General features: G+C 43.7%; 1 protein-coding gene across 2 annotated transcripts; it reads left to right on the forward strand.

Annotated features, from left to right (window-relative positions):
• Positions 1 to 18,557: 18,557 nt before the first annotated feature.
• Lhfpl6 (LHFPL tetraspan subfamily member 6) lies at positions 18,558 to 206,760 on the forward strand. 2 transcript variants are annotated; one of them, XM_075950728.1, is made up of 4 exons: positions 18,558 to 18,807; positions 20,105 to 20,674; positions 180,046 to 180,144; positions 205,613 to 206,760. In XM_075950728.1, exons 2-4 carry the CDS (start codon positions 20,290 to 20,292, stop codon positions 205,729 to 205,731), a joined length of 603 nt encoding a protein of 200 aa, XP_075806843.1. In that variant the 5' UTR covers positions 18,558 to 18,807; positions 20,105 to 20,289; the 3' UTR covers positions 205,732 to 206,760. The 2 variants fall into 2 exon arrangements, with proteins under 2 accessions (XP_075806843.1, XP_075806844.1); XM_075950729.1 differs by lacking the exon at positions 18,558 to 18,807 and adding an exon at positions 19,285 to 19,304.
• Positions 206,761 to 288,358: the final 81,598 nt, after the last annotated feature.

Below are 288,358 nucleotides of genomic sequence, written 5' to 3' on the forward strand. Positions count from 1 at the left end.
AGGCGATTCAGAACCCCAATCCGGGCCGGGCGGTGGTGGCGCACGCCTTTAATCCCAGCACTCGGGAGGCAGAGGCAGGCGGATCTCTGTGAGTTCGAGACCAGCCTGGTCTACAGAGCTAGTTCCAGGACAGGCTCCAAAGCCACAGAGAAACCCTGTCTCGAAAAAAAAAAAAAAAAACCCAATCCGATAAACCCTACCTGTAAAAGCCCGGGAAAAAAGGAACTTTGCTTTCTTGCAAACTATAAAAAAAAAAAAAGCCAGTGTAGCTGGAAAACCTTGAACAAGAAACGGTTTTGCGTGTATATATTTTTTCACTGTATACATGCAATGCCTGTTGTAGCCAGAAGAGGGCGTCACATCCCCAGGAGCCGGAGTTACAGATGGTTGCGAGCACCACGTGGGTCCTGAGAACTGAACCCAGAGCCTGTGCAAGAGCAGCCAGTGCTCCTAACCCATGAGCAATCTCTCCAGCCTCTGCTATCACTTTTTGGTTTAAATAACATGATTTATTAATAATTGCTATATTGGGATGGTGTTAATGAACCTTCTCAATTCGACCTACATGTTCAGATTCACATTATCGCCCTGGTCTTATTCCTAGGCATTTGCTCCAAGACAGCAACACTCTCGCTATAATGTGTTACTGGGCACAAACACATCGCAAATTTCAACTCTCCGCGCACTAACCCTGCAGCCTACTTTAGCCTTTTCCAGATGTTTTAGCAAAAAGTCTATACTTGTTAGCTTAGAAACAAGAGAAACTTATTTCTCATTGTTCTAGAGGATGAGTGGTCCAGGATCAAGGCGCCAACAGACCTAGAGTCTGCTGGGCATCCCTTACCCGTGTCCACCAATGGACATACTGGTGCTGCCTGACTCATCTGATAGAAAGGAGGCTGAGCTGGCTCTCCGAGGTCTCTTATAAGACACAGATCCTCATGATCTAATCATACGCCCAGGTTCAGTCTCCAAACTTTGTTGGCGGTCAGGAAGTCAGTGTCTGAATTTTAGGACGACACAGCATTCAGACCAAAGCCCACTCTTCCAAGGATGTCAGACCCGTGACCTTTATCAACCTCTATATATCTTTCATATTCCTCTCAAATAACTCTCTTCCCACCACTTCTTAAAAAGAATTTATTACTCTCCCATGCAAAGTCCATAGCAATAAAAACATAACTCCTATTATAAGTCCCTCATGATTTATAAAAACATTATGTTTTTGGTCATTACTTGCACGAAGGAGACCCTCAGTCTAATCTGGCTTCGTATTCCACTCAAGTGAAGCTTTTGCTGCGCTTCCCACTTTTCTCACAGCTAGCCTCTTAGCGTATACTGCAGTCTACACGGAAAGGTAACTGTCAATTACCAGTCTCACAGAAGCCGTTACTTAAGAAAGAAAAGATAGAAGAGAACGGGGCAAATGCTACAGTTCTCATTCCAGCAACTGTCCCCAAGCTGATCAAAGTTTGCTATCCGGCGAGGGGACCTACATGGTCGCACAAAGAGAAGCAGAGCCCTTGATGGATCTGCTGCGTGAGGGTTTCTCAGTTTGCTTTTCATTTTGCCCTAGAGCACGGCGGTTCTCTAGGTCCCCAACTTCCCCCCACACTCCACAGCTAACTCCAGTTCTCCTTAGGGTCTGTCACACATCTACCTAAGCCTCTTTTAGTTTGTTCACCCAGTATCATAAGGGGCTCTCAGCCCCTGCAGATACTCTGTCTTAAGGTCCTAATATCTTTCAATGCCAGACCTTGTCTTTGTCAATTGTAAGCAGCAAGTTGTCTGAGCAGGTTGAAGTTCCAATATTGGGGTTAAGATGATTATAGGGTTTTTTTAAATACAGAGAGTACTATGATGAAAGGTCCCATTCTACACACACATACACACACACGCATACACACACACGCATACACACACACACACACACACGGGGGGGGAGAGAGAGAGAGAGAGAGAACACACACAACACACTTTGTTTCTAGATTATATATACAATGGGAGATAATGAACAAAGGTAATGAAGTCTAGTCTAAGCATGGGCCCTAAACTAACAAGATACCATCTCCTGACTGTTCTATAGCAGGTTATGTGTAGTTTCTATATTATAGGCAGTCCCTTCTTCAAAGTAAAATGTCTACCAAAACTAATGAAGTCCACGTTTATTCTTTCTTTCAGGGTAAAGAAGTTTGATGTAAGAAGCAAGCTGTATGTGATGTTATGGGGATGTAGACAGTATTCAGTAATTGGTGAGGAGCAGAAAATGAAGCTCCTTCCAGTATGACTTTAGCTGGAAAGAATGAAATATTCCTTTCTTCCCAAGGGAAGAAGTCGAATTATCCCATGCATCCAATCCTCCTGGTGTGTATGGATATTCAGAGGCTCTGCTTTGACTGCCCTCCCTCGGCAAAGTGGGTGCTCAATAGTTAGTGTAAGGAAATGCCTGTTGTTGAATCCATAATCTTAACACTATTTTACTTCCTTCCTGGGCTCAGATGGGTGGCTAGGAAGAAGGATCGCTGACACAGAATTGATGACATGCTAATCTTGTTACCAAGAGCAAGCTTTGTAATGGGGCCTTTGATATACAAGCATTCATAGGAATCACAAATGATTGTTTTTGTGCTTGTGCCCTGATCCCTAAGCTAATTTATTGGCTACATGAGAAGATAGGTCATAGAACTGTAGGCTGAGAACATGGACGGAAATCACCTGACAGTGTGGGGCTTTGGGAGAGGAGCCACTGGACAGATTTTAGGACCACCGTCCATTTTTCTGCTTTTGCAGAACATTTTTTTGCACAACATTCAGAGTCTGGATACAAGCTCACCTTGGCTGCATGCCCATCTATTGATCAAGACAGCGTGATTTACAGACCCAACCTGACAGCATACAACTCAGGAGAGTTATTTCTAGTCGATGTAATAACTATAAATTTTTGGTTTGCGAGACAGGTCAGAAAGTAATCCATAGAAGAAAGGTGCAAAATCCAGCTAGGTAGTGAAGATATTAGTCACAGCACTAGCGTGGGAGTGGAAGAGTAAGAACCAATTAACTTCAGCAGTCAGTGGAGATTGATTGTAATTGGGAGGGGGCAAGTTAGCAGCAAGACGTCAGGGACCCAAATTAGGCAATTAGATTTATGCAATGGGTTAGAGTTGGAAGTTGTGGTAAAGATAAAACAGGCAGGTGAGACCACTTGCAAGAAAAGGTAAGGAATTGTAAAGCCTCTTTTCTGCACTAATGAATCCAATGTATAACACACAGCCTAAGTCAAACTTGCTAGAGAAAGTAGGTCCTAGGTCTTTGTCCAGAATCTCTAAGAACTACATTGAAGTTTTTGAACAGATGGAGGATAGATAACTTAGTGTCTGAATGGTGTGAAGATATGCACAGATGAAGACAAGGATTGAATCAAATCCTGGGAATCTAAATCTTCCTGTACCAAATTTAGAAAGGAGAAGGCAAAAACAGGACTCACAACACAGACAATACGTGGAAAGGAAAAGAAGAAAATTTAACAGTACATCTGTCTGTCTCAATAGAGTGAATGATTTTGTTTTGAAACTTGACACATTGAACTTGCTATTTCAGCCCATAAGTTAAGGTTTTCAATTCAATTTAAAAGGTACAGCATTAATAGGCACATGGGGCCAGTATGGTAGCTACCGCTTTATCTGCAGGGGGTAACTTGTATAATCTCTGGTAGACATCTGAAATTGCGGCTAGTACAAAGCTCTATATATGCGATTTTCTACATCCACAGACTTCGTTTTGACTGACACCTGCACAAGAAACCTGTGATGGCTAATCTTGTCTACTTGACCATGTCTGGAATCAACCAGAACCCAAGCAGCTGGACATTCTAGTAAAGGAATTGCTTAAACAGATTATCTGAAGCAGGAAGACACACCCTAGATCTGTCTCACACCTTCTGGTGATAGCCCACTTAAAATGAGATGGAAGAAGGGGACATTTGCTCTTTGCTTGCCTGCCCTCCCTCTCCCTGACCTTTTCCTCTAGCCTGTTGCTTTGACTTCACTTCACTTCTTTAGGATTCCAGCGGTCATCGCTTTGTGTTACACGTTCCTGTGGTGTTACAAACATGGCAGGCAGGCTATGCATGTCATTATTATAAACACACTGCAAGTTGTTGGCTATGATCGTGGGAAAGAAGAAATATTTCACACCAAGTATCCTACTAACCTGGACTCAATTAGCTTCATTATTCAGAGCTAAGGGAAATCAAATTCTTAGATCAACCTCAGATTCCTAAAACATATCCAATGAACTACAGGTGGTAAGGATGCTATTGATACCAAGGGTATTGATATGTGATGTATTTTAGGTAAGGAATTTAGCAAGGAATTTTATGGCACTTATTAATCTTAAATTTAGGTTGATCAGAAAACTGGCAAATATCTGGTAACAATGAAGCTACTAAAAATGTACACATTGTTACTAAAATATTGTGAGTTTTAAAAATGCTAAGGAGGGCCACAAAAATCAAACACAGATGGCTAAAAGCAATTTGTTTCATGAGCACAGATTTATGACGCAGTTAATCAATATTTAAATTATATATGTGTAGCTCGGTCGTTAAGCCATTTCTCCACAACTGCAAATTAATATTAACGAGCAATCTGATGACACTCAACAGCAGCATTCTGTCACTGTGCTAGAGCAATCGTTGATTTTCATTTAAATATTAATGTGACACAATTCTGTCAGCTTAAGGAAATAATTGTCCAGAAGAAGCAAGACCTCAGTCTGGGGAGGCACTCCTAGATTTGAGAGCAAAGCATCAATCAGCAGTGACTGCTCAGCAAATGTCAATCATTTTCCAGCCACTGGCAGGTGACTTAGGATGATTTACATACTCATTGTACATAGCTGATTCAGTTTGCAGTCTGGGGCCAGTCTGCTTAAGGAGCTGCCTGGTGTCTGCGATGGACTGGTTCATCATCGGCAAGCAATTCACTCATTGGGTCGTGAGCACTGCCACTCGGTCAATAGAGGGACGAGCCCAAGAAAAGAGTGGCCTTAGACTGGCCTTTGTGAGGTCCCAGGCTCCCACTGAGGGGCCTGATGGGAGATGGGCCGCAGGTTCCCAAGATCAGGCCTACTCTCTAAAGCCAGCAGAATGAAACCATGTTACCTCACGCTGGAGCAGAGGAGACTCGCTTTTCTCAAACTGTACGGAGTAACTTCATGCTTCTGTAGCTGGTCTGGGAAAGCACTGTATAATTTGAGGTTTCTAAGTAATTTAACCTAGCCATCCACACTGAATCATTTCCACTAAAATATGCTTGACAATTACATTTGAGCTGAAAAAGAAATGGTCAAGGAGAGGGATTTTATATGTAATTAAACACGAATTGTGTATGTCCAGTCTGTACTCCCCTTCTGCCATGACTCAACATTGCTGTGGATATGCAGGGTGAAGGAAAGTGGAGAGGAAGAAGCCACAGAAACACTTCAGTTGAGCCTAGAAGGATGGCAGATATATTTTTAGATGCCCGGGGACCGTGTGGTTTCAGAGAGAAGTCTGAGAACAAAATGCTCAAGTTTTGACTCATTTTTTTCATTTTATTTTTTTTCCTCTCTCAACATCCATCCTGTTTTCAGCCCTTGAATCCGTGGATGAAGACGCGAGGTTAGAGACACATGACATCCAGCAGCCCCGTGGTCGGTCATTGCCAGGACGATCACTTCTGTTAGAACCCACAATGGCACGTAAGAACCCTGAGACTGGGCTCTCGTCCTTACTCCTGGCTTAGCAACAGTCAGGCAGAATAGAACCCCTGAGTCTGTTTCCTCATTGGTGGGTGGACAGAATCCTGCTGCCAAACGCTGCCACTACAACCTAGATCAGAGATAGTGCCCATCTGAGAACACACTGAGCTGCGACGTGTTTCTCGAAGCTAAGGTTTAATCCTCAGGACACAACGTGGACACGGGCATAGAGAAAATAATATTTCTGAACCAAAAGTTTCATTTTGGAATATTTGTAAATGTATAGGAATTACAAAGAGAACACAGTGAGCTCTCATTTGCCCTTGGTCCGTGTTGGTGTGCCCTCATGCCAATCTAGTATTTCTGTGGTACATTTGTTCACACCAAGAAGCTGGCATTGGTGTTTTATTAACTAATATCAAGCTTTCACCAAACTGGCTTCCCTAGTTATTTTTGGTTTGGGTTTTGGTTTCTACTGCCCATTGCAGCACAAAGATCCATGCAGGACACTGAATTTGAACCTCATAATCTTTGGGCAAATATCTTAGGGATGAAACACTGTGACCAAAAGCTACTTGGGGAGAAAAGGCTTGTTTAGCTTATACTTCCACATCATGGTCATCACTGAAGGAAGTCAGGAGAGGAACTCAGCAGGGCAGGAACCTGGAAGCAGGAGCTGATGCAGAAGCCATGGAAGAATGCTGTGAACTGGCTTGCCCCCCATGGCTTGCTCAGCCTGCTTTTATTATTATTATTACTATCACTATTACTATTATTATTAAACCCAGGACCACTAGCCCAGTGATGGCACCACCCACAATGCACTGGGCCCTACTTCATTGATCACTAATTAAGAAACTGCCTCACAGGCTTGTCTGGTGCCTGATCTTATGGAGGCATTTTCTTCATTAGGTTTCCTCTTCTCAGATGACTTCATCTTGTGTCAACTTGACATAAAACTATCCAGTGCAGTAATTCTCCGGATTCCATTTTATTTTTCCTAGATTGACAGGGGCAGACTTTTACAGGTATTCACTAAATTGGCCTCAGTCTTCACTGATGCTGTCTGGTTAGCTTGGGTTTGGTGTAACAATGTGGCATCAATGATGCCTGGCGTCTACATAAGATCATTGATGATGTTGACTTATTCACCTAAGTGAGGCCACATCTGTAGACTTAACTGCAGTTACTCTATTGCTCTTTTCATATACCATGTGGGTATGGGTCACTCAGTCCAGCCCACCTTCAAGGACCAGAGGGATAAATTTATACCCACGGGGAAGAGTAGCCAGCAGACATCAGTAGGTGTCTGTGTGTGTGTGTGTGGGGGGGGTATATCTACATGTACTAATTGTACTAATTGGAATTATTCTGTCTCCAGGAAATCAATATGTTTTTAAGCCATCAAATAATGGAAACCAAGTTATTAGACTTGAGGTTCCTTCTCCTATTTTTTGCCTCTTTTTTTTCTGCTTTGGTGATAATGAGAAGTATAACCTTTAAATCTGTAAGCAGAGAGCAGGTGAGAGTTGAAGACTCCTATTGTAAGGCTCTTGAAGCCTGGCGTTCCTGCCTATAGGAGTTGCTTCTTGAAGTGCTAAACTATACCTCTCTGGCCCCAGCAGGTGTCGCTGTTGAGAAGTAGATATTTCGTCTCTGCTTTGATCTGACCATTAATACTTGGATTGAAGGGAGGTGCCTTATCCATTATTATCATCCTTCCAGGATAGATTTCTTTTTGAAGTATATAAGAATAAATAACATTAAGTTTCTCAAACGATCAATATGAGATCATATTGAAATGATCAATATGAAATCAATGTGGGGTTCTATATCAGTTTCAAAGCTAGTACTGTTTTAGCCGACTTCCTCATGTTCAGAATTCAGACCTATCTTTAGTCTAGAAATAGTGAAAATGGACAACAGATTGGTGCATAAAAATGTGTTTGGCACTGAAATGACAACATCTACTGTGCCGCTCCACAGCTTCTGTTCTGAATGGCTACTCTAGCTACAGAGAAGTTCATTGATGTGTGGTACTAGGTCTGATTAACTTCAGTGTGTGAGCTTTTTGTTAGTATATGACTTTTTATACTATAATTTAAAATAAAAAACAAAGGATTTAAAGATCATTGATTTTTTTGCAGATTATTTTGCATCTAATACAATGTTCGTTTTCAAGAACAATTATTAGAACTGATAAATATAGGAAAGAGCTACTGTGTTTTGACCTAACACTATTTTGTAAGGACTTTGGGGATCAAAAAGGGTGTGTTTTCTTTTGTGGACCCAAACTCCTTTTGTTTTTCTAGGTTACTTCAGTGACCGTTTGGCCCTCAGATTACAAAGGAGGATGCTTTAGGTGAGGGCTAAACCGGATTGACAGGATGGGTTCAGAGATAACTTGGAGAAACAAAGCCTCATTAGAGGACAGCCTTCTAAAGCCTTCACTCAGATCTCAGGAGCTCAGGGGCAACATCTATTCCTTCTTCTTCCGTATGCCCAATAATCTCTAAGAAGGCCAGTTACAAAGAAATTCTTTCCTGGTCATCATCCTAATACTGCAAACTCAATAATAGATGAAAATTAGGATGCATTCTGATTACTTTTATGTGGTTGGAAGGTTTTCATTTGCTTAGAGAAGACTCTCGTGTAGCCTGGGCTTCCCTGGGACTTCTGATCCCCTGTCCAGCTGTCTTTGTCTCCTTCAGGCCGGGTTATGGGTGTGCACAATTAAGCCTGGTTTATGTGGTGTTGGGAATCAAATCCAGGGCTTTCCATGAGTCCTACCAACTCAGCTACATCCCCTGTCCGAATGTGTCTCTCTTTAAATCATGGAGGTTCCACTGAGATGTCTCAGGGGTCAAAGTCTCTTCCATGGCACCCGGCACCAGGATCTCTACTGGGTGTTTTGAGCTTCCAAGGCTTTTTCATATGACTTTACTGGCATACTAAGGTAAGAAACCTGATACCAGCCTGATGGGCCATTGGCAATCACCCTGTCCCTCTCATGACATGGTCTAATTGTCCTGAACTCACTGGCATTTGGGAGCAGGTCATTTAGGAGATGAACGAGAATGAGGGAAATATTTTTTATAATCAGGGTTTATTAAAAAGAAAAAGTAAAAGCCAGAGAGCTCCCTAGTGCTTTCTGCACTGCGGAGACACAACTAGAGAAAGGGAGGGAGGGAGGGAGGAAGGGAGGGAGGGAGGGAGGGAGGGAGGAAGGAAGGAAGGAAGGAAGGAAGGAAGGAAGGAAGGAAGGTTGGTTGATTGATTCCCTCTGTCAGATAAGGTAAACTGGAAAGAGATTGGATAGCTGCTATCTGTAGGCCAGGAAGCTGGCCTCAGTAGATGTGGAGTCTTCTGATAGACTTCATACCCACTCGAACTATGAGAGAGATACTTCCATTGTCAATAAACTGTCTCTGGGGTTCTTGGATTTTGTTACTGCAGGCCAGTGGCTCTCGATTGCCATCCTTCTGTTTGGAGTAGGAAACGGGATAATCGGATCCTCATTTTCCATTGTTACTTGTCCAAGGTCAGACAGCATTTGGCAGCTAAATCAAGCCCAGGACTCTGTCTCTGCCTTCTAACTATGCTTAAATCTTCCCAGGATCTTTTTTGTGCCTTCCTCTTTTCTTCTTTACACTTAAAGATGAGAGTCAGGGGGCATCACTCAAACAGCAGATATTCACCCTCTGTCTCTTTCATTTAACCAGATGCAAGGCATTTCTAAACTAAAGGAAACTGGGTTTATTCCCTTCTCTGTCTTTTCTGAGCTACACCCATGTTCAAATAAGCCCTGTGATGGCTTCTAACCTATGCAGCAGACGGTACGTAAAGAACATAACTTTTGTTTTGTTTTGTTTTGTTTTTCAAGACAGGGTTTCTCAGTAGCTATGGAGCCAGTCCTGGAACTCGCTCTGTAGACCAGGCTGGCCTCGAACTCACAGAGATCCGCCTGCCTCTGCCTCCTGAGTGCTGGGATTAAAGGCCCGCACCACCGCCACCCAGCAGAATGTAACAATTTATCAGTAAGCATAATATGTGTAATTTCTGGTTGAGCATCGTTTGTAAATTGGGTGTGGTGACACAGACACCTTTAATCCCAGCACTCTGGAGGCAGAAGCAAGTGGATCTCTGAGTTTGAAGCCAGCCTGGTCGACGTGGAGAGATTCAGGACAACTGGGGCCACACGAAAGAAAAAGAGCACATTTATAGCAGAGAAGGGGTTGGTGACTCCTTGGCTTATCGGTATTGTCCACACATTATACTAAGCCGCACATCTCGGGTTAAAGCGTTCCAGTGGAGAGGCCTTTGGGAGGCTAGTCTGTTATTACCGGAACAGTCATTAAGCTGAATAAGTACCTCCGTCCCTAGAGGGGAAATTAGGGAAAATAATCCCCCTTTGCTGCATTTCGGACACTAGGGGGCTTCTAGTACCAGGAAACAGGCACACAGCACTGTGGGGAAACTCTCTCTAACCCCCATACCAGCATTCTTTGCAGCCTTCTCTGTGAACTAAAACAAATCAAGGACGTGACCATCTCTCCCAAAAGCAATGGGCCATGTTTGTTGATGGTTTTATGAGGTAAAGGTATTGATCAACATAAAAATGAATAAATAATAAAGAAATTACAGCTGGTTTCTGAGTCATTATCAGTTTGTTTTAGGACCAGACTCTGAAGTTTGACACCCATATGGTATTCTTTCCCCCAAACATTCTCCGTTTTCATTACACTGGTCAGAAATTGGTTCTGGTTCTTTTAGAAAATGATAGTTTAATGTGTTCTCTCTTAAAATGTCATCATGTGGATTTCTTATTTTTAATATTTTTGCTTTACATATTTCTCTAAGATGATATAAGAGGCATGCTAAATAGATGAAAGGTACTGTTTTTAAAGAAAGTATCCTTCCTCTGCGCGCGTGTGTATGTGTGTATATGTATATGTGTATTGTATGTGTGTGTATGTGTGTATATATGTGTGTGTGTGTATATATATGTATGTGTGTGTATGTATGTGTGTGTGCATGCATGCCAGATATAAATGTTAAGTGTCTTTCTCTGTATCTTTCACTTTTTCACCCAGCCTGGAGCTCATTGCCTGTGGCTACAGCCAGCAAGCCCTAGCAAGCTTCCTCTCTCCACTCAGCACCAAGCCCTAGCAAGCTTCCTCTCTCCATTCAGCACCAAGCCCTGGCTCACTGCTCTTTTTAAATGGGTATTTCATGCTTGTGCAATAAGCACTTTACTGACTAAGCCACTTTTTCTAGCCCAGAATAAAGCTGGAGATGCATATACATGCACACATACATATATACATGCATGCACATATATGTATGTAGGTGTTTTTCTTGCATGTATGTCTGTGCACCACAGGGATCAGATCCCCTCGGACTGGAGTTACAGATGGTTGTGCTACCATGTAGGTGTTGGAGAGGGTCTCTTTTTGGTTCCCAGCCGCCTAGCTAGCTTAGACCCCGAATAATCACACAGAAACCATATAATTTAAATCAATGCTTAGCCAATTAGCTCTAACTTCTTATTGGCTAACTCTTACATATTAATTTAACCCATCTCCATTAATCTGTGTATCGCCACATGGCAATGGCTTACCAGTAAAGTTTCGGCATGCCTGGTTCTGGCCACGGCTTCATGGCGTCTCTCTCACTCCTCCTTTCTCCTCCCATGCTATAGGCGAAGCCAGTTCTTTATTCATTAACCAATAAAAGCCCCACATAGACAGAAGGACCTTCCACACACCATGTAGATGTTGCAGTCAGTTAATATTTGAGGAAGGCACATGATCTGTCACCCTGAGAAATGTTTCTTTGTTTGAGAAGTGGCAGGGAAGAGATTTTATGGTACCCTTGCCCATGCCTTCTCCCTAAGGATGAGTTAGCAACATTGATTTAAAAAAATGGGAAAAGCTGAAAATTCCCATAGACTAGAACCAAGACTCCACTTCCAAAGGCAGCCTGGGCAAGAGGCACAGGATAAAGGAGGGTCTGGGATGATGAATATGAATAGACCTGGCTGTGCTCAAAGGCAGCAGACCAGCAGGTGGCGCTTCCTCATTAGACGTCAGCAGGGGACATTCTGCAGGGAGGGCCTGTAGGCTGCTGAGGACTGGGCTTCCTTTTGACAGGGTTTTAATGAAGTTATAAGGCGGGACCTTCTCCCTTGTCATTTTCTCAAATGATTGCCGCCTGTGGTCTTCTGAGCTGAAGCCGTTTCCCATTTTGGAGTCGGTGTGAGACAGATCTGAGACCCACAGCCCAGTGAGAGGTTTCTTCAACAAAGGAGCAACGTGGGTACCTCAGTCAATGAAGACCTGAGCTAGGAGGCCAACATAGGCCTCCTGGGGTTCAGAGCAATTTTCTTCAAGTGAGGCCTTTGGGCCCTGTGAGTCCCAAATGTGTTTATGTAGAAAAAGAAACCGTGGGTCCCTCTCAGTCACCTGTTTTCTTATCCCTGCTTCTTGTGTCTGCTCTCTCTTGCCCACCAGTGTCTGCTGCTGACACTTTGGAGGCCGCATCCTGCTCCAAATTCTTGTTATTCTTGTGTCTCCTGCGCTTGTCACATTGCCTGCCCCTTTAGCTTTCAGCACGCAGAGCTATTGATCTTCTGAGGCATAGCTAGCCAAATGCCATTCCGTGTCTGTTCCCTTGTCCGCCCGAGTTGGTAAGTCAACCACATACAGCATCTGAGATACAATCTTCGGTGATTCAGCCAGGTGTCGGCTCAGAGAGTTAATCCCCTTGTTTTCTCTGTGTCTCTCTAGCCCTGCTCTGGTGCTCCTAGCAAACTGGTCACCAAAAAAGTCATAGTTAAACTAATGTGCTAATAATGGTTTTGTTGTCATTCTCATGGGGTCTCTGAAAGCGGGCAGTAAATAGTAATCTTCTGCTACCGAAATTTGAACAAATTGAAAGGGGATAAAGTCACAGGTAGAACCCAAAGCATCTCACGGTTGGTAGCTAACGGAGATCTGTCACTCGATGAGGAGCAAACGTGACTTTGACCTGAACCCTGAGCATGGCAGGCATGTCCACTCTGCTCGGTCTCTGCAGTGTGATCAGAGAGAAGGACCAGGAGAGTCACCAGGTGCCTTGCCTCTCCTGACTCTTCCACCTGTTCAGGTGACAGGCTTGAGTAGAGGGGCCAGGGTCTGTACGAGAGCAGAGCTGGGAAGAACTTTTCCATTTCATTTCAGCTAAATCAGGCAACTATTTCCTTAAGGAAAAACGAGTCCTTTGGGGGAATTACAACACCAAACTTTCAGTTGGACCTTTCTTTCACTAGATAAGCCTACTAACATTGGTCCACACAACGTCCTTTATTACTGTGTTGGGGGAATTAAGATTTCAAAATTCTCAGGCATTACGACTGATTGATAGTCTATATTATTGTACATAAAAATCAGTTCTTTCAGAGAATGATGGTATGTGCCTTTTACGCGGAGGCAGAACTGCTGTGAGTTCGAAGCCAGCCTAGGATATTTAACAATACACTGCCTTAAAATTCCACAGAATGCAGCGACAATTCTTATCTCCATCAACTGTCAATCATAAAATGCATTCCTTAACGTCAGAAAACAAAAACCAAACAGAGAACGCCTGAAATGACAATGAAAGAGTAAGAACTTTAAAGAAGCACAGAATGCTGATTCTTTCAAAACCTAACTGTGTACAATGCAGACTGGCCATGTCGCTCAAATATGTATTGTGGTCATTTCCCCCTTTGACAGCTCAGTGTGAAGGCCTTAGTACATTGAATGTGATTTAATACTTCATGTTTTCCAACTTATGAATAAATTATTGATTTAAAATTGGTGCGCTACTTTAATGTATAAAGGAATAATATAGAGAAACTACATGACATTTTACATTTTTCAAGGTAATTTGCAAACCTTAAATGAATAATGCAGACAGCTCCGCTGGGAGCAGGTCAGAGAATGGTACGCACAGTGTTTCCATGAGAGTTCCCAGGGAATATAGTCACATAACTGCTATGTATAGAAATTGTACGTAACGAGACAAATGCAACTCCTCTGGGGTAAGGTGACTTTGAGTCTAGAAAAGCATTACAGAGGGTCCACAGGAAGTGGAATGGGCATCTCCAGTTGGTATAACTATGGTAAGGGTATGCATGGCTTATTAGTATTGCACACATGACGTCACACAGGGGCCAGGAACCTTGTTCCTTGTGTACAAGATGGACAAAATGGAATAAGATACCTTCACAGGATCTGGGTGCAGAAGGATTATTTCAGAATGAAGAAAAGGAAGGGCCGATGTAAGCTCAAAGCCCGTATTTTAAAGCCTGGGGCTGAAAAAGCCTGGGATAAAACCGGACTCTCTGAATATAGCGGACAATGAGGACTACTGAGAACTCAAGAACAATGGCAATGGGTTTCTGATCCTACTACACGTACTGGCTTTGTGGGAGCCCAGGCAGTTTGGATGCTCAACTTACTAGACCTGGATGGAGGTGGGGGTTCCTTGGACTTCCCACAGGTCAGGGAACCCTGATTGTTCTTAGGGCTGATGGGGGGGGGAGGACCTAACTGGGGGAGGGGGAGGGAAATAGGAGGCGGTGGGGGGGGAAGAGACAGAAATCTTTAATAAATAAATAAATAAATAAGTAAATAAATAAATAAATAAATAAATAAAGCTCGGTCAGCGCGTCTACTGAAAACTATGGCTGCCGTTGTTCAGCCATGGGACATCCGAGGGGCTATCCCACAGCACTGCTCCAGAATACAGTGTGTTTTCTCACTGTTGGGGTCTAAGGCAGAGAGTAACCTCTCTTTTCTGGTCCTGTCAGCCCCACTTCCGTCTACAATTTTCTTTGGTACCTACAGTCTTCCTGTCTGCTCTTCACGGCAAACTTTTTCTATCAGACGATTCTATAGTACTGTGAACTTCTGTCTCTACAGCAGCAGCGTTCGCAGGTCTGACTTTTGCAAACTTTTCAGGCTACTCCAGCTTCTATTGCCGTGCTCTTTAGAAAAGGTTTGTCTTTCAAATACATGCTGAGGACAATGACTATCTACCATGCTCCATCACATTTGCTCAGGGACTTGCGGACTCCCTACACTGGTCTCTCCTCCCTCTGTCTTAGGGCTTTGTCCAACCCATTTTGCTCTAGTCCCAACTGCTTGACTCAAAGAACTAAAAGTGTTTGAGCCAGGAGACGCTTACTGAAGGCCTCCAGACAGTCAGACATAGTCCAGTGTTGTGCTGAAGGCACCAAGAATCCCCATTCTTTTCCACATTCTGCATCCAGATTCCCACTGATTTGAATTTTGTCGTCATGCCTGTCACCTCATGACTGAAACACGGATGCTGCATGACTAAGATGCCATCAAACCCATTTCTGGCCCAGAGAAGAACACATGTATGGTTCTGCCACCACCACTTCTCAGAACTGTGCATGGCCGCCCAACCCTAAGTGCAGGCTGGAAAAAGATCTTAGCTTTTATAGCTTCCTGAAGAAAGAAAGACAGGGTAAACAGGAACAGGAAACGAAGTTGAACCTGCTAGACAGGGCTGTTCCGACAGATATAAACTAAAGAAATCTCTTCTTCTCCCCAGTGGCCAGAATGCTTGGTTCTGTTGCCTGTGTTCCAACCCTACATTAGTGACTTCACATAGCGGACCTTGTTTAAAAGGAAGTTCCATTTGTGCTACAGCAAGTATAATAATCACAGAATGTTAATTTATGCGTTAATTCTTCCCTTCATGTTCAGCTACTGCGCCTCTACCCTCGATGCCAAGCACGGCAGTACCGTGTTGACTAATGTGTTCTTCTTGTCATTGAGCACATGTGTGATCTATAGGGCTTAATTAGAGATACAGCTACTAGAAGAAAAAATGCAACTTATGGTGACTTAGACCATATTGTTTACTTAAAAATACTCATGAGGACCTGGGCAAGGTGGCACGTGACCACGATTCCTGGGCAAGGTGGCACGTGACCATGATTCCAGCAGAGAGAATACTGGAAAGGAGGTAGACAGCTGACAGTGTGAGGGTGTTGGGTCCTGTTTCTGTGGCCTTCCCCATCCTCATGGATGTGGGATTGTTGTCAGGCCAAACATCTCGTGCTTTAAGACCATGAGCAAAGCCAGCCAGGAAGGTGGGAGAAATCTTCTCCCAAGCATCCCTACTTGAGCAAAGAATAGTTTTCCCAAGTCCTCCTTAAATTCATGGGCTAAAAGGGAGTCAAATAGTCACCCCTAAATTTAAGGGACGCCAGAAAAGCATCTGCTGAGCTAGGGATGTGGGATTGGGAATGACAGTGAACAGCCAACCGGAAGTTGCTGTCACGAGTGCCTACAGTCTTCCATATGCTTTTTACCTTCACCATCTCATCTGGCGACTCCATGGGACTGCCAGCCAAATGCTCTGCTCTGGAACTGGGAATGGGGGGTACAGCAGCATCTGCCATGTGGGAACTTCTGGCTGCGAAGTAACTTCAAGAGCCTCTGAAGATGTAAATCAAATGCAAAGCAAACGTCTTTCCAGGCATTATAATGCATGTGCTCATAAAGTATCCCTGCCAGATCCTGGAGGGTAATTCAGAAGATTTTATAGTTTGGGAAGATAATTATATGGTGGTGTGACAAGGTAACTAAGAGCTGGGATTCTCCACTCGGCTTTGAGTGAGATGCTGGAAGGATTCTGAGCCCGTCTGTAAAGCCATGCACTAGAACAAGAGTAGATGATTCCTTACGCCCCGCTCCAAGATTGGAGAACCCATAGCATCATCATGCCGGCAGCCTGGGGTTCAGAAACATTCAATGTAATTGGTTTCAAGCTCTGTTTTACAAACAAGGTAGCAGACTCAGGCAGGCAGGTCATTGTTTGCCTGAAGTCTCTCTCTTAGGTTGGAATGTTGAGTCCCAGGAAACACAGCACACAATGACTCCACATATCAATCATATTCCAGTCTGGTAGGATTGACAGCTCTTTTGACGTCTTCATTTCCTATCATTTTGTATCAGCCAAAACCTCTCTGATTACAGTTATACCACTTAATAGAATGCAAATAATGAGATACTTTTTATAAGCCCATGTTTTAACCATGTGCTTTCAAATAAATCACTTGTTTCTCTGTAAAACAATAACTACCACATCTCCTCCCTTTTGTTGAGAATTCGATGAAGCCATCTATCCATAAACCTAGAGTACCGACATTCAGTAATGAAAATCTGCACCTGACCTCATCACTGCTAATGCCTCCCTGGCAATCCCGGTCACTGTCTAAGCCTGAGAAAGCGTCCTGGACAAGTTCTCCAGTAAGCAGAGTGTGAGTGTGTGGGTGAGTCTGGCTGCCACTATATAATTTTGTCTGTGCTGGTGTCTGCTACCTCCACATTACACAGATGGATGTGTGATAACCGGGGGGTGGGGGATGGTGGGGGGTGGCACTTAGCTGGCCGGCCGACCAGACATATGGCTACCACCCACGCTCAGCAACTGGTGATCTGCGCATGAAGAATTCAAACAAGTTAACGAGGGGAAACTTCTAGACCTCCTCCCCAGCCTTGGCCTTGTTCTCACTTCTAGCTTCTGGATGGGCCCTGTGTACTGCAAGGAGCTGGATCCCTGGTTTTTATGGACTAGTGGCCAGTAGTGTCTTCCCAGTCATGGGTCATGTTTATCAGAAACATCCCCAGACTTTGCCCAATGTCTCCTGGGAACTATGTTTTGCCCTTCTGAGGAATTTTGTGAGAGAGCTTCATGTGGGCTCCATTGTTTCCATGGGCGGCTCATCACCTGCATTATATTCTTACAAAGGACAGGCTTGGAATCAATCCCTTAAAACCTTTCGACCAATCAAGAAACATCTTCTGTCTCCGGCTGATGCTCCCTAATTAAACGGTGTACTTGAAATTTTATTACGAAATATATTCTCACCCATTTATTACTTCCACCTACTTTGGCAAGGCACATCACAAAAACTGTATCTGGGAAAGGCCAGCACTACTTCAAAAGTTGCAGTTCCCAGATTGCGGCTTCCTAAAAATAACCGTCCTCAGTGGAGGCTCCCGGGGTCAGTCAGTTCCCTACAGAACACCGCTGAGGCTTCCAAAGGGTTCAAATGCTGCCGGCAAGTCAGGTCCCGGGAAGATCCGGAGGGGAAATCAAAAGGAGCTGGTTTTCAGAAAGGAAATCCAAGGGCTGTGTAGATAATAAGATTGATTATGGGAGGGGAATGGAGAGAGTAAGAGGAAGGGAAGGAGAAAGGGAGGTAGAGGAAAGAGGAGGGGGGGGTTGGGTGAGAGGAAAAGCGGAGGAGTGGCGGCGAGGGGAAGACCGGGAAGGGGAAGAGAAATGTCTCCAAGGAGGTTCCCGAAGGTGTGCAGCTGTTAGGAGAGGCTGGCTAGAGGAGTCGCCTGCCTTCTCCCTGACTTGTCCCTCTCTGAACCCAGCAGTCTCACGTGGCGTGCCCAGCTTTCTTATGTCCTCACCCTTCCATGGTCTCTGTCCTCCAAAGTGATCACTTCTCAAGAGCCCTTTAAAGCTCACAGACATCACTCTACCCGCTCTTCCGAGGCTACTTCCCACCCTCGTCTCGGTTAAGGCTGCGGGAACACTGCAGTTCCAGACCCCAATGTGTGACCCAGAAAAGAATACAGGGGTAGGGTGTGGCCTCGGCGCCCCCGAGGAGCTGCGGAGAAGGCGAGCAACTTTCTCCCAGATTTCTCGGTCTGTCTGCCGCCCCCACTCTCGCGCGTCCAGGACTGCGCGGCGGGGCCAAGGGGAGGGGACAGCGGAAAGGGGAGGGCGGGGAGGAGGCGGCGCGTGCCTCGCCTGCCAAAGCTGGAGCCGGCATCCGCGGAGCTCCCGGGCCGCACGGCCACAGCCGGCGGGCTCTCCGAGCGGGTCCTCCTGACCCTCCACCCGAGCTCCCCAGAGTCGTCCCGATCTCCGTCGCGATAGTGGCGAAGGCGAGAAGGACAGTCTTTCGTGTCGCCTTGTCCCCGCCAGGAAAAGACAGCAAGTTGTGTTGAGCTCGGGACCCGCTAGGGACCGTGGCCGCCGCCCGGCCGGGTAAGTAGCGTGCCCCGCGGCCCCGAGCCCGGCACCGGGGTCCCCGCTGACTTCCTGAGCAGCGAGGTTCAGCTGTGGTTGGTGTTGGCCTCCGGGGGGTGCTGCCTTCCCATCCTTATCCGCTCCTTTCTCGGAGCCGGCTGCAAGAACTTCCCCGTGCCGCTTAGCATCCAGAGATCATTGTGTGTGTCCCTGGTGCCCCAGGGTGCGGTGGGTGTGCGGAGCAGTTTGCGAGGGATGGGGGTTCTTGTCTCTGAATTGATCTGTATTAGGGCACCTCATTCCAGCTGAGGAAGAGGCCCTCCTTTCTCCTACTCCTCTCAGTTGCTGGTCAGCCCCAGAGCAACTCAACTCCAGCCTCTACTCACAGCTGACAAGATTTAAAAAAACTGTAGCCAGAGGGAGCTCCCTTTGGAATCCAAAACTGAGGGCGAGAGAAGTTTGCTTGAAGGCTCAGAAGCTGGAGTTAGAAAGCAGTTTGCAGATGGAACCTCAGGGCGGGTGTCCTTTTGCGTTACTTGTGGCGAGTGTGTTCAGGTGTGCAAATCAACCAACATCGTGGAACCCTTTGAATAGCTGATGTTTGACACTTGGTATCGGAGAAGTACGGGTGCCTGCCCCGTTAAACACAGGTGAACTGGGCAGCAGCTGAAATCACTGAAGCCACTGAGTCAAACTAGGAGCTGGGAAAATAATAGAGGCTTGCATTTACCCCGCAAGATGAAGACCGAAGGAATTTCAGTTTTGTGTAGTGGGAGTGTGTGACCATGGTTCTACCCAGTGCGTACACCTGGGTGGCAGGTGATTTTAGTTAAGCTTACAGTACTCTGTGTAATTGTAAAAAGCTACCAACATTTCGCTTGGTTGTCACACCCATCAAGAGTTGCAGAGAAACTGCTTAGGAACTAAGTGTGAACTTGGAAGCCGAGTAAACAAATAGCAGTATGGTTCATTTTATTTTAATATCCTGAGTTATGTTTCCTGCTAGTAAAAAAAATGCTACATTGCTTTTAATGTGAGTATGTGAAATGAATTCACTGGCTTGGCAAATAGAAGCCATTCATTTCTTTAAGTAAATAGCTGTCAGAGTTAATTTGGGAGTGTTTTCCAGGAGATAAAGACGTGGGAAATCTTTGAGCTAGTTTGGCAAAACTTGTGTAGAGTTGCGTATGGAGAGGATTAGTTCTTCCCGCTTTTGAAGGTAGCTTGACTTAAGTGAAAATTGTAGCGCTTCTAGAGACCTATAAATGAACTAGAAGTACTTAACTTTCACTGTTTCCTGTTGCTGTTTTACTAGGGGCCGCCATCAGTACTGCAAAGTCTGAGAGGCTGATACCCTGTCAGACTGAAGATTTGTCACTGCTGGTAGCTGCATCCTTCTTGAAGAACCGTGGATTACCTGGGAGCGTCTAGTGACCACAAGCCTCCATTCCCACCTTCGGGACGATCACATTGGGTTGCCATTGTATTGCCTGCTCCAAGATGGCATCCAGCCTGACTTGTACTGGAATGATCTGGGCTTTGCTCTCCTTCCTCAGTGCTGCCACCTCCTGTGTGGGGTTCTTCATGCCTTACTGGCTCTGGGGATCTCAGCTGGGCAAGCCTGTGTCCTTCGGCACTTTCCGGAGGTGTTCCTACCCTGTGCACGATGAGAGTCGGCAAATGATGGTGATGGTGGAGGAATGTGGGCGCTACGCCTCCTTCCAGGGCATCCCGAGCGCGGAGTGGAGGATCTGTACCATCGTGACGGGCCTGGGCTGTGGCCTGCTCCTCCTGGTAGCGCTGACCGCCCTTATGGGCTGCTGTGTGTCGGAGCTCATCTCCAGGACAGTAGGGAGAGTGGCCGGAGGGATACAGTTCCTGGGAGGTGAGTGGCTTCGCTAAACTTGAGTCGTTTCTAAGTATTGAAAATTATATTTTGTTTGACTGCTGACGCAAGTGTGATTGACACATGCAATTGCAAGGAGAAACAGATCTGATATGACCACGGTTATAGATGCAATAGAGTCAAAAGATTTTTACTGAAATTCTTTCAGTGTCAGGGTTATTCATGCCTGTTCATCCTCATACATACACGTGCGCACGCGCTTGGCCCACTGGGTACCATCTATGTGAGACACACATATGTAGGCTATTTATAACATATGTACTGGGGAGATAGTTTATGTCTTATAGCTTCTTGCTGTTTTGTCCAACAGTAGACCCATGGGTTGTCTTTGCCTTCATGGACGCTTGAGGTCTTTCGAGGCAAATATTTCATAGAAAAATGCAAAAGGTGTTTGGTTCAATATTGTGATCATGATAAGCCTTGAAGACACCTGGCAGATATCACATGGACCGTTGTTTAATTTTACACTACATTAGACTTGGGTTTTAGGTGAGTTACGATGTCATCTTGGCCGCTGTGTTTTTCACTGTGTTACAGATACAGTTCTAGGCTGATTATGGCGTGAGATCTTAAGTTCCCCGGGCAACTTTTTCTGTGGAGGAAAGAAAAGAATACAGTGTTTAGAGAACAGTGTGAGCTGTCCCAAATGAACTGGACAGTCTCACTAACACCAGACAGGGTCTGAGTTTTCACTTGGCGCTCTTCCAGCAAGTATTGCTCCAATATCTCTGGTCATATGGTTCTAATTGCACTTTATATATTTTCCACTGGGCTTTTCCACCTCCATCCTTCAACCTGACTGGCTGAACTTGTCTGATTTACAATACGCCCTGGTGAAATATGACAGCTTCCCTCGATGGCATAGACTGAAGGGGAAAACAGGAAGGCTAGAAGACCTGTAAAACTGCATGTGTAACTTCATAACAAAGTAAAAGTCTTATTCTTCCACGTGACGTTTTCTTACAGTCTTTTGTGAAGAACCCAGAAGAAAAGGCCTTAAAAGCGACGGTTTTGTGGTGTCTGGTACATATTAGAAGACCCCAGCACCTCGTTACATGTTATTTACTGTAAAACTTTGTAAGTAGGGATGCTGAGAATGGGTACAGCAAGGCAGCTTCGTGTGTCCGGGCAAGACTCAGACCGATGTGCGGTCCTTTATTTTCTCATCCAGAATAAACTCCACTGGGTTTTGCATCTTCATCTGCGCTGGGAGGTGCTTTGGGGGCCTGACAATGCCCCCTGCTTGCTTCTCTGTCCACCACTGGCTCTGTCTAACACATGTTTACACAGAAATATAGTAAAACTTTTAGGAAACATAAGGAAGTTGTCATTGAAAATGGAAATATAAATACAGGGTTCAGAAACTTGTTTTTGTCACAGATATTTAGAGCAAAACCAATGCTGGGAATATTGAGAGGAATTTTTTTTTTCTTTGAGAATGAACTGGGCTTGCTGTTGTTTTACTTGGCTCTGGAAAAATGCTTAGGCAGTTTCATTTTTCTCCTCTTATGGTAAATATTACTTTCCATTTTTTTTTTCATTTTGGAGCAGAGACTGCTATTATTTCTGGCAGAATAGGAAAGTGCTTACAAAGAGAAATCAGCTTTTATTGATTATCTCTAAACGTGTAATGAAGGAAGGCAACCAGAAGTGAATCCGAGACCCTGGAGATTTATCCTCCCCTCTCTAAGCTATGTATAGATTTTTTTTTGAATTATATGGAGCCAACCCTTCTCTTAGACTACCCAAGGGGAAAGACAATTGCGAAAGTTATATACATTTTAAAATAACCATGCTTTTCTTTGTATATATGCTTCATGATCCTCTGTTTGGTAAGAGTTACTAATATTAAGTTAGGGATAGATATCTTTGATAAGGTTGCCCCTTCCTTCCTCCTTCTCTTCTTCCTTCCCTCTCTTACTTCATTCTTAGCACTTTTCCTTGTGTGTGCTTGTGTTCCTGTGTGTAGTGTGTGTACATACGTGCATGTATAGGTGCACACAGAGGCTAGAGATGGACATGAGGTGTTCTGCTCGGTCACTGTCCTCCTTGTTCCCATGAGACAGAGTCTCTCACTGAATCTGGAGTTACACCGGCTGCCTGCAAGCCAAGGAGTCCTTCATTTCTGCTCCCAACGGTGTTGGGGTTTCAGGTAGATGCACAGCAAAGCCTGACTTTACACGTGGGCACTGGGGATTTGAACCCAAGCATTCACACTTATACAGCACAAATATTCTTACCCATCTCAACAGTTCCCAGCAGTTGGCATTGTCTTAGTTCCTTCACTTAGGTCAGGTGGAAATAATTCTGGCAGTAAAAACCCAAGAGGTCCATTAAAAATTCCAGCTCTTGAACAGATAGGCCCATTACCACAGATAACAGTGAACTTAGGGTTAGGAAGATAACTTGGACCATGGAGAGAGATTTTGAAAATCTGCTGTTGCTCACAATGCCTTCTGACGAACTTCTCCAGTTGTTCACTACATAGCTGTTTCTCTTTTTACCCACAAAACCTACGCGGTTAGTAGTTCTCTTCTACTTGAGTTTTCAGAAAGCGGTCGAGTGTTTTTAAAGACCAGAAGATGCCAGATCAGTGAGTTCTGAGAGGCTTTAGCTCAGTGTCAGAATGTAATCAGCATTTAGGAGGCTCTGCCGGGAGGCAGATTTCTCTTACTAAAAATGAATCACCCAGAAGGGTTATGTTTAGCTAAAGTGAGGCTTGTTCCAAAAACAACAGGAAGCAGAGGAATGGCAAGATACAGAGGCATCTTGCTTACCCCCGCTTGCTGGATCTGGAGTCTGCCCATATGGTGTAGCATTGGGCAGTACGACCCCTGTAGTAGTTTGGAACGAAGTAAAGGACAGAGTGTCAACCTTGACTTGGAATAGTCTTGTGATGGCTGACGAGAGGTTGAAATGTCACCTTTCAACCAGTCCAACAACGAAAGTTGGGGACTTCTGTATGGAGACCTTCTGTCTTAGGGACACTTCAAGAAACCAATGAATACTTTTTTCCCCGAGGTAACTTGTGGGTGAGCTTTATTGCTGCTGTCTTTATTAAGAGGCATGCTTGCATCATAATTTAAAAATAGTGAGCTTTGAGTTTTGCTCTTTCTTGAGTTTTTAAAAAGCCTGTAGAAAAAAGCTTTGGAAACTAGAGTGTGTCATAAAAACATTTGTGGAATATACTTAGGGTACTCTGTAAAAAAAATGTTTGACTTCTGTCTTTCTTGTCCAGTATAAGATTATGTCCCCTCAAATTCTGTAGTCATTAGACACACACACACACACACACACACACACACACACACACACACACAGAGAGAGAGAGAGAGAGAGAGAGAGAGAGAGAGAGATTTTCAGTCAGCCAGTCAGTCTATGCATACTGGGGCACAACTTATGCTAGATATATGACCAGATAGCAAACATATACACACTCACTCATAACTTCTCTCTCTGTCTCTCTCTGTCTCTCTCTCTCTGTCTCTCTCTCTGTCTCTGTCTCTCTGTCTCTGTCTCTGTCTCTCTCTCTCTCTCTCTCTCTCTCTCACACACACACACACACACACACACACACACATTTAAGAGGGGACCTGATATTTGCATTCCTGCCAAGTTCAAGGCCTAGCACTGCTGTTGCTTCTGAGGCCACAGTTTAAAATGCTGCTTTAAGAAAAGCATTTCATATTCGGATGGCAGATGACTTCTAAGACTTAGTTAGTTGAGCCATGATTTTGTATAAACTTCCCTAATCCAGCTATAAAAGGGTCCCCACCTTTGTAGTTTGCTATTTTGGGGTACATCTTGGTCACATTTGCCTTGTTCTTGTCACCTTTTCCTGGAATTAGTTTTAGATATCTATTAAATGCATCTCATAATGTTTGTGATATCCGTGTTATATAAAATTTCCCTTCATTTGTCATTTTCCTATACCAGACACAAGATTTATAGGAGGAAAACTAAAAGCAAGACTGCATTTTAGCCTCTGTAGTTGGCATTGAATGGATTTGGGTGTCCAGTAAGGAACTTTTCACTGGTATGGTCCCAGGCAGCTCCAGGCCAACTCCATACCACTATGTTCACCTTTGTGATGCTGAATGGCTAGATGGGGAGGGCATTTGAGGAACTAGCTTTGGTTAGTGAACCGTTTCCTAATACACTCTTGCTCAATGGTAGGGACCCTCAAATTTTAAAGGCCTTGCCTTTCATTCCTATCATGTGTACTGATAGCACAACAAGGAATAAGATTGAGCTGGAGACATAGACCATCTTTGGTGTGAGCAGGAGACATAGACGGTCTTCGGTCTTCGGTGTGAGCAGGAAGAGTTATAGTCCGACGTGACATTGACAATGCCTGCCAGATTCTGCCTGCTCCGAGTTCTAGGTTTCTCACAGGCAGGAATGATGACAAATCAGCCAATAATTCACAAAATCTGTAGCATCAAAGTTTATGTATTCGTACCTAGCAACGGTTTTGAATGGCGTGTTTCAGGTAGCCATTGATGTCAGTTTTACTTTTCACTTACAGATCTTTTCTGAGTCTTGATCTAGGACTTTTTCCGTTGTTTAGTTATGTCCCTATAAAGCTCCCAAGCTTCTTGGGTAGGAATTCAATGCAGCGTCCTTTTAGCTCTATGAGAGCCTAGAGATGTCACCCATGACCTTAGTGTCCGTGAAGTCTCCAGAGTTCTGCCCCAGAAGGTGTTGAGCAGGGCTAGGTGGAGACCAGGTGGAAAAGGCTGAAGGAACTTTCCCAGTGATGACTAGCCCAGTTGGTGTACAGAACCCTTTTTGAACCGCAAGCCAGTGCTACTCACTTAGACCCCCACCCTCTGTTCTAAGTCACGCTGTTTAGGTCACTGTGTAGACTCACACAGGTGCCAATCCGAGATGAAGCCATCAGACTTGTTATTTGGGGATTATAAGATTTGAGGTAAAGAGCATCAGAATTGGTGCTGTGGAAACAACCTTGTTAATTCAGATACTGGCTTCTCCTGTATAGTAGCCTGTTTACCTCAGGTGGTAGCTACCCTACCGCCTGCCGTTATAAAGCAAAGGAGAACCAGCTGTTATTTTCCATGCTATACTTTGAGAAAGATTCTATTTTGAGTGCAGTGTTTGAGTCCTTCACCTTGGGATCATGTGCTACAATCTTATAATCTGTTGGCATCCTTAGTGTCTTGGTTTCTTTGCTGTGAAACTGTACTCGGCTCCACCTCCCCGCCATCCCCAGTTGGTGTTATTGTTTCTGGTTTTCTTCCTAACATTACCTCTCTGAACTAAATAATAATTATAATGTCAATTATTCTTCAAATTAAATAAAAATAACATAAAAATGACATAGCCAGCTAGTTAGCAGCCCATGACAACTCTCCCTTCAGTTGTGGAGATTCCTGAGCTGCCTCACTTCCTCCATATTTTTTGGGCGTGGGGAGTCAAGTTATTTTTCTCTTACTCCCCTTGTTACCATCTGTTAATCCACCCATAGCTGGAAATGACAGTGGCGGGAGTCAATAACGGACTAGTTACCCTCACTAGTATAGTGGCGGGAGTCAATAACGGGCTAGTTACCCTCACTAGTATAGAGGCGGGGGCCAATAACGGACTAGTTACCCTCACTAGTATAGAGGCTGCAAACAGGCTCATCACAGAGCGCACTGACTGAGGAATGTGAACTAATAAATGTTTGCTAGAAAGCACTTAAAGGAAAACAATTGAGATCCTTCCATTGTTTCTGCATAGCATCTGAAGATGCTTGATGTTTTCATGCTACACAGGGGCATCATTGCCTGCCACCAGGACTCGAACCTTCCAGCATAGCCAAAGTGGCTCTGTAGGTGTGTGTGGGTTAGAATCAGAAAAAAAAATTATTGTGTTAGTCATAAAAATTCATTCTTGGGGCCTTCAGAATTGACCTTGTTGCTTGCCAAGTAGCATCTTCAAGGTGGTCTGAGGAACATTAATTCCTGTTTGTACTAAGATGTGTTACCAAGAATAACCTAATTAGCATGAGCAAGAAGAGTTCAGCGTGGCTAGCTGTGAAAATTATCAGCTTACATTACAACGGTCTTTACATGTCCTTGGGGTGTTGAGGCATACAGGCAGGCTTTGGGAGAATGGATTGGACTATAGTCTAATTAAGCATCTTCTTCGCCTACTCAGGTCCAATACCATGGAGAGACCCATGGTTCAGTTTTTACTTCACCTCATTTAAGCAAGAAACACTTTTTAATAGACGAGAACACTAAATTCTAGAGTGAGACCAATGATGTCCCCGTTTTTTATTGATTAGGCTACAAATACTATCACTATACTATTAAAGTGTCAATCAAATGCTACCTTATGCGGCTGGGGAGATGGTTCATCAGTTAAGAGCACTTGATACACTTGCAGGAGACCCAAGCTTGCTTATTAGCACCCACATAGGGAAGCATACAACCACCTGTAACTCCAGCTTCTGGAGATCCAATTCTCTCCTCTGCCCTCTCATGCATGAGGGCACCCTCTTGCATGTGCTCACACACATAGACACATAAACACATATACATAGTTAAAAAATAATAAATTCTTTTTGCAAGCTATTTTATGTTGTAATACTCAGGATCAGAAGCTCAGTTTGGTTAAGCACACCATGAGCATGAATTCAAAGTTTCTGACCATGATGGGTAGGGAATCTCTAACACAGGTGACACTGTTTAAACATTATTTATTTTTACTTTATATGGATGGGTGTTCTGTCAGCCTGTGTGTCTGTGCACCATGTGTGTGCAGTGCCCTCAGAGGCTGAAAAGGGTATCAGCTCCTCTGGAACTGGAGTTGTAGATGGTTGTGAGCTGCCCTGTGGGTGCCAGGAACCAAATTCAGGTACTCTATAAGACCAACAAGTGCTTGTAAACACGGAACTGTCTCTCCTGCCCCCAGGTGAAAATTTTATTGTCTCTGTTGGCCTCAGTTTATGAGTCTGGAAGAAACTGGATAGTTGTATTATACAATAACCTTTCCCAAATATGCATTGCAGGTTTATGATAATAGTCCTCTTGTTCATGAGGTCAGTGCTTTCCTGACTGAGCCATAGCCCCTGAGAAGTCTTTAGTGTGACTGTCTAATTCATTCATTCATTCTTTCTATCTATCTATCTATCTATCTATCTATCTATCTATCTATCTATCTATCTATCTATCTATCTATCTATCTATCTAATCATTTATCTACCTATCTGTCTGATTAGGGGAATGTAACCGTTTTCATTTGCCCTCTATCCTCAAAGTTACAATCAATCACAGAAGAAAGACATTATACTCCTAATTGCAAAATGTCCTTAGCACATAAATTTTAGGAAGGGAGAGAACAAAGTCAAAATGTTAAAAATAAGACCTTATTTTTGGAGTCCAACAAAGTGCCCAAGAGATCTGTGATAATAATTTGCTATCTGCTCCAAACTCTATATAATATGGGCTCTTTGAAAGTTTTTTTTTCAGCGTGGCAGATGCTAGCCTTGTGTTGAATATTGATGTTAGCATCTGCCATCAAGATGTCCAAACTCCAGAAACTGTGCAAACAGCTGTGATGAAAAGGCTAAGAAGCTTCAGTATATTTCTCCAAGATCCTTTGCACACACCCCTTGGGTAGGAATGAAAGAAGATCAGCCCATGGTGATCAAACTTAGCTTCTGATCCTGAGTATTAAATATTCAGTATTCCTATGAGAGAGAGGTAGGGGCAGACAGGCAGGCAGGCTACACCTGAGGAACGCTGGAACTTTACAGCTGGTCCAAGGCTCACTTTGTAAAGTGTTCTTCAGAATTACTGTGGCCATTGTGTTTCTATCTTCTCTTCATGCCTTGAGGACAAGGACTGTCTCTGTCTTCAGTGCTCTGCTTACTAGATCTTCCAATCCACCAGTCAGAGTTCTCACCGGACTGTGGTACCCTTGTCTGGTGATTCTTTTGAAGTGGACTCTGTGGATGTGTATGAGGCAGAGAGGAAGAGGAAGGGAGGGAGGAGAAGGAGCAGAAGAAGGGAGGGAAAGGAGGGGAGTTGTCAAGGATGAGATAAAGCAGCAATGGTCATTCTAGTTTCTAGTCTAAGTGACACCTAGAAGGAAGATGTCTACAGATTTAGGCAGCAAGGCCATCAGCTCAGTTCTGGACATTGTGTGGTTCCAGTTCTGGCAGGATTTCAAGGCTGAAGGTCAAGTGGGGAAGTTGGGAACATTGAGCTTAGAGCTCCTAGGAATGATCAGGATTAGAATATATAGAACTATAGTGGTTTTGAAACTTCTTGTAAGAAGACCTTACTTCATTTAGTCTCCAAAAGTCACAGCGTTTGCAGCTCAGGCCTCCTACCATTTGATGGCATTGGCTGATGGACTGTTTGACCACCTCACTGCCTCTGATTTAACCGTGGTTGTTAAGCTTCCCCCAGAGAGTGCCAGCTGCATGGCGGTTGTTATGATATTGCTCAGGATCACAGAGAAGTTTTCACTCTATGGGAGTTGATTTTTCTGCCTGGAGTGAAGTGCAATGGACATGAAGGTGGGATGAAATCCTTTTGCATAATGTTTGTTAACAAAAAGCTGCCTTGGGGATGATAGAGTCTAGAACATGCTGGACAAAAGAAGAAAGGTGACTACCGTGTGTGTGTGTGTGTGTGTGTGTGTGTGTGTGTGTGTGTGTGTGGCTGTGGCCTCATGCATAAAGATGTTGTTCTATTTTGATCCCCTGGTGGAGAAAAGTCAGCTCATTTATCTCATCTCGGCTGGTGGCGATCCTGATTATACCCTCTTGTAGGAGCCTTTTAAAATTCAATTTGTCTGCCCATGCCCTCCGTGCTCAGTGGGTTTCATTAAATGGCACAGCGGTGACTTCTTCTTCCCCGGGTGGCACCTTTTGATACACATCTGACTTTGCTGTAATTCCAGACAATTGCGCTCTGTGCGGACTGGCCTCACCACAATAATCTTCCGGTCCAGTCAGGGTGAGCCCAGAGGTAGGGATCTGATGGAGTCTGAAGACAGCAGAAACTGCTCAGAAGAAATGTTTACATTTCTCTGTACTTTGCTACTTAGCTTGTGGCTTTTTGGCAGATTGTTTTTGTGGCATTGCTTACTGTACTTGTTACAGTTTTTAAATATACGCACACGGGTTAATATTTTTCCTCGTGTGAGGTATTTCAGAATTTACATGGAGTTGGATTCAAAATCACAGCCTCCTTGAGTTCTTAAGTAAAATTAAATATTAGTATTTGTGTGTGTGTGTGTTTGTGTGTTAGCAGTCCTTAAGGTACTGCCCACTGTTCGTGGGATCTTGTGGGAACTAAGTAGACTCAGGACATGTTCATCGGTCTTGTGTCTTGACTCTCCCCTCCGTCCTCCAGTTAGTGCTTACAAAATACTAAGTCACTGAATTTTTTGTTACTTTTAAGTATATTTACTATATACTTCTAAACTAGATTCCTCGTAAATGATGTCTGTTATTGATAGGCCTCTAAGTAAATGCTCACTGATCGCTGCTGGGTGCTAGCTGCATTCCTGATGTTAAGGGAAAGCAACAGCCGAGGCTAAGAGCACAGCATACGGGAAGAATGCAGATCCGCAGCAGTGACAAGGAAGGAGGAAAAGAAAGAAAGACGGAAGGAAGGATTGCATCTTCATTTATTTTAAGTTTGCTATTGCTCTACACTGCAGCTCTCCTGTTGGTTTGCTTAGCATTAGTATTCTATCAGGTGATGCTTTTCAAATTAAAGACATAGAAGCTCCTCTTTTTTGTATATATGTATGTGTGCACACATGGAGGCCAGCATTGACATTGATTATCTTGTTGGATCTCTCTCTACCGTATAGATTGAGGTAGATCTCTTGATGAGCTGGTGGTTTTCTTTCTGACTGCTCTTTGGAGAGTCCCTGATTCTGTCTTCCGTGCACTGGGGTTACATGGCATCACCATAGCCATCTGGCTTCTATGTGGGTACTCTGGTAGGTGAGCCAAGCACTTTACCTGCTGGTTGTCTTCCCAAGTCCGAAAGATGTCCTGTGGGGATCTGTAGATGTTCTTTGCGTCCAGACAATGTGTTTTGCATCTGTACATTGTTGCCCATTTTCTTGCTTATGGTATACTTTTGAGTCTTATCTGTTTCATCTGAGAGGCTTGCTTGCTTCTGGGCACAGAAGTCAGGGCTTCGTATCTGCTGCGCGAATGTTTTACCCCAAGACTCACCTGCAGCACTCCCCTTCTCCCTGCCAGAGCACCCCCATGTATTTTTAGCTGGATAACAGCTTGCTTGCATTCTCGAATTCAAAATCACCAGTGTCACACTTTTAACAAGTTTGTCATGCGCTGGATTATTTCCCACGTTTTCTCCTGTGATCCAAAATGCTATATCACCTTCTGCTTGCAACTGTGATGGGTGGAATAATAGAAGCATATCTAATTCAGGACGTAACTCTGAGAAGGCTGCAAATCCTTGCTTTGACTGCTCGGTCTTTCCTGTAGGAACACACTACTGTTATTCTACAACAGAAAGCTCCAGCACTGTTGTGGGGTTGGACTGCTACTCTGTCTTCACAGAGGGATGCTGGTAATGGTGTTTTCAGGTGTCTAGTGCAGTGATGTTAAGATTAGTGCTCAATTCAGGGGTTTTAGGAGCTTTCATTTCTGATCCTCAGGGGAACTGAAGATACGTGTGTGTGTGTGTGTGTGTGTGTGTGTGTGTGTGTGTATTTAAAAACTGTAACAAGTACAGTGTAAGAGAAAGATAAAAATATTTTGAGATGGATGGGTCATGGGAATTCACTGTAAAAGTATTGCTGGGTGGTAGCGGCACAAGCCTTTACTACTGGCACATGGGAGGCAGAGGCAGATAGATCTGTATGAATTCAAGGCCAGTCTGGTCTGCAAAGTGAGTTCCATGACACCCAGAGCTGTTGTTACACAGAGAAACACTTAGGATCTGAAGATGGCCCTTTTTCCATTCTCATTTTGTTTGCATTCCTACCAATGGCCAACGAGAATGGACTCAATGGTGTAACTGTTCCTTTGGAACCCTTCAGGGCTATTGCTTCCAGGTGATGCTGTTAGGATATCAAAGTGGGCAGGGTGCTTTTGTCTTAGTCCAACATGATTGAAAGGGAAAAAGGAGAGGTTGCCGTGTGTGTGTGTGTGTGTGTGTGTGTGTGTGTGTGTGTGTATGTATGTATGTATGTGCGCGCGCGCGCGCGCTAAAGGCAGTAGGCCTCTTCAGAAGCCTTCTCTTTACTTAGTCTTTGTGGATAAATATTTTTTGTGGTCAGGCTTCCAAGGCATTCTTAGTTCTGTGTTACACAATATTTCTATTTGAAAGAATTAATCAACTCAAGAGCTAACTATTGGATTGTAGAAAAAAGCCATTCGTTGATCCTGATCTGCTCAAGTGTTTGCCCAGTCCCTGTCCCACCCATATGGAGTGGATTGATGATGCAGAGTTCCTCTAAACAAAAACCTCTAGTAAATACCTCAGGTATTGTACTTTTCATTAGACTCTGTAGTGATGAGGCGAGCAGGCCTGCTTTTTGTCCCACCCAGCTCCCGCACGGCTAGCTTTACACCTGAAATAATAACACACAAATTGTGTTCATTTAAACACTGCCTGGCCCATTATATCTAGCCTCTTCTTGGCTAACTCTCATATCTTGCTTTAACCCATATCTAGTAATCTGTGTATCACCACGGGGTCGTGGCTTACAGGGAAGATTCTAACCCATGTCCATCTCGGGCTGGAGCTTCATGGCGGTGGCCTGACTCTGCTTTCTTTCTCCCAGCATTCTGTTCTGTCTTCCCTGCCTACCTATGTTCTGACCTATCAGGCCAAGCAGTTTCCAGTTTCCTTTATTAATTAACCAATGAAACAACAGATAGATGGAAGACCCTCCTACATCAGGACTCACCATTGGAAGGTGACCAAAAGCCAAAAGACAACCATCTATCTGTCCATTTGTCTGTCTGTATATCCATCCATCCATCTATCTATCTATCTATCTATCTATCTATCTATCTATCTATCTATCTATCTATCTATCTATCTATCTAATTATTGAGATAGTTTCTTACTATGTAGTCTTGACTGGTCTGGAAATTGATATCTAGATCAGACTGGCCTCAAACTCACAGAATGCTGAGAGTAAAGGCTTGCACCACCATGCCTGGCTGACAAGAAGGTGTTTCACAGAACAATCCGTAGCTCGTTGTGTTGCTTGAAAGTTGATACTTCTGAGACAAATGGAACTCCTGAATGTGGGCTGTGCACCTCACTAAATCTTTCACTTGTTCTGTGAAGCTCTTCACTTCTTCTCTAAAATACAAACTTTTCCAAATTTAGAAAGAATTTTTTTGCAACTGGCTACAGTTGACTCTCAAGTGTTTACTGCTTCAGTTTTTCTCGGAAGTAACTCCACTGTATCATCCCATATGGGCAGGACAGGGATTGGACAGGCTCTTGGGTGCCTGCTCATTGGGGACCAGGGGATCAGCTAAGTTGTGTATTTTTACTAGTTTAGGAATACATCTTTGCTTTGTGTATCTCTTGTTCAAGTTCCACTGTTTTGTTTTGTTTTTTTCTTTTGCCTGTTTGATTTAAGGTAGAGAGTATGTCCTAGCAAACTGGATTTTCCTGTGCCCATAACACATCTAATTTACTGAGATTTCATTATTGAAATTGATGCATTAATGAACAAACACCCTTTGAAATAGCATGGTAGCACATGTCTGTGATTTCAGCACTCTGGATGTTGTGGTATAAGGTTCAGGAATTTGAAGCCAGCTTTAGCCACATGGCAAGTTTGTAGCCAGCTTGCCCTATATTACAGGACCAGAAACAATGACTTTAATTCTATTATTTAAAACCTAAGAGCGATTGACTAGATACATTTGTATCTCTAACATAGGACAAGTGACATAATTTGAAAAATGGAAGAATAGTCAAAATGAACACACAGGTCTCCAATTATTGAGATTTTCAAAAGGCATTGGAAAAGCCTTAAAAATTAAGAGTGAACCTGTGTGTCTATCCAGGTTGGGCACCTTTCTACTCTTCTGTAATATAGAAAGGAGAGTGAGGCTTGGATTAGCAACGTGTGTGCGTGTTGTGCACATTGTGCAAGTGTATACAGAAAATAGAGGAAGATGTTGCGCATCCTCTTCTATCAATCGCCATTATTTTATTTCTCTGCAGCAGGCTTTTCCACTGAACCTAGAGCTAAGTTGGCAACCAGTAAAGCCTGCCAGTTCTTTTGTCCACTCCCTATGGTGCTGGGGTCCAGGCAGCATATGGAGGTTTTTCACGCTGTTGCTGGAGATCTGAACTCAGATCCTCATCCCACACAGCAAGCGCTAGGACCACGGATACACCTCACTAGCCCTCTACATGGAGAAATGAGCCTGCACTGTGATTTTATTTCTAGGTAGCGGTAAGAGAGCCTTCCTGCTGAGACTTCTTCTGAAGCGGAGAGAATGGGTGCTTATGTTCCTACCTGTCATGGCACAAATTGGAACTAATGCTTAATTTACCATCTTTGAAATGTGCCTTGTATCAGCACAAAATCTAAGGTGGTACACCCTACCCATCTGAGCAGCCTGTTCTTATCCACAGTCTAGTATTTTTATAGGCTTTAGCAGTACTGCACAGGTAGATCATTGACTCAGCTCTTGTCTGTGTGAACTCTGGTAAAATGATTACAGATCAGAGTAGTGGGAAGGGAGCTGAGTTCCACTCTAATTTTGGAAACATAAGTGTAAGTCTAAAATGAGATCATCAGAGTCTCTAGTCCCAAGATCAGGAAAGAGAGCTTCCTGTTGAGGAAATCCCCTGGAGGAGGTTTAGTTTACACAAGAAATTGAATTGTAATGAAGCAGATGGAGGTGATGTCTCCTTCAGGGCTCCTGCACAGTATATAAACTTGAAAGTACATGCTGGCCACTCTGTGATCTCCACAGACTTGAGGTAAATAGGATTGCTTGTCTGCCCTGTCATACTGATTATCTTTTGGCCCCCGGAAATCAATCTCAAGGTCTGCAACTTTTTGTTTGCTTTCCATTGCTGTGATAAAAAGGAAATACTTTATTTGGTTTCTATATTCCAGTCACACTCTATCACGAAAGGAAATTAGGGCAGGAACCTAGAGACAAGAACTCAGCAGAGGCCATGGAGGAATGCTGCTTACTGGCTTGCTCCTTTTTGCTTGCTAAGCCTGCTTTTTTATAACATCCAGGACCACCTGCCCCAAAGTAGCACCACCCACAATGGGCTGGACTCTCCCACATCAATCATTAATTTAAAAATGGTCCATAAACTTGCCTATAGGCCAGTCTAATGAGGCATTTTCTCAGTTGCGGGTCCTTCTTCCCAGATGACCCTATCTCGTGTCAAGTTGTCAAAGACAAAACAAAAACCTAGCGAGCACAGGAAGCAAACTCCCTGTGCCAGGGCTACCACACAACAAATGGTGCACATCACTAGAAGGGAACCCTACCTTCAAATAGTATGAGCAGTTCACCCTTCAGCTACCCATCGACTTCCATGTAGGCATTTGGAACTTTATAAAGAGTAGGTTGTGGCCCCCGTTTCTTGCTGCTTCTTTGTGCTAGCTGCTTGTCCCCTGACCCTTGCTTCAAAGAGGTAGGTCTTGTGGACATCAAATGAAGCTGAAATCAACTCTGGCCACTTGGACGCTTTCATTCCTGGTCACAGAGACTTTAGCAGTGATTCGGGAAGATGCTATGACCGAAGAGAAGCTTGCGCTCTTCCCTTCACCCAACAGACTACTGTAATGACTGATCCCAAAGGGCTAGGAAGTTTCCAGAAATACCCTGCTGAGGAGAGAGGGAAGGAAACTCCCTGCTTCCCAGCAGGAGAGACACTTGCCTTCTAGGAAAATTAAACAATCAGTTCACCTTGTGAGATAGACCAGAACTGAGGTCAGTGATAGGCAGGGCCACACCCTGACCAGGGCCATTATTTATGCATACTTTTTTTTGTTTAAACCTAAACATTAAATTTAGGTTTATCTTAGTGTTTAGGTTTATCTAACAGGGACTACCCAATGAAATTGACTTGGGCTCAGTCACTGGATCCCTTATTCAATCCTCTTCCCATTGTAGCCACAGCCACATTGATCAAGTATTTTTTTTCTTTCCTTTCTTTTTTCTTTTTATTTAAACTGCTGCTTGTGGTCATCAATCATCTATGGTTTATAACAGAAATATAAAAAGAATATTTCAAACTTCATTTCTTATGTTTTATCTATAAAGTTGCAAAATCACTAACTCCCAGACTGTAAGATGATTTCCAATATTTCTTTTGTGGAGTAAAATACAGCAAAGATATATTGTCATTTTATTTAAACTTGAAATATTTTGTGAGACATATAAGAGCTTGTACACTTTTCAGTTCGGAACTGATTTTGCTTGGGTTAATACAATAGGCACTTGGAAACTCTCTTCACTCTTCACGGGGACCCATGAAGTAACTCCATGCAGGCTGAGAGCCTGGAATATCCACCTTCACTACTGACTTTTGGACAGTCTCTTGCTTGACTTTGCATATGTGTGGTAGCTCCTGAGGAATGTCTGTCTTCTTGAACTATACCAACCCGTCTGAGGCTGGAGATGCAAAGAGAAGTCAATGTTATGTTGTGTGTGTGTGTGTTTGTGTGTGTGCGAGTGTGCATGTGTGTTTTGAGGCTAAGGAATCTGGGCCTTTTGCCCTAAAAGTATGTCTATTTATGCTAATATTTTCTCTCTCTCTCTCTCTCTTTCTCTCTCTCTCTGTCTGTCTGTCTCGTGTGTGTGTGTGTGTGTGTGTGTGTGTGTGTGAGAGAGAGAGAGCTGCACACACAGCATTTTGCTCTATTTATCTAGCTTTATATCTTTTTATAGATTTGAATTGAAATCGATCCATAGAAGAAGCATTTTAGACGGGAGGGAGCAGGTCATTGTTCTGCGTAAAGCGAGTGATTGTGTTCGCTAGCTCTACTTCAGCTCACCAAAAACTCATCTTCCTCGAAAGGACGTCTTTCTGCCCAAGTTTATCCCGTATATCCTCCTTTGGGCTTTTAACAGGCCATTGCAACCTTTCATAAAACATTTCACAAAAGGCACTATCTCTCATTCTCTGCTGTTACAAACTGTGAAATTATATGCCACCCATTTTAAGGAACAAATTCTTACCTCACACTGGCTTCATATATAAAATTTATAATGCTTTGACTTTTATGTTTATATATATATATAAAACATTGGCAAAAAAGAAAATCTCAACCAAACAACTGGGGCCATTTGCTCAAACTCTTCCTGTAGTTGAGGGCAATGGAGAAAGTGCTAAGAATGAGGTGTTTTTGTTGCTCTGGAGCAGAAGATGTGGTCTTCCTTAAGAGCCAGCCAATAAACAGTATTTGGAGCTTTGTGGGTCACAGTGCCTCTGTGGAAAGGATTCTCACGAATGAGAAAGTGTCTGGAGGTGGTTTGTGGATGAGCGAAGGTTGTGTCAAATAAAACTTTGTTTAAAAATCAGGCTGCAGGCAACATTTGGCCTCTGTTGTGTAGTTTGGAAGCCTGTTTTTGTCTGGCCAGAGCCTTTAGAGGTTTTATTTATTTGTTTCTTTGTTTTTGTTAGGTTTTTAAAGCTTTGCCAGAGAGAGGAGAGTGGAAGGAAGGGGGAGGAGAGGATGGCAGGGGAGAACATGAAGAAAGAAACAGGCCTTATGTGGTCTACAAGGCCTGAAATATGTGCTTCAAATTTTTTGGAATAATTTATTGTGACGCTAAAAGATTCTTACTTAATAATCTTCTTTCTTAATAATCTCAAGCTGTGGTTGGATTTGCGGCTGCCTATTTGCCTCTTTAAATTCAATAATAGAGAATAAGAGAATGTATTACGGAAAATGTAGCCTTTAAATTTTTGATATCGGATATGAGAGAAAAATAAACTGATAGTTTTCTTTGGTCACTTCTTTGTTTTGTAATTTAAGGTTTTATGAGAAATTTAAAGATTTATTTTTATTTTGTATGTTTGAGTGTTTTGCCTGCATGTATGTGTTCACCAACAAGTGTAGTGCCTGTGGAGGTCAGAAGAGGGCATCAGATCCTCTGGAACTGGAATTACAGATGGTTGTGATGTGGGTGCTAGGGACTGAGCTCAGGTCCTCTGGAGGAACAGCCAGTGAGCCTTCTCTCCATCCCTTTTTATAAGACATGAACCAAATGTCTAATAGTGTCTTATCCTGAAAAGCCTGTCTCTAGGTGAGACCGCTAACAAGCATTACAAGTTCTGTGCGTGAAATGCAATCTCCACCAGGGCTGTCACAATAGCTGGAATGTTCTAGATGTGAGGCACAAAACAACATGAGTTGACGCATGCTCGTTGCATGGTTCCCGTGTAAAAGGCACCAAGTGTTTAATCAACATCTCCTCATTCTATCGAGTCCCCAGTTCTAGGGGAGATTAAGTGACTTAGTCCGAAGCAGCAGCCAGAAGCTGTTCCTTTCCATTTTCCTTCACCTCCCCCACTGCCCAGCTGCTCTTCCCCGCCAAGACTTTAACCCCAGTAACCTTCTGAAAGTGAAGCTACAGGCACAGACCATGCACTCCGTCAGGAGCCTTTTTCTGCTACATAGAGACATATTAATATTTCAGAGTGATGCTTGACGTTCTAGCAAGTAGAAAACCTCTGGCTAACCTACATAGAATTTAGCAAGAAAACCAAAACAACTAGAACAATTAGCGGTGTCCGGCTCCTGTGCTCCCGGAAGCTAAATCCCACTTCCACCTCCTCAGACATGGGTGAGAGCTCCCCTTGAAGACACGATCCTGTCCCCTTCGGCCTTTCCAACATGACAAAAAGCATGCCCATGGTGCCTGGCACTCCAGAGGAGCAACTGGCCTCTCAACACTGTCTCTCAAGCCCCCAGAAGCCATTTTGGTGTTTGCTTGCCTTTGTCCTTCAGCTGCACCCAAGGGCACCATCAGTTACAGACTGAGTTAAAATCTAAACAAAATGACCTCCATTGCTTTTCTCTTCATCTGGGGCCTTTTATGTGGGAGCAACCTTTCTCATCGTGTTGCTACTCTCCATATGATTTCCTGGGCTGCTTGGCCCAGAGGAGGGACAGAGGGTGGGACCTGTTCTCACCCAGCTCAGAGTGGTTGGTGGCTAAGGCTGTGAGTCAGTGCCTTGGAATCTGGGGGCTCCAGAGGGATGATGCTCATGCAAGAAATTCTTAAAATTTCAAAAGAATGGCTTCCAGCTTTATACTTTAGGAAGCTACTCTGCCAGGAATTTACACTTGGACTAAATTTTATGTGGAATGTAGCTTTCTAATAAGCCAGTGTTCCTTGAGAAAGTCCCCAGCAGTGAGGGCTAGAACTTCCCACCGCCCACACAGTCTCCTGCATACTGTTAGTCTCCCCTCCGCTGTGTTCCTTTGACGGCTTCCTCCTCATTCTGTGGCTGGTCTTCTCTACTGCGACAGTCTGCCAGCATCCCGTCTTATTTTAACAGCCACCTAAATATAAAAACCCCAGCATTAAAATTGTTGCCAAAGCTTTGGTTTGCGGTAAGGACTGTATTGTCATGTGTAGCCGGCAGTGAACTTGAACACAGCCAAATTCTAAACCTTCTTCTTGTCTGTAGTGTTTAGAATTGATCTTCTCTCTGATATACACTGGGTTTTATTCTTTTTAAAGAATTCTTTGTCCTTGATACTATAAATGCAATTGTAACCTTTTTTCTAACCTTCCAGCTTCTTTTCCAGATATATATATGAGCTGGGTAGCAAGTTTACTGGGAGACAGTTTGGTTCGAATCTAAGCCAAAGGTCTATTTTATCCTCTATGTCTCTATACTGCCTTGCTGAGGATGCAGCCTAGATCCCGGGCAGCATGTTGGGTGAATGGTCTCCCTCTGAGCTCTAGACTCTCCATCTCTAAATGGTGCCTTTTAAAAACAGCCCTGGTCATTTCTGCAAATACCCTTGTAATGTCGTAATGTCGGGGAGGCACATGGACTTTAGGGGTACCACTCATCTGGTGTGCTTCTCCATGTGAAATGAAAACTCCTTTTGCTTGTCATGGAAGGGTGTTCATGCCACAATATCAAGCTAGAGTAAGGAATAGACAGGCCTTACAGACTCTTGTCTCGTGAGACTTTAAAATTCTTCTCACTTAGTACAGTGCCTCAACTTCCAGGTGAGAATTAGGTGGTCTGGGGATGAGAGACACCACCTTGACTAATTGTGAACGTGAGACTCTCGGTTTAGGTCTGCACATTTACTCTTCTACCGGTGTTCCTATGACCTCGTGTCCACTCTCAACTCTCAGGCCATAGCTTGATGGTTTCAGCTTGTATAACCCAAATGGTGTGGTGTTGCTACGCAGTTTAAGGGGGGTTGAAGAGCGGTTATTTTTGGTGGGCTGCTTGCCTGGATGTGATGTCTTATGAACAGAATCAAAGACTATCTCTTCTTGCTCTTGGTCTTGGGTTGCATGTAGAGGTACACAGGTGTTTGTTGCTCTTGGTGGCTTCGATGTAGATAGATGAACGTCTGATAGTCATGGCTACTTTCCCCCTTCCACAGGGAAGTGTTGTGGGGAACGGTGGGGCTGCGCCCACCACCCAGCTAGCTTTACACCCGAAATAATTACACGGAAACTGTATTCTTTTAAACACTGCCTGGCCCATTAGTTCCAGCCTTTTATTGGCTAGCTCTTACATATTGATCTAACCCATTTCTAATAATCTGTGTAGCCCACAAGGTGACTTACCGGGGAAAGATCTTAACCTGCGTCTGTGTTGGGTGGGAGAATCATGGCGACTCCTGACTCGGCTTCTTTCTCCCAGCATTCTGTTCTGTTTATTCCACCCACCTAATTTTGTGTACTATCAGGGCCAAGCAGTTTTCTTTATTAATTAACCAATGAAACAACAGATAGAAAGATGACCCACCTCCATCAGGGAAGGAGTCCAAGAGGTCACTGCATTCCATCCTGGCGGTGTTTATCACGTTTTATCAAATACTCCTCACTAAGCACTCGGTATTTCTCATGGTATTAGATGTTATATGCAGAGTATACTAACTAGAATTAGAAACTGGCCCTGGTGATTTGCATGTTAATCTGACCAAATCTGTGATGTGTTTTCTTTTATTACAAAACAAAACCTCTCCAGAGAAAACCAGTTCATAAACTCCTTGATTTAGTGGATTTGGGCAGTAGGAGCCCTTCCGGCCCAGTGCTAGCAGTTCCTGTGTGTTCACCATGAGCCTGGCGTGGTGTCCTGTGTGCCTGGTGTTCACCATGAACCTGGCATGACATCCCGTGTACCTGGTATTCACCATGAGCCTGGCATGGTATCCTGTGTGCCTGGTGTTCACCATGGGCCTATGGGTCTGGCAGGGTATTAGGTAACTTGAATTTTAGGGTAAAAGCCAAGATTCTAAGAGTCCAAGTGATAAGCCAGTACATTTTAGAAAAAGTCTCACTTGCCTTTTATACTAGGAGTCTTGCATGCACGTTGCAGAATTCTGATTGCCTTTGGGGACCACACAAGTGTCTGCTCTTTTGTGTGACAGACAGCCCTGGGGATGCTATCTATTAACCTCCTCATACAGAGAAAAACAGAGGATCTGGGAAGAAAAGGATCCCGCCAGACCTCATTCTTTTTTTTTTGTTTTTTTGTTCCCAGTTTCCTCAGTTATCCTTTGTATTTTATGACCTCAAATTATTAATATAATCTGTTACCTTGGCAGGAATAATAAAATACAGAGACATGACAGTCGATTAATAAAGCTCTGACGAGGAGCAAAAATCTCCCGATCACTCTATGAAATGCTGTTCCCAGGGCAGCAGAAATTATGGCCCAAGTCCCATACCTGCGTTTGCTTGTCATTTTTATTCTTATTAGCCATGAAGACATTAGAGTGTGTCACGGCGCTGCTCTGGAGAATGGAGAAAGCCTCTGTACTGCTGACCTGCAAGCTTTACTCTCTTATCTCCTTCCCTAACATCTGTTTTGACCTGTGTAAGTCACTTATCAACCCCCTGCATCCACTCACTGCAGTCAACCAAGGATGCAGTACTAGGATAGATTTTATATATATATATATATATATATATATATATATATATATACATATATATATATATGTATATATATATATATCCATATTGACCTATGTCTTTATGACTCATCATAAGGAATTTTTAAAAATTACTATCACCCCCCACTGTACTCATTATCAGCCATCAGTCATCCTTACACATAAAATACATTTTTTTCCCCTTTGAATACCCTCTATTTCCCCTCTGTGTGGAATTTATTCTCCCCTTGGTGCGTGGGGACAGATTACGTTCATAACAGTCATTAATGGTAATGGGAAGAGTATATAAATCTTTGATGCATTGAAAACTAAACGGTGCCCTGGTGGGTCTTTTTCTCTATCTTGCCTTACCGGATTTTGTTTGGCAGCATGGACAGTGGGCTGTGTAAAGTGTACAACACACAGCACACACACACACACACACAGCACACACACACACACACACACACACAGATGTAGCACTTCTTTCTCTGTGTGAATATTGGCTCTTATTGCTTGGTATCCCCATGAGAGCGAGAACTGATTTGCCTTGCTCTGTTCTCTGCATGTTCAATAGTGAACACAACCTTATGCGCATAGTGGGAGCTCCATGAGGTTTTATGAGCACAGGAGCGAGAGTCCATGAACGTTAAAGCGAGCGGCTACCCGTGCCTGGCCATGATCCTAATGCTAAGAGAAAGACCGGAAGGGGCAAGGAGCAGATGCGCATCATTACAGTGTGAGCACCCTGTAGGGAAATGACAAGGACTCAAAATTTAAAATTAGCTAAGTTCGGAGTTCATCTTGGTGACCACGGACTGAGTTTTGCGGAATTTCTCTCAAGTCTTTAGCCTCAAGCTTTCTCATCTCCGGCTCTGAGGGCTGCCGGGAGAAGCCCATGGAAGTGTTTCTTCATTGATTCCCAGAACAGCCAGGGAATCCTGGCCTCCTGAGCTACATTGAAAGATAAACAAGACCCTACTCTTTTCATCCTGGTTTCAAAGGTTGTGAAAAAGGGTTCTCATCAAAATCTGTAGTATAGACATACCCCATGAGACTTTGTCAATGTGAGATCTCCTGTTCTAGGTTTTGGGAGAGCCTGAGATTCCTGGGAGGTTCTGATGTTGCTGGTCCATGGAGCACAACTTGACTAGAAAGGCCCTAAGGAAAGTTTAGTAAGTGTCTTAGTTAAGGTTTCTATTGCTGTGAAGAGACCATGACCATGGCAACTTCTGTCTCTGTCTCTCTCTGTCTCTGTCTCTCTGTCTCTGTCTCTCTGTCTCTGTCTCTGTCTCTCTCTCTCTCTCTGTGTGTGTGTGTGTGTGTGTGTGTGTGTGTGTATGTAAGAAAGGGTTTGTTCCAGATAATAGGTTGCATATTCCATCATCTAGGGAATCCAGAATGGGAGCTCAAGGCAGGAAATTGGTTGTGGAACTGAAGCAGTTGCGGAACTGACCATGGGAAAACATCACTCAGTGGCCTTCTCAGCTATTTTTCTTATGCAGTCCAGGTAGGTCCACCAGCCCAGGGGTGGCACCGCTACAGTGGACTGACTCCCCTTCACCACATCAACCATTAATCAAAGAACTGCCTCACAGACATGCCATAGCAACTCTTACAAAGGGAAATGTTTAATCGAGGCTGTCTTACATATTCTGAAGTTTAGTCCGTTACCATCATGGTGGGAAGCATGACGACATGCAGGCACAGGCATGGCCCTGGAAACAGAGCTGAGAGTTTTCCATTCAGATCGTCAAGCAGCAAAAAGAGATTGCCACACTGGACCTGGCTTGAGCATCTAAGACTTCAAGGTCCTCCCCCAGTGACACACCCCCTCTAACAATGCGACACTTACTCCAACAAGAATAAATCTTCTAAAAATGCCACTTCTTATGAGTCTATGGGGGACATTCTCTTTCGGACCACCACAGCAAGCAATAGCACAGGGTGGGAAGGGCTGTAGCGGCCTTCCAAGAGAACAGAGGAAGTGGAAGTGAGGTTCAACAACCATATGCTTAGCATAAATGAGGCTGGGTCCAATTCTCAGCACTGGGAAGCATAAGGATGAAAAATCAAAGCTAGAAAGACAAGGCAGGGTGCATTGCCTAGGAGTGGGCAATCTGGATCCTGAAGAGTTGTGATTTTTCAGGCAGAAAAACAGAATGGTTTTGGCTATCTTGATGCAAACTGTAGCTAACTCCAGCTAGAGAGCAAGGAAAACTGGAGGAGGAGGAGGAGGAGGAGGAGGAGGAGGAGGAGGAGGAGGAGGAGGAGGAGGAGGTAAGAGATGAGAATAGAAAGCTCTCTCAAAGCTGGATGAGAAAGGATTGCCTCTGTTTTCAAGGCTGAGACTGAGAACCAATGTAGAAGCTAACTAGGAGGCATAAGGTTCACTAGAAACATTCCATGGTATATATGAAACTGTTGGGAAATTTTTATCACAAGGTAGATTGTGCTTGGATACTCAGTATTTGCGGGTAGTAAAAGCCCTTGAAAGAGTAAGACTAAGACGAAAGACAAATGTTTAGATTTCCATAGGCTTGGGAGACACATGGAACAGGGATTGAACCCTTCCGTGTTCTAGCTTGCCATGGTAAATCTTGGTTCTCAACTTGGTTAGACTGAGACATGCCTAGGAGATGATAAAAGCACACTTAGGGTGTGTCTGTGAGGGCAGCATTTCCCGTACTAGCAGTGGAGGAATCTCTGTGAGCAGCAGCAAGGTCACATAGGCCCAGGGTCCAGAGGAAATGACAAGGAAGAAAGGAAAACTCTGCCTAGCATGACCATTCTCCCTCCATGCTTCCTGGCCACCATGATGTGGTGAGAACAGATTGAAACCTCTGAAATTATGAGCCAAATTAAGTCTCTCCTTTCTGGATTTTAGTTGATTTTCTGGACATTTGTCTTCGTGACAAGAAAGGCCAACACATAGTTACATGGCCCTGATAAAAGCTTTAGTGTTCTGACCTTATTTTTCTTATCAATACAGTGAAAGTAAAAGATACTGTCATCCTCTTCTGGCCTCTGTGGGTACCGCACACATGTGGCACACAGACATAAATACAGGCAAACTCTCATAGATGTAAAATAAACCTTTAAAAGAATCTTTTGGGGCTGGAGAGTAGGCTCAGTGGTTAAAGCATTTATTACTTTTGCAAAGCATCCTAGTTGGTGACCCAGCATTCCCATCATGGCTCATAACTGTTTGTAATTCTAGTTACAGCAGATATGAGGCCCTCTTCTGGCTTTTGTGAGTACTGCATGCATGTGGTGCACATACATACATGCAGGCAAACATTCATACACATAAAGTAAACCTTAAACATCTTTCAGACTTACATGGGTGTCCATTATCATCGTGACAAGAATATTATACTATGCACAATTTAGTCCCTAAATCCATGTCACAAAAATCTTGCGTTCCCTTCTGCTCATTGGTGAGAACATAGACTGAATGTTTTAATAGTTCACTAAGTCTATTGCTATGTTTGTCTCAGCCAATCACTGTACAGATTAAGGAGAGGGTGACCTACAGAAATCCTGAACCTTTTCTGAAGGTAAATGAGCTGCTGTCTCAAGGAACACCATAAGGAGTTTATAGAACTCCCTGCTGAATACAATTATTTGTACCTGAAGGTAGCCATCCCATGAGTCTTGGTTTTAATGTGTCATTTTCATTCTTCTTTTCAGAACAAAATGTGAAACATTTTTTTTAAATGAAAAAAAAATCTAGAGTTCTGTTTTGCAAAGTTTCACTGCATGTATAAACATCTCTTACATATCTAGTTCTGCCAAATGTGACAGACAGGTGAGACGAGAAAGACACTTCTGGAATGTCTTGGATCTAATCGAAATCAGAACAGTTGTTGTTGACAGTCTCTGCATCGGGAGTGGAACATCTGTAGTGTGACATTAAAGTGAGGGTTTTGAAAGAGCCCGACGTAGCTTCAATCTGTGCCGAACTTCCCATTTTGATCTCGGTCATAGGCATTTATTTGCCCCCAGATCTTGACGTGTTTCTCGGTCAAACAAATTCCTTCTGTTCAGCTCCTCTTCCCTCTGAGAAGCCAAGGTTACAACACATTACATTTAGCATGTGAAACCTGTGCTGTGTGTATGAAGCATGCAGAGAGCCAAGAGCTGTGTACCCTAAGGATTTACAACCTTCTAGCACCCTGGCTGAATAGAGATCAAGCTACTCTGAAGATCCTATCAGAATGGAGGGATGGTTTGGGCATTGTGGGAAACATCAGATCTACCCAAGGTGCAAAAAAGGGCCTGGGAGTGGCGGAGAGCAATGCGTGCCTATACAGGAGGGTTCTTGGTAGCAAGTTCATTAACCGAGGCAGAGAGAGGACAGCACTTCAAAGGGCTGCGATATGAAAGAGCATGGCATGCATTGGTGCTGACTCTAGTTTGACAAGGCTGAGGAAGCACAGAGGGCGGCATTAGCAAAGAGCAAGAAGAGAAAGTTGGCATCAGATAATGGAGCCTCTTGGCATTCGTGCTAAGATCTTCAGAACGTCCTTTGGGAATTTGGGAGCTATTAAGGTACCTGACTTGTACTTCTAAGATGATGTGTCCTAACATGTATTTTAGTAAACAATGATTCTGATTTAGCAGGAAATTGCTGCGATGATTAAAGAATGAACTAAAAGGGCCAAGGAACAAGGAGAGGCGATCTTTTAGCGGGCAACTGATGAAGGGCTATGCGAGGCACAAAGGATGGAGAGCCATGACCTACATGGCCCTTAATGGGAAGAACAGAAGGAGGACAGGCTGAGGTCTATTGAGCAATCTTGAGTCAGAGAATATGGCAATGTGACGACAGAAAACACAAGAGGAAAGGAAGATGCTGAATGAGTTCTGAGTTTCAAGGAGCAGCTTTGGACTGACAGTGATCCAAACTCCTATCACTTTGTGTAATAAGCTATCCCCACAGATTGTTGTCTTCAAACAACAATCATTCGATAATTATACCCAGTTTATGAGTTGACAGTGTGGTTCTTCTGATGTGGGCTGGCTTAGGTTAGAATCACCGTTCATTCATGAGTCTATCCTATGCAAAGGACTAGAGTGGGGGCTGGCTGGCTGGCCTGGGCTGACCTCAGCTGACATGTTTTCTCCAGTTTGTATTTTATCACACAACAGGCATGCACAGGTTTGTTTTCATGATTGCCAAGCAAGATCCAAACATGGAAATGGTCTTTGGAGAGTGAGTTTCTGCACTGGGATGGTATTACATCCAGAACATTCTCCTGACCAAAGCAAGTGACTGGAGTATTCCAGTTTCACAGGGAGACACTAAAATGTAAACTACAAGTTTACATGTTAAGGAGTATGGATAAGATTACTGCTGTAATCAGTCTACCAGAGTGACTCATAATTATTAGGTGATTATCAAAATAATTTAAAAATTATATTCCATTAATTCCATTCATCTGCTTCCCAGTGAAATATTAAGATAAATGGTGTTCTCGTGTGGGCATAAAATTATTGAAACATTTACTTAATTTTCTTTTCTTTTGTTAGATTTATTGAAATACTATTCTGGCTCTCCTTTCCTGGTTTCTTAGGCTTATAAATCTGCATTTAGCTGCACTAATTGGGATTGAAAGTCCCTTTTATGTAGAAGAATATACTGAAAAGCAATAGCAATGCAAGCAATCCTACCAGTACAGTCTCTCAAAGCAAAGTGTATGGACCCTCTTGACCACCATCTCCAAAGAAGCATCCGTTATATCTAAGCTTGTCTAAGCTTGGATATGAAAGCCAAGGGGCCTGTGGAGCCCCTGGGTGGGGGGCCTTCAGCGCACAGGCTTCACAAGCTGCACAGGCTGACTTACCATGTTGCTGGTGCCTCACAAATTGGCAGTGCAGGCCAGGTGGACTCTGTCTCAGTGACTTGACTTTTGTCTTACTAATCACGTTGAGCCGCCCCATGCAGAGCCGGAGAATAGCTGTTCCAGAAGAGACCACCCACAGTGAGAATATTAAGCCTATCCGGTGGCCTTGAATGCGTTCCTTATGAAGCAGAATCTTTATGTGGAATACACACTTGGGAAGCAATTATTATTAATTACCGACCCTTTCATCGCATCTTTTGATCCTTCACATGCCCCAGCCCTCTCTACTGTTCGCTCATAACAAGGGTAGCCCAACAATAGCTTCTGTGCCATGAAGAACAAAGAGACTTTTTGAAAAATATTCAATTTACCAATTACCATCATAATCATAGTCTTTGTGTTCCTGTGTGTCCCTCTCAGTTAATAGATTCTCCTTGTATTAATGCCGGCTTTTTGCCTCCGTTACAGGCTTCAAGGGACGTGTTTAAGATGCCCTGCTGATATCAGGATTGGGCTGACCATGTACCTAATTAATTTTGGTAAAAAAAAAAAAAACCTCTCATGAATGAGATGAATGTATGCAGTTATGGACCCATGAAGGCACATGACATGTGCTTGGCACAGTTATTCAAATTTTGTGTTCTCATGAATTTTTTTCTGTCGTTGAAATAATTATGTGTTCTAATAAAAATTCAAAGCCTGGAAAGATGGTTCAGTTGCTAGAGTACTTGCCCTGCAGGCGTGAGGACTTGAGTTCAATCCCCAGTATTTGGGTGGAGGGCCCTGTATACCTGTATTTCTAGTGATGGAGAAGCAGGGGCAGGAGGATCCTGGGGCTCGCTGGCCGTTCTAATCAAATGAGCTAGCTCCAGGTTCAATGAGAGAACCTCTGGCTCTCAACACATTCCAGAGCAGCTCTCACATATAATTTAGAAATTCAGTCAAGATACTCTGAATTCTTCTTTGGTAGAAATTTATAGGTACAGGGAACTATCATGTTAGTAAATAAAAACTTAATAATAAAGCTATCTGTCTATAGATATAGATATGTAGGTATATTTGCCACGTTCAAAGAGTATTTATTAATGAGCATAAACCCAGCTTTGGGGAGTGGAATATTCTCATCAGAAACAGGCTAAAACCCTCAGAGGCTTTTCCCTGACGATCCACCTCCACCAACCTTATCTTAACTTTTAAGGATTTTATAAAAATCTCAAAACGAAGTCACAGAGGGCAACCAAGTGTTAAAATCCATGAGCCTATGGGGAAAGATCCCACATTCAAACAATAGCAAAGATACATAATGTTTTTAATTCTATTGCTATTCTTGCAAGTCCTTTTACGCGTTTGGCTTTTCTGATAGAAATTCCATTTTCTTAGAAAAGTTTCACATACTAAGTATCAGAAATTGAAATGACTCAATTTGTAGTATTTCCCTTAATCCCTAATGGCTTCTCAAGAAACAAAGCTCACTGCTAACTTAATAAACATATGTAAACCGAATTTATTTTATTCGTAAACAGTAATCAACAGAGGCAGGTCTAGTTAATAGCTTTATATTGTTACTGGAAATGCATATTATTACATTACCTCATGGTTATTCGAAACTTACAGAGCAGACTAGATCCACTTTAGTTATCAAAATGCAAAGCCAAACTAAATATCTGGACGTCCTCTATAAAGCCTGAGATGGTCCATTGACCAACAAGCTTTCCGGGGTAGGCGACCAGTTTACAAGTCAGTATACAGATCTAAAAAATCCCAAGACTAAAGATTGTTCCTTCTCTGATTGAAGATAAAATTGTTTTTAAATGCCATCTTTATCAAGACGTTACTTCCGTGGGGGCTGGAAAGATGGCTCAGTGGTTAGGAGCACTCGCTCCTCGTGCTAAAGACCTGGGTTTGGTTCCCAGCAATGACCTCTTCTTGCCTGCGCGGGCTCCATGTGGGGTCTGGAATCAAACTCAGGTCATCAGGCTTGTTAGCAGGTGCCTTTGCCTTCAGAGCCATCTCTCGCGATCCCAGCCCTCTGGGTTTTGATTCACCCTCTGTGCACCTCCAGTTCCTCTCTTCAAACACTCACGCAGCATCGGATGCGCACAGAAGAGGTCTGATGATTCAGCGCTTTGGTCTTCCATGCATAAAAGGTTGTAGAACAACTAAAGATACTAAAGCCGCAAGGCACACGTTGTCAAAGCTGACAGCGTGATAATTCGGTCCTTGTGAAATAGCCAAATCAATTTTTTACCCACATTTTATTTGTTATCAGTTTTACCCTCTCTTTTGGTAACAGGTGTATGTCACGCTTCAAGATTTCAGTCAAAATAATGGTCTCTCTCCTCTTTCCTTCCGTTGTCAGTAATGATAACTAGTGTAATGCAGCTAGAAAGGATGGCGTCCTTGCTCACAGAGAATGGAACTCTGGATAGTTTTCCAAAGTGTTTGAACTGAACAGGAAGTGGTAGAGTGTAATTGCTAAAGATCTGTAGGCAGACTGTTTTTGCAGATAGATCTCAAGAACACTTTGGAGTCTTATACATCCTCCTTCTATGTGCGAAATTTTTCATCATGATATGTGCATGTTGTCACACTAACTGGTACCAGAGAAGGTCAGAACCACACAGGACCTGTTCAGAATCCTCATTTAGGTTAGATAGCCGTGGATTCCTGAGACCTGAGGGACTGGTGGTGGCATGCAAGGCTGGACTGAAATTCAGAGCAGCCTTGTACTACTTCCGCAGCCGCCCTCTGTATCTTTGGAGCCTACGTTTGTCAAGTCAACCAACTGCAGATTTAGAATACTGCGTCTGGGAAGAGTAAAACAGTTTCCATACTAACTGTACCACCTTCCTTCTTTGGCATTATTCCCTTAGCAAAGCAGCCCAGCAAGCATTTGTACAGCATTTATTTTGAGGGAGGTAGTCTATTAATCTAGAGATGGTCTGAGGTACACAGGAGGATGTATGTCATCACATGTTATATGAAGAATCGGGACATCTGAGGAGTATCTGAAGGGAGTTGGAACCATTGGGTATCCAGGGAGGTCTGCACAGGTACCAAGGGCTGTTAGATAGGGCTGTGCTTGGAAGTGAGAGTTGGAGGGTCGTGAGGGGTATTAGATAGGAGTTAGGGTAGCAGAGCTGGAGTCTGAGACCTAGAAGGCGGCACAGCATGAAGTCAAAGAGGTCAGATGATGTCATGTCACAGGGTACAGAGGGCAGTCCCGAGACTGGGACACCATGATGGTTAGATATGTCTGCAGAATTTCACTTTATTATTATTTTTTTCTATCTAAAATTTTTCTTAAGGGGCAAATATAGAAAAACGACAGCACTTAACTTATCTTCCTGCTGTGGCTTTAAAGCGACTCAAAGCAAACCCTTCCCAGGGTTGCTGTCTCTATGATGCATTTACTCAGTGAGACTACGGGCCTGGAAGGCACTTCTGAGAGCAGGATTGGGATACCCTGAGTCGCCTCTGTTCCCAAGTGGTGTGCCACAGTGGCTGCTGTTGAAACAACCCGGCAGAGGACCAGAGAAGTAAACCATTGCCAAGCCTGCCAGGCTGGTGCGTCTCCTCCAGGACATGTCTGTATGGTTGCTCCTCCGTGCCAGCGAACTTGTCACAGCTCCCCTGGTCCACCTTCAACCTCTATTCGAGACACAAATCAGAGGCTTAATGGCTGAAAATATGTGGAGAAGAGTGTGGTTCCGTTAGTGCCTCATTAACAAAGTGGTTTAAATTCTTAGGCAAGTATTGACCAATGTGCGCTTGTTTTGTGGTAGGGTAAAACTGTTTTGTACTCATAATACCAATTAGTCACCCCAAAGACTCCCACAATGTTTTCAGACTTCTACTAAACAGACTATAGATATCCTTAATGACCTTATTTTCTCTCAGAAGTTTTCCCCCCCCATAGGAAGAGTTGAACCCAGCTTCTTGTTCCTACTAATCAAGTTCCCTGGTCACCGAATGCTCCCTTGTTAAAGATTGTGATTAAAATCTCACTGAGTTGCCCAGGGTGGCCTTGAACTTAGAGTCCTCCCACCTTAGCCTCTGGTGTAGCTGGCAGTATAGGCCCCAGTCCCTGCCAAAAAAATGCTTTTAATAGGTTAGGGTGGAGATAAATCTCCCTTTCCTCTTGACAACTCTGACATATGTTTCAAGGTACCAATTAGCGTAAGAATTATAGCAGTGTTTCTAATAATGTATGGATCGTGTTCTGGTTGGGTGGGGTCCTTGGAAGCGGGTTTAAAAAATAATTAACATGATTATAAACAGCTTTTAAACAAGACTTAAAAGTATTATTTTTTTATTTATCTGTCAATTTAAGTGACTCCTTAAGCAATGCATAGGATTAATTAGCAGTCTATAATATAGTATCTTTTTTATAAGTCTCCTACTTTACTGCCCAATTTGATCCACAAAGAATATCAATATGAAAAATATGATCCTGTGTGTTTGGGTTTGTATTTTAGTTCATCTACTTTTATGACTTTGAAACTTGGCAGGGATTTGATCCCCAACCCTCATATTTTGTTTCCAAAGAACTTATTTGCCATCTTAACTCTGTGGACTTTTAAAAAAATAATTTAAATTATGATTTGGCTTGATTTCCTTCTTTCCTCTCTCCCTCCCTCCCTTCCTTCCTTCCTTTTTTTCTTTCTTTCTTTTTTTTTTATTTTTTATTTTTTTTTTTGGTTTTTCGAGACAGGGTTTCTCTGTAGCTTTGGTGCCGGTCCTGGAACTAGCTCTTGTAGATCAGGCTGGTCTCGAACTCACAGACATCCTCCTGCCTCTGCCTCCTGAGTGCTGGAATTAAAAACACGCGCCACCACCGCCTGACTTTGACTTTCTTCTTTATTAATAGTGAGTCTATATAACATGACTTTTCTCTCAGTTTAAAAAATACATCTATTTCTTTTTATTTTATGTGTATATTTACCTGTATGTATGTTTCTGCACCATGGGCATTCAGTACCTGAGGAGGGTGATGTATCCCCAGGAACTGGAGTTACAGACTGTATGTAGTGAGTCTCTGTGCAGGAGCTGAGAACTGAACTCGGATTCTCTGAAAGGTCAGCCAGCGCTCTTAACCACTGAGCACCTCTCCAGGCCCATGTCTTAGGTTTTACTCTTTGATTGACATTCCTTCAGAAATGAATTCTATTTAACTTTCCTAATGTGTCCCATCCTATAAAAGTTTATTACTTTTGGTTTTAATAGCAGAGTTGAATAGACTAGCGCCTCTGAAGTTAGGTGAGCCCTTAATGGGCAGTCTGAAGCGATGGCGCAACTTAATTAACTCTCTAAATATTTAATGCCGAGTTCTATATTTCTAATGTCATTTTGAAGAACAGTCTGAGTGTGTGAGGGTCGTTCTTGAAGGTAATTCATTCATGGGAAACCAGAGACATAGACAAGAATATTTTAATCATATCTGTGTATGTTTGGTGTGAAGTACTGCCCCGCCTATGCAGCATTCAGACTGAGGCTGGTTTCCTCAAAACCAGCGAGGCCTGCATCCATTCTCCCCAGCCAGGGAAACCAGCAACATATCATAAAGGAAAAGAAAAGAAAAGAAGAAGAAAACAACGATTCTCTGAGTAGCCGTTGTCTAGCAGACCTGGAAGAGGGTGTTGGTTCCAGGGGTTAAGTTCAGAGAAAGGAACTGTTGACTTTTCTGCTTGTCTTCATAAGTTATCTGGTTGCTATAGCTCAGCTCTGACATTTCCCCCAAGGGTCCATGTGTTGAAGTCTTGGTCTCCAGCTTTGTAAGATCAGGAAGTGGTGGCCAAACTGGAGCCTAGTGGGAAAGAACTAGGTGATTGGAGAGAGGCTCTCAGAGGGAACTGTGGGATCCCAGGCTCTGCCTAGTCCTTTATTCCCTAACGGGGTGAGAAGCCCTCCTCCCAAGTCCCTGCTTTGATATACAACACCAAAAACAATGGAGTGAATGGTGAAACCTCCACAGCTGTCAACCTTTTAGTAAGATTTGTTTCAGATTTTCCTTAGAGTACCAGGGAGGTAACTGACACCGTGGTCAAGTAGTGGTCAGGGCCAGGCCTTAGATCCCCCGTGTTTGTGACCCCCGTGTTTGTGAACCTTCTCAAGAACTGAATTTCCTGCTTAATGTTTGCTTCATTTAATTAGAGATCGTTTTCAAAGGTCCCAGGGATATGTGATGGAAAGAAGACTAGCTGTGTAAAGAAATACTTGGAGCTAATACGGACCTCAGTGTTGCTATTGGAGATAGGGTCTCACATAGCCCAGGCTGTGCCCATAAGCGCTGCCTTCCTGTGGCTCCCTCCCAAGTGCTAGGATTTTAGGCATGTGCCCTGCAGTTGGCCAGGACTTCATTTTTTTTTATTTCTTTTTCAGTGAAGGAATGTCCCAGAAAATGCAACCAAATGATTAAAGATTATAAACCTTGATAAGGTAGAATAAAAATGTGGTTATTGGAATTTATATAGAGAAAAGACAAGCTGTAACTGAACAGTTATACTTAGTTAATTATAACAGATAAGAGCTTTGAATAGCGTTAGAGCTCTGAAATCCCCTAACATTCCAGGTTATAGAACTTCAGTCTTCCTTAGCATGAAATATACCAAGCATAGAAGAATATAGGTGCTCAAACCTGTGTGTGACCTTTTAAAATGGACTTCTATTGTGTTGGTCTAAGTTTTGTATTTTGATACACACACACACACATATACACACATATATATGTTCAAGAATTTGTGTTTTGCCAAGTATAGTTTTGATCACGTGTTCTTTAAAACCACATGGACATGTTTGAGGGTCTGATGTGTTTAGGACCATGAACTCACAGTTGCTAGTGACCTAATCTGCTCCATTATTGTCAAGCAGGAATTCATTTAAAGCAAGCAGTGGGCCCGACTGAGAGGGAGGGAGACAATGCAGACAGTGAATGGACTTTAAAAGGCCCAAAGAGACCCATGACTAGGAAGACAGTTAACTGAAATAGCAGTTGCAGAGGGCGTGGCCCATGGTTGGCCTGTGAGGTTGTAGGTAGACAGGGGAGAACCAGAATGAGATCCATTATTTCATCACTCGAAGTAGAGTCTTTAACCCCATTCCGCTCATGAGATGCACATGATTTGGATGAGTGATAGAAAATGCTGGTGAATGGTAGAGGGAGAAGAGGGGAAGAGGGCAGAGATCTGCAAACTGGGCTGGAGTCTGGCCTCTCTGAAGTGGCTGAAGAAGGAAGACAGGCTAGGCAGTGGGACATCAGAGTTCGTTGCAGTTCTGTGAAGGTCTCAGCCAGGCTGAGTAGGGCTCTCTGAATAAGCATTGACTGTTAGAAAAACCTTGAGTTGAGTAGGCATGGGTGATGCTCATCAGCTGGGTGCCTTGGGAGAGGAGGGCTGAAGATGTTACAATGTATCTGTGGATTCTCATCACTCTTGAAGTGGCTCTTGAAGCTGAGTGGCTCAACCCCATGGCCTCCACAGGTCATCCACAAAAATAACCGAGATCATGCCTCCTTCCCTTCTGCCATGGTCTCCATAGCATCCCAGTCATCACCTAGCTGTATAATTGTGCTAAACATGAGCTCAAGAGTGCCAAAGAGACACAGTGATGGATATTTCCTTAACTCTTAGAGCTTGCTCTGTGGCAAGCATGTTTTCAGAATAACAGAAGTTTGCTGCTGGCTTGTGTGCATGCAGGGCTGTCACCTGACATGCATGCAGATCTTCTGCCAGGAAGTTGAAAAGACACATCACATACAAAGACAGTGGGATGCGATTACCCCGCCTCCTTCCTCTTCGACAAGGTATCAAACACAGAGCCAAAGTCAGTAATCAAGTACTCTTCATGGATGGTTAAGTACCTTTATTCTGCTCATTTATTACTTGAATTTTTTTTAAAATTTGGATTGCTAATGGTCTCGATGAAACCTCAAGCCTCTTCTTTCTTGTGTCCAGAGCTTGATTGCTTATTCACTTTAAAGACTAAGAACCAGGTGATTGTGACCCTCAGAAAAAGGTAAAATTCCTGCAGAAGACTGAGAGTTCTCTATTTAATAAATCAAAGTTTTTTTCTATTTTATTTAACTTAGTTATAAAATTTAACATAGTACGTGTATATATAGAACAACTTCAGCCAAATAGAAACTGGCAGCTAGTCAAGCAGAGAACATATATTAGCTCTGAATTCATAAAGTAGGCTCGTCAAGCCTCTGGAATTTCCACTCAGCGCTTTACATGAACGAGCTGATTTCTTACAAAAATGGATAGAAATGTTTGCTTTCTCTTTAATTTTTAATCAAAATTTCTTCCAATAAGAAATTAATTTTCACTATTTATAATGTTAGCTTAATATCTAAAAGCAGGGAGGTGATCACTGAGGTCACCAAGTCACCCTAATGTATTGTGTTCAGACCAAAATGAAGGGGCAGAGAAAGGAGATGTAGAGAAAGGGCCTGGTGTGCAATGGTATGATTATAGTAGACACTGGACTGTCTCCTGAAAAGATGCTGAAGCCAGGTTTCAGGTACATAGGAGTATGACCTTATTTATAAATGGTCTCATAGACACAGTTGGGCTAAGATGCAGTCTAGGATGGGCTCTAATCTAATATAAATGGAGCCTCTGGAATGATAGGGGATTTTGGACAGAGACACACAGAAAATAATCATAACACACACACACACACAGACACACACACACACACATACACACACATACACACTGAGAGATCACACATCCAGCTATCACAAGTCAAGGAAGAGTTATGCTACAAGAAGCCGGAAGAGACAAAGGAGGGTTTGTCCCTCGAGCCCTGACTTTCGGCATAGTTCTTCCCAAACCGTGAGCTTCTCTAGCCTCTAGACCTGTGACGGAACCAATTCTTCTTCTTTTACGACGCCAGTTATGCTAGCCAGAGGAAAATAACGTGGGTAATATTTCAGGTGGAAATAAAATAGTAGCAATCTGAAAACATGTAATTATCACTTCTGATTTATTTGAACCGGTAAGGCATGGGTATGCTGTACATTTATAGCATTATTAATGACATCAACGCATCTCTCCCTCCCTCCTCAGGTCTCCCCAGAGCACATCTGCGGTTCCCATTTTCTTGGGTGTCATTCACATATGCATAACAGAATATATACATACTTTTCTTTCCAATCTCTCAGCGAATGGCAGTCTACCACTTACATGTTTGAAATCCTGACTTTCTCATTTATAAGGTGTTTTGAGGACTGCAGAGAAAGCTCAGTGGTTAAGAGGGAGTGCTCTCTGCTCTTGCAGAGGTCCTGGGGTTCTGTTCCCAGCACCCACATCAGTCAGCTCACAATTGCCTGTAACTCCAGTTCCCAGAGGTCTGATGGCCTGTTCTGGCTTCTGCAGCTACCAGACATACATCTGGGGGCATATACACACATACAGTCACTAATATAAACACTGAAAATAAAAACAAGTCTTTAACATGATACTTTGAAATTGTTGAATACCAACATTTATAGAGTTGTACAAGAAGGGATTTTAAATTTTTATCTGTGTACAAGTCCCAGGGGTCTTCTTCATTTGCTTTCTGTTACTGTCACTCAGCACACGCAGTCACATAAGAATGCTTAATGCCACCAAGCTTTGCAGAGTGTGTATCAGTTACTTTTCTTCTTGTCATGGTGATCGAGTTCATGAAAGAAGCAGCTTAAGGTTGGGAGGCTTTATTTAGGATCCTGGTTTGAGAGGGCATGGTCCATCGTGCTAAGGATTCAGGGCAGCAGGAGAATGTGGCTGAACTGTACAACTCACATCCTAACAGACCAGGAAGCTGATAGAGTCTCAGAAAGACCACGAGTCCAATAGCACTGAAAGCCTGCTCCTGTTGTCCTATGCCTGTTAGCTAGACCCCGGAGTCCAAATGACGCCACAGCCTCTCCAAAACGCTCCACTGGCAGAGGACCAAGTGTTCAAACCCATGTGCTTGTGTGTGTGCATATGGCGGGGCCACTCCACATTCAAACATAACCGTCATGCACCAGGAACTATGCAAAGCCGTTTGCGTTGCTTTCTCTAACCTGTTACTGGGTGGCAGAGGGAGGAGTAACAAGAGAGCGCCAATTTCCAGGCCCTAAAGAGCATAAAAGATGGATTTGCGATTGGAACGGGATCAACTTCTATTTGCGCTGTAGGCTCCTGAAAAGAATGAAGACTGGCAATTTTATAAGTAGTTGTGATTAATGCCAAATTGCCTCGAGGTGAGTTTCCTGCTAAAATACTTATCTCTTGTCTTTTACTTGTCGTTCCTGAAAAACATATTTCTTTGGTGTCATAAGTCTAATTATCCTGTGTACAGAGGTTATTCTCAGCAAAGAAAAACCTGATTTTAATAACACTGGATGTTCTGAGTAGGCTCAAGACAGCAAGAATACATATATGTTTCGTACTGAGGTTGTGAGCCCATGACAGGCCCAACTCATGTGTTGACCCCATAATATCATGACTGTCTCTGGCAGCCCTGTTTGGAGACTTGAAAGCGGGCAACAGGAAGGACGTGTTAGGGTTTAGAATGAAGTGTCCCCAAACCTTCCTCCCTTGGTTCACATATCGGATGGTTGGTCTTTAGTTGGTGGTGCTATTGGGGGAGGTAAGGCATAGCGGGAGGAAGTATGTCAGTGGGTCATGTGCTTCTGCTCTGAGTCCTGTTCTGACCCCTCATGCTGCTTCCTGGCCATTGCGGTGACCACTTTGCTACTACTTGTCCTTCTCACCATGAGCAGAGCTGTGGGCTGAAACGTCTGAAGAGATGAACACAGGTAAACCTGCCCACCCGCCTTTCACGTGGCTCTTGTCACAACAGCGGGAAGCTGACCGCCACTGTATACATAGTCTATGGCAGTGAGGAAAGGGGCAGGGTCACTGTGGCGTCACTAAGGCACATATGGGCACACAGAAGGCAGTGTGCCCTTCGGGATGGTTCGGCGCCTGCAGAGCACATCAAAGACCACTGCTCTCTTGTGGCTTCCAGCGGAGGAAAGGACTCTGGTTTCGCTCAGTCCTGTCTCTGCTGAAACCCCATGGGTGTCCTGGCTAGGGAGATTGTTTCTGCCTCCTTTGCAGCCCTGCGTGGAAGGTGACCAAGTTTGCACTAATGGGATGTAGGTGGAAATCTTGCAGACATTGCTCTGTCTTAAGGGAACGCATATCTCTGGTTGTGTCGGAACGATGGCGGGGATACACGTGTAATCGTGGGAACAGGAGTTGCTGCCTTGAGTTCAGTAGGAAAGCCACATGTTGAATAGTCACATGCAGGACAGTCACCTCAAAACCTGGGTGTTAGTCCTCTCATTAAAGCTCCCGCCCTTGGAGTGGGGGCCATTCTTTTTTTCAGCAACCGAGCTCATGCCCTGATTAACCCACCCACGTGCCCAGATATTGATGGGGACCCAACCCACTCACAACTGTAACTCCTCTGGAATCAAGTATTGAACATGAAATGGCTATTTTCTTCAAAATCAGCCTACCGCCCAAGACTGTAATGTATTTTCTTCTTTTCTATATTCAATTTGGTGCTTCAGACATATTGATGGCTTAGGGTAATCCTGGCCATTATTATGTTGGTTATAGCAATATTTTCCAAACTGCTTTTCAGAAACCTTATATTCATGACTGCTCCTACAAAAAAAAAAAGTGAGAGGGTGATTTAAGATGGTAGGGTTGAAAAAGTCATGAATCAAGTGACGTTAGCCAATTTTTTCTAGGCACTCAATGAGGATCAGCTACACTTACTTTTTCACTGGGAAGAATGGCCTGTGATGTGCCCCAGTGTCATTTAGCTGTGAGCTCTCTCTTTGAAACACCTAGTGATGTTCTGTGGAACCCCATATTTTTTCCAACATATGGCTCAGGGTAACAGCATTTGGGGTTACAGTTGTACCTTCGTTACAGGTCTACAAAGTACTCCATCCCTATTAAAGATGACTATGCATCTTACACATTTTGTTTTAAAATACAGAAAGGACCTTTATTTTTCTTCACTTTTGATCTTAGGGAGTATATACATGAGACCAGTAAAAGGCACAGGACTTTATAGAAAGGAGTGGATGCAGGTTCTAATCACGACATAACATTGCAATGATGATGTCTATTTTTATTTGTTTTATAAGATTTGGGTTATGTTTCAGATTTTTCTGGAAAAGATCCTACTGTTAACAAAAAAGCCAATAAACCTTTGCTGGTATTTGTTGAGCAGTGACGGTTGCTGTATTGGAAAACAACAGCTGTGCAGAGCTGTGGAGGGCAATGAATTTAGATGTGATGGAACTTCCTCTTGGAAGCCACTGAGGGCTTTTGGAGCAGGGCGGGAGTAAGGTCAGCATCATTTTTGCCGCTGCTCTTTCATCAGAACAAAACGTGGTCCAGGCTGGAGTGGAGGGGGGAAGTGTTACCAGCAGGAAGTTTCTAGCCATCCAGGATGTGATAGCTAGCAGATGGTTTTGATGGGAAGATGGTTGTGGGTAACTTCCACACTTCCCATCATCCATAGCGACACAAGTTGGCATTGCATTCTGAGCAGATCTGACTTGTGACTTTGAAGAACCACAGAGCAAGAGTAGAAGATTAACAAGTTGAAGTGTCCAAGGGACATTGGGAACTGTCTGAGCCGGGCCGGGCTTCACCATGGCTCTTGGCAGCTGTAGGCAGAGTAGACTGACCAAGGACCTTGATGAGTGTTGTTTATGCCGTCAGCCCTGTGCCGCACAGGTCTCCCCTTTTCTTCTGTGTGTGTGTGGGGAGGTGGAGAAGCCAACTTAGGTGTTACTTTGCTGTCCATTTTTTTCCCTTTTCCTTTTAAAGTTGGGGTTCTAGGAATGGAACTCGGGTTGAATTTAGGTGGTTTGCTTGTGACGAACACTGCCAACGGTGCCACTTCTCCAGCCTGCACTCTCCTTTCTTGGGTGTACTTGTGGCTGGGGGTTGGATGGTGAAGCTGTTATTTGTTTAGCAAGAGTAGTTTGTTTTTTAGTTGACGATCCCATGCTCCTTTCATGATAGCTGAAGTTTGGAGGGGAGGTTTGCAGCACCTTGGGGCTCCAATCCCTATTTCTCAGGCGTGGATTGGGAATCCAAGTTCTCAAAAGGAGCCTAGTTGAGTTCTAAGGAGACTTGGCCCTAATGTCTAGCTGTTTCAAGTTCTTGATTTAAATATATTATTTCTGTACATTTACTTGTCTATGTGCATACACTTTAACCTTGGAAACATGTTTTGACTTTGAGTTGCCTGGAATCTAAACAGGGCATCATGGTAAAAAAAATTGTTAATTAAAAAAAACTACATCTCTCATTTTCCTGAGTGTGCCTAAAACTTTTATTGTTTTTAATAATATTATGTTCTCAAAGAGGAACAAAGTGAAGGAATGGCATTTTACACAGAGCCTCGTCTGTGCCCTCCTCAAACCCAACCTGTGCTGCCCATTTTTCTGTTAGAAATAGCTTGCAATATGTTCAGAAAGATGTTTTTCACTTGAGCATGTCTCTGGGGTAGGGGCTGTGTCCAGATTGTTTTGGGCCTGTTTTGCTAACATGTTTTCCTCTCAAACATCACCGGACAAAGCTGTAGCATGTGTCAGTTGGGACACACTCTCCTGGCCTGGCTGGGACAGCTCAGTGGAAAGCCGAAGGGGTTCGGTGTGTCTTGCTTGTACCATTGCGGTTGCTCATGCACACCATTCTTGTTACCGTGTTTAATTAGCTGGTGATCTCCTCCGTCCACGGAAGCGGGGGTGCTTCCTTCCAGGGGGGTTCACTTCATTCTCGAGCGAGTACTCACAACACTAAGCAGCCGGCTGGAGCTTTGTCTCCAGCAGAATGTGGCTAGGGTTTGTAATGTCGCAGAGAATCCGTTCTTCTTTCCATACACCATTTTCCAGGTTCAGCCACACATCTGGAGCATCTCTGGTTTTCCTTGTCAAGACTTCCAAATGGCCCCATTCCAAGGGATGCTGTTCACTGGAAATGTAATGTGGGTTGTGCCTTTGATGACACCAATCTTGATGGCACACACCGGGACCTTTACAATGACAGAGTGTCTCCTCATCCCACGAAGTACAGATACATGTGTTGTTCAACTTAGCATGCCCTTGCCTCCAGACACCTTTCTTCGTCCTTCCCTCCCTCTCACTGTAGCTCCTGGGTGGGACATAGCTTATCAGACAACAGCAAGCGATTACCAAGATACCTGCCTTCTTTAACTGACTCCATTCTATATTCACCTGTTAAGTCCTATTAATTAATTTAATATTTAACATTTGTTTAGTTATTTATTTAGTATTTATTGAGCATCTACTATGGACAGTGCCAATGTACATAGAAGAAACACATAGAAAACTTTCAATTATCTTGGTTTGGGTAGATTAATCTTTGGGAAAACCTCAGCATAAGATTGCTTCTTTCATATAATTTTGTTCTTCATGTCACTTTGTGCAAAACTATTTACATTATTACTTTTTTCCTGATTGCATCATGTTATAATTGATTATTTCATCTGGCTAACCCCCCATCAATGTTCTGAGTGCATGAACATTATTTATTTTCCTCCACTAAAACTGATCAGTGCATTGAAGCATGTAGGTGAGAGTAGAATGGGATTCATTGGGATTTCAACTCTACTTCTTAGTTGTTAAATTAAACCTTAAACCTGGCTTTCAAGTTTATGCGCTAGGGATAAGAACACCCAACTAGGTCAACTCAACATAGTCTATTCTTCACTTTTCCTCTTTCCTTGGACTTTAGCTAAGAACACATTTTATTACAGTGCCATCCCTTACATGTCATATGACCACAAGCATCTCTTATATGTCATGTGGCCATGAGCATCTTACATGTCACATGACCATGACTGTCCCTTATATATCACATGACCAAGTGCATCCCTTACATGTTATATGTATATTGACATGTGCTTCTATCAATAGTTTTGTCTTCCCCTCCTTCTTGGACTTCTCACCTATTAGGAACTTGTGAATGATTGTTGCCCATGGGCTTTGTGAATGAACATGGCTTTGGGTAGGCACGGGTACTGACAGGGGTATTGTGGGGTAGGGGCATTGTCTTAGAGAGTGCCCCGTTGCTGTGAAGAGATACTGGTGCGGGAGGATTGTCTGTATTCTGTCAATCATGTTATAAATAAACGCTGATTGGCCAGGTAGGAAATATAGGTGGGAAAACCAGACAGAAAGTAGAAATGATGTAATGAGAACAGGAGAATTCTGGGAAGGAGGAAGTTGATTACTCCCACTTCTCCTGCCCTGACCACTGAAGCAGCAGGATGTGAGCTGCCCCACTGAAAAAAGGTACTGAGCCACATGGCTAACATAGATCAAAAAATGGGTTAATCAAGATGTGAGAGTTAGCCAGTGAGAGGCTAGAGTTAATGGGCCAATCAGCTTATAATTTATGGAGACCTATGTGTGATTTTCTTTGGGGTTAAACAGTTGGGGGGGTACTAGGTGGGACAGAAACCCAAACAAGCAGACTGCTCATGTTACAGATTGGTGCCCAACGTGGATAACTGCATCCACAGAAAGCCTAAAAAGCTTGAAAAGACTAGAGTAAAGCATTTCGGTTTTCAGCCATAGCAGAAAAAAGATAAGTTATTTTAAAATGCAGGCTTTCTGGTCGGTCCTGCCAGGGAAAACTCTCTTTTAAGCAGGCAGTCCAGACCATGGAGCTATGGACACAATGTTGCAGCTTGCTTCCTGGCAAGGACCTTGAAATGCCATGGGAGCTGTTCAGTGTTGTTTACACACTGTTGCAGCTTGCTTCCTGGCAAGGACATTAAAACGCCATAGAGTTGTGGCAAAAAATTTCTCCATATTGCTTAGCAAATTAAAGACCCAGGTGGTCAGAAAAAGAGAGATATACAGTAAAGAGAGATTCAAAGAATAAGAAAACCTCTAAATGGTTTACAGTGTGTTAAAAATATATACAGACTAAAGATTAAAGTTCTGAAACAAAGAAAGAAGGGAAGGAGGGAGGAAGGGAGGGAGGGAGGGAGAGAGAGAGAGAGAGAGAGAGAGAGAGAGAGAGAGAGAGAGAGAGAGAGAGAGAGAGAGAAGCCTGGGAGGCAGAGACAGACAGATCTCTGTGAGTTCAAGGATAGCCTGGTTTACAGAGGGAATTCCAAGACAAAGATACACAGAAACCCTGTCTCAAAAAGCCAAAAGTTAAAAGTAAAAATTAAAAAAAGAGGTTAAAATAAAGCCACGCAAAGATGGAAAATACACAGAGAATCTTGATACTGTATATTATTATGCTCTTTGAATTGTTTGAATGCTGAGGAAGGAGCAACAGCTGCTAAAAGATATTTGCTTATAAATGCTGCAGAATTAATCCAAGATAGGTATTTTCAAAATACCTTGGCTTCAAAATTGAAGCCAAAAGGTATGTTACTTTGGAGAAGAGATTTTGCTTTTGTTTCCACAGAAAATGAGAGGCTGTGGATTTATTCAGAGTTAAGAAAAGTCCAATTTGATCAAGGAAGACCACCTGAGAAGTCTCCTGCAGGAATAGATAGCCCAGATGTCTGAGTTCTTCATCCAGAACAGGTTCAAGACTGCTGCCTGAGATGATCAAGACTCACAGGATACTTCAGTCAGGACTTGATGATAACTCTAAATTTTCTTTAGGTCCCCATGAGATTATCAGCGCCCCCAACCAGCTGGAAGTAGCCTGGAATACTACGCCCACATTCCCAAAAAATGGACTATGGATATTTTCCTTTAAAAAAAAAGACGGGGAAGTGGTGCGGAAGAATTGTCTGTATTCTGGTAATCATGTTATAAATAAACGCTGATTGGCCAGGTAGGAAATATAGGTGGGAAAACCAGACAGAAAGTAGAAATGATGTAGTGAGAACAGGAGAATTCTGGGAAGGAGGAAGTTGATTACTCCCACTTCTGCCCTGACCACTGAAGCAGCAGGATGTGAGCTGCCCCACTGAAAAAAGGTACTGAGCCACATGGCTAACATAGATCAGAAAATGGGTTAATCAAGATGTGAGAGTTAGCCAGTGAGAGGCTAGAGCTAATGGGCCAATCAGCTTATAATTTATGGAGACCTATGTGTGATTTTCTTTGTGGTTAAACAGTTGGGGGGTATTGGGCGGGACAGAAACCCAAACAAGCAGACCGCTCATGTTACAAGATACCATGACCACAGCAACCCTTATAAAGGCTTACAGTTCAGAGGTTCAGTGCGTTGTTATCATGGCAGGCCATGGTGGCATGCAGACAGACATGGTTCTGGAGAAAGAGCTGAGCGTTCTACATATTGATCCACGAAAAGCACAAGGAGTTTGTCTGCTGAGCATAGTTTGAGTGTATATGAGACTTCAAAGGCTACCCACCCCCACTATGACACACTTCCTCCAACGAGGCCACACCTCCTAATTGTGCCACTTCCTATGAGACAAGCATTCAAACACACAAGTTTATGGGGCTCATATTCAAATTACTAAAGCATGGTGCTTGACAGGGGTATCGTGGGGTAGGTATGGGTATTGGAGAAGGGTATCATGGGGTAGGGATGGGTACTGGACAAGGGTATCATGGGGTAGGGATGGGTACTGGACAAGGGTATCATGGGGTAGGGATGGGTACTGGACAAGGGTATCATGTGGGTAGGGATGGGTACTAAACAAGGGTATTGTGGAGTAGGTATGGGTATCAGACAAGGATATCATGGAATGGGTATAGATACTGAAAAAGGGTATCATGGGGTAGGGATGGGTACTGGACTAGGGTATCGTGGGGTAGGGATGGGTACTGGACAAGGGTATCATGGGATAGGGATGGGTACTGGACAAGGGTATCGTGGGGTAGGGATGGGTACTGGACTAGGGTATCATGGGATAGGGATGGGTACTGGTCAAGGGTATCATGTGGGTAGGGATGGGTACTGGTCAAGGGTATCATGTGGGTAGGGATGGGTACTGGACAAGGGTATCGTGGGGTAGGGATGGGTACTGGACAAGGGTATCATGGGATAGGGATGGGTACTGGACAAGGGTATCATGTGGGTAGGGATGGGTACTGAACAAGGGTATCATGGGGTAGGGATGGGTACTGGACAAGGGTATCATGTGGGTAGGGATGGGTACTGGACAAGGGTATCATGTGGGTAGGGATGGGTACTGAACAAGGGTATCATGGGGTAGGGATGGGTACTGGACAAGGGTATCATGGGGTAGGGATGGGTACCAGACAAGGATATCATGGGCTAGGTATAGATACTGAACAAGGGTACCATGGGATAGGGATGGGTACTGGACAAGGATATCATGGGATAGGGATGGGTACTGGACAAGGGTATTGTGGGGTAGGGATGGGTACTGGACAAGGGTATCGTGGGGTAGGGATGGGTACTGGACAAGGGCATCGTGGGGTAGGGATGGGTACTGGACAAGGGTATCATGTGGGTAGGGATGGGTACTGGACAAGGGTATCATGGGATAGGGATGGGTACTGGACAAGGGTATCATGGTATAGGGATGGGTACTGGACAAGGGTATCATGGTATAGGGATGGGTACTGGACAAGGGTATCGTGGGGTAGGGATGGGTACTGGACTAGGGTACTGTGGGGTAGGGATGGGTACTGGACAAAAGTATCGTGGGGTAGGGATGGGTGCTGGACAAGGGTATCGTGGGGTAGGGATGGGTACTGGACAAGGGTATCGTGGAATAGGGATGGGTACTGGACAAGGGTATCGTGGGGTAGGGATGGGTACTGGACAAGGGTATCGTGGGATAGGGATGGGTACTGGACAAGGGTATCGTGGGGTAGGGATCGGTACTGGACAAGTGTATCATGGGGTAGGGGTGGGTACTGGACAAGGGCATCATGGGATAGGGATGGGTACTGGACAAGGGTATCATGGGATAGGGATGGGTACTGGACAAGGGTATCATGGGATAGGGATGGGTACTGGACAAGGGTATCGTGGGGTAGGGATGGGTACTGGACTAGGGTATCGTGGGGTAGTTAGGGATACTGGACAAAAGTATCGTGGTGTAAGGATGGGTACCAGACAAAGGTATCATAGGGTGTCTTTGCTTGGCCATGGGTACTGGAAAAGGGTATCATGGGATAGATATAAGTACCAGACAAAGGTATCATAGAGTGTCTTTGCTTGGCCATGCCACTTCTGCTGATTGGTTTCTGGGAGACTGTAAGGTCTCCCCGAAGCAGCCATTACAGATGCTACCACTTGCTGCCTTGACAGTCTCTTTTGTACTCTATAAAAAATGGAGTAATTTTTTGAAAATCAAGTCATGCAGGATTTTTTTTCCAGTCCAAAAAAAAACCAACTAAGCAACAGAATAAATAGTTATTATTCATTCCATGTTGTGTTAATTCTTCTTGCCAAAGGGGAAAAATGAATTTTTAAGAAATTCCAGGAAGACTATCGAGAGACCTAAAAATAAAAATCCTGGTTTTATTTTAAGCTTGTCAACAGGGGTGACAAGTGCAAGAATTGTGGCCCAGGAGTGCGGGAAGCACTCCTCATAAATTCTGTGTCCCACGGTGCTTTATCTTGCCTGTCACTTTCCCTAAAATGGAAATAATTTTTAATATCACAGAGAACGGTGGGAAAGCTGCGTTTTCATTTGCGAAGTGGCAGCGTGGTAAGTGGAGGCTCACAGGGCTGCTGGGCTGTTTCAGCAGATGGACTCAATGTCGGAGGCAGTGGGATGACCATCAGCATGCACCCCAGGCCTGCCCCCACCATTGTTCTCTTGGGGTCTCCAGAAGGGGACAGTGGGTCCTGATCGGAAATGTTCTAACTTCCCTTTCTTGCTCAGCTTATGCACTATCCCAATGTCTAGTTCTTTTCAGTCAGATTAGGAGAGGCAGTGTCAATAAGGAATGAGGGCTTCTATGTCTGTTAGCAGCATATTTAGTCTGGACTAGGGGGCCAGGCCAGGATTAGAGTATATTCACATATGTAGAGCTGGTCTAGACTCTGAGGCTGAGGGCAGGGAGTGGACCAAACAGTTCATCTGTTTAGATTCTGGCTTGCCTCGTACTGGGAACCAAAAGTCAAAATGGTATCTACTCTCTTCACATGGGACTCTGAATTAAACGCAGCTGCTTGCCTGTGTGAGCTAACAAGACCATGGACCAGCAAAGCTGCACCAAATAGGAGACTAGTCAGATAAATAACATTTTTTTTGGCTTAAGTTTTATGTCCGTAAATCTCACAGAAAAGATTAACTTATAATTTAAGTGCAATTAGAGATAGAAATCATTGGCTATTACTAAGTCCTTGTCTTTGACAGCTTGGCCAGTGCCAAGCATATGCAGAGAAGTTTCTGTGATGAAAATCAAGGGAAGTGTGAACGCTGACTCCTGCTGTACTGCGTTCGTGTTCTCCTTGGAAAGGTTAAGAGCAGATATAAAAGCAAAGAGCCAGAGATACAGGAAAACAAGGCACACATAACCAAAAGGAGCCTTCGTTTGCTACCAACCTTGGGAAGTCCTTGGCTTAGAGTAAGCCTTTAAACCTCACTGTCTGCTGTGATGGAGAAGAGGGTCATTGTTCTGGAATTGGGACCCTGGTGCGGCCCATAAATGGAGGCTGCTTGTTCGTTCCCAGCCACCCAGACCCAAATAATCACCCAGAGACTATATTAATTACAACACTGCTTGGCCAATGACTCAGGCATATTTCTAGCTAGCTCTTACATCTTGAATTAACCCATTTCTAATAATCTGTGTATCACCATGAGGTTGTGGCTGACCGATAAGTTTCCTAGGTTCTGGCATGTCTTTCTCCTTTGACAGCTACAGGGCATCTCTGGCTCTGCCTTCTCTCTCTCTCTCTTTCTCTCTCTCTCTTTCTCTATCTCTTCCAGTCTGTCTATATTCTGCTAAGCCATCGACCGAAAGAGCTTTATTATTAACCAATGATAATAAAACATGTTCACAGCATACAGAGGGGAAGTGGCCCTGACAGGTGACCCCTGGCCAGTCATGCCAGGTCCATGGATCCCAGCACAAGCCTGCTGTAAGAAAGAAGAAAGACGCAACCCCAACATGTTTTCCTCTGCTTAAGGGTAAGCCTAGGTTGGCTGGGTTGTGGAACACAGTGGGTAGAGCCATGTTGTCGACAGCTCAGAGGGAAAGCAGATAGGACCCTATCAACATGAAGTCCACTCCGGGAGGCTGCTTGGTATCTGTATTAGTGCTATCCGTATTTGACAGGTGGCTTCTGTCTAGTCAGGCCATCTCAGGCAGTTAAAAGGCTTTGCTGGGAATGAAGGTGACAGCTCAGAGGTCAGAGGACGTTGAGGAAACACAGACACACACAAGCCTCAGAGCATCAGTATTAAGTGCAAAATCTTTACGACTGGTGGAAAAAGGGAAAGCAAACTATTATCAAACTGGAAGAGAAAGTTCTAGCGACTTAGCATTCTAGTCTATCAAACATTGTTAAAACTTTTAAGTGCCAGCACTTACTGAGGCTGTCATTTAAAATGGAATATATATAACCCGTAGTGTAATTTAACAGATTCTTGAACAAACAGAATATGTCATTTTGAAATTTGATTAAATATATAACTTAGAAATGAATTCAGCTGAGCATTTCTAGGAGAAAGGGACTCGGGGTCTGCTGTTTGAGAATTGAAGGTACATTTCAACATCTCTGCTTCTGCCAGAGGAGTCACCTAAAGCCTTCGAAATGACAGCTGCAAAACAGGATTGCTGTCATTTCGTTGGTGTCAATTACTACCTCAATGCTAGGATGCTAGATTCATGCCTCTGAAGGTAGAGTGAGCTGGGTCGTAAGGGATGTGTGTCTGGCTTCCCCAGAGCAGTTGTTCTAGGCTCTCATCTTGTCCTGTAGACTTAGCACAGGAACATTCACCTGGAGTGAGAGCTGAATAACACCAGAGCGCTGGGTGGTGCTGTGTACCGAGTAACACACCAGAGCGCCGGGCAGGCAGAAAGGTCCTAGAGGAAAACATAGGCGATTTCCTCCGCTCTCATTTCTTTAGTCACAAATTTATTTACTTTAAAATTTTCATATTTACTTATTATTTTTAGGGTGTGACATATGCTTGCATGCATATCTATGCGTGTGCAGGTGAGCGTGCATGTGTGTGCATGTTAAAGCAGAAGTTGATTCCTGGTGGCTGCTTGCTAGCCGCCTTCCTTGTTGAGGCAGGGTCTCTCACTGAATAGAGAACTCGCTGATTGTCTAGACTAGCTGGTCAGAAAGGCTAAGGGACCCTCCTGTTGGCAGTTACCCTAGTGCTGGAGGATAGGTACACGCCGCCATGCCTGGCTCTTTACACGGATATGCAGGACCAGAACTCTGGGCCTCGTGTTTGTGCAGCAAGCACTGTACTGACCAAGCCATCTCCCCGGCCACCAAGTTATTTACCTTTATTATTGGTTGCAATCACAAAATCTTGAAGCGATTGTTATGGCGGGAATGGATCCAAACATTTCGGAACAATAATATTTATGTTGCTTATTCCGCAGCTTTGGTTTTGTTATTGTTGAAGTATAAAATCACGCTCTGCCTCCAGCCCCTCTCACATCCGTGCCTCTGCGCCACTTAGCTCTTCTTCAGTGTCCACACGTTTGCTACAGACACCAGTGACTTAAAGTGCATTCAGTCCATTTCAGGAACTCATTGTTATATGATAATATTCCCATGCTCGTCTCCGACCTAGGGGCTGGTTTTATCCTGATGAATCAGCTCTTGAGCCCAGCCTTCATTTGTCAACGCGGGGCATTTTCTACTTGATAAGATCGTTTTGTTAGATTTCTTCCCGTGTGAGCAGATGATTATGCATGTGTTCATTTCTAGCCATGATGCGGATAATCTGAAACCATTTTAGTACGGAAAGTGAAGACTTCCATTTTAATTGACAAGACTTGGTGCTGTCTGGAATATTGATTTCTTAAGGGTTGGCACCTGTGCCGTACCATGTTGTCCTCTGGATCCACCATTTGTTAGGGAAGAGAGAAGATTATTATAATGAGTGTGTAACCTTGAGTCTTTCGAGACAATTATATGCCCGCTGCATTGATTATCATAAATGCCCTTCGAGTGCGCTTGCTTCTGTCACACAGTTATGAACATTTCCTAACGAATCAGCTCGCAGAGAGGCAAAGCTGGGGCAGGAAAGCAGGCCCAGTGGTCAAGGGCCCTGGTTTCTAAGTGTGGGACCCGGGCTTGGATCCTAGCACCCCCAGAAAAAGCTGGGCATGGTCACATGTGTGCACAGTCATGGGAGTAGAGCTAAGGGGATCACTGGAGATTGCTGGTCACCAGTCTAAGTCTAGAATAATAGAGCAGGCCACCCGTGTCCTCCTCTAGCCTCCATACGCATGCACACAGGTGTGCACACAGCCCTCTGCTCACAGAACACACACACACATACATGCGTACACACAAAATTCCATTGCCTTGGCCCGGCCCATCCTCGGTATTTTTTTTTTTTGTCTGTTTCTCTGTGTTAAAGTGCACGAGGAAGATGCAAGGCTATGGATGTTCTTCAGTTACTCTTACCAGTTACTGCCTCTTCCTGGGAACTCGGAGTTAACTATTGAGTGGTTTGTCAAGTGAGCATGCAACCGTGAATTTATTATGGCTGACATGCAGACTAAAGATAATATTAAATACAGGGAGATCCATTGCTGCATTGGATAAAATTCCTCCAGAAATACAATGCTATGATGAAAGACATTCGTATGGAAATTTAGTTGCGTCGTTATCTGTTCAATATCAGTTTTAAGTGAGGAGAGAGCTGCGCCACAGCGTCATTCATTTCTGAAATCCGCACGTCAAGAAAAATAGACAATACCTTTCCCCAGGTAGTGACCCATCTACAAGCCTGTGATGAGGGATTGTGATGAAAATGACTCTTAGCTGGATCTGAGAGAGAGAATTATGATTCAGAACTTAAAAAAAAAAGTCCTGAAAATCAAAGACAAAAGCATGTCATTCACAGGGCTACTTGAGCTACCTGGGAAGCCAGCAGGCACAGCACCTCTCTCTCTCTCTCTCTCTCTCCCCCTCCCTCCCTCCCTCCCTCCCTCCCTCCCTCCCTCCCTCCCTCCCTCCTCTCTCTCTTTCTTGCTCTGCCACAGCTGCTTTGATAGTCATCAGTAGTCCCTTTGTGTAGACCCGAGATGCCCAAGCAGCCTTGGTGGCCGGGAGGTCCTCGGATCCGCATTTCCTTCCTGCATTTGAACTTGTTTTCTGGGTGTTATTTCCTCAGTGTTGGCAGCAAGGTTACCCCTTCCTGGCAGGTAACAGAATTAGTCCTGAAGTCTTATTGCCTTTTCTGATTTTGCATTTGAATCATCCCGTGTGCTTCAGCCTTAGAAACCTTAATGGGATGCAGTTTTTGTACCTTTTCTACTTCCTTCTACCATTTACCACAAAAGTAGTTAGTTGTTTCTACCCCTGAATTGTGTTAAGGCTCATTGCCCTAATGGCCTCCGTGCTCCACTATCGCCGATGTGTCTTCTCGTTCCAGAACAAGTCCACTGCTACCCAGTGGGTGTGGAGGAGACAGCAAGGGTGGCAGATAATTATTTATTCTCCAGAGCACTTCAGCTAGAAGAACACAGGAGTTTAATATAGGAGCCCAGACATCTTCCTCTTTTCCCCCCACAACTCACCTTCTACTGATCAAAGTAGATTAAGAGCAAAATATCCCAGGGAATTAAATCATGTCCTTGTACCTTTATTGAGCCAGGCAGTGGTACCAGCCCTGAATATGCCCAGTTCCTAGGAACCGTGTGATGTAAGATTGTAGTGAAGCACAAAAGATGTGTAAATAAATATGGTTTTCAATCTCTCCCAAACCCCAATCCCCAATCCTGGGACTTATCTGGGAGTTGCATCCTTCCTAAAATAATAATAATACAAATAAAAACAACACCAAAAAGAAATCTCTGATTCAATCATGTTTATTTTGAGGTGAACCCAAGCTTTCTCAGCATTTCTTTCTGTCTCCCCCTACTTGGTCTCTCTCTTATATACTCTCTCTCTTCTCCCCACCCCCCTACATTCTTGACATTTGTTGGATGCAGACTACCTTTTCTATATCCAGGTTCTTCATCGTTAGATTAACTACACATCAAAAATATCCAGAAAAATATTCTATCAGCTCTTAACGTGAGACAGCTTTTCTTTGTCATTTCCTAAGCCGAGTCACCTCAATCCATGTGGCCTTTACACTGTATATGGTATTGTAAGTAGTCTAGAGATGTTAAACGTATGTGCAGATTCCCGTGGGGGATGGAACATGCTGTCCTTCTTATGAAAGGGACTTTCTACCTGTGGATTTGGTGAATGAGTGGTGTGCTAGAACCAAGTCCCACGCAGCAAGGGTCAGTTGTATCTCGTTCTCAAGACTACAACAGCATCCCTACACCCTGGAGCTTCTTCCTGCCCATTAGCTAGGCTTTCATTTAGTATTCCAAATGGCTATTAGCTTCTTTACATCCAAAAAGCACAGCCTGCTATATTTCAACTATCTTGTCATTGACCTCCGCTTGACATGGCTTTTTCCTGTACTCATGCTATCTTCTTCTGTCCCTCCATAATATAACTGTCTCAGTGGTCCTTGTCAGTGTTAAGATCATGGTAATCCTCCTTTGACATTTATCCGATTTGCCTAGAAAGCCCTTCCGTTCTACTGCCTCCTCTGCCTTCTCTCTCTCTATTTCCCGTCTCTCTCCTTCCCCTTCTCCCCTTTCCTCTTCCCTTCCTCCTGTAGCTTGTCCTCTCTACTCCATTTAAGCCCTTTTTTAAAGTGACAAGTAGTGGCTTATGCCTGGTGTGACCACACTCCATAGACTGAGGTAAGGGAATAATGGCAAATCTGAAGCCTTCCTGATCTACATATGTAGCCAGGTCTACAGAGTGAGTCTCTGTGTCAACAAATCAAAAATTTCAAAAAGAAAAGGAAAAAAAAATCTCGCCTCTGTCACACTCTTCTAACTTATTTTAGTGCCAGCCTAGAATCTGGAGCGTTTATTTATATTTCATCTTTTGTAAAGTAACTGCGTATTGTGTTAGCGTATCTATTTAGGCAACAAACAAAGTAGATTATAAAATGATACAAAAGTAAACTACAGACCTCAAGTTTCTTCCTTAGACCTTTAACATTTAATTTTTAAGTCTTTCTAGAATGTTCTCCATAATTCAGCTCTATTGGTAAAGTTCTTTACCAACAAAAAGTCCAGTTGAGTCAGTCCTCTTATCTGGGTCTTCCTATCCATTTCAGTTGTCATGTGACACAGTTGGTGAGTTGGCAGAGGTTTCTCTCCTGCCCAGTCCCACAGCTGTTCCATCCCAAAGAAACACACAGAGGTCTACATTAATCATAAACTGGTTGGACTATTAGCTCAGGCTTCTTATTAACTAATTTTTATATCTTAAATTAGCCCATAATTCTTGTCTGTGTTAGCCACGTGGCTTGGTACCTTTATCAGTGAGGCATTCTCATCTTGCTTCCTCTGCAGCTGGACCACGACTTCAGACTGTGTCTTTCCTCTTTCCAGAATGCTGCCCTGCCTCTACTTCCTGTCTGGCTACTGGCCAATCAGCATTTTATTAAAATACAAGTAACAAATCTTTACAAAGTACAAGATCATTGTCCCAGAGCATTGATGTCTACCTAGTTTCTAGACTACTAGATCCTTGTTATAGTAATACATAAAGGCTACTAGGGGACACTTAGTTTCTACATAGCAGACACATTTATATGTATTGGTTTTAAAATATAAGATTAAGTAGAGGAGGAAATAAAATCCCTAAATAAGTATATAAACTGTCCAACATCATGGATTCATTAAGGGTCACAGTAGGCTTTTATTTTTCTGCAACCCTCTCCTGAAATTGAATTTCCATTATCCTATATTCTATGGTTGCTAATGCCAGATACCAAGTCATATAATATTCGAATTATGTAGATTATAACCCATTCTTTCAAGCTAATATTTTATCATGTTTTCAGTTTGCCACTGTGCTTACAGGTTTGTATTCTTCAGTATTTGAGAAATAATCATGACATCTGCTTATAATTTATTAATAAAAAGTATTTGTCAAGGCAGGAGCAAGAACACAGAGTTTCCATTCCTTCATATCAAGGTGACTGTTTCCTGTTTCCTACTTATCACACTAAGTGTAGTGTTGCTACATGAGGTTTTCTTACACATAGTGTTTGCAAATTTGCTATAAATTTCTTTCTGTGTGTGTGTGTATATACACATGTATGTGCAGAGGGGTTGGGATGAGTTGGTAGTTGTGAGGGAAGCAAACAGAAAGTCAATATAATGGGCGAGAAACAGGGAAGGAAGGTGTAAAAGGGAATAGTGACCTCCTACTATTTTTCATGACTCCATTACCATTTCCTTCATTAATTAGTCTATACTTTTTGGTTGCTTAGAATAGACCTCAAATCACAAGGTTTCTTTTGCTTTTTTTTCACCCTTTGAAAAAACAAAGTTATGAGCCAACAAGTCACTAATTAAGACTGTCAACTTCTCTACAGTGGGCACGGTAAGGTGTATTGCTGGTATCTAGATGACAAAGACGCTTTATAATAACCACATCTTCTTGATCTCAGAGAAACATCCAGTTTATTGCTATCTCTGTAAGTGTGATCCATAAACAAACAAGTGTATATAGGGCAGACCTGACACACATCACATTTTGTGAACACACCCCCTGATGTGTTAGAGCCTGTATTTTCTATTGGTCAAATGACACGAATCCAATAATGAAGCAAGAGAATCTTCAGATATTGTAGAGACATTGAATCCTCGTTTTAACCTCTTATCTCCTTTCTGCTACATAGAATGCACATGAAACACATGTACAGAAGATTGCAGGCTAGCAGTACAACTTGGTTTTATGTACCTTAGATATTTTAGGGCATTCTGAAGTCCTCCTTGCTAAAATTCAATTTAAGAGAAAAGGATCACATAGACATTGTACCGTGTAGCCCTGGGTAGTATGTGATTTAAAAATAGGTGATCTTTACTTCAAACTTGGAAGAAGTATTGATTGAAGCTGAGAGCAAGGGCTTTTTGTCTTTGATTGATCTAAATGGTCTGTCTTAAAGGCTGCAGGTAGCTCATGCTCCCTTAGTCCTATAAAGGTAAGACAGCTGGTAAAAGAAGAAAACAATAGTATGATCAGCTGTCTACTGCTGTGGCAGAGTACCTGAGTCAATTAACTTATAAAGAGAAGGATATATATATCTCACAGTTCAGAAGTGCCAGTCCATAGTTGGGTGTAGTCACTGATTTGGAGGCTGTGATGAAGCACCTCTTCATGGTGGACCCATGCAAAACCCACCTCATGGCCAGGAAAGAAGAAGGAAGAGAGGAGCAGGGCTCCACAATCCTCCTGAGGATATGCCATCCAATAACATGGAGAATCTCCCAGGAGGCCCTAGCTGTTAAAACTCCTACCACCCCCAGCAGTGCTACCCCTAGAAACGGAGTCTGAACTATGTGGAGCTTCAGGAGAGACTTAAGAGAAAAGCTGTAGAAACTGGTTTCTTTGTAGACGCTATTCCAGGATTATAGAGAGTTTGACCATGGGCATTTCCTTTCAGGTCATGCTGGGTGCTGGCATCTTGGCGGCCATTGCTCCAAAGCCATGCTACTTATGACTCACTTGTAGTCTTTTGTGTGTGTCTCAGACAGGGTTTCTTGTAGCTTTGTAGCCTGTCCTGGAACTAGCTCTTGTAGGACCAGGCTGGTCTCGAACTCAGAGATCCGCCTGCCTCTGCCTCTCACCTTCTGGGATTAAAGGCATGTGCCACCACCGCCCAGCTCTTTCACTTTGTAGTCTTACCTTTTGCTCTCTGCTAAAAACAACCACTTTCTTTACCCTTCAGAAACCTAGACGATCTCCCATCTTGCACTATTGAAAAAGGTGGTGTTATGCATGGGGCTCACTGATAGCCACAGAGGGGTAAAGATAGAGCAGAATTTCTATTCTCAGCTTTGTTGACCCAGTTCATATGTCTTGTTAAACCTTACAACGTGTGTGTATGCACTAGCACTATATAAACCATGTATATGGTGTAGAATATACATGCATGCATATGTATATACATGCATATATATGAGTGCTCAGTGGGTATTTTGTTATTAAAGTTATGAAATGAGAAAATTCCTCAGTGTAGTCAGTATTTGGCTCACCCACACTCTGGAGGGCAAGATGAAAAGGACTCTCCAGTCATCCCTGAAAGTCTCCTAACCCTCAGCCCCTGCTAAGACTTTGATGCTAATTAACCCCATCGGTAATTTGAAGTACTTTCTTCTAGCTTTCTTGAAACACTGATGTGTTCAAAAGTCAAACTGAGGTCAAACACATTAGCAACTCTTTAAAAGAGAAAGGCGTCATAGTGTTTCTGCCCTTATCAAATTCCCCAAGTAAATTTCTGTTTGGATTAGGCTCGTCAATTTTGTGGTATTTACAGTGTCATGTTTCTGTAGACAGGTTTATAATTTCTGGTCTTGAGGCACCAGGGTAGAAAGAGTTATTTTAATGAAAATATTTCTCATTTTGCTAGAGTGTTGCCAATTTTCAGAGATGTTTGTTTTTGTTAAAATAGTTCTTGTGAGTAGGCTGATTTTGTTACTGCTTGGCAGGAATTGGAGCTGGCTAGTGTTCTCTATTTAAAATGCTTTGAGTACTATGTTTTTCTGTCATTTGGCCCTTGTTGACCAACGTCTCAATATACATGAAATGCATTGACTTGGCAAATCTTGTCACCCTAAGAGAAAAGACTAAGTCGAATCTGGATGAGAAAGTTCTAAATCTGCCGGGGGGCCCAGCGCTCCGGAGGTAGAGGCAGAGGCAGAGGCAGGTGGATCTCTGTGAGTTCAAGGTCAGCCTGGTCTACGGAGTGAGTTCCAGTTCAGCCAGGACTGTTGTATAGAGAAACCCTATCTCAGAAAACGAAATCAAAAATAAAACAAAACAAAAAGTCCTAAGTCATGATGGAACACTTAAGGCTCTCTAAAAGCTGACTAAAGAAGACCGATCTGTCTGGCTTTATTTTTAAATTTTTTTAAAAAAGTATTTTAAACACTGTTTCAGTAGTATTTTGGTTTAGGGTCGCTGTTTTTACTTCTTGGCGACCAGGAAGTGCTGTTGAGAAACTAGCTTTGTAGGTACTGACATACCCAACATTTTATATTTTTGCGCTCTTATGGGGTTAATTATTTTTATGTTAACTCTTATCCCTAAGGTATATAGAAATGCTGTTAGGGTAATAATATAATAACTAACATACAGTTGAAGTACTTTTGCCTGCTGTGTTATATTGGTTAATGAGCATCTGTCACTAGGATAGAACCCAAAGATATGAATGAATCTTTTAAGCCACCTTGATCAGTTGTGTCACGGGCAGTGTAATGCGTAAAGCTGCAGGTATTGTTGGAAAACCTGGAGGGGCAGCAGAGAAAGTCAGTCTGAACCACAGACCCAGCTTCTCTTTAACTGTGGACATTATATCATGCTTACCTCTGCTTGGTTCTTAGTGTGTGTAAACATAGCTTCCATTTATGCAAAAGTTGGCTAGTCTGGATGGCATGACGACAGAGCCAATGAAGGAACTCTCGGGATGCTTTAGAAGTTTTAAAGCTTCTGCCGTATTTAGGCTCCGACTTTCCAAGCAGCCTCAGCTTCATGTCTGGTTTATCGATTTTGTTCTCATTCTGACGCCAAGTAAGGGTGGATTCTGCTTGTGTTCTGGGCATCTTGTCTAGGGTGAGATGTGACTTAGCACTGCCCAGCTCTACAGACACATCTGTTTTGATTCCCAAGTCACCGGTGGTATTTCTGAGCATCTGGATAAAAAACAACAACAACAACAACAACAAAAAACCCTCTCTTTCTCTCTCAAGTTAGTTTGAATATCAAAAGCCAAGAGACTATCATAAGAGGATTTGAGCATGAAACAAGTTACCTGGAGAGGCACTGCCAATCCTGAGATTTCTTACAGGTTGGTCAGTGTGAGCTGTCAGAAATTCTTAGGGAAAAAAAGCAGAAAATATGAAGATAATGAAGAGATATATATAGAGAGATATATATACACACATATATGTTTATATGCAATATCATACTTTTATGATTTAAAATATTTCTATAAGGGCTAATTTAAATAAAAAGCTTCTATTATACATTCAAAACATGTTGGCTGACCATATAGATTGCTGTAAGATATATTATTGGCAAACACTTTTTTCAAAAAGATATCTTGGATCTTGAGTTGATTACCAGAAAATAACTTGCTTGAAATTGGAAATATCTACACTTCAGTGTTGCAGTAACTTAGAAAAGAAGTGCTAAGTACTCCAGTATTACTATTAATTACAACTTTCAGTGCAGCTGAAGTCAATGGACAGATAATGAGAATTTACTGAATAATGTAAGTCATGGAGGCCTTTGAATTCCATGACCCTAAAACATTTCAACTTCACTGTGAATGTTGAAGAAGCCCCCGAAGGAGAGAGGAATGCTGGTAGATTTTTTCCCTTTAAGAAGATTGCCTTGTGTGTGTGGGGGGGGATATGCATAGGAAGACAGGAAGGGTGCCGCAGAGACTAGAAGTCCAGCCAAGAGACTGGTTCAGAGTTTGGAGCTAGAGAGAATGAGACAGACTTGGCAATGCAGGAGGTGAATATAGAGATGCTGGAAAAGTGGAAGTGTTGACCATGTCGTCCACTTTCCCGTGTAGACCACCCACAGCCAAAGAGCATTTTAATAAGGACCCCGGGACTATGTATGAGCACAGACTGAAAGCGCCTCAGACAACCGCCAACAGATAATGGAGAAAACTAGAGAGCTGTGTCTTAGAACGGGAGGGGAAATGTCTGGCTGGAGCTGCAGGTGCTATACTCGGGGTCTTTGGTAGAGATGATACTAATAAAAGACGATGCCAGAGGCCTTGAGCTTTATCTCAGACCTTGGGTATAAAGCAGGGGAGCTAGGATCCTGTATCTATTTTTAAAACCAGAGGAGGAAAGTACGTGTTTCTTCTGACTGCCCCCAACCGGAAAAATCTAACGTGCTTCTAGCCTGCATGTATGCCATGGGGGGGGGGGGGGGGTTGTAACATTGTAACAAGTGCCATCTCCTTTTATTCTTTTTGTTCTTCATTGTTTCCTTTCCAGTCAGCAAACTGCATTTTAAGCAGTCTTGGGTAGGCAGGAACTAATGATATAATTTAGAAGTGTAAATGTTCTCATTACCCCCCTACCGTCTACTGTGTTTGCCTTTGGAGTTTTTCTTTTTGAGCAGTTGGCAAGCCTTTTGCTTTGCCGTCATGGTAGGGTTCCTTTAAGTCCATTTCCAGAAAGTGTTTTGTTTGGGAATCATGTAGGGGAGATGAGAGGTTTAAAAAAAACAAAACAAAACAACAACAACAAAAAAAAAAAAACCCAGATCTTCTAAAACACCAGGCATATTCTTATTTCCAATATAAAAGACGAAAATTAGCATCCTGTGGTATGTCTTAAATTAATATGATAGCGCATGGGCTGACGGAAGAGGTTTGGTGTACTGTGTTGGACAGCAGTGTTGAACCCTGTGCTGGCACTTCGGGGGTTTGCTTTGTGTTTTGACTGTTGTCTTTGGGATTGTAAATTACTTAGGCAGGCTCATCAAAGTCAATTAAATTCAACATCCAATTTTCATCAAGGTTTTCCTTTTTATCCAATATTACTGGGCGAGGGAATTGAGGCTTAGCGAGGTCAAGTGCCTTGGCCAAGGTCGTCTAGCGTGTTAATGTCTGCGCTCAGATGAGTTTTCCCTCAGTCCCTGTTGATTCCCGCATTCTGCATTCGTCTGTCTGTTAATTAGAACCTCTGCATCCGTGTTGCTCAGCTTGTGAACTGGCTGTTCAAGGGCTCTCGGCACCCAGTGGGGTTGATGGGAAATCTGTAGGCTCATGAATTATCTTTTATCTGGAAAATGAGAAATATATAGAGATCAATTATGATAATTTCTGGTGTGCCGGAAGGGGGGGGGTGTCTCAAGGGACTTGTTAACCCTTGCCAGCAAAACCAACAAGGAGCTGCTTGGGCCCTTGCAGGGAGTTGAATGATAAGTCATACACTGTCTGGTATTTGAAGCTGGCATGGTAGAAGGTGGGGAGGCCTGCGAATGAATTTCTTCATTCCAGGGGCATGAAGTCTGCCAGGACACACATAGTCTGCATTCATTTCCCAAGCCTGCTGGAAGCGTGGCATAGCTGTTATGTTAATGCCGGGGGAGGACATCATCCACAGATATAAACACAGAGCTCACAGGAATCCAGCTAAGAGATGATTCCAGAAGCATTAGACAACTGGACCCTGTAATTAGCCCTCTTCTTCTTGACCGGTCTAGAATTTGCTAGAATGCAAAACACCTAGAAGATTCCTTGACTCTGATTTAATTGATGAAAGTAAGTTACATGGTGTGAACATAATGACAGGTATAATGTAATTATATAACTTTTGCGGAATGAAATCATCTAAAAACCATACTCAGACTATATTTTTGTTTTTTGTCACCCTAGGGAAACTGTTTCCCTCATAGTAAATTACTTTTGTTTTATGAAGACATTTTTTTAAAAAAAAAATTCTTGGTTTCCCCTTTAGTGAAAAATGCTTTTTATTTTAAGTCTTTCTTTTCACAGTGTCTCTTCCTCCCTTCCCTCATTACCATTCGCCTATCGGTGTGACTGGGAAGATGCTGGCAAAGTTAACGCAGAGACCTCCGTGAGCCAGTTCATCACCTACCTCAGCGCAGGGCCAGGGGCTGCCGTAGGCCAGCAGAGGGGAAAGGCGTGATTTCAAAGGATGCCTTAAAAAGATTCTCAAACAAAGGCCAGCATTTAGTGAGCTGTTAAGAGAAAGAGAAATCCCCAGGAAGGAGAAAGGGACAGCCTTTATCTTGCCAGAAGGGCAAATGGTAAAATACAGTGTCAGCCCAGGCGCCGTTTCTGTCAGTTTGAGCGACTAAAGGCCAATTTGGCACTGCGTGTGTTTGGATCATACGCTGTAAAATGCATGACCTTGTTTCCTGCTGCTGATTTATGGCTCTGTGCTTTGGGCTTTTTCTTTTTATTCCTGGGAGAAAAAAAATCTCAATCCTTGGTAGAAAAATAGCAAACTTGTAGTAGGTGCAGAAGTTCGCGGACACGTTGCTTCTTGAAGGCGACACTGACATAGCTATGTGAGCGGAAGTAATAGGGACGGTATTTTGTCAGAAATAGCATTAAGTGTAAAACAGAATGAGATTCTTCACTGGGTCAAATGGACAGAGCTGTCAGAGGTACTCCACTTAGAGGGGATTCGGTTCTCATCAGGATCAAAGAGGACCAGGCGAGCAGTGAGGGAGCAGACGGTTCTAAAGAGTATGTGGGTTTGAGCTGGTCGCTATTTATCGATTTGATCTATTCCTGTAAATGCCTAGAAAGCTCAAGGGCTCTTACAGGTTCTTTGAGCTTTTTTCTGCTATGTGACATTACATGGGCAGTAGCAGTTTCTGATCGTGGGCGCTTTGTCATTTTCCTCGGGATTCTGGAGGGTTGGAGTTAAAAAGTTTACATCAATCAACGTGTCCTTGCCTGACTCCTTCAGCTTTGGGAGTACACCTTTCCCTTCCTGTGCAAGCTCAGAAATGCATTTACATTTTAATTCTGCAATTTACTGCCCCTTCCCTGCCCCTGTTTTTTGAGTGCTCTTGAGGGTGGCAGGTGCCTTTTCTTTCTGTTTCATCCCTCGGCACCCAGTTAACCTTGACTGAATAAGGATGAGCGGATGAGAGGCACAGGCAGGCTGTGGGGCTGGCGTTTCTTTGCTAAATCTTATTTTTGCACCTAGCCTGGTGTTCTTGAGATTGCTGCAGTTTTCCTTTGTAACTAAGTGAGACTAACAGCTTGCTTCTCAGGGCAGACGCACACGTGGTGTCCTGTGCATTTGAGGGTAACTTCTCTTTGCAGTGTAGATCAACCAGGGTCCAAGAAAATAGACTTCTGAGCTTCAGGTACAGGGAATGGTTAGGACCGTCCTTCTGTGCTTTCAGAAATAGCCCTGGCAGTTAGAGTTTTTCCATTTGTGGCTTTGCTTCTCCACCCTTCTGGCTCATTCCTAAGCAGGGAACTAAGAAAGGATTACCAGAAGCTAGATAGAGTTTCAAGAGCCTTCAAACCATCTATTTTCTTCATATATGAATGGAAGAACCCTGCTACATTGATCTGAATATTTAAATTAACCCTGCCTGAGGCAGGGCCAGGGTGTGGGTCTTCTGAAACCTGTCTCAAATTCTCTTATACCCTCTCACTCAGCTTTTGATGAGATGGAGACCATAAATGTTAGTGCAGATCTTAGAAAGGTTAATTATTGAATTTCAAATATCTGGCTGTAAAGTCTGAGCCTAAGGTGAGTTCCAGCGCTCTCTCTCTCTCTCTCTCTCTAAAACTATCTTTAGAATGGCAAAGGAGGTGGCAGCCCCTGAATGTCATCAAGGTCCAAGTGTTATCCTTCAAGGCATCTTTCAATTTGCTTGGAAAATCTGACTTGCAACATTCTTTGTAATTAGTCAAGAGACACACATTGTCTATACTCTGTTTCTTTTCTTCCTCTTGCCTCACAGCCTGTTGAATCACAGCATGTCGTCAGACTGTTCTATAACTCATTGTGTATCCTAGGCTGGCCACAGACTTACAAGCTTCCTGCCCCTGCTTCAGCCTCTCCAGCCTGCATTTATATTCCTTATTTCCCCATAACTTAACTTTACTAAACACTCAACGAGAACACACACACACACAGAAACATTCTATTTTTGTATAATTTTAGCCCTCAAGATTTGCAGTACATTATCCTGAGAAAGTAATTCAGTTTAGAAGGCCATGGGAAGATAAAGAATGAAAACAAAAGCCCAAGGCAAAAGTGATTGTAGACATGGTGCATCAGTGACAAGGACTGATAACACAGGTGGTTAGCACAAAGGTCCATGGAATGCTATAAGAAACAAGTTATGGCTCATGTATGAATGGTCCCCTAAAAGGTTCATGTGTTGAAGGCATAGTCTCCAGTTAATGGATCCAATCACTGAGAAGCAATTGGATTATGGAGGCACTAACTCCACCAATGATTTCATCCAGTGCTCATACTGACTGAGCTCTCGGGAGGCCTGATTGGAGGGAATCATTGCAAGGTGGCTTTGAAGGATGCATCTTGTCCTGATTCCTGCCTCTCTGGCAGGGGTGCCCACCGTGAGCTCAGCAGCCTTCTCTCTCACATGCTTTCCACTGTTTATCTCAGTTTCATCTCAGGTCCATAGCAATGAAGTCAGCCATTGACCATCAGCTAAATACCCATTCTTCTCGGCGATTTGACACAGCAACACAACACACAGCTGAGGCAAATAACAGTGCTCTTCTTGGACAGTTCTATGTGTGTGGACATGCATATGGGAGCTGGCGGTCCACCTTGGGTGTGTGTGCACGTGTGTATGGGAGCTGGCGGTCCACCTTGGGTGCGTGTGCACGTGTGTATGGGAGCTGGTGGTCTGCCTTGGGTGCGTGTGCACGTGTGTATGGGAGCTGGCGGTCTGCCTTGGGTGCGTGTGCACGTGTGTATGGGAGCTGGCGGTCCACCTTGGGTGCGTGTGCACGTGTGTATGGGAGCTGGCGGTCTGCCTTGGGTGTGTGTGCACGTGTGTATGGGAGCTGGTGGTCCACCTTGGGTGTGTGTGCACGTGTGTATGGGAGCTGGCGGTCCGCCTTGGGTGCGTGTGCACGTGTGTATGGGAGCTGGTAGTCCACCTTGGGTGCGTGTGCACGTGTGTATGGGAGCTGGCGGTCCACCTTGGGTGCGTGTGCACGTGTGTATGGGAGCTGGTAGTCCACCTTGGGTGTGTGTGCACGTGTGTATGGGAGCTGGTGGTCTACCTTGGGTGCGTGTGCACGTGTGTATGGGAGCTAGCGGTCCACCTTGGGTGCGTGTGCACGTGTGTATGGGAGCTGGTGGTCTACCTTGGGTGCGTGTGCACGTGTGTATGGGAGCTGGTAGTCCACCTTGGGTGTGTGTGCACATGTGTATGGGAGCTGGCGGTCCACCTTGGGTGCGTGTGCACGTGTGTATGGGAGCTGGTAGTCCACCTTGGGTGTGTGTGCACGTGTGTATGGGAGTTGGCGGTCTGCCTTGGGTGTGTGTGCACGTGTGTATGGGAGCTGGCGGTCCACCTTGCGTGTTATGCCTAAGGAGTCCTCTATATTACTCTTTGAGAGAAGGTCTCTCCCATGACCTGGGGCTGCTAGTGTGCAGGACTGGAAACCCCAGGACTCTGTGTCTCCACCTCCCCAGCTCTGGAATTAAAGACATGCACTAGCATGCCTGGCTTTTAAAAGGAGGTTCTGGAGCTAGAACTCACAGCTTCTTGTTTGCAAGACAAATACTGTAGGTACCTATTGAGCCCTATCCCAGCTTGAACAACCCTTTTAACAAAGGGTAATTAAGGTTATCCATTGTTATTCGGAAAACACTTTTTAGACATTCCCAGTGAGTGGGAACTGGGGTGAGCGAGCTATGGGGTCAGCAGATGCTGACGGTGTTTCTTTACAGATGCTCCCGTCATCTTGGCATTAAGTCTTGATTTAGTGGGTCTTTCTGGCAGCCTGTGCTAGAGAAGTCAAAGGACAGGGCAGCTGCCACCCAGGCCTTTGGATGCTGCCTGGCATCACACCCAGGAGGAGTTGGGAACAGTCTGTAGAACGAAGGTGGCAGGGAGAGCCCAGCCCCTATCTCGTCTTCTGCCAGATTCCAGACATGCCAGGCCCCCTTAGAACTGAATAGTAATCTAAAGATAAGAATATTTTCCAGAACAACTGTGCAGAGCAAAATATTAAAATAGTCATTTTACAACTGGTAGCTAAGAAACGACATTATATTTTACGTATTTTACATACTCTTGAGAGGTATGCCTTGGTTTTGGGTCAAGAAGACACAGATGCTGCATACACACATACAACTGTATAAGTAGGGTGAACATAGAGGCATCGTAAAGATGCTCATCCTTGAGACTTTAAGCATGGGTCTGGCGAGACGGATCCATGGTTTAGAGCACTGGCTGCTCTTCCAAAGGACTAGGGTTTGATTCCTAACATCCACATAGCAGCTCACAACTGTTTATAACTCCATTTCCAAGGGATCTAATGTTCTCTTCTGATGTCCACAGGCACCAGGCATGTGTGTGGTGCACAGACATACATGCAGGCAAAACACACACACACACACACACACACACACACACACACACACTTGCAGAACTTTAAGCATGCTGAAGTAAGTTATTAGGAAAATTTGAAACCGTAAATAAATATTTAGGGCTTAGTTACTTACAAAAAATCTTCCAATTAAAAAATAAACTTTTAATTGCCCACCTCACTTCAGAATCAGAAAACCATGGGTGCTAGCTAGTAGGTGGCCTCAGGGAGATCTGGGAGCCACTAATTATTAGGGCTTTTTTTATTAGATCTGGACTGTCATGGTGAGAAATACAGCTTCCAGAAAATTCCGAAACTATGAATGAATGATGGGAGGGACTGCCTAATGCTGATGTTATCAAGGGTGCTTCTAAGAAAAATTCTGTGTGTGTTTGTATTCCACAACTCAAGGTAAAGTCTTCTCCAGCTGGTGATCCAGTATTTGAGGTTAAGGCAAGAGGATCATGAGACTGAGGCCAGCCAGGGCTCCATTGAGAGAACCTTCCTGAAAATAAAACAGACACAGAAAGACACAAAGTTAGTTCCTGATCGACGGAAAACTTGGTCTTAAAAAATTCTGGCTCCAGAATTAAACTAAAATTCAGGCAAAAATAGTATTTCCTTTTCTTTCTAATGAGAGAAAAAGAAGTGAAGGAAAACAACTAAAAAGAAAAAGGGACCGCGGATGGGAGGAAAGGGCTATGCTTGAATTCAGAGACCTGGATTGAGATTGACAATCTCTACTGACTTGCTGGGTACCTATGGTACACTCTGCAGCACCTCAGAGCTCAGCGTTACCGTTTATGAGATGAAGTTACTTCTATCCACTTTATATAGGGATAATGTATGTAGAATCTTGTTCATTGTATATAAAGATAATTATATAGAATATTGTTCATTGTATATGAGATAATGTATGTAGAATATTGTTTGTTGTATATAGATATAATGTATGTAGAACATTGTTCATTGTATATAGAGATAATATATGTTAAATGTTTATTGTCTAAAATGCTCAACACTTAGTGTCATTATTGTGGCTGTTACTGATGACATCTCACAAGAGGAACTGCCAAGGTCCTAGCATTTTTTTCCCACACTGAGGAGAAATGTCTGGACCTTGGAGGTAGACGTTAGCGTGGCCGGCACACTGGAGAGTAGAGGCTTTTCTGGGGACTAGAGGAGAACGAAACTCGCCAGTTTCCTAAGAGGAAAAGAAACGCACTGCCATTTGGTTTGCAGTCTGCAGGTCCCAGCATGCAATGGTGCAATTTAATGTGGGCCACTGAGCATTACTTGTAAGGACAGGCAGTTTCCGTGGGCTACCCCCAACAGCGAGCGAGGAAATGAAGCGAAACCAGGCAGTAAATTCTTGATGCATTGCACATATTACGCCCCGTGTTATTTTTAAACACAAAGCATACCATATGTGTTAGAATATGTTCATATTTACCAAAAGGTAGGCGACCGTTGGCTGGATAATTAAAAAAAAAAATCTCTTCCAAGCATGAAAAATGTTTATATAGAGAATTATTTGAAAAGTGCACGCGTTGTTCAAAAAAAAAAATCGCAGTTTCTGTTTCCATTAGACGTCTACTTCTTGGCGAGCCCAGCGCGGGGAAGGAGGCGCCAAGCATTAAGCCATTTAAAATCTAAATCAGACTTTAATAAGGGAATGTCATGTTTCATTTAGAAGGCGCTCCTCACCTCCTTTTCTTGTGTTGTCAAGTGAGAGAACAGCTAGCTTTATAATTACACGGCTGCCTCGCCTTCAGATAATATGTACGATCTCACATTATTTTTCCACGTCTCTTCCTCCCCTCTCCCGGCTCTGCCTCCTTGGGCCCATGCCGCCCGCCCCTCCCCCACCCCACCTCCGCTTTCATCCCACTGCTTACTGCTTAAGGGCCTGACAGAATGATGGAGTTCTGTTGAATAAGACGGTGAACAGTGGTGGCCCTTATTAATTTCGGAGTGACAGGCGAAAAATAAAATGAAATGAAATAAATGACTGCTCGCGAGGTGTTGGCTCGCTGCGGCTCCCTCAGCCTGGCGTGGCTGGGTAGCAAGGTAGGTGATTTGGGTTCCCAGTGCTCAGCAGCGCATGAAATCAGATGGAATTCCACTTTGACAAATGTTTTCTCCTCCCTTCTCACTGCTGTTCCTGCTGCTCTCTGATCCTGGGGCTCCTGTCTTCAATCACGGTGTTTGTGGCCCGAGCACCACTGTGGCTCTCACCTTTGCTAAGAACTTGACAAAGGAGCCCAAGAGAAGGCGCAACCACCAGGAGCACTTGCTCGGTTCTGTTACTGAGAAGTTTGGTCCTTCTTTTAGGAAAAGCCTTGCAACGTTTGATACGGTTGGACATTATGTAGCCTAGGATAAAGCAACTCACCTTCAGCCTGGAAGCTCTTCAGCTTCTGCAGACAGTTTGCTCCTCTCTGCTAAACTTCTTCAACTACATGTGAGCCGCTCCTCCCTCCTTTCAATACTTTCTGTCTGAATCTTGAGGATTTGGCCTCCCTCCTTGTGTATAGTAAGCTTGCTCAGTGAATGACTTGGCAGAGGCCTGACGCCAATCATCCTCTGAATTCCATAATAACTCTCCTCCCAACTGCATTCATAGAGGGTTCTGTCCCATCAGATGTGGAGATAGCAGTGATTCCTGGGATGGCTCCCTGCTGATGTCATCAGGAGGTTGGTTTTAAACCATTTGTTTGACTTCGTGTTTCCTGTTCCATTGGTTAATGGAACCCTCCTTCCCTCTCTTACTTTAATTTGTGCCAGTGCCCATAGGAGAATGCGAAGGAAGAAAAAGGCAAGTCTGGGCAAACTGAGGGAGAACAAGAGACACAGGAGGGAAAGCTGAGCATGGAGGGAAATATAAGAGTTTATTCTGATAACAGCAAGTAAAGATTTTAGTGGCCATTAATTTAATGAGTTCACTTCTGTAATTGGCTCGTTCATTTCTCTTTGTTCAAGGAAGGTCATACATACATTCATTAGGAAATTGTGTATTTTTTTCTCTTGGCGTTTTGTCTGCATAGATGATAGCAGATAAATATGTAAAGGGATTATGGTAATCTCCAAGTAAGCTCTAAATACTAAAATTAGCAATATGAGCAGTATCCCCCATTCATGTGTTGCAGAATTAGCCTTCAAGATCGCAGAATGTAACTTTATCTGGAGAAAGTCTTGGAAGGTGTGATTACACTCTGTTGAAAGCTTTAGAGCGGCCTCTAATGTAGCATGGCTGATGCCCACAGGGGAGGGGGGGAGATTAGAACCCCAAATGTTACAGAGTCTGTGGGGACACACAGGGAGGAGACTCTGCAAGCCTCCGAGTGCAGCTCAGCAGAAGCCAACCCTTCCCACACCTCCATGTTAATCTTCCAGGCTCCAGAATGGTAAGAAGATAAATCTTAACTCTTCAAATTGTGCAGCTTATGGTAACATTGTTACAGGAGCTCCCATGAGCTGCTCCCCCTAGGAAATGCTGACTGTCTAAGTTGTGAGCCGTGAAGGCAAATAGGGATGAAAGAAGACAGACAGACGATGTAAGATCTCGTAGGCTGAAACTGCAAATACTAGGCCAGTAGTGATAATGATAGGTCTCAGATAGATCCTGACTTTATTAATCCAAAAATAAAACCTGCCGTGCCGAAAGGCAAGTCTCCGAAACGTGGTGATTAAGCTGCACTCGAACACATTCTCTGCTATAACTAAGTGAACATAATTGAAACATGTCCGTGGCCCTGGTGGGAAAGTGATGCGTTGTGGTTCTAGACGCCCATCTTTATCACAACTTTGCTGTGCTCATCAATGCTAATCTTTTCCCAAAGGAACTGTAAGTCAAACTTGTAACTGTATCTCTTTGTCATCTTTCTTATTTTGCTATGGTCTGTCATGCCTTGTTGTAAGCCTCCTGAAGGACCTCCCTTCTTCCTTGCCTTCTTCCCCCACCCAATCCTTCTCTCTGTCCTCCCTCCCTCCCTGAAATGAATCTGGGACTTCATACAAGCCAGGCGTGTCCTAGTGCTGAGCTGCATGGTTACTTCCTGTTTCAAAACGTTGCCAGGTTGGTCTTAAGCTCGCCCTAGCCCAGGCTGGCTTCAAACACACACAGCTCTCCTTCTTCGGTCTCCTTAGCGGCTTGGATGCCAGGCCATGCCAGAGCCTCCTGACCCAAAATCTCTTCAAGGATGTTTGCAGGATACTTTTTGTACTAGTCTGCTAAAATTAAGATGCATGGTGGTGAGGCTGGAGAGATAGCTCAGCAGGCAGGAGCATTGGCTTCCAGAGTTCAGTTCCCATCACTCTCATGGAGGCTTACAAACATCTGTAACTGCAATTCTCAGGGATCCAATGCTCTTTTCTATTCTTTTTGGGTACCAGGCATGCACGTGGTACACAAACAGATATGTAGGCATAACACACACACACACACACACGCACGCACGCACGCACGCACACACACAATCTAAAATATGCATTGTGGGAAATCAACCTGATGGTTACTGACAGGTACCCAGTAGTCACTAGCTCTTTTATTGTAGGTCACCAGTTATTAAATTGCTCCCCACACTTTAATAATGTAAACCAGAATTGAAGTGGGCAAATCCCAGATACATTGATACTTGTTCTTGACATGTTAAGATTAGGTATTTCTCCTGGTTCAGTTATATGTCTTCATTCAACATACATTTATTGAGCACCACCAAGCACTGTTCCAATAGTAGACAAAGCCCCCGATCTCCTGGAGCTTGCTCTCTTATGGAAGAATATGAATAATAAATAAACCTAGTAACTAAATTCTGTGGTTTGTTAAGCAAAAGTGAAGAGAAAGTGAATTAGGAGTTTACGGTGGTCGGGTTGACTGTAATCTTAAGTATAGTTAGGGTAGGTGGCTGGAGCTACGGTCTGAGCACAGATAAGAGGCAGGGGAGTTGCCAGGATGACTGATGAAAGAGGGTTCTAAGCAGAGGACACAGGCAGGTTGGGGCTCTTAAATTATTGAGACAGGCAGAAAGTTTGGGGCATCTGCAGAAGAGTGATTGATGCGCCCAAGTGGTGAGAGTCGGCCAGTGCACAGTGCTTTACTAGTGAGAATCCTGGCTGTTAGGTTGAGCACAGCTGGGAATCACTGGTTTCTAGACTGAAGACTCATATGTGTGGACTGTGGTGACAGACAATGCACCTGAGTCCCTACAGGGTGGCGTGGGGGACTAGACAATGCCATGAGGCCAGGGGTGCTTTAAAACCTGGGTGAAATGCAATTTCTCTTTTTATTGTGTTGGGAGTAAGCCGGAAGCTCTACACATTAACTTCTAGTTTTTGGAACTGGTCTACAATCGTGGAATCAGAATCCCTTAGAACTCGTTGGAGATCCCATTTCCCAGCTTTATTCTGGCCATATGTGTCCTTAAGAATAGCTGTGGGCATTCTTATTAGTAGTAACATTTGAAAACTTTGAATTCAATCACTGCTACCTCCTAGCAACAAGCTAGTGAGGAAGGTGTGTAACTAGAACACAGAGCTGCTCATCAGGACTGGACCTTTGCTTTTATTTAAGATTTATTTGTTTGTCTGTATGTACACACACACACACACACACACACACACACACACGCACACGCACACATGCATATATGTATGCACCATGTGCATGCAGTACCCATGGAGCCAGAAGAGGGCACCAGAACCCCCGAAACTGGAGTTACAGACAGCTGTGAAGCACCATGTGGATGTTGGGAACTGAACCCAGGATCTCTGCAAGAGCATAGAGCTAACTTTGCAGCCCTTAGGAATTGAATTTTTAAGTTATACTTTATTTAGTGATCTGAGAACCCAGTAATTTTACACAATGAAAGAGATAGAGAGATGGGGGGGGGGGAGAGAGAGAGAGCGAGCGCCCTTGCTTTGTTCTACAGCCTGCATGTTTGGAGAGGGTGAGGGAGAGAGGGAGAGACAGATCATTCCAGAGCTCAGTCTCATCCTCTCGTCAGGTACTCAGCCACACTTCTGAGTCTTTTGTTGTCTGAGCCTCTTTTGTTCTTATCTCCTTCACTGCTGTCTCGGTCTCTGTACATTTAAGCTCAGGAACTTCTTTAAACACTGTCTGTTTACTGTCTGCTGAGAGCAACCTCCAGGGCCATCTGGAGTCGAGTTTTCTCAGCATAAGCAAGCCGTGAACAGTGCATACACACCAATCTGTTAATAACATACATGTGCTGATTCCTTTCTACAATATGGGGTGCAAGAGTGCCCCCATCCACCCTCTTGCCCCCTTTACTCCCTGCTGTCAGCTGCCAATCTTCTGTCTACCATCTATACTACATGAGAGGTCACCATTCCCTCATACCACCAGTCAGGGCTCACAGTCTTGTAAATGGGGGAGAAGTGTTTCTCTATCCAGATGGGCTGTGTGAATCACACCATATGCAGCAGCTAACTAGAAAGGCTTGCCCTGAGGCTATCAATAGCACAGAAATCTTTGATTTCTCCTATAGGCCAATGGGATGCTCCCGACAGAGCAGTGACAGTTATAACATGGAGCCTCAGTGCCCACCTCATAAGGCCGTGTGGAAACATCTGGGACTGGTGTGCCCGATTGCACAGGAAGCATGGTAAATAGATCCAACTCAGAAAGTAAGAGTGGTTTCACACTTAGCACTTCAGAGCAGTCTAGGAACAGTCTAGAATAGATTCCCATAAGAGTATCCTACTAGAAACCAGTTCTGCCTGAGAACTCTTAGGTGTCCTCCAGGCCCACTGGGCAGTTTGCTGTCTGTTCTGAGAGTCATTGACTTGATGAAATCTGTAAACCCAGGTCCCCTTTGATCCAGCTAATTATAGCGAGGCATGGGAAAAATGTTAATTGTCTGACTCTTGGCTCTGCCTCTTAGCATTCTGCTTCCCCGCCCAGCCCCTTGTCAAGAGTTTGGACACCATAGTTGACACCTTCTCAGCATTTCTGTGGCCAACATCAAGGGGTCAGGCCTGTGGTTTGATGGGGTACATGGAGAGAGAGAGAGAGAGAGGAAGAGGGAGAGGGAGAGAGAGAGAGACAGAGACACTAGGGAATCTCTCCTCCTGTTCCCCCTCCTCTTTCCCCTCCCCCTTTCCCGTCCCTTTCTTTCTCCTCTTTCACCCTCTTATGTTTCTTATCTTTCTACTTCTTCTCTAGCCCTCCAGATCATAAAATGCCACAAATACACACTGCCCTACACGAAGCTTCAATCTATTTTATAGGAAAACTTTAAGAACTCCTAGGGGGAGACAGATTGGGACGACTTTCGGCCCAGTACTTAGTTTCTTTTAATGCACAAGCTCTCTGACAGTTGAATTCAGAAAGCAGAGGGGAAAACAGGTTCTCAGAAACAAGAAAAGGCATTCTTGCTCCTCAGAAGTTGACTGCAACAGAACACAGAAGAACATGGAAGCAGACGCAGAGTCTCATGTAACGGAAGGCGGAAACACACAAGAGGTGCCGGAGCTGAGCTACAGGAACTCTGGACTGGCAATCAGAAGACATGAGACTGAGTGCTCCCTCTGGCATGGATTCCCCCTTGCCAACAGCATTGTTGGCTGTATTGATGCCAGCAGTCCTGGGGGAACTGACAGGGCTCTTACCACCTGTTGCATTGTGAGAAGCCCTCACAAGGACTTCGGTCCTGCTGCCGCTTCATGCTTCACATGAAGAAACACAAAGTGTTTCAAAACCTTGTCTTTCTTTCTTGGTGCTGGAGCTTGGGGGTCAAAGCCAGTGTCTAACATATATTAGGCAAGTGTTCTACCTCTGAACTCCCCCTCCGCCCCAGCCTGGTCAAGGACACCCAATAACGGAGTGGAACTGGCGTGACTCGAGACTTCTGTCACAGCTTCCCATAGTCAGAGCTGAGGACAGCTCTGTGATGTTCTGTATCTAGACTTTAAATATTTTAAGAAGACACTTAATGTGGAGAGGAGAAAAGAGAGCTATAGTGACAGTGTTCACACTGGAATCTGTTTGGAATGTGCTGGAAGTTCGTTCCCTAGCCCGACTCCAGATCTGCTGAAACACTTAACACTGTGGGCATTGCCTCGACATCTGCATTTTCCCAAGCATTCTGGGTGATTTTGATACTCTCTCACATTGGAGAACCACTGAGCTGAGGGACCACGATCCAAAGTTCTTCCAGCTTACAAACAAATTTAATATTATACTAAATATTAGAGTGGATTTTAATCAGAGTACTTGTTTCTGAAGCTTCTGGTAATATTAAAACTGGCACAGAATCTTCCCAGTTATTAAAAATAAAAGCACACATTTCAAAGGGTTTAGGAATACTGATTACACAGCACATGGTCCTTTTCCTAAGAACCTCCCGTTTGCTGGAGGAAGCGGCACTTGCATTAATCCATCATCGGATGCACAGAAAAGAATGCAGCAAATGAACGCGTGCTGACAGGAACCAGAGTGAAGGGCTGAGATGTGTTTCGAGAACTGCACTGGGTGCTGCAAAAGGGCTTTAGGAAGAGACCCAGAAAAGAACTTTGGGGAAACATGCCAAGGGATGACCTGAAGGTCAAGCTGGAGAGCAACTGCTTTGTCTGAAGGTTAAAGGAATGAATTGAGAGAAATGGGGTTTAGAAAGAAAGAAAGAAATGCTAACTTTGGATTTCGTACAAAAGCCTGCTAGCATCTGGAGCAGGACAGAATTCTTTAAAATGTTTCTGTAGTCGGATTGGCGTATCAGAAAAAAATGCACATCCTGTATCAACCACCATGGCTCAGCCACAAGGGACAGAAACCGAATTCAAAGTTGGAAATGAGAAAAGACTACTGGCTCATGTCATGGAAGACTAAGGGTAGACAGGCTGCAGGCCAGCTGGATCCGGAGCTCCAGCAAGGTCAGTTCTTGCCATCTCTGGGCTAACTAACTCGTCTTCAGGGAGCTAGCATTCCTGAGGCACTATGCTTCTGGTCTACGCGGGGTCCTCAGAAGTTCCAACGACATGCTAGGATTGAGTCTGTGGTTGCCAACAGGCTGGACCTGGTCTTCATTCCTTCTGAAGAAGGATGGCAGATGGGGCTAATGATAGCTCACGACTAGGGGTGGCTGTGTACTGGTTCCATAGTAACCCGGACTTGGATTCTAGGAACATCGTCCAAGATAGCTGAACTTCAAGTGTGTCCTCTGGAATGACGGGAGACAAGGACTCAGGGAAGAAGGCCTATAAGGAAACCACAGTGACCTGAGAGCAGACTGATGGAGAAGTCTGGTACGGTGTGATCATACAATGTTCCTTCAGAGCCACACGGGCTGGGGCTTCGGCTTTGAGCTGATTGGCTTTGGAGAGGTGATTGCATTCCAAGTCAATAGACCTATCCGATAGATTTATCATTCAATAGATTGGTAAAATGATGCCATTACTGGGAAGTGGGACGGTGTGAGGCCAAGTTGGGAAGAAACTGGGGAGAGTTCTTAGAGCTGCATCTTGCCGTGGCTCCTTCCTGTATCCTTATGGCTGCTACTTGTGTGACTCTACACAATTCCCACCATTGGACGAAAGCCTGTGAAAATACCAGTGGGCTTCTCCTCCCCTCAAGTTGCTTATGGCCTGTGTTTGATTTCAGGAGTGAGAGCTGATACATACAAGCTACCCATCTTTGACCACTGTCTTGGGGTTTCGATTGCTGTGACACCATGACCCCGGCAACTCTTATAAAGGAAAACATATAATGGGAAAGCTTACAGTTTCAGAGATTTAGTCCATTATCATCATGGTGGGGCATGGCAGTGTGCAAGCAGACAAGGTGCTGGAGCTGAGAGTCCTACATCTGGATCTGCAGGGCAACACGAAATGAACTGAGGTACTAGGCATGACTCGAGTATATATGAGACCTCAAGCCCCTTCCACAGTGACACAATTCCTCCAACAAGGCCCTATCTACTCCAGCAAAGCCACACCTCCTATTAGTGCCACTCCCTGTGAGCTTATGGAAACCAATTATATTCAAATTACCACAACCACACTGTAAAAAAATAATAACCCCTGTGACCTTGCACAGGACTAGGAGAGACACCCAGCTCCTTGTCACACCTGGAGCACAGGAGAGGGGCTAAGTGGTGCTGGTAGAGCCAGGGCGAGGTTGAGTGGGACCCCACAGTCATGGGGGAATTGGAAGAAAAACCGAGGCTGGCAGTAGCCAGAGATGTGGGATTCACTCATGAATCCCTTGTTCTTCAGTTCTTATCACAGAGAACTGCCTGTACCTTTTCGTTACGTTTTTGGATTAGGGCTCATGCACTTTTACCCAGTGTTGCTGTCCGCTTCAACTGCAGAGCTGTTTTACACTTCCCAGCGTGTTCTGGTTCTTTGGGCTCTTCTTCTCTACTGGTTGATTTCAATCTTTGCAATGAATAGGCACTTCTGCTACTTTAGATGTGGTTTAAAAATATGTAAGTCACTGAAAACACTTTAACAGGCGGGGCAGTCTTAACTCTCGTTAGCCAGGCTTTGCTCAGCATGCACAAAGCCGATAAATATTTCATGCATCAGCTGACCAGGAAACAAGTGAGCTCCCAGTCAGTTCTGAGATGGCCACAGAATAACTGATCTTGTACAAACTGCTTTTGTTCTAGACATCTGAAGTAGACATCAGACATTTACCTCATCTGGAATAGCTGGGGATCAGAGAGAGAGAGAGGGAGAGAGAGAGAGAGAGGGAGAGAGAGAGAGAGAGAGAGAGAGAGAGAGAGAGAGAGGAGAAAAAGAAATTGGAACTAAATTGCTAAATGTTTTACCCAGTGCTAAAGTACTAACCAGTGGGTTTCAGTCTCATGATTGATGATTGGCAGGTGTTCTAGGTGGGGGTGGCTATCATGGTGTTCACTGCTGAGGTTCCAGTTCCAGCCGAGAAGAGCAGAGTCTCAGGAGTGTGCGCTCGCACTAACATCAGAGACTGTCTTCATTAGAGTATTAATCACGGAAGAAGTGGGAATTAGGCCTGGCAACACGACAAGAGAAGCTGACACCAGAGTTATTAAATTGAAAAGATTGCCACTCAAATCAAATCAGATAATGCCATTACTGTCATTTCTGGCACTCTCGACACTAAAGAGAGCGGAGGAAGTAAGCCCCGAGTTAAACAGCTGGGGGGGCCTGCCCCTGTCTTTGGGTTTGCTGTCATAATTCAGGAGATTAAATACGAAATCAAAGCAAGAAGGCTTCTCACTGAATGAAACATTATCAACATTACAAATTCATTAGTTACAAAGTAATCTTCCTCCAGGGTGGCACAAGGGAAAAAAGGATTTCCTACTGTTCAAGCAAAGTATGTTCTAGTAATTTTGGACATTTTATTTTTAAAAAAGATTTCATTTGTTTTTATTTTTAGGGTATGAGTATTTTGCATGCATGAATGGTTGCTTTGGAGTCCAGAAGAGGGTGTCCGATTTCCTGGAGCTGGAGTTAGGGCTGGCTGTGAGGTCTAACATGGGTGCTGGGAAATAAGCCTACGTCTTCTATGAGGCTGCAGATGCCCCTCTGCTGAGCCATCTCTCCAGCTCCCACAAGGTGTTTTTCTTTTTTTTATTTAATACATACTTTGTTCTCAGGACCTTGCTCCTCCTGTTTTTGTGCTGACATTTGAGCAAGCTCTCCTAACTCTCTTCGTTCCTTCGCCGAACCACGTTGTAGATGGGAAAGTCGGACTCCTGCACAGAGAAGCTGTGCTCCTTCAGACTTCTCTCTCCTTGACCTTCCCATCTCGGGTCTGAGTCTAAAACTAAAACCCTGGTGGTTCTGCGATTGCCTGGTTTTCCGTTCACTTTTTGCTAAACATTACCATAAAATCTGACTCTGTGCCCCTGTCTGAAGCTCGTGACAACTGCAGTAAGTGGGGGCATGGCTTAAAACCCATTAGAAGATTCCTAAATACAGAGCGAAGAGATTTGCCGCCGCAACCGTGCCGCTCCTGACAGTCATGGTTGAAATTTCTTTTTCTGGGTCCATCCAGTGCACAGCCGGCACTTAATGCGGGATGGGCTTCTGCCCTCTGGATAGCCTGGTGCTGCGATTTTAGTGCAGAGGTTTCATGGAGCCACCTGCAGCCCGCACATCAGAGAGGCTGCCAGTCCTGAGCTCTTCTCTGGCAACAGGGCAACACCCAGGGTTTTGTGAGAAGTGATGATGGCTCTTTCCTCCCAGCTGGTCACTGGAACTGTCTCTGGCACAGGCAACCCCTGGATTTTTCTGGTGGTCAATAGAGCGAGCATTTTCTCAAATGGGACGGAATTAGTCTTTTCGCCGGTGACTGATTGCCTGCCATCCTGAGGTGACTATTTTTGGTCTGGTCACTCTTGAAATTGTGCTTTTTTTTTTTTTCCTATCTGTAGTTCTGTTCTGATGAGTTACTTGGTCAGGTCTCCTTCTGGCACCGCTTTCTGATTTTGAGATGTATAAATGTCGGAGAGTGCCCAGATGTCTGAAGTACTGAGTTTTGAAAGCGTTTTTTTGGGGGTCCAATACATCATAGTTCATTACATTGGCCTCATCAAGGTTGCAAGTGTTGCACTGTTGAAATCTGAGCCCCCCCTGGTGGGTGGAATAGAAAAGGGTGCTGGAGGTGACTAGTTCATAGAAACTCATGCTTTATTGTCTTTTCTACATGGGAAGACATGGTCAGAAGCTGGGTCCTCACCAGCTCACAAATTCACCCGACCCTGGACATTCCCGATAGGGAGAAGTGATTTCTGTGATTTAGAAATTCTAGTTGCAGCTTACATAGACCCAAGCAATGGATCTGACTGGCTTCCCCTCTTCCGTTCCTAATCCCTTTCCAAATGGGGGGCATTAGTTAGTACCAAACCTTAATAGCCAGTATCTTAATTTATTATTTTGGTTTAACTTGAAGAAGCTGGAGCTCAGAAAGGTAAAATGTCTCCCAAGGTCACTTTGTTATCAGTTGAGACAGATGAGTCCCAGGTCTAAAGCTGGAAGCCCTCCCATGGCCTTGCTGTGGTCCCACAGTGGTCCCACACAGGCTTCCCAGAAGCATGACCTAACAAATTACCCCACCCCCAATCGTTTAGTTACTTCCCCAGTTTCTCATATTCTCAGCCTCAAGCTAGGTACCGACACTTAGAAGACATTTAATAAATATTGATCCTAGAGGTACAGCTGGCCCCTTCCCTAGCCATGGGTTCTGTAGTCATGGATTCAAACAACCACAGAGACATTCCTCCTCCAAATTGTTACACATGTATAAATAATCTGTGTCATTATTCCCAAGGCAATAGGTAGTTTCACAATGGTTTGCATGCATATATGCTTTATTAGCTATTATTAAACTATTTAAAAATAATTCAAAGCATATGGAGGTGTGCATAGGCTCTATGCAAGCAATGTGCCATTATGGGGGGGATTTAGGTAGTTCAGGACTTGGGTACTTAGGGGATCTGGAGCCAGCCCCTCCCCCACGCGCTGAAAGATGCCTGTGTTAGCCAGTGTAGTCTTAGGAAGATGTCTGCATGTGTATTTACTGAATTTCTTCCCCTGTGGTAGCACCACTCTTGTCTTTCCCCTCCTCCTCTACAAAGTGGGTGCAACACTTTCCCACACATACCGCTGATCTACTGTGGCCACGCAGTGAATGACTGCAGAAGTGTCCAATGCAATTACAAAGGAAAGGTATGGCCAAGTGAACCAAAGCTAAATCCCGCACTTGACTGACATCACTCACCGGCTCCCACTCCATGTAATCACAGGCCGTGGTGAAAGAGGAGGAAAACTGGAGTGTAGCCTAGCACAGAGGTTCTTGAAGACGGGTGCCCTGAAACCCTAGTGATTTCGTCAGGCTGGGATATACGAGATGTATGGCAAAGCCTAGAGGTGCTAACCAGTATGTCTCCTTGGAACATGGACTTTTCCCCGTGTGATGCATGCCTGTTTCAGAAGGCCTGGCTTCTACAGTCCCTTGCTTCCGTCACTCTCCTCTGCCAGTGGACACAGCTGTGGAGAGCAGGGAGCGCTTCAGGTGGAGCTGCGGCGTGCAGACATTTCCTGTTGTAAGGAGGGGCCAAGCCTGAACCAGGAAGTGCAGGGCCACCACCGTGCATAGCTAGAATGCTCTTTTCGGCTCTGTGACCAATATCACAAGCAAACTGTCAGTAGAAATGGAAAACTCGGAGCTAGCTAATTAGAAGCGGGACACTCACAGTCTCAGCCAGGGAAACATTTCTTTTGGCAGCTTTGCTCTGCTCCCCCCCCCCCAGTACGGACCACGGCTAAGTGTAGCCCATTTTACTGAAATTAAGTCATAAATAACTGTTGAACTTAATTCCAATTAACTATACCGATGAATCTGTGGTTATTGAACTATAGCCATGGAAAGATGTTTCCCTGGGTTTTTAAGATTACTTTTATTTCTTCCTTTAGTATGTGAGGGTGTACATAGGTGTGTATGTGGAAGTCACAGGATAATTCATGGGAGTCAGTTTTCTCATTCCACCTTGCGGGTCCTGGGGATCAAACTCAGCGAGTAGCTTTACCTGTTGAGCCGTCCGTCCTACAGGCTCTGTATGGATATTTAGAAATATTCATATTATTTGGAGGCTTCACCCCACCCCCACCCCCACTACACCAAAATCATGTGCATAAAAGCAAGCTATAGGCTATCATCCGAATATGGAAGTCATATTCAGAGCACAGTGCAGCTGTGTAGAAATGAAGGATGTAAGAGTCAGGCCTATAACCTGACTAGAGGACTCTCGTCTCTGGCGTATGTTACCTCTGCAGTCTTCAACAGTGAGGAAAATGTCAGCCCTCAGTATGGCTTCTCCTAGAGTGGGAATTCAGGGGGGAAAATGAGGGAATGAATCGAACGATGTGAGCTGCGAAGGAGGCGATGCTAAAACCGTGCCCCCACCAGCCACCCTCTTGCAAGCACAGCTGCGGATCTAGGGGCCATGGTGCTTCCTTCCTGTGCACAGAGTCAGCGCTGAATCCCCGACATTGGGACTAAGCTACTTTGACATACTAACAAAACAAACACATCTTTTCAAGGTGAATCCACTGAAGTTAAGACAGCCCTTTGTTGTCTAAGGTTTAGAGTTGGGTCACCGAGTCCTCGCACCTTCTCAGAAAAGGAATGGAATTATGTTCTGTGTCCCTGATCTCCACAAAGTTTTCCTTTGCTTAGAAATCAATCTTGTCAGGAAGGTGGTACTGGGGGTGGAAGAGTATGAGGCAGGGAGGGGCAGGAGGGAGAAAGAAGAGGAGGAGAATAGATAAGAACAAGTTTTGTTTGAAAATGCTATCAGGAAATCTAATATTTTGTGTGGTAATTAATTTTTTTAATTTAATTTTTTTTCCTGATTTCTATAGATCAGTAAAAAACTGTGTTCACAGTGTCCTGAACAGTCATGAGTTACTGGAGATTACCATGGGTTGTGACATCTTCCTCAAGGACCCTGTGTTCTCGACCAGAACACTCTGTTAAGAGTAAATTCACTAACAGAAAATTGTGACTTTTACCAAACTTTTAATATGTGGAAAAATTAAGAGGTAAAAGCAAACAAAATTATAATTTATTAGCTAAGGGCAAGTATTAGCCATATTTTGTCCTTTTCCTAGCTTCCTGTCCTTGTGCACCTGTTTAAATTTGGGTGTAAAAATTGACCATTATAAATCATTTAATAAAGGGGCTGGAGACATGGCTCAGCTGTCACGAGCACTGGCTGCCGTGGTAGGGGATTTGGGATAGGTTCTCAGCCCCCACACCACAGTTCACAACCATCTTGTAACTCCAGCTCCAGATCTGATGCCCGCTTCTGGCCTTCCTGGACACTACACACATGTGGCAAACATACAAACATGCAGGCAAAAAAAATACATAAAGTAAAAATAAGTAAATCCTCTTTTCTTCTTTCTGCTGATGACTCCAAATTTGTAACTACAGGGCTTTATCGCCCACCATGCCGTGCTTTATTTACCTTGTATATCCTGTTTCCTTGCTGTGCCTAACACCCTGGCAGGGTTTATACATGTGATTGGACTCACAAGTTGCTGCTGACCAAATCTAGAGGCTGTGGTCATGATCTTCTTTTTATTGCGCTGCTGGAGCGGGCTGCACAGCGGAGTCAGCCCCCTTCCAGTGGGACTGGAGTTGATTGTCCATTTTAGAGGGCTGTTATCTTGCCCACCTGCCTGGTATGATTGGAAGCGCGGGGATTTAATACTGATCCTCTAGGAGGACTCCAGGAAAATCGCAGTTCACTAAATATGGAAGAGAATTAACATGAACAAGAGGAAAGCTCCGAGCCAAACGAGGAAGAGAGGGTAAAGAAAAGCCGTATCTTAGCAGCTGTCCTCCTCAGCTTTACTCTTCAGAGTACATACATACTTGCAGCTTCTTTGGCTTGTGGCCTTATTGTTTTAATTGGGCTCGTTACCAGCTCGCGTATTGATTGGAGCTGTGGTTTTATGGCAGATGCTTAGCTGCACAGCTAATTACACAGCCACAGGTGTAGCTCTGAGGACATGCAGCCTTAGCAAGGGCTGACTCGTTCCCAGAACACCCCGGCAACGGGAATCCGTTGTACCCTGCACGATCGCTTTCCTGAGCGGAAGTAGACTGTCCCAGGCCTGTTTCTCTGATCATGTGATGAGATACACTGCTGGAGGCAGCTGAAGGAAGGAAGGGTTTATCTCAACTCATATTTCAAAGTACAGCAGTCCGTGGTAGCGGGGAAGTCAAGACTGCTGATGCTGGATGCAGCTGGTCTCATTGCATCAGCACCAGAAGGAAGGAAGACTAAATGGATGCTGTTGTGCTCAACTCTATCCGATGCCTACCCATGATTAAGATGGATCTTCCCATACCACAAGAAGATCCCATACTGGAAAGCCAGAGACCCATCTCTCAGGTGTCTCTAGATGCTGTCAGGTCAGTTAGCACTATCAAAGAGGGATCCTCCTCGAATGTCCTCGTCACTAGAAAATTAGGATTGTCCCTCTTTGGGGCCTGTCTTCTAAAGGCCTGTTTGTTTCACTCAGTTTAACTTTTCCAAGTCTTCACCCTGGTCATGATCAGGGAAGAAGGAGAAAAGAAGTAGAGGGGGTACCCGGACCATCGGAGGCTCACACTTTTCTCTGTTGTTGTGGATGCCACCTCTCTCCAGGTTTCAGCTACAGGTGAAGAAAGACATTTGTGCTTGATTTGGATGGTGCTTGCTTTTGATTTCATGTCTGCTGCCTTTATTGTTGATACGGACTCTCGCTGCTGTGGGTCTCTAAACCCCGGGTGTCCGAACGTTGTATAGCAAGCTCGGATTGGTCAGTCGGGAAGCGGCTGCACGCGTCTTCATTGCTTTGACCTGTGTGAAAGCTCTATGTATATACTGTTTCTGAGTACACGCTGCGTCATAAACTGAAGTATTTTGCTTGCCCTAGGGCCACCTGGCCTCCAGGCTAGCGCTGTATTAAAAGACTTCTCAGTTCTACAAAAAGAAGAAACCATCAGCCTTGCAGAGGAATTCCGCCAGCAGCTTTGCCTCGAAGGTCTTAGACCTACCCATGGCCGGAACTCAGGCTCTAATGAGGACCTTTGTGCACCTGTTTGGATGTGGACATTAAGCAACTACTTAACGAGATGTCACAGAACACGGTGCAGCAACAACTATAATGGGACTGAACAACTTGCTGGCAGGCCTGTTCTTATAGGAGGCTTCCAGCGCAAATCTTTGACTCTGTGCAGAGGTGGAGCAAACACAGGAAGGAAAAGGAGCCACGGGAACAGCACACACTTCTACTGTGGTCCCTTCTGTCCATCCCTTCCAGTTTCCTGGTAAAGAACACAGACCACAAGGAGCGCCTACAGACCCACGCGTGTGGCATCTGACGTGCGCCTGTGCCTTGTTTGGAGCTTGAGCTGTGATAAATATCTAAGATTGCTTTAACATGAACCAGCACCGTTCACTGCCTGGCCAGGAACCTGAGAGGACTGGCTTTGTGTTACCACTCAGGTAATGGGAGCCATGGTTTGACGCCTAGAATGAGTCTATAGGGACAAATGCCGACATAAAGTGCATTGCAGCGAACTATGTATTGTGTGATTGGAAAGGGCATGGCTTCAGTTTGTAGTTAAGATTCCGTGTATGTGGCTAGGAGAGCTTGTCTAAAGTCATCCCAAAGCTTTGCGTCTCTGCTGGAAGCAAAGGACTGAAGATGGTGGAAATTGAGAGGAACAGGCATCGCGAAGGGTGGCTTTAGGGAAGGAGCAGACTTTCAGGACAGAGCCGAAATCATCCTGCCAATCATGTAGCCCCCATCCTCAGAGTCAGCATCAGAACTGCCGAAGGCTGATCATAGACACCCCATGGCTCTCCGTGAATTGATATCGCTGATGATTCTAGAGTCTACAAAGCCCCACCTCTGTTGTGATCCAGCTGCCCTCACTCCCCCTGACTGACAGCGGAACTTCCTTGTGGTCTGTAATTGACAAGGATGTTTGTGTTCTTTCTGGCCGGTGGGTCTCCACAGGAGTAGAGGTATAAAAGGTTGCTGGGCAAACTAAAGGTTGCTGTTCTTCCACCTGAAAAGAAGTTGGCTATCCAGGCTGGCCACAGCACACCTCAAGGCCCTGTAAGTAGTCACTGAGTCTGGTGGAGCCTGGTTCCCAATGACTGCACCTTCTTATAACATTGTTCCTATATTGGAAAAATAAAGGAATTTTGTAGGCTGAGTTTTCCTTCCCACCCACCAGTTCCCAAATAACCAACATGAAGACTTAATGTGAATTATAAATCCTCTGTCGATAGCTCAGGCTTATTACTAGCTAACTCTTATGACTTAACCGATTTCTTTTAATGTACATTCTGCCATGTGGCATTGCCTCTCTTCCATTTTGCACCCCTGATTCCTCTCTGTTTCTCTGGTGACTCCTCTGACTCCCCCTCCTTCTTCCCGGCATTCTTTCTGCCCTGAAAATCCTGCCTAACCATTGACCAATCAGCTTTTAATTAACAATGAGACCAATACACATTTATAGTAAACAAAGATTGTTCCACAGCAGAATTTCCTTGAGTTTTGCTTCCCTGAGTACTAATCTACTCATCAGTAGAAACCTTATGCTGGTCATCCACCAGGTTAACACAGTTTGGGAGATAGAATCTTCTACACTGACTGGGAGGTAGGTGCATTCAGCCATAGTACTGAATAAGATTTTTAACTGGAAGTATCCCTTTTCTTCACTAGAATAAATACCAAAATCAATTAAGCAATGTATTTCTTCAAATGCCACAAGGAAGGCCTGGCCCACAAATAACCTGAATGTGCTTTATCACTCACAGTCCAGGATGTAACTCTGTGGGCCATGTAGACTATATCAGTGTGGGATTTTGCTAACTATCATTAAAAGCTTTTAAAACATAGAAGCACGTTCCGAGACTATGATTAATTCATAAAACACTTCAGTGAGGTTTATAGGTATAAAACCTTACAATCATTGTCTTGCTGCACAGTCGGACATATGAAAATGCAGGAGAGTTAAGTGCTTTGCTTAAGGTCATTTAGGGGATCAGTGGTTCAGTCTGAAAAATGAAAGCACCCCGGGCCGGAAGCACTGTTCTGTGTACTAAACATGAGGAAGATATTCTTTTGTGCTTTTCTAGTTTTGGAGTTATTTATTTTATGTGTATGAGTGTTTGCCTGTTTGAATGTCTATGCAACACTTGTGTTCCTGTGCCCGTAGAGGTTAGAAGAGGGCATTGGATCCCCAGGAACCCGACGTTACAGGGGATGTTGTTACCATATAGATCCTGGAAACTGAATTCAGGTCCTCTGCAAGAGCAGCCTGTGCTCTTCACGGCTGAGTTATTGCTTCAGCTCCTCTTTTTTTTTTCTTGTTGTTTTTTAATCTAACTATAAAGTAAGAAGAAGACAAAGATGAAGAAGAAAAAGAAGAAGAGGAAGAAGAAGGAGTCATAAATTTTGAGATTTGGAGAACCCAGTCCTTCTCCTGCGCTGTCTTGAATAGTATAAGATAGGCACAGCTTTGCCTGGTTGGCTGTTGGCCCACTGAGCACCTTTACCAAGCTGCCTCCCAGAGCGCACCCTTGTGTTTGGGACAGTCTGTGAGCGTCCAGTATTGTCCTTCATTTGAGAAGCAGTGCACATCTCCTGTACTAATGACTTCTTTATTTCTATTCATGAAGTTGAGCTTTGACACGGCATGATGTGCCAGAGCCTCAAAGGATAGCGAAATTTGTCCTCTGGTCTCTGTCATGTGCTCATTAAGTACTACTGGATGAATTAAGGACATTCACATATATTTTTTTTGTAGATTTAAAAAAGTAAACAAAGGCACAATTCCAGGCTTTGATTTAGGGCTACCCCTCATTTGGAATGACTGAGGCAGAAAAATCCCAGCAAGGATGCTACCTTAATATGCTAGCATTTTGTTTTGTTCTATCAAAGGGACTCAAGGCGGCTTCTACTTTTAATGCTGGTGAGATTGTACCTTCCCTCCATAGGGACTGATTGCAATGCCTCTCTTCGTGGCAACTCTGCTCTGGAAAGAATACAGATACTCTTACTTACTTATTAGTAAACCTTTTTGAATGATATGGTTTATACCCCTACCCCAGTGCCCATTAATAAATCTCTTTAAATGATATGGTTTATACCCCTACCCCAGTGCCCATTAGGCTGGCAATAGCCTGAATCTGCCTCCAAGATGTCTGCAAAGAATGTGTATATCTACCCCCTGCCAAGATGTCTGTTGACACTACCTGCAAAGAATGTGTATATCTACCCCCTGCCTAAACACAATTGCATAGGGTTGAAATGCATTTAGCTGATCCAATCTATACCGTTGACAGCAAACATTCTATTCTCTCCTAAGAGCAACTGTCTTTCCTCAGGTAGGCATTCGGTGGGAACTAGAAAGCACTATAGCAGGTGGACATGCTCTACCTAAAGGGAGACTGTCTAAAATGTTTCTCAAGCCACAGTGGAGTAGTATAACGACATGGAAGTCTTGCACTTTCTTCCAGAAACAGCCCACACCCACCTGGCAATGAGTATTTCCAGTTTCACTACGAGATTGAGACCAGGAGAGGTTGCATCAGGCATTGAAAGAGTTAGGTGATTAGTGTAAGGGGTCAGCCAGGGCAAGACTTGGTGCCAGCTCTTGTTGACCCAATTGTCTTTACAACCTCGAGCAGGTTGTTCATCCCTGAGTGCAAATTTTCTTCTCAGCAAAACAGGAAGGGTAATACTTAACCTTGGCAGTTGTTGCAAGGATTAGAAACACTGTATTTCACATAGCCTAGAGCTTAGGACAGGTTCAGGAGATGCCTGTCATCACCATCATCATCGTCACCACCATCATCATCACCATAGCCCTCATCATCACCACCGCCACCATCACGCTGGCCATCGTTCTAACAGTAAATTAGTTCTAATTGCCCATCCCTGGGGTAGGTATAAATGCTGCGGACCACCAAAGTCAAGTCAATTTCCTTCATTGTAATCTCTAGATTTTCTTTTTTATTTCGGAGACAGGGTTTCCCTGTGTAGCAACCCCAGCTGTTCTGGAACTCACTTTGTAGACCAGACTGGCTTTGAACTCACAGAAATCTGTCTGCCTCTGCCTCCTGAACGCTGGATTAAAGGCGTGCGCCACCACACCCAACTACAATTTCTAGATTTTAAAATTTGGACTCTTACATAATTGCTTTAAATTCCATCCTGACTCCCTCCCGTTCCTAAACATGTCCTTATGTTCGTAGCCACCTCCATAGTGACTAGCTCTTGTGTATGCCATGAGAAGGAACACAAAATAGTTCAGAGTCCAAGGTTCTTTATTGAAAGACACCAAGAACGTTCCATTGGTCTGTTTTCTGCTCTGATCATGCATTTACTGGAAACCTAGCAAGCAGCAAAACAGGCTTGTTTTTATCTTCTCCCTATTCTGCCCCATTGACCTGTGGGGCCAGTTAACATATGCAATGAATGACTAGACACTAGCTATGAGCTAGGAAAAAAAAAAGGCTTCCTACTGAACTCTTTTGGAATTAAGTAATTTTAGAATACCTTCTTTTTTTTTAAAAAAAAAAGTGCCCAAACCTTATTCTTTGACTTACAAATGACATTTCTGGAAGGTATTAAAATACCCCCGAGGCATTGTTCTATTGGAGAATGGTTATGCTGATAATAAAGATTGTGGGATGCATCTAGAAACATCTCTGTTTGTATTCATATGCCACGTAATCTTTTTTGATGATTCATCATCCTTCATGTTTTGCCTAATCTGATAGCAAACATGGTTTGTATCCCCATAGTCGTCACTGACAAAGAGGGAGAGGGAGCCCGAAGCACGCAAGGTATCATCACGAACATTTCGGGAATGGGAAAGAGGCCATGAGAAATGCCAGAGGTTTCTAAACGGATAATTGTGACTTGTCTACAGAGGCGAGTGGCCGTGTTTGGTCATTTGTTTGTCGTAAATATCAGCGAGTATCCTCGGGCTAAACAAGGGAAGGGAGGAAGTCCATCAGTCATCCTGAAGGCCGCGGCAGTGGAAGGCAGGCAGATGTATGAGTCTCTCTAGGAGGGAACGTGTCTACCACGCAGAGGCTGTAACCTTTTCAGTTTGGTATTCTCCCCTTTCCCCCACGTGAGACCCTCTGCGTATAATGAAAGATGACCCTGAGAATGGCTGATTGCAAATGTCAGTTAGGTCCAGTCTGGAAACACCCACTTTTGTTAAAGGTAGTCTGAATTAATGAATAGGGGTTCAAAAAGAAGAATACATTGCCTGTTCATGAGGGGAGAGAAAGACACGGAGAGGAAACGGGAGCAGCAGAGATGGAGGGGATCTTTAATTTCTGCCCATACTTGATTTCCCTGGTAGTATCAATACTGCCTATAAATGGGGATTCAGTGAAGAAAGTGTTTTTCTCATCAGACCGATTTCTTCTAACTAATTTTTCAACCAATTACAGCAAACAAGTGATATCAACTGAGAATTGTAATTTATGACAAGCACAAGAGCTGAAACCGGTGTGTGGTGGTGGAGCCAGACTGGGTTGGCCGCTAAGAGGGAAGCACCCCCCCCCCCATACTCACATAAGGAGTACGTGAGCTGGAATCGTGTTGTTTCGTATGTGAAAGGCTTAGGCCGCAATAGGTCAGATGAATCTGCAGCTGGGTGAACAAGCTTGGGTTGGCAAAAAGGATGGGGATTGTGGGCATGGAGGTGACGCTGAAACCATATCTCTGATGAAACCCCATAATTAATGACCACAAAGAAACCACATTCTCAAGCAGCCAATTTTATAGTGGTCTTCCTTCCAGCAAATGGTTTTAAATGAAAACAAAACAAAAAACAAACAAACAAAAAAAAAACAGTCATTTACCTAAAGAGGTTAGTGGTATTTCTTGTGACTCAGTAATCTGGGATGTAAGATTTTAAAGCTACCTGAAGTCTGTCCTATAATGTTAAAGAGAAGGCTAGACTCATCTCTCTTCCCTCTGCAAGACCCCAGTATGTGCTGGGTGAATATTTTAACCACTTCCCGTTTCTCGGTCAATAGCTATTTACATTGGCGTCTCCATCTTCTTTCTCTGCTCATTGATTTTTTGATGCTTCTGTAAACTACTAAATTGGGTCCACTTGGATTCTGAAACCAAAGAGGAAAACTGCATCAGTATTCCTTCTTAAAAAAAAAAAAAAAAGGAAATGGGATCTATACTATGATGTCATCAAATGCCTTTCCTGAGGCCGAATTGGATGGGATGCAGTTTCCTTAAAAAAAAAAAAAAAAAAAAGGTGAACGCTGCCTTGGGACCAGGATTTATCCCTAGTGCATGAACTGGCTTTTTGGAGCCCATTCCCTATGGAGGATTACTTTGTTCAGCCTAGATACAGGGGCGAGAGGCTTGGTCCTGCCTCAATTTGATATGCCAGACTTTGCTGACTTCCCAGGGGGAAGTCTTACTCCTTCTAAAGAGTGAATGGGGGGGGAGTTTGTTGGGGGGATGTAAGAGAGGGAGCAGGAGGAGGGGAAGGAGGGCGATCTGTGGTTGGTATGTAAAGTGAAAAAGAATACTTTTAAAGAAAAAATTTTTAAAAATGTAACCAGGAAGACGGGTTTGGAGGTAGGTGTGGGGTGTGTGTGTGTGTGTGTGTGTAAAAAGCATTTTAACGTTAGACATGAGTTAGGGGCACAGAAAGATTTCACGTTCTGGTTGAGCTCCAACATCACAACAGCTAGAACAGTTTCTCAGTTCTCTGCCCCAAACATAACCCCAAGAGAAAGGCGGAAAGCAAGGCACACACTGGCAGCTTGAGGAATGGAACAGGGCAGAGGTTACGCCACCAAAATCATCCCACCTTCCGGTGGGTGTTCAAATATTTCCACAGTTTTCAGATGTGTTTCCGGAATGACTGTAAGTTTCATTCAATAAACAGTGTTCATTTGTAAATTATGAATATATGTTCATAATACAAAACATTTGAAAACAAAAAGTGATAGAGCAATAAAATAAAATTCAATAATAATCCCAGATATTGGATTGTTCTCTCTATATATAATGCATGCACATAAAAAAATCTGTCATCTATCTATCTGCCTATCATCTATTAATGCAGATGGAGATGCCATCTGTTGGGTCTCTGTTATATGAATAACCGTCTCTCGCTATTGTAGGACCGAGAAGTACCACAGTCCCCCATGTAGATGAGCATAGATCCACTCCATGCCTACTCCTCTCCGGAGCCTAAGGACTCATGGAGCCATGGTGTAAAAACAAGTTCCAGGGCAGCATACACTCATGCTTCAGCGACAGCTCGAAGTGAAGCTGTGAGTTCCTCTTCTTCCGTCTGTCCAGGACGGTAGCACGCTTGCTCACATCGGGAGGGTCTTCTGCTCTAAACCCAGGAGCTCAAATGCTAATCTGACCTGGAAACACACACTCATTGACACACTCAGAAAAAGAATGCTTAAGTACCTCCTTGGCCAGTGAGATTGACATCTGTGCAATGGAGCTAGACTAACAGACAATATAGACACCCAAAGTATATCCTTTTGACTACGAACAGTAGTGTATGTACACCATGGAATACTATTCAGCACTAAAAAGAGTAAATTTCTGTCATCTGTGACAGAGAGGGTATGCCTGCAGATCTCTGTGTTATGTGACACAGCTATTTGCAAAATGCATATCTCATTCATATTTGGTACCTAAAAGTCTTGACTTCATCCAAGGAGAAACACAGTAGAGGGGTCAGTAAGGGCTGGGAAGAGCAGGGGCTGGAAGGAGAGGGCAAGGCTGGTGTAAGGAGTGCGTGGTATCAATGTGTAACTGCACATCTGGGCAATACAGATAATAATAATCTACATTTCATAAGATTATAAGTAAGTATTCTGAATCTTTTTACCATATGTGATAGTTGTCTGGGGTTTTAGCTATATTTACCTTAACTTAACCATTAAGAGATCCATGCTTATATCAAACCATCATTTGGGGCCCTGTGGATAAGGACATTTTTATGGTTGCTTGCTTTCTGCCTTTATATCAATTGCTTGAAGTTTTGTTTTGAAATAATAATCTTGCAGTTTTTCTATGTAGTTTAAGCTGGCCTGAAAACTCTGGTCCTCTTGCCTCACTCTCCTGAATACTGGGATCATAGACATATAGGCTCAGTGTTTACATCTTTGTAGATCAGCTAAAATGAATATTACAAGGTTATTAGCCACATGCGATCTTATTTCTCATCTACCCCTACGTGGCTTAGGATCGTATTCAAGGCCCTGCACGTGGCGTCCGTGACAGGCAGCTGACTTCTTCACTCTGGCTTCCCAGACATCCTATGCTTGTGTGCCCTACTTCTCATCTCACAGATGGTCCTTTCTGCCTGATATGTCATCCCACCCCTACTACCCACCCATCCCATCTGCTGCGTAGTTCTCTGAGCGGAATCCTGGGACCATTTGGATCAGGGTCAGATGCAAAGCACATTGGAAGCCCAGATTTCTGGGTCACATCTGAGATATATTGTATATGGGTCTCTCTGACAGCTCTATTTTTAATAAGGTCAAAGCAAACTGTGAGGAGCGGTGAGCTGTACAGTGAATTCCTTCTCTGAAGGATCAGTTCTACCCTGGGCGCGCAGGAGGCCCTCATCTGCTCCCTGCAGGCTCTCGGGCCTCTCCTTCCCACCTGCTGTTTCTACACTGTGTGTCAGGAGAAATGTGCTTCTGTTTGAGCAGGTCCCTGTCCCTGTCACCCATCCACAGTCCTGTGAGCAGGGACATCGCCTTGCAGTGTCTTCTGACCGATACTTATCTCAAGGCCTCACGTGACCCGGCTCAGTAGGCGTTTTATTCAGGGCCAACTTAGCCTCTGTGTTGTGTGGTGTTAAACAAACCTAAGAATGCTTTGGAGAAGTCACCATATCTTAATAGTTTGATTCTAGGAGGATGAGAAAAAAGAGGAAGAAGTACTGTTTTCTGTATGAAAAGAGCGCCGGCTTAAGCAATTGGAGGGAAAGCGATAATACTGCATTTTAAATTATGAATTAGAAGCCAAACACAGTTATAAAAAGCTGCTACCAATTCATCATGCCCAGTTTCTTCTCGTGAAAAGTGATCTTGAGTGAGATCAAAGACAATGAGAAGATAAATACGGTTCTTAATGAACCTGGAAAATTAGTTGTGAGGTCATTTAAATAGAACCACAAAATAGCGAAGCTGGATTATCACCACAGGCCTATGGTTCCTTTCTCTCTGCAGTAATAGAACATAACCCTTTTCGTATTTCATTCCCACAAACTGCAAGGTATAGAATGTTCCCTACTGTGTCTCGAAGGAGGCATCTCCATAACGTACCTCGAAACAGAGGCTTTGAGGCAGAATTCTTCTGGTGTTTCAATTGCAATCTTATTCAGGAGCTAAAAGTGCCTGCCGTTGCTCTGGGACCAATGGCTGTGTGTTTACATAGGTAACTTGCTCCAGTCTCAGCCCCGACGTGGTGAGGACATTTTGTGTAACTAGAAGCTTACAGATTGACCATCTAGTTCTGGAAAATTCTTCCTCATTTGTCTATTTTTCTGCAGGAGCAAGCAGAGAGAAATCAGATGTCATGTCCTCTGTAGTTCTCCAGAAAGAATAAAGGTGACCCCAACATCATAGTGATCGTTTCATTCAGTTTTAAATTGATTTGACTATATTGTTCTTTCCCAAGGCTCCATGCTGCACATTGTTTGATTATAAATCTGTCTCCGGGGGAGTTGGTGTAAGTTCAGTCACAGGCGGCAAGGTTACCTGCCATTTGCAAGCCATAAAAATGTTCTATGGCAAACCACCCTCTAGTAATGGCCTCACTTGGGCCACTCAGCCATTTGAAATGTTCTTTGGCAAACCATTTCACCTGTACTGGACCAGTGTTTGGCACTCATATGTTTTAAATGATGCATTTTTCTTCTCTGTGCTTTCTACCCATACCCATGGAAAAGTTACTTTATTGTTGGATGTGGATGTGTTGTAGTGGATCCTTTAAAAAAATGATCCAAGCAGGACCTGAGTAAACACTGTCAGAGGGGACGGAGGCCGTAGGGATGAAATAAAGTGTTGGTGGGCTTGACAGTCAGGATCAGTAATTTAATTAACTGAACTTGAGAGTTGGATTAATTATTGTTTTCTTGTTGCTATGGGCAAAATACTTGACAGAGGTAACTCGAAGGAGCAAAGGGTTTGACTCACGGTTTGAGAAGCTACAGTTCATCCTGGAAGGAAAGGATGGTAGCGGGAGAGGGAGACAGTAGCTGCTGTTTGAAAGCATTAGGGCTTAGCTCAGGCTCTCTTTTGTACATTTTTTTTTTTGCAGTGAGGTGGGGTGAGGGTAGTGGTTGTCGCAGAAGGCTTCCATGTCCCTGTTTCTCAGTTGTGAGTTTGCAGTCATTGATACCTATGCAAAGGAGGCTTGCCTGTCCTTTACAGTCGGCGGAGTGCAGATCATGGACTTCACATGGTTTCTGGCAACAGCACAGACCATGGGCATCCACATGGTCTCCAGTGTCAGCATATGCCAAGGACCTCAGCATGGTTTCTGGTGGCAATACAGACCACGGACACCAACACAGCTCTCTGCCTTAGCACAGAGACACCATTATAACTGTTGGTGGCAGCACAGGCCAAAGCTATCAACATGGCTTCCAGAATAACAGGAGCCACGGACACCACATATGGTCTCTGTTTTATCAAAGGACTTTTTCATTCTAGCTAACCTATTTCCACCCCGTATATCTCATTTATTTAAGCATTCATTTTCGGAACAGGATCTCACAATAGAGCCCTAGCTGACCTGGAATTCACTATGGAGTCCAGGCTGGCCTCAAATCCTCAGAGATATTCAGCATATACACTGAGCTTACTGAGTTATCCTTTGACGAGGAGACAGATGGGGCCTATGCAGTCAAACCTACCGATGTTCACTAGTGATCCATTCTATTAACCGATTTCATCTTCATTAAATAATACTTTATATATTTCTGATGATTTTCCCATGGCTTAGTTTTGGCCTTGACTATGTCACCTGATTACTTGATTCAAGAAGAGCAAGACAGCAAAACTCTGTTGCTTGAGCAGACCGGTGATGTGGAGCTCATCTCAGGAAGAGACACACTGGGAATACCTTATCTTCCAGATTTCGTAGGCGTGAAACCAAGTGAGGAAAAGAAAGAAAGGCACCAAAGGACCAAGAGCTGGATGGATTAAGAGGGAGAGCAATAATCAGTGGTTCTTTGTGACAAAGGAGCCATAACAAAATTTCCACAAGGGCCTGAATCTCAAGAGTGTTTGAAAGACTGCCTTCTGAGCTGTTGTTGAAGAAGACAGTGTCTTGCAGGGTGGGGGGCATGAAAGGGGTGGGAAGAAGGGGCAAGAATCTGCTAGAGAGGCCAGTCTGACTGGAAGAACTTTGAGGATAGACTTCCTGTCACGAGTTAAGAACTGTCTTCCAGCTGGATAGGCAGTTAGGAGCATTAGCTGCTCTTCCAGAGGACCTGGGTTTGGTCCCCAGCACCCACATGGTGGCTCACAACTGTCTGTAACTCTAGTTCCAGGGGATCCAATTCCCTCTTCTGACATCCAAAAGCAATTGATGGATATATAGACTAGCAGATACAAACATAAACATAAATGAAAATAAATGAATTAAGTAAAAAAAAAAGAAAGAAATGTCTTACTATAGAAACTTGAAGTTTAAATCTCATGGGGAGGGCTTTTCTCCTAGGATATCAATAGGAATGATCATTCTGAGGTATATTAAGTTGACTAAAATTCCTTCTCTGGGAAATAATATATGTAGAGGCATTTTCTTGATGGGATGTTGGAATCTGAGCTCATTACAGACTTCTTTTTTTTTTTTTAATTTGAGCACCTTTAGATCCATATAAATGTGAAACCTACAAACTAGTCATGGCATTGCTTCCCTTGTAAAACCAGGGTTGAGTTTTTGATGAGGGAAAAACAATTCAGTTCAGCTTCCTCTGAGTTCCTCTGAGAATTTTTATCACAGATAGGGAGTTATGAGTGATTGGTAATGACAGCATAATGAGATAGCTGGATGTTTCTAATCAGGAAATATTTTCAGGTAGTCCTTCTGACTATGAGCAGTCTTGATGGGCTTTGTAGTACAAATCATGACACTATTTTTGGAACATAGTCAAAGATGAAGAGTATCGTGGCGGTATGATATGCTTGACTAAAATCTCAAAGAATTTCATGATTCGTGACCCAGTTACAAAATTCAACCAGTCTCTCTGTCTGACTCTCTTGTTTCTCTTCTCCTTCCCTCCCTCTTGTTTCCTTCCTTCCCTCCCAGAAAATGTTCAGTATCAGATTATCTGGCAGGTCACTGGAGTGTGAGAGATAAAACCAGTCCCTTTATTCTCATTCAGCTCACTCTTGGGAAGACAGTTATCACAGCCTGACAGAAACATCTGTTGTAGGATAATGCTCTCGTACGCTGTAAAGATTTGTCACTTGTATTAGTTTAGTAAAATGCTGATTGGCCAGTAGCCAGGCAAGAAGTATAGGCAGGGCTACCAGACTAAGAATTCTGGGAAGAGGAAAGGCAGAGAATCAATCACCAGCCAGACATAGACAAAGCAAGATGAGGATGCCCTACTGAGAAAAGTTACCAAGTCATGTGGCTAAACATAGACAGGAATTATGGATTGATTTTATTTGTAAGAGATAGTTAATAATAGTTAATAAGCCTGAGCTAATAGGCCAAAGAGTTTATAATTAATATAAGCTTCTGTGTATTTCTCCGAGAAAGAATGGCTACAGGACTAGGCAGGACAGGAACTTCTATCTCCAAACAGCCATGGTTTTCTCACATACACAATACTCTGTCCAGGAAACAACTAGTATTCTTCAACTTCCTTATGTTGATATCCAGTACAGACATGGCTGAGGAGGCATCTTCTGCCTGTAATGCTAAGCCTAAGTGTTCCATATGACCAACTATTAACAGGGTTTTAGAAAATCAGCTGCACATTTTAAATATCACTGAACCGTGTCTCCCCATCTCTCCTCCTCGAAATAGAGATGGAGCTGAAGAATGCAAAGCGTGGGTTCCCCATCATTGAACTCTCCCCGCTCAAAGATGGCCTTCCAAAGGGAGCATTTCCCCAAAAGGTAGAGAGAGCAGTGCTCCAGGGAAGACCATGAGCACTCAACCCAGAAGCAAGACACTTGGGATGCGTGCACAGGGTCTCATTGCAAGCCAACACTGTGTCACAGGGGGATGGCTACAAACACACACCTCAGTAGGTCATTGCTGCCCTCTGCAAGTGAAGGGGACTCAAACTAGGCGCTCCCTCCTTGTCTTGATACAGTTGATTCAAAACTGGGGTCATCACAATGGACCCCATTCTGCCCTCTGAGGTCACATGGAAATTCTGCAGCTGGAAGCCAGTGCGGGACACAGACTGGGGTGTTATCTTGTTGCTCTTCTGACAGGTGGAAGGTTCAGCTATGTCTAGAGAAGAATTATTAAGTAATTTTCCAGTTTGTCCTTTCCGAGTGACTCTCTCTGTGATGTTCTGTGCGCTACCTCCAACTTTTCCTCCTGGAATTGGGATCCCAGGCCACAGACAGCAGTTTGGTGGGATATGATGTGCGAACAGCAAGACACTTTTGTTAACTAATTGGGTAGTAATGAGGTAAAGTTTGGAAAATGTTGAGAAGTTGCTCAATCAGGGAGTCAGCTCTCTGGGCTTCACAGATTAGATTTTTGAGCGCCACCCCATGTTCTGTATAGAAGTTGCCCTGCTGAATGTCTTGTGACTGTTTCTCTCAGGTCACCTTAAGAACTGGCATCAGTAAAAGCATTTTTGGGGGGGATAATAACTTGGCAAAGAATTATTATTTTATAGCTACAGTTTGTAACTGAGTGGAGGCTTTCTCTGTGTGTTTCTGCCTTCCGTGAAATCCCGCGAGAATCAGAAATCTCTTGGGGGATCACATTTTTAACTGCTGTTATTGCCATAGCAACAAAGTCTGTTTTTACTGCTCAAATTAGTTAATCAATAGTGGTCTTTGATTTATGATGTTTGACAGCAACCATCCCTGAAGATCATTGACTCTTCGTTCTTTGGTAGCTAATGAGAGCCCCTGTCTCAAGACAGTAATTCCCAGGTCAAATACAGCAGCCTGAAAGGCTCCTTTGGTGCGTGAGCCTGAGACCTTAGAGCAGGCTAATCACTGAAATACCAGCAAAGGGCACATTTTCCTACATGTATGTCATTGCTTAAGGACGGAAGCAAGTTTTCTGAGATAGGCCACTTGCTTTATTTTCCATACTGTCCAGATATTTACACCCCAAAGTAAGACATGAAGTCTGAGGGCTGGAGAGATGGCTCAGGGTTTAAGGCCACTGGTTGCTCTTTCAGAGGACCTGGATTCAAATCCCAGCACCCATGTGGTAGCTCACCACTATCTGTAACTCCAGTTCCAGGGGATCTGACTCTTCCTTCTGGCTTTCAGGCTCACCAGGCATGCAGGTATATCTATTTACACAGGTACCCATGCAGGCAAAACATCTATACACATAAAATCAATGTTAAAGGAGACATGAGGTGAGGTCCAAGAGAAAATACATATTTTTTTCTGGTATTTAAATTTATTTATATTGGGTTTGCCAAATAATATACTAATAAAAACCATATTTAGCTACATCTCTATTAATTGATAGGCTTATGGAATAAAAAGAATTCAGAATGGGCACATATAAATTACATATATTGTGTGTCTGTGTGTATAAGAGCAGCTTAGTCTTAGTCCACACTTTCTCCATGCATTCTCTCACAGAGACCCAGTGACTATAGATCACTATAAATTCAATATGTGTAGACTTTAGCAACCATTATGATGATGGGTTTACCTTCAGCTTCACTCAGCCTCCATCTCCAGCTAGCTATTTTTATCCCATGGGTGTAGGTAGGGTAAATGTGCAATGGTGATTAACCTTTGTGAGTTTCCTAGCATCAGCCTGTCAATTCGCTGATATATGTCAGGTTTACCACCGGACAGAGCTAATTGGCACTAAAATAACCCCTCCAGTTTGCTGTAAGCCTGCTTTTCTCACCGGTGTTTCTCTATTGAACTGGAGACTCTCTAACTACATCCCTCCTTTGAGTCCTGATGCGTGATCTGTTCCATCTTGGAAGATTCACCTTTCTGAGCATGTGCCCAGTTCATGACTCTCTCTGTGCCTGGCATGTTTTACTCTGTAGAGCATGTGGTACAAGTGCCAATTCCAGCAGAGCCTTGCCAATGCCAACAGGATTTCCTCATCAAAAGGAAGGCCTTTGCATACAGATGATGCTGTATCAGTTTGCATATCTGGAAAGCATGTAGGTTAATGGTTAGGAAGATCAGATTAAACACAAAGTGTCATATCTACAATCCATGACAGGATTTGTTATCTTACATATATCCTGGGTATAGTACAACAGACCCTTAATATACCAGTTGCTTCAAGAGAATCCCTACACCAAAGAACTGTGAGAAGCCACACCTCCTTTCTCTTCTCTATCCTAATTTGCTTGGTTGAAAATTCCTAGCAGAAGTATTCAGACATTTATTCAAAGCTGTGGGACAATGGTTTTGTACCCTGTCACTTGTATTGTTTTAATAAAATGCTGATTGGCCAGTAGCAAGGCAGGAAGTATAGGCGGGTGAACCGGCAGGAAGTAGAGGTAAGGCGATGAGAACAGGAGAATTCTGGGAAGAGGAAAGACTCAGTCTGCATTCGTCACCCAGATGCAGAGGAAGCTAGATAAAAATGCCTCGCTGATAAAAGGTACCAAGCCACATGGCTAACCCAGACAACAATAATGACTTAATGTAAGTTATAAGGGTTGATAAGAAGCCTGAGCTAATAGGCCAACCAGTTTATGATTAATGTAGACCTCTGTGTGTTTCTTTGGGATGAAATGGTTGCAGGTCTGGGCAGGAAAGAAACCTCTGCCAACAATCCAACAGCAGGGTGTCTCTACAAGGGAACTTGATTCATTCATGGACTGCCGATGACATTTACTTAGAGGGTAAGGCAATGTGAAACATGACCTTTATCCCTGCCCAATAAATGTGGGTATGCAATGTATGTGTTAGTATGAAAATTGGGAGAGGACGAGAGCATTTTGTACAGGCTATGCCTCGGCCATGTTGACTAGTCTTAGAATGGCAAGTACTCTACCCAGCCGGCTACTGATGCCTTTTTACTAATTTTATCCCTATAGCCAAGCTGGTCCTGTTTTCAGCCCAGTTCTGAAAGTGTGTGAACTCACTGTGAGAAAGGGGATTTTAGAGTTGGGGGATGACTATAGGCGTGATAGAAGAGGAGACTGGGGGGAGTCATACAAGGTTGTCATTTCTTGGTCAGATTCGTACCAGTCACATCAATGAGTGAACAGCCGTGAGCATGTGCTGATGGGATTGCGTGCTGTTGTCATAGCCAGAGTCCTTATAGCCCATCGCCCTTGGAAGTCTATCAGTGTGAGTTGACAATAATGATAACTCCTGTTTTCTGGAGTTTTTTTTCTTCACTATCTGTGGGTGATATAGAGAAAGACTGCGTCTACAGAGCTAGCTTATGGCTTGTCTGAATTTATGTCTTTATAGAGAAACTCTTGACAGCAATCTCTACTCTCCATTTCGCAGCGGCCGTAATAGAAAGTGCACAACACAGTGTGTCACATTTATTTGTGGCCCTAATAGGGCTAGTTCGCTTTCCCTAAAAGTCTTTGGATGGTGGAATTCAGGAATGTTTATAGAGGGGAGTGACATTAAAACGTTTGACAACAATGTGTCTGAGAGCAAAAGCCAAACATCTGGAGTTTGCTAAACATTCCCAGAGACTCGATATGGGGTACACAGTAGCACGCACGTTAAACAAAACAATCACCAAAGCATACTCTAAAAGCAGCCCTGCTGAGGGAATAGGGCTTTGGAGGTTCAGTGCCTAGCTTAATAGTGTGGATAATATAAGCCTCTGGGGGCCTGGGTCGTGTATCTAAATGTTGAGCCGCCTCTTCTCCCTGTAATGACGGTGTTAAGATACTGCCATCCCCAATCCCCAGGCTTTCGGAAGAGAAAAGATAACGAGGGAAAATCAGCCACTGAGGGTCCGCTCTCATCCGCAGAGAGCTAGAGAGATAGCATAGACCTCTCAAGGCGCTTTTTCATTGACTGTCTGAGGCAGGAGGCTCACTGTAGTCAGCTGCACCTCTGTCCAGCTGTGGACCAAGGTGGGCGCTGGCTGACTTCTCTGTTTCCGAGGAGCCAGCCATGAGGCTTCATTTTCCCTTTGCAAATCTGTCTGTGGTGGAGTGTCTAAGAAGCATAATGAATGGCCGGCAAAAGCTTGTAGTCAGTTTAGGAAAGAGCACAAACCTTTGTAAGCAGAGCTGAGTCCTTGCTTGGGGGCAAATGCTGCAGCAGCAAGTTTCTAACTAGATTTTTTATCTTGGTTTCTGCGGTTGTTAGTTTTGGTTGTTTGGTTGTTATTTGCTTCTCTGTTGCTGTAACACAGCGCCTGAGGCTGGGAAGTACAGAAAGGAAGACTCATTTAGCTCAGTTTTGGAGGTGGGAAGTCTAAGATCCATCCCTATATTCATTTGGCCTCAGGGGTCTGGTGGAGGGTGGTATCCCTAAGGAGGAAGCCCTGGGGCCAGCCAGGCTCTTTAGTCAGCCTTCTCTCAGACCCCAGTACAGGAACCCTCCTCTAGAGCAATGCTTCTAGGGACCCAAATCCCATGCAGTCAGCCTAACTTCTTAAAAAGTTTATCCTCTGGGCTGGAGAAATGGCTCAGAGGTTAAGAGCACTGACTGCTCTTCCAGAGGTCCTGAGTTCAATTCCCAGCAACCACATGGTGGCTCACAGTCATCTATAATGAGATCTGGTATCCTCTTCTGGCATGCAAGCATACATGGAAGAAATGTTGTAAACATAATAAATAAATCTTAAAAAAAAAATAAAAGTTCATCCTCTCTTAGTAGAATACACTGGATACAACTCCTGAAGCCTGTGACCATCCAGGAGATAGCCACACCCCTCTACCACACCCTCTCCCCTGTGTCAGTTGGTGTCAGATAGACCTACTCTATTCAAGACTGTCCTTCGGCTTTTTTCTTCCTACCCTAAGTACCTACCTGTAGTCAGGCTGACTTTGAAGAGGATGGAAATCTCTTGATGACATCACAGCATAAGAAGAAACTTACTTAAGACACAGTGACTTTGTTACATTTTTGTTTGCTGTGAGACAGGGCCTCTCTGTGGAGCCCAGGGTGGTGTCAAACTTTCAATCCTCCTGCTTCATCCTCCCTGGGTTACAGGCCTGCACCTCCAGGCCCATCAGGGGTAGGGACTTGGGACAGTGTTTAGGTTCTGAAGATGGGTTGTGGATTGTGAAATCATTCTTGACCCTTGGCCTTTCAGATAGCTTTAAACGTGTAGCCTGCATAGTATTCAGATAAGAGGTCACCTTCCTTTAAAGTGGCAGGCCCACACACGGAGTCATGTCTCCTCATGGGTATCTGAGAGATCAGACATCTACTTGAAGGACCCTCTGCAGACATGCGTCAGGAGGTCACTTCTGAGGCCCCTACTCCAGAACGTGCCGGTAGTCACAACCGTATTATCACCAAACACTGTTCACTAGTTACCCACGGATGCTCCCTCAGCCTCTGTGCTAAGTGATTTGAGAGAATCAGTTCCTATGTAGAATCAGGAACCACTGGGAGAGAGGCTGTGCATCTTAGACAAGCTGCTTATCCTGTTTTCTGTGGGTCCCACGGCGGTGTCTCCTCTTAAAACTGAGCCCAGGCTTCTAGGGCAGACCCCACAGGAGCAAGGTTGAAGTTTCTTTTTCATTCACTCAGAGGAGTCTCCATGACCTCCCTTTAGCTAAGCAACCGTGAGTCCCTGGACCTTGAGTTGTACAAAGAGCTTTGCTATTTCTTAAGGTTAGCAGCTGTTGTAAGTATATCGCGTGACTCCCCGCGTATCTTATATGATGCTTTCATTGAACACTTGCTAATTGGCAGAGAGCCATTGGCCACGGGACAAAAATAGAAATTTCTGCTGATCCTCAAGGGATGAGTTGAATGGCGTAAAGTTAAGAGAAGAGATTAAGATATGTAAAGATACAGTATTTATTATGCTAAAACGATCTTATTCCATGTTCTTTCTGATGATAGGAATCTAGGAGAAATAAAAGGGCGCTGTGATGCCAACACCAATTAGGATACTTTCAAACCCACGTTAAGTGATTTCTCATACATCACATTGTTTGAAGAAGCGTGCTTTTCTGAAAGCATGTATAGTTAGGCTGTGGGGCTTTTGTTGATGTCCAGAATGATTGCCCTTAAATTCTCATGATTGTGTTTACAGCCTCTAATACAAAAGCACCCCCAGGCTCTCTTGTCAGGATGAGTTTGAAACTTCCAAACTGAAATGGAAGACATGTCATTTAGGATGTGTGGAGATAAATAAGAGCTTGAAAGTCGAGAAAATGTGTACAAAAAGACTGAAGTTCCCGTAGGAAAGAGAAGCATGCTTTTATCTCTGAGAGGATTAATATTTAGGACAGAACGTTCGATACTTGCTTCTCTCTTACGTCAATGCAGCGGATGTTCGAGCCGGCTTCCAGCAAGTCCACGTCCTGTGCAGCGCTGAGCGGCTTGTGGTTTGTGTCCTTGGCAGCAGCAGAGCACTCAGCCTGCCCTATGCAGGCATCCTCTGTTGGAACAAAGAGACAGGGGATGAGGGGAGGAGAAAGGGAGCTGATGAAGAGGATTATGGGAAAGAAGAAAAATAGGAAGATCTGAGAGGGAGAGAAGGAAGCTGGCGAGTGTTTCTGTAGCTCACACCCTCCAGGGTGCGCCCATCTCGGGGTTCCTAACAGCGGGAGGACTGGAGCACAGACGGGGCCACCAGCTGGCTTCTTCCTGCTCTTTCTCTGCTTTTTTAGCTCAACGTCATCTGCAAACGTTTTTAAAATTCTTGAAAATAATTATTAAAATTTAAAGCCCTTGGAAGGAAACCATGACTCAAGCTGTTTTCGTTGTTGTTGTATTGGTTTTTTTTTTTGTTTGTGTTTAAGACAGCTAAATGATCTTTTAAAAAACCTCCCAAAGGCTACATTTCATAGATGGCACAAAAGTATACTGAAAACATCTGAAAAGAAATTCTTCTTGTTACTTCTTTGGTATGTCCTTATTTTATTTTTACAGGGACATAATCTGCAGGCATTTTCATATCTCACAATTTGTATCCAAATATAGATGTCTTCACCCTCTTGACTTTCAGTCTGGTTTGGTTTCTTCATTTCTTTCCTTTCTGTGGGCTCGTCTTGGCTTTGCGTTCAGCTTGGCCTTCTCTCCCCCTGGCCCTTGCGTCCTTTCTCACACCCTTGTATTTTATTTCAGTATTTCCACTTGCTCGCTCGGTCCTGGAAACTCTTCATGCCGGATATTTTCTCTACAGATCACGGAATCTGTTTTCCTAGTTGGCACCCCTCTTTCTTTTTCTCTGTTGATGTCTTTCTCCCATCCTGCCCCCTCCTGCTCTTTCGCTTTCTCCAAGGATTACCGATGCAGACCGTCACGAGGACTCTGGGGCAGGACTCGCTGTTTCTCTGTTATTCAGTTGGGTGTACACAGCAACAGCCACTACTGCTGATTTTAGTTTTTCCTCTTGGTGAACACTTTTCTGTAAGATAAAAGCTCACCGTGTATGAAGGTGGTCTGACTGTCCTAAATTTTCTGTTTCAGAGTCTGAACTTCTGATTACCAGCCTCCTGCTCCTAACTGCTAGTCTACAGTACTTTCCTGTTGTTTTTATACCCACAGGCACTGACTAAAGAGTGGTCTTTTTTGAAGTGGACTTTGAATCACTAAGGTATCATTTGGCGCAATGTAATGCACTCAGATTATGGTGTGACTTGAGATCTACCAAGGTGTGCAATTGCTCACTGGGTGAGCCCCCTCCCTCGTGCTAGGTCACCCTGTCACATTTTCTCCTTTGCTTGCATCTTTTAAATTTTTATTTACTTATTATATATACACTTTCCAGGAGTCAGTGCCAGATCTCATTACAGATGGTTGTGAGCCACCATGTGGTTGCTGGGAATTGAACTCAGGACCTCTGGAAGAGCAGCCCCAGTGCTCTGAACCTCTGAGCCATCTCTCCAGCCCCTTTGTGTTCATTTTATCTTGTGGTTTTCACTTTATGCAAATGTAAGCTTTTTACTTTCCTTGAGAAAATTCCTAAGGATGAATCTCTGGGTTGTATCTTTAATTTTATAAGAATTTACAATTCCCATTTCTGAAATAAGCTTATAATTTTACACCCACATCAGAAATGTCTAAGAGTGTTGCGTACCCCAAGTCCTTCCCAGAACCTATACTGCCAGGCTTAGTGAAATATAATCTGCCTGTAACTGTGTGGCAGTGACTATTGGAGGAGGGGGCCACCTGTTGGTTCCCGGCCATTCAGCTAGGTTAGACCCTAAGTAATCACACAGAAAACTGTATTCATTAAATTACTGCTTGGTCCATTAGCTCTAACTTCTTTTTGGCTAACTATTCTATTAATTTAACCCATTTCTATTAGTCTATATATCGCCACATGGCGGTGGCTTACCAGCTAAAGTTCCCAGCGTCTGTCTTAGGCTGTGGATTCATGGCTTCTTCTAACTCTGCCTTCTTTATCCTCCCATGCTATAGGCCAAGCCACTTTTCTTTACTCATTAACCAACAAAAGCAACACATAGATAGAAGGACCTCCCACACCAACTGACTTTGGCTTACGCTTCCAGTGACTTTGGCTTACGCTTCCCTCCTATCCAGTAGGGTTGAACATTTTCTGTGTCCCCAGGGCCCATCTGGTGGCCCTATTTGGACATCTCTCTCCTTCTTATTTGTTTTCTTTCCCTGAGTTGTAAGACTTCCGTATACACTGGGGAATTTAAGCTCTATATGGGGCACCACACCATAAATATCCCCACAAATCTGCTGAGTAAGCTCTTGTTTTCCCAGCTGTCTTTCAATATAAAAACTTTTTCGTTTGGATTAAGCCTACTCGAACAATTCTTTCTTTGATAATTTGTGCCTAAGCAATCCATGTCTAACCAAACAGCACGGGTATTTCTATTATAGTTTCATTCTTACATGGAGATCCATAATCCACTTAGAATACATCTTTGAATATAGTATGAGTTATATTTGTTTGTTTGTGTTCTGGTGTGGTTGATCCAGGCCCATTTGTTGAGATGTCTGGCCTGTTTCCCACTGGACTACCTTGACAGCAGAAGTAAAATAACAACAAAGTACTGAATTGTCATGTACAGAATTGTACAGAATGTTTCCCCAATTATATGATGCTGACCTTAACTTGTTATGGTTTCATTTTGAATTTTTTGTGTTTATTGGTGTCTGAGGCCTCTGGCCTTTGAGTCTCTTCTTTGTGATGTACTCCAAACATGAGCTGTGTATCTTCCCTCTCTGTTTCTGGAGGAAGCTCTTAGGTTTGCTGTTATATCTAAATTTGATCTTGAGACGCAGATATAAAATTCAGTAATTTAAAAAGTTACTAGTGTTTAAAAAACACTAGGATTCTTTCAGACCTTTGTACCTCTTGGTTTGCCTGAGGTTCTGAGGCTGGAGGTTTCATTAATCCACTAATGTTTGTCTTAGCCAGTGTTTTTTTTTTTAATTTATTTATTTATTAAAGATTTCTGCCTCCTCCCCGCCACCGCCTCCCATTTCCCTCCCCCTCCCTCAATCAAGTCCCCCTCCCTCATCTGCTATGAAGAGACCATGACCACAGCAACTCTTATAAAGGAAAATGCTTAACTGGGGCTGGCTTACAGTTTAGATTTTAGTCCATTATCATCACTGTGGGAAGCACAGTGGCATATAGGCAGACTTGATGCTCGAGAAGGAGCTGAGAGTTCTATATCTGGATCTGCAGGCAGCAGGGAGAGAAAGCCACACTGGGTGTGGCTTAAGGCTTCTGGGACCTCAAAGCACACCCCCTAGTGGTACACATAGCCACACCTACTCTAACAAGGTCACACTTTCTAATAGTGCTACTCCCTATGGCCTAGGTGAGTCTATGGGGGCCGTTCCTATCCAACCACCACAGTCATTGAGATGCTTTTGGGAAAGGAAATATCTGGGATGCCTTCTCCGTTGCCTGTTCATTTTCATGTCTGTCTTGTGATGTCAGCCTTCTACAGAGGCAAAATGGGGTGAAATCATAAGTAGGCATCTTCTTCGTAGTCTGAAGTCTGGACACGCAGGAATGGTTTCCTCCAAGAACCTCTAGTTCTCCCATTCTGCAAGTTATCCAAGAAGGTTTGTCTGGGATTGGTTACTGAGCAATCTGAGGAAATTGACACTTGTCTGGATGTGACTCGAGATATGTCACCGAGGGTGTTCGCCCTCAGGGAACACGTGTCCATCCCTTGATGGCTCTGGGCCTCTTCTTGCATTGCTAAGTGACTGGGGGACACTTCAGCTTTCATAACCTTCAACCTTGAAGTCAGTCATCTAAGAATCAGTGTGACTGTGTTTCGTCTTCAGTGTTTCGGGAAGAGTGATGTGGGTTTCAGGGCCAAGTGGCTGTGTTTCTATATATGCTAGGGATCATCAGAAACGCAGTGAATTTTCTACAATTACTTTATTTTTTGAGCGTATTCTGTTTATGGATGGACAATTCTAAGTGTATTTTGGAAAGTTGTGTTTTTCTCTCATCTCTCACACTGCCAGTGATGATTAGAGCCAATGAAGTAGCTGCTTCTAAAGTTTGATAAATACATTACAGTAACCTCAAAAAGTAACAGGAGACGTCAAAGATTTTCCCCAGTGAAATAAAACCAGGTTATTATTCTCATAAACCATCTTTTTCCCCCAGACTTGCTGCTGGGCTAAGCATGTCTGCTTTCTCTAGAAATAATGAAACTTCTGGAAATGTAGGATTTGGGTCATTCTTTTTGGATGAAAAAAAAGGTAAAAATAATGTGTTATTAAAACAATATAAACATTCTTACATTGTAAGCATTACTGATATCTGGAAAAGCCACTTTGTATGTATTGGAAAAGGGATTGTTTTTATGTTGAGTTGGTTCAGAGTGTGCTGTGGAGACCAGCCCACATCCTGTGTTCTTCAATGACTAGCCCAGATTGCAGCTCTGGGGAGCTGCTGCTGCTGCTGCTGACATTTGCAGCCATTCCAGGGGGCCTGCGCCACGCATGCTGGGTCCTCAACACATTTTATTAAATGGTTTAGCCATGAAACAACTGAAAACCTCTTGACTCTTATTAGCAACCTCTTCGAAGTGAAAATACACAGGGAGAAGTAACGAACACTGGATAAAAATACTAGAACTTTAATTTTTCCAAATGAGTTAAAATGCCAGCAATTATGTACATTGTGACCTATTAGGTGAAAATATTCTATCTTTTAAAATAGTATCACTGGAAACTAAGAGCGATGAACATATATAGTTATACATTCATTTGCCCTACAAATGCCAGTTATTAAGTATTGTTTGGTAATGTTAAAATGGAATTTTATTTATTTATTTATTTATTTATTTTTTGTTTTGATTTTTCGAGACAGGGTTTCTCCATAGCTTTTGGTTCCTGTCCTGGAACTAGCTCTTGTAGACCAGGCTGGCCTCAAACTCAGAGATCCGCCTGCCTCTGCCTCCCGAGTGCTGGGATTAAAGGCGTGCGCCACCACCGCCCGGCTAAAATGGAATTTTAAAATAGGATTTGAGTTTGCACTTTAAGTAAAGCCAACTTATACTTGAGTAGTCCTTGATTATAATTCATCGTTTTCTTTTTTTTAAGATTTATTTTAACCTGGCATGATGGCCCACATTTTTAATCCCAGCACTTGGGCAGGTGGATCTCTGAGTTCAAGGCTAGCCCAGTCTACAGAGTGAGTTCCAGGACAGCCAGGGCTTTGCAGGGAGACACAGTCTCGAAAAAACAAACAAGCAAAAAATCAAAAACCAAAAACGAAACAAAACAAAACAAACAAAAACCAAACCAAAACAAAAAGGTGTGTGACTGTTTTGCCTATACGTAGTATTTGCACCGTGTGCAGGCAGGGCCCTCAGCTAAGGGCCGGAAGAGGCCTTGGATCCTCTGGAACTGTAGTTCCAAGCAATGTGAATCACCTTATGGGTGCTGGGACTTGAACTTGCATCTTCTACAAGAGCATGGAGTACTCTTAACTATTGAATCTTCTCTGGAGTCCCTTGATTACAATCCTGAAGGCCATGTTGCTGAGAAAGGAAATGAGAGCCCCACCTAAATCAAATGGTGTTTCTGAAATACTAAAACTACCGCTCCAATAATCCTAGTCTCCTTTTGCTAGCTCTTCAGCTTGTGCTTCAGAGATAAGATACTTACAGCAAAGACCCAGTAGGAAGCTATTGTGAGGAATGGAAAGAGGGCTCAGTGGGTAAGAGCACTTGCTGCAAATCAGGAGGACCTGAGTTCAGTTCCCCACCAACAAGAAAAGTTGTGTGTGTGACTGTACTATACGCCGCGTGTATTCAGCGCTGGGAGGGGCAGAGACCATTACTGGGGCTTACTGACTGCCAGTTAGGCTCCAGGTTCATCAGGAGACCCCATCTCAGAGGAATAAGGTAGGCAGCGATAGAGCAGGACACCCATGATCATCTGGCCTCCACCCACAAGCACAGCCTGGGCACCCTCATACCCGTGTGCCTATACCTCACACAGATACACATAAGTAATAATAATAATTTTTAAAGTTACAATAGTGGTTTGAGGGCAAATGTTCCTTAGTTTCCCAACTTAAGTGTCTCTAAAATCATAAGCAAGGATGTAGACTGGACCATTCAACACAGTGAATATTTATGAAATCAATTGCATTTGCTTGAGGGATAAAGGAAAAGAACCTGAGAGAACTACATCTAGGCAACACATATGGACCCCCAAAACTCCTAGGCCTGACCTTGAACTCGGTCTCCTCCTCCAGTTATCTCATAGTTGATGGTCTGGTTACTAAAAAGGAAGTTGGATTTTTTTTTTATTCTTCAGTCATTTCATGGTTTACTTGCAGGGTCTATATCTAGCTGTGCTAAATATGTCTTGGTAGTTAGTCTGTGTTCTGTAGTCCCGGGGGTTGAAGACTGAATGAAGGTTCATCTGCCTTGTCAGAGAGAAGGAACTCACTTCGCGTGAGTTAGAAACTGAGTCCATTATCCGATGCATGCTTGATTTTCACTTCTTCAAATACCAGTTTCGAGTCCGCAGCAGAGGTAACTTGTATTCCCAATTTCAATTACTTAATGAAAAATCAAATATTATTGCTATAAGATTTTTTAAAAATCGAGCACTATAAAAATGATACCCAAAATTTGTTTGCTTTTTAAGATGAAGGACTCTGTATATTTTTAAGATGAAAGGCATGGATTTAAATGTGAATCATGCTGTACTCCAGGCTTGTTTACAATAAAACTACAAACATTGCATAAACCTAAAATTGATGTGGCCTATTTAACCTTCCTTAATTTGCCTATTTTTTTCCTGCATGCATATTCAATGATATGCAGCTTAGATATTTTAGTTGAACAAAGTAGTCTTGTTCAAGTTAGAATCGCTGTGCCCACTTGGATTTTGTTTTTCGAAAAAAGTTGGTAGAAATGGATTCTTTTTAATGAAAGAAAAATAAACTCAATTCCCAGGGTAAGGCTAAAATAAGAACAGCTTTATGTTTTTCTGTCTGGTATACGTAGTTGAGTGAAGTCAGCAGGGTGCAGTCCTTCAAAAGCCTGGGAAGGTCGGGGTTCCAGGGAGACTCTTTGTCCCTGGCATCTCAGTTTGTCACGGGCTGCCCCTGCCATACCCATGTATTAATTTTTTGTAGCGTAGCAATGCTGTCAACCTCCCAAGAGAAAGGCACTAGATGGAGAAAGCCTAGGGTGGACCAGTAGAACAGAGAACAGCCCTGCTAGGCAAGGCATGGGCATCCTTGCCCATTATCGATATAGGATGGCCCTTTATCGACTAGCTGTCCTAGTCAATACACTCGATGCTATGTGTGCTTTGACCTCTATATTTGCCGATTGGTACTGGTCCTACTCGGCTTCCTTGACCTTGACCCGCGTCTGTGGTAGTCAAACCTCAGTGTTTGAAGGAGAGATTTAAAAGAGGCAGCGGACGGCAGAGATGTGTGAAGTGTCCATCATCCGTTGTCAACATAATTCAATCCATATTGGCGTCTGTGCACAGTCTTCTGTCCCCTCCCACTGTAACAAAGATGAGACCCCACAGGCAGAGAAGTATAGGCTCATTGCCCTGCTACTGATCTTCAGAGTCTTGGAACTTTGCTGTGAGAGCGACAGCTGCCATCAAGTGTGTAACTTCCTTCTTCTTGTCTAAGCCAAAGGCTGCACTTCCAAGCTGGGCTACCCAGGCTTAGCTGGTTTATATGCAAGCATTTCTCTTTGATGGGCAAGCCTTATTTGTTCAGTTCTGTGAACACTCTGTGACTTTTGAGAGCCAAGAATGGCTTTTCAGGCAAGTTTCTGTGCTGTTTTTCTTCTCCCATGAGGCTTTAATCTAGATTAAACCTGGGGTATCCTGTGTGTCACCTCCTGTCCCTCTGTAGCCCAGCAAGGGTGGAATCAGCTGGTGTCATTCTACCGACCTCTTTTAAGCGGTCTTATGTTCCTTTCCTTTTTAACTCAATAGAGCTGTACATTAGACATTTTCTATAGAAACATTCTGTTCCTTTAACAAGCCAGGATCCTCTCAGGGCACCATGAGGTCCATGTTCACTCAGTTCATGGCCCTTGTCCAAAAAACGTTTCTCCAGCCCGCCGGTTCTCCAAACAGCAGTGCAAAAATCCACTGATCTCCTCCATAGTCTTTCATTTCTGTTTTCTACAGTTTTGTCCCAGGCCAAGATAGAATCTTTCTCCCAATAATTAGAAGATGTGGTCTGAATATGTTGTAGTCTTTTGGAATATTAGTGAAGGGTGTTAGCTGAGAAAATAAGAAAATGAACCCCCACTTGGCTAACCCTTACTTTGCGAGCGTTGCTGGAGGGAAACTATTAGCAGCCGAGCCATATGCTAATAGAACTTGAATTAAAAATGGTTCTAATATAATGCTGGGCCGTAAACAACCTTGGCGCGCTTCGGAGTTTGCCTCTTTCATCTTCTGACTACTGCACACAGACAAGCAAAGCAATCTCCTTCAATCGGTGCAAGATACTGTGCGTATTTGGTCGTGGCTTTTTTGTGAGTTGGTTTCTTTAGTGGGGTCGTGTAAAAGGCTCCACACTGGTTCGTAGGAGAGATTATCAGTAACAAACCCCGTCCTTCTTAAACAGAGCCTCACACTCGCCTACAAGAGGAATTTCCTTACAAAGAAGTCATAATGCCAATTGCTGTTTTTCTTTTGTCCATTGCTAATCCCCAGTGTTCTTAGTCACCATGGGGACAAAATAGAACAGTTGATTAAGCTTTATTTTGCAAGAGATGTGAACAGGTTTAATAATTTCTTCCATTGACTCACAAATTGAATTAACTACCTCTTGCTCCTTGCCAAACACAGTGGATCCCATGCCTGGGAGGAAACACTCACTTCCACTTCCGCTTTATTGTACTTCCTGGGAGATCTATGAGCCAGCACCTAGCTTTGATGCCCTGCTGTCTCCTGAGAAGTGGAAGGAAAATGCTGCACAGTGTTCAGTGGATTGGGAACAAACATTCCACAGTGAGTTTGTAAGGTCGCGGGCCTTAATGTATTCCATTTCAAACGTCAGCATTTTTTTTCTCACTTTTGTTTCCATTAGAGCATTAATCATAATTTTCATGCCAGGACTGAGTCCTTATTATACAATTATTACATATTTATAATGTAATAGAATTTTTATATTTAGGTACAGTAAAATACAACACAGCAAAATACATAAATCATAAGATGGCCCATGATGTTTTGAAGTATATAAGATTAGCTATGGTCACATATAAAGTCTAATGTTTGACAGGTCTGGACCAACAGAAAAACATCTGCTTAACTTAAAACTGACAAAAGCCAGTTCTTGGTTGAGATCCAGAAGCCACCACTGACTCTCACTGAGTGTGCTAGCCAACACTCTCGAGTACAGGCAAAATTACCTTCAAGTTCTTTGACTCCAAGAATGTCCCTATAGCTAGAAGTGTAGATATGTAAGGGTTTTTTCATGCATCTGTTTATACAGCTAGCTCACACTTATACAGGCACATGCGCACACACACCTACCATACTGGTTCCTTTTGCATTGCTGGCCAACAGTTACTTAAGGGGGATGGGGCCATTGTGGTTTCTTTTGAAGTTTGAGGGATGCTATCTGTGACAGTGGTGAAGGAATGACAGTATCAAAATGCGGTAGCTGATCACACCATAGCCACAGTCAGGGACAATGAACACGCCTACTCTGTTGGCTCTTCCCATCTCCCCTTTGTTTAGTCTGGGATCCCGGCATGTGCGTTGATACTAAGCACATTCCGTGGGTCTTGTCTCCTCTGCTAGCCTTTCTGTAGAACACCCCCAGACATTCCCAGAAACATGTCTCCTAAGGGGATCTAGACTCCGTCAAGTTGACAGTGGAGATTAACCATCACACTTATGAATACTCTTCTGAATTTTTCAAATGGATGCCTTTCTGAAATGAACCAGAAATCCATAACTTAAGAAGCTGACCGCAGTGAACAGACTGAGTCTAACATGTGACTAGGTTTGAGGGGCCTAGAGAGAGCTCAGCAGGGAAAGGTACTTGCTGCCAAATCTAAGGACTTAAATTTCACCCCCAGGGCACATGTAGTGAAAGGAAAGAACCAACTCCTCCCAAATTGTCCTTTGGTCTCTGCGTGTACACACACACATGCACACGCACACGCATGCACACACACACACATGCACACACACACACTGTAATATATTTCTTTTCTTTCTTCTCTTTTCCTTTTGTTCCCCCTCAAGACAGGGTTTCTCTGTGTAGCTCTGGCTTTCCTGGAACTTGCTTTGTATACCAGGTTGGCCTATAACTCAAAGATCCACCTGTCTCTGCCTCCTGAGTGCCAGAATTAAAGTCATGCGTTAGCAGTGCCCAGCTAATAAAATACTTTTTTAAGACTAGGTTCTCTCCCAACCTTCTAACCTGGTTTCCCTGCATTCTTCTGTGTTGTTGGGTCTTGATGCAGTCTTGTTGGAGCATTATAGTCTTCAAGTTATTGTTCATTTCAATTTTCTCTACTATTGTTGGCCATCATTTTTTTTTTTTATCATAGGTCCTCTGTCAGGCCCTAAACTCATTTTCTCGTGGCTTCTGGAATTCCTTGGGCTTAGCAAACATGTCAGCAAGTTTGCCACATTTTTAGATAAGGCCTAAGAGGAAATAACATTTGAGGTTGGTGGCAAGGATCTCCCCCTGAAGACACCGTGAAGACTCTGATTGCTCAGCTCCAATGTCACCAGCTTGTTTCTAAATTGTGTTCGGAACATACAAAACCGATGGCTAGAAATTCGTGAGACGTCACAATACAGAACCCACAGTGGCCAGTCTGATGCAAAGCTGGTGGGAATGACCTAATTTTTTGATTTTAGTCTGAAATCATCTTCTTCTTCTTCTTCTTCTTCCTCCTCCTCCTCCTCCTCCTCCTCCTCCTCCTCCTCCTCCTCCTCCTCCTCTTCTTCTTCCTCTTCTTCTTTTCTCCTCCTCCTCCTCTTCCTCCTCCTCCTCCTCTTTCTCCTCCTTCTCCATCAGAGCACTTTAACCATTGACCTTGGGTGACTTGGCAGTGAGCCGGACAGTGTTATGGATTTTAGGTGAGGATAATTCCATTTAAGTTTCTATGTAGGATCCATTGTTGCCTTTCTTAAGAAAATATTCACTGCTTATAGAAGTTTGTTTATTATACATGTAATCCTCCATCCTTGGAAAATTTCATCATAGAAATCAAAGGCACGGCAGTGTGTTGCATAAATCTAGGCTCGTTTCTAGACAGATTTTGAGGGGAATGTTAATTTTTCATGTCACAATATTTTAAAAGGGAAGTCATAAATCAACATTTGTGTGTAATTACAGGAAAATGACTTTGGCCTCGATATTTTTCCCTTTCAATCCTACTTTCCAGCAGTTATTAATAGTCCGTTCATTTCTACTCTGGCCCATTTTACATTAATAAAGTTATTACAACTCTAAATCTTTATAACTCTTTAAGTAAAACTTGTACTTTGCCTGCCTTAGAATTGCATGCGGGTTTCCTTGGCCTCCCGCTAAAGCATATCTCAAGCACATACGAACTTCGTAGACATTTCATTGCAGCTATCGGAAACACAGTAAGGTAACATTGCTGCTCATTATTCTAGCTGGCTTCTAGTTCTATACACGTGAAGGACACAGATATGAAGGGGTCTTGAGAGCTGTGTCCCCGTGGGAGGTGCACAGACCTCCTTTGATTCTACGGAAACTGCAGACTAGGAACATGGGTTCCTTTGTACGTGTACCGGATTAGGTCATTTTAAGGAGCTGTGCCCCCATTGGGGCCAGCTTCTCACAGAACGTGTCTGTCCCCCCCCCCCCATGTGTGTCCAGCTTCTTGGCCAAGATGCCCCTCTCATTCCTTCTCTGAAAATCTAATCTTATCAGTTGTTTCCCTAACAAAAATTTACTCTTATTTTTTTGCCTTGCAAAAAATATTCATTATACGTTTTTCAGTAAGTCATTTCTGTTATAGGCATTTTAAGTATCTCTAGCAATCTTGCTGTATTACTGTCTAAAAACAAACAAAATATTTCGCTTTTCTGGATTTAGTGTTATGAATTATAGCTTGAGCAATTTAAAGTTCTACTAAAAATAACTATAATCATGTCTTAGTGACCATCTCTCATGTTTATATATATTTTTTCTTTCTGAAGCAGGGTCTTTCCATGTTGTCCACACTGACCTTCAAATTCAAAACACCCCACTTAGTTTCCCAAGCAGCTGGGATTGCAGATGCTACCATAGCCAGCCCCCTTTCACATAGCTTAAATCTTAGCTCCTACCAGACATAATCATAGTAATTTTAACCATTCTATTGTACTTTGTTTATAGATAATGAAAGCGGAGATACTCGGAAGAGCAATAATTTCCATGGTGTCTAATGCCTGGTCTCGCTTTTCATAATTATAGAAAACATCCAAAGAGCCAGATTCTTTAAATAGCATTGCTCTTTCTGTCTCGGAGTATGTGCTTCTGTTTTTCACAGTTCCCTATCCTTCCACTTCATGAGTACATGCATGAAACTCGGTACAGCAATGCTCCCGCAAAAGGAGTGGGTAGAGCTTCAAGATGTATTTGCTTGAAACTAAAGACGATACTGGATGATATTCAGGATGGAGAGCCCCCAGGTCAACCTGTTTAACTCAAGATGTGCCCTAAATAAGAGTCCTGTGTAGCTTTGTAATTTGGAGAATGTTATTTCCACAAAGAGTCTGGTTTGTCAGAGGCAGAGATCTACAGTTAAGCACTGGCTGAACTCCTGGAGTCCAGTCATAGAGTGGGAGGAGTGATAATATGGACAAAGGGGTCAAGACCACGGTGGGGACATCCACAGAAACAGCTGACCTGAGCAAGTGGGAGCTCACTGACTCTGGACTGACCACTGGGGAAGCTGCAGAAGACCGAACTAGGCCCTCTGAATGTGGGTGATAGTTGTATAACATAGACAATTTGTGGGGCCACTAGCAGTGGAACCAGTACTTATCCCTAGTGCATGAACTGGCTCTTTGGAGCCCATTCCCCATGGAGGAATACCTTGCTCAACCTAGATACAGTGGGAGGGCCTGAATCCTGTCTCAAGTGATGTGACAGACTTTGTTGACTCCCCAAGGGAGGCCTCACCCTCTCTGAGGAGTGAATGGGGGGGTGTGGAGTGAGGAGAACTGGAGATCGAGAGGGAGAGGGAACTGGAAATGGTATGTAAAATAAGATTGTTTTTACAAAGAAAAACAAAAGGAGTCTGGCTTGTATATTAAATGCAACCCACAAAGTATTCCCTTCCTGAAATTCTGGAGCTGTGGGATCTGTGTCCTCCGCTTCTCTTGAGTAGTGGAGATGACTGTCACAAGTCTGATCATCTGGCATGCATCTTACGATAATGAAGATGAGGGATTTAGAGTCAGGTGGTGTGAGTATTTTGATTTAAGAAATAAGGAATGGATACAGGAAGTGCTGCAAGGAAGTACAGTTCGAGGAAGAAGGAATGAAAGAATGGCCTCTGTACTCTCTTCCCCCCACTTCCTGCCATGTGACACTATCCTTTGGGCAGGTGAGTCAAACATGTACTCACCCCAGTAGGGAACCTAGGACAGACCAAAATAGGGATCCCACTGAGGTCCAACTTGGTGACCAAACCAGAGTCGTCTTATGGAACAGAAATGACTCAAGGCAGCTGAATCATCAAAGCCCACCCAGCCAGGGGGACAGCTCTTGAAATTTGCAATCCTGGCATGTGCTTTGCACAGCTTGCAGCTAAGTTGCAGAGTCTCTCAGGTAGCTCAGATGGTCTCTGCCCATTACAGGACGGTGTTTGCACATTGCAGGAAGCTATCCTGGCTGGCACCTCTTCTAAGCAGCTGAGCTTGTCTACGATTTTCACTCTGCCCTCCTTTCTGCTTATATATGCTGGGGAGGGAAGGGGCTAGCGAGTCTTGTCAGTTTCAGGGACTTCCTGAAGGTTTTGAGTTGTTTACCTCCTGAACTTAAGGAGCTTTCCTGTAGGATGAAGTGTTTCACCTCCCTTAGAACATCCTGTGTCTTCAACCAGTTCCCTTCAAGATGGACTGCTTTATCTCAGAGGATATTATTAAACAATAATATCCCCCTCTCCCTCGTTCCCTTTGTGTCTCTTATTTTCCATCCTGTTGAAAAGCATTAGTAGAGGGTGAGGAGAGCAATGCCCGGAGCACTAGTCTATGTGAAGGACAGAAACTCCCTCCTCTTGCTTCTTTGTTCTAACTTAAAGAACTCAGGCCTGGAATTACTCAACTGGGGTGAGAAGCCGGTGGATGATGCTCAGCCTGGTGTGGAGAATATGCTCGGTGTTGTTGAAGAGCCCTGAGGTCTGGGCCCCAGGTTAGGGATGTGGGTTTGACCATGCCATATCTAAGTATGGTAGTTGACCATGCCGTATCTAAGTGTGGTAGTTTACCGTGCTGTATTTAAATGTGGTAGTTGACCATGCCTTATCTAAGTGCAGCAGGGCTGTCTTCCACTCAGGACACTCATTGCTCATGGGATACTGTCTGGCTCAGTGATTCCAGAAGCTTTATAAGTCTGGTAGAAAGCCAATTGTTTGTTTGAGGTTTTTTATAAAGCACAGATTCTTTTAAGTATTCCTAGGTACAATGAGTTATTTCCATGACTTCCCCACCACTATGTAACAGGTATAATCTGTATTACTGTGATAAAAAAAATGTTATGTATGGCATTTTAATCATGGCTCTTCCCATACTCTGTAAACTAATCATTTTGAAACAGACAGAAAAGAAGAAACAGAAGGAAAGGGGGAGAGAAAGGGATCAGGTATGCGTGTGACTGGCATATAGAATAGAGAGCACACGTCTCTGGTGCTCAAAGCGTGGAGCGGTCAAACCAGCGTATTAAGTGTGCACTGCGAACGGGCTGACTCAGACTTGTGGCTTAAAGGGTTCTGAGTCTGATTAGCTGCTCTGATAGTCTGTAGTTAATTAACAAGTAGTTAGAAGTCAGCACCAGAGAGCCCAAGGTCAAGAGTTAGCTTCCTCTGTGGACAGTCATTGATGAAGACCTCATCCCAGTTCAGGTGACTTGTAATGTTACGCGATTAAAGGTAGAGAACAGAGTGGGGGTGGATTAAAGCCAAGCCATTACCAGAGCAAAATCGCTGTGCATAATTGGTCAGACTGGCATGTTTCTAAGGTTAGGGAAGTTTGCCATTGGATGGAACCTACCTGGAAACTCTGGCTTTTACCACTTTATTAGAATTCTCTAAGTGGACTATTTCACTCTTTAAGTCTCAATGTCAGTCTGCCAAATGGAGATGTTGTCAGCTCACGGGGACACTGGAATGGCTGAAGAGAATGCTGGCATGTGTCCAACCCAGGATGGAGGCGATACTTGTGTTTACCTGACCAGTCCTGGGGCCGGGTCCCCATGCTCTGCATGCAGATACCTCACCCCTCCGTGCTCTGTCAGAGCTGGCTGCTTAGCCCTCTCCTTGCTCTCTATCATACAGCTGCCCCCTCCAGTCACACACCAGGAGAGGGCAATTTGGGGAGTCACGTGGCATGAAGAGAAGACGAGACCCTCACAGATATGTGCACAGAAGATACGTGGGCCTGTTAGATTGGAGGATAGTGCCCCAATGGTCCCCAAGGTATAGAGGGGTGTCCATGTGTCTTCCACATTATGGGGGCCATCCAGTTAGTCCTTGTCCTGAAATCACCTTCACACCAGTGTCCCTGAGTCACTCTGGCCCTGGTCTCCTCATTTGTAAGTTTGTTCCTCTCCTCAGAAAGGCGTGGAAGTAATAGGCATCATAAAAAAAAAAAGGCCTGGCATACAAATTATAAATAAGATCAATAAAAATATGATGGATTGGTGCTTTTAAATCCTCCTTCTAAAATTATTAGCTAGTCTTGTGGAGAGAAAAATGCAAATGCGCCGCTAATTATGAAGATCCATCTGTTAGACTTAAGGTGCCGTGGGAGGGAAGGAGTGGAAAGCTTCTCTTCAGTTCCTCGCTGTCTTTGAAGATGTGGCTCGGAGAGGCTATTTCCATCTCGAGCAAACTTTGATGACCTTTAAGGTGGCGCATCTACCTGAGAGATTCTGAGCTGCCGTTTGCAGAAGGTTGGTCTCTCGCAACTTCTGGTTTGGGTTCGATTCTGCAGCAAGGATGTGGGCCACACGAAAAAGCCTGCTTAATGGATGCTTGAATAATTACTTGAAAAGAGCCGTTAAATAAATTATCAACAGCAAGCCCTCAGTCCCCACAAGTCCCTGAGTACTTATTCAGAATGTTTGGCATTTGAAATCCTCTACTTAGCAGGGATTCCCAAAAATATTTGCTAACAGAAGTTTATTGGAAATCTGTTCACTAGTAGCAGGACTGTACTCTCCCAGTGATTCTGTTAGTATTGAGTCAGAGACTCATCCCACATTCTTAAGTTTGCAATAGTGGTTATTTTCCAGGAGATCTTCATTAACGCCTGTCTATTGGTCCTCTCTGCTGGCTGCTAAAGCTCATGTACCTGTTCCTCTCATTGTGGAGTTCTGACATCATACAGTCTACAAATAGAAATGTGCAAATCATCAACACAAGATTCTAAAAACTATTGGTAACTAAAAAGGAGAGAAACAGAGGGCCAGGTGTGCAGGTCACCTGGGAATGCAGGCGCCTGGGGATGCAGGCTTGGCTGTGAACTTGCTGGACTGAGGGTGTAGGTGTGACCACAGGAGAGGCAGGGTGCAGTTTCCTTCCAGAACTGAGCCAGTCTTACAGAAGAGTCCTTTGGCTCTTAACTGATATGCTAAGAGTCAAGGGAGGTGTTTGATGGACTTTTCCCAATTACGCTTCGTTGATGAAGTGATGATTTAAAGATGTCCTGTAGCAGCACGTGCGGGCATTTAGCTGCGGATTTTACCCCAGGTCTGTTGCACTCTGATAGTTTACACACCGGGAGGTCCATGTCTGTGTGCTCCCAGAATACAAGTAATTCTAATCTCTCACTCTCCACGTGGTGACATGGTACAGCCCTCGCTGGCTGTGCAGTAGGGATGCTGAAAATCCAGACTCACTCAAGAAATGGCAAGGATCAACTTAATTTGATGTGTAACCAGCTACAGATGTGATTTTTGCAAAGCGGAACATTGCCGTGCCCGCTAATAAATAATTGCTAAATGCTTGCGGAGAGCCAAAGCCTTTTATGTCAGATGATGCTCAGAAGCCTTGAACCAGAGGCAGGGCTGTGGAGCAGACATGGGCATGTTGAGACGCGTTGGCAGGGAGAGAAAAGTGGCAGGAACCAACTGACCATGAAGCGGACAGTAAATAACAGTGTCTCTCCTCGCTCACTTCTGACTGACTCACTTCCAAAGTTCGTCTGTCGATTTCAACAAGCTGGGCTCATTTTATAAAACTGTAACGAAATGCCAGGAATAACATTACGTCTGACTTCGCAACTTTGCAGATCCTGTGAACATCAGACGTCTCTCCTCAGTCTTTTTTTTTTCCTATGAATTTTTGAGATATTCCTGGAAATATTTCTCAGGCTATTTAACTACATAAGGTTTTGTATATCACTGGGTTTCCAAACAGTTTGTGTTCACGACTGTTTTGTATACTTAGAAATTATTGAAGACTTCGAAAAACTCAGGCATATGTATGTTATAGCCTGCTTACTTTAAAAAAAAAGCTGACAAAATAATATTTTCTTTATTACCTGTCATCTATCTACCTGCCTATTATCTATCTATCATCTATCTATCTATCTATCTATCTATCTATCTATCTATCATCTATCTATCATCTATCTATCATCTATCTATCTATCATCTATCTATCTATCATCTATGTATCTTTATATCTAGTTATCTATCTTCCGTCAATCACCTATCGTCTATCAAGTATCTATTATTTGTCTATTATGTATTTATCTATCACATCTCTGTCTAATATCTCTCCTTTCTATACCATCACACAATGAGGGCCAGTACCACTCACATGACAGGTAATGTCCCTTTTCTTGACATCTTACCTCATTCTAGATGAGGGAAATAAGACCTTACACATATCTGAAATTGCAGATTTTAATCATACTTTCAAATAGTTCAACACTAATGATACCACTGGAAAATTCGACAGGCGGTTCTCCCTTAAAGTTTAATGAACGGTGCACCCGTGGTCTGTTTCCTGCCGTTGTGGTAATACACAGGGCATGTACTGCATATGGCACCAAGAACACTCGGCCCAACTCACCTTCAGGAGGAAGCTTTACCCACCTGTGGTTTTATAGTGCCATGTGTCAGTCACCTGGGAAAGTCTTGATTTACTGAATGGTATCAAGTTTCCCAGTATTGACATATGTCACTTTGTAACACAAAATTATGTTTATCAGCACCACTGATAACCTCTTCGTAGCAGTCCTCAGGATAGATTAGTGGCCAGACACACTGTATAGAAAAACCTCGGTTTCTGCTTGATAGTTCTGATTTTATTCTTGGCAACAAACAGCTGTCAGCCCTGTGCCCACTTTCCTCACTGTAGAGGAAGCGTTTGCCGAATACTCAGGTCTGAACACATTATGTGTGCTCTTCAAAGGAAAAAGATGTTTTGTGGGCGGAAACTGGACGGGAAGAAAGCAACGAGATAGGCAAAGCCCATGGCACAGCTGCCTCATCCTAAGAGGAAAAATGCAAAGTTCCCATTCTATCGGAACGTTTTAAACAGACATATTTCGCCAGGTGGTTGTGGCACTTGCCTTTAATTCCAGCACATGGGAGGCAGAGACAGGTGGATCTCTGCAAGTTAGAAGCTAGTCTGGTCTACAAGAGCGAGTTCCAGGACAGGCTCCAAAGCTACAGAGAAACCCCGTCTCAAAAAACCAAAACAAAACAAAAACCAGACATATTTCAGGGTTGACTGTGATAAATACAGTTTTGTATGTTTCATGAGGGTTTTCTTAAGTCATTGCATTTTCTTCGGTTCTATGTGCATGCACGGAGGAGGAGGGAGACTCCTGACAAGAGAGGAGCTTGGCACTGCCCAGGATGTCAGGGTAGTGAAAAATAGGATGAACCCTCTATGGTAGTTATGAAAGTAAGTTTCTCCCCGGACCTCACTTTGAAGACCACTGTATTTAACTGAAAGTTTACATCTAATTTCTTTTTTCCCCAGTTTTTTTTTTTTTTTTTTTTTTGGTGAGGGAGAGGTTGTGAGGAGCACTTTTGTGAGTCTTAGAAGATCTTCTTGAAGTCTGTTCTCAAAGTGGTAAAGCCCCTTTGGAAAGCAGTTTTGGACTAACCTCAGAAGTTAAATACCATGCAATCCAGAAGTTAAGCACCATGCAATTAAGTACAATTCCATGCTAGAAATTCTAGGTGTAGTCCCATAATAAAGAAAATATCTGCCCGTGTGTGGATTTATATACAAACATTTATTGCGACTTTGTTTATGATAGCTAAAACCTGAAGCGTGTTAGCGGCAGACGAATGCATGAGCCAGTTCTGGCATAGCCATATGTTGGGCTTTTACCATGTTATGGCTGAATGAACTCTTGACATATGCAAGCTGGGGGACTCCCAAGGTAACTTGCTCTGTGATGGAGGGCCAGGATTATGGACTGCATTGCTTCATTGGCACTCTCTCCTCTCTTGACTCCAGGATACAAACCAGTGCGTAATGACTGGAATCATACCAGTGTTTGTTCATGGAGGAGGGAGAGGTGTGGGCGGGGAGGGAGGTGGGAGGTGGAGAGGCATGGGTCAGGGGTAGAGGTGAGTTGGGCTAGGGGTGGGAGGGGGATAGGCAGGGAGAAAGGTGCAGACACAGAGTAAGGGATTCTGGCAGGGGAAGGAGATGGATTACAGGTAGGCAGAAAGAACTTTGGAGAAGCAGCAGGACATGCTCACTGTCTTGATTGCAGCCTTGATTGCGTTCACGGGTGTGTATATCTGCCTAAAGTTACAAGATTATACACTGTAAACCTGTGTGTTTTGCTGTGTGCCGCGCCTCCCTAGTAAATCTGTTCTACAGCGACGTAGGAGCGCAAAGAGTAAAGCCAGGGTTCCAGTATTCAAATCAGCCGAGAGATTCTCTTCTGTTACTTCTGAGTTCTCAGAATTGTTCTGGGAATTTATAATGCCCTCTAAGACATGATAGTCACACGGGTTCCCGATCTCTGAAATTATACCCAGCTATTTTCATTAGCCTGAAAAATGGGAGCAACACATGTCAGCTTCGTAAAAATCTCCATGATATTAAACTGGATGTTACCTTGCTGCTATTTATGTGAGAGTACAGAGTGGTACACAATCAGGTGATAAGTTTTCTTTAGCCCGCTCGGCAGTGTGCCCCGCTCGCCGGCCTTGTGCTCCACATTCATGTGATGTCATGGGATTTCATCACCAGCGCTGGGCGTCTCCATGTGATGCCCAAGCCGCTCACTGATAACTGTGATTTATTTCCCACCCTCGGTGTTTACCATTTGTGCAAGTTTCCTTTATTTTATGCCTTCTTATCATTTTGTTCTTCCTGGCCTCAGTGGCAGATGCCTGTATTGCAGCACTCGGGATGCTGAGGCAGGAGGATTGCCACCTGTCTGAGTTAAATGGGCCTACATAGTAGCAAGGGAGTCAGAGCTAGGAGCCAGGCTCTGTCTTAGTCAGCAGGGTGTTTGTTGTGTAAGCGTGAGAACCTGCGTTTGGATCCCTGCGCCCACGTAGGTGCCCTGTGTGATGGTAACTGTCTGCAACCTCTGTTCTGTGGAAAGGAGCAGAGACAGGCAGGTCTCTGAAGCTCCTTGGCCAGCCAGTTGGTAAAAGATCCTGTCTCAGAAAACAGAGGCAGAGAGAGGTCAAGGAAAAACACTGGATTTGACCCCCCAGCCTCTACACACACACACACACACACACACACGCACACACACACACACACACACACAATGTGCGTACTGTATACACCATTATAAAAACACAACAAAACAGAAGAAAAACATTCTTCTCTCTCAGCATTAGTGATGTTGACTCTAACGAGGAAATCTAATTTTTCAAATATTCATTGAAACATTCATGAAGAGGTTTTCACTTTATTGTGTCTTTTCTCCTAATTGTGGTTCTGTTTTCATCTGAATGCATGCACTACTGCAGGAGTCTGCGTAAGTGTTTAATATACAAGCTCTTAATAAAGTGACAACAAAAACTCTAAACCAGGCATTCGTGTTCAGCTGAGACTTAGCTTTACTGCAGTATTCTAGCGGGAAGTCTGCCAGGCTCCTCTCTGTGTTTCCCTGCATCTGGTTGCTTTTCCGTGTGTGTATTTTGCCAGGTTCCAGGCATTCAAATGTGTTGTGTGAGAGGGTTGAAATGTACAGTCAGCCTTCAGTCTATGTCAGCTGAGACCATTTCCGCCTTTCCCTATTCTTTGGAAATGCCTCCTTGTTGCGCGGCACTGGTTGGGGACACACCAACAGCTGGAGGCTTCCATTAATGACCTCGTTGTTTACAGTGGGGTCGGACGTGGGTTCTGTTTACAGGAAAGCGTGCCTTGTGACTCTTCTTCATTTGGAAATGATGGTGTTTAGAATGAAACATCTGATTTTATACTTCTTCAAACAAAAAAAAGAATACAACAACACACTGTCAGTGAAATCTAAATGATATTGAAAATGGTTTTGAAATGATTTCATTATGTAGGCATGGTTAGAATGCTAGACGCTGCTGTTTCGCCACAGGCTGTGTGCCGTTAGGGTACCGTGAGCCCGTGGTATTGAGGTATGGGATTCAGTATTTAGTAATCTTCTCCCCAAGTTAAATTATCATTTGTAATTTTGTAAAGTATTTGCAAGGAAACATTGTTTATAACAGGAATTTAAACAAAGTGAGTATCATGATATGAGAATACCGTTGTACCTTGAAGTGTGTTTTTCAGCCTAAGGTTTCCCAAACTGAGCAATTTAGGCAGCTAAGCTTTTAATTTTAGTTTTTTGATCTCTGTGATTGACAGCCTGTCCTTCGGGGACGAATAGAATATTGGGCAAACATACTTATGAGTCCATACTTTTTCTGTTTGCCCGTCTGTCAGTCTGACCTGATAGACAGTTATTAAGATAGTGTGACCACCAGGAATAAAAACGCGCCCCCTTGGCAAGCAGAAATGCCGAAGCCCAGAGCCTTTTCAATTGCATCACAGAACTCTTTCCTAGATGGGAGGAAAATAGAAACGTCACATGATATTACTGCTTGTGAGATCCCGCTGTAGGAAGAAAGAGACATCTCCCCAGGGCAAAGAATTTCCTGGCTAAGAAAACAAATGGAAAGAACGAGGGGCAGACAGAGGCAGGAGAATCTGCAACTGTCTGTGTCTTGCTTGTGGTTTGCAAGGCCTTCCCCAGAAGATCCTCTTTCTCATCCGGCTGCTCATCAACCCCAAGGGTCTCTCACATGCAATGAAATGTAATCTGTTCAAGCTCCTGCAACGTTCTTTTGAGAGCTTCCTGAGAATAAGCCCTTTCCCTACTTAAAGTCTTGAGGTATTGATTTTGTGCCCGAGTGTCTCAGGGATCCGCAACCTTGGTACCCTCAAGGCCCATCCTGAGGAACTTGGGAAACACTCAGCTGTGATAACTTGTGATTTTGCTGTTGCCGCTGCTGTGGTGGTTTCTGGCAGATGAGGGGGAATTTCTTTTAACAGTCCTTTGGCTTAAAATTTTTATTGAGATATAACATTTATGTGTGGATTGGATATGGTAGGATAATTGAGTATACATATACAATTTACATTGGTCAAATTACTGCCTTGTCCTCCAACAGTAACCATTCCTGTGGTGCTGGGAATTAGCATATCCTGGTAGGGATGGCGAATGGGTCCTAGGCTCTTACAGCCAGTACTTAACCCTATCTGATACAGGAAGCCAGAAGGAATTCCTCATATCGGGCTATTTTTAGTAACCCCTCATCTAACTCCATCTTCTTCGTTCCCTAGGCTGGTATCTAGTGGCCACAATTCTGCCCATGGTTATTTTAAATGCCCACTTAATGCTCTCCTCATAATGCTGGCAATATGGACGGCTACTTGGAAAAGGAAGACACAGAGCGTCAGCACTTTCTTAAGCAAACCTGCTTAAGGAGTTCAAATTGAAGTATAGGTTCCTTGGATGTTCAAAGTTATAGTTGGTATCTTGAGGGGCCCATGGTAAATAGAATCCTAAAATCTCTGGAAAATAAGCTTGATTTCTATGGCTGCTGTGTGCTCCAGTCGAAAACACGCGGTGGGAGAGGGGCAGCTGTTGCCCCCAGATGACCAGAGTTCAAGGACAGCTGCTGTACGTGGGGCTCCATCCTCTCCACAGGCCTGTGTGTAGCTGCCTTGCTCACAGGGTTGACGTTCCTGGGAGAGCATGGGACCTAATGAGAAGTCTTCCCATAATTAGGGCTCTCCCTAACAGGAGACTGTGAGTCCCCAGTCTTTCTTGCTCCAGGCTATGAGATGAGCAGTTTCATTCCTTCCCCTGTTCCCTCCATCATAGGCCTTGCCTCCAGCGAGAAGCAGAGACTTTGGGTCCCATCTTAACAACCTTTCCCTCGTAGGCCAATTATCTCACATCCTGGGTCCAGTGAGGGAGGCTGCCTAACAAGGCCTGTATGAGACATGACAGTCAGGGGACCAGGAAGGACATGGGGCTGGTGAGTCAGATCTTCTGGATCTCTGGGCTCCCAAGCTGTCTTCTCCAAAGTCTTTTTGTGCCGTTAGTCACATTACTGAAAAGTATCGCGCTCAGTGTTTTTACTTGAACTTTTAAAGTATTTCTAGAAAAAAATGTTAAGTGCCAACCTGAATTTCCTAAGATTTACCTTTGGAAAAGACCTTTTTGGGGAGAAAATAGGAAAATATTTTATGAACCGTATGTTTTTGTTGGGGATGAGCATGTGCAGAAATTACAATGATTAAAAATGTAATTAAAGAATGATTTAGAAGGAAGTAGGAACAGTTTCTATAATTAGAAGCATAGCAGATTATAGTAGAAGTTGAAGTATTTCGGTAATTTCAGAAGACTAACACAGTTCTTCCTGGCCACAGAATGCATAGCCACTCATGGAGTATAAAGCCTTTTGTTATTTATTTTGAGTTACCGGTGGTTGTGAGCAACCATGTGGGCGCTGGGAACCAAACCTGGGTCCTCCGCAGGAGCCTCCAGTGCTCTTAGCTGCTGAGCCATCTCTCCAGCCATTAACACAAAAATGACAGAGCCAAGACAGTATGGAGTTTGCTGTCTCCAAATCGAGCCTTTCCTTTTGTAACTGTAGAGGGCAGAGTGCGGCTTGGAGCTGTGAGGCTTCTGCCCTAATGAGGAGCCTCGCGGGTGTCTCTCAGCTGAGGCGTGATGAAGGCCCTAGCGGCACACGGTCTGACTGACAAGGCTTCTGCCTTGGCTTTAATTGCGTCTACTGCCCCAGCTGCTGAGTGGGTTGTACGTAGATTTCTCATAAAACATAAAATGAATGTAGTTCTTCTAAAACACGAGGGTGGTTCTCAATGGTAAAATGACCCGCTATGTTGCGGGTACTAGTTCCCTGGCCCCTAAGAAAATAAATAAAAAGTTCTGTTCTCTTTTCCTTAAAATATTCTTGTATCTATCAGAGCATATTGCCAGCCAACCAATTATTTACCTCCGCATCTACTGTGCTCTCTGTAGACTTCCGTGTGTAAATGAACTTTTAAGTGAAGAGTTAAATATAATTGCAGTATTTTTTCAGATCCCTTAAAAAGATCTAGGTGTGATTGGCTATAGTAAAAAAGGACTTGTTTCTTTCATCCTCTCATTCATTCTGCCATTCACCCATTTGCTCATTTATTCTTCCGGGACAGGGTAGAAGCGAGACGGGGTGTGGTGAGGGGCTGAGGGACTGGGTCCATAGTGTTTGAGTCCAAGACCATCTCGTAAGATGCCGTGAAATGTCCTTCCTCTGGTCCGTTCTCTTGGTACAGCTCTGCTCACAGAGAGGCTGTGGCATTGCAGACGACTGTCTTTTTCCTCAGAATGCCCCAGATCTTGATTGACGGCGACTTGGGGACCCCTAGCCCCGCGCCTCTTTGCTCTTCTCTTCATTTCTTGGGCGTGTGTGTGGTGTGACTCACAGGCAGACACAGGGCCTGTGTTGGAGGATCTCCTTGTTGCCACCTCACTGAATTGGAATGCAGCCCACAAAGTCAGTCCTGCCAGGGGCCCGGCCTAGCTCTGTGAGGGTTCCTTAATGCGCTGAATATCACAAAGATTGAATTCTATACTGAAAGGTTAAAAAGAAAGGAGGGGGAAGGGCAGGGATGGAGGACTACAGATGAGGTCTGGGTGAATGGTTTGTTCAGTCAATGAACTTCTTCAGAATGAGGGAGAATCTTGCAGAAGGCGGGCAGTGATCGGATGTGCCTTCTTTCCCTTCTTTTTGCCCTTTTGAGAGGGCGGAGAGTTAGGGGCTGTTGGTGACACCCTAGAGGAAAATGCAAAAATGCATCTTCAAAAAGAAAAACTCTCCCACCTTGGCTTCCACTTCCAGCTTTGAGGAATGGAGGTGTCTGGTGGGTTTGTTTGAGCCTTCGTAGCGTCATATTAAGAACTGTTATGACAGCATTTGGCCTGGTCAATCCATAACTCATGGGGCAGGCACTAAAGGCTTCTCAAGGATTTTGTACCATGTCTGCCAACAGCGCCTGGGGCCAAAAGCCAGAGTAGCCAGGATGTGGTGACCGTCTCAAGCTGAGAAGGGTCTTCCATGAGACATGTAATAAAAGCGTCATGGTTTCGTCTACCTTTTCTTCTTCCCGGAGTTCGACATCTCTCTCTGTCATTGGGAATTGCTAAACTCGTCACAGCCTTCATGTGGCGGTACTTTAAAACAAAGCTGCATTCATGTTGGAGAAAGCCACCTTGTGTGACCATGTATGACACCGTCATTGAACGCCCGTGACAAATCCATGTGGCTGTCCCGGGCAGGCAAGAAGATGAAAGTAAGCACCAGGGCTAGCAAGCTGCTCTTGGAGGGGTGTCTGAGTTGCCAGCCGTGTATAAATTATTTCTTCCACCTCTTAGAGCAGAGCTGCAAAACTTTAAAAAGCTGCGCAGTGGCTTTACCACTTCCCTGTGTTTGATTTATGTTCGCATAAACTGTAAAACAAAGCCAGTCCTTTGTCTTTTCCCTTAGAACTAAATAATGCATTCGTGCATCAAGTGGGTAAATCCAATTCTGTTTCTCTCCAGCGGCAAACATGTGATTTTATTGCCCAAATATTCAAGAGTCTACATGGGAAAAGAGGGGGACCTTTGATCCCCTATCCTTTTAAATGCAAGCTGTAAGTCTCATTGCAGCCTTCCAGAAGGCGGGAGACTAAGGCCCTTACTGTTATATAGCTTTCTCCAACCATCAGGTGCCAGTCTCTGACACTGTTCCGCATATTGTTCTAGATCCTGGGCTACATGGATGAACATAAAGAATATGCCCAGCTCCCCTGGGTGTATCTCAAGGCTGTGACCTTTGTCCACGTCAGAGAACCTTCTCTGTGGCTCCCCTTGCCAAGGTTCAGTTCGTACCTGACTTGCCGCTCTCGCTGCAGCTTCTGGGTGCCCAGTCCTCTGCCTTTGTTTGCTCCCCGCAAACACTGTGCTTGGCCTCCTTCCATTTGAATCCTTTCTGCCTCCATGAATATTACATATGACGCGGGGGGGGGGGGCGACTCTGATGGGCAAATCGTCCTTTGCCTGAGAGGCTCACACTGTTAACATGTTGAAAACACATTTAAGGGTCCAGATACGTGCATATTTGTGCACACATTAACTTGACTTCTCCTCAGCGCTGCTGATCTGTTTTTCCTTCCGCTATCTGCTGAAGCTGTATAGTGATAGACAAGTATTCCTGAGCCTGGTGGGATATATGCCCATCTGCATTCTTTAGTCTATAGCAGTCTCCAAAAATTCAAAATTGGCCGTTTCACTTTGGTCTTTGATCCCACAGCTCAGTCATGGTATTTTCCCAGATGTTTCCATCATGGGTTACTATTACAAAAAATAAATAAATAAATAAAAGCCCAGCACAAGCAAAAGCAAGCCAAGTTGGCCTGCCGCTGGGACTGAGGAATGTGGTCTCCACCAAATGCACAAGCCATCTGCTACATTCGACATTCAGGTTAGGAAAGGAGCCACCGGCATCGAAGGGATACTTTGAATTGTGTTCTCAAGGAAAAGGACCATCTTGGCCCGTGGATTTGACCCAGGGCCTCGTAGCTTCACAAAGACATTGATTTGGCCTGGTTCTGGTGAATTATTTATGTTTTTAAATGAGTGAACATGCTAATTTTCTCTGTTTAATTTCCTTCCATCTTCCTAGTACTCTCGAGGGTTTAAATGCCAATAGGTACGGAGACTTTAATCACTACTATGTATTTACGTGGCTAAGCATGGATAAAATAGATAATTGGCCGGATTATCTTTTCTGCCAAAGTTTCATATGCCAGGTGTTCATAGCGCGTTTTAACACAAGTGGTCAAAACTGAGCCCACAGCAATAGAAACCTGAAGCATGATAGCTAAAATTTGTTAGTATGAGCCAGAAATAGGGAGAATAAGTGACCCTAAGGAGATTCCTGGAAGACTCATGTAGCCATATGCAGGAAAGCCTAGGTAGTCTGCCTTCCAACCAAAATTTACCATGAAGACCTTCAGATGTAGCTCAGCTTTGAGGAAAATGACAAGATCAGTTTCTGTGTCAAACTCCCACTGAACTGTGGCTAACATCTGATAGACCCTGGCATATTCTCACAAAAGAAAATGAAAACAAACCAATAATAACCACATTTGGCACTGATAAAGTGGGTGATTTCGTCTCCGCTTGTGTAAGAACAAAGACGGACAGGTGGCAGAGGAGTCACCCTGGGGAAGGGGACTTGATTCAAAGGGAGCCAAAGGGCTGCTGGGCACTGGGCACAATTTGTTTTTTAATCTGTGTAAAGGTCACACGTGCATCTGACTTAAGAACACGCTGAGCCCTGCCCTTATGGATGCTCAGGGTGGTGTTCGTGCCAGACTAAAATCACTGGTACAAACGCAAATGCATGCTCACTTACTAGCCAAAGCGACAGCAGAAGAACTTGCTTGAAATATACTCGCTTCGGAAAAAATCCAGCTCCTGTTTGAAGTTTAAATAGAAACATAGTTTATGAATACTCAAATTTATTTCCCCCGCTTTAAAGCCAACATCTTTCCCTGCGTGTGTGGCGCCGTGGTTACATTTTACAGTTACTATTTGCATGCGGAGTTTCTGAAGACTTGGCATGAAATTGTGCTCAATAAAAGAAATGCTCAATTGAATTACAGTGATTAACAAAAGCTGTTTCTGCATAAGTTATTTCACATCTTTTGTTAGTTAGTGTTTCTTTCTTTTTTCAAAGGCCTTAGTGTTGTTTCGCTTAGTGGTGTATACAGTATCACTTTGACTGGCATGTGATTTTGTAAACTTCCTGGGGGTAAGCTCAAGTCTGTTCATTGCTAACTCTTTGGTGACAGGTGGGCAACATAATGACACAGTTGCAATAGTGTGTGCAGGTGCTAGACGGCCTGGGTTCAGGCTCTGTGTTACGTCTTATAGTTTGTCTACTTTGGCTAAAAGTTTAGCCTTTGTTCTTAGGTCCCCTTATCTCTTTAAGTGGGGACAATGGGACACCCACTGCACTGTTGTTATAAAGGTAAAGTGGATTGAGGTATAAAGCTCTGAGGACAGGTCTGACACACATGGGAAATGCTCAACAATCCCTACTTTTGGTCACCTTTGTGGTGTCCTTGGGATTCCCAAAAAGATAAAAGGAAGCCAATAATGTAACAGACCCAGGAATAGGCACCAATCCAAAACAATACACAACACCTAGAAGGAGCAAGTGAGGTGGCTCAGGAGGTCAATGCCCCTGTTGCCATGTGAATGGCCGTCCCTCTTGTATCACTGAACCAAATTTCAGATACTCCCCTCATCAGACTGAGGAACAGCTGAGAAGCTAATTCCCGGCATGCATCTTTGAAGATGAAATTGACTTTCGTGTCTGCCCTTTTTTGAGAAAAGGGAGGGCTGCTGGAGCACAGAAGTGCCCTCAGATCATTAACTAGCTCACAGCCCCAGTGGTCGTGGTTGCCTTCCTGACATCTGGGGACAGACATCATTCTGAGACCCACAGCAGTCTCGGGATGTCACTAAACCCTAGAGATGCATTCTGGCACCTGGAGTCCCTTGAATCATGTCTGAACGCATCACTACTTTAGAATCAGTCTCGGGAATTGTTTCCAAGGGTGGACCCTCCATAGCTCACTGGGTTCCCCTTAATACCTTGCATGTATTGCGGAAGAACAAGGAACATCTTTAAGTTCTAGTTCATGCAAATATCTTGAGCATTAAAAAATTATCTTGCAAGACCTCATCCTTATTCCATTTCTCCACTTACAAAAATTTCCAGGGCAACAGAGATAAAAATAACTGCAGTCAGTCTGCAATAGCCATTTGGGATATGGCTTTCTAATGGAATTCTGCCTAGCTGCAGTTGCAGTGTGTTTTAGTTAGGAAAACCACTCCCAGGTTATAATCAGACTAGTCACACGTATGTATCCTGCCGCCATATTATAGGCAGTAAATTCAACCCTCCATTCAAATATCTCTTGATCCACGTGCTCACTCACTATAGTGATCTAACACGTAATTCCTCATAGTATAGAATGCTGATTGGTAAGCAAGCCACTGAGCTCAGCCATCAGAAGTTGTAACGTATGTCATTGTCTTTCCCACTGTAAAGATAGATACGTGGCAATGATCCCCTGATCTTAACAGCCCTTAGGAAAGGAAGTAGGGAAATGGTAGCATTTCCATTGACTTTGCTTGAGGAATTCCTCTCGTAGCTATGGAAGACTGAGCATCTTTGTGGGGTTTCCTTTGGGTGGTTTTGTATTAAAATTTTCTGTTTAGATTCTTCTGGAAGGAGCCAACCCTTCCCAAGATGTGGGAATAGTTAGTGCAAGTCTGACTAACATGTTTGGTGGGGGTTGTGGTCCTGGAAATTTTCTATCTGTCTCCATGATGTTTTGATAGTTTTATATCCTCATCTGTTGGGTGGAGAGAAAGAGGAGCTATTTCCGTGACATAATACTTGGATTTTAAAAGCTTCTCCTTTTTGAAGTTATCTTACAAAATGTTGGGTTGCACCATGACATTTTTATGCCTATGAGTCATTATCCTTTGCTCTGATATGATTTCCCTCACTCACTGCCCTCTCCCATGCCCCTTTCATCCCCCTCTGGCCTGTTCCCCCCTCCCAAAATGCCCCCCTCTGCTTTCATGTCAAAAGCATGTGTTCAAACACACACACACACACACACACACACACGCACACACACGCACACACACGCACACACGCCTTAAGATCTCTTCTCTACTCTCATGATCTGCTTTTCTTTCTAGCTCCTGAATTGGTATCTGAAGCATCTTTTTAGATCCTAGACAGAGGGCTCATATCTAGTTTCTAATATTGTTTTCAAGCTCAGTGGTGGGGTTACAAAAGAATACGGGAGACCACCCGACTTGTGCGGGGAGTGGGCGGAGGGGCTTGCTGTCTTAGCTGCCCTGTTTTCACCATGGCAATGGGAATAGAATTTTCAGTCCTCTGTGTTCGGCTCTTTTTTAAAGTGGGCTTGCATAATACGGCAAGGACAAAGCAGTTGCCTACTGAAAGCCAAATGAATGAATAAATTTGGTCTCTGGATTTTTGAGCTGTTGTGAAAGAGTTTTTGTTCTTGGCTCTCTCACCCCCCTCCTCTTAAATCGCAGTTAGAACGCCTTTTCCCCTCTTCAGATGATGTCCTTGTTATCCAAAATGTGATGTATAATTCAGATAGAAAATTCTACCACATAAATGCCTCAGCAGTGTCTTCTAGGGGCTAGCTACTCTTTTAAGAAATTTTAGCTTAAATTAAAACTTTCTTTTTAAATACTTCTCTGACATTTCATGTTAAGCAAGATGTAGCACAGAATTATTGTGTCCAGAACAAAAATAAGGCCCCTAGAACTTGGACCAATATCTATAAATGCTATTGAATTATTCTTTTTTCTGAAAGAGGCTGAAACTGGATGGGGCCTATTATAGAACAAATTTTTTTTGAATTAATTTCTCTCTCCCTTTGTTCCCCATATTATCTCTTTTCTAATAATCAAGTAGCAATTTTAAATATTGTTTTCCTGTTACTTGAAGACTACCCAGTAAGTTTGATCTAAATAATAGAATAATTACTGTAGAAAATAAAGAGTTACCACTCAGAGCGAGCTGTTAGACTGTACTCTTGGAGTCAGAAATCTAGCTTGGCCCAAGGAGGTGCCTATGTCCCTAGGGATGCCAGACCTTCATCATATCTTAGTACATTTCAACTTGGCCTCTAAGGCAGCCACGTTCCCACCATGTGCAATGAATAGCAGGCTGCTCCTTCCACGGTGTGATGTCTCCTTACAAGACATTCTCTTGGCTTGGAGAGCTGTGGTTAAAAGCATTTTTTTGGTTTGGTTCTCAGCACCCACATGGCAGATCACAACCAGGTGCTGGGAACTGAACCTGGTCCTCTGCAAGAGCATAAAGTGCACTTAGCCACGGAGCCATCTCTCCAACTTCCCTCTCCCCATTTTCCTGAGCAAAGAAAGAGATGCGTATTGTGTGTTTGGTGAAAACAGAGGCATGTACCATACCCAAGATCGAATGGATCCAGATCGTGAGGACATGAATTATTAGTTGCTTTAGTTTCTTGTAATGAGAATGGGGATTTCTCTTGATATTTATAATTGGCTGTGCGCATGCAGTAATCTTAGAAGGTCTGGGTAAGGATCAAATGAATTGTGCTTAATTAAAGTGATTATACCAGGAACTTTGTGACACTGGTTTTTTATATTTTTATTTGAACGTGAAAGAATATCTTCATTACTTTACAATAATTCCCTGCCTTCCAGCCACACAGTTTGGTTACTGCTCTGCCTGCTTTAACACATTGAGCTAAAGCCTAATAAGTTAGACCACCAAGATACTGTCACAAACAAAATAGCAACTGTAATTTATGTACTCAGGCTGTTACTTGGCTCATTTAAAGCATGGCTGTTTCTTAACATAATTGAATCCTTTATTCAAATGTTTGTGGTGCTTTTATGGATGTGTGTTTACTCCTTTAATTAAGACCGGCAAGTAGTCGCTGTTGCTGCTGTGGAGTGGTGGGGCAGGGCAGCAGAGCACAGCGCTGTGTGTCCCCGACAGGTCCTGACCACCAGGGGCTCTTGGAAAAGGAAGGGTCCCTGTTTCTTCCCAAGGGAATGTGCTGTTTATCTGATGTTAGCACTTGCTTCTTTAATTAAACAGTCATTAATTGTCAAGTAGATAAATCAACTTCATAATAAGTGCCTAAAGAAAAACTTGATCAGCGTGCGTGCATTCGATTGTCATAGACGGATGTGCTTGCAGGCTCTGTCTGTAGTTCCTTCGTGGGTGGTACAGTGCAGCAGCTTTTATGCAAACCTTTCTTATATGGAAGAGCCTGCTTTCCGAGCCCATCACCGCTGCCTCCTGTTTGTGTCCTGGATTCTTTCCCCAGTGGAAGGTGGACACCTTCCAAAGTCATTTTCTTTAGCAAATACCGAGTTTTGATGACATGGCCTAATTCTTCCGGTTTCCATTTTCTCAGCTCTGTGGCCTTTGGTTTGTTTGGCACTTGACCTGGAGGTCAAGAAAAGTTAGTGAAGATATTTGCAGCGAAAAATCTGCAAAATGGAAAGCTGCTTGCTGTTGGTAAATGCCTCAGCCAGCACCAGCGTGAGCTTCACACGGGGATGTGGCCGGAAGAAGGGGTTAGTGGAGGGACGCGGTTGGGAAGCCTTAGTCTCCAGGAATTGTTCTCAGGCAGAGGGGCTACAGCAACACTGAGAGATTAGGAAAATCCTCCACTGCTTGGTCAGTAGACACCAGAGGGAAAGGGGAGAGAGGAGCCTGTGAAATCCAGTGGTTGTGTGTGTGCACCACAAATGGATGCCAGTGCATGCAACTGACGCACTGAAGGGAACCGGCTAAGAGCCTCATGTGGACTGCAAAATTCTGTTAGTAGAAGCAAGTTAGTCAGGCAGCCTGTGGACCAGGACCATGCTGTGTGGAAGCCCTGCGAGCTGTGTTGATCCAGTGGCTCGGGGAAGGGTACCAGCGATGCAGAGGACACCAGTGAGAGTCACTTCTCATCTCTGAATTTCCCTGTGTGCTAAGATCTCCAGGTGGTGTCCAGCCTCTCCAGCAGACGACGACCTCAGTCCCTTGTCTGCACGACCACAAATACTTACATGATTGATTCACTTCTATTGGATTAAAGTATAAATACGTCAGAAAACTATTCTAGTTGATCAAATACTTTTATATAAATTAATCCCCATGACATCTGATGTTTTGAGTGTCTTCGCTGAGTGTTGTGATTAAATGTTGTGACTCATTCAGGCACGAAATTCTCAGTTACATTAAAAGGATACTTTTGTTTATTTTCATGTGGGGACTGACCTGACTCTCAAACATCTGCCCTTTAGCAGTGACAGAGCTAGATCCCAGCAGCCTCTTCAATAAAAACATTTTTTAAATTTAAATAAAAATTTTGAGAGGTTTTCATTAGTCATACAAAATAATGAGTCTCATCAGGATATTTTATATGTGTATATAATGTGTATATAATGTACTTATGCACACTGCATTGAAAGTTGAAATCTTAATAAATTTATAAACAACATGGGAGCATTTGAGAACCTAAGATTGACTGTTTTTAAACTTGAATTTGTTGTATTTTTTTAAGAATTATTTATTTTTATAATGGGGTTTGTTTGAATTGAAGCAACTGAGGAGATTGGGAAATGAAACAGTAAATGTTGATGCAGTTTAAAATGGTTGAGGAGTTTGGTAAAATTAAGAAATGTAGCCGGCTGTTAAACAGAGATGACCCAAAGGGACCTGTTGACCTTTGCTAAACTGCAAAGGAGGATCGTAACAGTTCTGAAAGTTAGAATGTGAAACTTCATTTGAAGAACAGCAACTCTTGAGAAGTTTTCGCTGTGCACAAAACCCCGCATCTCTATTCTGCTGGGGCACAAGTCTTCCCCCAGACAGTGCCTTCCCGACTGAAAAGAAAAGGCCACAGCCAGACAGTGTCAAGCCCTGGCTGGGAAAGACTGTCAGTCTTGCTTTGGAAGGCACAGGGCTGAGCTGGATGGAGGCGAGAAAATGCAGCGTGTGAATCACTAATTGTAGCTTCCATTCACTCGGTTACCACACCGAGTCATAAATCCATGTCAGTCACACCCACGGGGCTACTTTAATGTCGCCCATTGGCGAAAACCAGACAAATTCCTTCCTTCGCTTTAATAGTGTGAGCCCAGCCATTAAGTCAGATTTCTAGGGAAAAGGGCTGTTGCTGCCCTCCAGCAGCTAAGACTAATCTCGCATGCCCTTCATTAGCACCTTTATCACGCGACTCCTTTCACCCAGGAGCTCTTTGGAATTTATTCCTCCTGTTTCTCTGTTGTGGCCTGGGACCATTACCTTAATTTGCTGCACCTGTTTGTGGTGGGAAGACGGATGTGCCCGGGAGCTTCCTTCTGTCTGTTGGTTGGTGTGAGTGCCTCAGCCTTGGCAGGTATGCCTACCATCCTTGCCTTCTCCTGCCCATGCCAGGCGCAGGCCCAGCTGACAGGACGGAGAGATCCGAAAATGTTTGCGCAGCCAGGGACTTGAGTGGCAAGGCAGGCTGGGAAGAGAGTAAATACTTCCAAGAGCAGGCTGATCGTTTAAACACCACCTCAAATGCTTGCTAGAAATCAAACAAAGATGACAGGCAGCTCAGAGCAGGAGCTGTTTCTTTATATGCTGGAGGTGATTCTGCTTTGCTGACTCCGGGAAGCAAAAGGCCACTGACTTAGGCAAGAAGCACAATGTTCAGGCAGATTTACTGAGAGTGAAGTGAAGTCTAAGGGGTGCGTGGGGGTTGCCAGGGGAACGGGGGTGGAGAGATGGTTAAGAATACTGACTGCACTTGTGGAGGACCAGAGTTCATTGCCCAGCACCTACTTGGCAGCTCACAACCATCCTTGGTTTCAGAGGATATGATTGATGGCCTCTTCTGACTTCTGTGGGCACAGAGAAACCTAAATTTGTTTGTGACGTCTTGGGAGGCAGAGGCAGGCGGATCTCTGTGAGTTCGAGACCAGCCTGGTCTACAGAGCTAGTTCCAGGACAGGCTCCAAAGCTGCAGAGAAACCCTGTCTCGAAAAAACAAACAAACAAAAAACAAAAAAAATGGCAATGAAGTTGGTGGCTCCCAGATTTTGTTGCACAATGGAAATTGTACAATTAGGAAATCTTTAAAAATTTTTACATGTGTTTATTCATTCATTTGTGTGTGTGTGTGACTCGCACACATGTGTGCCCTGTGCCACACATATGTGTAGAAATCAGAGACCACTTACAGGAGTTGGTTCTTTCCACCATGTGCTTTCAGGAATCAATCTCAAAGGATCAGGCTTGTTTGCAATCATCGTCACCCACTGAGTCATCTTGTTGGCCCCTAGGAAATCATTAAAAAACAAACCAATAAACAAACAAAACTCATGCTGGACTTCCACCCCCAGATGTTCTAACTGTCTTAACTGTGGATTTGCATGGAGCATGCCCTGGACAGTAGGGGTTTCAGAAACTCGGGGAGTCAGAGGTACAGTGAGGTGGTTTAAGAGCTGGGGCTGTTGGCTGACACCTAAAATGTGAATCAGAATTGATTGACGCGGTGAAGAAGGCAGCGGGAATGTCACAGACTCCTTGAAGTTGAAAGGATTTTATCCACCCAGGGGATGAAGGAAGCTCTGTTGCATCCGAATGGAGGCTGGAGCTGTGGCTCCCTGGCCTAAGGCACCCTGGTCAGGCGCAGCGCTGGAGACTGACCCACTGCAGGACATTGAAAGGAGTTCGGAGAAGGCCACTCTATTATCAGCTGGTCACCAGGTCCTAAAACCTTCACATTTCAAACAATTCCATCACATGCTTATTTAAGAGCAGCCTGGACTCCTGCAAGCACAGAACAGAACTTGCGGTCTGTCCATCTAGTTAGGTAACGGTTTCGGCTCTCTATACTTGTAGGTACGGCAACCTCACCTTGTGAGAAGTTCAGTTGAGGCAAAAGCAGCAGCATTCGCCAGGCAGAAGTCCAAGTCTTCTACTTGGCAATGAAAACCAGAAATCATCCCAAACCCATGGCTGGGCCCAGATCCAGCTCTGGGGATCAAGCACAAACACCATTTCTCCAAGAAGTATAGGGCGCAAGCCTTGCTGGATCTTTACACCTGCAGACAATGGTACGGAATGTCTAGCATTTTCTTCGTGCGTATATTTTGCATATCGTAAATGCCAACTAATGAGATCCTGGCTTTGCAATTATCATGCTAGTTAACAGAACATGACTTTCACCAATAAAACCTCTTGATGTTTGTTTGCTTTTGGCCCGGTTTCTGCTCTTGATTGATATGTAGACAGAGAAGAGTTTGCTGTGGCTGTTCTGGAGTATGTCTCTGGCTGTGACCTTCTTACCCTGGCCTGGCATCCTTCATAGTGTGGTAGCCATGAAGGACAAGAAAGTTTAAACCAACTGGTATGTGTAATGGATCACATAGATCAGACTTGGCATCAAGGAACTAATGGATATCTCTGAGCTTGGAGAGGTTTGAAAGGAGGCAGGATGACAGATAGTGACTTTGTTTCCTGTCTATACGAAGAAACTAGATAGGGAAGAGAGGAAGTGAGGGAGGGATTGCTGGGACGCTCCCTTAGCAAGCCTAGTCCAAGGCTTCATTGCCTAGCTCCTTGGTGACTCGAATTGCCACTTGGGAAAAGCTGTTTCTGCTGTTTCTCACACGATGTGTTGATTGCTGTTTTCCCTTATTGTTCGACAGCTGGAGATTTAAAAGCCAGTCTGAAAACTCTTGATGTGGTTATTAAATTATCTTGCTAACCCTCTGGGCCTTTGTATGTCTTGCTGGGGAATTTCTCCCTGGGACCTCTGGCTTGCTGTTTTCCATTACCATCCTCGATCAAGAGAAAAAAAATCAGTGAAGGTTTCTGTGCGGTGGGAGTCAGTCCTGACCCTCTCACTGCCAGGTTGAAAGCCAAGGCAGGGATTTCAAGATCTGTGTCTTATTTCTTTTTGATATTGCAGCTTTGGGGGCTGGCTAGCTCTTTATGGAACTCTCAGGGGCAGAGTTATTTGCAATGTTGACTCCCGTTTCAAGCAGGCTTCTGCTTTTGTTGGCCAAAGGATCCTTTTGCCTTTACTGCAGGTCGGTTTGGGGGTTGTTTTTCATGAGTCAGCATTTTCAAGTGCCTTGGCATTACAGACAGGCTAATCCTGGTGCTTATAGGTTTTGTCAATAGAATCTTGTGGGCTGCATATGACATTTAAGATTCTCTAGCTGCTATATTTAAAAAAGCAAAGAGAAAAGTGAAACTAACTGTAATGACATTTGGTAACCCAATATATTAAAAATGTCATTTTCACCTGTAATTAATATTTAAAAGATTAACTTTGCATTTTATATAAATTTTCCCTATGAATTCCTTGAATTTAAATTCATTCAAATTTTAATAAGCGCATTTCCAAATGTTTAATAGCCAATTACCAATAGAGTTACCGGCTACCATTTTGGATAGTCTATACTAAAACACTTACAGTCTCAGTGATCTGTTATTCAATTCCTTTACTGCTTTGGATTGATTTTTAAAGTGTATTGATTTTTGTAGGTGGAAATTACTTGTTTGTTTCTTAACTGCCCAGACCCAAATAATTACACAGAAGCTACATTAATTACAACACTATTTGGCCAATAGCTTAGTCATATTCCTTGCTAGCTCTTACATATTGAATCAACCATTTCTATTAATCTGTGTATTACTATGAGGCTCTGGCCTACTGTTAAGTTTCTGGGGCATCTGTCTCCCTCTGCAGCTACGTGATGACTCTTTGACTCTGCCTACTCTCTATTTCTTTGGTTTATTGGCTGATGGTCCTTAATTTAAAGGGTACTACCCTTCAGTATACTTCAAAATAGCATCAAGAGACTGGATATAAAGCATGTAACCCTAACATCTTAAATTTCACCCTCTCATTCTTTGGATTAGTCATTAGCCACATGATATATACATGAACGCTAATGACTTCTGGTGGTGACCATTTCAACCAGCCAAGAAGCTGTGAGAGTGGCCGAGGAGAGTCGCTCATGGTAACTGAAGAAGAAGGCTCAGCAAATGATGCGCCAAAGCTCATAGACCTTCATATTGCTGACTTTCTTTCTGCCTCAGCACCAGCCTGATCATCACTTCCAGAGAGCGCACATGCAAACGGAAACTGGCCTCTCTATGCACCTCACTGCATCCAACCAGCAGGGACAGTGAAGCCTTCTCTGCCTCTGATGAGTCCCTCCCTGGTGTCATCATGAAGCTGAGGTGTTCCCCCTCTTATGTGAAAAGAGCAAATCTCCTAAGAAAGGCGAGGCAAGCAATGGTACTTCTTTCTTCCTGCCTAGCCTCTGTTTTTGTTGTTGCTTATTGGAGAGGGCTCAAGTAAGTGACCCTGCCGTCTGGGTGCCCATTTCCAAAAGCCAAGCAAATGCTGTAAAGTTGAAGTAATGGGGGCGGGGACAGGCTGCATGTGCTTCCCCGGAATCCCAGCATATCTGCTGTGAATGTGTGCACTTATACTCAGCACAGAGGTGAGACAGGAGCTCAGTGAAGGATTCATGTTATCGCATAGTCTCTCGAAGAGCCCAATGAGTAAAGAATAGCTGAAGTCAGCTTTCTGCATAGTAAGGATACATTGAAATGACCATGTCCTATAATCCTCTGTGTTTGTTTCTGTAGTGGTTAAGCTTGGATAGAGATGAAATTGGCACACAGTCAAGAAAGGAAAGGAAGAAAGTTTAGGATAAACCGGAGCACACTGGCAGGTGCTCCTGTGCTCCAGCGCCAGCCTTGCCTGTGGTGATCTGAAAAGCACGAACAGTGTGCCATCAGGAGCCTTGCTTTCCAACGCTGCTGGGCAAAAGTGATGGGCATGTGCTGTGTCTGCAATGTCCAGCATGGTAGTCGCTAATCACACCAAGATATGGAACCTGTGACCCTTATTTGGCATGACTGAAACACCAAAAACACATATCCTAGGAATTCACGTTTGGATTTAACTAAGTTATTATTATTATTACAGGTTAATAGGAAATACTAGAAAGAATCATGCTCAGAGGCCCACTGTTGTTCTCCATCTCAAATGTGGCTAGTAGTCATTTCTGCCTCACCATGGATTTGCTTTCCTGGCTCAAAATATACTTTATGCTTAGCTCAAAATGCATTTAATGCATTAGGCAGTATCAGTGGCCGCAATTTTACCTTCCAATCTCTTTGCTTTCTTCACAGAAAAATAGATATGCAAACATCCCTGTTTTTTCTTTCGCAAACTCCTGTTCTGCTTTCTCAGCTTTGCTATCCAAAATTCCAGCTACCTGCATGAGCTCCAATAGCAGTTTGCAATGACTTGCTCACCCTTCCCAGCTTTGTCTCTCTGCCAGTAATCACTTTCTTCTTGTAGTAAATGCTAATTAAGTTTTTTTTTTGCTTGTTTCAAGCCTAATGTTTAACAAGAAAACCTAAACTTAATTTTTCCCTGATCCCTTCAGGCCATTTTGAGGAATATATATATATATATATAATTAGATTATTGTTTCTGTAATATCAATGTCAACAGGACAGCTACAAATAATAAAATAATACACAAAATTTTAACTTTAATATAAATAGAGTAAATCAGATTGAGGATTAACTTCTTTTCGCTTACAAAAGCTTCTTTGTGTTGAAATTTCGAAAGGCGGTTGTTGAAATTCTTATAGTGTCTGAGTAACCACAAGGTTTTAAAAAATTTGGGTTCCTAAGGCCCTTATTATATTGGTGGGTTGGCTGGCCATAGACATGCTAGCTGCCTGTAAGAACGGTAGGCCTGGAGGGTAGGAGCTCCGTCATAGAGGCCTGCCCTAGCATGTTTGAGATCCTGAGTGTGAAGCCCAACATCACCAGAAGTGTTAGACTGGATCACGGTATAGTGGTGCTCGGTAAAGTCGCTCCCTGAAAGGTATTCAGGATGGTGAACTAGTGCTATCAAGGTTGCCAAGCCTGGTGAGATATGCCAGCTCCACAGAGCCATCCGAGGCAAGTCAGCCACCACGAAAGTGTTTCCTCTGCAGAAGAGCCCTAAACCTAAGGCAGGATGAATGCTGTGGTATTTGCACCTTGTTGAATACTTCCTTGTATTCAGTAAATACAAGGAAGGGCCTCCCAGCTCAGAGCCAAGTGCTCACTGTTTCCCAACATCCTCGGGGCAGAACAGGAGTCTTCTCCTCCACTTCTTCACCACTGGTTCCATCAATCAGTTCTTGGAGGGCAATCAATGGGATGCGTTCTGACAGCTGATCCAAGAGTGTAGTATCTGAGAGACCGCCTCCACCTTAAAAACATGTTAATGCCATTTCAAAGTGCACAGGGTTTTTCTGAAGAAGCTCCAATGTCCCCGAAGGAGGAATAGATGAAGACAGTTTCCTTCTACCAACCAGGAACTCCCAGAAACAGTTGAGTGGAAATGTAAATACCAACTCCGCAAACGAAGATGTGTATTGAGAAAGGGGATACTCAAACAATCCCGCAAACAAGAAGAAAGAGAAGAACAAACAGCCAAACCTTGAGGTGCCAGAAGAAAGAGGGGTGTGTGACCTTACTTCCCCTTCGCCATGCATGGCTTGCAAGGATTAATTAAGTAAAGTCCATAAATTGCTTCAAGCTCTTTGGAGAAAAGAGCCATTTAAATATAAATTACGGCACTGCCATTTGTATCTCACGTCAGGCACGCATGGTTAGCGGTGTCTTGTGTGTAAATTACGCTGCTTTCAGCCGGTCAAGATGGACTTCCCAGCTTGACCTTCCCTCTTTGACCTGGTAAGGAGATTTACAGTGCTATGTGGTGTTGGAGGACAGGCTGCCTCTTTGAACTGTGCTTAGGGAAACCAGAGATTCCATATATGTCTCTTGCTGTGGTGTTTGCATACGGGGTGGGTAAGGATGGGCTTGAGAATCAGGATTTGGTAAACTTAGAAGATGGTTTTCTTTTTTTTTTTTTAAATCTTTCAATTTACTGTATTAACTTTTCACCTAAGAGAAGGAATGTATTAAGCAATGAGTGAAGAATGTATTTTCAAGGAAGTGTTTAGATTTCCAAGGCTTGTGTAAGACAGGATTACCAACTCTGTGGCCTCAAACAGGGGAAATGAGTTCCCTTGCTGTTCTGGAATCTCAGAGTCTGAAAACAGAGATTGGAGAGGCACATGCCTCTGTCGAGTCTAGAGATGAGCTTCGTCTGGCTTCTTCTGTAGGCATGACTTTAAACTACCTCCATCTTTCTCGGTCATCTTCCTCTGTCTTCCCATCTGACTGCTTTAATATCGGGACCTTGTTCATACTATTCTAAGGGTTCATCTTCCTCCTGTATGATGTCGTCTTAACAAATGATACCTACAGCAACTCTATTTCCTTCCTCCATTCATCTAGTTCCCCCTATGAATTCCAACCAACATGTGCTTTTCAAGAATCCCCAGTTCTTCCATGGGGGCAGCAGAATTCTGTTCTCCTTCCTCTACGTCCCTTTCTCTTGGTGAGAAGAGAAATACAAATTGAGAGTTGAGGACCAATCTCTGGGGGTCATGTGTGCTAGGCAAGCTCTCTACTACTGGGGTACATCCCCTCATCTCTACCATCTACCTTTCACACAGGGCTGTGACACACAGCCTGCCCTGTAGACCCTACCGCACTCCTTGCATGACAGTTGAGGGAGTTTGGAAACTCATTCTTAGAAAGAATGAAGTTCACAGTCATCCTGTTTGCTGAGTGACAGCAGGCAAGTCTGCCAACAAAAACAGTTGCTCCTCAGTAAGAGCCTCGCTGGGGCTCTGTGCTGTGTTCATCCAGCGATGAGGCCCTTAGGGGAACCGCGCAAGTTCCCGAGGGGAACAAAAGTGCAGGCTCATTTATCAGTCATGGGAAGGCAGGGAAAAAGAATGGTATCATTCATATTCTTAGATCCTGGAGGAGAAGGCTCTGGGAAGGAGTCCACGGAAGATCCCATGGGGGAGTCCTAACAGTAACTCCTTAAAACGAGGCTTTAAGTGGTCTCGGCTGATCCATATTTTTAGAAAATTGTTTTGACTCAGCCTGCTTGACTGTACTACCACTGCCAGAAACAGCAGAGAAAGGGAGATAAACTCACTGTGGCAATCTCTCGTTTTACGCCTCCCGTGAAGCCCTGTACAGTACACAGCTCACTTGACAGAGGCTCTGATTAGCAGCTTCTGGGTTCTCCTCAGAGGCAGGGGCATTTCTCTCAGGTGCTGTTGTCTGTTCATGAATGAGATGTGGGGGTGTACCATTGAGAACACCCTGGCTGGAGGAAGCCTAGGCTGAGCCACCTTGCCACACCTGGGGAGGGCTCTCTCTAAGGTCTTGCGATGGGGTGCTGGCTAGCCAGCTGGTGTGCCCATGAGGTTGTCTGGGCCTTTGGGGTCGCCATGTGTGACTTTAAATCAGATGTGGCCTGTGCCAGTCACACCGGCTGCTTCTGTCTTTTCTTTGTGACATCGTGACGTCACAAAACACAAGCTTTGGACAAAGAATATGAGTTCAATCTGCTTTTGATGTTTTTCATTGTTATTACTGCTCCTGCTGTTGTTTTGTTTTGTTTTTACTGCCTGTGATTTGAGACTGTCATTTAATCTCATCAAGCTGAAGCTTAGCATCCTTTTTACTAACATCAAACAAACATAACGTATATAATTATAGAAAAGCAGGTGGGGTGTTTCATATACAGGGAACAATACTATCTCACTGAACCCAAAATATCTTACTGAGATATCAAATTTAACATTTGGGGGAAAGTATTTTTATATATTAAAAAAATTTCTGTTATGAGATAGAAATTTCCCTGTGATTTTCCAATAGATATAAGAAAAACAAGTGGTCCATTTTCTTTTTCTTTAGGAATAGTTTGGTGACAAATTTTAAAAAGAACTATTAGATCATTTTGAGGATTCCGTTCAGCTCTTGCATTTGGGAATTTAACCCCCAAACTGAACTGTTCGGAGCTGCACTGTGCACCCCAAAAGTTACATGTTGTAATTTTAATTCTCAGTATCTTAGGGTATGCCTGCATTTAGACGTAAGCCCATAAAACAGCCATGAAGAAAATGAAGTCACTAAGGTGAGACCTAGCCCATCTGCTGCCTTTGTAACACAGGAACTCCATGAGAGGACAAGGCAAGACAGCACAACAGAAACAGGCCTCAGAAGAAACCAGCCCGTCTACACTTTCATCTCTGACTCTTAGCCTCTAGAATTATAAGAAAATAAAATTCTGTTGTTGAAGCAATCTAGTTGGTAGTAATTTGTTATAGTCACCTTGAGAGATGGTACAGTATCCCTCTGCCTATTAAGTGGCAGCCAACTTTTCTGGCTCAGAGTGAATGAACTCTGTAAATGTTACTGACCAACCCCCCCCTCCCCGCCCCATCTGGCTGCGATTTTCCTATACTCCTTTGGCTCCCAACATGCTCTGTTTGGTTGTGTGAACTTCCAGCCTGGGACCTATTCCCTTTACCCAGGAAATCTGCATATTGAAACCCACTAATTCTCTGATGGACACTGTCATTCTTTCTCATCAAAAATGAACTATTTCCGCCGGGCAGTGGTGGCGCATGCCTTTAATCCCAGCACTCGGGAGGCAGAGGCAGGCGGATCTCTGTGAGTTCGAGGCCAGCCTGGTCTACAACAGCTAGTTCCAGGACAGAAACCAAAAAAGCTACGGAGAAACCCTGTCTCAAAAAATCAAAAAAAAAAAGGACTATTTCCTTCCTCTTTGATGTATGTACAAGTTATGTGTGAATACATATATGTATATATATTCATACCATATATATATGTATATATATGTATATATATATGTTTGAATCTTAAGCCTATATCTGGTATTCAGGTTTTTTTGTGTAAAATTCATATTTAGATGTTTAGATTTTGGGCTACTGATTCTGGGGCTGGAGAGATGACAGAGCAGCTAAGAGCACTGGCTGCTGTTTCAGAGGATCGGAGTCCAGTTTCCAGTCCAGATGTGTTTGTTCACATCCATCTGTAACTCCAGTTTCACACCCTTCTGGCCTCCAGAAGGCACCAGGCATACAAGGAGTGCACATATATGTATGCAGGCAAACATATATATGTATATGTATAGGCACTCATGCATATAAAATAAAAAGGAAATGTTTGTAAGGCTTGGTTCTAGTTCTGCTTTCTGTCAGTTCTTCAAATGTGGTATTTACTCATTTTAAAGTTTGTTCCTAGTTTGTTTGATTATGAAATTAGGATAATGTTTTTAAAGTTATGAGCAGTTTCATTGTGACTGCCTGTCACAGGATTTAAATTATGTTTTTTTTTTGTTCCCCACTGGGATCTACTTGGGAGACACACACACATTCTTAATATACATTTTATATTAAAATATTCAAAATTACTAAAGGCAGTGTGTTAACTAAGAAAAATTCTATTAAAGTTTTAAAAATTGAACCCAATGGAAACAAAATTCTCATCACTTTCAAAACTTACTTGGGACTGATCATGAGATCACAGATGGAAAGTTGAGAGCTCCAGTCATTCTTGACATTTCAGGAGGGAAAGAAAACAGAAGAAAAATCACTCTAGAGGTCCCGAAAGATATTTCTTCCCAGTTGCTGTCTCTCAGCTCTTCCAGATGGCTGTGCTGTGTCTTCGTGGTACTGATAGTGTATTTTTAAAGGACCTGAGGAAGACAGATGGGGCTCTTACTTTCAGAAGTCTCATAAGCAGGTGTGTGCGCGCATACGTGTGTGTTCTGAGTGTTTAAAGTATTTGATTGTGTTGCCCACCCATGTGCTTTACTGATGGTGCACAGCAGTGATGTTGTGGGTTGCTCAGGTTTTCCGATAGTCCAGTGACAAGGATACTTTATAGACACAGATATTGATGGTGAAATAGTTTAAGCTGGAATCTGTTATAAATGCCTTATATGGCTTATGCAGTCCTGGCTACTATGTAATCAAGTTTGTTAGCTGTTTCTAACTGCTGAGTCTGAGGTTTCTTTCCTGCCCTTATTTCGTGGCTTGGTGGAGAAAATGGACTGATGGAGACCTGGGAGCTGTAACATTGTGGCACTTGATGCGTGGGTAGTGAGGAGGGAGTTTTGCTCTTCCGGCTCAAGGTCATGTCAAAACTGAAACAAGCTTCTGCCATGGAATTCAGATTCCAGAAAACTCAAGCAAGTATCTCAGGGACTGGCAACCCCTTTAGTAGATCCCTGTAACTATTCCTCTGCTGTGTTTGGGGATTTTGTGCTGTTAGGGTATCAAGACTGGAGTGAGGACATTGGTAAAACACTGTGTGGCATGCACAAGGCTCAGGGTTCAGTTGCCATGACTGAAAAGAAAAGACCCGGGAAAGGGAGGTATTTTCCTCCACTTGTTGGTCCTCTCCCGAGTGCTATACTAATAGATTTTTCCCCTCCCTTGCCCTGTGCAAACATGACAGGCAACCAGCTGCGGTGCGTCTAGTACGTGCTGTGCAATTGCATACACATACATTGCTCTGATGTCACGCCAGCTCCAAGTGGTCCAGGCAGCCTATCCCCCTGGCCTTGAGAGCAATCTTGAGGCTCAAAGCATTGACAAGTCTTAAGATCCTGGTCACACCCCTGCCCCTCAGATTCCAAAGCTAACAGCCCTCCCGTACCATTATCTCTTTGAGGTAAAATCTGGCCATGCCCCCTTCTTCATTCACCCTTAGATAACAGTTGATGAAATAATGCTTATTGCAGCCACACAACGCTCAAGCCATGTCTTCTTGTCTGTAGTGCACACCCCCACTTCTCCTTTCTTCCTAGGGAACTTGATTACTCAGATCCACTGGTTCCCAGGCCAGCTGGCACTTCCCAGAGGGCACAGGGTCCACGAGTCCTCTGTGTATTATCAAAACAAGGTACTTCATGTATTCTGCTTAGAATCAGAGCTTCTAGGTCTTATATCTATTTTCATTCAAACAGGACACAAATCCTAAATCTACCCCAGTTCGTATAAGAGGCACTGTGACAAGAACTGTCTCGTTACATAGTTACAGTCTGTGCACTGACTGGCCCTCCATCCCACCACCGAGGTCCCTGGTGTCAGTTCCCCCAGGGAGCCTGGGAAGATTCAAGAAGAGTATGTCAGACATGAGTGAGGCTGCTTCCCACGCTCAGAGGCCAGCCCCTGGCCAAGGAAACTGAACTGGTTGTTTATCGGGAATCAAAGCAAAAGATCTGGATGCTTATCAGGCTGGGAGGGGCTGGGGACAGCATTCTGTTTCATGATGCTGAGCTGTGCTGTCTGTGAGAGCAGACACACGGTATTATCTGCCTTTGAATACCAGCGTTTGCCAACCTGTTCTATAAAACAATGTACCCCGAAGGTAGTGCACTTCCCTATTGTATAGCCACTGTTGTACAAATAAAACTCAGTCTTCACAGCCCAGCGCTCCTTCCACTTTCTCAGAATGTCATGAGATGGGAACTGTATGTCTTGTACTATGCCGGGGCTTTAGACATTTTATCTAGCCCTCACAGTGACTGTACGAGGCATTGGTGCATCCATTTTCTGAAGAAACTCCCGGAGCTCATGTTTAAGACTTGCTCAGCCAGTATCTAGCAAGCAGCAGACCAAATATTTGAATGCAAGGTTGTCAGGCTGCAAAGCCTTTGTCCCGACAGTTTTTCCACTGGAAACGGTTTCTGAGGCTGAGCACACACTGCCAGGAACCTTGCTGGAATCAAATCTGCATTTGCCAAGCAAGGAGAGTGTGAAGCCCAGAGTCTAAAGTGTACTTAAGGGTTCAGCTTTTGTTTTTGTTTAGTTTCTGAAAGGCTATTGTTAAAGCCCAGCCCTGCTTTACAAAAACAGAAAGAGAGAGAGAGAGAAAGAAAGAGAAAAACTCGATGGTTGTTTGAGGATATTTTTGGTGGTGGTAGTGGGTTTTATTTTTTTTGGTGTTGTTTTATCATTTTAAGAATAATTCATTTTTCACAAAGCAGCATGACCCTTAAGGGAGAATACTTGTACTTAAAAGCGAGCAGCTCTGCTGGGCTCTGCTGGCATTCTGGGCTTTCTGAAGTGTCTCAATGGGCTCCCATCGTATTTCTGGGTCAGAGAGCCCAAGCCAGCTGTTTCTGTTTTAGTTTGCAGGAGAGTTGTTTGAGAAATGTGAAAAGGTTAGAAGTGTCCTTGTTTGAGGTTTGTGCATAAATCACTTTCCAAAGTTGACGGGTCCCAGTTTCAGCCCCTTCTGGGTCAAAGGTTAGAAGATGGTATATGGTTAATGACAAACTGTTTTGCCTACTGCAAGAGGGTGGGGTATCAGAGATGGCAAGAAATATATTACTTGAGGCTTGGTATCTACTGTAACATATAGTCTTACCCCCCCCCCCCAAAAAAAAGGTATGGATTTCCAGATCCATAGAGAAATGGGAAAAGGCTTGGTAGGCGATAAACAAATAAGCAAATTCTAAAGCTCTGTCAATCTTAGACCCACGATGGTCGGCGAGCAGACACTAGCCATGCATTGCCTCCAATGCTCCTAAGTGCTGCAAACTTCATGATAACATGTTAGATGGGATGCAACAATTCCTAGTTGCAGACCTAGGATGGGATCTAGAAAATGTGTCTGTCATGACGACATGAACGAGCGATAGAGCATTTCTGCTTGGGAAGAGGTTCTGGGCTTGCTGCGTGCTCACTTTGAACTCACAAACACCTACAGTTCAGTAGCTGCTCCTGAAGGAACTGAAATTGACGGGTACGAGCTGAAATGCTTGCACCTCTTCTGTGGTAGCATGGTTGTTGTTAGCATCGACACAGTCACTTCAAATACAACGTTCCTACTAAGCCACTGGTGTACACAGGGCTCCAAACAAGACACTATTTTAAGCTTTTGATTTATTTCTGACAGCCGTGCTGCAGATTTAGGCACCGTGCTAAGAGAGAGAAATTATTAGCCCTACTTTGCGCATGAAGGTCTGAGCTCAGGGAGGTCAAAGCCTCAGGGTCACGTAGCTAATTAGGGAGGTATCAGATTCAGACCCCGCAGAACAACCTTGAAAGGCCCCAGCTGATGCCTGTGCGCCCTAGCCAGCGGTCTCAGCCTCAGCAGGAGCTGCCAAGCAGAAACTGCATTTTAACCGGCACCCCACTCCCGTGACACAGTTCTATACAGAATTCTTCCACACTCTGGAAATTCGAAGCTGCTGCAACTTTGCTTTGACTTCTGACACAGATGAGGGACACCGCTGGGTCAGTGCAAATGACCCTCGCTTTTGTCTCAGACGTGTGAATGCAGCATTGGGCGTGTTGAGCGCTGTCCAGAAGCCTCATCGTGAAACCCATGATCCAAGCGTGTCAAGCAGCTGCAGCTGTGCACCGCCTCTGCTTCTGGTCATCCCTGTGGCGGATGGCACGTGGATGTCTCCACTTCTACCTGCTCCACTTCATTAGTTCTGGCTCTGCTTGGCTCAAACAAACGGTGCCTCTAAAAGTAAAGCAGTAGCAAGAAAAAAAAAATAAGCCAAAAGGAAAAGCATCAGGGTGTCCGGCCTCGGCTCACAGGGGAGGGTTGTCAGGCTACGAAGATGTCATTTGTACTAACTGAGGCTGATAATGACGTCTAGCTCAAGGGTTCAATGCTCAAAGTTGTAGGAATCCTCTTCCTAGGGCCCTCACTACTTTCCCATCTATGAAGAGATTCTTCCTGGAGAGAAAAGGACACCATCAGTACGCTGCCCACATCCATGAAAGCGCATCGTTCTCCGTCTCCTGCCTGTGGCACCAAAGAGAAGGATTCCAGTGAAGACCTCTCTCTGGCCCTCGATCTGAAGTGCTTTGCTGCTTTTCCACAAACACCATCGCCTTTAACCCTTGCAGGAGCCCAGGGAGAAGGTATTCCCCTCACTTTACAGACGAGAAAACCGGGCACCCTGAAGAACCAAAGTGATGGGGCTGCCGAACTTGGCGCCCCTGGGCTGGGAAGATGAGGCCTTCATGCTGGTGCATTTGCCTGAGAGCTGTCACTTGCAAGTGGTGGGATATGATCAGCTGTAACAATTGCCTGGGACCCGAGAAAGAGAAAAGATGACAAGCCACTCATGGCTGAAATTAGTTTGTGAGGTTTTCTGTGAGCCAGGAAGCCCTTCTGGGGCCTAACACACTGTATCTGTCTTTTGTGTCTTTTGTCCCATGAGCTGGAAAAGAAAAAGAAATGAGGGTTGACAGACCATTTTGAAAAACAGTTTAAGAAAACCCGAAGTCGTCTGCAGGATGATTAAACAATGACAGGAATCTGCTTGTGGTTCCGTAAAACACCATTGTCTGTACAGAAATGACCAGGTTTTACTTCATATCGCAGCGCTGGGCTGTTACTTGTGAGAGCAGAGAGGCCGTTGCTGACCGTGATGCCTGCAGGTGCACTTTCTAGACAGAGACCCTCTGTGTCTTAGCACTCATGCTGGGATCACTGGCACCCAGCAAGGCAGAGACTGGCAGGTTTCGGAGGGCCCTGTCCCTGGTCCTTGATTGCAGGCAGCTGACTGGCTCAGGTTAACAGGGCTATTACATGTGTGGATGTGTCGAGGGTGGGTCAGAGAGCATGTGGCTCTTGGTGGGGTCTCTGGAAGGTAGAGGTTGGGATCGCGCAGTACTCAGAATGCTGAGTGTGTCTCCTGGAAACGCTGCGGCGCCTTTGGAAGTACAGGCCAAAGTTTTGATAAGCTTCTGTATTAAATAGAGGCAATAATATGTCTCGTGTTATTTGTTAATTATGAACTGTTGCATAATTTCCCAAGGCTTCTAAAAGTGCCAAATAATACTACAGTGACTGACTGTTTAACAAATATTGTGAATGAGGGCATTGAATGAAAGTAATCGCATATACAGGAGATATAATAAAGAAATAACTGCAAGACAATGCAACCTCAAATAAGCCTTCGTGCATGTGGGAACCCCTGGGAGGGGTAACTCATGTAACTCATTGCTGCGTGGCCTGGGGAGTCTTTATCTCTAAACCTAAACAGCAAGTATTTTCATGATGGAGTTTGAGCATGAACTTAAGGCATGAAAACCGAACTGGCCTGGTAGAAATGAAGAAAGTCCAAAAAGACATATGTGTCTCTCAATCTTACCATCTGACGGTCGAAACCACAGACCCGGAAGGAATGGGAATTTCTCCCTGAGTCTGATCCTAGGAGAGTACCAGTAGAGGAGGAGGAATGGAATTGTCCCCCCAGAAAGAGATGTGACACAGCGCTAACAACCTGTCACAACACCTCACAGGGTGAGACTGAAGTCCGGATAATGGCGGGTCAATGGCGGACGGGACCGCAACTTGACCATGGCCACTTACATGTGCATATGCTTAGCCATCCATTTAAACTTCAATATCACTTCAGGACTCAGAACACAGCTTCCTGGAGCCTAACCAACCCTCCGCGCTACACAGTATAGCATTTGCTTTTAACCGCATTTTGGGGTCTGGAGAGTTATAATACCAGCAGCACTTGCAGGGGCTTCCTCTCCTTGGCTCTTTATCCTGTTAGATTTCGTAAGGCGTCCTTATCGAGTGTGGAAATGGAGACTATCTCCTACACCAGTTAGCATATGGAGGCTCTGAGATGGAAGCTTGCCAACCCACTCTAAAGGAGAGCCCAGATAACCGGCTGTAAGATGGAGCAGCCTTCATGAGAACAGTAAAGAGAACACTTTCCCTCAGTACTTGCCACAGAAAGGGAGATAAAGGGGCTGGAGGATGGATGAAAGTCTCCAAAAAAACATAAAAGATGAATTGATGGGAAAAAGGCGGTGTGACCACTGAAGGGGCGATGGGTAGGAAAAGTCACACTATTAAAAAAAAAATGGTGAAAAAAAATGGCTCAATCGTCATGGAAAAGGAATGAGAACGCATCAAAAACTTGAATTTCAAGAGCCGTCTGGAAAAAAAATATAAGGCTTTATGAGCTTAACAGGAGGACTTGGTCCTTCCCACCTGGGGAGAGCAGTTGGCGCTGGCTGACTAGGGGTTTGTTCTGCTTTCTTGGCAGGAGCTGAATTGTTATGTTAATATTCTGCAGGCCAAGTGCTCAGTGCTGAGTTTGAATGGAAAGAGTTTTACAGAAAGGGAAAATTCCCAGCCCCAGGTCTGTTCTTGAACCTCTGAACTCTTCAGCGGTTTAGCTTCCCATTCAAATGCTAAGAAATAAATAATATTTTGGCAGACATTGCTAGCCTTTTCTGGACACTAGAAAGAACTGGTAGAAAGTCCCCTGTAGGAGTACGAGAATGGATGAAGTATCCATGCTGAGGGGCTCACTGAGCTAAACAGTAGACTCTTTAAATCTTTATTAGTGTGTATATATATGTTTTATTCTATATGAATGTTTTTGCCTACATGTGTGTATAATGCCCATAGAGGCCAGAAGAGGATATTAGATCTCCTGGAACTGGAGTTGTACATGGTTATGGGCCACCATGTAGGTGCTGGGAACTAAGACCAGGTCCTCTGCAAAAGCAACAAGAGCATTTAGCCACTCACTGAGCCATCTCCCCAGCCCTGAAAGTAGGCTTCCTTTTAACTTTACCAGCACTGCTCGGGAGCGTCTGTCTCTTTGCATTTATCAGACAGAGGTCTTTTCCCCATGAACACTGGCTTCTTCAGAAAGATCAGCCCTCTGACGTGGCTCTTCAGACAGTTTCGTTGTTCTTGAGCAGAATGAGCCTCAAGCCCTAGGCAGTCGGGATGGAAGGCCTAATCACCAACATATTACTAAAATGAATTTGTTAAATTGAAGGATTACTGAGTCACCTAGTTTCTTTTTTTATTCTTTTTTAGAAGGCAACATCTCCCCTCAGTCCACAAAATGCCCTTATTGGTGATGTGTTGCCCTCACCCCCGACCCCCCACAGCGGATTGCAGGGGTGAGGAGAGCTGGAAAGGAGAGAGTCTTCTAATTGGCAATTTGTGACTTAACTCGTGACCTCGTAAAAGTCACAGAGTCTCCTGGACTGCAAAAATAGATTCTTCCTTAATCCCAAGTGAGCCTGAATCTCACACCTCCCCAGCATCTCACCTCCATCAGTACATCCTTCAGGCTGCCCCGCCCCCAGCCAGCACCCTTCCTCACTTTCCCTCCTGACTGCACAGTTTTCTTCAAAACGTGTGATCATGTGGCTTTTTCATGATTTTTTTTGATGCAGTGGCAATGGAACTTAATTAAAATGAAGCCTGGGTGGTAACAAGGTCTATAAATATAATAAAGAAAATCTCTATAAATAATATTAAAGTTTGAAGCTAGAGGGTCTCTGGAGCCATTTATTCCTGATGAACAGAGTAAGCAGCCAGAATGGTCCAGACTTGTTGGATCACTGAGACGCCACTTAAGCGGATACTTCAGCTCCTGTGACCTCCACTGCAGTGTGTAGTATAAGGCCCACGTGAAGAGGAAGTCATGGACTTCCAAATGGTACTACACCACGGACTGAGGTGTGGCAGGGCTGCGACAGGATGGGGGCAAGTCCTTTCGTTCAGAAAGATGTTCTCACTTTCGCATTTAATGACTTTCCTTTTACAGTACGGTGCATTCAATGGAGATCATAAAATGCTTGCTAACTCCCATCCGCACCTTAAGGGCAGTGAGTTGGCATCTGAGGCAAGACACCCATACTTCTAGAGAGGTTAATTAGCATGTTAAATTCCTTAGCCTGAGAGGATGTCACAGAAATGGCTAAAGGCTAACCCTTCTGATGTGTGTATATATACACATACACACACACATATAGGTATGTATATACACCCACATACATACATACACACACACACACACACACACACATATATATATATATCTGTCCTTACCACCCAGAGTGTTAAAAATTAGCTTACACCTGTTTCAAGGCGATGCTTAATTAGACATATGCATAATATTTGAGCAGTATGAGAGAATAGAAAAAAAATTCACATCCCTTATCTTGTATGAGTGACACATGGGACCAGCCCGGGACTTGACCGCACTATGTCCCTTCAGTAGAACGCCTCTAGACTTGAAGTTTTGCAGGCTTGCTGGAAGGTCTGGGAAGGTGAAGGTCAGAGGAGCTGACTTGAGGAATTACAGAAACCAGAAGTCCAGGGATCAAAAGAAACTGATGTCCGACCACCTTCTCTAGGTAATGTGGAGGGGATGGATGTCTGGAAGGTCCTCCCCAGATCTCAAGTCTGCCGTCTGCAGAAAGACTTGTGGCAAATACCAGGTTACTCCAGTCTCATCTTCTGAGTTCCACACAGAAGTGTCTCCCAGACAGACCGTGACACAAAGCTCCGGCTAGCAGGACAGTTTAGAGAACAGTTTTAGACTTGGAGTTCCCACCCTTACCTGAGAAAGAAGACTGAAGAGCAGGCGTGAACTTCAATTATTGCAAAAGAATACCAGGCCCTGGGTGTGAGTCTGGAAAGCTGGCACCCTCTTGAAGTTTGTCCTTAGAGCAGAACTCTCCACTGGAGTTTTCCAAAGCTATGAAAATGGTCAATATTTGTACTGTGCAGTACGGCAACTCTTCGGCACCCCACCCGTCTGTAATGGGAGTGGCAGAAGCGAAGATATGATAAAGAGGCACTTGTGGCTCTCAACCTATCAGGCTATGGAAACAACAGACGCCAAAGAAATGGGAATTTCCCCTCGGAATCTGATGCTGGCAGGAGGAAATGGCCGTACCAGAGGAGGAACTAGGCTTCCAGAAAGAGATGTCACATAATTCTAACAATTTGTCACACCCCCTCGTGGGACAAGACTGGAGCCAGACAGTGATGAGTTAATAGCGGGCAGCATCCCGCCTGATCATACGCCTTAAATGATCCATCCATGGCCCACTGTTTAAACCTCAGTCTTTCCTCGGGATGTCTAAGATGGCAGCGAGTCCCTATCTCTCTCTTCCAGTGTGACCACACTGAATAAATCTTATTTTTCTTCTTTCCATAGTTAACTTGGCTGTTCTAATTGGTTTGTTGGGAACAGGTGGCTGGACCTGGCTTGGGACACAGGCCCCAAATTCGATAACATTTTCCCTGAATAGGAGATAAGCGTTGTCTGATACGACCTGGAGTTTTCTGAGTCTCCAGTCGTGATACTCGCCGTGTCTGATATGTGTTGCGATACTAATAAGGTGTCGGCTTTGATGGAGTCGCCAGGGTCCTTCATTGTGAAGCAGAACTGATTTCCTGACTGTTCTTGGTTCTCACCCGTTAACGCGGACATTTACTGACCGTTGGTATTTGCCTGCAGATCCTAAAACGTGAGGCCACCAGTTAGCCCCCTAAAGGTGCGTATATTTGTCTTCTAGAAATGTTTCTCAGAATCTTTCGTGTCCTTCCCGCGAGCAGACAGTAGTAGACGACAAACACACAGTCTCCGTAAAGATTAATAGAGAAATTCACGTGAACTCGTCCACTCACGAAACAGCTAATTTTCAAACGTGAGCCTGTGTTTGTAGTTGCTTTCTAAGGGTTCCACTCAGGGCCGGAATGTAGCTTAGAGGTAGGACGTTTGCCTAAAATCCACACACTCAGTGCGAGTTTCCTGTGTATAAAATTGTTGTTAATTTACATGGCTGAGTCGGCTTTTCGTGGTTTCACAAAGATAGCCCCGGATTTTGCAAAGGAACGGATTCCAAAGTGTTTTTTACTCTAGGGAATTGCTGCTCTCCTTCCTTCCTGTGTAACTTAGCGTGGGTCAGCTCCTTCCTGTTCAGGGCCCAAACCCAGCTAGAGAGTACCACGGGACCAAGAAGGTACTTTTGGGACTTCATGATTAGTAAATTAGAATATTTCTTTCCAAATTAGACAGGAAAGCTGTTGATGGCTTACATATTACCACTTTGTTTTTTTAATTTGGCACTTGAACAAATTCTATCCCAAACATTTCTGTATTTGTTACCCTTTAAAAATCACTACAAGAGCTAGTTCCAGGGCAAGCTCCAAAACTACAGAGAAACGCTTTCTCAAAAAAAAAATTACTGACAAAATCTCAAAAACGGGTGTTACCTACTAAGAACTAAGTATCATGTAATGCTCTTACATAGATTAATATGTATGGGATTAAATTTGCATAAACTCTGACATCGTCAACATCTTTTTACCTAATGGTGGGGAAACCTAGCTCAGAAAAAAACTTTCCCAATGGGAAAAGCCTGAGGAAGCTGACCAGTGGGCACTTGCCTGGTCAGCAAACCCTGCCTTACTGTTTTGTGGATGGCGTCCCAGCCAGAACCTGACTCCCAATTCTGCACTGCAGACAGGTCAAACTGCAGTCAGTGATTTATCCTGAGGATCCTGAACTCTCAGATCAGACCCTCTGATCACTTGGAGGAGCACCGGGGCAGGAGATGAGGATCTCACTGGGGGACTCTCTTCATAGCTTAGCACAGTGTTTAGGGAGGGCACGGCCCGTTCTGCTCCAGATGACTGTTAGAGAAATATGGTTTTACCCCTCACTGCCACACTCTGGGGCGCAGAGCAGATCAAAGGCTGGCTGGAGAGGTACCGAAAGCATTCGCTATATCAGTGACAAAGCTCTCCTGTTAGGGCGTTTCTCATCCATGTTACTGTACTGAAGGGTGTTCCCATGAGGGGCTGTTTACGTGGTAGCTGAGAACTGACATTCTCACCCATCACACAGTGGCATCGGTCGGTGCTGCTGTCTCAGCTTATCTGCATCGTGAGTAGTAATAGTACTCACGGATTGGTGTGACCATATCTTACTTTCAGATTAGCTCACAGAATCCAATGGCATGGGCTTCAATCCCTTTCAGGTTTTTGTAAACCCATACATAATTTAAGGCTCATGGAAAGCAGTTAGCACTGTCTGCTGCCAAGATAGCGGATTTATATTAAAATGAAGCCACTTTCTTCCGTCTAATTCTCAGACACTTTGGTTTTACATGTATGTGAAGAGGATTCAGACGGTCATGCATCTGCCTTCTAGAATATTCCTGAGTTGTGTGGATGCTGGGTGAGTCTCAGCATAGCAAGAGCAGACAGGCTCAAGGGATGGGCTGACATGGTTTATGTTTCTTCTGCTCCTGCTGAAATTTCACAACAGGGCAACCTTCGGTGCTGGTTCTTATATTGGAAACAAACTCCGATAAATTATGAAGTATAACTTAGTAATGTCGCTTGCTCCGGAATGAGTTCTCTATGGGATTAATGGAATTGGTTGGCTTTTGGCGAGTGGGATTAAGAGAGTCTTGATTTTATTTCCCTAACAGGATTTCCAAGGTTTTTTAGTGCATTTAAAAGGCAAAGTTGGAAAACAAATTGAGTTGTGTCTATTTTCACTATTATTTTAAGCAGACTCAGTATTGTTTTTGGAATCTAACTGACTTGAGATTGCTTAAAGGAATTTAACGCAATGTTTTCAAAGGGCAGGCACCGTGGCCTGTCATGTTCTCAGTTTTGATTGTAAAGTCTTCTTGTTTTACCTCTCCACAGGCTTGTTGATTGGCTCTGGCTGTGCCCTCTACCCCTTGGGCTGGGACAGCGAGGAAGTCCGGCAGACTTGTGGTTACATCTCTGGCCAGTTTGACTTGGGTAAGTTTGTGCCATCCTTTCTGGAAAAAGGGCTTAATCACTGCTTCCTAGAAGGAGGACAGTATGGGCATTCGGCTAGTCATCATGTGTGATGGTGTTCATATGTGCATGTGTACATACAATCATTTATCTATTTGTCTAATGAGGAGTCATTAATACCCTACTGTTTGCTAGCACTATGATTTATATTTCAGACTCAAAGAAAATAGAATGGCCCTGCTCTCGAGAGCATTTATATTCTCTGATTACTTTGTTCAAAAAATCATATATTTATTACTCGCTATACATGCCGAAAACATCTCTGGGGACATCACAGGCAAACAAAATAAGCAAAGAAATTGCAAGGAGGGCAAAGCAGTTTCTCTGTGGGGTATGGAGCACAAGGGGAATGGGGGAGACAGAGCTGCAGCAAGGTCCCGAGTACGGGCATGTGTGTGATCACCAACCGCAGGTGGACGCTCCTGGTGGGCAGGAAGCCCATCGTAGCAGAGGGAGCTAGAGGGAAGAAGAGTCCATCAGAGAATCCCACAGAAGAGCAGCGAGCCGCCACTCCTCAGATGGGATGCGTGTGTGGGATTTTGTGTGCTCGTCTATGTGCTGAATGCACAGGTTCTGTTGTTCTCCACTTGTAGCTAAGTGCATCCTCCCCGCCCTGCAGCCTCTGTGGTTTCTAACAGAGTGCATATTACATAGTATTCAAGATTTCCATTTGTGGCAAATGGGGGCTGCTTTACTTGGTCGATAAACTTACACCGGTTTAATCACCCCCTTATGTCTCTTCAGTTGAGAAAATAGCTAAGTTTACCTCACTTCCTCTTGCTTTAAGGTATGTCCTAATGAAATGTTTGATGAATACGGGTTGTCTTTGCTCAATTCTTTTTCTTGGAGTATTTTTCTGGAATTAGGGTTAACAGGACCAAGGACTAAGGACTGTTAAACATATGTTTTCACCCCCACTGGGTTCATGACTCAGGCCCCTATTGCAAAGGTAGATTAGTGAGGGAAAAGCAAGTAAAGGTATTTCAAATACATTTTACAGGATATAAGGACCTTCATAAGAAGGTAAAGACATTGTATAGATATTAAACCTGGACAGGAAGTCATGGGTTTAGCAAGGCATTAGGTAGTCATGGAGAGCTCTAATTGGACAGGGCGGGATGGGGTGTAAGCCAATAGTAATGGCGAGGCCATCTGTCTCCCTTACTATGCCCCTGTGTTGAAGGGACATAGATACCTTTCAGGTGCAGACGCTTGTGGAGCATATTCCTTACTTAGAGAGGAAGTAGTAGTCTGCCTAGATTTCATGACCCTGCCTCAGGGCCAAAGGGCTCGGGCAGGTCAGAGTGTCTTTTCCTGCTTCTGTGGGTCTCCCGAAGTCCAAGATGCCATATTTGGAACAGCTGTGCAGCTGTGACTGCCAAAGGCAGCCAATCTGCTCCCTCTGCCTTGTGGACTAGCAGCTTAGCCTCTGCCTGTCAGGCCGTCCTCCACCCGTGCAGTCTACTGTCTTAAACATCTGCTGCCCCCATAAGACATCCGATTCCAGGAGAAAAGTTTTGAGAGAACTGGCCCAAGGGTTTTGATTTCATTCTAAATCATTTTTTTAAATGTTTGTTACAGTGCTGATGACTTCCTTTTCCCTTGTTCATATCATGAGTTACATAGCAAAATGCTGTTTAAAGACAATAAAGGGATGTGAAGAAAAGTAAAGAGAATTGAGAACCTAAAAGAAGCGGTTTTTATTACTGGACGTCAGTGTCAGGGACACTGGCTCTCTCCTAAGGACACAGTGTGCTCCTTATTAGCAGGAATAAAGCAAGCCACTTCCTGTTCCTCTTCTCCCCTCTTCCAGTACAAGCTTGCCTGAGTTTTGGATTACTTTTGTAGTCACCATTCATGTAGAAAAAAGAAAAAAAAACCACTGGCACCAAGTGGACTCTTCATAGCCTTTCCGCCTTTTGCTCTAAGTGCATACTGCGTCTAAAGGAGACACTTTAATATGTCGTTTGGCTTTTCCTTTCCCTGGCCTTTGAAACATTCCTAGTCATTTAACACAGGCTCCAACTTGATCGGAACCCTGTCCTCAGCTGCCCTGTGGCTGGGCTGCCACATTGAGTTAGGTAGTCGAGTACGCAACAGGACTCAGATCTTGTAGCTGAGGTTTCTTTGCTGGACCCTGGTATTTTCTGTCTTTTCAACACTGCTCATCCAAAAATTGAATGTTGAATTAAAGCATGCCTCTTCGCACTGCTTTTTATTATCTATTTTTTGTTCTTTAAGTTGCTTTTGCTTTATGTATATGTGTGTCTACCTTCATTCATGTCAGTGAATCATGTATCTGCCGTGCCCTAGAGGCCAAAAGAGGGCATCAGATTCCCTGGAACTGGAGTTGGAGATACCTGTGAACTCCACGTGAGTACTAGGAACTGAACCCAGGTCCTCTGAAAGAGCAACCAGTGCTCTTAACCTCTCCATCCCTTGTTTATTAATTTTATGTTGTTAAAACCACATTAGCGATTCAAGAGACTAGTGTAATTTAATTTCCGCCCGGTAGTTTTTATGTTTTCGCTTTGCATGGATGATGAGGGGAAAGACAATGGCATCATCTAAAGACGAGAATGGGAACTAGATTCCCGGTGTCAATAAGTTTCGATTATTGTACTGTTTTTCCGGGTTCTATTTTTGGGGACTCTGTCATCTTCTTTCAAAAGCCCTAAGAAGAGAAGCAGAGAGCCATTGTCAGACCCATCCCACACAGCAGCCCACGCTGACAACCCTTAGAACCATTATCAAACCATCCCACATAGTAAGTAGCCCATGCTGGCTTCCCTTACGAAGCTGTCACTTCTGAACATTTCCTTGCTGGCTACTTGTGCTGCCTCCCTTTGCTTATCGTAGTTTAAAACTGTCTTACATCATGACCTACCTACTGTGGCAGTTTGAAGGTAATTGGTCCCCATAAGCTTTTAGGGAGTGGCAGTGTTGGGAGGTGTGGCTTTGTTGAAGTAGGTGTGGCCTTGCTGACAGAAGTGTGTCAGTGTGGGGGCAGGCTTTGAGGTCTCTTTTGCTTAAGGTTCGCTCAGTGTCACAGTCCACTGTTTATTGCCCGTAAGATGTAGGACTCTCAGCTGCTTCTCCAGCATGGACCCCCATGATGATAATGCCCTGAACCTCCGAACTATAAACCAGCCCCAGTTGAATGTCTTCCTTTATAAGAGTTGCTGTGATCATGGTGTCTCTTCACAGCAATAGAAATCCTAAGACATCAAATAAAAAAAAAAAAGACCATTTTTCTTTCCCTGGGGTTGTTGTGGATGGGCTGCAGGGAGATGAAGGGGAATGGCAAGAAAGGAGCCTTCTTTGTGTTTAGTTTTTCTGTCTGAGCAAGTTTTAATCCCAAGCATAAACCATGGACACAAGATACAAAGTAACTTCATGAGATTATAGGTTAGTCAAGACCCCCTAGGGAAAATATTTGAATTGGCCCATAAAATATATGTAATAGGCAGGAAGGGGTTTCACAGAACGTTGGCATTCGTGGTTGTAATGCAGTGTGGGGAAGACCTAACCCAGACGTCTCCACTTTTTAGACGGGAAAGGAAAGGAGGTTGTTCGCGCATGTCCGTGGCTTTTGTTCTTAGCATGCCTATGTTTTTTTCCTGTCACATGTTTGTCGGCATTTTCATGTTAAATACAGAACTTTGAACCAGTTTTGTAATAGTAGCTACTTGGACAAATCAGAGAATATTACGATGCTGACCTTTGAATGCCTTGACTGATGAGGAAGAAAGGAGAGGAGTGTTTACAAATCTACTCATTTAAAAACAGAATTAAGAGTCCCAAAGGGCTGGCCAGTGACTGTATTGCTTCCCCCTTGACAGTAGTAATCAACCTTTAAAGAATCAGAAGTGGTCTTGTTGAGAAAGTTAGATGCTTGGTTCCCACATTATTATTTTCTCAGTGGTTTTTTTAAAAAAATAGTTTTTCATGTATATGAGTGTTTTGACTGCATGTATAACTCATAACTATAGATGTCAGAAAACAGTGTCAGATCCCCCGAAAACAAGGTTATAGATCAATGTGTACCTTGTGGGTACTGGGAACGAAATCCAAGTCTTCCGCAAGAATGGTGCTCTGAACTGCCTAGTCCCTTCTCAGTCCACCCTCACTGGTATTTTCAATGCTGATCATGTATGAAAATTAGGATGCTTTGATATGCAGATTACAAAAGTCTTCATTTAAACTGACTGAAACAAAGAGGTCATTCAGAGGACTTACCTCACGGCCAGAGGTGCAGACTTCACTGGGACTGGCCTCAGGGATACAGTCTGGGGTCTGTGTTTGAGAAGAGCTATCTGCAGCACAGCAGTAACCATCTACCATTCCCAGGTTGACTTTGTCCTGGAGTTAATTCCCCTCATGAACAGAGATGTGTTTGGTACCTATAGCTTTGAGCACCCTAGTTCATGTCAAACGACAAAGACAAGCTGCTCCCCAGTAATGCAATAGTGCTCTCTCTCTCTGTCTCTCTCTCTGTCTGTCTGTCTGTCTGTCTCTCTCTCTCCCTCCCTCCCTCTACCTCTGCCCCCATCTTTCTCTGTCTCTCTCCATTGACCTGGGCCAGCGGCTATACATCTGCCCATAAATAGACGACCACAGCTGGGGAGAGTCTGTCTGAACGGTCTTCTTAGGAAGACGTCATAAATTGCCAGTGACAATAAGAAGAGAAAAGTCACCGCTGTCTTCCTCAGTCAGGCCATCAGAGTTTACCCCGTCAGGTTAGCCTGAGGATGTGACAAGGATCAATAGTTTATGCCGTGTAAGTGTTAACAGCAGTGATGGTCCCGCTATTTGTTAAAAGAACAAGCGTGTAAGAGAAGAAACAACCCAGTGCACAGCAGAGCTTCTGATATACAAGGCAGGCCTGGTAGAGATTTGCAATGTGGATAAGGCCTATTTATTTATTTACATCCTGACTGCAGTTTCCCCTCCTCTCCTCCCTGTCCCTCCCGCTACCCCCACCACTGCCACCCCATTCACTCTTCCTCTTTGTTTCTATTCTCATGAAGATCAACAAAACATGGCATATCAAGTTGTAGTAAGACTAAGCACCTGCCCATATATTAAGGTTGGTAAGGATGGCCTATTATAAGGAGTAGGGTCCCAAAATTCCTTTAAGGAGTCAGAGACTGCCCCTTCTCCCACTGTTAGGAGTTCCACAAGAGGATCAAGCTATACGACTGTCACACGTATGCAGAGGGCTTACTTCTGTCCCATTCTGGCTCCCTGGTTGTTGGTTCAGTCTCTGTGAATCCCCATCATCCCAGGTTAGCTGATTCTGTGGTTTTTCTTGTGGAGTCCTTGACCCATCTGGCTCCTGCAATCCTTCCCTGAGCTTAGCCTAATGTTTGGTTGTGGGTCTCTGATCTGTTTCCATCAGTTGCTGGATGAAGCCTCTCTGATGACTGAGCAGCAATCTATAAGTAGAGCAGAATATCATTAGGCATTATTACGTTGACGTTTATTTTTCCAGTCATGTTTGGTCTATGCTAGGACTCTGGGTCATCCAGTCTCTGGGTCCTGGCTCTCCAGGGAGTGTGAGGCATGGGCTCACTCTTGTGTACTCTTGGCTGTCCTGGAACTCGCTCTGTAGACCAGGCTGACCTTGAACTCGGGGATCTGCCTGCTTCTGCCTCCCTAGTGCTGGCATCTTTTAAAAAAAATGGCACCAAGGCCATTTTTAATGTGCGCTTTCAATCAGTCGTTAGTCTTCCTTTTTTTCATATTAAACACACGGTCTCCATAATCAGGTTGTTCCAATTGATTTAATTCATGTCTCAGAGTCTTTACCCATCGAAGACTTTTATAATTATATCCTTATGATCAAAAGTAGCATTTCAATTAATTTGTCTTGCTAATTTGCCAAGTAAATTTGAGTAATTATTGCTTTCATCTTTTCTTTAATTTGATTAAGAAGCCCCGTTGTTTTCTTTCCTTGAAATTGTGCGGCTGGTGTCCTAGGAACAGCGCCATGGACTAAACTCGGCCATCCCAGCAGTGAGAAGATGAGGGTCTGTCTTTGCATTTTTCAAACCAAGGAAAAACCCTTCCTGCTGCCATTTAAAGGATGACCACATGCCTCTAAACATGTTATGTCTCCTTCCGATGATGTCTGACCCCTGAGTCATGCATTCCATCCTTAAATCTAACCGCACTTGATCTACAAATTACAACTTATTATACAAAAGATAACTTGCAAGTTATATTAAGGACAGTGGGTAAAGATGAGGAGAAAACACTTCCTCCTACACCCCGCCTCTCCAATCCTCTCTTAAGTTAAACAGTTTTGAGCTTTTCCCAGTCTGGTATTTTTGGCAGCCTGAACCTCCATAAGTAGAGCCAATGACAGAAACAACTCTATTGGCCTCTGTGACATTTACTATGACACACATCATTTTGACTATATTCATAAGGCTCCTGGACAATTTTGTGGCTGTCCTGGCTGCTACGTATGCAGCCGCTCCTGCCTCTGACTGTCTTGCTGGAGTCGGGTGTTGGTTGTTTTCTCATTGTTGTTTTGTTTCTGTTTTTGTATTTTTCTTCTCCCAAGTAGAATGAGTTTCCCATCCCTCAGTTTAGCAGGAGACTCCTCTCATCCAATGCACTGGGCATGGAAAATAAAGGTATAACCCCTTTGTGAGATGGCTATTTTGTGAGGCTAGCTAATGGTAAGATCTGAACACACGTCAGGATTTAGCCAGAAAGGCTAGAGAGACGTCTCAGTGGTTCAGTTTCTAATGCTCTTGCAGAGGCCTGGAGTTTGATTCCCAGCACCCACATTTCGTGAGTCACAGCTGCCTTTAACTCCAGCTCTGAGCATTCTGACGACCTCTTCTGGCCTCTGTGTGCACCCCCATTCATGTGCTGCACGTGGCTATTCATTGGACCTGTCCCCAAACTTTTGAATCTTAAGACAAAGTTACTGGATGCCATCTAGGGGTTCCTTCATGGGCCTGGATTCTCTCAACGAAGGCTCCAGTGCAAGAGAATATTAGCATGAAGTCAGACAGCTGCTGGGAGTTCAACTGAAACCTAAACTGTGTGTTCCAAGGAATTCTGGAGAACTCAGGAACTCTATAAATGATACAGAGAAACTTCTGCTGGCCCAGGAAGTCCAGTTAGGCCAGTGATACCTGATTGGGCAAAGCATTCAGTCATCACCAAGACAAAACAAAAACCAACAACAGCTCTCTGGTTACCTCTGCATACGCCTTAGAAAAGGAAAAAACTGCAGATTTATTTCTGGAACATTCATGCGGCCTGCAAACCATAACTTATTTAAAAGATAACTTGCAGCTGCAAATCATAACTTATTCAAAAGATAACTTGCAAGTTATATGAAGGACAGTGGTTCCCGTGGTCATGAAATTAGCGTGGGGACATTGCCACTTCAAGCAATCACTTAGTAAATGCCTCTAGTCTCTCTAGAAAGAAAAGTTGGAAAAGTTGCTGCACTCTGTACAGTGTGCACCTGCTTCTGTCTGGTTCCCTAAACACACCTTTGCAAGTTCATCTCACCTGAAACTGCAGACATGCATGTTCAAGGTAGCAAGCTATGCCGCATGTAGATATGGAAATATCCCATGTGCCATATGTCCGTCATGCTCAAAGCAGAAAAAGGAACCGGGGAAAGGAAGCACTTAAGAAGTATAAGTGGGAGGTGGGGACAGCTGCCTGCTAATTTTGGCCAGCTACAAAAGCTGTTAGCATTCACCCTGCTTCTATAGATTCTGGCATCTGACACCCAGGTAAGAGTTACAGCCTGGCTCTCTGAGGGATTCAGGCTCCATCACTACTCAGAAGTCAAGATCACAGTCATAAAGACCCAGGTTTTGAAAAATTAATTTTTTTGCTGTTTCAGCCTTCTCTGGGCTGGAAGACTGTGGCTCTTTTTAAAGCCTCACCCAGTTCCTTGAAGCAATTTCTGGCAATGAAATTCAGCAATTGGAGAAAAAAAAGAAAATTTTTTTTAGCAAACTTGTGTGAAGGAAGATGTCTTGAAGTCCAGTCACCAAACAGGTGCTTGGTTACGCTAATCCCTACTCCAAAGGTCTTCGTTTCCTAGGGCACCTGCTGGTGATGCACCCTTTCCAGACTCCTTAAGCAGCACTTATGGAAACTGAACAGTGCTGCCCTGATTTTTTTTTAATCCCCATTGATGGCTTCCTTCTGTCTTCTGCTTGGATATTAAAGTTTGTTCAGAAAACGTTTTAAATTGAACTGGTCCAGGGGGCGGTATTTTTGAGGTTTGGGTTATCTCTCAGAACTTGACCTTCTTCAAGTGGCAAGAAAGAATGAACCACAGAAACATATCAGAGGTTAAAGGAATTCCACTGTTCCTTCTGGTTTTGTTGTTACCTTGTTCTGCTTTTATGGCATACTGTCATCTTTATTTATTGCTGTTGATCAATTGTGTTTCTCATCCTTGTTCTATCATTTTTAATATCTTTTCTCATCATCATAAATTGTTTTAGAATTGAGTTTTATAGGAATATCACCTTGCTTCTGTTCCTGGGTACTCTATTTCTTTAAAATGCTATATTCTACATTCATTCATTTATTGTGTATTGAATGCACTATTTGGGTGAACAACTGGATATCTCAATCCATGGTGCTGCAGATGAGTTCCGTGTTGTAGGAGGGTTTGACCCCCAGGTGGAGTTCAGCTTGAGGCCTCTAGACAACAAGAGGCCACGGTCCATTTACATAGGTTTCAGAGAGCTCCTGAAGTTTTGTGTGATTTTTATGTGCTATGTGCTTTTAAAAGATTATTTATTCGTGAATTTAATTTCAAGAGAGTATCATAACTTTACACTTTGGCCAAAGGCAGTCTTGATCTCTGAAGGTTTATCACTTCTGGCAAACAGCATTGGATATCAGACCTCAGAAAGTGTAATGACCTGAACTCGAAACTTAAGACTTCTCAGGAGCCACAGGTCTCCCCAGGAAGCCTGGAATTGGACCTCATTCGTGGTCTATGAAAGTGCTCGCAAGAACTACGGTGAGGGAAAGCATCCTTACTTACAGTGTGCGTTGTGCAGACACAGCTCATGCCCAGTTCTGATCTTAAGTCCCATCTATGAAAATGTGACCTGTCTTACCAGTGAAGTAGACTATATGTCTACTTAGATCTGATCCAGTTTATTTCCACAGCCTGGACCTAGCCTCTTGGATACCACAGTGTTTCCATGTTTCTCCTGACTTGTGAGTTGAGGCACTTTATTCTTGACTGCCATCTCAAAGATGTTTGCCATGGTGATTTGATTGAATAATGTCCCCTTTATGGTCACATATTTGAGCATTTAGTCCCAGTTGGTGGCACTTTTTAGGGAGTTTCTGTAACCTTTGGAGATGGAGGCTTGTCGGGGAAGATATATCGCTCGCGGTGGGCTTATATCCTCACCTGCCTTCTATCCTCTCTCCTTCCTGTGTGCAGATAAAAATGTGATCCCCAGCTTCCTATGCCTGCTGCCACACTGCCACCATGCCCTCCCTACCACGGTGGACTCAATCACTGAAACCATAAGCCAAAACAAACCCTTTCTTCCTTAAGCTGCTTTGACTGTGCTTTTTCATCACAGCAACTGAATGGTATAACTCATACATCTTTATAGTCAACAGACTTAGGAGACATCACAGGGGAGGCTGTCATAGGCCCATATAATAAAATGATTTCCCTCTGGGGTAAAAGTCGGGCATGTTTTCTTGCAGCCCAATATAGAAGGTTTAGTTTTCCTATGCCTGGAGCTCTTCCGTCGTGACACAAACCCACTGTGCTTGCTGGATCCGTCTGCGCTACTGAGTTTCAGCCTTAGTGGGATGTGGGAGGCAAGAGAAAACATGAAGCTCATTGTGCTTGCTGTTCTGTAATATTGTCCCCGTGCTTACAAATAGAGTAAATCCTAGGCTCTTAGCCTCCTTTTACAATACTGTTCCAATACTTCAAAACACCTCTGCATAGACAGTGGCTATCGCTTTGCTACACAGAGAAAACCCAGCTCAAGGGCCTCGTCTACACGGCAGTTTAAGTACTGCTGTCATATGGATCTCATCAACACCAGAAGCTTTATTAATGAGCACAGCAGTTGCCAGAGAGGGGTTTTGATTGCTGACATTTGTGTCTTTTTAACTAGCATGCTGGATCTTTTCACTGATGTTTAAGATGAGAGTGAATGCCACCTACGATGGTAGAGAATCTCCCCATCCTTTCCCGAGAGGATGCTAGCATCCATCTAGGAATAGACCATTATTGCAACCATGAGTGATATTTAGATTTATCAACCTGTATGGCCTAGGTTCTGAGCAGTCCTAACCCCAACATATGCAGCCACAGTGGGGACACAAGCTCACACGGAGACCTCCTGCTCCAAGGCATCATCTCTGGTTTGTGGTACGTGAAGCTGGGAATCTCCACCATTCTCAAGAGGAGCAAGGAATGATAGAATATTTGGGGGACTTTGGCGAAGGCAGTTTCCTTACCAGGGAACATGCAGCAGTTCTCTGATAACCAGTCCACGTTTAGTGATGGAGTCAGGTATGGCCTTCCGCTTAGAATGGTATCCACCATCGAATCATTCTCAAAGGGTCTGTTTTAGTCTTCGGCTTGAAGGATGTATAAGTGTGTGTTGCCAAGGGCAATGCAGCTCTGCTTGAGCCCGCAGCATTTGCCTGTAGTGGTCCCTTCACACATTGGTGGTCCACACACAGAGAGGAAAACAGTTTGATGAGCAAGACTTGCGTGTATCTTTTGTTTGCTTTAGTTTGTTTTGTTGCACAGGCTGGCTTTGAACCTGGGATCTTCCTGCCTTTCTGCCTTCCAAACCTTGGTGTTACAGACACATGGCATCATGCCTTGAGTTGCTTTTGCTTTCTGATAACTGTTGAATAAGTATGAAGTATGCGTACACCAGGATTTGCTATGAGGCTTGCTTTTATTTATATCTTGGAAGTGAGGTCTTCGAAAAAGAGTGTCTAACCACTCACCATCTGTCATAATTTTACAGAGGGTATTGGAATTTACCAGAAGGAATCAAAAGATTGGGCCTGACTGGATGTGGCTTAACTATATTTCTTTGATTTGACTTCCAAGCATGGCAAGACTGTTGAGGAAAAACTCCCAGAGAGGGCCAGCTAAGCAGCGTCAAAGTCCTGCCTGCGGCCACAGGGTTCCACATAGCTCAGGGCCAGCAGAGTGTGTGCAGACTCTGCTGGGTGTTCAGTGGAAATGTGACAGTGACCGACGGAGTGGGGGACCATCACCATCACAGTTGAAGGCTGTCCATCTCCACACAGGTTGGGACAAAACTGCCCTGGACCTCGCCGAGCAACAGCACTGGGAGACAGACTTGGGGTTTTGACTCTTTCTTTAGGGCCACCCAGAAACCAAAGAGCTGAGTTTCCCAGGAAGTCTTTGCTTTTATTAAAAGCAGCCCCAGGCAGAAACTAACGATGACCTTGGTGGTCTTTGGTCAGTAAACTGGACAAATAAAGCTGGTTATTTTAGTCATCCCCAAAGATGATCAATTTCTGTGTCACTTCATGGTGTGGACACAAAGGCCACCTCTGTTCATGCGACAGTGTCTCCCAAATGGTAGACATCGCTAGTAAAGATTTTAGGTTGACTGCAGTGTTAAGGGGTAAAGACTAATAGCGCCTGGGCTGCCAGATACTCAGCTCATCGATATGACAAAGGGGAAACTGCTTTTCACACGGATGGTGCAAAGACGTATATCAATAGATGTGTCTGGGGTGTCCCAAAGAATTGTGGGAGCCATTTCACCCGTCCTAATTTCACTGTATTTGTAAAGGAACCTGAGTATTTGGAGTTCTTAGGCATGTGGACCGAGAAAGAAGGTTGGGTGAGTAAAAGCATCTTTAACTTCCCTCCAGTGGTTATGTTGTCTTCCTGCCATGCCAGGATGGAGGATGCAGAACCTGCATTCAGTGTAAAGTGTGGAGGGAGGGCCCTGGGTCAATCTGACACCAAGGGAAAAATGAATAGGCGTGTTGCGATGTGAAAGAAAACCTCAGGAGTCAGAGACGTTTGATGGATTGAGTAGCATCACCTGGTCACCCGGGTCCTAGACCATCCTCACTGTGTTCCTTGCTCCTTTTGTTCTATCAGTATCTTCCTTCCACTCATGGTTTACTTCTTGTTGTACACAACTCTCTCCTGAGCCAAAATGCCACCACCGTCTTCATGAATTCAGCCGTGCCAGGTTACAGAGGATTATCACAGCTGGATGTGTTGATTGCTGATGTTGCCTCCTAGAAGGAGGAGCTGGAATGGTCACAGCATTTTCACCAGAGTGTCAAGCCACTCCTACAAAGCATATGTATGTACTGCTTCCATAAGTGCACACGGCTTCAGTGAGAGGCTAGAGTGTATTGACTGGGAAGGCCCAGGAGGGGCTCCAACGGTGCAGTTATCAATGCAAATGCGCTGTTCTCAGGTCAAAGGCAGTGAGGGATAGTTTATTCTACAGCCAAATGAGAATGACTGAGGCCTGGAAAATACACAGCTAGGTCACTCCAGGTTCCATACTCACACGTGGAAGCAATTTCATGAAGCTTTATAGCTGCAGAACACAGAAAGTTATGAATAAAGCAATTTGCTCTCTGATGACATTTTTGACTTTTGGGTTGGTGGAAACTCATCGTCTGCTATGTTAGCAGATTCCTAAAGGGTTCTGTCTATTAGTCAATGGATATTAGTCCCAACACAGATAGATGTAGGCAAGGAATGGCTCCTTAGGGGCCTTAAATATAGCCCAAGCTAGGCAATTAGCCTTTGGTCCTGCAAGCTTCCAGTCTTCCCACACCACTATGGTTCTTCTAACTAGTCATGCCTTTTCAGAGACAACTTTTCCCCAGGAATTTTCATCCACTAAGCTAAGAAGGAGCTAACGTCTGTGCTGGGTTTGGACCGTCCACTGTGGCCCCTTTGCGAACACCCACACTCCTGCCTGTAACCTCCACCCACCCGTTACTCTAGAAGTAAACTGTTTTAGTTAGGGTTTCTATTGCTGTGAAGAGATACTATGACCATGGCAACTTTTATAAAGGAAAGCATTTCATTGTGGTGGCTCACTTACGTTCAGAGGTTCAGTCCAGTATTGCCATGGTGGGAAACACAACAGCGTGCAGGCAGACATGGTGCTGGAGAAGGAACTGAGAGTTCTTTCAGCTTGACTCACAAGTAACAAGAAGTGCTCTGAGACATTGGACAGTATCTTGAGCATCTATGAGACCCCAAAGTCTACCTCCACAGTGACATTCTTCCTCTAACAACTACTCCAACAAAGCCACACGTCTTAATAGTGCCACTCCCTTTGGGGGCCATTTTCTTTCACACCGCCACATAAGACTGTAAGTAATTTATGTTGGCTTGAGTCGTCCTTAGCACTCAAAGACTGAAGAGACCAGTCTCAAAGTGTGTCCAGCTCCCTATTAAAAACACTATAGTGTTTTCATATAGCCTCCCTATATTTTATCTATATTTTATTTCATCTCCAGACAACTTATAATACCTGCTCCAGTGTACATAGATATGCTAGTTCACTCTGAGGGGGATAAGAACCAGGAGCAGTGTGTATGCGTATGTGTATGCGTGTGTGTATACATGTTTGCACACTGTAGATACCACGCTTCAGGGAAGGGTACTTTGATTTTCAGCCAAGTCAAACCTGTGATTCTAAAATCAGTCGATCCTAAAGACCTGATGATGTGCCCAGATATGGTAGTTTGCTGATGAAATATGACACTGGTTTATTTTTCTTAAATAACTCTATGCTTTTTCTTTGAGCATGTGAAATTACTTTAAAGAATGAAGGTGTCCAAGAAAGAAGGAATGCCTACTGCTCTTACAGAGGACCCAAGTTCAGCTCTTAGCTCCCATGTGGTGGCCCACAACCTTCTGTAACTCCAGTTCCAGGGAGCCAGTGTCCTTTTCTGGCCTCAATAGTAATCGCATACATGTGATGCCCATACATACATGCAGGCAAAACCCACACACAAAAAATAAAAATAATCCTTTCTTTTTTAAAAAAGAAGGAGGTGTCATGTTTCTGTTAAATGTCCCACTCCACCCCCAACACACACTCGTGTGTTGGAACACATTCTTAGACTGTGTGCTGTTTAGAGAGGGTTAAGAGACCTTTAGGAGGTGGGGCCTGGCCAGCTGGCATGGATAGGTTGCTGAAAGCAGGCCTTTGAAGTTACAGCCCACCCTAATTCTAGTTTCTTTGTCTAACCTTCCTTTTCTGGCCCCCTTAAGCAGCTCTGCCATAGGCTCAGTATGCCAAGGCACTGCTCGGCCACGCCTTCCCCACCCAATGGACCGACCACTCCTAAAACCAGGAGCCCACATGACTCTCCTTCCTCTACATCTCCTTGGTCAGGTAGCCTGTCATAGACAAGAGAATAGTGACGGACACAGCAGGTCCTTACAGGTTGTATATAGTATATAGGCAAAGAGTCAAGATTGAATGGCTGTGGTTAGCAGCAACACTAGCCTTCTTTCATATGTGAATCAGGACATTATATATCATAAACAAATCCAGCAGACCAGTGGCATGCTGAGGAGACCACTTCTGAGAGATCTGGGACAGTCACCAGTGTCCTGGACAACTATGCTCGTGTATAGAACACAGGAGATGGCCCAGATCCAGGGCTGGCAAGCGATGGGCCAAATTTGCTCTGCATGCTTCTGTAAATTAGATTTCATTGGCAGGCAGCAGTGCTCACTGACATAGTTGGTATCTGTGATTGCTTTTTAACTAAAATATTTACTGTCAGGCCCTTTTCTGAATAAGATCACCAATCATGACCTGTGCCATTCTTTTCAAAAATTCCTCCAGTGCCGAAGTCTATGACCCTGTGATACACTCCCTCGGTGGCAGAAGTGAGGGAAGACAAAGGTCAGGAAAACAGAGGAAGGATGCCCTGGTTCTGGGCGAGTCCTGAATTGAAAGGAAGCTCTGTTGCATTCAGGTTCAGCACCTTCACAACACCCACCCTCCTTCCTCCTGCCTTCCTGTCTTGCCTGAAGCATTGGCACTGCTGCCTGGGGACCTCTTTGGTGGCACTAAAAGCCCTGTAGTAATTCTCTGTGGGGATTACCGTTTCCTTGTCTTTCAACTGTATCAGCTAGAAAAACTCCTTTCATTCTTCAGAAAGCGTTGTCTCCCACGCGGAGTATAAACCTACATCATCTTTCAGGATCGGAGATGTTTGTTGAGGAACATGGGCCACCTGTGCCCCCGAGTGCTGCCCTGGCACACTTCATGGCTCCTCCCAGGAGTCTGGATTGACACTCTGTCCCCTTCTCCCTAGACACCGAGAGTCTGCACGCAGGGCTAATTTACCTGTCGATTCACAACCGGATTGCAGGACTAAAGCTAGCATGTCGTCTTAATCGTCAGTGACTTAATTTGTAGGCGGTTTGCTCAGTTGGCGTAGTTAGCTGTGACTCCCTTAGTAGGATGCAGTCAGAGTGCCCAGACTGCAGATCTGCCCTGTGGTCATTCTCCTACACTGCCATACTTGCAGGTGGACTGTAAAAGAAGATCAATATTTTGATTCAGAAAGTTTCAGAGTAAAAAGGATCAATAGGCTATAGCTGTTGTTTAGTAGTAGGTTATGCCTGCCACCCAAGTACTCTAAGTCCTCAGATTTGACCTTCCACTTTGGAGAGGGAGTGGTCATGATATCAGTTTTTCATTTTGCATACCATTCATGTTTATTAATGTGTGTGTATGTGTGTGTGCATGCATGTGCAGGCATGTGCGGCGGACAGAGAGTGATATCAGATATCTTCCTCAATAACTCTCCACCTATCTGGGGAGAAGGGTCTCTCCCTGAACCTGGTTCTAGATTTGGCTGGACCTGCTGGACAGTGAACTCCAGTGGTCTGCCTGTCTACACTCCCCTGCTCTAACCCCAAACCTGGGGTCACGAGCACACAGTGCTTTTAGGTGTATGCTGGGGAGATGAACTCAGATCTGGTATTTGTGTGGCAGGTTCTTTACGGATGGAACTATCCTCCCAACCATATTATTTATTAATTTCTGTTTCCATACACTTGGAAGCATGCCCCTCCATTTCTTGTGTGTGTGTGTGCGCGCGCATCTGTATCTTATTTTCTTATTGAAATTTGCTTAACTTTGGTTTTGACATTATTCTGTAGACAATAAACTTATTTTATGCTTTGGTTAACATACATAAGAAAAGGGTCCGACTATGAAGCTGTAGGAAGGACCTGACTTTCTGTGGTATTTAAGTCTATAGTATTTGCTACCTCTTTCCATTGATCCTTTGCTTTCTTGCCTTTGTTCTTTGTACAGCAGAAAGAATAAGGTCAGACATGCCTGCTTCTTCCCTATCTAAACTTTACATTTATATATTGGTATGCTAATGAGAAGACGAACGCTAAAAAGAAATCCTACACTAGCTCAGAACTAGTATAATAAAGGGTTGTTTATTTAGGCATAGACTCACAGATCACAGGAGGAACAGCAACTGATGTCTCCCCAATGAAAGCTAGTACAGCGCCTCCCTACAACAGGTTGCCGAGAGAGTGCCCAGCGCCCTGTGACTGGCTCAGTGACCAGATGCTAAATCTTCAAAAGGCAGATCCTTCATTTAACTAGAAACAGTCAAAGTAGACAGGGGAGAATCTTCTAAAAAGACTGGAAAAATCAAAGGGTAAGAGAAAATATGACATTTTCCCTCTGGCACATAGGTTCCACTGAAGCATCTGTAACTCACAAGAGAAGTAGAGTCAACCTAGACCTGCCTTATACAATAGCTGAACCCAAGAGGAAGCTCTGTGATTAATTGGCCCCAAGTTCACGATTAAGTTTGATGTTTACTAGAGCTATGGGACAAGTTACCCATCCTATCGGGAGCTGGATACTTCTGAGAAGTGAGAATCAAGTTGAGGAATCAAGAAGATACAAATGGATTTGCATCTCTAATTTCCTAAAAAATATCTTGCGAAAAAAACAATTAAATGAAGGGCCCCTCCCATTGGACCCCTTCCTTGCAGTCTTCAGCTGACAGCTATTAAAAAATTATAAACGTTGAATTTCTATTTACAGTCCTGGCATAAAGTCTGATATCCACTCATGGCACAAATGGGTATCGATTGCCTTTGGGGGTCCAGGCATTGTGTGTGGTATTGAGCATCAGCATACAGAAAGAAACAGGCCAGTGCAATAGCATCTTGAGTATGAAATATGAATTGAACTAATTAATGAAAAAGTGGAGGTTCTATTACAAGGTCAAAGACAAGAAGATGGGGGCGGGGGGAGCTCCAGTGAGTTGGATCTGCTGTAGGGTCCTTTTCATTCCTTCCTTGTCTCTTATTACTTCCAAAAGCAGCACAATAAAACTAAATTGAATCACCCGCAAAAGCCAGCCACACCTCACTTCACCCTGTACCCCGCCACCGGGTATGGTCCTGGAATGCTGCCAGGGAGCCTTTGTCTGCGGACTTGGCAGGTGGCTGCGGTGCACAGCTCTGTCCCATTAACCTCTATTTTAGCTGTCAAGAAGACTATTCCCCGATGTTGAAAGCAGCAATTTGCCAAGCAGGCAGGCTTGGAGTCCTGTTTGACGAAGCGTCACGGGGTGCAAAAGGGAAAGTTTAAACAGATTTGCCTCTCTAATTTCCTGAAAGATCACAGACCAAACTCACCCTCTGGTAAAATGCTTTCTGTTTGCTTTATAATAACAAGCATTATTGCCCTGACACGCGGAGTGGGGAGGCCGAGAGAGAGGGGCCCCTATTTCCTGGTTTAATTTAGTTCCTTTACAACTCATAGCATACCTTGCTCTTTAAAACATAGGAATGTAGAGACTTCCTCTTTGCTAGTGGCCTAATGTATCCTGGAAGACGTTTTTAATTCTGCAGCTGTAAGACACGTTGCTAATTTTTGCGTCTCTAGTATTGAGTGTTGGGTTCTAGGCAGGAAACCGAGTTCAGAGTAGATTCTTCTGATTTTCTTTTCCTTTGAAGAGGTCTAGACAATATTGTCACGTCTCTGGCCAGCAGATCCAGTGCAGACAGTTCACCTCTGCATTTGTCTTTTCATGAGGTAATAACAATAGGAACAACAACAACAAAAAAAATGTCCTTCTAGGCCTAGTTTGCCACCATGAGAAAGAATCAAGAATTGAGGACGCCTAGGGAAACTAGTGCTTCAGTCTCCTCAGACAGGCATAAGTCTTGACACCTCAGGCTGATCTTGCTTCACCAAAGGGGTGTGCACAGTTGCATTTGTGTGTGGATATGTGGATGCTTGTGTGTCTGTATATGTATGTGCATGCATACCTGTGTGCACTTCTGTATACATTTGAGGCTACTTTGATGAGCTGTTTCTTATAGGAGGCATGTTCTATATGTATGTTCTATATGTTTAACTGATGTGAACACCCAACAGAAAGCAGGCTTCAGGAGACCGACTGTGTAGTGGTATTTGCTGTGATATTTCCAGTTCCTGACTGGTTTTAAAAAATAATTGGAGAATCAGGAGTATTTGTGAACGTAGAATATCTAATGTATCTATCTTATAGCAGAAGTAAAAAATCAGAGGAATGCTCTATGAAAGTGAAGCTCTCAAACTGAGAAGCATTCCTCTTGCCCGTCCCTGGTAGTGCAAGTACATAGTACCCATACCTCGTGTTGAACAATGTGTTCGCAAGCCCTAACTCTATCCCCATTTCTCTGTGACGGCCTCCCACATGTGTGCCTGGTGTGCCCTTCCTCAGCTGCCAGGGCTCTGTTTCAATGTCACTTCCGAGTTAGGCCATGCACCCCTTCAGCTCACTGACCACGCTCTGCAGGTGTCCCCAGCTTTGCTGTCTCAGCATCCTGGAGTGTTTCTCCAAGCCCATCTCACACTTGCCATTACGTAATTGTGTGAGTTCTATTTAATGGCTGTCTTAGGACTAGGCGGCCTCTCCTCTGAAAGCAGAGGTTGTATTCACCGTAGTCAGCCAAGTCCACAGCACCCGACTTGAAACAGCCATCGCTCAATAAACATCTGTTGGATCAATGAATGAGGTGATGAAAGCAGAAAAGGGCAGAAACATGAAGACGGGAAGGGCAAGCCAGGGAGAAATAGATCACCATAGAGGAAGGGTCAGGAATCCCCCAGTTGGGGGTGGAGAAACTCTTCAGTGGTTGAGAGCACTTGCAGCTCACAACTGCCTGTAACTCTAGTTCCGTGGCATCGAGCACCCTGTTCTGGCCTCCTCAGGACTGCACACACCCATAGAGGCAAATAAAACAAATCAGGGGTTGACCAGTTAGCATTTCTTCAGATGGGCTTATGTCTTTACTCTTACCAGGCTAATCCTGGCTATCTATGGTTTGCTTCTCAAAAAGTGTGTGAGAACATATACATTCATGTACGTGTGTACAGACATGTATCCATATAGTATTCACAAACACTTGCAAGTGCTTGCATGCATCCATGCATGAATATGTTCATGCCTGTGCACATATGTATGTGTTTGAGGCCAGTTTGACGAGATTTTGTGAGTCAATGGAGTTCTTTGTGTCTGAAATAATGGGATATTTTTCTTTTAAAGCAAACTAAATTTAAGTTGCTCATATTGATTCTTAGCCAGCTGCTGAATTTTAATCACGGAAATTGTATGGCATGTGGTTAGTCAGGGGACATATTTTCTCACATCCTCAAACACTTTGAGAATCTTTATTTAGTGTCCACTCACTATTCATATGCACCTGGTCTCCTGGGTTGACTGTAGGTTTTAAGATACGGCGATGGTAAGTTACAAGTACACTCAGGCCAAAACAAAGAACGGTGTTTGCCCCAGGAAGCTGGTAATGCAGACAGATACTGCACTCTCCAAACCCCCACTCCCAATATTCTCTCCTTAGTCTTTCAGAGATGGCAAGATGCGAGTGGGTGCATGGTGAGTAAGGAGGGCAAACCTTCAACAACTGAAGACACTTCACGGGCCTATGATAAAGTCAGATGAGAAAAGCCTGCTTCACCCATGGCTGTCTTGGATCTAGGTCATCAGAGCAGACCTTTAAATGCAAAGTTGTATTCAAGGGAATGTGTCAAGGTGGCCTGGGAAGATGGTTGGCAGTAGTGCTCACCGTGCAAGTATGAGGACCAGAAACCATGTGAAGGGTCTGCCCTGGTGGAGCCACACAGATCCCTGGGGCTGCTGATGAACCCTTGTGAGATCCAGGCAAATGAGAGAGCATGCATTCACAAACAAGGTAGACAGCTCCTAAAGAGTAACTATTGAGGGCTGACCTCTGGCTTCCATATACACATGAACACCCATATGCACACACATGAAATGTACCTAGGAGAAACCAGGAAGGAAGACATCTGATATGAGATTCCCCTCTGTGTGTGTGTGTGTGTGTGTGTGTGTGTGTGTGTGTGTGTGTGTGTGTAGGAATACCATTGGTGAATAAAGAAACTGCCTTGGCCTGTTGATAGGGCAGAACTTAGGTAGGTGGGGAAAACCAAACTGAATGATGGGAGAAAGAAGGGCGGAGTAAGAGAGAAGCCATGTATCCCCGCTGGAAACAGATGCCTAAACTTTACCCAGTAAGCCACAACCTCATAGTAATAATACACAGATTAATAGAAATGGGCTAAATTAATATGTAAGAGTTAGCCAATAAGAAGCTAGAGCTAATGGGCCAATCAGTGTTTTAAATAATATAGTTTCTGTGTGACCATTTCAGGTCCGAGCTGCCGGGCAGCTGGGAAACAAATAAGCGGCCTCCTTAAACAGATAATCAAGGTAGCAAACACTAAGGCAGGGAGGCACATGACAGCTTGATGTAAGGACCAGCCTGAACTCTCAGATGATCTGGAAGCTTCCTTATGCTGCGGAATAAGTCCACGAAGGAGGAAAGAAGCCATCAGTGTTGACAATGGCACACCAGTTTTAAGTCTACCATCGACTACAGCCATGCCAGAGGGAACTGTTTAACTATCAGAGGGGAGGAAAGTTGTCTCTCATCTCTCATGGACCCTGGGAGGGGAGAAAGCTGCAGTATAAACTGTAAGAGGTCAAATATTGTCGAAGACCAGCTTCAATATGACTTGTACATTACAGGGTAGGAGCGTGAAGATTAGAATCATTAAGCAAAAGGAACATAGATATGATAGAAATAAGAGACAGAGATACAGAATAGCATTGAAAGGGACATTCAGTGAATACTGAACTCACCTCGTTTGTTTTCTACATGCCTATATACTTCACTCCAAAAGGAGAGGTGGGATGCAACAGACTTCATTATCATGATATAAGGAATAGACTTGAATTCTCCAACCTTTGGTCCAGGTGGAGTGGATCCACCTCTATACCCCAAATACTAATTAACCACACCCTAGATCAGAATCTCTCATTTATAGCCACACCCGTTGTCATCAACTTTGAAAAAGCAAAAATAAGTTCCAACTCTCTGACCTCCCGTCAAGGTGGAACAGGCTCACAACTGTGGGTCCCTCACAAAAATACAAACAGAAGCTTTGACTAGTATCCAGAGGGCTGGGTAGAGCACAGTGCCAACAGCTGCAGCTCTCCACAGTTAAGGACCCCTAGACTTGAAACTTCCAACACCCCTGCAGTAAACGGCGTGGGTGATATCCCTCTCACCTTGGCTCTGTGGTTGTCGGCCCTTCCGTAGCTCCTTTTATCATCTTTAAGAGACACAGCTACAGTGACACGTACATTCTCCAGCAATTATCCAGGACGGCTACTCTTTCTTGAGAATGCGTCCAATCATTAATACACTCTGCCTTCTGCATTAGGTCAGGGGCTGTGCGTAGGTCAATATCCGTTAATGATGAGCGATGGGTGGCCTTCCACGTTATGAGCCCTGTGTGGGACAGAGAGACCACACATTTTGCTGACTCTTGGAAAGGTTCTAAGCCACTGGCTACTCTTAGCTGCCTGCTAATTCGTCCTTCCAGATTTATTTAATTCGGTTAACGAATAATTCACAGTGATGATGGTTCCCAAGGCTCACAGCTTGTGGCTGTCAGCAAATGTGGCCATGAAACAGGAATGCTGTCATCCTTGAAAAACACTTCTGCAGTTGACCAGTATTGGGGTAGGTCATTGTGCCTGGGGACACACCCCGAGCTGGAGACATGACCCTTTTGAATCTATTATTTTGTTAAATGCAGCGCAGCCTGTGGGAGGCAGCAATGTTGGAAATGGGGTTGGAAAACTTCCCTTTAAAGTCCAGTGCCAAAACTGGACTAGAGTTAAACCGCCAGACTCGCTTTTCAGGAGCCTGGATGCCTGTCGGCTTTGCTTCCTTCCTTTCTGGTTTTCTTTCACTTTGCCTCTCATTCTGCAGGGATTCACCCAGTGTCTGTGATGGATAAAGCATTGTAGACAGAGGTATGGGAAGGAACAAAGACCATCCCTGTGTCTTGAAACTTCCAGCCTCTATTCTAAACAGAGAATGGTTTGGGCATACACACGCAGTGTTTGCAAGCCCTGGGAAGTGCAGTGGAAGAAGCCAAGGCAGAGGAGGCAGTAGGTGGTAGGAGGAAATAAGTAGGGGTGGGTGGTCTGACCCTTGAGAGCTAGTGTTGAAAAGGAGCTAGTTCCCTGAAGGTCTGGAAATAGAGTTTTTGGGTGAGCGGGGAGTGTGTGGAGAGCCCCAAGCCCAGAGTGCTGTAGATAAAGCTGCCCAGTGTAATCCGAAGACAAGGTGGCCCCCAGGTCCGAGAAGACCACAGCGCACCAAGGACCCCACGGGCCACAGAAAGGAGATCAAGTTTTGAGAATTCAAAGATCTAAAAAAGAATGACTTGATTTTTTAAAAATGTCAGCTGTTCTACTGTTGGTCATTTTGCAGTGGAGACGGAGAGGCAGGGAAGCACTCTGGCATTCAAGGCTGGGTGCCTCAGTCATATGGAACTGGAAGTATGCGTCCATCCAGAGGCAAACAGTGAGCCCCTTTATAGGACAGGAAGTGTGCGTTCATACAGAGCCTCCAACTGTGTCATCTTCCAGCTTTTCTTGACTTCGGTTTCCTGCCTGAATGATACCTAGGTACCCTGTGTATCGCATTCCTCTGAGGACCAAACACATTATTATTTATTCCCATGAAGAACGAATGTGTAATGATTTTGTGCAAAAGCAATAACTACATGGTTACTATTTCCCATCATCTCTGGATGGAGAAGGAGGAAATCAAGGACGGCACTGGAGACAGGGATTGGATAGTGTGGTGTCGTCTGTGTGCCCGGGTCATGTCCGAGACTGCTTCTATGGTATGCAAACTCTCCAGCCAGCTGTGCCGCTCTTGATGCCTCCTCTTTGTTTCCTCCCTAGAACTTTCTATAGCTTACAAATACCATCTATTTGTATATTCAATTCAGCCTCATTCTAGAATGGAAGTTTCAAGAAATGGGGTGATCTTTGCCTTTGTTCATTACAACACCTCTACCTGCAGTGCTAATACAAGCCAGTAGCTCACACGGCTGTGTCTGTACATGGAGCAAGTTAGACATGCAACTAAAAAGGTCTAGTTAAAATAGTTCGGGTATCCTGATAGATCTACACTCTTGATATTTTGGTAGTGAGATATTGTTATTATCTTACAGATGAACAGAGCAAAATATGACTTAGAGAAAAAAGGAGGCATGGTTTTCTGTGGTTGGTACGTTCAGTCCCTGTTAGATACAAGTGTGTTGGTATCTAACAACATGTAAGCAAGAATAAATGAGGAGGAAGCTGGCTGCTGTTGGAAGATGATAAAATGGGAGGAAAGAAGGGTTAGCATTCCGGATATGCAGCTCAGGGGCAGAGTACTTGTCTAGCATGGTCAAAGCTGCAGAGTACTTGTCTAGCATGCTCAAGGCTCTCGAGTCCATCCCCAACACTGCCCCCCCCCAAAAAATGCAGAAAGAAAAAATAGGTTCTAAACAGGAATAGCTAGAACTAAGGACAGAGACCAAAGGAATAGACAGAGGGCTCATGTGCCATGCATATAAAAAAGAGTAACTCGGATGTCACTGCAAAACAATGAGGAGCAGAAGGAGGGAGAACATGAGCAAAGAAGTCGGGACCACGAGGGGTACACCCACCCACTGAGACAGCGGAGCTGATGTATTGGGAACTCACCAAGGCCAGCTGGACTGTGACTGAAAAAGCATGGGATAAAACTGGACTCTCTGAACATGGCGAACAATGAGAGCTGATGAGACGCCAAGGACAATGGCAAGGGGTTTTGATCCTACTTTATGTTCGGGCTTTGTGGGAGCCTAGCCAGTTTGGATGTTCACCTTCCTAGATATGGACGGAGTGGGGAGGACCTAGGACTTACCACAGGGCAGGGAACCCTGACAGCTCTTTGGACTGGAAAGGGAGGGGGAAAGGAGTGGGGGGAGGGGGAGAAGGGTGGGAGGAGGGGGAGGGAAATGGGAGGCTGGGAGGAGGTGGAAACTTGTTTTTTTTCTCATTTTCTCAATAAAAAAAGATTTAAAAAAAAAAAAAAAACAAGATAGCCAGACATGGCACCTCGTGCCTCTAAGCCCAGCACCATGGGGACTGAAGTAGAAAGGCTCTGAGCTGAGTGACATTAGGGGCTTCAGACTAAGACTGTTTCATGAACGACCCTTCGCCAAAGTTCAGGAACATAGAGCCCCCTCCACCAACCCAGACAGGCGATTTAGAATTAAAGACTTCTGATTGTTACGCTGGTTTGAACCCTGCCTCCATTTCTGAATAATTACATGAACTTGAAGGACTATGAGCAACATTCCATCTCCTAGCACTGTTAGAAGAATCAACCCAATGAGCGAGCATATGGGGAAAAAAAAATCAACATTTTTCTAGTTTCAAGTATGTCATTACTTCGGGCAGTTAGGACCTGTTTTGACCTGGTCATTGTGTTCTCCATTAAATGGTCTTTGAATTGAAAGTGGGTTTCAGCCCCAGGACAAGCTGGGAGGTCGTGTTCTCCAGTTTAGATCACAGAGTGTGGGTCATTTGACACGTTCTGCATTGTCAAATGTCCCCTGCAGTATTGTCCCTCAAATGGGTCCCCTCTGTAGGAGGACTGTTCCTGTATTTTGTCCTTTTTTTGCCTGAACATGCATGCAAGTCTGGCACAAAGGTGAGAACAGATATAGTCATCATCCTTCATGTCCTTGTGGTTGCCGTTCCTCCTTTGCTACAGCCATGAGTGTGGACATGCATAGAAGGGCATACAGATTCTCTGGTTCTCTTAGCTGACGTGAGACAGAGACCTGGGACCTGTGGAGATGCACACAGCTATTCTTCCATTCTTCATTCCCATGGCGGGCACACTGGAAGATGTAACCACGCCTCCGCCAGGTCATACTCATCCTTGTCTGCTTTTCTCTCCCTGCTTTGTCCCCAGGCAAGTGTGAAATCGGCTGGGCCTACTACTGCACCGGCGCAGGGGCTGCGGCTGCCATGCTGCTGTGCACGGGGCTGGCTTGCTTCTCGGGCAAGAAGCAGAAGCACTACCCCTACTGAGACCAGGCCGTCGGGAGCAAGTGGAGGAGAGGATGGACCACAGGGGACTGAAGGGGCCAAAGCATCAGCTACTTTCACAAGGTGGAATAGTGGTTCTAGCCAGTACAATGTCAATAGAATGCAATTTGACTGAATCTGGAACGTTCTATAGGAAGGGAGGGTGGTGGGGAAGTTGTCAGAAGCATGGAGAATATGGGACCGTGGAGGAAAATGGACCAAAGGCTAAAAACACTGCAGGACATTGGATGTTTCTATTCCACAGAGTATTGTTAATGTATATCACACACACAGCAAATCTATATATGCAAACGAGGATCTCATTTTCGTTCTCCTTCAAAAAGACGAGGACTAGGGGAGTCCAAAGGGCTAGTAGACACAGTATTATCTTAGGAAGCAGGGTAAGTACCCTGCAGCAGACATTCCCTGAAGATGAGGACTGAGCCTGAAAGCACATAAAAGCACATGCATACATACGCACACGTCATCCACATATGCACACACACATAGGCGCGCGCATACACACGTCATCACACCACGGCACAGGGGGTCAGCTGTGCACCATTGCTCCTGGTTTTTTAAATATCCATCAGTACAGTAGCATCACTTTATAAAAGCGTACATTAAGCCTAGTCCATGGACCAATAAAGCCGCTCTAGCAGTATTTTTGATATCCTGCATAAACGCTTTATGCCAGCCGCACATCTGCAGTGTTTCTGCAGATCTTTAGGGGTAAGCCTTTGTATTTCAACGCTATTCAAAGACACGCGGTAGTGATCTGATTAGCTTCTGCTGCAGTACCCTTGTGGGAAATAAAAACAGGACAGCTTTTGTCCACTGTAGGTGAGAATTCAGTTGCAGGTATGAGAGCGAAGGCAGGCCTCTCTCCAGTTATTGGGTCTTGTTTTCTCTTGCCCATTATTCTACTGTGCTATACCACAATTACTTCATTATTCATTTTGTAAAGGGAAAAAAAAGTACTATTTTGTTTGTATCTGAAAAGCTCTGTGAATAAACTCTCTTTGATCAATAGCTCACCGAGTCATTGAGCCTTATTTTCTTAAAGCCTGTCCTCCATGGTGGGCAGCCCCGTTAATCAGATTATTCTCATCCAAGGCCAGGTCTTAGAGGCACATGAAAGATAAGTGTCTACTTTTAAGTTAGACTCTTTGACACCTTCAGATCATTTTTAGTTCAATTGTGACAGATTCTTAGGAGAGTTTCAGGACTGTGAGGTATGTCATGGGAAGACAAGAGCGTGCTCCAACATGATCCAGGATTGCAAGATGGACTGGATCATCACAAGCGGTGTGCCATAGGCTGCTTCCCACTGACCACAGGGTGCTGTGTGTCTTTTGGACTCCTGCACCAGCACAGGTCACTTGAGCAGCACCTGTCCCCTACAGTGGCCCCTAGCAGTAAGCCTTGATTCATGAGAAAGGTTTGGCTTTATCAATGTCTCCCTAAGAGAACCAGCTCTTTAGGAGCAAAAGTTGCATGCCAGATAATGGGTGCATTCTATATGCAGCGTTAATTATTGTGGCATATCCCTAAAGCGCTACCCTCACCCTGGGGATGCCAATCCACCATTCGGCTGCCCCACCCCTCTCCCACCCTGCAGGTGCTTTTCTGCTTTCCTCCTCCAGGCAGCTGCCGAGATTTACTTGCAGCTTGCCTGCCCCGGGGGTTTTCACTTACGCTTTAGTAAAATGTTCCTCTCTGAAAAAACTTTAGCTTGGCTTGATTTTCAGGAAAAAGCAAATCCATTCAGTTTTAAAATTGCATACACATTGTATTTCAAAATGGAGCATTCCTACCATATATGCCTGGAACCATTTTCTGTAGTGCGCACACATTTATCAACTTAACCTGAATAGCGTTATGCATTTTAAACTTCACATCAGCCTCCTGGCCCTTCCCCGCCCCAGCTATTCACCCTCCACCCTGTAATCTTCCCATACCCCACTTGGCTAGCCCTGGCCATGCCCACTCTGGTTTTTTCTCTGTTCTAGACTCTTCCAGATGCCTCTGGATGTCTTCTCTCTGTAATCCAATGTGAAAACCTTTCCCTTAATGAAGCGTTCATTTTGGCTGTTTCTCTACTGCTCTCTCATCACCTGGGAGAGCCCTGCACTTAGCACACAAGCCTGGCCGTTTGATTTTGGTCCCCAGGAGCCATGAGAGAGAATTGGCTCCTAAAAGTTGTCCTCAGACTTCCGTATGCATGCTGGCACTCACCTGAACAATAATAGCAATAAACAAAATAAACCTAACAAAAGCTAAATTTTGCACATTGGGCCTGGACCTGTTATCTCAGTGGTTCAACACTTGCCTGGCACGCACACTCTATACTCCAAAATCTAGCACACGCCACCCTAGAGGTTCAATCCCCAGTGTCTGGCTCACTCTTTAACACCCAAAAGTATTAGGTAATGCACACTTATTTTCAAACAAAAAAAAATCATCTTTACAAACCAACATAAAACGAGAGGGCAAGGCAAAGGTAGCGAAATGCTACATGTCTGATAAAGACTTTACAAACGGAATATATCTACAACTATTGCAGTGAATGAGTTTTAAGATTTAGTATTTTAAATGAGCAAAAAGTTAAGTAATTTATTTCTAAACAATTAAAAGCTATTCAGTAAAGTTGGATGACAAGAAAATGGACTCGGAACCACAATGGAATCACATGACACACACTCGTTGAGTAAAAGGAAGAAGAGGACAACTCTAAATGTTGTGGGGTGTGTGGAGTCATAGTTAAAAGACAGTAGGCAAATTTCTACTATATCAGCCACAGTAATATATATATTCATTCTTGGGTATCTGTACTCTGGGGGAAAAAAAAGAAAAACTATGACCATAAAATTACTTTAAAAGAATGTGATTCAGTTTTGCCCTAAGCTGGTATCAACGCCAATGTCTACCAGTGCATAAACACAACATGGTATATTAACAGCAGCATGGCACTCAGCAACAAGAGAGAGTTAACTCCGGGTGTATAAAGCAGTCTGTTTCAATCTCACAGACATTATGATGGAATCAGAGATAGCAGACACACAAGGTTATATGCAGACAGAAATTACAACTGTAGCTGGAAACGGAGAGACACTCACTAAATAAGCCCCGACCCTCAGTCATTCGAGCAACCCCAATTAAACTCACTGGGTCACACATTCAAAGAAGGTCAGGAAGGTCAGAGGGGAGCTAACTGGGAAGAAGGGGGTCATCAGGAAAGATGGGGCAGAAGAGAGGGTGAAGAGAGGTGAATGTGATCCATGTGTGTATTGTGTGAAAAGTAATAAAAATAAAATAGGAAAATTATGAAATATTCTGGAAAAAATAATAAACAGTGGTAAGTTGAGTAGTGACACCTGTAATTTCAGCTTTGGGGACAAAGTTACAGGGGATCAGAAATTCAAGGCCCACCTCAGCTATATAGTAAATTCAAAACCAGCTTGATATATAAGATTTTGTCTCAAAAATACAAGCAAGCAGGAGCTGGTGAGATGATCGGGTGGTTAAAAGCACTTGCTACTCTTACAAAGGACTGGTGTTCTAGTCCCAGCACCCACACTGGGCAGCTCACACTGCCTGTAACTCTAGGGACATGTGATCTGACACTCTTCTTCTGTCCTGTTCAGGTAATGGTATGTAGATTCTGAACAGTAAGTCAGTCCTTCCTTCCTTCCTTCCTTCCTTCCTTCCTTCCTTCCTTCCTTCCTTCCTTCCTTCCTTCCTTCCTCCCTCCCATCCCCTCCTTTTTTTCTAGTACTGAAGATTGACTCTAGGGCCTTGTACATCCTAGACACTCTACTAAAGACCTAAACTACTAACTTCTACGTTTATTTTATTTTGAAACACAGTTACACTAAGTTGCCTAGGGTGGCCACGAACTGGCGATTCTGTGGGAGCCCACGTGTGACTCAGTTTCCATCTGGAGTCATTTCTGACTTAAAGAAGTCATTTGAGTTCAAGCTTGCCTGCTCTACTTTTTCTTATAACCTTGAGGGCTGCGAGATACTTCTGATTTAGCCCGTGAGAAAAGAACACTCTATCTAATAGACAGGATATTGCTGATGACAAACCTCAGGAACATCTAGATAGAAAATAAGGCTGCTTCCAAGCAGCAAGCGTGTGTTGGAGAGGAGGCTGCTCAGTCAAGGACAGGGATGGTCTTGTGGTTAGATACTGACTGACCAGTGCTGTGCTTTGTTCTGCTTTTGTATAGAAGCAAGTTCTGAAATAAACTCTGGACTGTTTGGTTGTTTCGGCATGACCAGACAGACCTCCTGATTCTATCCTGTCTTCTGTTTCTTCTGACTTTTCTTTGGCCTCGAGGATCCCCTATCTAGGAACCCTAGCTGACCTTGTAGGAGTGGGCTCCTACACAATTCTCCTGCCTCAACCTCCTCATTACCTGGAATTACAAGCCTGGGCCACCAGGCTAGGCTCTAATATCATTTTCCTAATAAAGTTTTAAGAAGGGATAATATAAAACAATCAATGGAGAACTCTTTATGGCACTTAACACATGATAAACCTGATACATACGCTTTTCATTATTGTCATTATAGTATGGCTTCTTTAATCTGGGCCCCAGAATTTTGACTAATGCTAAAGAAGGATGCGTGGCTCTAAGCATAATGCCAAGGACTGTGAGATAACCTCCCTGGGAGTATTGACCAGACAAGTCCCAGCAGCCCTCAAAACACAGGCTATGGTTATGCTCTTGGATGCCCCCCCCCCCCGAATGATACATTAAGACTCTATTGCTGAAGAAACCGCACACTGTGTCATTATGTAGTTCTCATAGCTCACAGAAACATAGGCAGCGAATGTCTTTTCTCTCCCAGCAGCCTTCGTAGCACTTTTCAGACCAGCATGGTTTCTTTTATGTCCTCCCACCAAGTGTGCGGTATCTTCAGCAAGAGGGTCTTACTATACAGTTGTGCCTAGCAACCAAGATTATATAGACCTGGGAGAGGAGGTGGAGTACTATGGTTTTGCTAATTTTGACATGGTACCAAACTGCTGTATAAAGAATTCTGTTTATAGCCAGAGATACTACGTTCAGCCTTGAAGTTTCTCTTTGCAGCAGACTGAGATGAATGCAGGGATTTGCAGTTGCTCGAGGTTCAGAGAAATATGATAACTGAATTCTGAGCTGCTTTCTCCGCCTCTCTTGGTGTTACTGGACTCCGTGCATGATTAAGGACATCTATACCACCCCCTCTAAGACACGAGGGACATTGCCGAAGAGAGGGCAGGGAGAACATTTGAGCCAGAGGACAGGGAGACAACTACTAACACCAGAAACCTGTTATCCTTAGCGCTGCCCTGGTTCTCACATATTTATATGACTTTCATCCAGTGATTATAATTGATCCAAACTCAACTTCAGGTTCTTGTTGGACCTGTTACCCATTGCTAGGAGGCTCAGAAAAGGTAAAAAATCATAAGCACCGCCATCATAAATCTGCCACTTGCTGGGCGGTTACAGCTGAAGGCGGCCTTCAACCTGATTCTGCCTTGGACAGTCATTGTCTGGAGAGAAGAACAAAAGCTGCCCTGTGGTCAGCTCCATTTATGCGTACTCCAGCCTTCAGAAGGCACTCGGGGTGAAAGCAGTGCTTTCAAGCAGGGACATTCAGTCCATCCGGTCTCAAGCCTTCTGTGAAGTTGCAAAGCAGATGATTCTAGGTTTGAATTATCCCTCCTGGAGGTGAGAGGCTTCTGGCTCCTCAGATTCTCAAAATCTATTCACGCAGTCCCACGAGTGTCTGCATAATGGACCAGAGTCAACTCATTAATTTTGAAAGCCACTTATGTTACTAATGAAACACTCGAGCTGACATTCTTTATGCCAATCAACAAAGTAGCGAAGATTCGTTGCTAATATTTGCCGCCATTTGTTGGAGCAGTTCCATCTGATGGGTGTATATCGATCATGAAGTTACCATCTCAAAAAATAAAGGTTACAAAGATTGACAAGGATTTGCATGTAGTCGTGTATACGGTACCTGCGTATATCTATAACTACATGTATTTAAGTGTCATATTTTATATTCTTTGAAGGTATATCCCATCCCTACATCTTCCAGACTCATCTTTCTGCCTGTTCATTTCTCTCCTCTAACCATACATTGGTGAAACGTGGCTGTCATCAGGGACTCCGGTGTCTCTCCTGACTGGTCTGGCTGTGACTTAGTTCTCTGCCATCCTATCTATGTTCCTTTAGTCGCCAGGACCTTTTGTTCATTGTGCACAGGCATGCCTGTCCTTCTCCATCTCTCTTGGTCTTACTGGACTCCGTGCATGATTCAGGTCACAGCTTACAGACATTAAAGAAATAGGTCCCATCTCAGCCTTAGAAAGCACACCTGCCTCCCCTTCACCTCAGTCCAGATGGCTTCCTAACAGAGCCTTCCTTGAACAAAGTCACAAATGCTAAATTGCAAAATACCCACGTCCATACTTGGCCCTTATAGTTACAAGGACAAGGCTTATGTACTGTCTCCTTTACTCTGTTGGCCCATATTCCAGCGTTCAGTATCTGCTTCACGCCTGAGTGAATTATGGCTGTGATTTATCTGAGGAATCTCAGCCACATGCATGTATTTTGTTTCCTATTGCAGCAAAACCCAGCTTTCTAGTTGCATCTGCTGGGACAGACATTTAAATGATATTCTTAGCAAATGGCATGACACTTGATTACTCAAACTGAATACACAGAGAAGATACATACTTTATGACCTTTGAAACATAAATCCTAAACCCTCCTCGTCTGATGGCTCCTAACAACATTTGGAAAGTAAAAACAACATTTAGGGCAAGAATGAAGACAGACAGCTGCTGTGTGTATCATGTCTAGAAAAGGTCTCTTTGGCCCTTCCTCGGGGTCTTCTAAGGAAGGTGTAGCAGGGGTCAAGGTGACATGAAAAGACCTATAAAACAGCAACAGGAAAATTGCTCACAGCCTAAAGTTGGAGACAATGCTCTGAGCTGATTCAGCGTGAAAAAATACTACAAAGCACTGAGAGTACTTGCCAGTTTGCTCCAGCAAACCCACTCTAGAAATAGGTTTGCTTAAATTGCAAGGATTGGGTTTCTTTTATGATTTTATTTCACGATGTGTTGGGGGCAGTGGGAGAGATAATTTACATACTGATGGACTATCGTTTGCAAGGGAAAGAATAGAAAGCAGGTAATTAAGACTGGAGAAGTCACCAAGGCATCGAGAGCACTGGCTGCCCTTGCAGAGGACCCGTGCTCAGTTCCCGGAAGCCACATGGAGGCTCATGACCACTGTAACTCCAGTTCCAGGTGACTCAGTGCTTCCTTCTGACCTTCTAAGGTCCTGCTTATACACACCACACAACTAGGAACACACACATACACAAAATAAAAGTATCTTTTTAAAAATAAACAGGTAGTTTCTCTTTTCTTTCTTGAAGGAAAAGATACCATTCTCTTTCATCCCTATTCACTAACACATGTAGTGTTTATGTATGTGTGTGCCTCTATGTGTGTGCATGTGCGCTTGTGTGTGTGTTTCTGCATATGTGTGTGTTTGTCTGAACACACAGAATGGCACATATGTAGAGCTCCATGAACAATGGTTGAGAAAAAAAACTGCTCTTGCCTTCCAGAGTAATGAAGCAAAGAATATGCTCCTCTAGAACATTTACTATGTAAATATTCCCATGGTGTTCCCACTCAACGCTTCTCAATGAAACCTCAGATTCACAAGATAAATCTACTTCCAAATAAAAAGAATGAAACGTTACTCAGTTAGCCTTTCTGGAAAATTAATATGATCTTGTGGGTGTTTCCCACCATGTTGGTATGGAGAAGTGACACAGAAATAAAAAAGGTGAGTTTGGTGGGGACGTAGGCTGAGAAGAGCGGTTAGGAACCAACCCCAGTGCCCCCCCACCAAAAAATCCAAATATCCACCTTATCAGGTATGCTTTGGAGGCTTCCGGGATGCAGTTCAGACCGTGTGACTCTTAGGGTTTTCTCCAGGATCCCATACTCTTAGGAGAACTAAGAATTCTCAGGGGAGCAGAACTATTGAGAGCAAACGGGGTGAGGCTGCTCGGAGTCCCTGAGAATTCAAATGAGTCCTCGTTTCATACAATAAGATTGCAAAGCAAAGGAAATTGATATTTTCTAAAATTTTACCCAAAGACCAATGAACTAAATGCATTTTCAGAAAGGGTAGCAAGTCAGTAATGAGTATAAGATAATAGAAGTCAGTACGTAAATACCACTGCCCCCCCCCCCAGCAATCCAGCTGAGCCAGGAAGGGATGGCAGAGAAGGGATCATTCTAAATAGCTGATTCTTACAAAGATGGCGATAAAATATGGACTAGACGTGAGCTAAGCTTCAGAATTGAATTTGGAGGTAATAATGGAATGTATACACGGATACCAGCACCGTGAGGCTGAGAGCAGAAGCCGGTGGCTTGCTGGAAATTCCGACACAAAGCTCCAGTCTCTACGTGGATTTTCTCAGGGCAAAGTAACACCAGAAGGCTCTGAGAATGGAATGACAATTTTACTAGCGTGAGTCACAAAGGCAAACCAATAATACAAAGCTGAGTGCTCGATCTTGCTTTCTACACATCCACCAGGACCTGCAAATCTGTCTGGTCTGTTTGTTCCTTTGTGGTTTGGGATGTGGCACCAGGTTAGGGCTGGCTCTGCATGCCATTTCTGCAGAAAGTTCTTCTTTGACCCGCTTGCCCTCTTGGTGAACTGTGCAGGACAGCATTGACCTTTCTTTCGTTTGGCTTGTTTGGCTCCTTTTAGGATGAAATCATTCTTTTGTTCTTGTTCCGTTTGGAACTCTATTTCAGCTTGGAGTTTAAAGCCACAGAGTATTAACTGCATCTGTCCGTGTAAAACAGGCTTAGGGTGGGGTCCCATTCCTGCCTGGACAAGGGCTGCCATCCAGTAACTTACCCTCATCTTTTAGGACATGATAGTTCTTACCCAAGGGACACCCTCAACTCAATACGTGCCACATACCGAGTGCTCATTGAATGATGCCATTTTTATTCAATACTTTAACAGTATAAAGTTCCAATGCTCTTGTGACTTGGGGTTTCTAAAACAAACAAACAAACAAAAACAAAAAAAAAAACCCACAATCTTTCTTGGTGATAAGGGGCGTGGTCAGTATGGGGGGACTGAATCCAGAGCTTCAGGAATGGGTATGTGCTGTTATTCTGAGCTACATCCTCAACCTTAAGACCCCCTCTGCCATAGGTTAAGAGTGTTATTTGGTTATCTGTGCTGTTGCCCATTCCGCTTCTGATGCACCTGGCTTCCTTGGAGAACAGGCTAAAGCCTAGGACATGTTCTGGACTTGTCCTGTCAGGGCTACTGAAAGTCTAAACACCCTACACTCTTATTTAGTGAAGGACTGTGTAACACCCATCTCCTTATGTACCATCTCCCATCGTCATCTTCTGACAATGTACCATCTTTCCTGCATCTCCCATGTGTATAAGCAATAGCTCAGACCTCACTGCATCCAGCCAGGAGCTGGAGGAAGGGCTCTGTACACAGGAGCAGCTGCAGGACAGATGAACAGGAAATTGGAAGAGAAACCCTACCACACTGTCCAAGTACACCATCCACACAGAAAGTTCCCACTGCGGTTACATGGTGGAATGTTCTAGAATGTAGACAAACCACATTCAGCACAACCCAAGAATATTCATTGCTTTTGAGATCAAAGAGCTAATGGCTAATGCCAGGCCCGGCCCTTCTCTGCCTCTAGATGTGACAGGCAGATGTTCCAGTCAGCCATTCCCAGGGAGTCCTGGCCATCAAGAAGAGTTTCAAGAATTTCTTCTCTTTTTTTCTCTGAATATGGCCCAATAGAGAGGCAGACATTTTAGGATCTTGGTTTTTTTCTGTTTTTCCCTGTCTCTAGGAATTTTTTTTTTGAGCTATTTAGTTAGCTTTTTAAAATAAATGGCTAAAATGTGTGGGAAAAAAGAACTAAGTGAAAAAAATATGTTTGACCCCACAAAATAATTAGATGGTTGTATTTTAATGATTTCTGTGAATAACATGTTGTGTGAGGGTTCAATTGGTCACTGCCAAAAGTTCCCACAAAACAGAAAATCTCAGTTAATAGTGTCCATTAAATAAAGAAACATAACATATCTTTTGAAACATGCTATACTCCAATTCCCCCTTCTCCTTCCCTCCCTTTCCTATCAGCCCCACCCCTCCGTTTTCCTTTCTTCCTCCTGTTCTCTAGTATCTTCTTTCGAAGGGACATGACCCCTCCAACTGTGCCTTGTGGGAGGACACACTACGCTAACAAACAAGAGTTCTGCCTGGTGTGGAGACAGCCATGCCCACAAGTCCAGCTTTGACCACAGATGTTTGCTCGGTGGCCTGAGGAGGAGAGGAGGGAGCAGTCCTTCCATTGGGTCTGTGAGGCAGGGCTGTGTAGGGCAGTACTCACTCGATTTTTGTTCTTATTAAAGAAACTCGACCTTTGTTCTTAAAGAAAAAGCAGTCATTGAATCAAATGCTTGTTGGATGTTTTATAATCGCACATGTGTGCAGGAGCACACACACAGAAGTCAGCCAAGAATATTTTAACATGACTTTAGGAACCATAAGAAATAGTTTTCCAAAACCCAAGGCTGGATTCAGCTGGGGCAGGAGGCTTGATAGTCTCAGGCTACATCAACACCCTTAGTGCCCAACTTAAGCCCATTAAACACAGCTGTTTTAATGTGTTTGTTCACAACTAGATGAAATGACACAGAAGGTACTGACTACTTGATAACATATTGATAAAAACTCTCATTAATAAGCATGGATATATATTCACTGGATGGATGTGAGGGGACACCCAAAAGCAGGCACAGTGAGTGCAAAGATTGTGTGTTGGGACAGGAAAGCCACCGTGGCAGGAGGTGGCACAGGATGGAGAAAGCAGTGCCAGCCCCTAAGGCATGAGTCTGTGCTCTCCTCTCTTCCTTTCTCTTTCCCCTCTCCCTCTGATATCTCTACCATGCTTGTGTTTAACAGTTAGATTTCTGTGAGGCTGGTCCTTCTCGTCCTCATTCTTCTACAGCCTTGCTAGTCTTCAGAGTCCACTATTTCCGTTGACTTCTCTCCAACTTTGATGGTCCACCTCATATATATGATTGAATTCCTAAAGTAAACATTCATGCTTTCTCCATAGATAGAGAGATACATAGATATAGTGAGAACGTGGTCTTAGAAATCAAATTCAGGGACTCGTATATACTCGGCAAAACTTCACCAATAAATCATGTCCCGTTGCTCCACATTTGTAATCACATTTTCAAAAAACGATTTGTTTTTATGTGTATGAGTGTTTTCCTGTATACATACGTGTGTGTGTGTGTGTGTGTGTGTGTGTGAGAGAGAGAGAGAGAGAGAGAGAGAGAGAGAGAGAGAGAGAGTGTTCAGACACCCCAGATAAACAGAATCCATAGGGATCTATGACTATGAAAAGGTTCAGTTCACAGTTCACACCTTGGGCTGGGAAGCCCTAAGATCTGCCACCTGCACAAAGACCCAGGGTAGAGTTCTGGTCTTCAACCAAAGGCCAGAGAACCATGGGTGCAATGTCTTAAGAAGGAAAAGGCAAGCTAGGGCAAAGCAACCTTCTCTGCCTCTCCATCCTCTGTAGAACGGATGATGTCCACCCACACTAGTGAGGAAGTCTTCCTTCACGGTCGTGTTCTGTGCGATAATCTCCTCCAAAATACATGCCCAGAACTAATGCATCTTGAGCTATCTTAGGCATCACCTAGCCTAGTCATGTCAACACAAATAAAGCTGACCACTCTCATGTCTGTATTAATGCTCTCTTTGTTGAACCCTCATTATTAGACCTTCCTTTCATCCTTTCACCATGATTCCCTTCCGTTCTTGGATCATATCTGATAGCTCCTTTTATTCTATTCAGAAATATTTTTCTGCCTTTTCTGTGTAGGAGTTATATGCTTTTTCTCTGCGCATCTGCTTGTTTTTATTAAATACTAGGCATTTAGCTAATCTATTATCACGGTATTGATCTGTGCCATTTCTAAGTCTGTGAAGGATTCTGCCTCTGATGTCTTGCTCAGGTATTTTCTCATTTTCACCTGTTGCTCTGTTTCCTAGGGATGCCCTCTAAGTTTTCACGAAGCAGTTTTTTGTCCAACCCATGGGGAAGCCCTTTCCAGGCACCCCTCAGTCTGTCCGCACAGACTTCATGTGTGTGTGGTTTGAATAGCAGTTCCACATTTATGGGAACTGATAGTTGCATTCTTCACCTATCTAGGTCTGGATCCTGGCTCTTTCTAGCTTCTCTGCATGGGGGCATGCTGATGCTTACCCATTCACACCCGGGTACACTGGGGTGGCAATGGTTTTATTTGAAGCCTTACCCATAGAAGGTCCTCTGGGTCAGAGAAGCCTATTTTCAGGCAGCATTTGATCAGAAGTTGTGTTAAACCTTTTGCTTTATAAAGCTCGGCTACTTTTGCTGATAGATGGAATCTCCACTAGCCCTTGAATTGATCCTGAGTTGGTACAGACAAGAGCACTCACACAGCCTTGCAGACGCCCAGGAGTAACTTTTTAAAAGAATTACATCAAGGCTGACCTTGATCCTAACCAACTCCTTTTGTCCCTTGGATGCTCTGCAATCATGGAGCGACATGGAGCCACCTCTCAATTATTTGTCCCAATATCAGCATCACTCTTCACAATACCAGACAACAAATCCATGTTCATACAGAACTGTAGACATCTTCATTCTTATTCTGTGTGTCTTGACCTGGGAGAAGGCTCAGAGCTCCTGTACCAGAGTAGGGAGTGGGATAGCACCTCACAGCTAACCACGTATCACCCCATCTCTATTAATACAGCCATCATTTTGCTGTGTTGGCTTGCCTCACTGACGGAGAAACTGTTCCCATGAGCAGGCCATAGTTGAGACCATCGGTGCTCAGCTTACAGAACATGGGCCTCAGCTCTCACCCTGCAAAAATGAGATGGGATGATGGGGAAAGGCGTCCCGGCTCCCATTGTTACTCCTACTTGGAACAGAGGTTTTTACAATATGAGGTTGTGCTGAAGAGTTGATGTGGGATTCCCCTCTGTATGCTGTGAATATGTTTTATTACCAAACGTTAATAAAGAAGCTGCTTTGGGCCTATGGTAGGGTAGAATAAAGCCAAGTAGGAAATCTGAACAGAGATATAGAGAGAAAGTAGGCAGAGTCAAAGAGATGCCATGTAGCTGCCGAAGGTGACAGACAACAGAGAACCTTACCAGTAAACCAGGAGCTCTGTGGGCGATACAGAGATGAATAGAAATGGGTTAATTTAAGATGTAAGAGCTAGCCAAAAGGAAGCCAGAGCTAATAAGCCAGACAGTGATGTAATTAATATGGTTTCTGTGTTATTATTCAGGTCTTGGCAGCTGGGAAATGAACAAGCAGTCTCCGCCTATAAAACTTGGTGCCCTAGTGGCCAGCCTGTTCTTTGAGAGGTGAAATTGCAGCCTTAGTCTAGAGGCTTAAGAGAGCAGGAGACACCATCTTTTTGCCTGTGTCCCCTGGAATCATATTCTGATCAACTGGAACTAGAATAAGAGTGGAGTGTTGGAGACAGCCATGACTCAAATGCTAAAGTATTCACATCAAGATTTTGTAATTAGATTACATATTTCCACTTGTTATTTACTCTTGAAGAAATATCCAGGAATATCAAATGGTTGTTTTTGTATTTCATACCAATTATTTTTTCCAAAGATCATCCACTTAGCCTTATGTTGCCCTTGGCCAAGCCTTATTCCGTGAAGAATTGCGATTTTGGAATTTGAAGCTAAGTTAATTAGCATCCAGCAAACAGACCGTCAGGAATACTGTTACTATTGGTAAGGAAAACAGTTCTTGATGATGTTAAAAGAATAAACAAATATCAGTTAAATACAGTGTTTTCCAAGTTACTCCAACTGGTCTGATGGGGGTACCATTAGCTGCCAATCAGCCTCAGCAACTGCGCTGTAGGACTTCCTACATTATTTCTAGTAAACTAGAAGCCCGAAGCTGGGGAGATGCAAGCAGTTGGTGTCCATTTGCTAATTCACAGGGTAAAGCTAGGCCATGGAATTCTGGGGTGGTTCCTTACTGAAGACGCCTCTCAGTGCTCCGTCAAATGCAAAGTAGAGGATCATCAGGGCTTGAGCCTGTGATAAAATAGCTTGAGGTTTCATATCACATCCCTTTCTAGAAGACCTTGCCCAGCTCCAGTTCCACTGGACCATGTGGAGATGGTGTTAAAATATATCCAACCCATGGCTTTTACTAATTTCCCTGTCAAGGGAAGTATTTTATATACTTCTGGGAGATAGTCAAATTCTGAAAAATTAGCTTGTTATTTCTTGGGTTTCTTCTAAATCTCTGACACTGTTTCCTCAGTGGCTATCCCTTTATATATCACTAAGCCACTACACTTGGATAAGTTTCATGAAATCAGTGACTAAACTGATTATAATAAAAATGATAGCCATTATTATGATTATTAGTCATGATAATCTAGTTTGATAACTTTAGCTTTGAATGCATTTGTACTTTTGGCCCATCTACAGACATCATGACTACCATCACCAGCAGGTTAAGAGGAGCCACAATTTACTGATGCCCACTGCTGCCCTCGAGGAAAGAACTTGCTGGATGGGACAGTGAGCTTTCCTCCCGGAACTCCCAGCTCAGCTTTGCCACTGGCAATGTCAACATTGTTTTTCTAATCTATTGCAAGATGAATAATGTAGTCCTCAAGTGCTATAGACTCAATCTTGATGCCTGTGTATTGTGTGTACCGAGTTAAAGGGTTTTGACGACACTTGGGCATATTCAGCACAGAACTTGTAATTCAGAAAAAGAGAAATGTAGAGGCCTGGGAGATGGCTCAGTCAATAAAACACTGGCCATTCTCACATGAGGACCTGGGTTCAGATCCTTAGAAGCCATTAAAACACCAGGCAGGTGTGGTAATCCTAGTGTTGGGGAGGCAGAAATAAGGAGGGTCACTAGAGCCACTTTTACACAGCCTCACTGAATTGGAAAGCTCATGGTTTAGGAGAGACCCTGATTTTATATATATATCCCTTATGGAAGTAGAAACAGTCATTAAAAGTCTCCCAATCAAAAAACGCCCAGGGCCAGATGGTTTCATTCTTCAGAGTACTACCAGAACCCAAAGAAGAGCTAATATAAATACTCCTCATATTGTTCTACAGAATAGAAGAAACATTGCCAAACTCTTTTTATGAGGCTACCATTTCCCTGATACTCAAACCACACAAAGATACAACAAAAAAAAAGAGAATTAAAGACTAATCTCCCTCATGAACACTGATGCAAAAATATTCAATAAAATACTGGCAAACCGAATCTAAGATCAAAAAATCATCTACCATTACCAAGTAGGCTTCATTCCAGAGATGCAGTGTTGGTTAAACATACAGAAATCTGTCTATGTAATCTACCATATAAACAAACTGAAAGAAAAAGCCCCTACATGATCATATCATTAGATGCTGAAAAAGTCATTGATAAGATCCAACAGCTCTTCAAGATAAAGGTCTTAGAGAAATAAGGGATACAAGGAACATATCTAAACACAATAAAAGCAATATACAGCAAGCCAAAAGCCAATATCAAATTAAATGGAGAGAAACTCAAAGGGATTCCACTAATACCAGGAACAAGACAAGGTTGCCCACTCTCTCGGTGTCTATTCAACATAGTTCTTGAAGTTCTAGCTAGAGCAATGAGACAGTAAAAAAAAGACCAAGGGTATACAAATTGGAAAGGAAGAAACCAAACTTTTGCTATTTGTAGATGTTATGATAGTATACAGAAGTGACCCCTCAAATTCAACCAGAGAACTCCTACAGCTGATAAACACCTTCAGTAATGTAGCAAGATACAAGATTAACCATCCCCCCAAAAAAACTCAAGTGACTCTCATATACAAATAATTTGGATGAGAAAAAAAATTGAAGAAATATCACCCTTCAGAATAGCCACAAACATAAAATATCTTGAGGTAACTCTAACCAAACAAGTGGAAAACCTGTATGAGAAGAACTTTAAATTTTTAAAGAAAGAAATTAAAGAAGATATCAGAAAATGGCAAAATATGCTTTTGGACAGGTAGGATCAACATAGTAAAAATGGCAATACTACCAAAAGCAATCTGCAGATTCAATGCAATCCCCATCAAAATTTGAACACAATTCTCCACAGACCTCAAAAGAACAATACTCAACTTCATATGGAAAAACAAAAAAAAACCCAGGAGAGCTAAAACAATCTTATAGAATAAAGAAACTTCTGGAGGTATCCCCATTGCTGACTTGAAGCTCTATTATAGAGTCGTAGTAATAAAAAACAGCTTGTAATCGGCATAAAAAACAGACATCTGGATCAATAGAATCAAATTGAAGACCCTGGCATTAATGCACACATCTATGAGCACCTGATTTTTGACAAAGAAGCCAAAAGTGTATAGTGGAAAAAGAAAGCATCTTCAACAAATGGTGCTGGCATAATTGGATGTTGACATGTAGAAGAATGCAAATAGATCCATATGTATTGCCATGCACAAAACTCATGTCCAAGTGTATCAACAACCTCAACATAAATCCAATTGCACTGAACCTGACAGAAGAGAAAGCGGGAAGTAATCTTGACTGCATTGGCACAGGAGACTACTTCGTAAATATAACACCAGTAGCACAGACACTGAGAGAAACAATCAATAAATGGGATCTCCTGAAAATGAAAAGCTTCTGTAAGGCAGAGGACATGGTCAATAAGACAAAACAGCAGCCTACAGAATGGGAAAGGTCTTTACCAACCCTACATCTGACGGCGGGCTGGTCTCCAAAATAAAGAACTCTACAGATTAGACACCAAAGTACCAAAAATCCAATTAAAAATGGGATACAGATCTAAACAGAGAATTCTCAACAGAAGAATCTCAAATGGACAAAAGACATTTAAGAAATTGCTCAACATCAGTCATCAGGGAAATGCAAATTAAAATGACTCCGAGATACCATCTTACACCTGTCAGAATGGTTAAGACAAAAAATACTGATGACACCTTATGTTGGAGAGGATGTGGAGTGAGGGGAACACTCCTCCACTGCTGGTGGGAGTTCAAACTTGTACAGCTACTTTGGAAATCAGCATGATGATTTCTCAGAAAATTCTGGATCAATCTATCTCAAATCCCAGCAATATCACTCTTGGGCATATACCCAAAGAATACACAATCATACCATAATAATACTTACTCAACTATGTTTATAGCAGCATTATTCAAAATAGCCAGACCTGGAAACAACCTAGATGCCCTTCAACTTAAGAATGTATAAAGAAAATGTGGTACATTTACACAATGGAATATTACTCAGCTGTAAAAAATTATGCCTTGCTCAGCCTAGATGTAGTAGGGAGGGCCTTGGACCTTCCACAAAGCAAAGTGCCTTACCCTTTCTTAGAATTATATGGGGTGGGGTGGGAGGGTGTATGGAGGGAATGGGAGAAGAGGAGGGAGTGGGAATTTGGATTGATATTTTTTTAAAAAAATAAATTAAAGAAAAAATATAACATCATGAAATCTGCAGATAAATGAATGGAACTAGAAAAAAAAAACCAACCTGAGTGAAGTAACCCAGACTTAGGAAGACAAACACGGTATGCACTTACTCATAAGCAGGTATTAGTTGTAAAGCAAAGGATAGCCAGACTGCAATCCACAGCCCCAGAGAAGTGAAGTCACAAGGAGGACCCTAAGAGGGATGTATGGATTGCCCTAGGAAGGGGAAATAGATAAGATCTCCTATTGGTTGGGGATGAGAACATGAGGGAATGGGATGGTTGAGTTGGGGGAGGAACAGAGAAGGAGAACAATGAAAGATATCTTAATAGAGGGAGCCATTATAGGATTAAGGAGAAACCTAGTGCTAGGGAAATTCCCAGGAATCCACAAGGAAGACCCAAGCCAAGACTCCTAGCAATAGTACAGAGGGTGCCTGAACTGGCCTTCTTCTGTAATCAGATTGATGACTACCCTAACGGTCATGATAGAACCTTCATCCAGTAACTGATGGAAGCAGATGCAGAGAACCATAGCCAAGCACCGGGCGAAGTTCTGGGAGTCCAGTCAAAGAGAAGGAGGAATAATTATATGAGCTAGGGTGGTCAGGAGCATAATGGGAAACCCACAGAGACAGCTCGCCCAGAGTAGTGGTACCCCACAGACTCTGGCTAGACAGCTGGTACACATGCACCGGATGGACCTTGGACCTCTGCACGTGGGTGACAATCGTGTGGCTTGGTCTGTTTGTGGTCGGCACTGGCAGTGGGACCTAGGATCTATCCCTGCTGCATGAGCTGGCTTTTAGGAACCTATTCCCTATAGTGTGATGCCTTGTTTAGCCTTGATGCAGGGGGAAGGACTTGGTCCTGCCTCACCTTGATGGACCAGGCTTTGGTGATTCCTCATGGGAGTCCTTACCCTTTCTGAGGAGTGGATGGGGCAGTGAGGTGGGGCGTAGCGGGGGAAGTGGAAGGAAGGGAGGGAGGGGGGAACTGTGGTTGGTACGTAAAATGAATAAAAAAATTTAAATTAAATAATAAATAATAAAAGTAAAATCCACAGATTTCCTCACAATAGCTGTGCCTCTTTGATTGCTGAAAGTGTGCTTCTCGTGTGCTCTGCACATGACTTCTGAGATTGGGCATGAAGGGGTAGCTTGGTGAGATTTTATTTTTTTTTAGAGAAAAAATTTGGCAAGAAAAATAGTCATGGTCATAATTCAATAAGCAAATACACGGCAAAGATGAAGCACAGGGAGAAGGTCATAAAACCTCCCAGCAAAGGAAATCAATGTCTTTGAGTATGATTTGTCACTTGGAATTTGGAGTCTAAGCCACAGTGCCATTCCTGGAGTGCTAGCATTCAGTGCAAGATGTAGGATCCTGGCTATCTTTCTTACAGAGCAGAAGTGTGTTGTTCTGGTGAGCCCAACAATGCAGATCCATCTGACGGCCTCACTAATCAGCCAGCTCAGTTGGGCTGGTGCAGTACTCTTCTATATAACACATGAAAGAGAAACGTAGGGTTATTCTTCTCTGAAACAAGCCAACAAACGACAAAAGAACACAGTTGACTGACATTACAATAAGTGGGCTACAACAGCAAATTAAATGGAGAGAATGGCTAAGAATTCCACTGAAAACAGGGACAAGATATGGTTGTCCACTCTCTCTGTACTTAATACAGCACTCGAGGTCTCAGCTGGAGCAATAAGACAACTGAAGTAAATGAAGGGGGTACAAACAGGAAAAAGAAGAAGTCAAAGTATCATTATTTGCAGATGATGTGGTAGCATACATAACTGACCACAAAAAATACAACATCCAGCCATACCACTCATGGATGTATACCCAAAGGACACTCCATCCTACCACAGTGACACTCAGCCATGCTCATTGTGGTTTTACTCATAATAGCCAGAACCTAGAGACAACCGAGATGTCCCTCAACAGAAGAATGGAAAAAGAGAATGTGGTACATTTACACAATGGAGTATTATTCAGCTATTAAAAAAATGACTTGACAAATTTGTAGGCAAATGGATAGAACTAGAAAAAAATCATTTTGAGTGAAATAACTCAGACCCAGAAAGATAAATACAGTATGAACTCACTTATAAGTGGATAATAGCTGTTAAGTAAATGATAACCAAGCTACAGCTGGTGGACCCAGAGAGGTTAGGTAAAGAGGAGGGGTCTAAGGTTGAAACCGGAATCTCTCTGTGTGGGAGAAATAGAAGAGATTTTATGGGCAGATGGGGGCAGGTGGGGAGAGGAGTGTGGATGTCAGGTTAGAGGGGGATAGGGCAGAGAGAGATGATTGGCATTGGGGGCTGCATTTGGGGCTGGTGGGAAAACCTAGTGCAGTGGAAACTTCCTGGAACGTATGAAGATGATCCGAATGAGGATTCCTAACAATGGGGGAGATAGAGTCTCAACTATTTGGCCATCTCCTGTCACCAGGCAAGTCTTCCAGTAGTGGGACTGGGTTCCATTCAAATAAGATCTTAGCCAAGGAGGTCCCATGGAAATTCAACAACCCAGGCTGTTGCCAGGACAAAGGGTTGCTCTCTGCAAACCTACAGTGTAACCTCATTACCAGTTTGATTCTTTGTGTTCAGTGAGTTGTACTTTGTGTTGTCCTTGGCAGTGGGGCTATGCTGTGGGTTTGTAGAGAGCCCTGGTGCCATGGTAAGAAAGTGTGACCTAGAGAATCATCACCCTGGTGTTGGACTTCAGTCTGCACAGCTACGAGAAATGCATTCCTATTCTTTCCATTCACAAAGACAGACCATGTAAACAGGACCCCAATGATCAAAAGTTGGGGAAATACCGAATGAAAACCAGATGCAAAAGTGTTTGCTTGTGTGGCAAGGTCTCTCAGAGCTCCTGGTAGACACAAATGCAGTGTTCTTTCAAATGAGAAGTATGAAATGTTTTCTCCAAAGAGAGCAAACTAGAAGCAGCTGGTGTGGATCACCGTTATTCCTTGGTCTTTCCCATTTAGATGTCTAAGTTTAAGAATGATACTGCTTTGGAGAAATGGTAATTAAATACATGCTGTGGCCTGAAGATGGTTGATCGATGGGTATTTGGGGTTGAATGTCATCACAAATCATCCACCTGATAAAAAAAGCAGGCACTTCCTGTGATGCTCCTGTGGGGATTTGGAGGCAGGAAAGCCACTTCCGGCCACAGGTACTGACTGCTGTGTCTCTTGGGTGCCTCACAATCTCCCTGTTTGGGTAACAATTTCCCAGAGCGTCTATACCCACACCCCATAATCTTCCCCTGCATGTAGCCCCTCTATTCTCAGACCATTCACCCTGAGGCTCCCATTAGGGAGGGATTGGGGTTTGCTAATAGTGCAGCAAGTTCTTCATGTAGGGCGTTACGTGGTTTCCCAGTCACATTTTATGTATCCTTCCATTTTTCTCCTTTAAAAAATATTTCTAAATGAAAACATAAACATTCTATATTTTCCACACAAAACAGTGGCCGTTAGTATGAGATTTTCATATATAAATACCATTGTACTTTACTCTTAGTCTCTTTCCTTACTCCCCTTCCCCTGTTCTTGCTGACCCCAAATAATCCTTAATTTTCACCATTCATGTGTGTGTGTAATATATACATTTGGATATCTTCTTTACATTCCACATGCAAAAGAAAATGTATTTTTCCTACATCTACCCTGGCGCTCTCAACTGCTCCTTCTCCTCCAGTTTGTCCTCCATCATAGCCCACTTCTACTTGCATGTCAAGTGCATATATGTGCAGTGCATGCACACACACATACACACACAATTAATTTTGTTCATAACACAGGATATTTGTCTTTGAATATGTCAAATAATGTGATCTCCAGTTCAACCCAATTTTTCCAAGACACATTTCATCTTTTCTTATGACTATATAAGATTCTACCTTGTACATACACACATATATATATACATGTATAAATATGAATGTATGTGAATAAGGTTCTACAGTGTAGCGTACACATATACACATATATGTACACTACACTGTATAATCTTATGTCTATAGAGAACATATACATATATGTATATATATATACCTCTTATACCAATCTCATTTCTTTATTCATCTGTAGATAAGAATCCATATCTTGGGTATTCTAAACAACGTAGCAGCAAACACAGATATCTCTGTGGTACTTAGATTCCTAATCTAAGTGTCCACTGAGAAGAGGTATAGCTAGATCATACGGTAGTTCTAATTTTAGGGGCTTGTAGGTTTTTTGAATTGTTTTTGTTTTGCTTTATCCTTTTGAGGAATGCACACACTGACTTCCGTGTTGTCTTCACCTGCTTACATTCCTACCGGCAGCATTAAGAGTGCCCTTTTCCCAACATTCTTGCCAACCTTGGTTACTCTGTGTTGTCTTGCTAATAGCTGTTCTGACTCTGGTAAGATGGAATGTCAGAGCTGTTTTAGTCTGCATTTCCCTGATGGGAAAGACGCTGAAGGACTTTTCACACTTTATCCATCACTTGCGTTTCTTCTTTAGAAAGCTGTCTGTTCTGTTCATTGCCCATCTATTGATGGAATGATTCAGTGTTTGGGGTATTTAATTTCTGCCATAATTTGTGGGTTGGGGATGCTAATTTAAGTGTAGAGATATGTTATTCCCTCGGTTAGATTTATTGCTAGGTATTTTTAGAGGTTGTTTTCATAGGGAATTTTTTCATTTGATTTCTTTCTAGCATGCTTGTTATTCATATATGGAACATGGGGTCAAATAGCTAGGCTATCAGTATATCTCATGGAATTGTATTTTCTAGATCTCAAGTTGGGATACATTTTCTGAATACAGGACTTTTTAGGTTGTGATTTGTAAAGTTATTTACTCCTTATGAGAGAGTTATCTTTACAAGATAGTAAGAAACTCTATCAATCATTAATGTCAACACATGTGATTCCAATCTGTGTTCACAGTGCATACCACTGACGGTGACATCCTCTGCATGACTTTCCGCAAAGGACTGCTTTGCCTTCCTTTTGTGAACCAAACTTATTTTTTCTACGTTTTTTAATACATTTTTTTTACTCATGTAAGTGGGTGAATTTGTAAGTTTTTTCTCCCTAAAGCAGTTGGTTTTATACCTGAAACATTATGCCCAATGACAGAGCGTGACGATGCATGTGTCAGACTTGCGGGACTCTCCTTGGTGGCCCAACATTCAATGCCCTGTGTGCTCTTGGTTACTAGTAAATTATTAAGTATAGTAGCCTCCATCTAGTTCTAGGTTTGGGGTTTTTATTTGTGAGCCAATTACTATGAACACAATGGGGGAATATACGGTGTGGGAGGTTTCCATATTTGGATGTGAATAAGCCTGACGTTGTTTAAAGTACAGTTGAGTCTCAGTCAATGTAAGAAATTTCTCCCAGCAGATCTGCACTTTGCCTATCCCCACCCCATCCAGAGTAAATACCAGACTCCAGGTCCTTAAGTTTTCCATCCCACAAGAATTTTTCATTTTCCTTGCTTTTCAAATATCTGTTCAATTGCTTCCTTGAGTCTTTAATTTTTCCCTTCACTGGGGTAAAGTGCTGAGACTGCCAACTTAGGAACTGAGTGTCCACCAATACTCAACAGGGAATTTCCGCAAAAATAATTTACCTAAAACAGTTTAAATAAAAAAAAGTAAAAGATGAGAAGCTCAAATATCTTAGCTAGAAAGAGCTGGCAAGCCACGGACAATGACTACACCACTGCCATGACCGATCTAGAGCCCAATAAGAATACCACTGGGAACACATGGACTTCATCGGCTCTTGAAACTCAGTAGAAGTCAGGGTCAGTGCCCCCCACCCCAGCCCTGCCCAGAATCTAACCTTCTAGACCACTGTTTCCAACATTCGAATGGGAATCTTTAGTGGAAAAGCACAGGGGTTCATTCAAAGTCTCTTGGACTGAGGGTGAAATACAGCACTATTTTAGTTACCTTTCTGTCGTGATACAACACCATCACCAAACACAACTCAGAAGATGAAGCTCATTTTCACTACAGTTTCAGAGGAGACTCCATGATAGCAACAGGCAGCCAGAGCAGGAAGCTGGGGGGTCGCATCTCAACTACACCCACAAAGAAAGGTAAGTGAAGTAGAACTGGAGCGGGGCTTTAACCTCTCAACCCTCCCCAAGTAATGCGCTTCCTCCAGAAAGGGGCCGCCCCTTAAACCTCCTCAAACTACACCACCGACTGGTGCTCAAACCTTCAAAACTACACCGCCGATCCGAGATCAAGCCTTCAAGCGCCTACACCTGGAAGACGTTTCTCATTAAAACCACCACCACCATCTCTCTACGAAGGTAAGTTTTTCCCAGGTGGTCCTGGTTCTGTCATTAGAGCCCTCCCTCCAGTGCTCATTTCCAGGCAAGTCCATGCCACATACGTAGCATTGCTCTCGCCGATGAAAGACTCGGAATGCCTTTTAGCACCATCGAACCCACTAAGCTATCATTAAAACGGAGTAAATTTACTAAGATATAATTAAAATAGATTCTAATGCTCGAGATGAGTAATGATCCCGCAGTCGCTTTCATATAAGAATCCATATTCAGCTCATTACTTTTCATTATCCCGAATGTAAAACGCGCTACAGAAAGCCAGGATTCATATACTTTAGAAATTAGACGAAATCGTCACGTGGCACAGGGCTCCTCTTAGTGCGGTGAGAATATTTACATCTTGTTTTCCTCCTGCAAAGGACCAGCTTTCCCTGTTTTCCCGCAACAGGGCTGTGCCAACTGCACTGGAAATGTAATGACTTGTTTGTCATTTATTTATATAAATAAATAAATAAATAAATAAATCAGGTCCATAAAGTTTCTCTGAAAATGTTGGTGTGATTTTCAAGAAAGTGTTCTGTGAGATAAGTTTGTTAGTTTATTCCTCTGTGGTGATGAATGTCACTCCATCACTCTCCACCAAGAAGTGCTCCCTGCCCTGAGCAGTTTGTAATCTTAAGAACTACCTGGTCATCCCAGCACTTGGGAGGCAGGGGCAGGTAGATCTCTGTGAGTTCAAGGCCAGCCTGGTTTTATAAGAGCTAGTTCCAGAAGAGGCTTCAAAGCTACAGAGAAACCCTGTCTCAAAAAAAAGAACTACCCGGGCAACAATCACACAAGAGTGTGGAAACATGGACGTGTCTGAAGCTGCAGCTAGGACAGTACTGATCGCTGCTTCTGCTTCCTGGATGTCAGGTGGCTGAGACAGACATGTAACCAGCACACGGGTGACAAATGTTGGGAGACACCATGAAGGTTTCCTGGTGGCTTAGAACACCTTCCCACAGGAGGTGTCATGGGGGCCGAAAACTAAAAAATATCAGACTCAAGATGGGGAGCAGTCAGGACCTTTCAGGCCAGGGGGTGAAGCCCGGGGAAGTGTGCAGGGTTTAGAGCAGAGATTTTTGTGGTTTCCCTCCGAATTGTAACAAGGCTGTGCTTGCCAGCTGCAGAAGGCAAGTGAGTGGCATAGACCCTGCACATAAGAGCTGGAAAGGCGGGGAGCGCACCAAACGCCCCACTCGCTCCGTATTTGTTTTGGATATTGAGAACAGGTGAATCGGCGCAGACCGGTTGTTAGCAGAAGTCCTCCCGGTTAAAGGCACTCAGGCAAGCAAGGCAGCAGCGTTTAAACAGAGCAACCCACTGCGAGACACACAAACACGTGTGCAGAATAGAGAAGGTGGTGAGCGTATGGAGGGCAGAAGGCAGGAGCCATGGGAGGTGAGCTCAGTGCCCCGACTCAGCTCTGGACTGGTCAGGAATTGGAAAGAAGAAAAGCCTTATCTTTTTAGCCTTTTAGTTTAGCTATAGAACAGAGGGGGACTTCTTGACTCACTCGCCTGTGAGGACAAGTGGCCACTTCATGTGCGTTATGTGCACGTACTGTCTTCCCTGCACAAGGGTTATGAACAGTATTCTTGCATAATCAATCCTTTCTGAGAAGCCCCAAGTTCAGCCTTTGAAATCTGTTATGCCACATTTGATATTTTCCCCACCAAGATTAACAACATCAGAACCAAAATTTGTTTGATTCTATAATCCTATTTATTAAAAAAACAAGGTTTGGTTGACTTCTACTTTATTACATTTTAAGTGACACATTCTTATTTTTTTAAGTTTTTTAACTTGCACATCTGAATATTGTTTCTGTGCACATGAGTAAAGATACATGTGGAGCCCAGAAGAGGGTGTTGGATACCTTGGATCAGAGTGACAGGTGGAACTCAGGTTCTGGGAACCAAACTTACATCCCTTGCAAGAGCAATATGGGGTCATAACCACGGAGCCATCTCTTCAATCTTTAAATGACAAATTCTTAACAACTACTGTGTGTTGCGGAAGATTTTTTTGTGTTGCCAATGGAGTCGGACCTTGGTTCAGAGGGTGGAGTCCACATTCAGCTGGCCAGAGTGGACCATGGGGTTTTCTGTTGGACTCAGAGGAAGCTGGAGGGACACACAGGGGGAATAACAGAGGGCAATGGAGATGCTCGGGGCTTTGGATTGAGGAAGGTGGCAAAGAGAGCAGGTGGCCATTTCTCTGTCACTCCACAGAGCTCGCAGGTTTAGCCCCTAATATTTAACTACCAAGTTTTATTTTTTAATAAAAGAAGTCACAATAACTGTGGTTTATATCTTAAAACGTAGGACTAGAAAGATAGCTCAGTGGTTAAGAGCACTTGCTACCCTTGCAGAGGACCCAAGTTCAGTCCCCAGCACCCACATCTAGTAGCTCACAACCACATATAAGTCCAGCTCCTGAAGTCCTAGCACCCTCTTCTAGCCTCTAAGGACACTGCACTTGTGCGTGTGTGTGCGCGCACGCCCTCCGCCCCATATACACATATAAACATAAGATAAAAATTAAAAAATGTGCTATAGAACATCAGATTTCCAAACAGATCATTATTATAAAGAATATGTAGGGCTGGAGAGATGGCTCAGAGGTTAAGAGCATTGCCTGCTCTTCCAAAGGTCCTGAGTTCAATTCCCAGCAACCGCATGGTGGCTCACAACCATCTGTAATGGGGTCTGGTGCCCTCTTCTGGCCTGCAGGCATATGCACAGACAGAATATTGTATACATAATAAATAAATATTTTTTAAAAAAGAATATGTATATTTAGAATGTTTATATATATTAAATTGAAAATTGTCATATTGATTACTAGTCTGAATATTGTTTTAGGAAGCATGCTTTTGAAATGAAGACAATACTGTTCATTTTAAGGTAGCCACAGGCGAACTTGTTGGCTCAAGCACGTCAGACTAAGATAAATGAGCCTGATTCCACACCTAGACCTCGACAAGGATTTTTCCTGATCCATTCTCCCATCCTGCAACCCAGCCACATCTATTGAAATGACATTCATACAACTCACACTGTTCAAAAATCTCTTCTTGACATTTTTAAATGGAAAACAGAAATTCTAAAAACACAATTTTTACATATTTTGCACAAAAGTAAGTTTCTGAAATAGGTTTCAGTTATGTCCTCACTTGGATAATTACATTCTTTCTCATTGCTAACTTCCTAAGCTTCCCTCTTGACATGGGGGCTGACCTGTCTGCAGATGTCTTAGTGAGACAAGCAGTTCCTTCTGCGACCTCCTGCCTCAGCCCCGCTAAGAGACGTTTAGTTCACATCTCACATCTGTTTGGCACATGAGGACCAAGAGAACGCTGCTGTGCGTTTCATTACATTTCTTGGTACAACCACCCACTTGGAACTGGCAAAGAACCTGCTATTAAAAATTCCCCCACACTGTGGGCTTTCCCACACATCTGGAGTAAATATAATTTAAACACACAGGCTGGGGAGATGGCTCGGTGGTTAAAAGCACTTGCTGCTCTTGCAGAGGATGTACATTTGGATCTCAGAATTCATGGACAATTCACAATTGCCTGTAACTGTAGCCCCATTGGCCTACACACTCACATACACACAATAATAAAGTCTTCAGAATGTTGAAAACACAAATTATATTTCTAATTGAAGAGAAGACAAAAGATAACAGTTGTAAGAAAGAGGCTGCTCATTGGTCTTAGCCACCTGGCCACGAAATAATCACACAGAAACTGTATTAATTTAATCACTGTTTGGCCCAACTCTAACTTCCTATTAGCTAACTCTTACATCTCAGTTTAACCCATTTCTATTCATCTGTATATCACAATGAGGTCATGGCCTACTGGCAAAGTTTCAGCATGTCTATCTCCGGCAATGGATCCATGGCTTCTCATCTCCACCTTCCTTTTTCCTGCATTCAGTCCAGTTTTCCCTGCCTACCTAAGTTCTGCCCTATCAACAGGCCAAGGCAGTTTCTTTATTCATTGACCAATAAAAGAAACATAGACAAAAGAACCTCCCACACCAGATAGCGTACAGCTGCCACGTTCTATTTCAAATTGCTCAACCTACTTCTCATATATAGCCACAACCTTTTCTGTGTTTAGAGACATTATTCCCCATGGAAGCAACACCAACTTTCTTTTGGCCACTCTCTGTAAGTGGGATAAGGGGACGAGAGGGGCTGGAGACCTGGCTCAGCAGCTAAGAGCACTTGATGCTCTTCCAGAGCCCTGGGTTCAGTTCCCAGCACCCAGAGGACACCTCACAACCATCTACACTCCAGTTTCAGGGAATCCAATGCCCTCTTCTGACCTCTGAGGCCACCAGCCATGTATGTGGTGCACAGACATCATATAGGTAAAATACTCATATGCATAAAAGAAATGCTTTTGTTTGTTTTGTTTTTAAAAAATGACGGCTTGGTTCATCTGATACCTCTGCAAAATAAAAATGGAAGTATTGAAAATTCCAACTTCATAAGTCATGCAAAGTAAGAAATTAATGTAATTAATTTTCATGTAACCTTCAAAGCACAAATTCTTTGGTTAGATTCAGTTCTGGTTGCCTTGACTTATGAGAGGCTATGTTATGGACACAGAGCAAGGGAGATGGCTGATGGATGCAGATCTCTGCATCTTCTCCCATGGGGAGGCAGAGTCTGGCTTCAGAGACTCCTTTGAACAGTGTATGTGGTGGAAGAGGTCTGGCCACAAGGAGGGGTCCTAAGAAACAGCTTTGTTGCCTGAAACTCTGTCTTGAGTTCCTGTTCCTGGGGCTGCCACCCTGAAGCATCACAGGTCAGTCTTCCAGTTGGCAGCTGAGGATGAGCCCAGTCTTTCTTGCCACTGCATCGAGACACAGGGGAATACAGAGTGGCCCACGCCGTCAGTGTCCCATGCAGCTTCATGGCTCACTCTGACCCCACAGCGGGACTCTTAATCACTTGTGATGCAATCACATAATGAATGAGATAATGAAGTTGCTCTATATTTTCAGATTCTGATTCCATGAATTTCAACTAGAAGTTAGCAACCCCTCATACTTTGTCTCAAGCAAAAACATTATTAAAATACACTTCATGTGTAAAATTCACCTACTTAAAATACACAAGTCAGTTGTTTGAGGTATATTCATAGGATTTTTCCATTTTCTTAAAATCAATTTTCGAGCTTGAGATTATTTCATTGAAAACAAACAGCAACAAAACTCCACTGTGCCAATGATAGTGACTCATAGTTTTCAAATCCCCGGTCTTGAAGCCATCACTATTGTGCTGACTCCATAGGTTTGTTCACACTATAAATATTTATAATTTTTTTTTTTTTTTGGTTTTTCGAGACAGGGTTTCTCTGTGGCTTTGGAGACTGTCCTGGAACTAGCTCTGTAGACCAGGCTGGTCTCGAACTCACAGAGATCCGCTTGCCTCTGCCTCCCTAGTGCTGGGATTAAAGGCGTGCGCCACCACCGCCCAGCTTATATAATTCTTTATAGGGAATTGAGGTATCTGGACCACTGAGAATGGCTTCTTAGCAAAATGCCCTTTTGTGTTGCTACCTACACCAAGACTTTGAATTCATGAATTTCTTTTTCTCACACAGGAAAGAGGAAGTACATATTTTATATTTTATATTATGGGCTGTTTGTCGCTAGGACAGTTACAGTACTTAGCAGCTATAGTGCTAATGCAGCCATTGACAATATGGATGCAGATGGCAGAGGCCATATTAAAAATAAATCACCTTTATTTACAGAATAATTGGGGAGAAGTAGATACGACTCCTGGCCTGGTTTGCGGACCCTGATCGACACATCTGGGAGGACTATTTTTGATTTTTTTTTTCATAAAGAACTTCAAGTCTTAACTATTGACCATATTTCTTTATAATTCAAATTTTAAGCAACCGCTGAAGGTTTTATTCAATTTCAAGAGTCAGCAGAGTAGTTATAAATCAATGTAGAACGTAGCAAGCACTGTGCACCAGGGAACATTATTTCAGAGAGTCCTTTGATCTGCTGACTTACAAATCTTAAGACTTATCACACATAAAAAGAAGTTAAAATGGTGGGGATCACTCTCCTGCAGGGCTCTTCCTGCCGGGATATTTTTGTCAGGGGTTGTTTTCCCTCGATGTTGTCAGTTTTAGATAGATGGTTCTTGATGACAGCTGCCCCTCTCATGAAGCGTTTTAGAGGCTATGTGTGCTCTCCCCCCATCCCCAGTAAGTCCTTCCTCATCCTTCCAGTATTTACTTTTCCGTGTTCTGTGAACAATATCTCGTAAATGGGACTCAATGAGGAAGCTTTATTTTGCCTGAGGGTTGAGGGTACAGCCCACCATGGCAGGGAAGCCAAGGCAGCAGGGAGTGTGAGGTAGCTGATCACACTGCATACATAGTCAGGATGCTGAGAGAAGTGAGTTTGACTTTTCCTTTTGGTCACTCCAGGAGGGCAGCCCATAAGAACAGGGTGCCAGTGTCGGGTGCACCACACTCAGGGAGAGTCTTCCCTCTGCGGAGAAACCTCTCTGGAAACAACCTCACAAACATGTCCAGAGATGTGTCTCCTAGGTGACTCCAAGTCCAGTCAAGGTGAAACACGACTCGGCACAGCAGTATCTGACTGAATGGCTGAGTGCTGGCCGTTTGACAGCAGCGATGGCATGTATTTTGGGCGGGAACAGAATGCTCCCACTTTGCTCCAAGTCTGTAGTCACTGTGGGTGGCTGAGAGTGGGAACGAGAAGAGCTTCGTCCTCCTGTGGGAGTTATTAGCATCAGAGAGGGTCAAAACCTTAATTATCTCTTCGCTTCTGAAAGATCTCAGTGTAATAGCCTCACAGGAGGGGAGCCAAACCACATTATTTTGATCTGTAATGCTTTATTAATTTTTCCTCTCCTGCTACCCCGGATTAACTTATTCTCCTAAGTTTTAAGTGGCTTGAAGAAGGAAATAATTTCCTTTGTACTCTCATCCCCGGTGCTTAATACGTACGTGATTATGTTTAGTATTCTTTTGAAAGTGCTTAATCATTTTCTTCAGTTTTTTTATTTCACATAAACACACATATGAAATCTTTTTATATCAAGCAAGCCTTTAGCTATCTAATAATGCTATTAACAGAATATGCAATATAATCACTGATTTCTATCTCTATGAATTCATTTTATTATTTGATTTTTTTGAAGTAGGCACCTTTAACACTTGCAATGATTTTGAACATATTATTGAATTAGAATTGGTAATGTGTTACCTCTTGGTTTTGTCCCATAATTTTTAAAAAGAACAAAATGGTATATTCTAGGAGAATGCTCACATTTCTCCCCATGTGAACCACTGTTCAGGGGTGCTCATCACCCCACTCAGATACACTACACCTCTGTTACACATGTGCGGTCTAGTCACCCCTATTTATGGAGAGATCTTTTCTGTCTTTAAAAAAAAAATCACACTAACAAAAACCCCAGTGCCAATCGAAGAGACTTCCAGAACAATGTAAGTTTCTTCCTTCCCTTAGAGAAGCGTGTATTGCATCTTCTGGCACCATAAAAGCTGGCTCCCAGGGAGGAGGCTCCCAGCTCAGATCCAGCTCCATCCTGAGTCCTGTGTTAGAAGTGTGTGGTGTCTTCAACAATAAAGACAAACCTTCAACCTCGGGGATGCCATCACGGGCAGCAGCAATAGCCTATAGTGTTTGGGGAGTCTTTGGGATTCCCTTGACTAAAAACATGCCTGGTACTGGTTGTTTGTTGAGATGGCTCAATGGATAAAGCACCTGTCACATGGCATGAGGGCATGAGGAGCGAGGTTCATGCCCCTAGCAGCCATCACCAGATGCCTCTAATCCCAGCAATTCAGGGCAAACTGACTAGCCAGACCAGCCAGAGGACCAGAACTCCTCATTCAGCAAGAGGACCTGCTTCAGTGATTAAAGTAAATTCACCCAATGTCAATCTCTGACCTCCATATGCATGCAAACACACCCAATCATGTCCATCCACATACATATAGCACATATGTGTACACACATAACACACATATATACATATATCACATGTAAATAAATTTCTGACTAAAAAATTCTAACGGATTTGTGTCTTCTGAATTTGTTATGTCTGCTTTATTCTGCAGGCTTATGGGTACAAAGCCAGTCATCTGGACAGGAAGTGGCTGTCTGTTCCTTGTGAGAGGCACCTTTGCTACACAGCATCGCCTCCCCTGATTGTACATTTTCACAGCCTAACACCTCCGCAGTCACAGATTTTCTCATTCTTGCCTCCTCCAGCAGCCCCAGAGGTCTGAACCAGTCCCTTTCTCTGCTTATCTACTGGACTGTCCTCTGGACCTTTGAAAACAAGCTCCTTGGCTGAATTCTACAGGGAGCCCAAGTCGGAAGCCTGCCCTGATGGAACTTTCCTCTGCTACTGCTTCGGATGCAATGCCTAAGAAAGGGCACAAAGCTTGCGATGCCTTAAAAAGTGTGCACCTAAACTGAATCTGATAGTTACCTATGAACATAAACCTCAAGAGTTTCTTGCAGGCGGGAGCTTTTTCCCCGTTAGTTTTAACTAATTCAAAAACATATAGACACTATTATTTAGATCTGCCATGTGATTTGTAAATCAGGTCAAACACACATGGGGCGGAGGGGGGGGGGAGAGACGGAGAGAGGAGAGAGAGAGAGAGAGAGAGAGAGAGAGAGAGAGAGAGAGAGAGAGAGAGAGATCTGTGTACATGTTTCTGTGTGTGCACAAGTCCATGTAGCTACACACGAGTGTGAGTGGGTTTGTAGGCCAGGAAAATATCAATTAGCCATTTTCCTCACTTGCTGTCTGCATTACACACTCGTGAAACACTGACACACACACACACACACACACGTGCTCTAGTTTGCTTTCTGTTGCTGTGATAAGCATGACAACCAAAAGCAACTTGGAGGAAAAATTTTTATCTCATCTTACAGGTTATAATCCATTATGAAAGGAAATCAGGGAAGGAACTCAAGGCAGGAACAGAAGTCTAGACCTTGGAAGAACGCTACTTACTGGCTTGCTCCCTCTGTCTTGCTTGGCTACCATCCTCATACAGACCTCTTTCCCCTGTCTAGGGATAACAACACCCACATTATGTCGGCCCGTCTATATCAACTAAAATTAAGAAAAGAGCCCAGAGACATGCTGATAGGCCTGTCTGCTCTGGGCAGTCCATCCCCTGAGGTTCCCTCTTCCCGGATGACTCAGGGCGTGCATCAAGGTGAAATCTTCAGTTGATATGATGGTCTTCAGACATCATTCATTGTGAAACATTCAGAATGCCCCCCTCGATGTTCAATAATTGTCATCATCTTTAGTCACTCATTGAAGTGGCATAGCAGACTTGCGACATCTATCCAATCTTAGCTTAGCGCCTATTCATGAAGCTTCCCCTACTCTCTCCTTTCTCTTTCAAAGCCTCCTGGTAACCACCATTCTCCTGGCTACTTTTGTGGGATCAACTTTAGTTTTAGACTCCACACGAGTGACACCAAGCTGGACCTCACGTATTTCATTTACTATGATGATTTTCGGCTCCATCTGTGTTGTTACAATGGCAAGATTTAATGCTTTTTATGATTGGTTAGTCTTCCACTTAGAATACGCATCATCTTTTATTTATCCATTCATCAATTAACGGGCACTTAGGTTTTCTCCAGCACAGATTTAATGCTAATGTTTCCTGAAGTTGTCTCTGAGGATCTTAGGAAGCATCAAAAGCAGCACAGACAGACAAGTTCCCTTGCAGACTTGGAACATGACTGACTCTCTTTCAGGCACACACCATCATCCTCTATGACCAGTATTAAGTATCTATGTCAGTGGTTCTCACCCTTAATACAGTTAATTAATACGACCCTTTAATTAATAATATGTGGCCCTTTAATACAGTTCCTTATGCTGTGGTGAGCTCCAACCTTAATGTTATTTTCATTGCTACTTTGTAACTGTAATTTTGCTACTGTTATAAATCATTATGCAAATATCTGTTTTCCGATGGTTTTTTGGGGGCTGTTGTAATGGTAAAATGACGCAGTTCTCCAGGGTCAGCTGGGTCCAACCACGTGAGGCCTCTGTGGGAGACAGCTGGTGGGAGGCAGTGGGTGAGAGACCTCAGCAGGGCAGCCAGTCCCATGAGGAGCCACAGCGGGGTGAGAGACAGAGATGGATAGGCACACCGTGCAGAGAAAGGGTTTGGGTGTATTTGGGTGTAGATTATTTAGTCGGTTATGGAGAGGAAAGGGAAAGGGGGTTAGGGGAGAAGGAGGAAGAGGAGAGGCAGGAGAGAGAGACAGAGAGAGAGAGAGCTCTTTGGGAAAGAGACAGAAAAAAGAGAGCTCAGGCAGGAAGCAGAAAGATCCCCTTGCCTCTCAGTGGATTAGGGGAAGGGAGCAGGCGGGGCTTGTCTCTTAAAGAGACAGGACAGACCATTACAGTTGTGACCCACAGGTTGAGAACTGCTGATCTATGTGAAGACATTTTTAGCCTCTATAATACTTAATATTGTGGATGTAGGAAGGAATTAGGTATTAGGGTATCAGGGGCATTGTAAAACAACAGCCATTTGTAGGCTTGCGGATGACATTGTCATTCGGGTTCGCAGTCAGTGCTCTCACTTCCACAGTCAGCCCAAATTATGTCAAGCTTGGCCACTAGTCACACAACTAAGTTATCATCCTGATCACACAGGAAAATACTGAGGTCCTCTGATGATGGACAGACAACAAACGCACATGTCTTCCCAGACTCTTTGTTTTCATGTAAACTCAGATTTTATTTTATTTTTTCACCTGATGAAAAAGGTGCTTTGGAGGATGAGCCAAACAGCCCTCGACAGGACAGTGGAGATGCTGGTCGGACACCAGTGAATTGTCTAATATACTCAGCTCAGTGTAGCTTCCGAGCCTGCCAGGCTAACCAGTGAATACCTACATCAGAGTATTAGACAGCTTGCCCTAGGAAACGCCTTCCTGTCTTCTCTTTTAGAAAAAGAATTAATTTTTATTTTATGTTATGAGTGTTTCCCTGCATGTACGTATGAGTACCGTGTGTGAGTGCCTGCAGAGGCCAGAAGAGGGTGCTGGGTCCCCTGGAGCTGGAGTTAAATGATTGTGACCTTCCATGTGGGTGCTGGGAGCCAAATCCGGGTCCTCTGCAAGAGCAGCAATGCTCTTACCTGCTGAGCCATCTCCCCAGCCCCACCTTCATCTCTTTTAAAAAAAAGTCTGTGAAAGATCCTTAACATTTTATTTTATAGAAAGCCTATTTTTACTTTCCACTTGTTATATAAGTCCTCATTGTTTTCTCTTTATTTTAACCAGCTCTCACAATAAAAACTGTCAGAGAAGAATTGAAGAACATATCTGCTTGGTGTTGGATTAGGTGTAGATTTTCCTCTTACTATAATTTCTTCTACAAAATAATACAAATTACTTGGAAATATTTTGTAAAGGAAACCACTCATATACAAATGGTTTCTATTAAAACCACTTAAGGTGGAAGGATCCGCTTGACCTTCTACCCGGAAAGACATGGTTTGACATCAGTGTTTCTCAGCTCTTCTGAGATCCCAGGTAGCAGGTCCCAGTGCCTTGTGCAGTCAGGCCAGAATAGCTTAAGCGGCTCCACAGACTTTTCTCATTGAACATCTGCTATCTCTTCTTTATTTCCCCATGGAAGGAAAATTTCACCCAGAAGAAGAAACAGACTTTTGAAAACAAAAACGAAAGCTTATTGAGAAGTAAATTAGCATGGTCTCTTCACAGAAGCCAAGAGGAACATCTGAAATAAATAAGCACAGGAAGAATTAAGAGGCCATGGGGTTACTTAAGCAACTTCTTGCAAACCAGGGCTGGAGAGAGGGCTCAGCTGCTAAGAGCACCAGCTGCTCTTGCAGAGGACCTGGGTTCAGTCCCCCAGCACCCACATAGTGGATCACAACTGGCTCTAACTCCAGTTCCAGGGCATTTGATTCCTTCTTCTGGCTTCTGCAAACACCTACCTGGTGTCCTATATGTGTGTATAGTCAGGCACACCCACAGATCAAATCAAATCAGATAAATCTTCAGAAAATAACTCCACAAACCTCTTAAAGGCCAGGATTTGTTTCAGATGGGAAGAAAACAGAATTGAGGATGCTCACCATGTTTCACTGACATTTTGTAGAGTTCAACCTTTTCCTCAACACAGTTCCTCACTGTTAGCTCAGTGTTGCAAGCATAGACATCTGAAAGACTTCCTCAAGAAGGCAACAGTAATTGCCTATGAATAGCCATCTGATACAAAGAACCAATAGTTCTAATATTAATACTAATTGGCATGAAAGCAAGCATTCTGTTTCCATACTGGCATGCTGGAGACATTTTCGATGACATGTTCTGGGATGCCTTTGTATCTGGAGTTCAGAGGGAATTTCTCCATGAGGCAAATTTATTACTTATAATAATCCAGTAGAGTAAGCAAAATAAGTGCAACTATTTGGCAACATCTGTTAAAATTGAAACAACGAGCTTCAAATGCCCATACCATACAGATGGGGATGGTTGTCAGCAATGTCGCCGTCACGCCTAGCTACATCCTGCCGTAGAGGGAGAAGTGCATGCCAGGTTCCATGGAAAGAGTCAAGCTTAAAACTTTGGCAAGAATAGTGCCAGGTTTTTTGTTTGGGGCGGGGGGGAAGAACTGTGTTAAAAACACTTAGATCGTCACACTGATTACCATAGTTCCTCAGCAGGACTCTTAAATAACTTGTCAAGATATCAGAGAGCCCGCTCAAATTCTTCCAAGTCATCAGAACACGGGAGTCAGAAGATCTTCCATTCCATCACTAACTCATTCATCCATCCATCCATCCATCCATCCATCCATCCATCCATCCACCAAATACTAGCTCACGGTCTACTGAGACACTGGACTGTCTCTTCATATTTATGCCACCTCTTGTCACAAGTGCTACAAGCTATTGTGGTTTGGGAGAGAGCCTCAGAAAGATGAAATTTCCAAGCCACACAGTGAAGCGGAAAGCAGAGCCATTATTTCAAACAATGCTCAGTCTTCAAATTCTGGAGATTTCTCCTGATCATCATATGCCTTACATGTGTAAAAAAATGATTTTCTTAGCCATGTCCCCTGAAATATGAATGCTGTGAGGTGTTAGCAGCTGTGATTTTAAAAAGGGCTTCAAACCTGGGCAGATGCCCCCTGCTCAACCACAGGCAAAGTCTGTCCGAGACCAGGTAGGCTGCCTGGGGACATCCTCACAAAAAAAAAAAAAAAAAAAAAAAAAAAAAAAAAAAAAAAAAAACCAAGATAGACAAACCTTTATCCAAATTAACTAAAAAATAGAGTATCCAAGTTATAAATTAGAAACAGAAAGAGGGACATAATAGACACCAGAAAAACCCAGAGAATCATAAAGACATGGTTTAAAGACCTGTACTCCAAATTAGAAAATATAAAAGAAATGGATAATTTTCTTGATAAGAATCATTTACTTAAGTTAAACCAAGAGCATATAAACAATTCAAATAGACCTATAACCCACAGTGAAATAGAACCAGTCATTAAAAGTCAACATAAAAAAGCCCAGGACCAGCTGGTTTTAACATAGAATTCTAACTTGCAAAAAGTTAATGCTAATACTCCTCATATGATTCCACAAAATAGAAACAGAAGGAATAATGCTCAATTTTATGAGGCCACAGTTACATTGATACCCAAACCTCAGAAAGACTCAAAGAATTACAGACCAGTTTCCTTTGTGAACATAGGTGCAAAAATATTCAATAAAATACTTGCAAACCAAATCCAAGAACACATCGAAGAGATCATCCACCACAATCAAGTAGGCTTCATCCCAGAGATTCAGGGATGGTTCAGCATGTGAAAATCAGTAACTCACCATATAAACAAAATGAAAAAAAAACATGATCATCTCATGAGAAGCCAAAAAAACCTTTGACAAAATCCTTCATCATAAAAGTACTGGAGAGATTTTGAATACAAGGTGCATACTTAATACAAAAAGAAATTCACAGCAAACCTGTAGTCGACATTAAATTAAATGGAGAGAAACTCAAAGTAATTCCACTAAAATTCCAAGACAAGGCTATCCACTCTACCCATGTTTATTGAATATAGTACTTTAAGTTTTAGCTAGAGCAATAAAACACTAAAGGAGATAAAGGGGATACAAACTGGAAAGGAAAAAGTCAAAATATTGCTATTTCCAGATGATATAATAGGATATATAAGTGACCCTAAAAATTCTACTAGAGAACTCATACAACTGATAAACATGTTATGCAAAGTGACTGGATACAAGATTAACTAAAAAAAAAAACATTTCAGTATCACTCCTATATACAAATGATAGACTGAGAAAGATATCAGAGAAATAACACCATTCACAGTAGCCTCAAACTATATAAAATATCTTGATGTAACTCTAACCAAGAAAGTGAAAGACATGTATGACAAGAACTTCAAGTCTTTGAATAAAGAATTTGAAGAAGAGATCAGAAGAAGAAAAGATCTCCCATGTTCATGGATTTGTAGGATCAACATAGTAAAAAACCATCCTACCAAAGCAATCTTCAGATTCAGTGCAATCCCCCATCAAAATTCCTACAGTATTCTTTAAAGACATTGACAGGATATTCTCAACTTCATATAGAAAAACAAAAACTCAAAGATAGTTAAAACAATCATGTACAATAAAAGAACTGCAGGAGGTATCACCATCCCTGATTTCAAGCTGTACAACAGAGCTACAGTAATAATATCCACAGGATTTTGGCCTAAAAACAGACATATTGATCAATGGAATCAATTTGAAGATCTAGACTTAAATTCACACACATATGGACACCTGATTTTCAATAAATAAACCATAAATACACACTGGAAGAAAGAAAGCATCTTCAACAAATAGTGCTACTCAAACTGGATGTCGTCATGTAGAAGAATACAACTAGATCCATATTTATCACCCTGCACAAGACTCAAGTCCAAGCGAGTCAAAGACCTCAACATAAAACCAAATACATTGAAAAGAAAATGGGAAACACTCTTGAATGCATTGGCACAGAAGATATCTTTCTCAACAGAACCCTGATAGCGCAGGCATTAAGATCAACAAGATCAAGATAAATTATACTTCATGAAACTGAAAAGCTTCTATCAATCAGACAAAGAGGCAGCCTACAGAATGGAAAAAGATTTTTTACCCACTCCACATCAGATAGAGGTCTAATATTCAAAAATATAAAGAACTCAAGAAACGTATTAAAAATAAAAAATTATCTAATTTAAAAATGGGGTACAGATCTATGCAGAGAATTCTCAATAAAGGAATATCGAATGATTGAGAGCACTTGAAACGTTCGGTATCTTTAGCCATCAGGTAAATGCAAATCAAAACTTCTTGGCGATTCCAGATTACACCTGTCGGAATGGCTATGATCAATAACACAAATGACAGCTCACACTGGAGAGGATGTGGAGCAAGGGGAATACTCTTTGTGAAGGTGCAATCTTGTACAGTCACTATGGAAATACAACAGTTCCTCAGAAAGTTGGGAATTGATCTACCTCAAGACCTAGCAATACCACTCTTGGGCAGCTACTCAAAAGATGCCCCATTCTACCAAAATAACCCTTGTTCAACCACATTCATTTCAGCCTTAGTCATTAATAGCTGGAAACTGGAAACAGCCTGGATGTTCCTCAACAGAAGAATGGATAAAGAAAATGTAGCACATTTACACAATGGAGTTTTACTCAGCTATTTTTTAAAAAGTAATATCAAATTTGTAGTCAAATGAATAGACCTAGCAAAAAATCATCCTGAGTGAGGTAACCTAGACTCAGAAAGACAAATACGGTATGTATTCAATTATAAGTGGATATTCAATTATAGCTGTTAAGTAAAATGATAATCAAGATACAATTCACAGACCCAGAGAGGTTAGGTAAAGAGGAAGCCTTGCCTGGTACAAAAGACAGCCAGTTCGCTCTCCTTAGCCTCCATTACTAGAAGTCCTCCCTAGGGTCACCCTAATGGATTCCAGGAAGTTTCCACTGTGCTAGGTTTCCACACCAACCCCAAAATGCCCCCAATTCCAGCTGTCTCTCCCTCCACCCCTCACCCTACATCTGATCCTTCCCGTTCCCATTCCCACCCTTCCTCAGTTCACCCAAAAGACTGATTCAGCTAAGCAGGGCTCACATGGACTCACGGAGACTGAAACAGCAAGCAAGGGGCCCAGATGGGTCTGCACCGGGTCCTCTGCATATGTTATGGCTGTTAGCTTGGCGTACTTGTGAGACTCCTGACAGTGGGAGCCAGTGTTTCTCTGACTCTTTTTAACTGCTCTTGAGACTCTTTTCCTCCCCATTCGGTTGCCTCATCCAGCTTAGATATGAAGGCTTTTGCCTTGTTTTATTTTTTTTTCCTGTCTTGTCTGGCTGTCTTCTCTTGGAGGCCTGCTCTTTTCTGAAGAGGAAATGGAGGGTGAGTGGATCTGGGGCAGAGGGGAGGAGTGGACATGGAGGAAACTGTGGGCTGAGATGTAGTGTATGAGAAATGAATCTATTTGCAATTAAATATTTTTTTTAAAAAAGGGGGGGCTTCATATCCAATGGAGTTAATCTCAACTATCCCTTTCTTCTTTCCCTATACAAACAGCATGGATCCCTGACAATTGCTCCCTGATGCATGCTGTCCCAGGAGAAATAGACATGTATTCATCCCGTGGCCTACTGGCTTGATGTGTGACATGCTTCAGCTAACAATACAATAATAACACCCAAGCAGATGTCCTCGGCTGGTTTAGAGGTTTCCCCCTTTCTGTTTTTTTCTGCCACAAGAACAACAGGAAGGAAAAGGCATGAGAGTCAGAGCCGTGCTGGTTCAAAGCCAGCAGCAGGTGTTACAGGAGACAGGCATCCGTCATGCTGTCAACTTAAGGAAACTAGGGATTGCTTGTAATAACAGCAACACTAGCCCCAAAATAGGAAACCCCCCAAGAGCTTGGGTTGGAGATAGCCCTTATCCCAAGGACTCATAAGTTAGAGATAGCCGAGATAGCCCTTAGTGTGGTGGTGTTGACATGGAAGACAACTGGAGGTGTAGTTGAGATGTAGTTAGTGAATAGAATTAGTGAAATACTTGGCCAATTTTCATCACCTTACACAAGAATGGGTTGTTATTTTAAAAGGTTAGCCTGACTCCTGAGTCTCTTTGTAGTTTCCTGTCTGACCCTATAATTTATTCTCATTCTCTTTCTCTCTCTTTCTCTCTCTCTCTCTCTCTCTCTCTCTCTCTCTCTCTCTCTCTCTCTCTCTCTCTCTCTCTCTCCACACACACACACACACACACACACACACACACACACACAATGTATAGCCTACTATGGAAGGTTGATCCTTCAGAACCAGGGCTTTGTTATTTGGACTTTCCACCTTGCAAATTGTGAGCTAAATAAAGCCTAAACCCCCTTTGTTCATAAAAATTTTGCTATAGCACTGAGAAAAAAAGTAAATCGTTCTCAGATTTTTCACAAAGAAATTGAGTGCAGTTTAGGCTCTGGAAAGTTGACTGCAAAGCAAAAACAAACAAAAACCATTTAGAAAGCAGAACAGATTAAACATGCATGCACTTACATCTGTTTGTTGTGAATTATTATTAAAATGTCATGTAAAACTTTAAAAGACAAAGGACAAGGGAAACATGAATGAACTAAGGAGCTGGCATGAAATGGCATCAACAGTTTGGAAGCTATAAAACAGAGAAATTAGTGATTTCTAAGTTTCTGGATCAACAAAAGTAGAAATATAAACCAGCAATAGGGAGGGGACAGTGACAGAATGGTTGGAGACCTCAGTTTCCCAAAGAAAATGTGCACATCTCTAAGGTCGGTGTAACAGTTAGCTATGAAAGCAGGAAGCAGCCCTTCACTTTAATGTGAACAGCAGTTACACCAACGAGCTCTCCTTTGTCCAATTTGGAGGGAACTGATTTTTTTTGGGGGGGGGCAGAAAATGGGAGTTTAATCCTGGGAGAAATTGAACCAGGGTGATTGGATCTTGGAGAATTAGGAACAGGAGAGAGAGTAGGTGACATACAGAGAAAGGGGGTGGGGGTGGGGTTACGGAAGTTGATGGGGGTGAGGAATAGCAGGGTCCCTTGCCTGTGACTGCCTGGACACTGCCAGTCAGACTCGTATGCCCCAAGCAGCAGACGGAAGATCCATTTCTGGGGACGTTTACTGGCCCACAGGAAAGAGCTGGGCCAAGAGTCTGAGACACACAAAACATCCACCACGTTTGGAGAGTGATACTCCCCGTGGACCAATTCACTGCTCACCAACAAAAATCATGTCCTGTGACATGAGAAGAGGTACCAAGGGTCAGAACAGCCATCTCAAAGTGTGAGCCACAGGGAAGCCAGCGATTCTTCTCAGACGCTAAGGAAAAATAATTCTCAATTTTTTATTTTATCATCATGAAAGTGTTAATCAAATGTGAGCTTAGAATGAGACATGATCAAACTTTTAAGGCCCCGAGACACCGTCTCCTAGGTCATGAGGTACCCTGCAACACCTCCTTCAGCAAAATAAACAAAGTGAGCCAAGTGAGAAAGTAAATAATTCCAGGAAGCCAAGAGGATTCTGGGACCTTGAGGTGGTGAGAGTGTAAGCCGCTCTAGCTGCTGAGCAGTCCCAGAGAGAAGCAAGATTGGGCAAGATTAGATTATTCTGGATTGAAATATCTTCAGAAAGCTACATAACATAGTAGCGTTAGAACTAGTTCAGAGGTGTTACATTAGTTCTTTCTGATACAGTATTGACTGGCATGGAAAATTAAGCAAACAAAAACAACCACCTAAAACTCCAGGTAATAAAAGTTGTTGTTAAGGGAGTATGCTTGTCAGTATTCTCCGACTATACTAAATACCTAAGACCTAGTTATAGAGAGGAAAGGTTCAGCGTAGGTTTGGTGATTTCGTCCATATTGATCGGCTTGTCACTCTAACCTGTGACATACATCGCGGTAGGACTCTGTGTGAGAGGAACAAACCTTCTATGTAGTGACCAGAGGGCAAGCAAGAGAGGAAATGACTGAGTTCCCATTATTGAAGCCCTCCCAATAGGTTCCACCACTCAAGTAACCCACCACATCCTCCCAGTGCCATTTCCAAGGACAACCCTGTGACAGAGGACATTTACAATCAAAGCCAGAGAGGAGAATGGGGCTTGGGACTCGACACTGCTGCATAGCTCTAATGAGATGACATGAAAGGTCGCAAGCTGAAAAGGTGTGTGACGTCACACCTCACAGAGAGGAACACACTGCCAAGAGTTTATGGTATCTGGTGTATCAGTCAGAAAAGTAAGATCACTATTGTAGCAGGATGTGAAATTTGCAGATGTAAGGAACAAAAAGAAATTCCCGAAGCTTCCAGAAACAACGTCAGGAGTGTCTGTGATCCCAGCACTAAAGAGGCTGAGGCAGAGAGAGCACCACAATATTGAGGCAGGAGGATTGTCATGAGTTCAAGGCCAGTCTAGCTTACAAAGTTCCTAAGCCACAGAATAAAGTCTTATTTTGAGAAGCCAAAATTAATAGCTTCTAGGGATAACCTTAAAAAAAATGAAAATAGCCGAAAGAAGGGGATTGGCCAGAGGAAGAATGGGGGTAGAGAGCCATTGTTTATACCTTTAGCAATGACTGATTTTAAAATTATGTTTTTAAACTTGATAATAAATTTCAATTTAAAAGTTAGAATGTCGCTATTAACTCAGTGTACATTCTTTTTCCTGCAGACCAAATGTGCTGTAGTTTCTGCTCTAGATGGCAGAAAACAAAGAAAAACTCTACAAAGGGGTCAATACCCAGTCTCATTTCTTGCTTTTCTATCCCCATCAATGCTGCCTCATGGGTCCCCAGCACTGTCTGTTTGGGGTACATACTGCTATCCCAACCCCAGACAGGTCCCCAGTATTCTGCAGGTTTTGAGGGGTGTGTGTGTATGTATGTATGTGCAGGCATGTGCACATGCATGCAGGGCAGGGAGGGGTGCAAGAAGGTCTCTGTAAATTTACTCTTGACAATTGCGTCACCAGCTAGTCTTTAATGGTAGGATCCCACAGACCCAAATCATCTTGTCTAGGATGCTACCCATCCACATTTCTTCACTTTAGGACTCACGTGGCCCTTGCATTTCTCCATTGCTTCAAGGTTTCTACAGTTTCTGATGACGTGCCACACTTCCGTGGGTAATATGGGGTTACTGGAGGTAATAAATCTCATGTCCCACGTACCTTTGGTCAGAACCATCCTCTCTGTTTAATATACTGCATAATGCTTTTATAAAAATGGCTAGGTGAACTATGAAAAAGCTCGCTCACATGGCTGCTTCATCCTCAGCTTAGATGTCAAGGATTTATCCCTACTTCACACACTGTTGCTAAACCAGACCTTCTTAGTCTTTTGCTTTAAAAAGAAAAGTGGACTCAAGCCCCTGACTTTACTCATCCAGGATAATATCTGAATAATTATGATTCAAATAATCTTTTGAATCCCATTCCATCATTCAGCATGTATTTAATCTCATATAGCATTATTTCTATATTTTTTTTTATCCGAGTCATTGCTTAAAGCGGCAAGTCACCTGGGAACCAAGACAATGAATGGGCAGAGTTGGCAACCTTTAGGTAACCAGCTTTAAAAGAAGACAGTCGCAGTGCTATCCAGCCCCGTGTTTCTATCCAGCACGTCCATCCAGGGCTTGTTATGTCAAACAGCTTGTTGAACTCCAGAATCATCTATCTATCGCTTTCTCTTTTGCTAGTCTAGTGATCCTCTCACTAAGAGAAAAACGTAGATAATTTTATTTGGCATTTCAAATGAACACATTCTGGCTCGGCAATCGCCGTGTATTTTTCCTGAAGATTGCCTTACAAGCCATTCTTTCTAAGACATTAATTTCAGAATTTTCCCCAACACTGGTGTCAAGAGGAAAATAACACGTTCTTCCTCTGAAAAATCAAAACCATGTGTGGCCGAGTGCGTGACTCCTCGTCGCTCTTTAAAAAAAAAAAAAAATCACTGCTACACGGGCCTTTCAAAATGTAATCTCATTAGTACGCGTCATGATTTTCCCAGACCATACGGTTTTTGCGCATCTTAGTCTTCACCCCTACTTCATTTCCTCCTGGAGAGTTTAGCTTGCTGCCTACAGATCAATTAAAAGGAGGAGCAAAGTAAATTCATTACACAGCAAACACACAGGGACAGGACAGTGAATTCAGCCACAGAAGATGCTCTCTTTAACCTTATAGATATGTAATTCTATTAAATGAAAACCGACGCTAAAAAGACAAAGACAGCTGTGATGATTAAAAGCAAAACCCCATTATTGCCTGCTTATAATCTGACAGTCAAAATGTAAGCGTATGAAAATATTGACAGCTGTACAAAAATCTAATTCAAAAGGTGAGTGTGTTAGTATCAAAAAGACTGTAGTATTTATGGGGCAGTCATTCCCAGCTAAAAAGAAAAAGTCTTTTATGATAATCAAATCATGCCTAACTTCAAAATACACAAAACAAAAACTAAACAAATTAAAAGGATATATCCAATATCACAGTCAGAGTATTTGACATAATTGTCTCTCACTAAGAAAAAAGAGTTCCTGATGAAATACCAGGAAGAAAATACGTGCAAAGACCAATTATCATGTCTGTCAAATGGACATGTAGAATACACATGCAAAGAGCCAATGAAGCAGTGGACCTATAATTTCCCGATAAGCATTCTTTGCAGACACATACAACATATTCACAAAAAGATGCGCCAGGCCATAAAGTTAATCACACTAAAGTGAGTAGTTTTAATAACGCAGAGTGTTCTGCCTCCTTCAACTACACCGCAATTAAGACTGCTTCCAATAAGATAAAACTGATTGACATATCCCTCTATCTCTGAAAATTGGCGACATTTAATTCTAAATAACCCACGGGGTCAAGGGAGAATGGTTTCTATAAAAGACTTTAAAGTAAATTATAATGAAAAGGAACTTATCAGCTCTTCTGGGATGGATTACTGCCAGGCTTAATTTAAATCTTAAATGCGCAGATTAAAAAAAAGAAAAAAGGAACTTCTGACCCTCAGCTACCTGAGCACACAGGTAAGAGGTAAAGAGGGGACTGGACAGATGGCTCAGCAGTTAAGAGCAGTGGCCCATCTTCTAGAGGACCTCGGTTGAATTCTCAGCCCCTGCATGCCTGCTCACAATCCCCTGTGACTCCAACTCCAGGGAATATGGTGTCCTCTTCTGGCCTCTGCCAAGTACTGCACACATATGGTCCACAGACATACATTCTGGTCAAGACTCATACACTTAAAAATGAAAATCGCAAAAAAATTAAAAAGAATAAAAATTAAATCTAAAGAAAGCAGAAGGGAAGGACGGAGAGACAGACCAGAAAGGAGCAACACTACTTGTTATTAGACACACATGATGAGAGCGACAGAAACCAGATGAAGCTTTTTACAAACAAATATATCCTTAATGTTTGACATTAGAAAACATAGATCGTGGAAATGAGCAAAAGTATTAATATAAAACTAGTAAAAGTCTGTACCTGCTAAGGAACTTGAATCTACAAATTTAGAATTTCTCTCAACAAAAATGTTAGTCTTATATGGCTTCATAAGTTCTTCTAAATATTTGAAGTGTACACGAAGTTTTCCAGAGAGAAGAAAAGAGTGTAATATATCCCGGATCGTTTTATGAAGTCACTAAAAATTTGATGTTAAAACATGAAGAAAATAATAAGCAATAGTGCTTAGCTTTTCTTGTTAGATGTGTGAGTTAACTTTTCTGCCACTGTAATGAAACGCCATGACAGGAACAATTTACAGAAGGAAGCGCCTCGGGGCAAAAGGTTTCAGAGAGCTAGACTTTATTGTGGCGGGAAGACACTGTGGCGGAGAAAAACAAGCGGTGTATCTCAACCACACTCACAGGCAGCAGAGACAGTGAACTAAAAGCGGGGTTAGGTTATAAATCCTAAAAATCTACCCCCAGTCACTACTTCCTCCAGTAAGGCTCCACATCCCCCTCAAAATTCCATGACTTCCCCCAACAGCGCCACCTCGTGGGGACGGAGAATTCAAATACAGACCATGTCTCATTTTGCCACCGCACCAATTACCCCCATTAACAATTGGTAAATCCAGAAGTACCTGTCTCTCCCTTGACGGCACTACTAAGTCCAAATATTCACTACAGATTCCCCGAACTTCTTCCCAATTCTGTTAACTGGCCCAGTAAATTCTCATTATTCCTTCAGAAAGCATGTCTGTAATAGCCCTCCATGTCCATTGCTAAAATGCCAAGGACTACAGAAAGTTCTGAGACTGTCTTCTGCATGCAAGCTTCATGAATGCTGTAAAAAGAGAAGACTTCTCGGTCAGATGAAAACAATTTGTTGCCTACCACATGGCAAAGGCAGTAGCCAAAATACTGTCTTGTTTGCATTGATTGCCTGAGTCCCATTCATCACAAGGTGCCACGGAGAGCCAGCAGCACTTGGTTACCCAGTCGGTTGCATTATGAGAGACATCTTAAGCTTAGGGGCCTCAGCCTGGGTCGTGCGCAAACATACCCGACCTTTGCCCTGGAAGGTAATGCGTTCTGATAGCGTTCTGTGGGCATGGTAAAACAAAGACTGAGATAAGTCAACCTAAAAGAGGAAAGTTTATTTTGTGTCGCCTGCTGCCCCGCTGTTTTGGTTTTTGGTCACCAGGTCCCATTGCCCCCGAGGGTCTGGTGAGGCAGAATGCCAACGTGAGAGAACAGGCTGGAGCAAAACTGTTCATGAACAAACATCATCTGGGCATCAGAAAAGGAGGCAACTGACTTCTCAATATCCCTGGTAGGGAACATGGTCCAAGTGATCTCATCTCCTTCCTAGACTCTACAGGATACGGATCCAATTTCTCCCCACTAGGTCCCCCCTCCTACGGATGCCATGACCTCCCAGAGTGCCACAGGCTGGTGGCCAAACCTTTAGGACATAGGGGATTAGAGGACACTTAAGGACTAAATCATGTTATTTTTATTATATTGGACAATAAATAAATCTACTTCTTGGCATGGATGGAGATAGCAACTCTAGTTTCTATGATGTTATGATATCAATAACCTTGAAAATATAACTCAGAATAAAGAGGCCAGTATCTCTGCTCATGAAATATACAGGAATCCAGAGACTTGGGATGAAGCATCTCCTAAAAAACATTCCTTCACAAAATTTAATATAAAATTTTGTCTTCGGATTCCCTTTTCTTAATTCAACACACTGAAAACAAAAATAAAAAGCCAAGAGGTCAAATCTGAAGCTACCACCGTGGTTTCCAGGTGAAATTATGCAATCTAGCAGGTGATGCAGCTGAGCGCCAGTAAGAAGGAATTTCCAGTCACGTGTGCTTGGCTTTCTCTTGGCGCTGCAGATGATGAATTCGTGCTATTGAGAGAAAATTAGCATTTGCCAAGACACGGATGCCAATAGCAACATTTCCAAGTGCAAACATGCAGATGAGATGTTCAACTCAACTGACTTTTCAGACTACAGTATTAGCACAAATTGCCCAAAGACCTCTCCAGGGTTTTCTTTCTAGTTCAGTTCACTGGTATTCCCCTTCCTCTTCCGCCACACCCCTTCCATCTCTGCCTTCCTCTCTTCCTCTCTCTTCCTCCTTTTCCCTCTCCATTTCTCCCTCACCACTAAAAGTCACAGATTCAATTTCTTGTTTTAAATATTATTACTCTATCAAAACCACTCATATAACATGGAAAACGGAGCACTTTGAGGTATAGAGTATATATAGAGAGTATATAGAGTTATAACACAAGTTATAGAGCAAAATTAACTCACAGAAATCTGATAGGCGCGCAGGACACAGAGATGAGCGTGTATTTAAAAGTAAGTTCTGTGGTCCACCTGGAGTTGCAGGCGAATTTTCCACTGTTGCTTGCCAACAATTATTGTCTTTCTTGGAAGTGTAAATGGGAACCACCTGTCCCAGGCCGTGTCAAAGTGTGATGTTACTGCTCTTTGAGCACCCAGAAAATCAAGTGTGCTACAGGGTTAGCAAGAAAATCATCCTGGCCATTATGTTTGTGTGCATGTGTGTTTGTACATGTATGTTCGGGCGTGCATGCATGTGAATATATATGCAAGGCCAGAGGACAACCTTGGGTGTCGTTCTTCAGGAATCACCCGCTATTTCTGAGACAAGGCCTCTCTTTGGCCTGAAGCTCACCAAGTAGGCTATGCTGACTGGCCAGGGAACTCCAGGGGGTCACCTGATTCCACCTTCCCAGTGCTGGGACTACAGGTATACCACCATGCCCAGATTTTAAAAGCACATATTTTAATTTGATTATATTAAAATATAATCTTTGAGTACATTATACTTGTATGTGATGTATTATTATATCCATCCTTCGCTCCTACAACTCCCTCCAGACCCCCCACATTCCCTTCTCATCTTCATGTTCTCTTTTCCCTTAAAAGAGAAACCATCCACTGAGTACAATTGTGTTTCCCATACGCATTTGGTGTGGGACCCTTCGCTGGAGCATGGACTATACCATGGGCCATACACCTGGAGAAAATGGACTCTCCCTTCACCTGCAGCCACTGGTTGTCTCAGCGAGGGCTCGGTCTAGTACAGATCTTCCAAGCTGCTGTGAGATCCTGAGAACGTGACCACAGCAGTTGCCCACTCCCACCACCTGAAACTCATAATCTTCCTGTCTCCCGCTACTGCAATGGTCCTCAACTGTGACCCTTTAATACAGTTCCTCCCGTTGTGGTGACTCCCAACCATAAAATTACTTTTGTTGCTACTTCATAATTGTAATTTTTGCTACTGTTATCATTTGTAAACATCTGCTAGTCAGAGTATCTAATGTCCCCGTGAAATGTTCGTATGATGCCCAAAGGGGTCGTGACCCACAAGCTGAGAATCACTGATCCACTGCAATTTTCCAAGTCTTACGGGGAGAGGTGTAATAAAGATGTCCCATTTAAAGCTGAGCAAATCCACAGACAGTCTCTGCGCTTTGATCAATCACATGCTTGTTTTATAGGGTTCTGGGGATTCAGAATCAGGACTCCATGCTTGCAAGGTAAGAACGCTACCAACTGAGCCATTTCTCCAGCCCAGGCATCTTTTTTTTTTTCCAGAAAAAAAGAAGAGTCTACTGTAAATGAATATAACTGTCCAGGTGAATTAGTAGCCACCAGCTTTCAAGAACTCAGTATGGAAAAGAAGGAAGAATAGAAACAACTCCGAGTAGTCTCTAAGCCATCAACCTCCGTCTGCTCAGAGGAGTCTGAAGAAGAAATGCCATGTATGCATTTGAAAAGATAAATGAGTCAAAAATTGGTGTGGGTAACCAGGGTAAATGCCATTACAGATCCCAACACCCAGGAAGCAACGAAAGCATAAACCAAGGTACGGGACTCATTTTCCTTCTAGCCACCCCCCCCCCTTGTTACTCTGGTACTGAAAACTCCAGAAGAGATCAAACCTGCTATCTATTTCTTCCTTAGACCGGCATCTCTAAGCCATGACACTTTAAAGATTTCTTGTTCTTACCTTAGACCAGCTGAAGTGCTCTTCTGGGGCCGACACAGAGAATGCTCCCACCGAAGTTCTAAGAGTGACATTGATGCCTCCAGATCCGCTAGCTCAGCTCACTCCTTCAGGACCTCATGGATGTTTGGTAATACATCAATCTGAAATATATATGGTCTAGTTATTAAAAAAGGCCATAACCCCAAGCACTCTGTTTCTCAGACCCACCAGTCAGACAATTCCTCTTAATTTTTTTCTTTTTACATTCTCTACGATTCAGATTGTAGCATCATTTTGTTCTCTGTGGTTTTCAAAGTGAGACCATTAGCTACTGCCCTTGAATGGTTTTTGCCAGAGGGAAGTTAGTTCTCTTGGGTGATCTCTGCTGGTTCTGTCCTTCAGTCTATCCTCGCGCAAAGGACGACGTGGGATCTTGTTCTCTTCTGAGATGAAGAAAGAAGTTGGGGCACAGGCTTTATGACTATGTTCTCATGGCTGATAACACCTCTGGAAAGTGCTTTGGAGCAAAAAGTCTTTTTAAAGCAAAATTTATTTTTATGAACAATGCCTTGACATTAACATAACCTGAGATAAGTAGACTCAAGTCTTCGTTGGACTTAAATGTGGAACAATCTCAATGGAATTTTCCCCAAGTTGTTCTTGTCCAACTTGAATATATACATTGTCTTAGGTAGGGTCCGTATTGCTATGATGAAACACCATCACCAAAAGCAACTTTCCATCACTGAAGGAAATCAGAGCAAAAACTCAAAACAGAAGCTCAGACAGGCCAGGAGATACGAGCAAAGGCCATGGAGGGGTGCTGCTTACTGGCTTGCTCAGCATGGCTTGCTCAGCCTGCTTTTTGAGAGAACCCAGGACCACAATGGGTTAGGCCCTTCGACATCAATCACTAATTAAGAAATTGCTCTCCAAGTCTGAGTACAGCCCAATCTTATGGAAGCATTTTCTCAGTTCAGTTCCCTCCTCTCAGGTGATTCTAGCCCATGTCAGGGTGACAAAATGAGCCAGAAAACACATTTATCAGAGATGTAAATAATATTTGATGGGCTGTTTAGTTATACACATCAATACTGAAGTAATAGTAACACAATTGTGAATGCAGATTTATGCATTATCGTATTTAATTTAGAAATATTAGTTTTTCATTCTTACATCACCTGAAAATACTTAAAACTCCATATATTTTAGTAGCAATAGCTGTCATTAGTAGAGGTATTTTTAATTTTCAGCACCTTCTTGGAGAGTATATTACCTTAAATAATTTAATTTGAGGTGATAAGCAATCCACATTTAGTATCATTACTGAAAATTACATGTCAAGCTGTTTACACACATGTATGCAACCAGCCATGGACTGAGGAAGCATCGATGAGCTTCTCGGTTCTCTTCTACAGAAGATAAAGTTGTGACCTCAGCAGGGTCTTTACTGATGGAATTATAATCTCGTGGGGGCACTGTGGTGCCAGGTGCATCCTCTGAAGTGTAATGGCTGTAAATGCAGGCGTGAAGGGCACAGGTGGAGGGCAGGCAAAGAAAATGCCTCTGCCACTTACAGTAACCTCTCATTTTTTATATTCTCATTCTTTGACCTTTGCACCCTGGCTGAGCCTGGAGAGACAGTATTGCCTAGGATTATCCCAATCCTAAAGACTGCAAGTAACTGTCTTGACATGTGCTTTTCCAGAGTTCTGCTCACCTCTATTGAGTCTCCTACTTGAGGCCAATATCTTCCTTGCTCATTCACCCCGAACTACAGATGACTGTTTCCCTCAAGTTATTCAATACCACCTTTCTAACTTTGCCATTGCTCCCTGAAAACCATAATACAGGCTCTTGCCACAATTCCCCACTTGCCATACCCACCACCAATGCTACTGATTCCCCAATATCACATACACCAACCCCTCTCTAGTCAAGTGTATTAACACACAGCGGTGGGTGACATCTGAAAAGACTGTATGAAGTCAAGAGAGACAAGAGGACAGTAGAGAAGAAAGGCACCTTGCAGGGCTCTGTAAGTTCTCGTGGGCTTGTCTGAAGACAAGGTGAGTGGGTAGGTAGAGCAGAGCAAGCAGAGGAAAACACGAGATAAATCAGGGTCAGCTGAGTCTCCTGCCGATTAGACCGTCCATAGGGAGACCCAAGAGAAATCTCTAGATGCTAGGCTGCTGTTGTTGTCTTTCTATGGGAGAGGAACTTGGTTTATGAAAATAGGTTCCTCTCGGTTTTCTTTGAGAATTTACCCTGAATTGGGAGATGAATTAAAGACATTAGAACATGGAGAAGATTAGCTGTTTCTGCAAATCCCCTGTTACTTGCAGGTAGTGTTAGGATAGGGGTCTAGGGAAAGGAACGGAGGCCTTGTTAAAGCATCCTCCCATTGTGTATTGTCTTTTTAGAAAGTGAGCGTCCTAGTTAGGGTCTCTGTTGCTGCAATGAAACACGGCGACCAAAGCAACTTGGAAAGGAAAGGGTTTTTTTGACTTACATGTTCACATGTAGTTCATCACCAAGGGCAGTCAGCGCAGGAACTCAAACAGGGCAGGAACCTGCAGGCAGGAGCTGGTGCAGAGGCCACAGTGGGAGGCACTGCTCTCTGGCTTGCTCCTCGTGGCCTCTTCAGTCTGCTTTCTTATAGAATCATGACTACCAGCCCAGGGATGGTACCACCCACAATGGGCTGGGCCTCCTGCCATCAATCACTGATTAAGAAAATGCCCCTACAGCTGGATCTTTGAAGACTTTTTTTCTCAACTGAGGTTCTCTCCTCTCCTCTCCAGTGTCTCTAACTTGAGTCCAGTTGACATAAAACTAACCAGCACAATGATGATCAGCAACAAAGGTGGGGGCACTGGGAACAAGCGTAGAAGTCGCCATACCGCTTACGAAGTTGAGAGTTTTATGAATGCAGAAAGAAATTCTATTGATCCATTGAGTCTCTGTGTAATAACAGACTGCTGGTCTAGAACCACAGAAGAAGCATTTCTCCCTGTGGGTCACATCTGCTTCTCACGCACTAGCAGCTTTTAAGTAGATGAAGCTCCTTTCCCTCCTAGTTACCATAAACTACAGAAAGAATTAGATCAAAGCCGCTCCTAAAGGTGTAGTTCATACAGAACCATCATTGGCTGGGATTTACACCTGCCTGTTTCCATTAAATGTTTGCTATGCATGTGTTAAGTATAATATTTAGTGTTCCTATGGTGGGCACCAACTAATTAGAAATGTTTGCGTATCTGATCACTGAACTAGACCTGAGGGAGTCCTAGAAGTGTAAATGCTGTTCTCCACAAAGAGTAATCACCAAGATATGCACAGAAAAAGACTCACAATCTCGAATGAGCAAGCAGATTATGTAACAAAGCCGGCAACATTTCTACAAATTTGGAGGACAAAGAGATAAGAAGCATTGGTTTAACTAATGAAGAGCTTAGTTTTAATTTTAATTTTGACCTTAAAGCATGAGGTTGAGATAGAAAGGCTGTCAAGAGGCTGCTCAAGACGATAAAAAACGAAGGAGAAAAATGGAGTGTCTGGGCAGTGAGAAGAATCTCAGCCTCATTGGGAGGGGGCAGTATTACAAATAATTACACTGGGATCTTGAGGGAAAGAAGGATGACTTTGGAGGTAACTGGAGAAAACAGAATCCCATTGGTGATTTTTTTAAAACCAAGATGTGATGTGAATCACATTTAAAAACGAGGCTGAATGGTTCAAGGATGAACCATTAAAATGGAAGGTACTAGGTGTGTGGAATGTCACTCACCTGGGAACAACATCACAGGATACTGGGTAGCTTAAACCAACATGAAATTTCTAGCAGTCCTGGAGTTCGGAAGGCCCCAGCCAAGGGTCTGACATATCCACATCTTCCTGGAGTTCCTGGGCAAGTCTGCCCACACTCTTTTAGCTGTCAAGTGCCAGTTTGGCTTGTGGAGACACCAATCCAGTCTGCATTTGTGGTCTTAGGATACCCTCTATCTACGTGTGTCTGTGCCCAGATTTCATGCATCTCAGTATGTCTTAGTTATTGGCTTGGGGCCCACTATAACAGGTTCTCAATCTATGGGTCTCGACCCCTTTGTGGATCAAAAAAGCTTTCCCTAGGGGTTGCCTAAGGCCATCAGAGAACACAGATATTTACATTACTTTTCATAACAGTAGCAAAATTGCAGTTATGAAGTAACAACAAAAAATTTTCTGTTGGGGGGGTCACCACAACATGAAGAACTGTATTCAAGGACCTCAGTATTAGAAAGGTTGAGAACCTCTCTGCACTATCTCCCCATCCTAATTTGATTGTGTCTACAGAAATCCTATTTCCAAGCATGGTCCCTTGATAAGTTTCAAGAGTTAGGGATTGAATCCATTGATCCAGAGGAAGGCAAGCAGACAACATACAGGGTTGGTGGTAATCGCAGCTATAGACTAAATTGTGTCAACTCTCAAATCCAAGGTTGAAGTTCTCATCCCTGATACAGTGATGAATGGAGATGAGGCCTTTCTTATGGTGAACAGGTTCGAGTGAGGTCCTCATGATGATGTGCATCGAAGGTGGGGAGATGATAGTGGTTAAGAGCTCTTGCAGAGAACCTTTTGGTTTGCATCATCAACATGGAGCCTCAGAGCCACCTATAACTCCAGTTCAAGGAGATTCAGTGCCCTCTTCTGGTCTCCATGGGCACTGCATGCATATGGTACATATATGTACATGTAGGTAACCACTTATACACGATAAAAACATAAGTCTTTTTTAAAAAAAGATGTATTTCAGGTGTCCTCTTCCTCGGCTCCATCTTTCTGTCCCTCTCCATCTCCTGTCCCATTCTCTGCCATGCTGGGACACAAAAAGATTTAATGCCAAGAAGAGAGACTTAATACCCAGATCAACCAGAACCTTGAATTTAGGCTTCCTGGTTCCATGAGAAAAAGAATCTTGTTGTTTAAGTGGCCTAGTCGATGGAATTTTGACATGGCAACCCAGGCTGACAACACATCAGACATGAGACAACAGACTCACTCCGTAATTCACTGGCCCTAACACTATGCTGGGAATTTGACGCTATGGACCAGGGCACTGCAGTTGACTCCTTAGTATAGCTGGACATCTGCGCATGTGTTCTCTATTCCTACTTCAGTATCCAAAGAACTCAGGCATCTAACATTATTGTAATAGAGATAATAGAAAACCGTATAAGTACAATCATTGGGAAAGATAAAATAATGTGTGTAAAATCAGGGCAAAATATTTGAAAATCATAGAAGAAAGAAAAGATGTCCTGAAAAAATATAAAGTGCTCAAATTAAGATACAAACCTTTATTAGACCAATCACCACAGAGGCCAGAAGGTGATTAATGAGAGTGTACTAAACAGATACTTGAACCAGATGGGCTCACAGCTGAATTTTATTTAACCATTAAAAGAAAAATGATCCTCTCATTTATTAAACTACTTTCAATACCAGAAAGAGGTGGAAAGCTCAGTAGTTCTTTTTAGCAAAGAGCTTAGGTTGAATAGGTAATGTTTCAAATGGTTATATGTATAAAAAGAGTACAAAACATTGTCTTATTAAGTGCAGGTGAAAAGTTAAGTATCAGCAGATTAAATCCGTTGGTAAATCAAAACACTGATATTCTGTGTCCTCATGGTTCACATCTTAGGAAGGCAAGGATTATTTGTTAGCAAGAAAGACAATATAACACACAAGGAATGTAGCTTTAACTTGTGTGTGTGTGTATGCATGTGCATGTGTGTTATATGTGCATGTGTGTATATGTGCATGTGTGTTATGTGTGCATGTGTGTTATATGTGCATTGTGTTATATGTGCATGTGTGTATGTGCATGTGTGTATATGTGCATGCGTGTATATGTGCATGTGTGTGTTTGCGTGCCACGAAGCACACAGTGGGGCTATGTAATAAAAGGAAGGGTACCTGCTTGAGTGTTCAGGAGGAAAGAGGAAGAGGAAAATATTAGTAATATATACTAATATATTATTTATAATCTTTAACAATATATATTCCAATATATATGAATAGGTACAACAAAGGCATTATTTTATGTACAAACAATAAACAAATGGAGCATGTCAACCCAACTCAATTCATTAAAATTAAAGGAGAAAGCAGTCCATTAGCAGACTGAATAGTACTCAGCCCCTAATGGGCATCTATACCCCACCGCTTCCTCCCAAGACTCAAGGATCATTGAGGAAGAGGGAACAGATATATTGTAAGCACCCTGTGGGAGCCGAGAAGGCAGGCCATTTCCCACACTTGCCTGATGGTGAGAGTAACTGTGAGATGCACTAACTTGTGTATCCCGCACCTTCCGACACAGGAGGTGGTGGCCTGGCTCCTTTGATAGTAAGCAAACCCGGGCCATCCTGAAAGTGGTCGGGATTTGCTAATGTCGTTCTGCTCCTTCTATTGTAAAGATGAGGTCACCTGGGGAAGAGGTGTTTTCAGCCTATGTGACAAATGGGCATAAGCAAGAAGTGATTTAGGTCATCCCGCTGCCTAGGAAACAGAATGCAAATGAAGTTTTTGCTACCTCTCCCCTCAGCTTACGTTGATATAAAAGCAGTTTGAAAAATTAACGCGGGTGATTTCAGGATTTGAATGACCACTGGAAATCCCTCCGGATACCGTCGTGTGAATTGCGTCTTTAATATTCCCATGCCTCTACGCTGGTAAGAAAAGTTTTATGTTGGGGCTGGACCCCGGCAGTACACGGGTAGCGGATGACTACAGCAAGGCCATGTTTACCAGGCACAAGAGGAATGAAGCACACGTGAGCTCAGAGACCGTGGCAGCTTACACAGTATCTAGAAAAGCTAGGAAGGTTTTAGCGTGGATGCAGAGGGGTCAGGAAGCTTCACCTCTAGCTGAGGAGCTGTTAGCATTTGACGGCTACTGGGGTAGGGGCTCGGGTTTCTTCATGGATATTGCAGTCCTTCCCAGTTTTTATTTAAGTAAGAAACCAAAATGACCCCGAAAACAAAACAAACGTGATCTGGCCAACCTTATCAAAGAGCACTGTAGACAAATGCGAACTCTTCAGAATGATGCTTGCCTAGAGTTCTGAACTACGTACGGATATTCCACTCTCAAGCAAACAGGCGGACTATATCCAGGAAAATCAAAGTTCAGGTTTTCACTCTAAAAAAATCACAAATGTGGAAACATATATGAGTAAGCACAAAGAAGTAAAACACACACATACACATATATATTAATTTACACACATGCACACACACAAATGTATATGTGTATATATATAAACATATATATGTGTATACACACACACACACACACACACACACACATATATATATATATATATATATATATATATATATATATATATATATAAACTTTTTGGTGTTGTATTTGAAGGGCTATTTGGCCCTCACATCCTCCTTTTGAAAAATTTAAGAAACATGAAAAAAGATGAAAAAAAAGCCCAGAGATCATGTATGAAAATATGAAGCAAAAGAGCACTTAAGGTCATAATTTCTGGGGCTCTGAAGAAACTTCACACCTTCCAGTGGAACCAAATGATGGAGCAGTTGCTGAGCTGCTCTTGCAGAGGACCACGGACTGAAGAGACAGTGGAAGTTAAAAGCACTTGCTGCTCTCAGAGGACCCAGGTTTACGTAAGGCACCCATGTAAGAGAGCTCACAATCATCTGTAACTCCAGTTCTAGGGGATCTGACATCTAGAACCGAGATTCTTAATGTCCACAAACAAGCTTGGCTTGGCTAGGATACAAGGTTAGAGAGGATTGGTTTTTACCTAAGGAGAACCTCGGACTTCAAACTTCTAAGTCCTCAGGGCAAGGTGATTTAATGTTGGACTGTGAATTCTTGAACTTCAAACTGCAAAGGGATTTAACAGTAAATTGTCCTTGGAAATGTGAAATTATAAAAGGGTAGTTATATTAAAATCTGAGACATCTCGACTAATATGGGCCAAATTGAATCCTATTTCTTCAATTCATACATTAAAACTGAATTCCCAGTATCTCTGAATGTAATGGTTTGTGGATAAAAGTAGATTGGATTCTAACTCAATATGACTCTTGCATCCATAAGAAATGATTAGGAAGGAAGCGGATCCTGATGAAGGCCATTTGGAGACACGGGGGTAACCATCACCAAGCCCAAGGAATGGACATAGAAGAAACCAGTCCTCCCAGGACTTTGATATCAGCCTTTGGGCCTCTAGCTAAGGGTATAAATTTCTCTAGCAAGGTTTAAAATTCCCATTGTTTAAGATACCAAATCTATAGTACTTTGTAAAAGGACACCTCACTGACCATGACACCAGCGTTGGAGTTTATCACTAATACACGGCTACAGATAGTATATGAGAGAAACGAGTTTCTTTTTAATTGATAAATGCCCTAAGATTGGGACCAGAAGTGAAACTCAACAGTTAAGAGCACTGGTTGCTCTTGCAAAGGAACCAGGTTCAGTTCCCAGTGCCCACATAGGCATCTATAACTCCAGTTCCAGGACATTGCATGTGTGTGGTGCATATGCATACATACAGACATGGAAACACTCATCGATATAAAATAAAAACAATGAATAAACTTTTACAAAGATGAAAACAGATATATTCTGAAAGACTGATGGTCCCTTCCATGTGAGGGGTTGACTGTCCCAAATGAACAGACTAACACAGTGAAAATTCATGAGAGATGCTTCTTCCTATAAGGAAACACAATTAAATGTAATCCCAGCATCTCTCTGTCTTTTATCCATTCTCCCCAATAAAGGTGGTGCTTTGTTCTATTGGTAAAATTGCAATAATTAAATTGGACCTAAATACCAAAGCTGTACTCTTCCTTAGGATTTGTAGGGAGCATGGATTTCCCGTGCCCTTCCTCCGTGCTCTCTGCCCAGGAAGCACAGAAATGCTGGGTGGAGAACCTCCGTGATGAATTGTTCTGATGACCAGGGAAGGGGAGCGAGTTCTCCAGTTCCCAGCTGGCTCATAAATACCCAGGCTGGCTCCGCTGCTGGACTGTGTTCCTCCAGCTTCACTCTCAGCTGTGAAGATGGCCTGCGTTCTCACCTTCCTTCTTTAATACTCAGTGTTTTCAAATTCATTTGTGAGGTACAGATGCCCTTTAGAGACACCAGCAAATGTTTATACATAGTCAAGGCTTTCACGCTAAAGAGTTCATCTTTGGAGATGAGGTATTCATACACCTGGCTGTGTTTGCAATGCTCACAGTAACATGCCCACTCTAGGGGGATTCAAGGCTGACCTGTGCCTATCTCTGCCCTTGCTATTATGGGCTACATCATAACTAAAAATACTCCAATTTGTATACTATATATTTGACTTATTAAGCATTCAGCTCAGTGCCAGGGTCAGCTTAATGTTAATTAAAATAACCCTTAATGAGTGAGAGAATTGTTTCTCGCTTGACAGTTGATACAAATGCTTTCCTATATATTTCCTGTTTTCCCCCATACCATATGTGACTTGGTGACTCTATGGGAGTCATAGAAGTAGCCCAGGTAATCAATGGCACTCACCCCAAAACCGGTTCTGTCTCTAAGTTCAGGGATCTTCTTGCTGGTTCATGAAGTTGCTTAGGAAAAAAAATCATTAACTCAGCTGTCGGTTGAGGCATCAGAAAATCAGGGAGCTTGAAATAGACACCTATAAACTGAATGGCTCTTGTGTCTGAGCTCTGTGAACTAGACACCTGTGAACTCAATGACACTTGTGTTTGAGCTATGAGAACTAAAAATTTTAAAAGGTACATGAACTGTAATGGACCTTAAGCAGTGTGTAATCTCATGGCTGGAATGTTTGACCTCACCTTGGTTCTCGGACAAATGAAACCATTACCTTCTTAGCGTATTTTAGAATTAGCAACCGAAGCCTCCTTTGCCGATGAGAAACTACTCTGACCTCTCCTATACTCTTTCTCTTCTTTCAAAATCGGAGACAGAGACCCTCAAAGGGTAGAGTGGTTCTCTCATTTCTCCTAGCCTCTCTTTTCTGGCCAGGAGGGGAGGCCTCTGCCGTGTGCTCGTGCCACGGTGTGCTGCCTCGCCGCAGATCCTAGAGTAGCGTGCTGTCTGTGGGCTGTGAGCCAAAATAAACGCTGCCTCTTTCGGCATCAAGTTCTTGCATCGCAAGGAAGTTTCTGTGACCTACCTTCTCTCTTGAGGCCACCAGTCTGATCTGGTGCAGACCCAAATGCTTGCCTTCCAATCAGTGGCTCTCGAGTATATATGGGTGGGTAGTCAATCCTGTCAGCTTGATTAGATTAAGAGATACCCAGACGAATAAAACAGGCCTCAGGGAATGTGTCCACGAGGGTGAAACTCTGTAGAAACTAGAGAGGTTTATCTTAGTAACAGAGACTGCACAAACGTACCGTGGCACCCTACTCATGATATAGGCCCCTCCCTAAACTGAATAAAAGGCTGAAGGGGGAATTTCGGCAGGCGCAGGCATTTCTCCCTCCGCCTCCTGTCCACCTTGAAGCCAGTAGCTCAGTCACGTGCTCCCAAAGTTCAGCTCCTCAGGTCCAGACTCCACAGAGCCAAGGAATACAGACGGATAGTTCTGCAAACGTGAACCCAAATAAATCATCTTTTCCTCGGACGTTGTTGTGCTGGGTGCTCTGTCACAGAGATAAAAGTCTAACACAGAAGGTAGGTCGGACATTCTAAAGTCTGACTCCATAGACACACGAGTTTCCTTATTGCCGGCTAGCTGAAGTCTATTTGGAAAGGTAAGAGGAAATGCCACCCCGTTTCATCAGCTCAGTCCATATGGCACGTGATCATTCCAGGATACTCGGTCCTCTTAAACATCCAATGCAAGGAATAAATGGAATGCCCATCCAGAGATGGGGTTCCATTAGCACAACTGCTCAGGACTAAAAGTCTGTAAGTTACGCAAGGAAAAGGCAGGGAAGAGACTTTGTGTGCCTGGTCCCGGGATTACCTTTCAAGAAAAATTCTTTTCAAGATGTATTTTCCCATGCAGAAAAAAATTTAACTTGGAAATGCGTAAGGGAAGATGATGGCTTCTGGCAAACTTTGACCCAATCATATAAAGTGGGATTAATCACGCCTCTCTGCCCAGGCAGCTATTCGGGATGCTCGGATGAAAATAGAAGTGCGAAGTGTACTTATAAATAAGTAAAGGTTTTTACTGCTAAGATCAGCACACAGGCACGGTGGGGCCTTTGTGTCTTGGAATTGCTGACTCTGCAGACACAGAGAATGTGTGAAGAGAGTGGGAAACGTGAGAACTACATCACCCCCACCTGGTGACGGCACCCCTCCCTGTCTCCGGTTCCTTGGCATACAGGCTCGGCTCAGTACTCTGGACAATCATCTTCTCTGCTCCACGGCAGGTCCTAGGATGCCACCAGGTACCGGAAGTATCCTCTCTGCAGGAAGGATCTCCACCACATGTTAATAATTATTTTCAGCCGTTCAATAAGAAATTGACCCTATGGGTTGCACACTACATCCCTCTAGTACTGGTTAGACATCTTTTTATCTGTTATCTCTAAATGCTTGCTTAAAAAGAGGATGTAATTGGGCCGGCAATAGAGAGAGCAGAAAGGCATTGGACATTTGGTGGCAGTGATGGACGGAACAGTAATCTGTGTCATGACATTGTTTTCTCAAAAACAGATTGTTGCATTGTGACATCATTTTCTCAAAGACAGATCGTTAGTCAAAGATAATTTCCACTGTTACATCTTCTATTTTCACTTATTCTTTACCTACACTTCAGGAGGAGGATCTCTGTGACATCTTCCAAAGTTACAAGTAGATCCTTTTAAGACCTCAAAAGTCACATTACCCTCTTATCCAATGAGAAAAGAAAAGCAGATTTAATGAGATACCTATGTTTCTGAAATTGAAAAATAAAAGCTTATTTCTAAAGCAATGTGTGTGTGTATTCATATAACACATAAGCATGTTTTACACTTTACTGAATGAACTTCAATTAATAATAGCAGTATTGATGGTGAGGGGGACTTGATCAACATCTTCCCTAGACTGCTTGATGAAACAGAATGTCAGTATGTAGGAATCTAATTATTTTTATTTTCAAAACAATTTAAAATGTTTTGTTTGTTTGTTTTGTTAGGTAGGATTTTCTTATGTAGGTCATACTGGCCTTGAATTCATAATCCTCCTGCCTCAGCTAGAGTCTGGAAATATACTATGCTAACACTCCAAAATATATCTTAAATAGAAAATGTTTTCAGAATTGTATGTCATCTGTTAACCTACTCCAACATTTGTGTCAGCATTTCAGAATTTTCTGCCTGGTACAAAATGGATTGTGACAACAAGCTGAGAATTATCCCAAGTCCTGGAACAGAGACAAATTTTTTTATGATCGGAATTTCAATAAAATACATATAATCACTGTAGTAATATGGAGCGGCGAGGCTGCGTCCCCAAAACCCCCAGCCGCCTGCCCGGCTAGCTTATGCCCCAAAATAATTACACAGACACTGTATTCATTTAAACACTGCTTTGGCCCTTAGCTCTAGCCCTTACTGGCTAATTCTCACATATTAATTTAGCCCATTTCTAATCATCTGTGTAGCGCCCCTAGGTGCGCTTACCGGGAAGATTCTAGCCTAAGTCCATCCTGGGTCGGAGCTTCATAGCGTGCCTCTTCCCTGGAGCAGGTAGCATGGCGTCTCTCTTGCGTCTGCTCCGGAGAGGAGAGCTGCGGAGTCTGACCTCACTTCCTCTTCCTCCCAGCGTTCTGTTCTGTTTACTCCACCCACCTAAGGGTGGGCCTATCAAATGGGCCTAGCAGTTTCTTTATTGCTTACCAATGAAATCAACAGATTGATATGACACTCCCACATCAAATCACTGTCTTGAAACTGAGTGTCTTAGTCAGTTCTGTTGCTGTGAAGACACACCATGACCACAGCAACTCTTACAAAGGAAAACATTTAATTGGGACTGGCTTACAGTTCAGAGGTTTAGTCCATTGTCATCATGATTGAGAGCATGGCAGCATGAAGGCAGACATGGTGCTGGAGAAGGAGCTGAGAGTTCTACATCCGGATCATCAGGCAGCAGGAAAAGCAGAGACACTGGGCTTGACTTGAGCATTTGAAACCCTTAAGTGCACCTCCAGTGACACACTTCCTCCAACAGGGCCATTCCCTAGGGCCTAAGCATTCACATCTGTGAGCCTATGACAGCCATTCATTCCTATTCAAACCACCACATTGGGGGTTGACAAATTGCTCAACTGGAGATAACTGATTAGTGACTCCATTTAGAATTCCAAGAGGTGACATTTTGCTGGTACAGTTTCTCTCAGAGGTTCAGCTCTGGGGAGTGATTTCCTCTGAACATTTGCACAAGTCTTTTACCTTGCAAAGAAGCAGGTAGGTAGTAGTCAGTAAATCCAGCTCCCTATTGTGGAAGAGAATGGGATTTTTTCTAGAACATCAGTTCTCAACTGGTGGGTAGAGACCTTTTGGGGAGGTTGAACAAACCCTTTCACAGGGGTCACATATCAGATATTTACATTGTGATTCAAAACAGTAGCAAAATTACAGTTACGAAGTAACAATAAAAATAATTTTACATGGTTGGAGATCACCACACCATGAGGAACTGTATTAAAGGGTCGCAGCATGAGGAAGGCTGAGAACCACTGTTCCAGGAGGTATACCTTGTGCTAGCCTAAACAAAATTGTACCAGACAAAAAGTATTCTTATTTAAAGTTTAAAGTAAAATCATGCTGTCTCTAAGATTGTGATTCTTCCATGCAGCCCACATTTAAGAGATGGTTGACAAGATGATTCTAACTAGAAATCTAGAAGAATAGTTGACTGCTAGTTTTTCCAACATATTGTGCCTGATTTGGTTTGTTCTGCTGAGTTATGCCTAGAGCATCACAAAGTTTGAAGAGCAAAGAGCATTTCTACCCAGGGTTGCTGGCCAGGAGAGATCCAACAAGCTGTTCTCCAGCTCAGAATGGATAAAGGTGGTGGGGAGGCTGTCTTGGTGTGGAGCGGATCTAAACGCCTAGTCCACGTCCTGTTCTATGCCGCCTCTCACACAGCCACCTGCTTGGGAATGCTTAATGTGTTGTGAGGAAAAATGAGGAGAGAGAGAAGCATTCAGCCATCATGCACAGACCTATGTGAGCTCCATCTTCCCCAAGAAAGACTTTCATTTACGCACGTCTGATTTGCATGCTCTTTGTAACATCTCATGTTAGAGACTATACTTCCATTTGCTTTTTGACTACGGCGCTGTTACGCTGTTACGGTGTCGCTAATTTACAGTTGTGGTAGGAACTTCATCGGAAACACGTAATTTTGTATTCAGAATGTACAGGGTGGGAGGAGGAGATAAGAATAAGATGGAACGGCTCTGACGATGAAAGCTGTAAGGGAAGACAGGTATAAGTGGCTTAATTCATCTTTTACTCGGCAGGTGCAGGAGGCAGGCAGAAACCTCGGCTTCAAAGCCACGTCACACGTGCTACTGTGCATGTATATTTGACGATCACTCGCTTCGACAGCTGCAAGATTAATCTAATCTGACAGCGGTTTGCCCCCACGCGTGAGTGCTTTTCCCAGTTTTACAGAGGCCCCAACTGGTAATCAGGAAGCCATAGCTGGCCGAGTGTTTACAGATGCAAATCTCTTGATTTGTACCTGGGGTCGTTGGGTGAGGACGGAAGTCAGCTCTGTGCTGGAATCGGGTGTTATATATAGGTCGCTGACAACCGGCCAGAAGATTGACAGTAGCCCCTTTCATATGAGGACAGATGTGTCTCAAGGGGGAGTCGGTGCTTGGATTCACTGATGGATGGTCCACAGGGCTGAGTCTCTGGGGGCGGGGAGGAGCACAGGGCCTGCCACTTAGCTCCTCAGGCAGAAAACTTCTGTGGAAAAGAAATCCACCCTCAGGGAAATAGGGGGCAGCTGTCCTCTGCAGGGCCAGAGACCTAAAATGCAAGCAAGACATGATGGTTTTAATGAAGCAGTGCCCAGCCCCACTCCCGGGCCTGGGTGGCGAAGCTCCTGGAGAGGACGGGCTTCAGTAGGTTATGAGCAGGTTACATGAAGGACTGCGCTACACCCCGGGAGACATTGCTACCTGCTGCTGACACCTGTGCTGGTTTTCCCAGTCTGCCAATCAGAAAGGATAGATGGACTAGTTAAGATAAAATCAACACCAGTCCTAGCTTTTGTTTTTTAAGACAGGGTTTTTCTTTGTAGCCCTGGCTATCCTGGACTGGCTCTGCAGACCAGGCTGGCCTCAAATTCAAAGATCTGCCTGCCTCTGCCTCCCTAGTCTTTGGTTCAATATTAATTTTTTAAAAAAAAATCCTGAAAGAAGGAGAGACTATTTGGGGAACGGAAGGGTCCCAGCAAGAGGCAGGCAGGAATGGGGAAGATGGTAGTGTAATGGGCAGTCCAGATGTGCACTCCATGGATTTTACCATGTCCCAGAAGTTCTCCTAGCAAATTATCATTTAATTATTAAAAAACTTCTCCAAGGACAAATCAGATGACCTGAACTCAGCTAAGGTGCCCACTGTTCACAGATGGATCAAGTCTTCAGTTTTTTACTCATGACCCCTTTGCATCTGAGAAACTTACATGAACCTAGGAATATAGATATTTAATATAGGACCCAACAGTCTGCTGTTCCACACCCGGGGGGTCTGACGCCCTCTTCTGGCCTCTGAGGGAACTGCATGCAGATGCATGAAGACAAATATACATACAAAATAGCATCTTTTAGAAAATATTGCAGCTTGTGAAGACTGGAATTTGGAGAAGAGAAAAACTGATGAAGTAGAGAAGGAACAGGAGCAAAATTCCCGAGGAAGAGGAGCAGGGGCCTGAAACATCTTTCTGAAACTCACCAGGTTATGCACAGACATGGGCATCTCAGTCTCTAGAAATCCCCCCTTCATTGTAGAAAAATACTGTCTGTCTTTAAAAGCAGTAGTTGAGTTCTAAATGAGCAAATTATAAGTTTAGATTTATCACTCAAATATGCGTGAAGTCACCTGAGCCCCTTGGAATGTAGACATTCCTAAAGGCACAGGTAAGTGCTGTCCTTGAACGTCCAAAGTGGGACTCCAACCAGGACCACGTTCCCCTTTCTGCCAATCTGGGCAAGCCACTTCCTTTAGGGCTGCATTCTCCAGATCCAGGCAGTGTTAAGAGAATGCTACACGGCTTTATTCCAAGAGTACACCCCGCTGTCGGTTTCTCAGAAATAATGGTATAATGGGCAAATTAAATTTTGGTCAGTATAGCCTTGTGCTCTCCACCCTGCTTTCCAATTTTATTGAACTACTTAATTGCTCACCCACAGCTTAATATCTCCTACAGCAGAGCTGATGCTACAGACTCGGGGTAATTTGCATGCACTCCAGATCCATCAGGTTATCACGTAAAACCACTTAGGACCTAAATTTACCAATCTTATGTGCATTCCGAGGGGGATAAAGCAGACTGTGACTTCCAAAGCACAGTGTTTCTGAAAATACCTGAAAGGAAGAAGAGTGGAGCTGTGCACTGTGCATCGGCGTCTCACGGAAGGTGTTCCCAGTACACTGGCGCTGTGCTGAGAGTCCTCAACGGCCCCCAGTGACAAAGGAATCCAACGGTCAAATCAATTCACGTCACCGCGAGTCATCACTAAATAGATTCCTCCTAACCTTAGGATATAGTCATTTTTAATAAATCACATGGATGGTTTATGAATCTCTTGGAAGGTGCTATAGCTAGAACATTTTGCATTTCCTCCTGACCTTCCAAAGGGGTGCACAGCAGTTGACAGGGCCTGTGGGATAGCTCCAAAGCACAGGCACAGACGGAGCCATGACGGCGGTGAAGTAGGTAAAACAGCAAACTAACACTCAAGACAGAAGCAGGAAACCATTGAACAAACGTCTCCCTAAGCTGGTGCCTCTTTCGTGTATTTCCAGGAGATGTGGAGCTGGGTGAAGACCTTCAGTCGGCTGCTGGTCTAAAGCTGGGGTCTCTCTTTGCAGCTCGCTCCACCTTGGGCCAGATCCTGATCTCAAAAGAGGAGGCAAGAGTGTCTGTCCAAAGATGTCAAGTGACCCAGCACTCTACAGCACAGACTGGAGGCTAGAAACAGCCTGTGGAGACGGCAATCCATGAAAATGCAGAGAATACCACCTGTCATACAAAGGAGAGGTCCTTCCTAGAATGAATTATGGTTTCTGGTGCCAAATGGGGACCAAGGGATCATACTAGATAATCAAGGGTGACCCCTCCCCCAGTTGTTTAGAAAAAAAGGAAATGGAAATTGATTTCATAATCTATCATTTTTTATTTCTAGCATAGAGTAACTCTGTTGAGTACTACTGTGTACTATGGATCATCTGACTGAACTTGAACAAAACTACGGGTGGCTGAAGCTGAACAAGGCTCCGGAGCTGCTGTGATGTGTCCTTGGTGCACACTGGCTGTACACGGGTCTCTCACTCAAGAGAGGGCTGTTGGTAACAGGCTCACAGCGGGCATCAGATAAACACATTTGACAATCAGGAACGAATTAAAGGCCCTTCGGGTACAGACAAATGAATAGAAGAAGGAAGGAAACAGGAAGATTGAACTCCCTAATTTGTGTTGGTTGAACACGTTTCATCACCTTATTAAAAGAGCCTTTCTGGGATTTGCTATTTGGTCCCTCCCGCCACTGGTATGTCAAAGCCAAGAACAAAGGCTGTGCACTGTAGCTTGTGCTTCAGATGAAAAAGTCAACAGTCAAATTGGGTGAGGGAGAGATTGCTTTCTAGCCCTCCATTAATCACTAAAGCAAATCTTCTGCCTCCTCCTCCATTTCTTTCTCTTCCTCTCCAGGAAGAACGAAGCGAGGAGGGAGAAAGAATGCTCTTCACTCAGCACCAGACCAGACAGAGGAGGGGATGGGTGAGGAGGATGGGAGCGCCACAAACGACAAGGGATGCCTGTATACACAATGGAGGAATGGTTCCCGGGGCAACTCCATCCTTCTCCACAGTGCTGCAGTACACTGTGGTGCTGGGGTCCAGTCTCAACGGGGTTCATGCATCCAGGGTAGGAGCATGAGGATTAGAAATATTAGGCAGGAGGAACAGAGGTGATGAAAGAAAAATAAACAGAGACACAGAATAGAACTGGGAGGGCAATCCAGTGAACAGTGAGTTCACCTGAGTTTATTTTCTATATGCTTCTATACTCCAGTCCAAAAGGGGGGGGAGGCAAAAGACGGATTTAACATGATACAAAGGACAAACAGAGCAATTACCTGCTTCAATACCTAGAGCATCAAACAACTATATCAAGTTAAGTATCCTGTTGTTTAGGCAGGACATGCAGTGACTACACCTTAGGCCAAGGATCCTGTAGACAGCCACTCCCTGGGTCAAACTTCCTGTCACATCCTTGAAGGAGCAGGAAGAGGCTTGAATTCTCTGATAGGTTGGTCAAGGTAGAATGGACCGATTTCTGTGAGCCCCCACGCTGTGGCAATGCTGCCCAATAACTTACCTAAATTAATCGCATGCTTCTCAGATTCTATAGTGGGAAGAAATACAATTTTTCCCTTTGACTCTCCGCTCCTAAAATTCCTTTGTTTCTGCAATTCTAAGGCTGTGTCTTTTATACAATAATGTCATAGCTGGGGAACACCCTCCAGTACATAAGCCTCTGATCAGCAAGACAGACATGATTAAAAGATTGTGGAGTCGAGACAAGGTCTCATAATGTAACTCTGGCTGTTCTGGAGCTCACTATGTAGACCAGGCTGGCCTCAAACTCACAGAGATCCACCTATCTTTGCCTCCCAAGTGCTAGTGCAATCTCCACAGAAACAAGAACATGATTTGATTTGCTCTGATAGTTTGCTGGTTGGTGAACACATTGAGGGCATTCCTGGGGGAATGTGGAGGTCTGTACTCTTTTCCCACCCTTTGGCATCTGCTTATCTTCCATTTGAGCTCTCATGAGCTCGAGTCTTCATAAAACACTGATAATTGTATGCAAACTTGAGTTTTTCTTTTTTTTTATCTTAGTTAAGTGAATTATTCTAGCAGAGGATTGAACCAAACATGAAAACGGGTGGACTGAACAGGACGCAGCTTCCTGGGACTGAGCTTTTAGCTTGTGGGGTCTGTAATGACTCTGGGTAGTGGATTCTAGAACATTCAGTTGGTAACTGGAGAGTCATGCTATAGCTCTGTCCTAAAGAACAAGTTACCTTTGTCTCATTTCCTCATGTATAAAGTAAGGGGAGTTTGTTGGGAGATAAAACAATTGCAGGAACATTAATGGGCCTGGTTACTCATGTTTACTGTGTTTCTACCTACTCCTTCAAAATCAAAAGTCATTTTCATTGCTTTAGAAATGAGAAAATGAATTATATATAACTGGTTTGGCCTTAAAAGAAGAATAATAATTTCAGATATGAAGCTTGAGAAATAGTTTAAACCTCTGGAGAAAACATTCGTCTGAATTATCAGGAAAAAACCAATTAAAAATATTGAAGAGGAAACATAATATGTCTATCAAATCTTTAATTAAATTAGGGTATCACTTGTTTCTTTTAAGATTACAAATTGCACTTTTTATGAAGTAGAAGTAGTCTTTTGGCTTCTTAAAAATGCTTCTTTTATATAATGATTTTTAATAATAACTTTTAGAAAATTATTTATTATTTTGAACTCTCAATGAAAAGGTCTACAAAATAAATATTGCTAATAACCCCCCAACCCCAATGCATATTTACTAACCCTCCACCAAAATTCAATCGATTTTTTTTCTGAGATGTTGTCTTCTAACAAAACTAGGTAACAATCTAAAAATAATTCCTCAGGGTATCAGACATAACCATCTGTGCACAGTGAGACTGGGTGGAGGAAAGGCTAACAGGTTTCATATTCTGCAAGGCTGTGCCACAGTGGTGAGCTCTCTGTGGTCCTCACAGGCCATGGTAAGACAACAGAGACAGAGACCTTACTGGGGATGATTTGAGAATCTGCTCGGGTCAGAAGGTGCATGTGAAGGTTCTACCTCAAAAAGAAAACCTAGATGCATGGGAGGCGGACTCACTGTGCTGAACCATGTTGGCACTCTAGCAATGCTATATGGACAGGAAGAACTATGGTCGCAGAAAGATGTTTGTAATGAGCAGACCTTAAAATTCGAAGTTATCAGGAATAATGTGGATGACCCGGACACGACCAGGCGAATGGATTTAGGAGCACACACAAGGCTTTCCTGAAGCAGCAATTCAATGGCTCGTCTCTGTCTGAGATTTCCAGCAGACCCTTGCTCATTGTCTGCTTTTAGGCCTTGGATTTTGGATTTGCCTTGCTCTACCCATTCTAAATGAGCTGGACAAGTCAAACAGGTCCTTGCTTCAAATCTCCAGAGTTTGAGAGCTGCTTCTCTGAGGACCTTGGATGATGTAAGAGTTTAGGCAATTATTTGGAGGCAAGGATTGACCATCTTTCATTAAGACTAACCTTACCTTCTGAACCAGAATAATAAAAATTCAATATTAAACCCAATGTAATAAATGACCCTAACAGTGCCTAGCTACCTACAGAAGCGTGAGTTGTCTTCTTTTTCTTCGTGGTAAGCATCCAGACCACCAGTCTGTTGCGTTTCTCCTGCTAAGCAGCTACATGACATACTTAATAAACAATTATAAGTGAGATAAGGCTTATTCTCAAATAAAATCTGAAGGAGCCAGAGAGATGGCTCCATGGTTAAAAGTATTTCATTGCCCTTGCAGAGAGGCTGAATTCAAGTCCCAGTGCTGTACGCTGGCTCATAACGATCTATAATCACAGTTCTAGGAGATCCACTGCCTTTCCCTGGCCTCTACAGCTTCTTACATACATACAGTGCACATGCATATTCTCAGGCGTGCACACATATGAATAAAAATAAATAATCTTTTAAACGTCCACACAGATCAAAAATATTTTAAAGGGAAAAAATAAAATTAATAAGCTTAAAAGTAAAGTTATTGTCCATTGGTGTGAGAAACTGGTACTTCAGGAAAAACAGACACATCCCAACAATAATTCTAGTCCATGTACCATGCACGAGTATCAGTGGGAACCTAAACCCCAGAATAGGCAAAATGATACACTATGCTCTCTGATGGCTCTGGGTGCAAGGGCACTTGACCTTTCTCCTCTCTTGCTGGTGAAATTCCGGCCATCACTCTGGATGTTTGTGAGCCATGCCTGCGGATCATATAATGTTAGGATTGAGCAAGGAAAAAGACTGCTCTCTGGAGGTAAATCCTTTGATCCAGATGGCTAGCTGCTGCCGGATTGGAGGTAAACTGACTTGCTGATTGGAATTCAGCATCTATCAGTCATTCTGACATCTGTGGAGTCTCGAGGAGGGGAAGCTCCTTCTCCACGGGAAATGATTTTTCTGCTCTCCGTATTCTTCCCCAGTCTACAGCTGGGCCAAGATGGCACGGGCACAGGTGGTCTCCTGGGAGAGGGTGCTGATGGAAGACCTCCGCATGGAGACCAATAATAGACTGGCTCCAAAAACGGGCTATAAATAGTCTTTGATGTGAGTAACAGTCTGAAATCTGAGACTTGCCGAAAGTCAGCTTTGCAGCCTGACAGAACTCACAGACATTATTTCCCAGACACTTGATTAAAAATGGAAAGCCAGTGTTGGGTTCCAACAGTTTTTACTTGAGTTAGACTGTTGATATATAATAAAAATAATAATGATAATGCTTTTGCAAGGGAGAAACACTCACTTCTAAGGACCCTCTTATCATTGTTTATTAAAAAAAATAACTCCTTAGTTTGATGCTGTGGAAATATTGCTCATGTATGAAGATGATTGCTTTAAAATCTTTAAATAAGTATTCATTTGAACAAATTGACCATATATAGCTTAGATTCATTTGTGCTAACATCCAAATACAATGTGAGAGGGTTCATTTGTTTCTTTGCTTTTAAAGAATTTCAGCTGTAATGTGGTGCCGAGACAGTTCCAAGAGAAAATTATAGACGCTTCTCTGTCAAGAAAGAGAAAGTTAGCCAAGCATGGAAGTGAAGACACATACCTGCACACCTAACCTAAGGGAAACTAAGACCAGAGAAACATGAGTTCAAGGCCAACCTAGGTTACTTAGTGAGAAGCTGTCTCAAAAGGAGAGATAAATCGGGGAATGGGGGAGGAGGGAAGGAGAGAGAGCAGAAAGGAGGAAAGAAGGGAGGGAGGTGAGAGAAGGGAACAGAGGGTAAGAAAAAGGAGGGGGATGGGTCAGAAGGTGTGGGCAGAGATGGATGGGAGGGGAGAGGGATGATGGGAGAGGAAGAGAGGGGAGGGGAGGGGATGAGAGGGGAGCGGTGGAGCCCAAGGTCACGAACCCAGACAGTCTCTACAGAGATTCTCACAGGACCACTAACGGGAACACGAGGGTTAAGCCTTTTAGCCCCAGGTTTACCTTGGGCTTGCCTTGTTCTTTAAGACCACACCCAGTGTGTGTGTGTGTGAAAGTTCACAGAAAACCACCCCACGATGGAGCAACTTCCTGGTGTCTTCCCACTTCAGAAAATATTAAGATAAACTTACTTTCCTCTTATTGCCCAGACAGCTGCTCTGTTTGTTCCTGCGTTCTTAACAGGTCTGGAGTAGGGCTCTGGAGGAGAAGTCTCTCATTCCCCAATCTGTGCCAAGAGAGGGGAAAACAAGAGCAAAGATGAAAAAAAAAAATTCAAGAGAGCCATGAGAAACCAGATACCTTTAAATTCTGCTTGACTGTTAACATATTGGGGGCGGTATCTCTTGGCGATTACAATAAAGTAGTCCCACACAGCTCAGAGTGGAGCATAATAAAGCCTTCTTTATTTAGGGGTAAGCTCAAAGATCAACAGTCCCTTGCAAAAGCAGAGAACAGGAATTGAATCCAGCAGCCAAGAGGGTACACGTGTTTCTACATCTGTTTCTATAGTAGCCAAGGTCATGCCCAAAGTGGACCGGTATCTCAAAGGCCATTGGCTGGAGGAGTTCCCACAGCATGTATCAGCTGGGGTTTCCAGAGAGACTTAGCCAATAGGATGTAATCTCTGTCTCTCTCAATCTCTCTCTCTCTCTCTCTTTCTCCTCTATCTACCATCTATATATCTCTATCTATCTATCTATCTATCTATCTATCTATCTATCTATCTATCTATCTATCTATGTATCTATCCATCCATCCATCCATCCATCCATCATTGGTCATCTACATATTTATGCATATATTGCCTGTCTATCATCAACCTATTATCTAAATCTATCTATCTATCATTGATCATCTACCTACCTATCTATGCTTATATTGCCTATCATCAACCTATCTATTATCTATCTATCTATCTATCTATCTATCTATCTATCTATCTATCTATCTATCTATCTTTTAAGCATATATCAAGAGACTTGCTGTAAAGAAGAGCCTTGTGATCATAGAGCTTGACAAGTGATCAAGTTGTCAGGTAGATAAGCAGGCTGGAAACTTCATCAAGAATTGATTATAATCATAATTTCAAGACCGGCTGCAGACAGACTCTTGTCCTCCTTGAAGGGCCCTCATTCTATATGCTGAAGGCTTCTGACTGATTGAATGAGTCTTCCCAGTTGGTGTAAAGTAGACGACTTTACTCAGGAGGAAAATTTCAATATCAATCAAAAGTAAATAGTGCCTTCATGAAAATATCTAGAATTCTACTGAGTCAGAAAACAGGACACTATGCCCTAGCCACTTTGGCACATACGTGAATTTTCACGGTGGCAAAAGGCTTTAGAAAAACATTAGAGTTTTGAAATTGAATTGGAGATTGCAAGTTCTCCTTCAGGTGCCTTCAGAACAGGGGAACTATTGAGCTGGGTAAACAGATACGGTTTATTTTAGCAGCCCTTCAAGTTACTCTCACTACGTGAGGTCTCAGAATCTTGTATCTAGCCCCTGTAATGCTATGTAGGCATGTTCCTTTCCCCAATCCAGTGCAGCTTAATAACTCTGAAACAGGGCTCCCGAGGGCCTATGCTCGCTGGTAGAAACTCCCTCAAGGTACACATGATGAAGACAGCGCTTGAGTTATAAGGAAGTTAAAGATTTTGACAAGTAGCTGTGACTGTTTCACAGCTGCTCTGTCACAATTGTGGCTCCCCAGTACCTTGTGTTGTGTGGCAGCTTCCACCCCAAAGATCTATCCTGTGCCGAGCTGGAGCGAGGCAGAAGACACCAATGTGACACCAAGTGACAGGTCCCTCGGTTAATGTCTAGTTAAAACGATGTGATTGAATGAAAGTATATTTAAATAAAAGCAAAAGTGACTTCTGGGGCCTCCGTTGTCACCATCAGAGAACAAATGTCTTCAAATCAATTTAAAGCTACCGTAAAAATGAGTCTAAATAGACATTTAAAAATATACTGCAGCCGGGCGGTGGTGGCGCACGCCTTTAATCCCAGCACTCGGGAGGCAGAGGCAGGTGGATCTCTGTGAGTTCGAGACCAGCCTGGTCTACAAGAGCTAGTTCCAGGACAGGCTCCAAAGCCACAGAGAAACCCTGTCTCGAAAAACCAAAAAAAAAAAAAAAATATACTGCATTGGGTACTGTTCTCGAATTTCGGCGGGATATTAAATAGATATTCATTAATTAAAATGCTGGGGTTTGCTCAGCAGTAGAGTGCCATCACCCCTTTTTTCTGCTCAGTTTAACAAGAGTCTTTGACTGAGTCAAAGTAAAGGGTCTAGTCAGTTCTAAGCCTGAGACAGTCCGATCCATGGGTTTGCAATGCTCTGTTGGGAGAGGTGCATACTTGCCTGCGTGCTGTGCAGTGCTTCACACCACGGTGAACACGTCACATGTCACCATCAGGAGTCGGCTGAGGGAATCTACTTAGTGTGGCCTTCGCCCAGGAACAAGGCTGACAGAACAGTCACCATAGAAGTCATTGCCACTTACTGAGGCGGAACAGCGGAGAGCTCTGCGGGCCCCACACTGGCAGGGAAGTGACATTTTTTAGAAAACACATTGCCCAGAACTAATTATATGGTTTCACTCGTCCATAAATGAATTAGAAAATGTATCTTCCATCTGCCCAGGAGGAGGGACTGAGCATATTTAGGAATGGATTTTAATGACTATCATAATACTCACGTCTAAATGCTGGGTAATTTCTTCAAATCTATTTTTTTTTCTGTTCAGTATCTCATTTGGTGGCACTCACAGCCATCTACCCATCCAGTGCACAGAAATCATGACTTAAGACCCAACTCCCACATTCTGGGGTCGTCATGTTATAATAATCTTTTTATTATTTCATTAATGTATTTGTAAATATAAGTTACAATTGACTATGTTATGATAAATACCATCATATTCTAGAAATACTATTGGCAATGCAATTTAATAAGCTTTCTTTAACATTTATAAAGCAGCTTCAATGAGCAAAATTATTAATTACATGTGACCATGAAATATGTCCAATTATCATATATTTTCTAAATGCTTTAGGTTATAACTGTGAGTTAAATGTATAAGGCCCCTCCAGAAGAATGCCATCCCAATTAGCATCAGAATGAGAAAATAAGAGAGAAGGGGCTGCATGTGAAGCTGACAGAAAGTATCCCTGCTCTGGCCACTCTAGACATAGGAGAGGGGAGGGGAAGAGAGGGGAGGATACGGGAGGGGGGAATGGGACTGCAGGGGACGGGAAGAGGAGCGGAGGCAAGGTGAGGTGAGGCAAGGAGGCAAGGAGAGACTATTGTTGAGACTCCTCAAAGAAGGTTTAAAACTATACAAGCAAGGGGTCTATGGCAGAGCTGAACACCGCATGGGACACGTAACAATTTTGTGCCTTCATTTTTCTGTCACTGAGACAATGATGATTTCGTGGATAAAGATGTATTAGGCAATACTTGGGAAGCCCTTTGAGAACCCAGGCTGCAGCTCAAAATAAATTACTTTATAAAGTATTGATGGATACTTCCAGCTCGCAGGTCAACGCGGAGAAAGACAAAGAAACAGTTTTGTTTGAAAAGACATCTTTCCCGTGTGATTCTTTTTGACGAACTGATGGGTAAGGGGACGCTGAGAGTGGAGGAGGAGGAGGCGCGAGGGGAGGGATGATAACCGCAGCACTGCTAGAAGGGGTCCTGGGTCAGGTGTGGAATGCAGGCAGCCAGTGATGAAAGCCCAGACATACAAAGGCATCATCCTGCCTTGTTCTGGGGTAGCAGGTCCCATCCCTCACTATCGAGATGATTTATGGTTGCTGCGGACTCTTGCCTAGCACATCAAAGGGTTAAAGGAGAGCTCTAGGAACCGCAATCAGGCCCAACCGAGCACGCTCTGACAGGGATACGATACTGGATAGCGATAGGAGACCACAGCGAACTATTCCAGGAGACAGAATTAGGCTGCCTCGGAGCTGCCGCAAAGGGGCAGGTAATAGGGCTGTGCTTTGAGCCAAACACTTTTGAAAATGAGGTAAGAAATAGATGAATGCATCATTAAACAGTGGTGCACCCAAACCACGAATATAGGAGCCCATTAACAGAGGCCTGGAAGAGCCAAGCCAGACAAGCCGCTTAAACCTTCAGGTTTGGGCTGCGCTCCTGAGTCATCAGTACGAACAAAGAACCGAGGATGGAACCAGGTGAAGTCATTTCTTTGATAGGCTTGTGAGTTCCCTCTTCATATACTGGCCTCTCGGCCTCAGCTTTCTTCTATAATAGAACGTTAACATCTGCACAAATCCACCACTGTGCAGAGGAGGAATCGGGCGTGAGGCTCCGGATGCTGTCTGAAGTGACCCTGCTCATGGACAGCAGGAGCAAATGCTAGCAGCCCCTTTCACTGCACCCGCCTGGTTTTTCACTTGCATTGAGCCCCTTTTACCTCATCTGGGTCCGCTTCACTAGGAGCGAGCCGATCTTAGCCCACCTTTGCCAGTCAGGCTGTGTCGCTGTTGGCAGGGGAGTGGGAACAGGTCCAAGATAAAAGCAAGCCCAGAAGAGAGTTTAAAGGGGGGCGGGAGGGTCAGTAAAGTCACAGGAGTCAGAGTGGTGAACCCTCTGTGTTCCTCTCACAAGGAAGGAAAGCATACAATCAGCTGACCCACTCTCAGGGCGGGACTACGGGGGACGGCCACCAGGCACCCACTGGGTGGACACGCCACTTTGGATCTTCCTAGGTTTCCTGCTTCAGACTCGATTCCGTTTACCGACTTCTTCAACTTGTAGGCATTCACCCTTCTACCCTCCCAGAGAGCTTTGTTTCCCGTAGAGAGTAGGGTTCACTTAGAATACAGTCACAGTAATGGAGTTCTATAATCATTACAGAAACCATAACACCGGATGCCCAGTTCTCAGCTGCTTCTGAATTGCTGCCCTTTGCGGCTGGATCTACAAATTTACTCATTAAAAGGCACATAGCAGCCGGGTGGTGGCGGCGCACGCCCTTAATCCCAGCACTTGGGAGACAGAGGCAGGTGGATCTCTGTGAGTTCAAGACCAGCCTGGTCTACAAGAGCTAGTTCCAGGACAGGCTCCAAAACCACAGAGAAACCCTGTCTCGAAAAACCAAAAAAAAAAAAAAAAAAGCACATAGCATATCACTTATGAGGCTCGCTTCTGGATTTCATCCTGTCCACACTTTCTAGGATGGTAGTGATTGTCTGGTGTTAGAAATTATTTTATGTGTCTGTTATTTATTTATTTATTTATTTATTTATTTATTTATTTATTTATATTTTTTCTGTAGCCATCCACAACACGAAGCTCACAAATTTAGTTCTGACTTCCGCCACTAGTTACCATTTCACTCGTGGGAATCTTAGAAGTGGTGTGAACAGACAAGAGGGCTCATTGGCGATCACACTGTCGACCCCCCCATCTTCATACTACACACCACACACTACACCTCCATGTGCTTACTTAGGAGCAGGTCACCTGGGAGACAGAGAGTCAGAGAGCGAGAGCGAGCGAGAGAGAGAGAGAGAGAGAGAGAGAGAGAGAGAGAGAGAGAGAACCCTCTCCATTTCTCTGTCAAAGGTAAAGGGACATCACCAACAGTCTCAGAGTGAGAACACAAGCACGCTCCAGTTTCTTCCTGATCTGCCCAGCTAGCTAGACGACTGGGATTTTAGAGCCCTGTCCTATACTTCTACTTGAGTTTCTAAATTCTTGCGCTAACCGGTTCCTGAACACCTCCCATTCCAGAGGCCCTGCTGCTCCGACTGGAACTGAAGGAAGTGATGTCATCGTCAGCTGATGTCAGCACTGAGTCCCACGGATGCACCTTCATCTTGTAGTTTCTTCCACCCATCCCAGCAGTCTCAGAACTGATGGTAAAGGAGAGCAAGGCTACACACAAATACTGCGCCATCATGGCTTCCTCACTAGGTTCTCAGGAGGAACTTCCCAGGCAGTAGATCTTTTACTTAGCTACTTTCAACTATGCTCCTTGTCTTTGAAACTTCACCTACAGGGCAGGCTGTCCTCTCTGTACATCCAGCCTTCAGGTGTGTTATGTGACATTTTCTGGGGAGACATAAATAAATGTTTATTTGCCACAGAAAAGAACTCCATTGACAGATGGAAGAAGCAATTTTAGCTTGGTGTGTCAGTGAGTTTACTGGAATTATTTCAAGGACATGTGTGACTCACGGGCATCACTCCAAAGCTCAGCCAGCTTGAGGGACCACTCATGGCATCCTTGGGGCTCCTCGCACGGCTTTCAGTCAGCTCCGCAAGAGACCCCTTGCCGCATTTATCACCACCTCTATTCCTTCATGGAGGGACTTGCAGGATCCTTATGAGTTTCCTGAACTTTCTAAGTTTCATTAGTTGCTTGTATCTTATGAGCCCCCTTCGGCTAGGGGAAGGGGGCTAGTGTAGGGGAAGCCCCCACTGCCTCGAAGGAATTCAGAAACCCACGCAGAAGTGTAGGATGGGGTTCTAAATCCCAGTCATCTGTCTAGCTAGGTAGATCAGGAAGAAACTGAAGTATGCTTGTGGTCTCACTCTGAGACTGTGACACCATTTTCCCTCTGTCAACGGAAAAGTTTTATTTTTGCAGAATAAGCTTGTGTTAAACACACGCACATTCTAGGCAGGTGTTTTGTGCATATACAGCTTACAAATAAACACACTTGCAAAGGGCTTTGTTTTTAAACTTACTGTGATACGTGATCAAGCACTGTTTTAATCAACACCTGTGATTAAAGCCTACATTTATGAAACATCAGATTTTTGAATTTTTAAAAATCGTGTGATTATTTGACTTCTACCTATTGCTTCAAAGATATAATAAACAAAAGTTATTGTGCTTTACAATTGCAAATATTTTATCACAGTAGCCTTCACACATTTGAAAAACAACCCCCCCCCCCACACACACAAGTGAATCTCTTATTGGGGCAGATAAGTAGTCTTTGTAATTACCACATGAACTCCACTGGGGGTGACTGTGTGTGTGTGTGTGTGTGTGTGTGTGTGTGTGTGTGTGTGTTTGTGCCTGTGTGTGTATGTGCATACATGAGAGCACATATGTAAAATATGTTCTATAATGGCTCAGGTTCCTAGTCATAAATATATCTGACAACGTATTGTCTACAAAGAGACAGACTGTCTAACATGTTGCGGTGAAGAATGAGAAATTTGAACCGAGCTAGAGAACAGATTCCAAAACATTCTATTTAGTAAACCTTACTCAGTACTCAGGAGTGACTCTGGGATTCAACAGTCACTCCTTCCATTGGAGACAAATGGTTGAGGAATACAGAACAGTCGGTTAAGTTTTCTCAGGGATGTGGAATGTGCCTGTAAGTACCGCCCATTTCAGGGATGTGGGATATGCCTGTATGTACAGCCCATCTCAGGGATGTGGGATATACCTGTAAGTACAGCCCATCTCAGGGATGTGGGATATACCTGTAAGTACCGCCCATCTCAGGGATGTGGGATATACCTGTAAGTACAGCCCATCTCAGGGATGTGGGATATGCCTGTAAGTACAGCCCATCTCAGGGATGTGGGATATACCTGTAAGTACAGCCCATCTCAGGGATGTGGGATATGCCTGTAAGTACAGCCCATCTCAGGGATGTGGGATATGCCTGTAAGTACAGCCCATCTCAGGGATGTGGGATATACCTGTAAGCACCACCCATCTCAGGGATGTGGGATATACCTGTAAGTACAGCCCATCTCGGGGATGTGGGATATACCTGTAAGTACCACCCATCTTGGGGATGTGGGATATGCCTGTAAGTACAGCCCATCTCAGGGATGTGGGATATGCCTGTAAGTACAGCCCATCTCGGGGATGTGGGATATGCCTGTAAGTACAGCCCATCTCAGGGATGTGGGATATACCTGTAAGTACAGCGCATCTCGGGGATGTGGGATATACCTGTAAGTACCACCCATCTTGGGGATGTGGGATATACCTGTAAGTACAGCGCATCTCGGGGATGTGGGATATACCTGTAAGTACAGCCCATCTTGGGGATGTGGGATGTGCCTGTAAGTACTGCGGTTTAACTTTTGAGTTGAAGATTTGTCATATCGGAACTTAGACCATGCTAAGGAACTTCACCATCAAAGTATTCAGGGCACTGGACACTGACAATCACCGATTTTCATGTCACTTCCTGGCCATGCCGGGTGGATGGCACACCTGTGTGGCTCACAGTCCTCTTTGAGCGACAGAGATAATTAGGCCCTAATTTTCTCATTGCTGTAATTGGGTTTCTCAAGTTCACCCCCAAGCAAAGGGCTCGCACCTTTGTTACAAGCGTGCACAGGGAAGCCACAGCATCTTTGTGGCCAAAGCAGGTCGCTCTGTCTCCTTCTGTCACCTCTTGGTTCAGAATTTAATTAAAATTCCATGAGAAGGGGAGTGTTTGCTGTAAGTGAGTCACCCTTTGCTGATGTCATTCTGGCAGGTTAAGGAACAGGCCTGGGACAAACCTCAACTAAGGAGCATACCTTACGGTTACTTCGTCTTCTGAGCTGCCTAAGTTCCTGTCTGGCTCCTACCCTCGAGGTGAGGCCACGGAGGGGTAGGAGGGCTCACTGGAACAGTCAGAACTCAAATGTCCTGTTCTTTTTGCCTGAAAACGTCTCCCACCCCTGCCTGCCTCTAATTAAATCCTAATCACGCTAAAAACCTTTTGCTCAAGTGGCACTTGTGTGGGGCCTCCAGGTCCCCATTTTAATTAGACTTCCTTGTCGCAATTCTTCCCCGAACACTAAGTCGTTCCCTCACGGTCCAGTTTTCTAGTCTCTTCAGATATGTTTGTTACGATTTGGGTATGAAGTGTCTTCCAAAGAGAGTTTGCTGAAAGTTTGGGCTCCGACGGAGCAGTGGCCAGAGGCAAAGCTTTGGATTCTGAGGAATTCGACCTCATCTGTGGATTGATCCAGTGATGAGTCATAACCCAGTGGGCTACTGTGAGGAGACTGACCTGTAGCAGGAGAGACGGCGGCGTCGAAAGGAGCAGATGTGCACTCGGGAGCTAGTCTCTCTCTCTCTCTCTCTCTCTCTCTCTCTCTCTCTCTCTCTCTCTCTCTCTCCCTCCCTCCCTCCCTCCCTCCCTCTCTCTCTCCCTCCCTCCCTCTCTCTCTCTCCTCTTCTTTCTCCCATCTAACATGAGGTGATTAGCTATACTCAGCCACATGCTCCCTGTGATAAAGTTCCACCCTTACCCCTAATAACTAAGGACTGAAATAAAATGATTCCAATGTTGTTTTCAACCTTTTTAGCCCAAGGGGCA

The sequence above is a fragment of the Microtus pennsylvanicus genome, chromosome 16, assembly GCF_037038515.1.
Source record: "Microtus pennsylvanicus isolate mMicPen1 chromosome 16, mMicPen1.hap1, whole genome shotgun sequence".
Classification (NCBI taxonomy): domain Eukaryota; kingdom Metazoa; phylum Chordata; class Mammalia; order Rodentia; family Cricetidae; genus Microtus; species Microtus pennsylvanicus.

What these genes read in the sequence shown, in the direction of transcription:
- Lhfpl6 (XM_075950728.1), top strand. Translation starts at nt 20,290, where the DNA reads ATGGCATCCAGCCTGACTTGTACTGGAATGATCTGGGCTTTGCTCTCC. An exon ending in AGGGATACAGTTCCTGGGAG is followed by an intron (nt 20,675 to 180,045) that starts GTGAGTGGCTTC and finishes ACCTCTCCACAG; the next exon opens with GCTTGTTGATTGGCTCTGGC. An exon ending in CTCTGGCCAGTTTGACTTGG is followed by an intron (nt 180,145 to 205,612) that starts GTAAGTTTGTGC and finishes CTTTGTCCCCAG; the next exon opens with GCAAGTGTGAAATCGGCTGG.